This window comes from Panicum virgatum, chromosome 8K (genome assembly GCF_016808335.1).
Source record: "Panicum virgatum strain AP13 chromosome 8K, P.virgatum_v5, whole genome shotgun sequence".
In the NCBI taxonomy this organism is placed as follows: domain Eukaryota; kingdom Viridiplantae; phylum Streptophyta; class Magnoliopsida; order Poales; family Poaceae; genus Panicum; species Panicum virgatum.
In genome coordinates, this window is record NC_053143.1 from 46,861,358 (window position 1) to 47,149,131 (window position 287,774).

Sequence of the window (287,774 nt, forward strand, 5' to 3'; positions counted from 1 at the left end):
CCACACTCTTGTAGTCGTCGAAAACCTCAGGCGTGTGTCTCATCAAAAAACAGGGAGCTTTTGTTTGGATCGGTGAATACAAATGCGAAGGAGGTCATTGCAAAGTTGCATGGGAGGAACCTCATATACACCAGAGAAACATCTCCAAGTCATCCAAGAAGCATATAGATCAAATCCTTAGATTTAGCACAAGTTTTGTGAGTGAGAGTGCTACGCTAGCTCAAGTTTGAGTGTGAGAGTAAGGTGGTGTGCCTTGTGTGCTATGCTTGAGAGCTGCTCAAAGTGTACCACCCTACGTACCTACTGTCACTAGGAATTGAAGCCACTGTGATCAAAGTGAATTTTTTTAGTAAATTGATTAGATCATTATGTTGATTATTCCATAGTTGTGATCACCTGGTTTCTAGTGCTTGTGTTTCATTCAGAGTCCATGATATGATCTATGCAGTAGTGATCACATGTAAATTGTCTCTGATTTATCTTAACATGGGTGTGTGAGGAAAGAGTGTACAGGAGTACACCCACTTCTACTAAAACAAATGTAATAGCACTTATGTATCCAACACATTATTGCAATTATTAATAAATATATAGGCATATGGCTGTTTGTGGAAAGTTACCGTTCTTTGGAAGAGATCAAGGGCGTCATCAATTTCTAAGCCTTCAACGTTCCACCAGTTATCTGAACAGTATGTTGCCACACTTTCTTCATTTACAATGACAATAATACGGGTTCGATTTTGGTAATGTTCAAATCCCAAAGCATGTTTTATTGAGTCCCACTCTTCCTTGGACCGCAGACCATCAATAACAATGAGACAAGCATGGGTTTTTAGAAGCTCACAACACTGTTGAATTGGGTCTCTGATTCTCATCATTCTACCATGTTGGAGAGATCCCGAGTGCAAATCCAAGAGTAATCTCCATGAGAAGTCCCTTATATTGAATGGATGGGATACATCTACCCACCCAAACTTTTCGAAAGGTTTCTTTCCATCAATCACTTTTTTGTAGTAGACGTGTTGGACAATATATGATTTACCAACACCAGCGATTCCACACATGGGTTGCACCCTTGGATTATTAACGCTAAGATTCTCCACATCTGCCCTGCGGCCAACAAGTTGATGTTTCTTTAACCATTCCCTTGCAGCTTTCGTCTTGATGGCCCTCTCCTCATCCTCACCCTGTTATGCAAATAGGAAAATATTGAGCTGTCTTCGATGCACTGAAATGCCATTTTTATTTAAAATATAAAAGTAGATGAACCTTCAATCATGTGGCCTAAAAAGTAGCCTAGAAATAATTTTAAAAAGCACTATATGTTACCATAATTTATTTTGTGGATGTTGACTGAATCATATCAACTGACCAAAATAAATTTCGCCAAGTATAGTTTGTTGAGTTCCTTGCAGTACAATGTGCCCATCTAAATTCAAGTCTTTGACTTGATATGAGTGCTTTTTCTCACTCGATTCATTACGAGATTTAACAGCTTTATTTTTTCAATGTTAGGCGTCGTGCTCAATAGTAACATTATTTATAGCGACTTCCTTAGTCTAGACATCCTACACGTCGATACCGCCAGTGCTATCAATTGTTATTACTTGGCACAATACTACCATCTTTCTTTATTTTTTGCTGCCTCGGTTTTCTTATAGTTAGTTGACTATAGCTTGTTATGGATGCTCCTGAGACGTGTTGGCAAAAAAGATAAAATCATACAAATTATCAAGAAAATCAGAAATTAAACATACCGCCATCAATTTTGTATAGTCTGATAATCATTGATAATAATAACCATTAGATCTATTTTATTTTAAAATATTACCCAGCAATACCATATATTATAAAAGTTGTCAAAAGTAACCCTTTAAATTAAATTTGTACCTATTTCTAAAGCAGTAAGGTTTCTATCTAAATTTTTAATTTGGTCCATCTCGTAATATTGACAGGTGGGCCTTAGTCCATTCTACAAATTAACGTACTGGCACCATAGTCCGTAGTAACGCACGGGCATAATTGTCTATAGTCCATTTCTAATTTACCAACCACCACCATAAAGTAACATACATGTGTGCCACCGTGCAAACCAAGTAGACATGATCAATACAATCATAATTCAACCATTATGGAAAAAAATTAATAAATAAGATACAAATATATGACACTAACAAATTATTTTAAATTATATTAATAATAATCTATAAAAATAAATTATTTTAGTCACTACTTTAGGTAATAAATTTATATATTTTTGTTGAGACATTACAACAATGCACTAGAAGTTCAGGGAAACTTGTTTTTCCTCAAATTATTTTTTCGATGGTTGAGGGACCGAAAGGGCGACCAGAGTGGGGTGAATGGGAGCCAATTCAAAATTCTCGCAATCGAAAGCTCGGCCTAAGAACTCAATATTGCACCCAACCCTCAAGTCCTAGGTGAGGTGTAGAGTAGCTATAGAGGAGCTACACTAACACTAAACAGCCCTAGGAACAAGCGAGAAGTAACGCGGAAGCAAACAGCAAGAAGAAGCTACTGAGAAACACGTAAGGTATACTCACCGGTTAAACCGACGTGCACAGAGACACTTCGTCGGTTTAACCGACGCGCAGAGCCTGCAGTAGTGAAAAACCGAGCACCGGTTGAACCGATGCAGTGTATTGGACAGCGTCGGTTCAACCGACGATCGAACACCGGATGAACCGATAAAATCAACAATAACACCGGTGCAGTTGTCCAGAGAGGCTTCAAAATGGACTTTGACTACACCGGTTAAACCGACGCATGCAAAACCAAAGCACCGGTGCAGTTGTCCAGAGGAGCAGCAAAAGGAATCCAACCGAGCACCGGATGAACCGACGTTAACGAAAATGTATACGCCGGTTAAACGATCCAAACTCCAAAACCCTAACAGCCGAACTTCTACTCACCGGTTGATCCGATGCCTGTTAAGAGCTAAAACACCGGTGCAACGAATGAGTAGCAGAAAACCCTAAGCCACGAACAACCTACTCACTGGTTGAACCGAAGCACAAGAGTACAAGCGTCGGTTTAACCGGTGTTAGGTAAAATTCTGCCTAGAGACGTTTTTCAGCCCGCGATCCTCGAAGAACTCGATGATCGAAGAACCAAATCTCGTCCAAAGCTTCCCAAATTTCATAGGCACGATCACAAAGGACTTGTGAACATGTCCACATAAGAAATCGACGATTCACTCCATGGTTTGGGAGGAATCGAGGAAATTCAAAGCAAGATAGGGGTTTTCTCAAGAACGTGAAAACTTCGATTCGATTAAACTCTTGATTCCTGGGCGTTTGGCACTAGGCTAGATGGATTGGAATCATCACAAAGAGTCATAAAGTCGTCAAGAACAAGCCAAACATCTCGTGCTCAAGAATCGACGAAGAAAATCAAATTCATCCCAAAACGAAGCACAAATCGTACGAGATTGAATTGAATTCAAAACCCCGGAGGGCACAAGGAGGATTGGGCCTCCTTTCCCGATCAATCTCAGTATAAACACCTCAAGAATACATACCTCTAGTTCTCATCCTTGAGAGGGAGGAAGAGAGGAGAGGGAGAAGAGGAGGGCGCCAGCCAGGGAGGTGAGAGGAGCAGTGGGTTCTGCTTGGCAGGTGCAGGGGAGAAGAGAGGAGAGGGGGTATTTGTAGTGCCTACGCAGGGGTCTAAAATACCCCTAGACTTAAACTAAAGACTAGAAGGCCCGTAGGGGCAAAACCGGAAATATGTACACGATCTCATCCGACGGCGGAGTTTCTTTCTTCGACTCGAAGCCTTCTCCGCGATGCCGCCATGTCGGTGAAGATCCGGTTCGCGGTTTTGATGGGTCCGCGAAACCCGGGTAGTTGGCCGGTTTTGAGAAAACCGCCAAAACTCCACGCGCGGGAAGATTCCCGCCTCCACGCCGTGGCCCTAGACGCCGTTCCCGCCTCGGCCTTCTGACGGTCCTAGACGCCGCCCGACGCCTGTCACCTCCTCCCCTGCAGCGAGGCCCTAGACGTCGTCGACGCCCGTCGCCTCTGTCAGTCCCGAGACCGACGCCCGTGCCTCCACGACTTGGCATCTTCAACCGCCATCCACCTCCTTGGTTTTGTGGCTCAAACCAAGAAACCCGCCTTCCGTCGCCGCTTGCGCCCTCGATCTAGGAGTGGACGCCACAGGTGCCGCCCGGCCTGAGCTCCGGTCCTGGCTACCCTTCACCGCCATCCACCGCACGGTCCATCGGCCACAGCACCTCCACGGTAGCTCTCCGATGACACTCGACGCCCGTGTACCTGCAATCCAAAGACCAAGCGCACGATCACACTGCACGGTTGACAATTCACTCATCACAACCAGGAGAAGGTACTCACATTCCTCAATCTCCCCCTTGATGAGTGCATTGTCAACACACCACAAATGGACCAAGATAGAACCAAAAACAGTGAAGAACAAAGAAGCAAGAGAGGACTTGAACAAGTGACAAAAGCTCGAAAGAAGCAAGAACAAGTCACTTGACCAAGCAAAGATCGATTCCCTAAGACAAGGGCAATGGCTCGACGCAATCGATCAAACACAAACATGACTCCTCAAAGACAGAGGCAGGGCTCGACACAGTCATGCCAGAAGCGAAATGAAAGCCAGGAGCTAAACAAAGCAGAAACTCCCACTGAGATGCATTTCCCCCTCACATGTGCAACTCTCACCATATGTATGCACTCTCAAAGCACTGTGCACAACAAGTTTTTGGATCTCTCAAAAAAACAAACATTTCCCCCCAAAACTTCTCCCCCTTGTTGGCACATGCACACATCAAGGCTAGATAGACCTAAAGCTCCCCCTGAAACTGAAACTCCCCCTGAACATATGCTATGCAATGAATGCAATGCAGGAGGTGTAAGTGAAAGCATTCAGGGATACAAGAATATGAGCAAATATCTAGTCACAAGCACGTGTGCATCCATAAACAAGACATGCATCTAGCTCAACAGGATATATCAAATCACATCTAGAGCTAGACAAGTTCAGTTTAGGAGAAATAAAAGCATCACCCTTGGTCTAGCACTAGCAAGTAGGGAATGAAGAACAATGCTAATCAAACTCATACAGGTGAGCCAAAAACATCCAAAGCATGTTGCAAACATTCATTTTGCAATCAGATTATATCAAGCAATCTAATGCCAGGGGTTGAAAGCTTGTCATGCTTTACTTAGCAACAAGGCCAAGAATATGCCAAAAGGCAATCAGAAGCTTAAGACACTCGTTTCAGTCATGCACAGCCTTGCCCGGGTTCTCACAAGTGCAAAGTGAGCCATCTCGAAAGCTCGATCAGTGCGACAAGCAATCCCACCTGGATCTTTCCATTTCATTTCAAGCACAATTCAAGCAATTTTATCAATTTTAGATCATGTCAAGTATGAATTGCTGAACGAAAGGCCACACTAGCATGAATGAGATAGCAAAGCATATCAACACGCCCTAACATGCTAGTAGCCAAGACAGGGTGACCATGTTTTCAAATTTTCAAATCAAAATAGCTTAACTCAGAGGATGTCATATACACAGTGGAGCAAGCTATCCATGATCACATTTATAAACTCACACTAGCAAGCACTAGAAGGTCATAGCAAAGTATACAAGAATGCTAGTGCAAGTGAAGCAATGCAAAATGCAAGAAATGTACAATGCATATGCACAATGCAACTACTAAACCTAGAAAACGAAGAGAAGGACAATCAAAACCTACAAAGCTAACCAAAGAAAAGTCAGCGATCAAAAGGGGTAACAAACCCCAAGCTCCCCTCGCAAGCGAGCAAAGGTGTCCTGCTCAAGTGGTATGGTGAGGATATATGCGGTTTGCCTCTCTGATGGGACATGGATCAAGTCCATGTGTCCTCTCTCATGCTTATCTCGCAGGAAATGGAACCGTATATCTATGTGTTTGGTTCTAGAGTGTAGTACAGGGTTCTTTGCAATGCTAATAGCTGACATGTCTACAAAGATGGGAACCCTATCAAAACTCAGTCCATAATCCTGCAAGGTTTGTTTCATCCAAAGGATCTGGGAGCAGCAGCTAGCAGCGGCGACATACTTAGCTTCTATGGAAGAAAGCGCTACGCTAGCCTGCTTGCGAGAGGACCAAGACACCAAAGATGTGCCGAGAAATTGACAAGTGCTGGATGTCGACTTGTGATCCAACCAACACCCACCGAAATCGGCATCAGAAAAGCCCACCAAAACCAGAGAAGAATCCACAGAGTACCAAAGACCAAGTTCAGGGGTGAATTTCAGATACCTGGAGATGCGTTTCACCACCTGCCTGTGGGAGGTGCGCGGCGAAGCCTGATACCGCGCACAGAGGATGGTGCCGAACTGGATGTCCGATCGCGTCGCCGTCAGGTACAGGAGAGAGCCGATCATGCTCCTGAACTCCTTCTGGTCCACCACCTCGCCGTCCAAGTCCTCATCAAGCGCCGTCGATGTGCTAATCGGAGTCGGCTGAGGAGACAAGTCACTCATGTCGAACTTCCGCAGCAAGTCCCTTGTGTACTTGGCTTGATGGACGAACGTCCCCTAGGAAGTTTGCTTGATCTGCAGCCCGAGGAAGAACTGCAGCTCACCCATCATGCTCATCTCGAACTCCCTGGACATCTGCTCAGAAAACTTGGAGACAAGAGCGTGAGAAGAGCCACCAAAGATAATATCATCCACGTATATCTGAACTAATAGAAAGTCAGTGCCAGAACATATGAGGAAAAAAGTTTTATCCACACATTCCATTTTAAAACCCTGAGCCAGCAAAAATGTTTTCAAACTATCATACCAAGCTCTAGGGGCTTGTTTCAAACCATAAAGTGCTTTTTGAAGTTTGTAAACACGGTTTGGAAACTTGGGATTTTCGAAACCAGGGGGTTGTTTCACATAAACCTCTTCTTCGATAAAGCCATTCAAGAAGGCAGATTTAACGTCCATTTGGAAAACTTTAAAACCATTGGAAGCAGCAAATGCAAGAAAGATTCGAATAGCTTCCAGACGAGCAACTGGGGCAAAAGTTTCCTCAAAATCAATCCCTTCTTTTTGGCAAAACCCCTGGGCAACAAGACGAGCCTTGTTTCAAACAACCAACCCACCTCACCCTGCTTGTTTTTGTAAACCCACTTCGTTCCGATGGGATTACAAGCAGGTGGAGGCTCGACTAAAACCCAAACTTGGTTTCTTTCAAAATTTTCAAGTTCCTCGTGCATGGCATTGACCCAATTAGAATCAGAAAGAGCGTGTCCAATATCTTCGGGCTCAAAAGAGGCAACAAATGCTGAATGAGCAAAGCCAGCGATACTTGTTAACTTGGACCTGGTGACTCGCTCGTTGAGATCACCTAGCATCTGTTGAGGTGGATGGCGACGCTGAATGTGTCGCGGTGCTTCCCATGTCGAAGTCGCCTCCACCTCAACCAAAGCTAGTGTCTCCTCAAGTGCAGCTGGTGCAGGCTGAGTCACTTGCTCGATCAGCCCCCGGGAAGTAGACATAGTCGGGTCGGGGCCGTCGTCATCGTCCGAGCTCGTGGTGGAGGCAGCTGGGTCCACAGCACGCGTGGTAGCCTCAGCAGCATCCTCCGCAGCTTCTTCCTCCTCATCTTCAAAGATGGGAGTACCGAGCTCATCATCTCCTGCAACCTCAAAGACAAAAGAATTGCACGGTGCAGTCTCGTCGAAGGTGACTTCACAAGTCTCTCTGACGATGTTAGTATCAATGATAAGCACACGGTAAGCTCTAGAGTGAGAAGTATAACCGATAAAAATGCCGTCAGACGAGCGAGACTCAAACTTATCAAGATTTCCTTCTTTCAGCACAAAGCACCGACAACCGAAAACTCTGAGATGGTCAACACGGGGCTGGTGTCCAAATCGCAACTCATAAGAAGTCTTGTGCATGAAAGCACGCAAGAAAATGCGATTGGACACATAACAAGCGATGTTCACCGCCTCAGCCCAGTACTTACGAGGAGTCCTATGCTCATCGAGCATCGTCCTCGCCATCTCAACCAGCGTCCGATTCTTCCGCTCTACAACTCCATTCTGCTGTGGAGTGTAGGGAGAAGAATACTGGTGTTCGAGTCCTTGATCACTGCAAAAGGTGTCAAAACGAGTGTTTTTGAATTCTGTACCATTATCATTGCGGATCGCTCTCATGGCCTGGGGTAACTCGTTTTTCAACCTCAAGATCAAGTCTCGAGCAAACTCGAAAGCCTCATCCTTGGTTCTCATGAAAAAGACCCAAGAAAAGCGAGAAAAGTCGTCCACGATCACAAGAACGTACCACTTCCCACCAACAGACATCACCCGAGAAGGACCGATAGTGTCCATATGTAGCAATTCTCCAGGGTGAGAGGTCATCACTTGATTAACACGCGGATGAGAAGCGGCAACCATCTTCCTGTGGCGACACGGATGGCAAACAAGATCCTTCTCAAACTTCAATTTGGGCAATCCTCGGATTAGGCCAAGTGAGCTAAGTCTCAACAACAAGTCAAAGCTCAAATGTCCAAGTCTCCTATGCCACTTCCAAATATCAGAAGAAGGACCAGCCAACAAGCAACAAGAAGGGATAAGAGGAGTTCTAGAAAAGTCAACCAAGAAAACCCGATCGCGAGGAACAATCCGGCAAACCAAATCTCCTCTGGAATCTAAAACGCGAGAACAACCCTCCTTGAAGCGAACCTCAAACCCCTCATCAAAAAGTTGCGAAACAGAGAGCAAATTGAACCCAAGGTTCGAAACCAAAGCAACTTTCCTCAGGGTAAAGCGATCAGAAACATGAACAGCGCCAAGTCCACGTACCTTTCCTCTTCCATTGTCCCCGAACACAATGTATTCCTTTGAGCGCATCGGGGTGAGGCTGGAGAACCAATTGTCATTCCCGGCCATATGGCGCGAACAACCAGAGTCCATGATCCACCTGTTCTCCAGGCCTCCAACCTGCACATCAGTAGTGAGACAAAGGGTGAGCAAATGTCTCAACACTGGGGTTAGACTGCAAAGAAGCTAGATCAGACTTAAAGATGGGACACTCATTATATTCAAGCGCATCGCTAACAATGGGAGCGTCCTTGACAAGTTCAAGCTCATGCTTGGCCTTGGCTAGCTCATGAGACACGTCAGCAAGCGAAGTCTTGGCAACATCCAAGTTTGCGATGTTCTCATCATGCTTGGCACGGAGAGCAACAAGATCATTCATGTGAGATATGCAGCCAGCGCACTCATCCTCACCAGTTCTCTCTCTAGCACAAGCCAGCTCAGCCCTAAGCTTTCTACGCTTTCTGGCTGCTTCCTTAAGCAACCTCTTCTGGTTGTCGAGAGCGGCGTACAACTCCCTAACCTCAGTATCAAGGAGGTCGATGGTGGAGTTTACCTCTGAATCACTCTTGGATCCAGGAGAAGAGTCATCGTGCGTCGGTGTAGCATGTCCACCTGGAGACGCACGAGCACCATTGGCCTCTCCTGCCATGGTGCAGAAACCCTTGCGCCGACCGGCCGCCAAGCAAAGGCCGATGAAGCCAGTGGCATCCTTGTCCCGCTTCTTCTTCTTCTTGTCGTCGTCTTCGGAGGTCGGTGAAGAAGAGCAGTCGGTGTCTGAGCTCTTGTCGAGGTCGCTGAGCTGCGCCAGGAAAGCTTTCTCCCGCTTCTTAGCCTTGTACTGGAACTGCTTCTTGAGCGACTCCTTGTCGAAGCATCCTCCCTGGTCACGACTGCGGTGCTTGTGGTGCCGACGCTCCTTGTTGGAGCCTCCCTCGTCGCGGTCGCGGTGGCGGTAGTAGTTGGGGTTGTTGTTCTGGCCACCGCCGGACTTCTTGGGGCACTCGGCGATGAAGTGGTTCGGATCGCCACAGTGGTAGCACCCGTTGTTCTTCCGCATCTGCTAGTTGTGGTAGACACGCTGGAACTTGCTGATGAGGAGGCACAAGTCGTCGTCGCCCAGCATCTCTAATTGCTCATCTGTCACAGAAGGCAAAGAGGCAAGAGAAAAGCCAAGAGCAGAGTTAGCGTTGGAGCTCGATCCACTTGGGCCAGACACAAGAGCGATGCTCTTGGAATGAGGGGCACCATTGAGCTTAGCTCGTGTCTGGTTATCCACCTCAGTGGCTTTGAGCTTGCTGAACAGCTCATTCATGGTCAGAGTCTCATAGCCTGCAGACTCAATGATCGTGTTCACCTTGAGATCCCACATAGAGCGGTCAAGTGCGTAGAGCAACTTGAGGGCCTTCTCATGCTCTGTGTAGTCAAAGACATCAGTAGGTCTGTTCGCACTAACTTTGTTCACAATCGATTGAAACCGACTGAACATGTCGCCAATGATCTCACCCGGCCCTTGTGTGAAATTCTCGTATTCATGCCGGTGAGTCTCGAACAACCTAGCCTTAACCTGAGGTGTGCCCTCATGGTAGTTCTCAAGACATGTCCAAACCTTGTGGGCTTCCTGAAAACCCTGGACGCGTGAGAACTCCGCACGAGAAACGCCAGCGAACAAGGCATTGACCGCCTTGGCGTTGGCCTCGTGCTCGGACACCTGAAGAGGAGAGGTCTGAACGGCAAGCACCTCGTAAGCCTGGTTCTTGGTTATATGACAGACATCGGCTCCCATGCTTTGCAAGAAGGCTTGCATGCGAACCTTCCAATAAGCATAGTCCTCGCCGGAAAATACTGGGATCTTACCAAGACTCGCCATGGTCGCCAAGTGGTTTTCGAACCGGTTAAGGTATTGAAAACCTCAACCAAGCTCAGATACCAATTGAGGGACCGAAAGGGCGACCAGAGGGGGGTGAATGGGAGCCGATTCAAAATTCTTGCAATCGAAAGCTCGGCCTAAGAACTCAATATTGCACCCAACCCTAAGTCCTAAGTGAGGTGTCGAGTAGCTATAGAGGAGCTACACTAACACTAAACAGCCCTAGGAACAAGCGAGAAGTAACGCGGAAGCAAACAGCAAGAAGAAGCTGCTAAGAAACACGCAAGGTATACTCACCGGTTAAACCGACGTGCACATTGACACTTCGTCGGTTTAACCGACGCGCAGAACCTGCAGTAGTGAAAACGCGAGCACCGGTTGAACCGATGCAGTGTCTTGGACAGCGTCGGTTCAACCGACGATCGAACACCGGATGAACCGATAAAATCAACAATAACGCCGGTGCAGTTGTCCAGAGAGGCTTCAAAATAGACTTTGACTACACTGGTTAAACCGACGCATGCAAAACCAAAGCACCGGTGCAGTTGTCCAGAGGAGCAGCAAAAGGAATCCAACCGAGCACCGGATGAACCGACGTTAACGAAAAGGTATACGCCGGTTAAATGATCCAAACTCCAAAACCCTAACAGCCGAACTTCCACTCACCGGTTGACCCGATGCCTGTTAAGACCTAAAACACCGGTGCAACGAATGAGCAGCAGAAAACCCTAAGCCACGAACAACCTACTCACCGGTTGAACCGACGCACATGAGTACAAGCGTTGGTTTAACCGGTGTTAGGTAAAATTCAGCCCAGAGACGTTTTTCAGCCCGCGATCCTCGAAGAACTCGATGATCGAAGAACCAAATCTCGTCCAAAGCTTCCCAAACTTCGTAGGCACAATCACAAAAGACTTGTGAACATGTCCACAGAAGGAATCGACGATTCACTCCATGGTTTGGGAGGAATCGAGGAAATTCGAAGCAAGATCGGGGTTTTCTCAAGAACGCGAAAACATCGATTCGAGTAAACTCTTGATTCCTGGGGGTTTGGCACTAGGCTAGATGGATTGGAATCATCACAAAGAGTCACAAAGTCATCAAGAACAAGCCAAACATCTCGTGCTCAAGAATCGACGAAGAAAATCAAATTCTTCCAAAAACGAAGCACAAATCGTACGAGATTGAATGGAATTCAAAACCCCGGAGGGCACAAGGAGGATTGGGCCTCCTTTCCCGATCAATCTCAGTACAAACACCTCAAGAATACATACCTCTAGTTCTCATCCTTGAGAGGGAGGAAGAGAGGAGAGGGAGAAGAGGAGGGCGCCAGCCAGGGAGGTGAGAGGAGCAGTGGGTTCTGTTTGGCAGGAGCATGGGAGAAGAGAGGAGAGGAGGGTATTTGTAGTGCCCACGCAGGGGTCTAAAATACCCCTAGACTTAAACTAAAGACTAGAAGGCCCGTAGGGGCAAAACCGGAAATATGTACACGATCTCATCCGACGGCGGAGTTTCTTTCTTCGACTCGAAGCCTTCTCCGCGATGCTGCCATATCGGTGAAGATCCGGTTCGCGGTTTTGATGGGTCCGCGAAACCCGGGTAGTTGGCCGGTTTTGAGAAAACCGCCTAAACTCCACGCGTGGGAAGATTCCCGCCTCCACGCCGTGGCCCTAGACGCCGTTCCCGCCTCGACCTTCTGACGGCCCTAGACGCCGTCCGACGTCCGTCACCTTCTCGCCCACAGCGAGGCCCTAGACGCTGTCGACACCCATCGCCTCCGTCAGTCCCGAGACCGACGCCCGTGCCTCCACGACTTGGCGTCTTCAACCGCCGTCCACCTTCTTGGTTTTCTGGCGCAAACCAAGAAACCCGCCTTCCGTCGCCACTTGCGCCCTCGATCCAGGAGTGGACGCCACAGCTGCCGCCCGGCCTGAGCTCCGGTCCCAGCTGCCCTTCACCGCCGTCCACCGCACGGTCCATCGGCCACAGCACCTCCACGGCTGCTCTCCGTCGGCACTCGACGCCCGTGTACCTGCAATCCAAAGACCAAACGCACGATCACACCGCACGGTTGACAATTCACTCATCACAGCCAGGAGAAGGTACTCACATTCCTCAATGATTCTCATACATACCTCTTTGAAAAAAGACACGAAGAGACAGGTTAGCTGAGAGCAGCTCCAGCTCTCGGTGTGATTGTCCAACGCACGAGCTTGCAACTTCACTCAGCTGGGTGTGCACGAATATGCAGCTGCCGTTGGTCTTGTCTGGTAGGTATTCCCTAACAGCGTCCCAGCCATTCGCACTGGACACATCTTCCAGGAAGACTAAGTACCTCTTGTCGCTCATCACTTGCTTCACGAACTCCTTGATGAGTGCATCCTCGGTAACCATCTCCACACCTTTCAGTTTCAGGAAATCTTCGGCGCTTCCATGGCGTGGGCAGTAGTTTGCGCAAAATTGAGCCAGCAACCTCTGAATGAACTCGCGGGGAATGAGGGGTTGCATCAGCTTCACCCAAGCACGGTACCTGAAATTTTTGCAGATTTCTGGGTTGCGATCATAGGCCTTCTCGATGATGCGTGCCATTTCTACCTTTAGATCACCTACTTCTCCGCACATTGAGATCACTTGTAGTGGCTTGTCTTTCATGCTGATCAGCTCGATGAGATCTCTTGGGCTGCTACGCTTCTTCTCAGCAATATCAAATATGATAGTCAAATATGGGTATTGTAGACCATTATGATGTTAAAAATGACAAAAGAAAAAAAAAAGAGGGGAGCAAGGATAGAGAACAATCTTATTATTACTAATTGGAGGCTAGTCTCCACGAAGCTATCGAGGATTCTAGATAGACAGTCTAAAAATAATGAATTCTAGAAATTCTATTCTAGAAATTCTCATAAACAAAAAAAAATCCAGCAATCAATTGCAATCATAATAGCCATTGGATCTATTATTTTTTCTAATAAACTAACCACCTCTGCCATTATTAAAATAAGCTAAATTAACTCCCTAAACATGTATCTAAATTACCTACCTCTACCATTATAAAAAATAATCTAGAGTAACCTCCTAATATTCATGCAAATTACCCACATATCCCATTATAAAAATGATGTCTGATAACCCTCTAGGTTTGTATATAAATTATCTGATTAGGCCATTATTAAAAGTTAAATTAACTCCTAAATCTGAATCTAAGTTATATAATTCTAACAAAATATTAAAGCGCACCAATATAAATTCTAAATTACTATATCTACCATTATTAATATATTATTCATGTTATTGCTTATATAAAATATTACCAAGTGTGTGTGTCATGTATGGGGGAAGATATAAGAATACTAGTTTTTATATTGTTCGCGTAGCTTGAATATATGGTTCAATTAAATACGTATCAAATATATATGGAGGTGTGATATAAAGTGAAAAATATTGTTACTAGTTAAATATATTACAACTAGATAATGATGAGTATGTATCTTTAAAGTATTGTACATTAGAATATTTAATAGATGAAAGAAAGCATGGGATAGATAATTATAATTATTAGCTATAAGTCTTATTTTCGTATTAATTCTAATTAGCCTGTGCGGAGCAAACTGATAGGCTGGAGGAGTAAATTTGCTGAAAAGATATTGATAACGTTTCGAGCATACCTCATTGAAAAAGACACAAACAGAATGGTCAGCTGAGAACTGCTCCAGCTCCAATACTCTGTGTGATTGTCCAACGACCAAGCTTGCGACTTGGAGTTGCTGGGTGTGCACGACGACGCAGCTACCATTGTTCTTGTCTGGTAGGTATGCCCTGACAGTAGCCTCCCAGTCAACCGAGCTGGACAAATCTTCCAGGAAGATTATGTACCTGTTTTCACTAACTTGCTTGACGAACTCCTCGGTTAGTCGTTCCCTATCCATACCCATAATCTCTTCTACCTGCTTCAGAAAATCTATGGTGCTTCCTTGTTGCGGGCAACAGTTTGTGTGGAATTGAGCCATCAAGGTCCTGATGAACTCATGAGGGTTGAAGCGCTTCGTCAGCTTCACCCATGCACGGCAACTGAATTTGCTGCAGATTTCAGGGCTGTCAAGGGTCTTCTTGATGATGGATGTCACCCCAAGATCGCCTGTTGCACCCCAAAGTGAGATTACTTGAAGTGGAAGGACATGCTCTTTCTTCTTGATCAACTCGACGAGATCACTTGGACTGCCCTGCCTCTTCTTGGCTTCCCTCGCCTCGATAAGGATGCCCCCTGCTACTGTTGGATCGGTTACGGCCTGCTGAGGCGTCTTTTCCTCAGTGTGCGTGGAGCTGGAGCCACCGATCTGCCTGTAGCGCTGGTTCCTCTGGCCCATGGCTTCCACCCTGGACTTGAGCAACTCTAAAGCACTGACTGCATCATCCAGTGGCTCAGCCGGCGCCGCTGCTAGCATGCAGAGTGCACGTGGGAGCAAGCGGCGCCACCAGTTCCAGTGGGACTTGATATCCACGAGGACAACATATTCGATGCAGTCCTCCACATCTAAGGCCATGTTGCGGACCTGCCTTACCAAGGTCCTTACCATTTCGTCAGTGGCACGATCCTTGGCATCGTTGAGGAAAGAATGCATCATCTCGAACTCGTCGGAGATAAGCATCAGGTTCTGCTGCATACCCTTCTTCAGCTTCTCCTCCTCCTCAATCGCCGACTTGGCAGCAGTGAAAGGACCGATAGCGCGCTCTAGTCTAAGAGGGGGAGCGGGTAAATTAGGCAAATTAAAAACTTAGACCTATAGTTTCAACTAATTGCACAATATTAAACTAAAACATACTATCTAGATGTGCAACTATGGTTGTTCTAGTGTGAAATCCCTATCCCAAAAGAGTTTAGCAACCTATAGCCTTTCCTATCAAAAAATTACTCTATGAAAGTAAAGGCACACAAATTGCTAGTATGAAATATGGAAGCTTAAAGAGCGGGATAGGAGAAAGCAAACTCTCGACGCGGGTGTTTATCCCGTGGTTCGGTTAGGCACAAAGGCACACCTACATCCACGTTGTTGTAGCACTCACTAAGAGTATTGCTACTCGGCCACCAAGTCTCTTCCGTGAACACAATCACGGTCACTTTGGCCCGGGTTCCACTAAGGAGCTTCTCCACAAAGGATGGGGGTCTCCACGTCCCCCGTACAATGTTGTCGTCGCCGCTCCACACCAACTCGGAGGGTCGATGACGTTGCCGGCGAGCTTCACAGCTCTAAGGGGCCGACGCACCAAGCTCTTCTTTTGATTCACTAAAGAACCACAGCACAACGGATCAAGGCCTTGCAATCTCACTCACTAAGAGCTAACCTTTACACAACACTCTCAAAGTGTGCTAAGGACTAAAAGATATGATCACTAAGCTTTTGGATGGCTTAGAGATGTTCTTCAATATGTATGATATGTCTCAGGTCTCCAGCAAACTTCAAATGGCCGGGGGTACTTTCCACAAGGATATGATCTAAGTTTTCCACAAGTGTGTACAAAACATGATAATGTGAAAATCAAGTGCACAACTAGATGTTATAACTAGAAAGATTAGATTATATCATGCACGGAGGTAGCTCTAAAATAAAAAAGAATTGACAATGATACCAATTGAATGAATTTAGAACCTTGCATACCTTCGGGGGTACTTTGTTTACCTTGCATGTACCAATTGAAAGTGATTTGCAACCAATTGAAAGTGACTTACTACACCAAGGTAAAGCAAATGTATGAGCACATAGCCTATGAACTTAGATATGAGCATTTAAGTTCAATAGAGCATGGCTCAATATGCATGAAAGCACAATTTATCTAATCACTCTTATAGAATTGTTTGTTCATATTGATCGTGAGAAACATTCTCTTAGAGTGTTAACTCCATCTGAGACTACAAAATATAAACTAGGAAACATGTTAGTCTCAAAATCACAAGCCATAGGATGAACTCCCCCTAAATGTGTGCATTTAGTGTTTGAATCACCAAGCAAATGTATGCACATTGATTTTGACACAATTAGGAAGTTTACCCTATAGATTGTGTTCATGGTACACATATAAAATACATACCTCATGAGATCCATGTACCATGAAGGGTGACTTTATGTAGCTTTCTACACATTTATCAAACCATGTAGATTGCTCATGGGTTAGAATCATGACACAAGCAACCCACCATATATAACACTAGGAGATGCAATGCATGCAAACATCCTAGCAAAAAGCAATAGAGCTACATGATGCTTGAATTGAAATCTAGCTACCATTATTTTATGGGGGACTTGGGCAACAAATGTTCAAGTTGTGAGCTTAGCTTATTTCGACTTGAATCTTCACTTCAACTTGTAAGCTAAGCCTCAAAATCCCCCGAAGCCGTTCTTGGGTTTCAAGTCTCCTTTGGAACCCACACCGTTTGAGACCCCTTCATATTGGTTATGACATCCTTGGGCACCCAAATGGAGTGATTCCAACTCCTTTCTTGCTTCCCAACCTTGTGAGCAACCACCTTGCCATTGGTTTTTTCTTGATCACATAGGAGGTGCTATTGCTTTTGTTTCTCCGGTTGGGCTTGGTGTAGATAAGAGAACTCTTGATTGTAAGCTTCTTCTTGTTCTTCTCATCCGAAAGCTTCTTCCTTGGTTGAGGGTAGTTGTTGGACTTGTGGCCTTCTTTGTGGCACTTTGAGTAAGTCACGGTGGACCCCTTCTCAAGCTTCTTCACCATGTCTTCACGGTTATCTTGAGAAGGTTGGACATTGCTCTCTATGTCTTTGCCCTTCAATCTATACAAGTCCTTCATGAGGCTTTCCACTTTTTGCTTGAGCTCATCATTCTCCTTGGCTATGAGATCATCACATGATTCTACAACAATATTCTCATTGCATTTCTCATTGCAAGGGTTAGAGCAAGAATCATCAATTAAATCAACGCAAAAAGTTGAAGCATCTACCCTAGAGATAGGAATTGCACAAGGGATAGTTTACTTCATTTTAAAAGAGTCATTAGTATCATTAATGCTCTCAAATTTTAATTTGAGCTCTTCATGCTTCTTGCTAAGCAATTTGAATTTGCACATCAAATCTTCAAAGTTTGTAGCAAGAGAAGCATTTAGATCATTGAGAGCATTAAGGTTTTTAATTTCTTTTGATTGTTTCTTAATGACTTTTTGGTGCTCATGAACAAGGTCAAGAAGTTCATCAATTGAAGAAGAGTCGGAGTCATCATCACTTACATCGCTATCCATATCTTTGGCAATAAGGCAAGTGTTTGATGATGATCCGAAGTTGGTGCGGGTGGTGAATTTTTTGCTTGATTCATCACTTGAGCTAGCACTTGATTCTTCACCACCACTAACCCATTCACCAAAAATGGCAAATGACTTATGCTTGGGCTTCTTCTCCTTCTTTTGTTGATTTTTCTTTTTGAATATTTTCTCAACCTTCATAAGTTGATGGTGAGGCCCATCTTTAAGGAAGACCGTATACCCCATTGAGTTGATTTCTTCCAAGCATTTGTTCATCTTCTTGACTAGCATGTAGATATTGGGGTCTATTGGCTCTTTTTCATCATTTGAGGAGTTTTGGCATGCCTCATCTTCTTCCTCTTCACTTGAGCTACCTTTGATGGCCATCTTCTTCAACGTTTTGACTTACTTGCATGCAAGTGCACTATGTGTTGGTGAAGAAGGTGGCGCTCTTGGCTTGATATCATGACATAGCTCATGGGCGATCACCTTGTTTAGGACTTTGTTTGGTGTCATTGTGTTGAGATCTTTCTCGTATAGAATTATTGTCACCAAATCATAGTCCGGCCTTCGGAGTGAGTAAAGGATCTTGCGAATCAGTTCCAAATCTTCAATTTTCTTCACATCTATTGAGTTAATCTCATTCACAAAAATATTTAACCGTGAGTATATAGTTTCGGCATTTTCATGATCAAGTTGCTTGAAGCTATCAAGTTTATCAATGAGAACACGATATCTTTCATTTGCAACATCTTTTGTGACTTCATGGTTCTCACTAATAGTTTTCCATAAAACCTTAGCATTTTCGCAAACAAACACACGGTTGAACACATTTTCACCAAGAGAGTTTAAAATAGCACACTTGGCTATAGCATCATATTGCTTCTCTTGTTGACTATTGATTTTAGTTCCTTCACTCGTTACTCTTCAAACATTTAGGCCCTTCGCTTGGAGGTATGATTGCATTAAAATCTTTCATCGTTGGAAGCCCGTGCTATCGAAACGTGGAGTAGGTCATAGAGAATCCATCCCTTCCCCTAAAAGAGCTAACTCACTAGGCGGTGAAACCTAACCGATCAAGTGAGCCGGTAAACACAAATTGTCAATGGAATTGGCTTTCTTTATGAGAGGAGTGAGTCCCGGCTCTGATACCAATTGAAAGGACCGATAGCGCACTCTAGCCTAAGAGGGGGAGAAGGTGAATTAGGCAAGCTAAAAACTTAGACCTATAGTTCCAACTAATTGCACAATATTAAACTAAAACATGCTATCTAGATGTGCAACTATGGTTGTTCTAGTGTGAAACCCTTATCCCAAAAGAGTTTAGCAACATATAGTCTTTTCTATCAAGAAACTACTCTATGAAAGTAAAGGCACACAAATTGCTAGTATAAAATGCGGAAGCTTAAAGAGCGGGATAGGAAAAAGCAAACTCTCGACGCGGGTGTTTATCCCGTGGTTCGGTTAGCCACAAAGGCACACCTACATCCATGTTATTGTAGCACTCACTAAGAGTATTGCTCCACGGCCACCAAGTCTCTTCCGTGAACACAATCACGGTCACCTTGGCCCCGGGTTCGACTAAGGAGCTTCTCCACAAAAGATGGGGGTCTCCACGTCCCCCGTACAATATTGTCGTCGCCGCTCCACACCAAGTCGGAGGATCGATGACGTTGCCGGCAAGCTTCACAGCTCTAAGGGGCCGACGCACCAAGCTCTTCTTTTGGTTCACTAAAGAACCACAGCACAAAGAATCAAGGCTTTGCAATCTCACTCACTAAGAGCCAACCTTTACACAACACTCTCAAAGTGTGCTAAGAACTAAAGTATATGATCACTAAGCTCTTGAAAGGCTTGGAGATGTTATTCAATGTGTATGAGATGTCTCAGGTCTCCAGCAAACTTCAAATGGCCGGGGGAGCTCATATATATAGGCCACACACTTGAACTAGCCGTTTGGAGCCGTTGGCAGAATTCTGCGTAGGCATCGGAACTTCCGGTGCAGGTCGTCGGATCTTCCGGTCACTCACAGCAACTGAAGTAGCCGTTGGCTTCTCTGACACAGTTGCAGTGACTCCAGGGACCATCGGTTGAACCGATGCTTAGGGTGTCGGTTCAACCGGTCACACACAGCAACTGGACTAGCCGTTGAGCCTCCCTCTTCTGCTGACGCCATTGCTCCGACGCCTTGCTCCGACGCACCACCAGTTCAACCAGTGCTGAAGGCTTGGCTGCTGCACGCTTGACATCGTCTCTGGAACATTGTACGTTGAATGCACCGATGCCTATCTTGAAGCCGTCGGTTCATCCGGTGCTTCACTTCTTTCTTCGCTTGATCTCCAGAGGCGCACAGGCTTGTGCCAAAGCCAGAGCGTCGGATCTTCCGACAACCATCGGATGCACCGATGCTATGGGCATCGGTTCTTCCGGTGCTACTGATTTCAATAGAACTCGTCCAATTCAGCGTTTATTTGAGTTCTTTCTTCGTGTTTTCTTTGTATGGCCTTTTTACTTCATCCCTGGGATCTAGAAATGTTCACTCAACAAAACTATTAGTCCCATGGATTGCGTTGTCATTCGATCACCAAAATCACTCGAAATGGCATAAATTGTGCCATGTTCGTTACACAGCAGTCAGCATCCCCTCCACCGCCGACTTGGCCAACCCAAGAACAAGGTCCGCCATTGCTACTCCCTGGGCTGGATGTGTTTACTGCGTGGAAAGCAAAAGCTTGCTTGTGATGTGGTGATGCCTAACTGCTATTGCGTTGAATTTATAAAACCATCTTGAGCATGGAGGCTGATGTCAGGAGGAGGAGGAAGCAACATGCTGTGAACAAAAACACGCGTGGGTAAAAATAAAATCGACAATATATTTTTTTTTCCTAGACCATTGACTGGGGCGCTTCTCATGATAATCAACTACTACATCAATTCTGGCAACCCAGGTAATAATTAAACGCAAACCAATAATCATATATGCCAGCCATACTGCGTTGCGGCCCCCTACACTGCCAAGCGAAATATTTAAGCGCATTCAAAGTTATAATCATAAATGCATGTTCGATTTTGAGTTCAATTGCATTTCTTAGATATTTAAGTGTGTATATAAATTTGAATTGTAAAATCAAAATTCATATAATAAATTTATACCTATTTACAAAACAGAAACTACTTATTTTTACAAAGTAGAAACTACTTATTACGGTTTTGGCTGAAACTAACACTAATAGAAAAATATCTAAGGGCACCGGTTGCATGTGCCCTTTGGTACTGGTTTTTTGAACGGTACCCCGAAAGTGGTACCAATGGCTCGAGCCTTTGGTACCAGGTAAAATAACCGGTACCTAAGCCTCCAAAATTCATGCAAAATATTCTCTTTGGTTGGGATTCGAACTCGTGACCTCTAGCCTAGTGCGTTGCTTCTTTACCATCTCATCTACATAATTGTTTTGATTGAGAAGGAGATATATTCCTTTTAAAGTAACCCATGGATAACCAACCGGTACCTTAGGCTCCTAAGGTACCGTTTGGTAACACCAACCAGTACCTAAGGCTCGTCTATAGATACCGGTTGGTGGTACCACCCGGTACTAAAAATAAAAATTACCACCCGGTACCTATAGAGAGCCTTAGGTACCGGTTGATAATACCAACCGGTGCCTAAGGCTCATTCAAAGATTACATCCACCCCAAAAGTACCGGTATGGAGATGAACCGGTACCTATGCTACCATAGGTACCGGTTTATCTCCATACTGGTACTTTTGGGGTAGACCTAAGCCTTGTTTTCTAGTAGTGTAATGATGGAAGTAGATCGGATTCCCTTGGAAACGGATTTGGATATTTCGGATATCCATCTTCATGTTTCTTTCCCGTTTCCATCCGATGGAAGCGGACTAGGATTTGCATGGAAATAGATTCAGATATTTCAGATATCCATCTTTCAATTTCCTTTTTCCATCCCTAGCTGAAACCCAAACCATGGCCTTACCTTCCCAAGCACGGCCCAACTCCCACGTGCACGCACACTACTACAGAATCTCTTTTCCCAGGCGGGAAAAAGCCTTTTCTGAGACGGGCAGCGCAACCACCTCGAAGCTTCCGTCACAATTAATGAAGCATTAACCGAGGCGGTTTGCTGTCCGCCTCGGTTAATCGAATAAAAAATTAAAAGAAAAAAGAAAAAGCCCGGCGAGCCCAACACGGGCCCGGCGAGCCCATCCGCCGCTGCCGCCGGATCCCGCCGCCGCCACCGCGTATCGCCCGATCCGGCCCCGCCGCAGCTCCTGCATGCTGGGGGGAGGTCAGAGAGGGTGCCGCCGTCCGCCGCGCCGCACGCCGTCCACGGGCCGAGATCCGCCGCGCCCCGAGCACCGCCGCGCCGCACGCCGTCCATGGGCCGCTGTCCTCGGGCCGAGCACCGCCGCATGCCTTGCCGCCGCCGCCACCGCCGGGGAGGCCGCCCCGCCTCGGGCGTGCTCTGCCCCACCAGGGAGGCCGCTGGATCCGGGTGCCGCCGCTAGTTCCGGGCATCGCCAGCCGCGCTGGACCTCGCCGGCCTCCTCCGCCGGCCGCGCCAGCCGGCTGAGCTGCGGGAGGGGAGGGGAGGGAGGGAGCATGGGAGGGAGGGGCGGCTTGGACTGCGGGAGGGGGCTGCGGCCGCTGCCTGAGGGGGAGAGAGAGAGAGAGAGAAGAGAATGAGTATTTGAAATCCTAAGTGTTGTTTATATATGCGTGCTCGCAATTAGGCCTTTTGGGCTAGCGGGCTGAGCCTAATTTACCGGGACGGTTCATTTACAGTGCCTGCCTCGGTTAATATATTAACCGAGTTGTTTAATTTAACACAACCCCCTTGGTTAATATACATTAACCGAGGCGGACAAGTTAAGACGCCCGCCTCGGTTAATCAATTTTGCGAGGTGGTTTTTTATAACCGTCTCGGTTAATAAAAAGTGACCGCCTCGGTTAATGCAGGCCATTAACCGAGACGGTTATTTTTTCTGCCCGCCTCCGAGCTCATTTTTTAGTGTTTCGTAAAATAGATTTTTTAGTGTCTCGTAAAATAGAATTTTGTAGTAGTGGCACTCTTTTTCTTACTCGAGCAGATCCTGCTCATAATTCTTTCTTCCTTGTTTTTCTCTAGTGCCGGTACGTACCCTGTGCTTCTCCTTGCACTAAGACCATTTCCAGTGGAGGTTTCATAGGAGTTTCATGCACATTAATTAATTAGCATGACATGTAGGATTATATGATGGCATGACATACAATTTAAGAAGAAAGAGAAGAAACCAGTTTCATCTATATGAAACTCTCTCTACACGAATACAAACACACTCCATGGATCTTGAAATTAAATGCAACATGGTCCTAGGAAAGCACAATATGAAATTATAAATTGAGAGAAATAGTTTCAATTATTGTTTCATAGTCTTCTTGCTACGTGGCTATCTTGGAAACATCAACATGAAATCCTCCACTGGGGACAACGGCAATAATATCCATGGTTCCTCCCTCTAAAAGGGATCACTACTGGATCACGATCTCGCTCGCTCCATCCTTGCATCCACTGCTACAGATGAGGCCTTTTGTCCTTGTTCCAAACTGGCTTTTGTCCCGGTTTTGGAACCGGGACTAGGCTTTCGGGACAAAAGCCTTGAGGCTTTAGTCCCGGGTGGTAGAACCGAGACCAAATGTCCATGATGCTAAAAAAAATTGCGCCCCGCGGGATTCGATTGCAAAATTATCTCTTGTCTCACACACAGTTTCCTTGCCAACCCACCTACACAACACATATGACTCAGTATAGAATGCCTCTCTTTTGAACTATCACACAGAGAGTCCTTTAGTCCGGGTTGGTGCCACCAACCGGGACTAAAGGTTTACCCTTTAGTTCGGGTTGGTGTTACCAACCGGGACTAAAGCTCCCCGCCTCTCCCTAGCCGTTGGACCTGGGACTAAAGGTTTCATTGGTCCCGGGTCCAATAGTGGCCGGGATTAATGTGCAGGACCAAAGGTCATTTTTGTTGTAGTGATCCCTGCAGTAGGGTCCCATGGCCACCTTTTCTTTCGTATGCATTGCAGCCATGATGCCCCAGCATGAAGCTGCGCATCTGTGGTATCTCTCAATGTCAAAAAAATTTACATCAGGAGGAGGAGGAAGAAGATGAAGAAGAAACATAAAAGTCTGACGATGAAGAGCCCAGTCCAAGTGACATTAAAATATATCTTATGTTTTCATGGGTTTCAGGCAGCTTGTAGGACTTGGGAACGTTTGCCATAATCTGAAGGATGTTCCTTCTAATGGTCCGAGTACCCTTCCAGCCATCTAGTCCTTATATTATACCCCATCAGAACCTAACCTACCTAAAATGCGCTAGGCTCTCAAACTAATGGAGTAGAAGTGTAGAACTCATTACTGAATGCCCTTCATGCAAGCAAATAAAATCACCAGTTAGTTGGATACTAGCCTATCAACCCGTGATCCCGCACGGGCTAATTAGAATTAACATAAAAATAAGACTTATAGCTAATAATTATAATTATCTATCTCACGCCCTTTTTCATCTATTAAATATTTTAACACATACTCTAAAATATATATTATCATTATGTAGTTGCAATAAATTTTATTTTTCATCACACTTTCATGTATGTTTGATATATATTTAATTGAACTAATTGTTTATAAATTGATATTCTTGTCTCTTCCATCATACATGAATACATATATAGTGACACATATCATGAGTAGTATATTTCTAATTTTTTTAAAAAAATCTAAGATTTCTCTATTTTTTTAGAGTGTCCATCTAGAATTCTAGGTGGCTTCACGTGGGACTTCAAAAGGAGCCTCCAGTTAGTAATAGCAAGATGAATCTATGAACTTCAGAGGCCAAAAACAGCTGTACACTGCTCCTCACATGGTGGCCTTCCGTGAACTGTGAATATAAAGAAGCATGTATACATTAGAATTTGTCCACTTCGACAACCCTCGCTCGCTGGCTTCACGTGCGCCAAAGAAACCAATTTACTCCCTCTGCCCTTTATTAATAGTCGTTTTTAGTTTTCATGCCACAAGTTTGACAAAATTTATAGAAAATACGTGCAACATTTGTATCTCCAAATAAATTTATTAAAAAACTAGATTTAAAGATCTATCTAATGATATCAATTATATATCATAAATATTAATATTATTTTATATAAAATTAATCAAAATTATTTTTCCGGAAGCGAGAACGACAATTATTTAGAGACGGAGGGAGTAGACCGTACTGCCTATTTATGCAGCTCCCAGTGGTTTTATTACTCTATTTCGCTCAGTCTAACCTATTTGTTTATTGAATGGTACGAGTGGGCAGATAAGGCTTTGCATAGACGACAGGGTATCTAGAGATAGGATCGGATTAAGATGGAAACAGCTGCTCCAGCCAAAAACACACACATATGAACACTAATAAACTGACATGCTATACGTCAGTGAATGAGTTAAGTCCTAACAAATTAAATCCAGCTGCAGACTTCACTAGCTTGATCTTCGCCAGCCAAGTACTTGAAAGTGACTACATTTGCAACCACTAGGTGTTGAATAAAAGTATTTTCATTATCTTAGCAAAAGATCAAATTGATTGGTAGCCGGCCAAGCCTACAAATTAAATTAGTCTAACATGAAGCAGATGTAAATTAGGCTGGACAAGACAAAAATAATGACCAAGCAATGAGCCTTGAATCAATAAACGGTTAGTACTATTATTATTGTCGGCAAGAGACATCATGACAGCTGTAACATAGGAGTAAGTTTTAATAAAAACGTGATGATTGCTTAGTGCGAACCGTTGTTAATCTCAGATGATTAGTGCTCACTTAATTTATATTCGACTTCTAAAAACTAGTTTATCCCATGGTAGACTAATGGCCACTGCCACAACGGATGATTGAATATTCTGCAATTACAGTCTTTGTTCCTAACCTTTTAGATTGTTTTGGGGTAGGAGTTAACAGGTCTATCCTGGTCAATGAAATGAGTTTAGAGCCCTAAACAAATTAAGTTAGGCTGGCCAAGCCTACAAATTAGTTGAACATGAAGCAGATGTAAATTAGGCTGGACAAGCCAAAAATAATGACCAAGCAACGAGCCTTGAATCAATAAACGGTTAGTACTATTATTGTCGGCAAGAGACATCATGACAGCTTAACATAGGAGTAAGTTGTTAATAAGAACGTGATGATTGCTCAGTGCGAACCGTTGTTAATCTCAAATGATTAGTGCTTGGTTGCCAGGTTGGTACAATGTCCACATCAATATAGTCAGCAACTTTGAGCTAAGCTAGTACACTTAATTTATATTCGACTTCTAAAAACTAGTTTATCCCATGGTAGAATAATGTGCCACTGCCACAACGGATGATTGAATATTCTGCAATTACAGTCTTTGTTCCTAACCTTTTAGATTGTTTTGGGGTAGGAGTAGTTTATCCCATGGTAGAATAATGTGCCACTGCCACAACGGATGATTGAATATTCTGCAATTACAGTCTTTGTTCCTAACCTTTTAGATTGTTTTGGGGTAGGAGTTAACAGGTCTATCCGAGTCAATGAAATGAGTTTAGAGCCCTAAACAAATTAAGTTAGGCTCGCCAAGCCTACAAATTAGTTGAACATGAAGCAGATGCCGTCAAAAATAATGAATGATGAATGAGCAGGATTCAGATGAGGATGCTCTCGGCTAGCCGATGTCAATTTGTAAGGATAAAAAACAGTTGAGTAACTCTTATATGCTTGATTAATGCTGCTTGAGTCCATCCTAAACAGTCCACCACATCAATAATTATGCATATTGCACAACTGGAGATGCTTGCATGGGAAGAGCATCTATCTCGCGCGCCCGGCCAACTGCTCTGTTGCGTAAGTTTAAATAATGTGGCAACACATGACAACAAATCCTGAGTCTCTTAACTACTCCCTGCGTTCTTATTAAATGTCATATTATATTTGTCATAAGTTAAACTTGGTAAATTTTAACTAAATTTGTAGAAAAATTAATAACATTACAATACTAAATTTGTCCGGCCAACTGCTCTGTTGCGTAAGTTTAAATAATGTGGCAACACATGACAACAAATCCTGAGTCTGTTAACTACTCCCTGCGTTCTTATTAAATGTCATATTATATTTGTCATAAGTTAAACTTGGTAAATTTTAACTAAATTTATAGAAAAAAATTAATAACATTACAATACTAAATTTGTTTCATTAAATCCACCATAAAACATACGTTGATAGTGCATATGTTGGATAGTATAGTTGTTGCTATACTTTATATAGACTTGGTCAAATTTAGTTAATTTTGAATATTCTGCAATTACAGTCTTTGTGCGTAACCTTTTAGATTGTTTTGGGGTAGGAGTTAACAGGTCTATCCTGGTCAATGAAATGAGTTTAGTCCTAAACAAATTAAGTTAGGATGGTCAAGCCCACAAATCAGTTGAACATGAAGCAGACGTCGCCAAAAATAATGAATGATGAATAAGCAAGATTTGGACGAGGATGCTGATCAAATAGCTCCGCTGGCCAATGTCGATTTGTAAGGACAAAAAACAGTTGATTAACTCTTATATGCTTGATTAATGCCGCTTAAGTCCATCCTAAACAGTCAACCACGTCAATAATTATGCATTTCACTACTGGAGATGCTTGCATGGGAAGAGCATCTATCTCGTGCGCCCAACTGCTCTGTTGTGTAAGCTTAAATAATGTGGCGACACATGGCAACAAATCTTGAGTCTCTTAACTACTCTCTCCGTTTTTATTACATGTCGTATTAGGATTGTCTTAAGTCAAATTTAATAAACTGACTAAATTATAAAAATTAATAACATTACAATACTAAATTTATTTTGTTGAATCCACTGTGCTGAAGTCAAGATGAACCTTCAAATCTCGTAATGTTGCTTGCTTGTGATGAGTTGTTACAACACCAACCCTCGCATTTATGTGTAGACCCAGCTGGTTAAAGACTTTGACTCGAACCCTACATTATACTGCCACTACTACAAAACAGGCCTTTGTTCCTGGCCATTTGTCCCGGCAGCCTTTGGGCCCGGGACAATAGGTGGCTTTTGTCCCGGGTCCAACGGCTAGCCGGGCCAGCGGGGGACGGGGGCCTTTTGTCCCGGTTGGAGACACCAACCGGGACAAAATGGGAGCCTTTTGTCCCGGTTGGTGGTTCCAACCGGGACAAAAGGCCCGCGTAGCCTTTTGTCCCGGTTGGAACCACCAACCGGGACAAAAGTCCCCCCTTTTGTCCCGGTTCGTGCCTCCAACCGGGACAAAAGGCCTTGCGCCCCTTATCCCCTTCCCTCTCCCCCCGCCCGAGCCATTCAGCTCACTTGTTTTCTCTGTTCTTGGCTCGGGATAGAGGAGTTTTGCTCATTTCTTCACCACATTTGTGAAGATCTTTGATTCCCCGTCCATCCATCTGCTCTAAAGGTTTGGGGCTTGTTTTTCTCTTCTTCCTTGGCTTGTATAGCTCATTTCATACTTTAGAAATAGAGAAAATGTGTAGCTAGCTCATTTCTTGGACATTATTTTGCTAGCTAGATTGCATATGTAGGCGTAATTTTCTTTTAGATTTAGATGAGTATATGGATAGTAGAAATTTTTAGAATGAGTGTAGATACTTCATGTGATGTACTTGTATATATGACCATATTGTGGATAGTTGATTTTTTTATTCGTGAATGAATTAATGAAATGAGTATATTATAGAATTTTTTGTATTATGAATGGATTATTTTGACACTCTAGTGATGTATTTAATCAGGCTCACATTGAAACCATCTAGAAGCTAAAAAAATCTTTATTTCGAAACAAGTATACGTCGTTAATCTCCATCCAACGGTGATGGCACTACCTTTCAGGGATACACGATGCGCTATAAGGACGTCGCAAATCGGTTGGTCGCATCACCAGCACTTCCGATTGATAAGAAGACAGCATTTGACGCAGTCAGCATGCCGTTGTTGTACTGAGAGCATATGAACGAGCATGCTGCCTGTGCCAAGTGCTGTGCCTATTAATCGTAAATGTTGGTGCTGCGACTAGCCGATTGGTGACATCCTTGTACCGCACCGTGTCCCCCCGAAAGGCAGTGTCATCACCGCAGGGTTGAGGTTACTGACATATACATTTTCAGAAATAAAGGTTTATTTTTCTTCTAGAGGGTTTCTGGATATTGAAAAGAGTGTACTCCTGGAACTGAAGGGTGTCAAAGTAATTAGAAGTTATAGAGATTTCTTTCAATTAATTAGAGATTTCTTGAGGATTAATGATACATTTCGTCTTTTTTTATATAATTTCATTGTTATTTGCAAGAGTTATTAATCTGATCATTGTAATTGTAATAGTAAATAATTTTTGCTTTGTAATGGTAAGAATTTATAATTTTGTGGAAAATAAAGGTATTTTTCAGTAAAATATGGCTTCAACAGCTGGAGGGAGTGGCGCCGGTGGGGGTGATCGTTGTCCTTCTGGAGAGAAGGGCACAACTCGAGTAGGTCGTCGGTCCAAAAAACCTAGTGCTTTTCATAGGGCAGCGCTCCGTTATTTGGAAAAAGAATATAGAGAATGCATGGCAAGGGGCGAGGAACCTCCGTTTGATCTTGAGGATTTATTGCGGCGTTACGGTTCGTCACCACCAAACTCGGAGGTTTCAGCTCCGCCATCTTATTCTGCGCCAGCAAGAAATCCGTTAGAACATTCTGCGTTCCAACGCAAGGACGGTTGAAAACCTATGTGTTGTTGACCGAATTTTTAAATTTCATGTATAGTACTCCTTTGTTAAGTTCTGTAATGGATTAAGTACCCCTTTTAATTAATCAAGATGTATGATAGATATTGCATATCTTTTAATTATTCATGTTATGTTACATTTAGTTTAATTTAGGTTTGATATATTTTATTTATTCGATACGTGTAAAGAATTCAAATCGATTTATTTAAAATGCAGATGGACCGGCAATGGATGTACAATGCTGACCGACGTTCGAAAGAATTCATTGATGGCCTGCATTATTTTTTGTCTGTGGCTGAGGCAAACAAGCAGAATGGTTTTATGTGCTGCCCGTGTGTTCATTGCAACAATAACAAGGATTACTCATCTTCAAGAATCCTACACAGCCACATTTTCGCAAATGGTTTCATGAAAAAGTATGTTTGTTGGACGAAGCACGGAGAACAGGGGGTTACCATGGAAGACAATGAAGAAGAAGATTTTGACGACCACTTTCCCGGGAATGCTGGAATCGGTGCATTCGATGACGATATTCCCATGGAAGAGCCCGAAGTAGATGTAGCAGAAAATGATCCCAGCGACGATCTGGGGCAAGCATTGCACAATGTGCAGGCAGACTGTGAGAGTGAAACGGAGAGGTTGAAGTTCCAGAAGTTGTTAGAGGACCACCATAAGTTGTTGTACCCAGATTGTCAAAATGGATTTAAGAAACTTGGCACCACCTTGGAGTTGCTGCAATGGAAGGCGACAAATGGTGTATCCGACAAGGGATTTGGTGAATTACTCAAACTTGTTAAAAAAATGCTTCCTAAGGACAATGAATTGCCTGCCACAACGTATGAAGCCAAACAACTTGTTTGCCCTTTGGGACTGGAAGTGCAAAAGATACATGCATGCCCCAACGACTGCATCCTCTACCGAGGCGAGTACGAGAATTTGGATGCATGTCCCGTATGCAGTGCATTGCGTTACAAGATTAGAAAAGATGATCCTGGAGATGTCGAGGGAGAGCCTCCCCGGAAGAGAGTTCCTGCGAAGGTCATGTGGTATTTGCCTATAATACCACGTTTGAAGCGTCTGTTTAGAAATAAAGATAATGCTAAGTTGATGCGATGGCACAAAGAGGAACGCAAGAAAGACTCGATGTTGAGACACCCCGCTGATGGGTCGCAGTGGAGAAAAATAGATAGAACGTACCCTAAATTTGATTTGGATGCGAGAAACATAAGGTTCGGTTTGAGTACGGATGGCATGAATCCTTTTGGTGAGATGAGCAGTGGTCATAGCACTTGGCCTGTGACTCTTTGTCTGTACAATCTTCCACCATGGCTCTGCATGAAACGAAAGTTCATCATGATGCCAATGCTTATCCCGGGTCCAAAGCAGCCCGGAAATGACATTGATGTGTACCTAAGACCATTGGTCGAAGAACTCTTATTGCTCTGGGGCGATGAAGGTGTACGGATGTGGGATGAATACAAACAGGAAAACTTCAACCTACGAGCATTGCTGTTCGTAACGATCAATGACTGGGCTGCTCTTAGTAACTTGTCAGGACATTCGAACAAGGGATACAAAGCATGCACACACTGTTTAGATGATACCGATAATATATGGTTGACTCACTGTAAGAAGGTTGTATACATGGGTCATCGTCGGTTTCTTCCCATCAGGCATGCGGTACGAAAGAAGGGCAAGCATTTCAAAGGCCAAGCGGACCACCGAACAAAACCGATGCACCGTAGTGGTAAAGACGTCTTCAACATGGTAAAAGATCTAGAAGTTGTTTTTGGAAAGGGATCTGGTAACCAACCTGTTCCGAACGAAAATGGAATGGCGCCCATGTGGAAGAAGAAATCTATATTTTGGGAGCTACCATATTGGGAAGTCTTAGATGTTCGTCATGCAATTGATGTGATGCACCTCACGAAGAATTTTTGCGTCAACCTGATAGCATTCTTGGGAGTGTACGGAAAGACAAAAGATACAGTAGAAGCACGTCAAGAATTGCAACGTATGGAAGAACGAGATGCCTTACATCCACAACAGCGAGATAATGGACGACAATACTTAAGTCCTGCCAGCTATACTCTTAGCAAGGAAGAGAAAGAAACCATGTTTGACTGCTTGAGCAGTATAAAGGTTCCATCTGGATACTCATCCAATATAAAAGGAATCTTAAATTTGGCAGAGAAGAAATTTACAAATCTCAAGTCCCATGACTGCCATGTGCTTATGACTGAACTTCTTCCGGTTGTGCTGCGGGGGATTCTGCCTGATAACGTCCGGTTAACCATCGTGAAGATATGTGCCTTCCTCAACGCAGTTTCTCAGAAGATAATTGACCCGGAGAATTTGATAAAGCTGCAAAACGATGTGGTGCAATGTCTTGTTGGCTTTGAGCTGATATTTCCACCATCTTTCTTCAACATCATGACACATCTTCTAGTGCACCTTGTCAAAGAGATTGATATTCTCGGACCAGTATTTCTACACAACATGTTCCCATTCGAAAGGTTCATGGGGGTACTCAAGAAATGTGTTCGTAATAGAGCTCGTCCAGAAGGAAGCATCGCCAGTGCCTACGGAACTGAGGAGGTCATTGACTTTTGTGTTGACTTTATTGATGACCTTAAACTGATTGGAGTCCCTGAATCGCGATATGAGGGGAGACTAACTGGAAAGGGTACATTAGGAAAGAAATCTTATGTCTGCACAGATGATTTCTCATTCAAGAAAGCGCATTATACGGTTCTTCAACAATCATCCTTGGTTGACCCATATATCGAGGAACACAAGAAAATTCTTCTCTCCAATTTCCCGGAAAAGTCTGAGGCATGGATTACACGTGAGCACATGAACACTTTCTTTAGCTGGTTGCGGAAGCATCTAATGCATAACATGGATATAAGTGAACAACTGTTCTTATTGGCTAGGGGACCATCTTGGAATATCTTAACATACCAAGGGTACGAGATAAATGGAAACACATTTTATACGATAGCCCAAGATAAAAAGAGTACCAACCAAAACAGCGGTGTTCGTATGGATGCCACGGACAATAATGGAAAAAAAGACACATATTACGGCTACATTGAAGAGATATGGGAGCTGGATTACGGTCCCAATTTCAAGGTGCCTCTATTTCGTTGCCAATGGGTTAAGCTATCTGGAGGAGGGGTAACAAAAGATGAGTATGGGATGACAATAGTTGATCTCAACAATCTTGGGTATAGAGACGAGCCATTTGTCCTAGCCCAGGATGTCGCTCAGGTTTTCTACATTAAGGACATGTCCAGCAAGCCAAAGAAGGGGATCAACAAGCAAAAGGATGAGCCTAAGCGACACATAGTTCTATCAGGAAAGAGAAACATCGTTGGAGTGGAGGACAAGACAGACTTTTCAGAAGAATATAATAATTTTGTTGCCATTCCACCTTTCGAAGTAAATGCTGATCCATGCATCCTGCTAGCCAATGATGATGCTCCATACTTGCGCCGTGATCATAATCAAGGGACATTTGTGAAGAGAAAGTCTGTTACCGCTAATCCTTCATGTACTTGAATCATTTTATATTATTGTATAAAAACATAATCGCAATTATATTTTATGTGTTATTTATATTATTTTATATATTTTTCACTTAATTACTAGACTCAATTATAATTTTCATTCAATAATGGATTACTCAACTAATTTTATTTATTTCATGAAATTACATTCACATTAACACACTATACTCTTTCACTAACACACACAATCTCACTAACACACACTATCTCTCAAACTCACACACTACTCATTAATATCATGAAATTGCTTAATTTTATCTAAAATTCACTTTTTAAACGTTAATATCGTGATAGAATCCACTTTCTATCGAAAAGCAACAGTTTGAAAAAAAAATTCACCTAATATATTTTTGCATGGTCAAAATAACAAATATGATTTCAAAAAAGTTAGATATTTCATTGACCCAATCACTTGAATGAAAATTAATTATTTTTGTTGCGTGTATCAAGTTTATATAGAGATAAGAAATTTTGTTCCATAATTTTTGGAATCATAATTTTATTAACTGAAATAACAAATGAAAGCCAATTTTAAAAGAGAAGTTAAAAGAAACAAAAACAAACATAACATTAGGCGGGAACGAGGGAAAACGGGCCCCTTTTGTCCCGGGTGGTAGATCCACCCGGGACTAAAGGTGGGCCGCGGGCTGGGAATTTTCCCGGCCCGCCCAAAAACCCCTTTTGTCCCGGGTGAAGCCACCACCCGGGACAAAAGGTCCTTTTGTCCCGGGTGGTGGTTTCACCCGGGACAAAAGGGGGGTCCTTTTGTCCCGGGTGAAGCCACCACCCGGGACAAAAGGTCATTTTGTCCCGGGTGGTGGCTTCACCCGGGACAAAAGGCCCCCCCCCCCATATATTTCCTAGCTTCCTCCCTCCTTCGCCCTTCCTCCCTCCCGCGCCGTCCGTTCCCCTGCTCCCCCCACCGCTCGAGCTCCCCGAGCACCGCCGCCGTCGACGTTGCCGCCCAGAGCCCCGCCGCGCGAGCCCACGTCACCGAGCGCCGTCGTCCCTGCGAGCGCCGCCCCCGGCCTCCACTCCGCGCGCACGCCCTCGTCGGCGGCCTCCACTGCACGCCGCCGCGCCGCCGCCCTGTTGTGTGGGTATTCTTCGATCTGTTCTTTTACAGATCGGGAGTTCGTGATGTCCTCATCTAGTGGATACTTCTGTCTTACTACACATGCCGATCTGTGATGTCCTCATCTAGAATTTGTCTCATACTCTTATGGTGTCACTTGACAGTGTTACCTACTCTAGCACTTCGCCTGCTCTATCAATGTCGGCTAATTTTTGTTATAGGAGAAAGTCTCGGTAGATTTTGACCCTTAATTCATCATTATATATTCTTAGTTGCTAGTTACAGAATCTTCATCATTAAATTCCTTTGATTTGAGTATGAATATAGTGATGTAACTTTTGTGCACTAAATATATATGTATATAATTTGACTAATTATTGGTCAAAAAATTGGTAAAGTTTGGTAATCGAAATACGTCTTACAACCGAGCCCTAACCTTTAATTGATGATAATTTCCTTTTTGACAACAGATATTATAATTTCTACTCAACAAATGATTCAAATTAAAATTGAGAATCTTTTGGCTTGGACTTAACAAAAAAGTGATAAAAAACCACATGTCAATAAGAACATAAGACCCCGATGACTCTCTTGCGCTGCACGTAGATTGAAAGATCTTAGAATTTTGTGGCAAACTAAATGGACCCCATCCATCACAATTACCTGCAGCCAAGTAGTCATTAGATAGTGACACTTATATCTAGATGTGATCTTCCAGAAAGAAAATCAAACAAAAAAATCATATAGGAAAAAAACTATACTTATTTTGACATGGAGAGAGTATAATTAGTATTGCTTTAATTAGATGAATCTCATTACAAGCTAAAACTACATTCTTTGTGGGACAAAATTTGGATGCAAAAAACTATACTTATTTTGACATGGAGAGAGTATCATATATGGACCCAATTCAATAAAGCCTAGCAAGGAAGCCCCCAATGCAAAAGAATCATTCTCTCCGTCTCTGCTCATAGCTCGCCCTGAGCCCACGTCCCCCCCGGCTCCGCGTTCGCCCCAGTGCGCCTCCGGCCCTCGGCTTTGAGCCCTTCGCCTTCGGCCCTCGGCCCTCCGCCTATCCCTAGCCGCAAATTTCTGGAGTGGATTATTTAGATAATTTTTAAGGGTTTTATTTGTATTCATATTTTAGTTACGATGGACCCGCGACACACAGACGCGGAAGACGAACAGTTCCTGTTGAATATGATTGGCGAAGGTCAAGGAGATGTCGCTGAACAAGCTGATGATGGCAGCAATACCGACATATATTTGAATATGTCCGGTGATGGAATTGAGGCACCATCTATTCAGGATGACGCTGCTGCTGAACAAAGTGCTAATGTACATATCAAAACTATACTTATTTGTAGTGACAATCATATTTTCATCTGAATCTATATGAATACTATGAATGTTTTTTTTATAGCCGTCTGGATCATCGTCGCAGCAGAAAAAGACGAAGCGAGGCCCAACAAAAAAACTGGAAGGGCGGTTCATTATAACGGAAGTTGGTCCAGATGGCGAACCGATCGCTCCAGAAGCTGCCGCCAAAAAATTCATAAGACAATCCGGATGTATTGTCAGGGACCACATCCCGATCAGCTTTAGGCTCTGGAAAGCTTCCAATCCAAGCGAGGAACGGGATGCGGTACCCGAAAGAGAAAAAGAATGGTGCTGGCGGGAGCTTAAGAAAAACTTCACGGTTCCAGCTGAATCCGAAGAGATATGCAAGCGCTGGACCCTGAGTAAGATGGCCGAACAACTGCGATCATTCAAGAAAATTTTGACGAAGAAATATATCAAGACCGGGACCACACCCGTATTTACCGGCGAGCTCGAAAAGCTCAGGGGTCACTGGGATGCATTTGTGGAATACAAGTCTTCAGAGCTTGGGATTCAGAAGGTGCAGAAGGCCAAAGACAACGCCTCGAAGAAAGTGTACCATCACACTCTAGGCCAAGGAGGCTACAAGCTTGCAGTACCCAAATGGGAGAAGATGGAGCAGGATCTGCTTGACAGAGGCATCCGACCTGCGACCATGAACTGGCCTGAAAGGTCAAGGACCTGGTTTTATGGTCACGGGGGAAGCTTGGACCCATTGACTGGTGACTGCATCTATGGGCCAAACATCCAGCGAGCAGCCCAGAGACTACAGGAGGCCATACAAGCAGCGGCCGAGGGAACATTCCAGCCGGATAGAGAGAGGGACGAGCTGACTTACGCCCTTGGGAATCCAGAGCATCCGGGCCGCACAAGAGGCAAAGGCGTGGTTCCGTGGAAGTATGGGTTCAGGGAATACATTGATTCATATAGAAGCCGGCAAAGAAGAAAGAATGATGAGCGGGAGCACCTGCGAAGGCTAGAGGAACGGCTCATGTCACACGATCAAAGACTGGAGGAAGAGGTTCAACGCCAAGTGGCCGTAGCAATGAGCCAGCAACAGCAAGCGCAAACGTTGCCTCCAGAGCCTAGTGTCGCAGCCGATCACCTGTCTCAGCGGAAAAGCAGCTGCGCTTCCACAGACGTCGCCGCTGCCGAGCCCACGGGGATCCAGGCCGCAGTTGAAGCGTCGGCCCCGCAGCGATTTCCAGTGGATGAGATCACCCACCGGACACCTTGTGACCTGCAGACTGCCGTTAAGAACTTAATGTTCACTGTTGCGTACGGTACCGCCATGCCAACCGAACCAGGCGACGTGTACCACGGGCAGCAAATTCCGCCTAGATACACAAGAGTTGGCGTGGAGCAGGTGTGCCAGGGTTGGGAGACGCTCGAGCTTGATATTCCTGGAGGCGATGGGGAGAGGACACTAGCAGAAGCCATTCATGGCTACATCCTATGGGATAAGCGCTACATTGTCCTAAAGTCGGATGATCAAACACCAAGACCGGCATCTCAGCATGCCTCTCCAAGACCGGCATCTCCGCAAAACTCCCCAAGGGCAGCACTGTCTCGGCAAGGTTCACCGGCACATTCTCCATCACCATCATCTCATGCGCCGATGAACACTCAAGCGTCACCGTCGCCTCCATGGTCACCCCCTCCGCCGCCGGCAAAGAAGCAGAAACGGCCGCCGGCAAAGAAGGTAGCTGCACCGGCTAGGGAGCCTCCAAAGAAGAAGGAAAAGAAGAAGAAAACCAAGGAGGCTCCTATTAAACCCTGGGACATGAGCCTTGAAGAATGCGATCGGATAACTCAAGAAAGAGTTAAAGAGCACTTCAAGCCGAAGCCGAAGCCGGAGCCCGAGAAAGTGATAAATCCGATAGATTTGAAATTTTTTAAGGGAATGTGCGAAGCAAATAAGAGAAAATTCATTCCGAGAGACCCCCCTTCAGACTACGAACGCACAATTATCAAAACTACTGAGAAAAAGAAGAGACAATCAAAGTCGTCGTCGTCCGACGTTCCACAGCTCGGAGCCCAAAAGAAACAATCAATAGAGCCTCTCGTAGTGGGACAGACGACGCAAGAACAAGACTTTGTTACATTTCTGAAAGAATCAAACCTGACGGCCGCTCAGATTGCAGGGGGAGAAGATATTCCAAAGGCCGATGTGGTCGTCAAATGGACGTTTGAGATCGGCAAAACTCTTGTACCCCCCGAAGTAGTGTCTGTGCTTCCAACGCAAATGTATAAGCTGCACCAGCACTACATGCGTGCGATGGCCGATTGCATCTTCATGCAGGGCGCAAAGATTAAAGATGATGATTTCTTACGGGGGGAGGCCATTATATGGATAAACTGGGAAGAAATTTACCAACTATTCCATCAGGAGGCCCTCGACATCTCTATGGTCGGCTTGTGGGTTCTGTAAGTATTTTACTGTCCTTACGTATTGTTTTGCATGATCTCAACATACTGATCTCTTGATTTATTCGGTATCATGTAGAATGGAGATACATACTTGCAGAAGAAAGGGATACTCTCACCTCGGCTTCATCGACCCAATTACTTGTAATTGGAGGCTTCTACGGGACAATCCCGATGAAATATTCCAAAACTTGTTCAAGTACATAAGCGTTCATCACAACAAGCAAATGATATTGTTTCCTTACAACTTTGCGTGAGTGATTCCTTCCGTCTAACTCTTTCTATTCTATAATCGAATTGTTTAAACCTTAACTACCAAGAACTGCCTCCATATAATCTTGCAGTGAACACTTTGTCCTAATTGTCATAATTCCCGAGAAGAGCCTACTCGTGGTTATGGACTCATTGAGGAGACCTCCAGAACAATACGAAAATCTTCTTAACATGATGAAAAAGTAATTCTACCACTACTCCGTCCATGACCGATAATTTGAATCACTTTGTTACTTGACTATAATTGTTCTAATCATGCACAGGGTTTGGAAAGAATTCGCTAAAAATCATCCAGGCAAATTTGACAAGGAATTGAAGATCAAGACAGATTTTCCGGTACGCGCTTGGATGATTCGTTGCACGATTCATTAGTTTTATTATATATTCATGTAAATACCTGATAATTTCTTCTCTCTTAAAGTGTATGAGGCAGAAACCAGGCACTGTATTGTGCGCATACTATGTATGCGAGAACATCCATAGTCTGGTAGGTCCTCCAAAGGGCTGGACAGATTGGGAGGAGGAAGTAAGTAAAAAAACTTGTTAATATTTGAACTCGTATTTTAATTAGTCGAAATTAATTATCCCCATTTTCCATAGGTCGGGGAGATGCGCGATAAACTCATACCGGAGGAAAAGGTTATGGCGATTCAAGAACAATTCTCCGGATTTATTGTTGAGCAAGTCCTCGATCCAAAAGGCGAATTCTACTATGATGGAATATCTAATATTGACAATCACAGTAAATATGACAATATACGCGTATATATGTAATTAAGAACGAATATAACTATGTAAATATATATGTGTGTCTATGTATTAAATTTCTATTTATGAGTATGTATGTATGTATTAAATTTCCAAAAGGCAAATTCTACTATGTAATTAAGAACGAATATACCTATGCAAATATGATGGAGTATGTATGTATTATATATATAAGCACTCCAATAATATATATGTGTATATATATATATTTATATAATATTGGTCCTAGACATTTTCATATGTAAAGGAATTCACATGTATAGATATGTGTATACATATATATATAAGTGAATTAATTTATATATGAAAACTATCTAGGACAAATATTATATAAGTAACTATATATATATGTATATATTAGTGGAGATCATACACACTGAATTCCAATACATAAGTTTAATTGAAATGCAAAAGTATAATTGAAATAGAAAAAGAATTGAGAAAAGAAAAACATGAAAAAAAAAAGAGACCTTTTTGTCCCGGTTGGTAACACCAACCGGGACAAAAGGGTGCGCCAGCCACGTGGGCGCTGGCTGCACCTTTTGTCCCGGTTGGTGTTACCAACCGGGACAAAAGGTCCTCTTTTGTCCCGGTTGCCACAACCGGGACAAAAGGGCACCCCCTTTTGTCCCGGACAGGCGTTCCCGGTTGGGAAACCGGGACAACAGCGGTTTCCCAACCGGGACAAATCAACGTTTTTGTAGTAGTGTGCTAAATACAATCTAAAAATAAATATTCGACACATGCTCAACCGGGTTACTACTGTACGTGTAGTAATTTGCACACTGGGATTATAGAATATTTATTTGGTCCCTGCCACTTTGAGATATATATACCCCTTCAAAGGTTCCTGATGTTAAGTCACATTATGAAGATGAACAACCAATCTTATGGTATCACGATTTCTTTATTTCTCTTCTGAAACAAATCATGATTTCTCATGTATGTAGTCATGTGCTGTCAAGGGCGGAGCTACGAGTTGCGTGCGACAAATTCGGCGAGTGTCACTAGAAGAAAAACATGCAGACAGCTTGGTAATTTTAGCCCACGGGAAAGTGGAAGCCTGTTAGCCTAGGCAGTATGAAAACATTTTGGCCCACTGGGGCAACATCAAGGACCCTGTTGGGCCACTAACACCATTGAAGAACAGGTTGGTTGAACTAGCCATGTTTAGTTTTCAAAAAAGTTTGCACAATACCCGTCACATCGAATATTCGAACATATGCATGGAGCATTAAATGCAGTTAAAAAAAATAATTACACAGACTAACTGATTCATACAAGATGAATCTAATGACGCTAATTAATCCATGATTGAATATTAATTGTCAAATAATAACGAAATGTGCTACATTACCAAAACCCAAACTTTTTCACCATCTAAACATAGCCTGAGAAGTGAGTCTCACTATTTTCCTTTTTTACTTCTTTGTTCTTTTCTTTTCTTTTAATTTTCTTTTCTATCATATTTTGTTCTTATCTTATTCTTTTTTATTTCTATTCTTTTTCGGGTTTGTTATTTTTCTTTCCTATAACTTTTGTTCATTTTGTATTTCTTATTTCCCTTTTCCTTTTCTATCATTTTTATTTTATTTAAGATAATTAAAATTCTATTTTATTTGCAATGTGGACATATTTGTTCTCCGTATTGAATAACTTATATTAGTTTGTTTACATTAAAATACTTATTTCTTTTGTAGACTAAATTGATCAGGAGTAAGAATAATATATCTTAGATTCATACATTTTTGTTCTCTAGGTAGAACAATTTGTTCGTGTGCGGCACCATCTTGTTCACTTTCTAGATTAATTTGTTTATGGCTTTAAATAAATTATTTGTTCACTTAGTTTAATTTATTCAAAATATTAAATTATTTGTTCACTTTGTAGATATATTTGTTCTTGATGCAAAGGTCACATTTATTCATGATTTTTAAAGAAATTAGCTACTGTTTCCGTTCATTCGAGCATTGCAAGAGGAGATAGAATAAAATTCTTCGTAGGCAGATGCATGTAACTTATTCTTTAATTGTATATAAACATTATTTCCGTGATCATAGTCAATAAAAACTTAAAGAAGAGGAAATATCGTATCATTCGAGCAATAAAATTCGTGTTACTCCTGATCCGCTAGCCATTCCCACTTTCCTCTTTTGTTGTTGTACTGGGGCCGCTCCTGCTTTTCTCTTGTACTGAGCCGGTCCTGCTGCACTGCTTATGTGGGTGGTCCCAGTGAATCCTATGCATCTTTCAGAAGAGTTTTTCTTCCCCACATTCTGGTGTTAGTTTGAAATTTGTGCAGACAACCACAACTATTGGATCCACGTCTAAAACGTAGGTTTCTCTGTCCCCAACCTTCCTCTCTCTCTACTGTCTGCTGTCGGCGCCCGCCCGCCGCCGCACGTTGCACCGTCCACCCGCCGCCTGTAACGAACATGGCACCATTTATGCCATTTCGAGTGATTTTGGTGATCGAATGACAACACAACACTTGGACTAATATGATTGTTAAGATGATCATTCTCAGGCTTTTAGGTTCAAGTGATGACAAAGAGAAAGAGAAAATAGGCGTAGCAAGGCCCGAAGGGCAGCCCCTACGGGGGTTCCGCTACCCGGTAGCGCCCTGAAAGCTCTTCGGTCAGTAGCACCGGAAGAACCGACGCCATGGGCATCGGAGCATCCGATGGTAGTCGGAAGAACCGACGCCATGGTACTTTGGTGCAGAAGGGAGTCGAAGCCAAGTCAGCCTATAGGCACCGGTTGAACCGACGGGTCAAAAAGGGGCATCGGTGCATTGGCCGTCCTTTGTACCAGAGACGATGTCAGGTGCCCAGGAGAAGTGTCTTCAGCACCGGTTCAACCGATGGGGCATCGGTGCATACCACCGGTGTAATGACGTCAGCGTCCAGGAGAAGATTCCTTCAGCACCGGTTGAACCGGTGAGGCATCGGTGCAAAGCATCGGTTCAACCGGTGGTCTCTGCGTCAGCCATAAGGAGTCCAACGGCTACTTCGTGTTATGAGTGACCGGATGAACCGACGCTACCCTGCCAAGAGGCATCGGTTCTTCCGGTGGTACGCAGATTTTCAGCTAACCGTTGGAGCAACGGCTACAAGACTTGGTGGCCTATATATACGCCTCACCCCGGCCATTTGAAGATTGCTGGAGTTGCTGGACATCCCACACACACCCAAGAACATCTCCAAGCCATACAAAAGCATCAAGATCATATCCTTAGCCCTTAGCACACTTTGAGAGTGTTGTGTAAAGGATTAGCTCTTAGTGAGTGAGTTTGCAAGGCTTAGAGCCTTTGTGCTGTGGTTCATTAGTGAACCAAAACAAGAGCTTGGTGCGCCGGCACCTTGGAGCGTGGAGCTCGCCGGCAACGTCATCGACCCTCCGACTTGGTGTGGAGCGGCGACGACACCTTTGTGCGGGGGACGTGGAGACCCCCATCCTTTGTGGAGAAGCTCCTTAGTGGAACCCGGGGCCAAGGTGACCGTGATTGTGTTCACGGAAGAGACTTGGTGGCCGAGTAGCAATACTCTTAGTGAGTGCTACAACAACGTGGATGTAGGTGTGCCTTTGTGGCTAACCGAACCACGGGATAAACACCCGCGTCAAGAGTTTGCTATCTCCTATCCCGCTCTTTAAGCTTCCGCATTTCATTCTAGTAATTTGTATGCCTTTACTTTCGTAGAATAGTTTCTTGATAGGAAAGGCTATAGGTTGCTAAACTCTTTTGGGATAGGGGTTTTACACTAGAACAACCTAGTTGCACATCTAGATAGCTTGTTTTAGTTTAAGCTTTGTGCAAACTAGTTGGAGCCATAGGTCTAAGTTTTTATTAGTGCCTAATTCACCCCCTCCCCCTCTTAGGCTAGAGCACCCGATCACTTTCAATTGGTATCAGAGCCGGGACTCACTTGTCTCACAAACAAAGCCAATTCTATTGGCAAATTTGTGTTTACCGGCTCATTAGATCGGTAGGCTTCACCGCCTAGTGAGTTAGCTCTTTTAAGGGAAGGGATGGATTCTCTAGGACCTCCTCCACGTTTCGATGGCACGGGCTTCCAACAATGGAAGATTCTAATGCAATCACACCTCCAAGCAAAGGGCCTAAATGTTTGGAGAGTTACGAGTGAAGGAACTAAAAGCACTAATCAACAAGAGAGGCAATACGATGCTATAGCCAAGTGTGCTATTTTAACCTCTCTTGGTGAAAATGTGTTCAATCGTGTATTTGCTTGTGAAAATGCAAATGATTTATGGAAAACTATTAGTGAGAACCATGAAGGCACAAAAGATGTTGCAAATGAAAAATATCATGTTCTCATTGATAAACTTAATAGTTTCAAGCAACTTGATCATGAAAATGCCGAAACTATGTACTCACGGTTGAATATTCTTGTGAATGAGATTAATTCTTTAGATGTGAAGAAAATTAAAGATTTGGAACTCATTCGCAAGATCCTTCACTCACTTAGAAGGCCGGACTATGATTTGGTGACAACAATTCTTTATGAGAAAGATCTCACCACAATGACACCAAATAAAGTCCTAAACAAGGTGATAGCCCATGAGCTACGTCATGATATCAAGCCAAGAGCGCCACCTTATTCACCAACACAAAGTGCACTTGCATGCAAGCAAGTCCAAAAGTTAAAGAAGATGGCCATCAAAGATAGCTCAAGTGATGAGGAAGAAGAGGAAGCAAAAAGCTCCTCAAGTGATGATCAAGAGCCAATGCACCCCAACCTCTATGAGCATGTAAAGAAGATGAACAAATGCTTAAAGGAAATCAACTCAATGGGGTATTTGGTCTTCCTCAAAGATGGGCCTCACCATCAACTTATGAAGGTTGAGAAGAAGTTCAAGAAGAACAAGCAAATGAAGGAGAAGAAGCTCAAGCATGAATCATTTGCCATATTTGGTGAATGGGTTAGTGGTGGTGAAGAATCAAGTGCTAGCTCAAGCGATGAATCAAGCAAGAGATTCACCACCCGCACCAACTTCGGATCATCATCAAACACTTGCCTTATGGCCAAAGGTATGGATAGCGATGTAAGTGATGATGACTCCGATTCTCCTTCAATTGATGAACTTCTTGACCTTGTTCATGAGCATCAAAAAGTCATTAAGAAACAATCAAAAGAAATTAAAAACCTTAGTGCTCTCAAAGATCTAAATGCTTCTCTTGCTACAAACTTTGAAAATTTGAGGTGCAAATTCAATTTGCTTAGCAAGGAGCATGAAGAGCTCAAACTAAAATTTGAGAGCATTAATGATACTAATGACTCTTTGGAAATGAAGCAAACTATCCCTTGTGCAATTCCTATCTCTAGGGTAGATGCTTCAACTTCTTGCATTGATTTAATTGATAATTCTTGCTCTAACCCTTGCAATGAGAAATGCAATGAGAATGTGGTTGTAGAATCATGTGATGATCTCATTGCCAAGGAGAATGATGAGCTCAAGCAAGAAGTGGAAAGGCTCATGAAGGACTTGTATAGATTGAAGGGCAAAAGCATGAAGAGCAATGTCCAACCTTCTCAAGATAACCGTGAGAACATGGTGAAGAAGCTTGAGAAGGGGTCCACCGTGACTTGCTCTAAGTGCCACAAAGAAGGCCACAAGTCCAACAAGTGTCCTCAACCAAGAAAGAAGCTTTCGGATGAGAAGAACAAGAAGAAGCTAACAATCAAGAGTTCTCTCATCTACACCAAGCCCAACCGGAGGAACAAAAGCAATAGCACCTCCTATGTGATCAAGAAGAAAACAAATGGCAAGGTGGTTGCCCACAAGGTTGGGAAGCAAGAAAGGAGTTGGAACCGCCCCATTTGGGTGCCCAAGGATGTCATCATCAATATGAAGGGGCCTCAAATGGTGTGGGTTCCAAAGGAGATTTGAAGCCCATGGAATAGCTTCGGGGGATTTGGAGGCTTAGCTCACAAGTTGAAGTGAAGGTTCAAACCAAAGAAGCTAAGCTCACAACTTGGACATTTGATTGCCCAAGTCCCCCATAAGGTAATGGTAGCTAAAAGTTTCAATTCAAGCATCATGTAGCTCCATTGCTCTTGCTAGGTTGTTTGCATTGCATCACCTAGTGTTATATATGGAGGGTTGCTTGTGTCATGACTCTAACCCATGAGCAACCTACATGGTTTGATAAGTGTGTAGAAAGCTACACAAGGTTACCCTTCATGGTACATGCATCTCATAAGGTATGTATTTCATATGTGTACCATGAACACAAGCTATATGGTAAACTTCCTAATTGTGTCAAAATTAATGTGCATACATTTGCTTGGTGATTCAAACACTAAATGCACACTTTTAGGGGGAGTTCATCCTATAGGTTGTGATTTTTGAGACTAACATGTTTTCTAGCTTATCTTTTGTAGTCTCACGTGGAGTTAACACTCTAAGAGAATGTTTCTCACGATCAATGTGAATAAACAACTCTACAAGAGTGATTAGATAAATTGTGTTTCATGCATATTGAGTCATGCTCTATTGAACTTAAATGCTCATATCTAAGTTCATAGGCTATGTACTCATACATTTGCTTAACCTTGGTGTACCAAGTGCTTCTTGTTTAAAGACTTTCAATTGATTGCAAGTCACTTTCTTTTAGTACATGCAAGGTAAACAAAGAAACCCCCGGAGGTATGTAAGGTTCTAAACTAATTAAATTGGTATCTTTGTCATATCCTATTTACTTTAGAGCTACCTCCGTGCATGATATGATCTAAGCTTTCTAATTATTACTTCTAGTTGTGCACTTGATTTTCACATTATCATTTTGTGCACATACTTATGGAAAGCTTAGCTCATGTCATGCTAGTTTCGTGATTTTGTGATCCACCATAGTATAGTTTTCAATTGGTATCTTCATTGATATCATACAATTGGATCATGAATCATAAACTAACTCCCTAGGCTACTAATCTTCTCTTGAGCTATATTGTTTTGCAAGACCTTGTTTTTAGGAACAAGACCTTTTAGGTGATTTGATTCCAAAGGGGGAGAAATGTGGATCAAAGCAAGGTATTTTTCTCAAGGAAAAGAAGTATATCCCAAAGGGGGAGTAATACCTAAGTGAATCAAGTCATGAGGGAGAAGTATCAACATAAGGGGAGGTTCAAAGGGGGAATCATGGTTTTAGGGGGAGGCCAAGTCATTATTGGATGATGGTAAACATCCAAGCAAGCGTAAGCGGTTCTCAATTGATTTCAATTGGTATCTAGTGGTTAAATTTGTCAATTTTTGCAAATCTATGCTTGCTTTGATTGTGTTGTCATCAATCACCAAAAAGGGGGAGATTGTAACGAACATGGCACCATTTATGCCATTTCGAGTGATTTTGGTGATCGAATGACAACACAACACTTGGACTAATATGATTGTTAAGATGATCATTCTCAGGCTTTTAGGTTCAAGTGATGACAAAGAGAAAGAGAAAATAGGCGTAGCAAGGCTCGAAGGGCAGCCCCTACGGGGGTTCCGCTACCCGGTAGCGCCCTGAAAGCTCTTCGGTCAGTAGCACCGGAAGAACCGACGCCATGGGCATCGGAGCATCCGATGGTAGTCGGAAGAACCGACGCCATGGTACTTTGGTGCAGAAGGGAGTCGAAGCCAAGTCAGCCTATAGGCACCGGTTGAACCGACGGGTCAAAAAGGGGCATCGGTGCATTGGCCGTCCTTTGTACCAGAGACGATGTCAGGTGCCCAGGAGAAGTGTCTTCAGCACCGGTTCAACCGATGGGGCATCGGTGCATACCACCGGTGTAATGACGTCAGCGTCCAGGAGAAGATTCCTTCAGCACCGGTTGAACCGGTGAGGCATCGGTGCAAAGCATCGGTTCAACCGGTGGTCTCTGCGTCAGCCATAAGGAGTCCAACGGCTACTTCGTGTTATGAGTGACCGGATGAACCGACGCTACCCTGCCAAGAGGCATCGGTTCTTCCGGTGGTACGCAGATTTTCAGCTAACCGTTGGAGCAACGGCTACAAGACTTGGTGGCCTATATATACGCCTCACCCCGGCCATTTGAAGATTGCTGGAGTTGCTGGACATCCCACACACACCCAAGAACATCTCCAAGCCATACAAAAGCATCAAGATCATATCCTTAGCCCTTAGCACACTTTGAGAGTGTTGTGTAAAGGATTAGCTCTTAGTGAGTGAGTTTGCAATGCTTAGAGCCTTTGTGCTGTGGTTCATTAGTGAACCAAAACAAGAGCTTGGTGCGCCGGCACCTTGGAGCGTGGAGCTCGCCGGCAACGTCATCGACCCTCCGACTTGGTGTGGAGCGGCGACGACACCTTTGTGCGGGGGACGTGGAGACCCCCATCCTTTGTGGAGAAGCTCCTTAGTGGAACCCGGGGCCAAGGTGACCGTGATTGTGTTCACGGAAGAGACTTGGTGGCCGAGTAGCAATACTCTTAGTGAGTGCTACAACAACGTGGATGTAGGTGTGCCTTTGTGGCTAACCGAACCACGGGATAAACACCCGCGTCAAGAGTTTGCTATCTCCTATCCCGCTCTTTAAGCTTCCGCATTTCATTCTAGTAATTTGTATGCCTTTACTTTCATAGAATAGTTTCTTGATAGGAAAGGCTATAGGTTGCTAAACTCTTTTGGGATAGGGGTTTTACACTAGAACAACCTAGTTGCACATCTAGATAGCTTGTTTTAGTTTAAGCTTTGTGCAAACTAGTTGGAGCCATAGGCCTAAGTTTTTATTAGTGCCTAATTCACCCCCTCCCCCTCTTAGGCTAGAGCACCCGATCACTTTCACCGCCGCACGTTGCACCGTCCACCGCTGCCCTGCCGGATCCCTACGCCCGCGCGCGCCGCCACCCGCACGAGCCGCCGCCCGCCGCCTTCCTCGCGCCGCTGCGCACCTAGCTCCCGGAGAAGAAGCGGCCCAACTCGTAGAAGAAGAAGAAGAGCCATATTCAACATTTCAATTTCAGTATTTTTGACATTTCGTGTTTCTAATTTCAACATTTTATCTTTACAGTTTCAACATTTTGAAAGTCAAATATTGAACTTGTTTAAAGAAAATATTGAGTTAGTTTTATGAAAATGTTGAAGATATTTGTAGTAGCTAATTGGGTCAAATGAGTTTTAAACATGGATAGTTTATCTACTTTCCACAGTGCATGAGCCCTCCCCCCCCCCCCCCCTCTATGGAGAGCTCCTACTATGTTGGGCCGCGCACATGGTTGCTTCCCTTGGCCCATATTTTCTCATAGTGGCATTCGACCCATTGGCGTTGCGGCCTGCAACATGCGAGTGGTGTAAGTGAATTGGAGGCCCCTTTTTTGTTCGTGAAGGTGATTTCCTTCCATTGGATTGGATCACTTTTATGTGGCAGTTGTGTGGATTATCAACCAGCATGCTGTTTTGCTTTTGTTCAGGAGTCAACGGCTATCACCAGGCCAGGTTATTAATTTGAAGCTGCGACCACGAAGGATTGAGGAGAGGAACAATAGCCTCAAGAAACAGAACAAGTTCACTTTCCAAAGCGTGAATTTGTGGCCTCCAACCAAGGGAGACAAGAACGACACTCTGGGGGCACGCAACAGGAATTCTTCTTTGACAGGAATTTGTGGCCTCCAATCATCGGATCGAGACAGATCTACGTATACTGTATACACAACACGCTTTGTGGCCTTCATAAAAATATAGTACAACAAATTATTCTGGGGAACGAAAAAGCAAGGCACATGTCAGAGTTCGATCACTGTATTATTACTTCTTGATTTTATGATCGTCGCCCTTTGGTTGAGTACTCATGAACTCAGAAAGTCCGAGCTGGACACTGGAAAAAAAAAACAGATCGAGGAACAATCAACAAGTCGAGCTCAGCAAAGGTACCAATCAGGACGAACATGGTTGCTCCAGCTTCAACACTGGTTTGATAGGATTCTCGTCATCTGCTGTTGCATTGCTTCCTTGAGTGTGTTGTCGTAGGAGCCCTTGAGAGAGGCTTCCAGGAGCGAAACCAAGTGCTCTAGCCCGGAAAGCTGCAACGAGGGCTGATTGCAGTGAACCGTCAGCAGCTCAAGCTTTCCCATTGCTTCTTCACCAAACAGCACATGTAAACAGTCGGCGCAGGCGATTTCCAGCACCTTGAGGTTGAGGAAAACTCTAGACAGAGAGTGGCCAGAATCATCAAGCCGAGCACGAAACTGGAGCTCAGCATCCTGAATCTTACTGACACGAAGGCGTAGAGTATGCAACTTCTCAAGCTTCCCATTGACCTCAATGTCCACTCGCTTTGCTGTAACCAACTCCAAACTCAGCTTCACGAGATTACGAAGATCCTTGATAGATACTGGGAGATGTTCTACCTGCCCGTAAATCTTAAGGCTCTGCAGGTTCTTCGGAAACTCTGTGCCATCCATGTTAACAGCACGGTTGATAGATACAGAGATTCCAGATGTGAGGTCAGAAACAAGTGCCGGATGTTCTCTCGGCTGATGTCGCACACTCCGAGCTTGCGCAACTGAGTAAGTTTCTTGATCTCTTCCCAAATGGCCTTCCCACATCGACCACTGACACTGATGACGCCAACAGTGTGCAGGGTCGTCAGATTCCCCATGCCTCGAGGCGAAACAACGCCAGTGGCACGGATGTGCTGCAGCTTGGTTAGCTTCATGATGCTTTGTGGCAGAGCGCGGTGACACGGGTGCCTTTGATATCCAGGGTCTGGAGATGCCTCAATCCACTAATGGAGTCTGGCAGGCGCGTGATGACTGACTCCTGACCTCTTAGGGAAAGAAACTTGAGGCGAGGAAGAATCTTAACCATCTTCTCGAGGTCGAGGTTGTCCTCAGCTACATCTACGTGCGTCGCGTTCTCGAGATCCAGCACCTGGAGCACCCTCATCTTCTCCGAGATGAAGAAACTTTGCCATTCTCCAAACACTGTCAGAGACCGTAGCCGTGACAAGTCCAGGCTCTCGAACACGATCTGGTCCCTCCTCCAGCAGCTCCCGATGGCCAGGTGCTGCCCTATGCGTTCCGTGGTCAGGCTCCAGTGCCCCTTCTCCAGTGCAGAGATTTCCAGCAGGAAGAAAAGCTTCTCTTCCACTGGTCGTGACATCGATGTAGTCACGGAAGAAGCCACTGGAATCTTATGGTGAAGCTGTGAAAACTGGAGTGTTCCATTTCTAGCTACAGTACCCGGCTTCTTCAGACACGCTCATCACATTAAGTTCCCGTGTGGCGGCACATTTTGGCATCAACATGTAATTTTGTAGTCGTCAGCTTGCATCGCGTCTGGGCTGGGATGCTGCTCGGTCAGCAGCGGCCCCTAACGACTAGTTTTGCTCGGCCCAAATTATAAAGAGCCGGCCTTTAGCAACCAGGTGTTGACGACCAAAATTGGCATTCAACAATACCGACCGGTCTGACCGGTACGCCCTAGCGGTTTGACCGGTCAGACGCTATAGTCGGTCCGGCAGCAGCCGACCGGTCTGACCGGTAGGGTCGACCGGTCTGACCGGTCCAAGTGGAGTCCGAGTACAACTATGGTTTTTAATAGATTTAGATCTTGTAATAGAATTTCTTCCGGGATAAGTCCATCCTACCCTATAAATATAAAGGGTCACGGCCGATTAGGGATTCAATCGATCAAATCAATACAACTTTTATCATTTTACTTTTCTCTTGCCCAAACTTTTCCAATCTACTATATGATGTTCCTCCGTTGTCTCTACGTCGATTGAGGGCGTTCTAGGTGGCCTGCCGACCCTAGAATAACCCTACGTGCGCCTGCCCCGACGGGTCTTCCCGGGCTAACGTTCGTAGGCTTCGTCACCGTTCTGCCGGCAGCGACCGGTCTGACCGGTCTACGCAGGAGGCACTGCAGCGAGCTGCCTCTTCGCGCCCCACGTTCGAGTGCGTTCGTGTGTTGATCCTGAAAGGCGTCAACATACTTTTTGGCGACTCCGCTGGGAAAAGAATCAATCGGCTGCCATGGCCGGTAAAATTCCTAAACCTAGTGATGTTGATGCCGCCAACATCCAAAAGCCGACTGTTCAGCAACTTTCGGCCGAACAACAGAAGGCTCTTAATGACATCCAGAAGAGGATCAGAGAGGAGAAGGAGAAGGAGATCCAGAAGCTGGAGGAAGAAGCCATGAAGTAGTACATCTCGCACTTCTCCATCGACCGACAAGGGAAGGTCACGGCGGATGCCGCCTTCGATGCTTCGCAATTTGAGGTAAATTTCGATGAGAACAAGCAGTCTGTCCTTAATTCTGAAATAGCTAATGCTATAGATGATGCTGTTTCTTCTCATGTGAATAATAAGTTGTAATTTATTGGTCAAAATATGCATGATATGTTTGATGACCATTTTAGCCGAATTGAAATACATCTTGGTATGAAGTCTGTCAGTAATAATGCGTCTACATCTAAAATCGATAAGACAATTCGTGGTTCGGCAATTCCAACTAATAATGCTACTGTGACTAATTCGGCTAATCAGCAAAGCCGAATTAATTATAATGTATCACCTCATGCCAATGTGCCATATGGGGCGGCAAGTTCGTTGCGACATTCCACACCGCCGAACTTTGCTCAAACTAGTAGTACACCGATCACAAATCGGCTTAACGCCGATGATGTTGGACCAGGTAGTATCAAAGAGGAGGTGATTAAGATATTTCGGCAAACTTTTGGTATAGAGCCTAAAGCCAAATGCCGATCTTATCAAAGGCCATACCCTAAGAATTACGATTATGTTGCATATCCTCAAGGGTTTAAAATTCCTGAATTTGTTAAATTCACTGGTGATGATAGTAGAACTACATTGGAGCATATACGTCAATTTATTATACAATGTGGTGAAGCTAGCACTAATGATATTTACAAATTGAGGTTATTTCCTTTATCTCTATCGGGTGCTGCATTTACATGGTTTATTTCATTGCCACCCAATTTAGTTTTCACTTTTGCTGATTTAGAGCAAAAATTTCATGATTATTTCTTTAGTGGTGAAACTGAATTGAAATTGTCACATCTCACATCGGTTAAGCAAAAGATAAGGAGAGACATGAGTGAGAAGGTGCTGTAGGGAGTAGGGATTGTGAGCTTATCCGAGACTTGTTAGAGCAGGTATAATAATAGGTTATAATCACGCTGAATGCTAAGGTGGAGAAGAAAGAAATTAAGAGTAGAGAGAGGAAAAGCGAGTTGCAAGAGTAAGGCTAGTGGTCTGCGTCGGCTGCTGGCTGCAAAAGTGCTAGATCACCATGCATGGTAGTGGGCCCCATTAGCATTTAGTGCAAAGTAGTGAGAGTATGGAGTGTTTGCACCGGCTCCCAGCGAGCGCCTCACGAGCCGCCCGCAACACTCTCTCCTGCTTCCTCTCTCTCCCACGTAGAATCTCGCCGGCTCTTCACCCAACCATAATACTTGCTCTAAGATTACAGCCGCCTTTGACACAAGAAACAATAAATTTTATGAGAGATAAGTGGTCCATATATTAATGGTGGAGAGTTGACTAATAGTATACTAATGGGCTGAGGGATAATAGGTTGCAAAGATCATTACAGCCAGCAGGCTAAATTATTAACTTTGATATTAGAGCCGGTACAATAAGCCAACTCAGCTTGACTTATAACTAGCAGAATCCTAGATGGCAGAGAGAGAAATAAAGAGAGAGAAGAAGTTTTGGTACCCATCCTGGCTTTACATTTCGCTCAATCCTCATGCTGTTGGTTAACAGGGAATAAGAAGTCTGATGAGTGGGTCTATCTTAATAAAAAAAGCATGTCTAGGAGCTCGTGAGAAGCCAAGCTGTTTTACGATTTGGCTATAGAACTAGTCTTTAAAGTCGCATGCTCGGCTTATAGGCAAACTTATTAAACCTGCTCTTAGGAGGAAGGTCATCTCATTATTACTATGGCGCTTTTCAAAACCAGAAGGCATTTGTCGACGCACCATTGGCTCCAAAGCCATTGGCGCCTTGGGCCCTTTGCTTTGCTAGCTAAAACCTTGTCGGTCATAGGGATGAAAGTAGAAAAAAAAATCCCGTACCGACAAACACTACAAAAACGGAAAAAATTACAGTAAAAAATCGGCAAACGAAATCGGTTGAGCTATTCTCCCGATCATATTTTCGGTTCCCGTATTTATCCAGAATATTCCCGTTTTATTTTACGGGAAATTCCTGTTTTAATTGAGGCCACACATGTGCCGCCCAGCTGTTTCCTCTTACCTGCTCCCAGCTCTATTATAGACCACCCCGAGCGTCACTCTTGTTTAGCTAGACGAGGTGGGACAAAACTGTGTGCTGTGAGCAACCTGCCAACTTGTATAGGCTGCTGCTGCTACGGTGGGCCGCGATGGGCCTCTACAGGTGAACCGTCGGCCTTTTTTTTTTCCTTTGTGACAGGCCAGCTCGGGCTGCTAGGACTGCAGGCCGCCGGCCAACGTAAGCAGACCAGCAACGTTCATTTTTTTTATTTTTTATTTGTTTATATTATCTTTCTTTTTAGCTGTAACTATAAAAATATTTTGATATTTACTTCTCATTTAACTAATTATGCCCACTTGTGACGATCTGCAGGACAATGATTTGAACCTTGTCTAATGCATATCATATTCTCTTCTCTTATAGTTGTATCATATTCTTTATGTCGTAACCTGTGAGCACTATGGTACAATTTGCTTGTAACTTTTGAAGGGATTAATGATTCGTAATTCCCGCTTTTGAGTACCGGTTCCCGACCGTTACCGATATGTCTCCGATCGAATTGTACCGTTTCCGATATCCCGCATAACCGATTCCGTTTTTCCGACCGAGCTTTCCCGTTTCCGCTTTCATTTCCGAATGAAATTATGAAAACGAAAATGGTTAGGGTATTTCCCCGACCGATCCCGACCGCTTTCATCCCTAGTCATCCAAAGATTGCCTATAACACCTTTTCCAAAAAAATTTGTGGAACCCACCTGTCAGCCATTTTTTAATGTCTCCTGATCCTTCCCAACCCCTTATCTCTAGGCACCCAGAAGTTGCCTCGCAGGCTCCCTGCGTTGGGCTTCCCACACCCAGCAAGCTGGTCACTATGGCTGTCAGCTGTGCGGCGTTGATGGCTATAGTGACCAGCTCATCGGGTATGGGAGCTGTGTTCGCTTCTTCCTCGCGGCGAGCACCGGCACCCTCTCCTGGCCTCCTCCCTGCCACTACTACAGAAATTTTTTGCCAGGCGGGTAAAATTGATTTTCCAAGGCAGGCAAGCACGTCTGCCTCGCACTCAAGGTCACAAAAAATCAACGATTTATTGAGACTGACAAGGTGCTCGCCACGGTTAATAAATAGAAAAAGAAGAAGAAGAAAAACCCGTGGACAGGCCCACCAAGCCCATCCACGGGCTGCTGCCGCCGGATCTAGCCTCGCCGGCCTCGGATCCGCTGCCCTCCACCAGATCTCGGCAAGAGGCGCCATGGAAGATGGGCCGCGCCCCATGCTGCTCGGCCCCGCCGCTGGAGGGGCCGCGCCGCCAGGCCGGTCCGCCCATTGTCGGAGGGGCTGCACCGCCCAGCCGGTCCGCCCACCGCTGGAGGGGCCGCGCCCTCCTACCACGCTAAACCGTCGCCGTCGAAGGGGCCACGTTGAGCCGCCCCCGCATGGTCCGCGCCCCATGTCACACCGCCTACTGTCGGAGTGAGAGGAGTGAGGGAGGGAGGCATGGGTGACAGAGTGATGGAGGGAGGACTGAGAGAGGAGGCGGTGACAGGTGAGAGGAGTGAGGAGGTTGAGGAGAAAATAGAGTAGCAACTCTAACTTGAGTATATATATGGAACCTTGTTAATGGACCTTCTGGGTCTCTTTGGGCCTCGATATTTCCGAGGCGGGCCATATAGGGTGCCCACCTCGGTTAATTGCAATGTTCAACAAGGCGCTATTCCGTGCTCGCCTAGGCGCGCTTATGCGCTAGGCGGCGGGGTACCGCCTCGCCTAGGGGGTAGGCGGACCCCTAGGCGAGCGAAGCACCTCCGCCGCTCTCCTTCCGCACCGGGCTGCCGCTCTCCTCCGCGCGGGGCTGCTGCTCACACCGGGGCCACTCCCCTCCGCGCGGCGCTGGCGAGGGAGGAGGCAGAGCAGAGAGCGCCGGCGGTGGTGGCGGAGGAGGAGGAGGCAGGGACGGGCGCCGGCGGAGGAGGAGAAAGCAGGGGACGGGCGGCGGCGGCGGAGGAGGAGGAAGCAGGGGCAGGCGCGGAGGAAGAGAAGGGGCGGCGGCGTTGGGAACGAGAGGAGGCCGGCGGCGTTGGATGCAGGGGCGTCGGGAAGTGGAACGAGAGGAGAGGAGGGGAGGAGATAAGGTGGCTGTTGGGCTGCTGGGCTATTGGGCTGCTTTGTTGGGCCTATTTTTCAACTCAGGGTTTAGTGGTCTTCTGTTTTTTTTCTTTTAGAGGTATATAATGTATATGATAAAGGTATACGTATGTATATGGTACCGCCTAGCAAACCGCCTTGAAACGCCTAGGCTCGCCTAGGCTCTAGGCGGTGGGTCACCGCCTAGAAACCGCCTAGCGCCTAGCCTAACATTGGTTAATTGATTAACCGAGGCGTTTGGTTTAGAAAAACCGCCACGGTTAATCTATATTAACTAAGACGATCATTTAAAGGTGCCTGCCTCAGTTAATTGATTTTAAGAGGCGGTTAAAAAAACCGCCTCGGTTAATAAAATATGACCATCTTGGTTAATCGATACCATTAATAAAGGCGGTTGAAAATTCTTTCCGCTTCGAAGTGGTTTTTCGATTGTCGCGGTTAATGATTTTTCGTAGTAGTGTGCGCTGCTAGCCGGTGCTGTACCCTCAACGGCTGCCGACGGTGGATAATGGATTCCAGCGCTGCTTGATGCCCTTGGCGGAGCTCACGAGGGGTAACCGCGCTCCGCGCCACCTACCCACGGCACCCGCCCTGGCAGACACGCCTCGTGCGAGCGGCCATGCTGGCCTCTGCCCGCCCCAGCGGCCAACCTTCTTTGCGCACTGCACGTGGCCGGTCGAGCTCGCCACCTCTCCTCCAAGCGCCTAGCAACCGCGCTCGGCCCCTCCGTCCGCCACTCCGCCTCACCTCGTCCACATCCAATATGGGGCCCGCTCCACTTCAGGCCGCGAGCTAACAACTCTCGTCAGACATAGCACACTCTCCTATAGAAAGCTTATCGACCCCGTTGAGGCTGCCCTGAGGAACCCAACATTATCATCTGTTACTATCCGGAGAGAAAAAAAACCCGCAAGTGGAGGATGGAGTGATAGCATGGATGGGGGCATGGGCCTACCTACCTCGGATTTTTAGAGCAAGTATAATAATAAATTGTAAGTAGGCTGAATGCTGAGACGCAGAAGAGGGGAGAGATGAGAGATGAGAAGCTGGTTCAGCTGGCTTCGACACAAGAATCAAAAAATTTTATAAGAGAGACAAGTAGAACATGTATTAATAGTCAAGTGCTAACTACTATAGTAGTGAGCTAAGAGATAAACTGCAAAAATCCTTACATCTAGCAGCTGGTTATATTATTAACTTTGCTTTTAGGGAAATAAGTGAACCTCGCACCATAGCGCTTTCAAAATGATTGAAAAGAGAAGGTACTACGAAAATAGGACCAAGTTGCACAAAGCAACTTTCTTGTGCACTTTGTCGACGCGCCATTGGCTCCTAGGACGACTAATGTGTCCTGGCTTCACTACGAAGAAATTAAGCAGATACTGTGTGTGTGGGGGGGGGGGGGGGGGGCAGGAGGAGTCATGCTGGGGTCCTCCTGCCACGAACAAACATCAGACTCGTTACTATTTACGCAGATAAATTAAAGAGACTTGCACAGTAGAGAGAGCCAAGTCATGGTGCTTGTGGGTCGTCCCCTCGAGCACCCCAATCGCTACAAAAGCTGCCCACACTACGATACTAGAGGTGGCATGATGCCGTTGATTTTCCCACTCACGAAGTCCAGTGTATTTATCTTTCGTTACCAAATCTTATGTTTCGTGAAAAAAATTGCCCCTCACGTTAACAACTTCATGCAAAATAAAACGGCACAAATCGTCGACTACATCCAGAAGTTGTTTCTTACGGACCCGGCCATCGTGTTTCACCGGGTAAATCTGCAATTATTAAATCCATGATAAAATTAATCAACCAAGTGCTAATTACAGTAGAAAAATAATGTGCACATATACATCTTTCTCTAAATAAATAGTAGCGTCTTACACGTTCGAGATCAGTAGTATATTTCTCTTGCACCTTTAGATGCTCGTACCTATAGTACGCACGGTACACGGTACACGGGACACGGTACGGAAAATTTGTGTGTATAGTCATTTTCTCTAGTTTCTCGGCAGGATGAGCTGATCCTCGCCCTCTCTTCCCAGCTTCCATGCACGAGACTTTCCTGTCCTATATTTCCCCACGTCTTTATTTTATGAGGTCAGTAGTATTCATATTTTGATTTGACGCCTTGATTTGACCATATTTTGATTTGACGTCAAAACAGAAAATCCCAAGTATGCCTCAATTTCCTACGGTCCAACTGCTCCATTGCTACTTGCTACTAATTTCTTCACCCTTGAGAGCCAAACAAACCAGAACTGAAGAGCGTGATGGGCAAGGCCAACCTCCATGTTTTCTTCCTCCTATTCTTGATCTTGAGTTCTTTCTGTGAGTCCAACGACCAACTAACACAGGCAAACTCACTCTCCCCCGGCGACATGCTCATCTCTGAGGGGCGAGTCTTTGCTCTTGGCTTTTTCTCCCCAACCAACTCCAACCAGAGCTTGTATCTTGGAATCTGGTACCACAGCATCCCCGAGCGCACCGTCGTGTGGGTCGCCAATCGCGACAGCCCAATCTCCAACCATTCATCCGTGAAGCTCACCATCAGCAACAGTTCAGAGATGGTGTTGTTCGACTCTGAAGGACGCGCTGTTTGGATGACGGCGAGCACCACCATCGCTGGAGGTGCTGAAGGAGCTCTCGCGGTTCTGCTCGACTCAGGTAACTTTGTGCTCCGCTTGCTCAATGGCACGGTCGTATGGCAAAGCATCGATCATCTCACCGACACTATACTTCCAAACACGAGGGTCTTGCTGAGCTACAAGGCACAGGTGGTTGGGCGCCTCGTTGCCTGGAAGGGCCCTGATGATCCATCTAGTGGGGACTTCTCCTTTAGCATCGATCCCAGCTCGAACCTTCAAATCTTCATCTGGAACGGGAGTTTGCCTTACAAGCGCCTCGATGTCGTCAACGAAGTTTCAGTATCCGGCGGCACATACCAGAGCAACACCACCTCTGTCATGTCTCAGTATCTCTACTACAGAGGGGATGAGTTGTACTACACCTACACAGTCTCTGATGGGTCACCCTACACACGCATCTTGCTTGACAACAGAGGCAACCTGAGCCTCCTCAGCTGGAACAACACCTCATTGTCGTGGACACTTGCTTCTAACACCCCTAGTTACTGTTTCCTCTACGCCTCTTGTGGCCCGTTCGGTTACTGCGATGTTGCAGCTGTCCCGACGACATGCCGGTGCCCTGATGGGTTCGAGCTCGTCGACAGTCTCGACTTATCGAGAGGATGTCAGAGAAAGGAAGCGCTAAGATGCGGAAAGAAGAGCAATTTCATGACCATGCCTAACATGAAGGTCCCTGACAAATTCTTGCACATTAGGAATACAAGCTTCGACCAGTGTGCAGACGAGTGCTCCAGAAACTGCTCGTGTATGGCATATGCCTACGCCAACTTGAGCAGTGCTGGGGGCACTATGGGCGACACATCGCGGTGTTTGGTTTGGACTGGGGATCTCATCGACATGGAGAAGGCCAGCTTCTTTCATGAGAACTTGTACATCCGGCTTGCCGAATCTCCTGGTATGCACGTTCCAGACTTCCAGTACACCTCATTTTTCTATTCCCGGAAGTAACATTTGTGCTCAATGTGAGTATGTGATCAACAGTGTTCCATGTCATCTGTCATCACTGCTCTAAGGCCTGTTTGTGAGATGCTAGTAGCATGGAGAATGCTCCAAAATGTTTTAGGATCGGATTTAGTTCAAATTTGTCAAATATGCCGAGGCCAATCTCCTCTTTCTCAACAAACTATGTATTTTAACTTTAAAGAAGAAGAAGTTTAAACTTGCCAGTGCCACTTTTGATTTTTTTTTCAGCAGCAGCCGCAAATTACACATATGCATGTAACCTGATTGAATGTAACCATTGATATCAAAAGCACAATTAGTAATATCCGCGGGGTAACTGTTTGAGTGGTAATTAGGTTCCTGAATGTTCACAGGCCCACCTTTTAGAGGTAAAGCATTCATTTATTATTGCCTGTGCACAGTAAACTCACACAATTGCAAGCAATGCTTTATGCAGTCAATTCTGACAGGATGCATTTCCCTGTACAGTTCAAAAGAAGAACAGTTTTCTGAAGATGTTACTCCCAATTATAGCATGTGTGCTGCTAGTCACATTCGGAACCCTTGTTTGGACATGTAAAAGTAGAGGTACTAAGAAAAGAACCCTCGCTCGTTGAAAAAAATGCTTGCATTACTGTGTAAGTGATGAATGAAAGAAATGGAATCCATTGATGTTTCTACCACTAGGCAATCGGCAAAAGAAGAAAGTCCAGAAGAGAACGATGCTAGACTACTTGAGTTCTATGGATGAAGCTGGGGGCAAGAATATAGAGTTCCCACTTATTAGCTTTGAAAAAATTGTCGCAGCAACGGATAATTTCTCCAACTGCAATATGCTAGGGCAAGGAGGTTTTGGCAAAGTATACAAGGTACTAGTAAAAAGTTTTACCTTCAAAATTACATTACTGTCCATAAAAATTCCGATCCTTAATGATGACATTGTAGGGAATGTTGGAAGGCACCAAGGAAGTAGCCGTCAAGAGACTTAGCAAGGGTTCTGGGCAAGGGACAGAGGAGTTCAGAAATGAAGTAGTCTTGATTGCAAAGTTGCAGCACAAGAACCTAGTTAAGCTTATCGGTTGTTGTATTCATGAAGATGAGAAGCTGCTAGTTTACGAGTACTTGCCCAACAAAAGCTTGGATTACTTCCTCTTTGGTACATCCTATTTCAAAATTTTCGTATTGTTAAGAAAATCAAACAAGAAAATGTGCACATACCCTTCTGATATGCCTTGTTTCATGTTATTCTTATTAGACGCAGCAAGAAAATCAGTGCTTCAGTGGCCGACAAGGTTCAAGGTTATCCAGGGGGTCGCTAGAGGAATTATGTATCTCCATCAGGACTCAAGATTAACTATAATTCATAGAGATCTGAAAGCAAGCAACATCTTGTTAGATAAGGAGATGAGCCCAAAGATCTCAGATTTTGGCATGGCTAGGATATTCTGTGGTGACCAGCTCCAAGCAAATACTAACCGAGTTGTAGGAACATAGTAAGTGACTCCTGCATTGCCAACTTTTCAGATACATTTGATTTCATTACAGTTACAAAAATTATGCAATCCTTTTGGTAAAATCATTTGCATGCACAGTGGTTACATGTCTCCTGAATATGCAATGGAAGGAGCCTTTTCAGTCAAGTCTGACACCTACAGCTTTGGTGTTCTAATGTTGGAGATTGTAAGTGGTCTAAAGATCAGCTCACCATATCTTATCAAGGATTTTCCTAACCTTATAGTATATGTAAGTACTGAGAATGCTCAAAATTCAGAACTACAACTATCCACAGGAAAAAAATGAGTTATTTTGAAATTGTGTCATGGTTTAGGCATGGAACTACTGGAAAGATGGAAAAATAGAAGATATGGTGGACTCGTCAATGGTGGAGGATTGCTCCCTCGATGAAGTTTCACGATGCATCCATATAGCACTCTTGTGTGTTCAAGACAGCCCGAACTACAGGCCACTCATGTCAGCGGTTGTGTTCATGCTGGAGAACAAAACGACCCCACTTCCAACACCGAAGCAACCTATATATTTTGTTAGGGACTACGAACCTAGAAAGGCTAGTGATAACATGGAATCATCTATAAATGACGCCAGTCTCACTACGCTACAGGGTCGTTAGATGTTCTGTTAGTTTTCTAGACGACTAGACCTCCATGGAGAGCACAAACCCCACCTGAATTATTCATTGCGAAACTGCATACTAAGTACTTTTTTAAAAAATATGGATGAATTCCGGCCTTGATCATTCACACGTGAATGACTACAAGCTACAAAGAGAAATGCAGCACGCAGGTTGCTAGAGACTATACTCAACATTCAGACAAACTGAAATAACTGGTCTGATACCGATACAAGCAAGGAAGACTATAATTCTATCATGCTTCTAAAGTTCCACCCCCTCTTGGTGTAAGGAACATGGCCCCATTAGGCCATTATTTATGATTTTGGTGATTGTGTGACAACATGATCATGGGACTTACAAGTTTGTCAAGTGAATGATCTTAAATCCTAAGGATCAAGTACAAAGCCCTAGCAAAATAAGAAATGAAGAAAGAACTCAAAGAATTATTGAATTGGATGAGTTCTGCAGAAAATGGGGCGCCAGTTAAACAGACGGTACAGGCGTTGGTGCATTGGTCTGAGTATTGGATGCAAAGGTGCAGCAGGAAAGACTTGACCGGCTAAACTGATAGGGTGAAAATCAAGAGCGTCAGTGCATTGCTGGTGCAAGACTGGATAGACACAAGAAATGGTTAAGTATTGGTTTAACCGACAGGTCGAAACAGAGTGTCGGTGCATTGACCTTGGTGCTGTCCAGAGAGCATGTCAAGGGCACACGAGCAAGTTCTTAGGGATCGAATGAACCGCCAGTGAAGAATCAAGCGTCGGTGCAAGGTGTCGGTGCAATGACGTCAGCAAAAGGTGATGTGTCAGTGCAGAGCAGTTATATGTGTTTGAGTAGTGTGACCGGTTGAACTGACACCCTCTCAGGCAGAGCGTCAGTTCAACCGTCACTACCGCTGCTTCTGCTAGCCGTTGGAGCAACGGCTCTATGTATAATGACGCCTTGAATCAATGAAGGGTTAGTACTATTATAGTCGGCAAGAGACATGATGGTGGATGTAACATAGGAGTAAGTTGTTAATAAGAACATGACGATTGCTTAGTGCGAACCATTGTTAATCTCAAATGATTAGTGCTTGACAAGGAGTTATACAGGTTGCCAGGTTGGTACAATGTCTACTTCAATACAGTCAACAACTTTGAGCTAAGCTAATACACCTCAGTTATATTCGAGTTCCAAAAAAAAAAACTAGTATACCCCAAAGGTAGAATAATGTGCCACGGATGATTGAATATTCTGCAGTTTTGGGGTAGGAGTTAACAGGTCTATCCTGGTCAATGAAATGAGTTTAGTACTAAACAAATTAAGTTAGGCTGGTCAAGCCTACAAATTAGTTGAACATGAAGCAGATGTTGCCAAAAATAATGAATGATGAATGAGCAGGATTCTGATGAGGATGCTGATCAAATAGCTCGGCTGGCCGATGTCGATTTGTAAGGACAACAAACAGTTGATTAACTCTTATATGCTTAATTAATGCCGTTTGAGTCCATCCTAAACAGTCAACCACGTCAATAATTATGCATTTCACTACTGGAGATGCGGCATAGGAAGAGGCGAAGAGCATCTATCTCGTGCGCCCAACTGTTCTGTTGTGTAAGCTTAAATAATGTGGCGACACATGGCAACAAATCCTGAGTCTCTTAACTACTCTTTCCGTTTTTATTACATTTCATATTAGGGTTGTCCTAAGTCAAATTTGACAAACTTTGACTAAATTTATAAAAAAATTAATAACATTACAATACTAAATTTATTCCATTGAATCCACTGTAAAAGATGCTGAAGTCAAGATGAACCTTCAAATCTCGTAATGTTGCTTGCTTGTGATGAGTTACAACACCAGCCCTCGTATTTATGAGTAGACCCAGGTTAAAGACTTTGACTCGAACCTATACTATACTGCTAAATACAATCCAAATATAAATATTCGACACATGCTCAATAGGGTTACTACTCTACTTGTAGTAATTTGCACACTGGGATTATAGAATATTTATTTTGTCCCTGCCACTTTTTTTAGAGTAATAGGGCCAAGCCCCCGTCTATTAACGACTGGGATAAAGAGTTTGTACATAGTTTTGCGACGTTGGCACCTAACCATCGACCAAAATAACCCGAGCAGGGTGGAAAGCGTTTTGAAACTATTAACAGCTCAAAGTAGCAACAACACCAGGAACAGAGCATGTAAGCGAAGAGGTGGGCATCAGGCTGCGACTGCAAGCAATTGCTCCATCTCCTTCAGCTGAGCACTCCAGGTCGTCAAGTTCAGCACCTCACCGTCTTCATTGCCAGAGTCGCTTTCAGGGCGATTCTTCTTCATGTGGCCCCCATGGACAGTCTTGCAGGTCTTCTTGACAGCTCCTTTAATTTGGAGATGAAGATCAGGAGATCCCCCCGAGCGTGAGGACACAGAATTTGCCAATTCTGCGCCATCTTCACAAGGTCCCTGCCACTTCGAGATACCCCTTCAAAGGTTCGTGATGTTAAGTCACATTATGAAGATGAACAACCAATCTTATGGAATCACGATTTCTTTATTTCTCTTCTGAAACAAATCATGATTTCTCATGTGCTGTCAAGGGCGGAGCGACAAGTTGCGTGCGACAAATTCGGCGAGTGTCACTGGAAGAAAACATGCGGACAGCTCGGTAATTTTGGCCCACGGGAAAGTGGAAGCCTGTTAGCCTAGGCAGTATGAAAATATATTGGCCCACTGGAGCAACATGCAAGGACCCTGTTGGGCCACTAACACCATTGAAGAACAGGTTGTTTGAACTGAGAAGCGAGTCTCACTTTTTCCCTTTTTTTACTTCTTTGTTCTTTTCTTTTGTTTTAATTTTCTTTTCTATTCATTTTGTTCTTATCTTATTCTTTTTTATTTCTATTCTTTCCCGGGTTTGTTATTTTTCTTTTCTATACATTTTGTTCATTTTGTATTTATTATTTCCCTTTTCCTTTTCCTTCATTTTTTATTTTATTTATGATAATTAAACTTTTATTTTCTTTGCAATGTGGACATATTTGTTCTCCGTATTGAATAACTTATATTAGTTTTTTTGCATAAAAATACTTATTTCTTTTTATAGACTAAATTGGTCAGGAGTAAGAATAATACATTTTAGATTCATACATGTTTGTTCTCTAGGTAGAACAATTTGTTTGTGTGCGGCACCATCTTGTTCACTTTGTAGATTAATTTGTTCGTGGCTTTAAATAAATTATTTGTTCACTTTATAGGCTAATTTATCCGCAATGTTAAATTATTTGTTCACTTTGTAGATATATTTGTTCATGATGCAGAGTCACATTTATTCATGATTTAAAAAATATTTTGGGTTATTCTATGTTTAAAATTAATCTTTTTTTCTTTATTTTGTTTAAATAAACTTGCTACTGTTTCTGTTCTTTCGAGCATTGCAATAAGAGATAGAATAAAATTCTTAGTCAGATGCATGTAACCGATTCTTTAATTGTATAAACATCATTTCCGTGATAATAGTCAATAAAAACTTAAAGAAGAGCTAATATCGGATCATAGCTAATATCATATCATTCGAGCAGTAAAATTCACGCTACCGTCCACCTAGCAGCCCACTCGCGTGTTGCTCATGATCCGCTAGCCATTCCCACTTTCCTCTTGTTGTGGTTAGGGATGAAAACGGTCGGGATCGATCGGAAAAATATCCTAATTATTTTTTGTTTTCATATTTTTATTCAGAAACGGAAACGGAAACAAAAAAACCCGGTCGGAAAAACGAAATCGGTTATGCGGGATATCAGAAATGGTGCAAATCGGTCGGAAGCATGTCCATAGTGGTCAGAAACCGATGCTTAAAAACGGGAATAACAAATCACATAACCACTTCAAATGTTATATTCGACACAATGGTTACAGCCATACATTATATACAGCCAAATAGCACCATAGTTTAAAGATAAGTAAAAAAATTAACACCACAATAAAGTTCACATGACAGGGCATTAGTTCTCACAGGTTACAACATTGCATAAACTTGAATAAAGAAAAGGAGAGAATTGCTGAGAAAAAAATAGGGTATAAAAGAAATGATAAATCTACCTTTCTTCATCATGCATTTCAGCTTGCCCTGCTCCTGGCCTCCAGGGCCTTGGGCGCAGCTTGCCTGTCCCCCTTGCCTGTCTCCGTTCGTGTCTCCGAACACGTGTAACCTACGATTCGTTCCCCACAACCTTGATTTCTGGTGCAAGATCACGATTAAGGCAGTGATGATTCCTATTTTGCAGTTTCCTCGTCACTCCATCCAGTTAAGGTCACCATGGTGGGATCTCGAGCTCGCTGACAACAAGTTCTGTGAAGACGATGGTGTATCCTTGAAGGTCCTCTTCTCGCAGCAAGAAATTTTCCTCCGGAAAAATTTAGTCGGACCGACGGTTTTGTTTTTCCTTGACTTGGCTTGTGAACGGAAAAATAGGATAGCCTAGCTCTATGAGGGAACGAATTAATGGGCTACACGTGTTTAGAGACACGAATGGGGACCACGCAAAGGGGACAGGCAAGCTCCAGCCCAGGGCCATACGGCCCGCCGCAGCTGAGCAGCACAGGCACACTGTGCAGCCCACCTGCTGAGCCGATTTTTTTATTTTTCATTTTCGTTTTTACAAAAATATATTTTCGTTTTCAAAATTTACAGAAATATACCCGGCCGCCTCGCTGCCGGGCGGCCGGTACCTGGTCGCCCCGCTGTGGGGCGGCAGGGGTCTTTCTGCAAAAAATTTCGCGAAAATATTTGCGCGCAGGTTTCTGGGGCCGGTCGCCTGACAACGGGGCGGCCGGCCCCAGGCCGCCCAGCAGAGAGGCGACCGGTCATGCTCTGTTAGTTGCTCCGCAAAAAACACCATTGCGTCAGTCAGTCGTGTCCAGTTGTCGCTGTCGTTGTTGTTCGCTCGACTTGGTCGCTAGTTCAGGAACAGGTCCTCTGAGCTCTCAAGATTATAAACCAAGTGATGCATATAAAGGGACTAACAATATACACTGTAGCTACGTTCAATCTACTCGTGGTGAGATATCTCTTCATGGGTGTTGTAGAAAGTGGGAAGGAAGTTATAAGAGAAAATTCTCTACAGGCCACCGAATGTTAGCGAATTTCTCTACGACCCATCGAAAATTTCCTTTTGCTCTACATATCACCGAGTCAATTTTTCACTTCCCTACGTACCATTGCCGTCAGCAGTACAAGCAACGGCAGTTAAGTTTAGTGTAAAAGACAATGTTGCCCTTCTTGGCCCCACGTGTCATCCCCTCCCTTCATATTTCCCATCTCCGTCAGCCTAGTAGCTCGGCGAGAGGGGGAGCTAGGCAACCAGCAGGCAGGCAGCTCGGCGAGCCACAGCGCCGCCGCCCCAGCTGTCTCCGTTGTGCAGCTCCGCAGCGCCCTCCCGCACGCCGCCGCCCTTGCCGTTTCTGTCGCGTGCCGCTCGTCCGCGCGCCTCTGTCCCGGCCGTCTCCGCAGTGTGGCTCCGCGACGCTTACCCGCGCGTCGCGCGTTGCGTGCCTCCGCGACGCCTAACCGCGTGCCGCCGCCGCGGCCGTCTTTGTCGCGCGCCCCGCTCGTACGAGGGCCACTGTCCCTGCCGTCTCGGTCGCCGCGGATTGGCTTGTGCAAGCGCCAGACGAATGGTTCCATGGACCATGGGTCGGTTGTCGCCTTGGATCGGTCCAGGCCTGCTGCTTACTCCATCCAATCTTTGACTGGTTCGACCGTGATAGCAGTTCGAGAGTTCATACGGCACAATTTGCGACGCCACACCCCTTCGCACGCCTCCTTGATGTCCGCCCGAGCACCGCCGACCTGGCCGTCGCGCGGCTCCACGGCGCTCGCCCGCGCGCCGCCGCTCCGGCCGTCTCCGTCGCACACCTCCGTCCTAGCCGTCTCTGTCGCACGCCGCTGCCCTGCCCATATCCGTCGCGCGCCTCCTTGACGCCGCTGCCCTGGCCATATCCGTGCCCGCGCGTCGCCGCTCTGGCCGTCTCCGTCGCGCACCTCCGTCATGGCCGTCTCCGTCGCGCGCCTCCTTGAAGCCCGCCCGCGCGCCGCCGCCCTGGCCGTCTTCGTCGTGCGGCTCCACGGCGCCCGCCCGCCCGCCGCTGCCCCGGGCGTCTTCGTCGCGCGGCTGCACGACGCCCGCCCGCGCGCCATCGGCCGGCCTCCTCCCGCCCGGTCTGGTGAGGCCGAGCTGGGCATGGGCAGCGCGAAGGGAGCGGCAAAGCAGCACGGCGGCGACCGCCGCATGGGCAGCCGCGAAGGGAGCGTCTTTTCCTTGTTTCTACGTAGGGGTAGGATGGACATAAATGAAAATATTGTATCTGTTCACCGCTTTAGAACTTAACGGAAGCCAGCAGAGGTAACGGCAATGGTATGTAGAGAAGCAAAAAAAATTGACTCGGTGATATGTAGAGCAAAAGGAAATTTCGATGGGTCGTAGAGAAATTCGCTAACATTCGGTGGCCTGTAGAGAATTTGCATGGCATGCCGGCTTGCTAAATATTCTAATATGATTTTCATGTCTACATCAATGAATAAATTTGCTTGTTTGTATATGTTCGGATCGATTTGTTCCCTTGTTTGGAGCCGCTCAGTGAGACTTAGCTTTGATCAATAGTGTGCTATAAGATTTGGCGCCAACCTTCTACAAAAGGTTAATTAAATACAAGTCATTACAATTTTGACCGTTCTGAGATATGCCATTATAATTCAAACAATAAGATGCAGGCCATTACAATTTCACAACAATTTCAGATAATGTCATTATGTATGATTCTTTGACCAAAATGCCCCTATCTTCAATGCGCGCGAGGTGTTCTTGGATGTTGGGATTAGTCCCACATTGGTTGTGGGGGGAGAGTTGAACCAACATAAAAGTGGGGGGAGTCTCTCACCTCTTGGGCTAGTTTTTGGGGTGTAGCAGGATTTCCCCCGGGTGTGGGTCCGGTTGGGCCAACTCTCCTGGTTTTGGGCTGACAATTGGTATCAGAGCTGGGTCCGCAATCTCTTGTGTCCGTGCACACTTGGGTGGTGTAAGCCCGAAACCCAGTGAACCGTGGGTGTGAGGCCCGTGTGTGCTCGTGTGTCGAGCCGGTCAGTGGTGGACCCGCGGGTGTAAAGCCCATATGTGCTCGTGTGTCGAGCCGGTCACTGGTAGACTGTGGTGCGGACCCGGTCAGTGCTAAGGGGCACCAATGTGTGACGGGGGAGATTGTTGGGATTAGTCCCATATTAGTTGTGGGGGGAGAGTTGAACCAATATGGGGGGAGTCTCTCACCTCTTGAGCTAGCTTTTGGGGTGTAGCAGGATTTCCCCTGGATGTGGGTCTGGTTGGGCCAACTCTTATGATTTTGGGCCGACAATTGGTATCAGAGCTGGGTCCGCAATCTCCTGTGCCCGTGCACACTTGAGTGGTGTAGGCCCGAAGCCCAGTGAACCGTGGGTGTGAGGCCCGTGTGTGCTCGTGTGTCGAGCCGGTCAGTGGTGGACCGCGGGTGTGAGGCTCATATGTGCTCGTGTGTGGAGCCGGTCACTGGTGGACTGTGGTGTGGGCCTGGTCAGTGCTAAGGGGCACCAATGTGTGACGGGGGAGATTGTTGGGATTAGTCCCACATTGGTTGTGGGGGGAGAGTTGAACCAACATAAAAGTGAGGGGAGTCTCTCACCTCTTGAGCTAGCTTTTGGGGTGTAGCAGGATTTCCCCTGGATGTGGGTCTGGTTGGGCCAACTCTTCTGAATTTGGGCCGACATTGGAGCCCGCGAAGCGCGCCGACCCGGCGGCGCCCACGGCGAGATCGCGCTCTACGGCGAGATCGAGCGGCGCCTCTGCAAGTGCGGCATCGCGGAGCCCGCGCGGGATCTCGAGACGCTCAAGCAGATCCACCACCACGGCGCACCCGCGCCGCCGCAGGCTGCGCGCGCCTCAGCGCCGCCCATCGTCGTCATGCACCCGTCCTACCGCTCGCCGCCGCCTGCTCCGACGCGGCTGACGCCCGCGCGGCGGCTCCACGTCGACGTCGCCCTCGCGCAGCCCGGCGTCCCCGGCTCGCCGAGGCCCGCAGTCTCTGCAGCGGCGCGTCTCGCCGGTGCAGTCCCCGAAGCAGCAGCAGCAGCCAGGTTTCAGGAAGCCGAGCGCTTTCGACTCCGCCGGCGCGCGTTCCCGCGTTGCGCGCCGCGCGGCGCTGTGCGCCGCGGCGCTATCCCCTGACGACGAGGCCTCCACCACCTTGTCCGACAGCGGCGGCAGCACCTCCTTCAGCGCCTCTTCCCGCTAGGACTTCGAGCCGGTAAGCTTCCCTGGCCTGCATCACATTTCCTAGCCCTCCGCAAACAAATTTGTTCTTCGCACCGTGTCTTAAAACATTTTCCGCGACGCTGCAGCAGCCGGACACCAGGACGGACCGCGGCCTGCTGAGCGGTGCGGGAAGCTGCTGAGGAGGACCCATCCGTCAGCAAGAGACCGCTAACCGCGACGGTTAAAAACGCGTACGGCGTCGTCGCGTTCCCTCCCCCACTTCATCCCTTGTCCGCTTCCCTCCTCGCCATCCTCCTCTCCTTTCGGCCGCGGCATCGCCTCGACTCGACCCTCGCGTCGCCTTGCCGCATCCTCTCCCCGTCTCGCTGAACCCGAACCTCTCGGTCCTCGCCGGCGCCACCGCAGCGGTCGATCCGACTCGGCGGCAGCTCGGGGGGCCCGCCGCCGCCGCATATATCCTTCGAGGGCCGCCTGGGCGGAGTCGTTGTCGTCGTCGTCGTGTTTGGCGGCGGGAATTGGATGCGTTGCTGAGCGGGCGTGGGGACTTGGCTGAGTTGAATACGGCTGCGGCGGGAGGACGTGATGCCGGGGGTGGCGTCCGCATCGGGATCGGGGATCTGGTCGCGGCTGCGGGACGAGATCACGTTCGATCGCCTCCAGAAGGTACCGTCGCGTGCTCGCTACTTCCGTCGCGGGCTGGATTCGATCTGGGTGATGGGAATTGGGGGTTGCTCTCTGTCTGCTTTGAGGGTTGCTCTCTCCTCTGCCTGTGTGTCGCCAAAAGCTGCATGGAGCTGGTGTTTGGGGACTCGCAGATTGGTGGGTTTGGGATTTTATTTCTGATGAACTATAGGATTCATATGCGCTGATAAATTCTATCAGGCCGCTTCTGATAAGCATACCTGCTAATTTTGACTTTTTTCAGCAGCCCATTTGTACTGTCTTTGCATTAATGATGTAGTGCATTGCTATAAGTCTATAAGAGATGGTGAGGTTGTGACAGTATAGCTACACTTTTGGGTTTCATACCTGAACGTCTGGGAACGATTCTAGGCTGGGATTCTCGTTCTGCTCTGTGCTGTTTTGATTTTGTAGCAGTGTTCGTTTCAAACAACAGAGGGCACTTCAATGAGATTAAACGAGTGCTGGTTTAAAGTCCGTCCAGATTTTTTTTTTAAAAAAATCCTACTGATAGTTAGGAAAGCAAGCTGTAGTCTCAAAGAGGAACAGATAAACCAAAAACTTCCACCAAGTTGCTTTGAAACTAAATCCTCAGGTTGCGGTGAGTCTATGTCCATTTCAACGAAATTATCTGCTGTTTAAATCCTACCATTTCCTATTATTTCCTTCCTTCTGTAGCAGGTATAACTGCAAGCCCAATCCGATTGGATAGAACTTGTGTTTACGGTCAAGCCAAATAGTTAAACTTGCTTTCTTTTGTTCCATTTTGGCATTGTCACATGTTGTGTAGCCTTCTTCCAGGTTTGGGAAATGTTATTTATGACGAACCTGCATTTGACTTACAACTACCTTGCTGCATCGTCACATTGATCTGAGTTTGTTATGTAATGTCACGTTACTTTTGATTGCGATTGTGATTGGTCGTTATTCTCCAAGTTAGCTGCTTGTCAAGCTGTTTCTGTCGTTGATCACATTCTACCTTATATTTTCCTTCAGTAACTTTAAAATCTGAATTGAAAGAAAAAAAACAAAGTGCCTATTTATATTGGCAATAAAGCTATGAAGACCTTCGTGTTCGCTTTACTGTCAAAATGGGAAACTGATTACTTTAGGATGTTAATTGATTTTTTTCAGTTCTGGAATGACTTGCCTCCTCAAGCACGGCAGGAGCTCCTCAAATTGGATAAGCAAACTCTCATTGAACAGGCACGCAAGAATTTCTACTGCTCAAGGTGCAATGGGCTGCTTTTGGAAAGTTTCACACAGATAGTTATCTATGGGAAGTCACTGCCGCAAGAAGGTTTGGATGTTGGTCAACCGAGGACAACTACTGAGTCAATGATTACGCAAGGGGAACAAGAAGGGGCTCAGGACCCGTCAGTTCATCACTTCATCCTTGGGGAGGTCTTTCAACCACAAAGGATGGCGTCCTTACACTTCTTGACTGCTTTATAAAAGCCAAATCATTGCGGGTGCTTCAGAATGTAAGTATTATGAACAATATTACATAGCTTGTGCTTCTTATTTTCTGTTTGTGCTCTTATTGGTTACTATATGATTGGTAATTTTTTTTCTATTTTTTGAACATTGGTGCTTTGTGATACTTTAAGTGGATTAATTAATAAATCATGATAATGTTGTTTACTCAAATTTTAGTTGTAGGTCAGAACTGGTTCATTTCACCCTCTAATAGCCTAATGTATTCCACATTTGAATTTAATCAGGTATTTGACAATGCCCGAGCAAGAGAAAGGGAACGGGAAATGCTTTACCCTGATGCCTGTGGTGCAGGTGGCAGAGGATGGATTAGCCAAGGGATGGCTAATTATAGGGGGCATGGAACAAGAGAAATGTGTGCTCTGCACACTGCCCACCTTTCATGTGATACGCTGGTGGATTTCTGGTCTGCGCTAGGGGAAGATACCAGATCATCTCTTCTGCAGATGAAGGAGGAAGATTTCATTGAAAAACTTATGTACAGGTAAGCATAGGTATTCTTCGGATTCTGAAGAAAAAAATGACTGTCCATTTAATGAAAACAAGAAACATTACTGGTACTTGTAAGCTGCTAAGAATCACAATGGAGACTGATGGAAAATTGAAATGTGAGTGCTTGGAGAATCTCTACTAAAAATGATTAATACTATCCATTATTACATGAACGGTAAGAACCTGATGATTTTATGATAATGCTGGGTTCTATCTTGTTCCATTGAGCGTTTGAACTTCCCACTAGTCTGCTCTGCTGAAATTTCTCTAGCAACAGCATATATATCAATCTAAGTCTTGTTTAACAGTCTGGAGGAAATTCGTGAACAGATTTGATAACAAGAGATTTTGCCGAGAGTGCCGAAGGAATGTTATTCGTGAATTCAAGGAGCTGAAGCGCATGTGGAGGGAACCTCGCTGCACCAGTTGGTTCTGTGTCGCAGATGCTGCTTTCCAGTGTGAGGTCATGGGGCCTTCCTAAAATCTACTTCACCAACATAATTTCCATTTGATCACTTGGTGCCTCATGAACATCCTATGTGACTAAAATCTAGCTTCTCTGTTTTTCAGGTGTTTGAGGATGCTGTCATAGTTGATTGGCGCCAATGCTTATCTGAACCAGATGGATCTTATCACCATTTTGAATGGGCTATTGGGACAGATGAAGGAGAATCCGACATTTTTGGATTTGAAGATGTTGGATTGAATGCACGAGTCCAGAGAAATGGAATTAATCTTGATCAGTTTGAGGACTACTTCATAACTCTGCGAGCTTGTAGGTTTGATGGCCAGTACACAGAGTTGTGCGTAAAAGCACATGCACTGAAGGGTCAATCATGTGTCCACCACAGGCTTGTGGTAGGTGATGGCTTCGTGACAATGACAAAGGGCGAAAGTATTAGAAATTTCTTTGAGCACGCTGAAGAGGCTGAGGAAGAGGATGTATGTCACTTGCCATTTATGGTGGTTTATATCTTTAACTGAGATAGACATAAATAGGGATTCGTTATTGGTGTTAAAAGATATTATTCAGATCGATGAAAAAAAATGGGCAGGAAGATGATGCCATGGACAGGGATGGAAATGATTTTGACAGTGATGGCTCCCATCCACAGAAGCATGCCAAGAGCCCTGAACTGGCAAGAGAGTTTCTTTTGGATGCTGCAGCTGTGATATTCAAAGAACAGGTATTGAGTTATTGACCAGAAAACTCATTATAATAATCTAAAGTCCTCTTCGTTCAAAAAAAAATAATCTAAAGTCCTTACTTGATGTAAGGATTTCAACTAAAAGGAAAGGATTTTTTTTATTCCTGAACCCCAGTACACAATTAAGACAGCTTAGCTGTATATTCAAGCTCGCATGCTCTAGTTGGACCAGTTATTATCTTATGGATGTGACTGCTAAGAAAGTAGTATAGCTTATAAGTTTGAGATTTTTTACGGTGCTTGAGAGGAACCCAGTTCCGGGCCTATATGTTTTTGGTTCCGGTCCATAAGTTTAGTGAGACAACCAGAGGAACCATTTGTTCCGGGTCCATGAAATCTAAGTTCCGGTCTCATGTGAACTCCAAGAAAGTTCTTGGAGCCTTTCTTGGGCTTGCCAGAGTTCATAGCCTCTCCCCGTTCATGCCCTCGGTGGGTTTTTCTCCTTTTCTCTTCACCGCTACCCTACAGCAAGCATTAGAGGAAAAGAAGTAAAAAGTCAAAAGCATGTTGCTGCTCATAAAATTTGGATGTCTCACAAACTAGCTAACAAAGCTACCTGAAGAACAAGGACAACAGAAAGAAAGGTTTGCTTATTACTTAGGAAAAAAATCTATATAACCACTTGAAGTTTGATGCGTGGAATACTTAATCCCCTGAACTCGAAAACCGATCTTTTTAACATCCCAAACTAGTCAAAACCGGACAAATCACCTCCTAGGGTGGTTTTTCTTACATGGCACATTGGAGGCCCATATGTCAGGGCCCTCTCAGCACCATCGTCTTGATACCTGGCCGCATCGTGTCGCTATGTTGTCCCACCTGTCATAGATACGCCGCACCGCTTGTCCTAGCACCTGCTGCGTAATACCACTGCCCTAATCGCGGCCTAGCCGCGTCGCCTGTCCGGCTGCGCCACGTGTGGCGGAACCGCCGATTTAATCCAGGCTAAGTACACCTGCCACCACTGGCCCGCAGTGTACTTAGACCAAACTAAACCCGGTAGTCCGTCGAGAGCCCTTCGGACTCCCGATATCACCATTTCCCGATGAACCGACATCATACACATCCAACTCACGATGGAGCCACAACAGTTACATCATCACAGGTAGTTGAATAGATAGTACAAGGCTTTAAGTTACAATCCAGTTCGAAATAAAATAGGGTTCAACATAGGTTATTACAACACTTGAGTTCAAATAGTTTCTCGCAGCGGAAAGTAAAGTTCAGAGTTCATGATAACCAAAAGACTTGCAGGAGTAGAGCAACATCAAGCCCACTGATGTTGCCCCGTTGCCAGACATGACGCTTCCTAATCCTGATGATAACAAGCCCCTCCGCTAACACAGGCGCAGAAGAGGAACTCCATACCTGAAATCCAAATGGTGGGGGCAAACCCTGAGTACTAATTACTCAGAGGACTTAATGGAATTGGCTTACGGCTGACGTGAAGCTTGCTTACTAATGACTGGATCCTTAGCTGTTGCTTTTATATAAAAAGCAGGTTATTAAGTGGGAGCGGGATTTGACAGCCGCTTATCTTAGTTATCTACAAGCATGATTTGACAGCTGCTTGATCTCCTTATACACGAGCAGAATTTGACAGCTGCTCATGCCACCATATCATTATAACCAGCAAGATATATGAAATAAATTGCATGAAAGTAAAGCATGTATATCCAGACATGTTGTAATATCAAAAGCATCATTTCACAAGATAACATGTTCAGATGGATTACTACTTTGTCCGTCAGTGGCATAGGCATTCTCACACCTGGTGAGCATCAGCGATTCGAATCGATTTCTATATTCCCGGGAATAACTAGAAGTACCAGGGGGTATATGCTTACTAGCCATCGCGTTCTCACATATATCCCCCAACTCCACTTGTCCCATGCAAAAGTTCGATTCACTCCCAACCTAGCCCCACGGGTTGTGCCCCCACGGCGAGCCTGCCGACATCTCGGTCTCCCCGCCGTGAGATCAAAGCTCCCCCAGGCCACCTTCCTCTCAACCAGCGGGTAGGAACGTGTTTCTGTTCTCTGTATGGCACAAGTAAGCTTTTACCCAGTCCCATGACCTGATTAAGCATTCTAGCGATCTTATGCCAACCAATGGGCGAACAACGGTTGGCCTTATGCGACTCGGGCGGAGTCATACACCACAACAACTCACACTGCGAAAAATAACTTACACTCCGCCCGGTCTCCATTTAACTCATCATCATGATCATAAATTCCATAGTAACTGTGATAGTTGTAGCCTTTTTGAAAAAAGTACCTATGGGCCGAGTGACATCGCTCACTCGGATCTAGTCATGCCTAACATTTCTAGGCATACTCGTCCTACGAACACTATGTATAGGTGCTAGGGCCTGGGCGGCCAAGGAGACTAATGCAAATGGTTTCAAATCAACCCTAATGCACATGCGTAATAGCAATCATAATTGTTCGCTGGGTAGAGCATGATCCTTCCTACCTTTGCTTTACTTTCAGAACACAACAAACTAAGCTATTGTTATTTTGCCGGGTTGTGAGGCTTTGCCCCAGGCAACCCCTTGATCCCTTGGACAACTCCTCCTTCCAAACACGACTGATGGGCCCTCCAGGTCGTGCTTGGGGCTTAGTGGGTCTTCTGGACCACCGTTGCTTGAAGAAGCTCCACAAACTTGGTTCTGGATCACGTATCTGCAATAAGCGTCGCTATATGATTGGCAGGCATGATGCAATGAATGGAATGCATGAGTATAAGCACGCATGAATAACCATTCAATGGATGACAGAAAGGGGATCTCAAAACTACTTAGGCAAGGGCACCTTCGTGGACATAGAACAAACATACACTCATACAATTGGATATTCACAAGGCAATACATGGGGTTATTACATGATCAAGTATTAAGTCGAGTCATCTTGTTTCACACCTCATGCAAGCAAACACTAGGCTAACATATGGTTCCACAGGTATGGACCGCTAGTTCAAGACATCTATTTCCCATATACTTACTTAGGCTCATATTCAAGAGCACCATGAAACAGAGTTCATAAATTCTAAGAAATTATTTCCTGGACTCTAAACATTACCAGCAGTAATCTTTTTGATCTAATCACAAAATGTCAATATCGAATTACTGAAAACAATTGAGACGAAAGAGATAAGCACATGATATTTATTTTCGAAAGGACATGATATTTATCAATTGTAGTGTTGGCATTCGACTAAACGAATAGCATTTCGAAGACAGTCTGACTCTTGAATTATCCCACGACCAAACTTTCCACGGAATTTTATTAGGCACCCTAAAACCACTTTCTCCTTTTATTTAGTTAAGCATGTGACACTTTGCCATTTTCAAATCACCATTCAAACTTAGCATACAGAGAACCAAACCTTACCAGCAAGCTATATAGGCCACAATGAGTGTCTGCAAATTCTAACACTATATTTGGAGCATTTTCCTATGGCAAGTACTTCCCATGTTAATAAAACACCATGATACATGTATGAGGGCAAAACAGTAAATAAACAATCAGTGCTAGGGATACCAAAAATCACATAATACTTAGATGCCATAACAAAGCTACTGTCCAAGTTTCACAAATTTTGGAGTCCATTTATACCACTTTTACCATTTATTTTGTTTTAACATATGTGCACTAAACCAGGGGTAAAACAGTCATTTCATGGATCCACATCTAAACCATTCTGTAGATCTACTAATTAGGAGAATAATGCAACTGAGTTTGTCCATTTTAGATTTTCCTACGATTTTTGGTGATTTTCTAAAGTTCTCAAATTAAAGAAAAGCACTTAACTAGAAATTCAAACTGGCACGGACTTATATGCAATTATCTATATACTTCAGGGGCCTGCAAAGAAGTAAAGACAGACTCAGTGCACAGTAGCAAAAATTCTCAAGTTCCCCAGGGTTAGATCTACAAAAGTTCAAGGCTCGGGTTAAAGTGCAGAAAGCTAATAGATCTAGGGGGTTATTCACAAGATTCTAAAGACTCAATAAATAGTGATGTAAATAGTAATATCTTCGCGGTCCTAGGGCGCGGCGCGCGTTCTAGGGCGCGGCGCTGCACGGCGTGTAGGGGCTCGACCTTGAAGCCGAACGGGTCGCCGGAGATGCGCGCGGCCGTGGGGATCGTTTCCCCCAAGGTCTAGTCGCGCGGGGAGCTCCGTAGGGGCGGGGCAAGGCGGTGAATCGGGGCGCGGCCGCGGCGGCACGGTGGTCCGATCCGGCGCGTGGGTGGAGGAATGGAGCGACGGAGGGGTCCATAGGAGGCACGGGGAGGTGGCGAACCCGGCGAGGGTGGAGGGAAGGTGCGGGGCCGGTCCGGGGTAGGTGCTCCACGGAGCGTCGAACCTGCCATGGTGGCCATGGCGGCGGCGCGATTGGGGAAGGGGCTAGAGGCCATGGCGGAGGCCGAGAGCTAGTGGGGACGGTGGAGGACGATGAGGTGAAGCCGGGGCACATCGGGGACGGGGTGAATGAGGCTCGCGGCGGTCGGCGCATGAGCTCGCCGCGAGACGGCCATGGCAGCGGCGTCGCGGCGCAAGCAGGAGCAACGAGCAGGGCAGGGGAGAGGGAAAGCGGAGGGTGAGTGAGGGAGAGGAGGGAGGAGCCGGTCCCTTGCTCTTGAAGGGGCCAGGGCGAGGGCAGCGGCCGTGCCGGGGCCATGGCTGGCGGCAGAGCCCGCCCGCCGCGTGGAGGAGCAGGTACAGGGAGAAGGAGTATGGAGGTCCGGTGTGGTCTTGGTCCATGGGTCAAGTGACACCAATAGGTGGGGCCGCGCGAGGAAGGGGAGAGAGGTAGTCCCCGGACCGGGTGTACGGTGACGCGGGGCGTGGGACCGCCGTGGGGCCCACCGGCCCGGTTTTTGGATCTCGCGGGCAGGAATCCAATGAGGCTGACCTGTGGGGCCCGTTTGTCATAGGCACAATGAAAATAGGAAAATCTCTGAAATTGGAAAAGGTGGTTTGACCAACTAAATAGGGTTCTGAACTTTGCCTATTAGGCGCATTTAGGGTCCGATTTTGGACAAGCTCCAATTGGTGGAATTGTTCTACTCTTCGAGATATACAACTTTGTCAAAATGAGCTACCCCAAAATCCAAAAGGAAAATGGTTTAAATTTGAATTCAAACTGCTGACCCCAGTTTGACCAGCAGACCCTTTTCATTTGGAAATTCTAGAAGTCCTATTTCTAGTCACTTTCACCTAATGAGCCCCTTAACAATATTGCTTAGAATTTTATGATCTACAACTTCTTCAATTAGAGTTTTGCCAAATTGTGTTTGGAATTTGGAGATAAGTTTGAATTTCTTTGCAGCTCAATTTTTGACAGATTTTCTGTGTTGGCAGAAAAGGATCCAAAACACCATATAAACCTCAATCTTCCACCAGGCCCTACTTATCAAAGTTGTTCAACTCAACATGATCTACAAGTTTGGTAATACAACCTTGGTCTGAATCCCTACAAATTTTGAACTATGGCCACAAACATGTTCCAAGGTTTGGTCAAACAACAAATTCATTCCATGTAGAGTCTTTCTTGTTTCCAACTTTTGAGTGACCAAATGAGGTCCAATCACTTCAAGGTCTGATGCATTTGAAAGGTTGTAAGCTTAATTTCATTTCATAGAAAGGATGATTTTAGAGTTGCATAGTGAATTTGAAAGTAATTTCATAATGAATTCAGGAAAGGCCGAATTTTTTTTGACTTAGTTGCTCCTTCACCAAAACCTCATTACTATCTAAGCATGATTAAGTCCTAATCCATCATTAGCTTGTGTTTAACTGTGTGTTAAGGCTCTTGAGATGTCAGGGGCATCACAACCCACCCCCCTTAAAGAAATCTCGTCCCGAGATTTAGAGGAAGCGGGGTTTTATAGTCTACTGCGTCAGGCAAAAAGAGTTTGGCATTCGATTCGTGTGCTTCCATTTGCGTGTGCTACCTTTCGATCCTCCATCTATGAGCTTTGTCCACTAGCATGTGAATAGTTAGTGCCTTATTACCACCATGTAGTCACAAAGCATTATCTAGGGAAGTTACTCAAAGAGTCAGTGACAACTATGAGAGCGAATGAATGAACAATAAAGAGAATGTGGCCCCAGCGAGGGAGCGACAATGGTTGACTCAAATGATAGATCAGGGTTACTTCCTGACTTTGACACCAAGATTTTGAAACGTGATAACTCCAGATTATTAGAGCAATGGAGGCAAAGTGTGCACAATTAGAAAATTGAACTTCGAAGGATCTTGTGATTTCAAAGGGTCATCAATGGATGTGTTTTCGAGAGACACATTCATTTCATTTGATAGGGACTGTGTACACATATATTATGTCAAATATAAATATGTTCAAAGAGTAAGATGTGGTGATACATGGCACACCCTACTCATCCACCAGAAGATACCAAGGGACAGGGTAGGACATATTCACCTTGACAAGGTGATGGTTTGTACGATTTCATAGGATTGGTCAAGATTGGCCCAGAAGAATCTAAGTGAAGGTTATGTGCTCACTAACGAAACAACGGCAATGTTAGTCAGCCCAACTTTGAGGATAATTTTAGAGAGGAATAAAGCAACTCTTGAGAAAGGAAAATCTGACAAAACACTAGCCGAGAACAAAATTTAGTGCAGTGGATGATGTTGAAGTTTACCCCCAGGGGATAATGTTCAATGTATACGAGGGGGAAACACAATAGAAAGCGGTGGATTCAGAGTTGGTTTTTCCCATAATACTAGAGAGGCATATGGGAGGAAGGCAACGGCGTGAGGTAGCAAGACCGGGGCAATGAAATCAAGCATTTCCACACGTACGAAACGTAAAAGATAATCAAGATAAGCATGTCGACGTCCGAGATCCGGACCAACGGGGGTAAATGTACCATAGGGATAGAATTGATCATCCCGATGAATCGCGACTAGCAAGAGTGAACAAAGTAACAAAAGGCGTGGGCTCAGTGTGACACAGGATTTGGCCCGTCTTTGTAGACCGAGAAAGACTTGATCCAACAAGGCGGAGATGAGATGTGAACAATAGTGGGATTAAGATGGATCTTTCCCACCTATCAAGAAAGGCAAGGTGAAACAAAGCATGGAATGACGAATTGAGACAGTAGAAGCAGTGTGGGTCATTTCCACGGATCGAGAGGGGCAAGTTCCATAAAGCGAGTAGAAATGGATAGAAATGTTCCGCAATTGAAACGATGTCAAGCCTTGGCATGTCTTGATACCCACGCGAGCCCAGGGATTTAACCGGTGTCGGCTGTACACATGGGACCCTAGGTTCCGTCGAGGCACCCAAGAATGCCCAAGGGGACATCACAACAATAGTGGTTCAACTATACCATTTACTGACTTATGGACACACATGGTCACGAAAAGAATGATTAAGGAATTCGAGGCATTACACGAGCATGGTGCACATGTTTCAGCGCACGAATGACACAATTTAAAGAATTAATAGTCATCGATGTTGAAGGTCAGGGTCGTCAAATTAATTAGAATTAGAACCACAGCGACAACAACCTAGAATACCACGGATTGCCAAGAGTGAAGTGCGTGAATTACAAGAGTTCGATGCTTGAGAGTTATAAGGGCTTTGGAAAAGCATTACGCGAAGATCGTACTGCATTATTCCGGAGGGTCAGACACGCATTGATGCTAAGGAACTGGATACATGAGGACTCCAATAATTAGGAGAGTTAGATTCCTCATATATCAAAAGTTAGGGATGCATTCAACCCTACCAGCTAATACCTAGCTAGTACTGCCTAAGCGTGAGAATAACGCGTCCAGGGCGAATGCCAGTTTCTTCTTTCAACCAACCGGGTGTAGTGTTGGGCTTCACATGGGAGACATCATGATGCTGTAGCCTTGATAGATCATCAATTTGGAGAACATTGCTGGAGTCGAGGTTGATCTTGAAAGCTTCCTCTTTATCCCTCATGTCATAAACTAGAAACTCTAAGCGTTGCTAGGGGTATGTAAGCAACAGTTGACTTCCGACCGAGGTGCCTTCTGAACTCATTCCTGTCTTGTTGGAGCTCCAACTTGTTGTGTTGGTGTAGAAGTTGACACTGCGTAAGTCGGGTCAATTGAAGAAAACTCCTTCTATGTTGGTGATGACGGTTCGAGCAATCTTCTGGAATGCTGCTGATATTGTAGTGGCTCGTGCATTAGTCTCATACGTGGGCATGTAGGATCCTACTAAACCACACCAAGTCATCAACGCATAAAAATTATCTTGACATGATCTTCAGGCTCGATGAATCCCTTCAGCAGAATAACGATGTGTCGTTGATGTATGAATTGAGGTCACGTTTTTGGAGTATTCTTCAGCTTTGTTTTCTTCTGATTCTCTTCTTGCAATAGCTTTGTCGAAGACCACAAGGTTTAGAGCAGCGGTGATTTGCCTTCTAAAAAGCTCTTTGCATGATACAAGTGTGTCACTTTTACGAGCTTTAAGAAGATATGCCAAAGGGTGAGACTACCGCCAACCTCGAGGCGCGATTACTAGCTCTCATTCTAGCGTGAACAGCTTGCGGCCAACTACAAAAGATGAATTTAAAGGATTTGCAAAGGACCAGATTTTGGGCTGAACGACATGTTTAATTTATTTGGTTTGCATTTGTTGAACCGTTCATATTCAGAGTGAGTAAAGTATAAAAATATTATCACAATTTAGGTATACTTCAAGATTGGTATACAAGGTTGTGTTGATTTCATTTGCACTTCTAACTACACACCGAAACAGTAGCAACATATGCACAATTGCAATATGAACCTAGTTACTTCCTACCAAATACATCGCAAAGCACATGAGATGAGATGATATGGAATGATGCATGATTCGTCCTATCCGACCTCCCATCACACATCCTAGGTATATTATGTATAGCTAGAGATATTTTTGGTGCCATATATGCACGGCACTCCCTAATGCAACTCGTCGTTCTCTAGTCATTCTTAATTTCGCACGTGGTTAGTGTACCTGCAGAAGAATGCATGCTCATACATTACCACCGAAGGTGGCATCCACGCGTGACCGCTGCGTGGATAGCGTATCTGTACGGTCCTCTGCTAGACCGGACTGGAACCCACGCAAGCAAATTGAATCTTGCTGCGTCATGACAGAAGAATGGTCAGAAACACGCCAATGGTGACCACCCCCCTTAAATTTCTATCCTACCAGCATGAATGCAGAGTTCACAACCATTCGCAAAACCCAATAGCGTTCCACCAGTACTGGGGATAGCTACGGCCAAAAAGTTACTTCTCAAAGTGCCGAATATGCACTTGAGTTCTATCTAGGTCAGAATGTCAGTGATGTTACCTGGATAACAATAACATCCTTAATATGGGCATATCGCATACTCTCATTTTTGAATTACTTGAAAACTGCTTTCGAGAATAGGTTTGTAAATCAAATCTTGATGATATGACTGTTGTCTGTGTATGATCGGCTCTGATACCAGCTGTGGCGGAACCGCCGATTTAATCTGGTCTAAGTACATTGTGGGCCAGTGGTGGCAGGTGTACTTAGCCTGGATTAAATCGGCGGTTCCGCCACACCACGCTACCGCCCCAACCGCTAGCCTAGCCGCCCTGACCCATCCCATCTCCGCCGTGTCGCCCGTTCCGGCACCGGCTATGCCATGCCACTACTCTAACTGCTGCCCAGCCGCATCGTGGTGTCGCGTGCCCAGTCATAGATCTGCATTGGAGGTCTTCGTGGCGGCACCTTGAAGGTCTTGGCCATGGTCTTGAAGAACGGGAAGGATATGAGGATTGGGCTCGGGGGAGGGAGTCGACGCGAAGGTAGCTTGCCTGCGGGAGGCAGCGACGAATTTGAGCGGCGCCAACGGGCATTGGCGTAGCTAATGGGCTGCACGGGTATGGCTTGGCATACCCTAAGCCCAGCCCAACAAGCAGATTATGAAAAAAAATCCCTTCCAGGTTCCAGCCAGAACCAGTACGTCCGCTCCCCTCGCGAGGCCGCGCGAGCGCTCGGCCAGCGGCGGCGCTCTGCGCCTCGGCTGCTCGGCTCCGGCCTCCGGCGGCCCCGTCCCCGACTCCCCGGCGCCGCGGCGCACCCCATCCCCGGCAGCACTGCTACATCCTCCAGGCCCCGCATCGCCTATTCGCCTCGGGCCCTCGCCCCTCGGCTCCCGCAAGCCGCAGCTCGCACAGTCGCAGGGCGCAGCGGCGCAGCCACTGGCTCCAAGCCGGCCACGCCCGGTGCGGAGGCGCCCAATCCTAGTCAAATCTCGACCCAGATTCTTGGTGAGAGCTTTTTCCCTCCATACTCTTCTTAATTTTTCCCCAAATCCTTAACCCTAACTTTTCTTTACATGTATTATGTGTTTTGGTTGTTGTAGGATTTGTGAAGTATGAAGAGGGATGGAGACATTGCTTCTATGTTCCGAAAGCATGCTGCAAAAAAATGTGCATCAGTTTCATCTCCTGTGGTGGAAGAGCAAAATCAAGAGCAAGAGCATCAGGAAGAGAGAGTAATTGAAGAAGTTGTTGGTCCTACTCCTACACCACCTCCATCTGTAGAACCAGTTGAAGATGTGTTGCCGTCTCCACCTCCACCATCACCGCCAGCGCCATCACTGCCGCCGCCGCCGTTGCCGCCATAAGGTTTTGACGTCGATCACCTTCCACATGATCCAGGTGAAAGGTTTCCTATTGCAAGTTATCATCCTAATGATCAAGATGCAATTAGAAGAGCCTATATTCTTAGAGGGGTCTGAAGGATGGAATCAATTCCTTCAAAAGGTCACTTTGTTTTGCAACAAGCATGGTGTCGAAGTTCCTACTATGGAGGGTAATTATGTGCCTTTTTGAAGATCACGACGGTTTGTCCAAAATCAAACAAATGATGATCATTTCAGAAGAGAGGTATACATTGGGGTCATTGATAAAATTAGTCAAGAGCTTGATAGTCGGTTTGATGAGGTTAATATGGAGTTGCTTTCTTGTATGTCTGCCCTCAACCCTTCTAATTCATTTGCATCATTTGATGCACAAAAGGTACGCCGACTTGCCGAATTCTACCCCAAAGACATTTTTGGCTCTGATTTGGTTAGGCTAGAATTGCAACTTGATACTTATATTGATGTCATGAGACATGATGATAGATTCAGTGGTCTGGAAAACCTTGTTGATCTCTCGGTTAAGCTAGTGGAAACAAATAGGCACAATGTTTATGATTTGGTTTACTTGCTTCTCAAAATGGTATTGCTTCTACCGGTGGCGACGGCAAGTGTTGAGAGGGCATTTTCTGGTATGGACTTTGTCAAAACCAAACGAAGAAATAAAATGAGTGATACTCTCTTGGATGATTGTCTTGTCACGTTCATGGAAAGAGATATTTTGAAAGATGTGGATGAAGATGATGTAATCAAGACTTTCATGGCCATTAGAAACCGTAGGCCTAAAAAAATAGTGTTGTAATCCTATTTAAGCTTGTATCGTTTATATTCCAAACTATTAGTGTGTTGTTTTAAACTATTTGGATTGTAATTTAAGACTTATTATGTTATTTTGTAGTTGTGTACCAAATTGCTAGGTAGTTTCAATGAAATTTTACCAAATGTATAAATGGATTTTACTGGTTTGCATATAAATATTTTGGCTCGGCATACCCTAAACAAAAATCCTAGCTACGCCATTGCCAACGGGAAGGAGCGTCAGTGGATCTTTCATGGATTCAAAATTTTATTACTCAACAACATAGGTGAAGATTTATTCAAATGTTTAAACCTTAATTATGATGTGCTACCAAATCAATTGAAGAAGTGTTTCCGGTTATGTTCCTTGTGGCCTGAGGACAAAAACATTCCTAAGGATACGATTATCCAACAGTGTACATTATTTTGATTTTTAGGTTGTCCAAATCGACACACAGGGGACATCTATTCATTATTGTCAACTTCCTTGTTAGGGAACGAAGATGCTAGTTTTCACTTCAAAAACTTCACATTCCTGGTTTGTAAACGATTCTGGAAATTGTGATCCATGACTGCCACACTCACTTCGTAAATCAAATATGCATATAGACAAATGAAAAATGGTTCAAAAAGTATAGATATCATCAGCTAACTCATAAAGATTCTCATTCTTTGTTCTGTGTCAACAACTCACAATGGTAGATTTGGAGAGCACGAGAATGGATGAATTTGCTTTGTAAATTTGTTCCTTGTCAAAACTTAGTGCTTAAATATTTGAAATCACATTAATGTACTTCCTTTGGAGCTACGTAGGCACTTAGAGCTGAAATATTTGGAATCACATACATGAGAAATTGTGCATATCTTTAAACAATAGCAAAGTGGTTTATCTCACAATTGTTAGGCCTATGATAATATATATTGATATTAGACAAGATGTATATACGTTTAAAATGTCTTTTATATAAATGTGTTGGAAGCGATCTCAAACATAGAGCGAGGGAGAGATCATGCCCTAGTCTCACTGTCGGCCGTTTATATAGTGGGGGTATGGGGGAGGCGGTCCTTTTTATATATTTCATTAGCCTTTCTAAATATTACAACTAGGTCATAGACGTAGGAGGTGTGGGTGAGCCCCTCGAGCCGAATTGTGTCAGCGAAGGTGAAGAGGTCGACGGGTGGGCGCTCTCAGCGAAGTCGTAGATGCTGAATGTACATGTCGACGAGCCCCTCAAGGCAAAGCGTGTTAGTGGATGCGAAGAGGTCGATGCGACATCTCTCAGCAAAGTCGTAGACGCCGAAGGTGTTAGTGAGCCCCTCGAGCCGAAGTGTGTCAATTGAGGCGAAGAGGTCAACATGGCCGCTCGGCAAAGTCATAGACGCCGAAGGTGTCGACGAGACCCTCGAACCGAAGCGTATCAGCAAAGGCGAAGAGGTCGACGGGGCCACTCCTGGCAAAGTTGTAGACGCCAAAGGTCTCGACGAGCCCCTCGAGCCGAAGTGTGTCGACAGAGGCGAAGAGATTGATGGGTCTGCTCTTGGCGAAGGTTTCGACGAGCCCATCAAGACAAAGCATGTCAGTAGAGGCAAAGAGGTCAACAGGGCCGTTCTTAGCGAAGTTGTAGACACCAAAGATGTTAGTATGCCCTTCGAGCCGAAGCGTGTCAACGAAGGTGTCGATGTTTTGTACCAGAAGCCTACCATGGGATAGACGACGTGAGGGTTTTGAGATCGAAGGGGGTTGGCAAGGAGATCGCGATAGTGTACAAAACAAAGAACACAACGATTTAGACAGGTTTGGACAGCTAAATCGCTGAACCCTACGTCATGTATGGAGGTATGTGGATTGTATTGTGCATTATAACGCGTATGAGTCGAGATATCTAACCTAGATCATTGTGGCCTAGGCTTAGATAGATGGTGCTAGGGTGCCCCTCCCTTCCTTATATAGTCTAGGGGTAAGGGTTACATGAAAGAGTCATAATAGGATTACAATTGATCATACATAGTCATAGTGGGATTTCCATAGTATACCATGGCGTCTTGCGCCGTGGGTTCCAAGACAGACCACTCGGACCATATGGTACTCATGGATATGTGACACTAATAGGAGGCGGAGAGGTCGATGGCATCGCTCTCGGCGAAGTCATAGACGCTGAAGGTGTCGACAAGCCCATCAAGACAAAGCGTGTCGGCAAAGGTGAAGATGTCAACGAGGCCTCTCTCAGCAAAGTCATAGACGCCAAAGATCTTAGTGAGCCCCGTGAACCGAAGCATGTCGGCAGAAGCAAAAAGGTCAACAGGGACCGTTCTCAGCAAAGTCATACTCGCCGAAGGTGTGGGCAAACCCGTCAAGCCAAAGTGTGTCAATGGAAAGGTCGATGGGGGCCACTCTTAGCAGAGTTGTAGCTGCCAAAGGTGTGGGGAGGAGCCCCTCGAGCCGTATACAAAGTACATGGCATTAACTTGCGATCACGAGACAATATCTGTCCTTTAAGCCAAAATGATTCTTTAATATACACCTCGACAAAATTAATTCTTTAATATGCACCTCTTAGCCGGTGCTCGTATGCGTTTCTTTAAGCATGGCTAAAGTAGATGTTGTTATCGATGCTCACTTGACATGTTTCAAGCGGGTTGTTCAAAGAAAGTTTACATTTTCTTTGAGTTCGAATATAATATTCATATTGACGCCTTCGCATTTTTTGGCATACCCCCTGGGTCAACAATGGAGGATATTTTCATTATTTTTGCTTAATGTGGAAAATTTAAGAACTCATCCTTTGTTCTAAAGAGTAATATGGAAAATTTTGTAATAGGGTGCCATTTTGCATGTGTGGGTAGGGGTCCGATGTCTGGTGGACTACGCGAGAAATCGAATCGTTGACAAACGCCGGAAGTAACCGGACGCAATGGAGTTCTTGAGTCGTGAGTGTATGCCACGCGGATCTCATGCACAAATGCACAGGAATTGTCCAACGATTTTAAGAGGATGCTTCCATTTTTTAGATTAAAAGCCATGCTTAAGAAGCAAGGCAGTTTTTTTTTTCTTTTTGCTTTTGGTTTCGATATATGCGAGAGGAGGAAAGGATTAGTTGAATATTAGCAGCAGGAGTTGAAAGGTCCCACACGACACGACTGACTGCAAGAAAGAGCGAAGGAAGCAAAAGCAAGCCGTCCCCATCCTCAAATCGAAGCAAAGCAAAGCAAATCAAAGGAGGGAAAGAATTCTAAATCCCCACGCACGCCGATTCGCCTCGTCGATCCACGCTCCCTCTCTCCCTCACCCCGCGGGGATCCATGGACGAGAGCAGGAAGAAGAAGTGGGTGGCCTGGGCGGTGGCGGCCGCCATCTTCGTCGTCCTCATGCTCGTCACGCCCGCCATCCCGCAGGATGAGGCCTACCACCACTTCGCCGACCACCGCACCCTATTCCTAGGTATTATGCGCTCCGCGCCCGCGGCTCGGCCGCTGCCCGCCTCTCGTCCCCTCCTCTCCTCTGCGTTGCTTATTGTGCCCATTGTTTTGCTGCGCGCCCTACCTGTTTGCTGTTTTGTTCCTTCGATCCCTAACTGCTGGGATGCGATGTGATGGATGAACTGAGAACAGAGTTGGTACGAGCGACTGACTTGGCGGCCAAATCGTGCGCACATTCTAATAATAGCTTGCTGTTAAATTGCCAGCTGCTTCTCAGAATTCAGATTCCTAATCTAGTTTCCTTTTGGTGCTATATAACGGTGGCTAAATAAATTGGTAGCTTCATCAGATGATTCTTCTACCCTCCCGATGATCCTCTATAGACAATGGAATAGCAGCGTCTGACATGTTATAATGCTGATGAATTTGGTGTTACCCACGCTTTCGACCCACCTCACTCACTCTTCGTCGCTTCCGCAGGGATTCCTAACACCCTGAATGTGATTTCAAACATCCCCTTCTTTTTCGTCGGCGTCACCGGGCTCATCCTCTGCCACTACAAGGACTATTTCAGGCTAAGGTGCTCATCACCAGCTAGCTGCTCATACTATACCAGTTTGCTTCTTGTCCTAGGTCAACACTCTAATCACTCTGAACTCCGAACTGATGGTAATCTTGCCGCCAGCTCGCAGGGGGAGCTCTGGAGCTGGACTCTCTTCTTTGCCGGTGTCACTGCTGTTGCTTTTGGTTCTTCCTTTTACCATCTCAACCCCAATGATGCCACACTGATTTGGGACAGATTGCCCGTGAGTTTTCCTTCCTCTCGATTTCTGCTGCTATGTTTGCCTCGTGTTCGAGGGAGTCCTCGAGCTTCTACTTGTGTTAAGTTATCAGGAGTCCCTTTGTTTTTATTTATGTGATGTACCACCAGAACCATGGGGATCTGGCAAACAAATATTGGAGAGATTATTAGTCCCTGATTTCACCATTAACTACGACCTGTTCTTCTTTTTATATATAATTTCCAAGTAGAGAGACCAATAAATTGGATCATGTACTTTTGTTCTAGATTTTTAATGTGGTGAATGTTGACATAATTGTTTTTTTGTTTGTTTAGATGACAATTGCTTTCACTTCTATCATGGCTATTTTCATCATTGAAAGGGTTGATGAGAGAGCAGGAGCAAAATCCCTTGCCCCACTTGTGATTGCTGGAGTCCTGAGCATCATGTATTGGAGGTAAGTCCTCCCAAGTATTCAGATCTTCTTCCCTTCGGAGTATTTCTATTTTGCTTTCACTCCCTTCATGTTTACAGCTTATCATCTATGCAGTTTCTTTGATGATCTTCGCCCATACGCAGTAGTTCAGTTTGTTCCGTGCATTGCTATTCCTGTGATGGCTATAGTAATTCCTCCGATATATACACATTCAAGCTACTGGTTGTGGGCAGCAGGTTTGTGTGCGTTGCTAAATGCCTAAATCCCATTGTGATGTAGTGTGTTCTTTTGGTTGTTTTTGGACATTACTATATTATAAAGAAAAAGGTTAGGTTTTATATGCAGATGGAATAAAACATGGTATTTTGTAGAACAACAGCAGCTTCTACTCTAAACGAAGATGTCTATTGCTAGCTGTTAGGCATTTCTGTTAGCAGCTCAATTTTCACTCTCATTGAGCTGAGAGGATGACACTCAAGTTGGGGAATTTTTCTGGGTTTTTCTTCATTCACACTCACAATGCCATACCATCCAACGGGAGAGGTGGCCACACATATATACAGCCAGCCAAGGGGCTGCTAACTGCCTAGTCTAAGATGCTCCTGCTGTCCTAGAAAAGTAGATGCTAACTGCTGCTGTCCTACTAACTGCAGCTGTCCTAGCAAACTGAAAAACAGTCCAAGATGCTGTCCTCTAGGGGCAGCACAAACCCACTGCGTGCTGCAGCAAAAAAAGGAGATGTTGCAGCCCCACAAAGACCAAGAGTACAAGACTTATTCTCTTCATTCTCCCCCTAAGCCTTGTGCGTCGTCTTGTGGGAAAATTGGACCATCCCGGTCCTGGAGCAAAGCTCAAGGAACTTGATCCTCCCAAGGGGCTTGGTGAGTAGATCCGCAAGTTGATCCTTGGTGTTGATGTAGCTCGCCTTGATGCTTTCTTCCTCCAAGCAGCCTCGGATGAAGTGATACCTCACCCGGATGTGCTTGCTCCGTTCGTGGAAAACGGGGTTCTTCGCCAAGGCCAGAGCGGGCTTGCTGTCCACCCTGAGCTCCACTGCTCCAGTGTCTCTGCCGAGTAGATCACCAAGCAGTCGAGCGAGCCAGAGCGCCTGAGTCGACACGGTGGAGGCCGCTATGTACTCGGCCTCGCAGCTGGACAAGGCCACCACCTGCTGCTTGACCGACTGCCAGCTAACGAGGCACTTGCCGAGGAAGAAGAGGATCCCGCTCGTGCTCTTGCTGGTGTCGATGTCGCCGGCGTGGTCGCTGTCGCTGTACCCAATGAAGTGTGCCGCTCCAGGGCACCTCGGGTAGTGGAGACCGTGGTCGAGAGTCCCCGAAACATAGCGGATGATCCTCTTCACGGCCTACTGGTGCTCCGTCGTCGGTCGCTGCATGAACCGACTAACGTAGCCGACGGAGAACGCCAAGTCCGGCCGTGTGTGGGCGAGGTAGCGGAGGCTCCCCACAAGGCGTCGGTACTGAGTAGCGTCCACCTCCTCTGCCGTGCTGTCACGGCTCAGCTTCAGCCTCTCCTCCACCGGAGTGAGAGCTGAGTTGCAGTCGGTGAGCCCAGCGAGCTCGACGATGCGCTTGGCGTAGGCGGTCTGTCGAAGTGTGATCCCGGAGTCGTCCTGGTGCACCTCGATCCCCAGGTAGAAGGAGAGAGGCCCCAGGTCGCTCATCTGGAAGGTGGCCTTCATCTCCTCCTTGAACGCCACCACCTCCGCATCCTTGGTGCCGGTGATCACCAAGTCGTCGACGTAGACACCCACCAGCAGGGCATTTCCGCCATTGCCCCGCCGGTAGATGGTTAAGTATTGGTTTAACCGACAGGTCGAAACAGAGTGTCGGTGCATTGACCTTGGTGCTGTCCAGAGAGCATGTCAAGGGCACACGAGCAAGTTCTTAGGGATCGAATGAACCGCCAGTGAAGAATCAAGCGTCGGTGCAAGGTGTCGGTGCAATGACGTCAGCAAAAGGTGATGTGTCAGTGCAGAGCAGTTATATGTGTTTGAGTAGTGTGACCGGTTGAACTGACACCCTCTCAGGCAGAGCGTCAGTTCAACCGTCACTACCGCTGCTTCTGCTAGCCGTTGGAGCAACGGCTCTATGTATAATGACGCCTTGAATCAATGAAGGGTTAGTACTATTATAGTCGGCAAGAGACATGATGGTGGATGTAACATAGGAGTAAGTTGTTAATAAGAACATGACGATTGCTTAGTGCGAACCATTGTTAATCTCAAATGATTAGTGCTTGACAAGGAGTTATACAGGTTGCCAGGTTGGTACAATGTCTACTTCAATACAGTCAACAACTTTGAGCTAAGCTAATACACCTCAGTTATATTCGAGTTCCAAAAAAAAAAACTAGTATACCCCAAAGGTAGAATAATGTGCCACGGATGATTGAATATTCTGCAGTTTTGGGGTAGGAGTTAACAGGTCTATCCTGGTCAATGAAATGAGTTTAGTACTAAACAAATTAAGTTAGGCTGGTCAAGCCTACAAATTAGTTGAACATGAAGCAGATGTTGCCAAAAATAATGAATGATGAATGAGCAGGATTCTGATGAGGATGCTGATCAAATAGCTCGGCTGGCCGATGTCGATTTGTAAGGACAACAAACAGTTGATTAACTCTTATATGCTTAATTAATGCCGTTTGAGTCCATCCTAAACAGTCAACCACGTCAATAATTATGCATTTCACTACTGGAGATGCGGCATAGGAAGAGGCGAAGAGCATCTATCTCGTGCGCCCAACTGTTCTGTTGTGTAAGCTTAAATAATGTGGCGACACATGGCAACAAATCCTGAGTCTCTTAACTACTCTTTCCGTTTTTATTACATTTCATATTAGGGTTGTCCTAAGTCAAATTTGACAAACTTTGACTAAATTTATAAAAAAATTAATAACATTACAATACTAAATTTATTCCATTGAATCCACTGTAAAAGATGCTGAAGTCAAGATGAACCTTCAAATCTCGTAATGTTGCTTGCTTGTGATGAGTTACAACACCAGCCCTCGTATTTATGAGTAGACCCAGGTTAAAGACTTTGACTCGAACCTATACTATACTGCTAAATACAATCCAAATATAAATATTCGACACATGCTCAATAGGGTTACTACTCTACTTGTAGTAATTTGCACACTGGGATTATAGAATATTTATTTTGTCCCTGCCACTTTTTTTAGAGTAATAGGGCCAAGCCCCCGTCTATTAACGACTGGGATAAAGAGTTTGTACATAGTTTTGCGACGTTGGCACCTAACCATCGACCAAAATAACCCGAGCAGGGTGGAAAGCGTTTTGAAACTATTAACAGCTCAAAGTAGCAACAACACCAGGAACAGAGCATGTAAGCGAAGAGGTGGGCATCAGGCTGCGACTGCAAGCAATTGCTCCATCTCCTTCAGCTGAGCACTCCAGGTCGTCAAGTTCAGCACCTCACCGTCTTCATTGCCAGAGTCGCTTTCAGGGCGATTCTTCTTCATGTGGCCCCCATGGACAGTCTTGCAGGTCTTCTTGACAGCTCCTTTAATTTGGAGATGAAGATCAGGAGATCCCCCCGAGCGTGAGGACACAGAATTTGCCAATTCTGCGCCATCTTCACAAGGTCCCTGCCACTTCGAGATACCCCTTCAAAGGTTCGTGATGTTAAGTCACATTATGAAGATGAACAACCAATCTTATGGAATCACGATTTCTTTATTTCTCTTCTGAAACAAATCATGATTTCTCATGTGCTGTCAAGGGCGGAGCGACAAGTTGCGTGCGACAAATTCGGCGAGTGTCACTGGAAGAAAACATGCGGACAGCTCGGTAATTTTGGCCCACGGGAAAGTGGAAGCCTGTTAGCCTAGGCAGTATGAAAATATATTGGCCCACTGGAGCAACATGCAAGGACCCTGTTGGGCCACTAACACCATTGAAGAACAGGTTGTTTGAACTGAGAAGCGAGTCTCACTTTTTCCCTTTTTTTACTTCTTTGTTCTTTTCTTTTGTTTTAATTTTCTTTTCTATTCATTTTGTTCTTATCTTATTCTTTTTTATTTCTATTCTTTCCCGGGTTTGTTATTTTTCTTTTCTATACATTTTGTTCATTTTGTATTTATTATTTCCCTTTTCCTTTTCCTTCATTTTTTATTTTATTTATGATAATTAAACTTTTATTTTCTTTGCAATGTGGACATATTTGTTCTCCGTATTGAATAACTTATATTAGTTTTTTTGCATAAAAATACTTATTTCTTTTTATAGACTAAATTGGTCAGGAGTAAGAATAATACATTTTAGATTCATACATGTTTGTTCTCTAGGTAGAACAATTTGTTTGTGTGCGGCACCATCTTGTTCACTTTGTAGATTAATTTGTTCGTGGCTTTAAATAAATTATTTGTTCACTTTATAGGCTAATTTATCCGCAATGTTAAATTATTTGTTCACTTTGTAGATATATTTGTTCATGATGCAGAGTCACATTTATTCATGATTTAAAAAATATTTTGGGTTATTCTATGTTTAAAATTAATCTTTTTTTCTTTATTTTGTTTAAATAAACTTGCTACTGTTTCTGTTCTTTCGAGCATTGCAATAAGAGATAGAATAAAATTCTTAGTCAGATGCATGTAACCGATTCTTTAATTGTATAAACATCATTTCCGTGATAATAGTCAATAAAAACTTAAAGAAGAGCTAATATCGGATCATAGCTAATATCATATCATTCGAGCAGTAAAATTCACGCTACCGTCCACCTAGCAGCCCACTCGCGTGTTGCTCATGATCCGCTAGCCATTCCCACTTTCCTCTTGTTGTGGTTAGGGATGAAAACGGTCGGGATCGATCGGAAAAATATCCTAATTATTTTTTGTTTTCATATTTTTATTCAGAAACGGAAACGGAAACAAAAAAACCCGGTCGGAAAAACGAAATCGGTTATGCGGGATATCAGAAATGGTGCAAATCGGTCGGAAGCATGTCCATAGTGGTCAGAAACCGATGCTTAAAAACGGGAATAACAAATCACATAACCACTTCAAATGTTATATTCGACACAATGGTTACAGCCATACATTATATACAGCCAAATAGCACCATAGTTTAAAGATAAGTAAAAAAATTAACACCACAATAAAGTTCACATGACAGGGCATTAGTTCTCACAGGTTACAACATTGCATAAACTTGAATAAAGAAAAGGAGAGAATTGCTGAGAAAAAAATAGGGTATAAAAGAAATGATAAATCTACCTTTCTTCATCATGCATTTCAGCTTGCCCTGCTCCTGGCCTCCAGGGCCTTGGGCGCAGCTTGCCTGTCCCCCTTGCCTGTCTCCGTTCGTGTCTCCGAACACGTGTAACCTACGATTCGTTCCCCACAACCTTGATTTCTGGTGCAAGATCACGATTAAGGCAGTGATGATTCCTATTTTGCAGTTTCCTCGTCACTCCATCCAGTTAAGGTCACCATGGTGGGATCTCGAGCTCGCTGACAACAAGTTCTGTGAAGACGATGGTGTATCCTTGAAGGTCCTCTTCTCGCAGCAAGAAATTTTCCTCCGGAAAAATTTAGTCGGACCGACGGTTTTGTTTTTCCTTGACTTGGCTTGTGAACGGAAAAATAGGATAGCCTAGCTCTATGAGGGAACGAATTAATGGGCTACACGTGTTTAGAGACACGAATGGGGACCACGCAAAGGGGACAGGCAAGCTCCAGCCCAGGGCCATACGGCCCGCCGCAGCTGAGCAGCACAGGCACACTGTGCAGCCCACCTGCTGAGCCGATTTTTTTATTTTTCATTTTCGTTTTTACAAAAATATATTTTCGTTTTCAAAATTTACAGAAATATACCCGGCCGCCTCGCTGCCGGGCGGCCGGTACCTGGTCGCCCCGCTGTGGGGCGGCAGGGGTCTTTCTGCAAAAAATTTCGCGAAAATATTTGCGCGCAGGTTTCTGGGGCCGGTCGCCTGACAACGGGGCGGCCGGCCCCAGGCCGCCCAGCAGAGAGGCGACCGGTCATGCTCTGTTAGTTGCTCCGCAAAAAACACCATTGCGTCAGTCAGTCGTGTCCAGTTGTCGCTGTCGTTGTTGTTCGCTCGACTTGGTCGCTAGTTCAGGAACAGGTCCTCTGAGCTCTCAAGATTATAAACCAAGTGATGCATATAAAGGGACTAACAATATACACTGTAGCTACGTTCAATCTACTCGTGGTGAGATATCTCTTCATGGGTGTTGTAGAAAGTGGGAAGGAAGTTATAAGAGAAAATTCTCTACAGGCCACCGAATGTTAGCGAATTTCTCTACGACCCATCGAAAATTTCCTTTTGCTCTACATATCACCGAGTCAATTTTTCACTTCCCTACGTACCATTGCCGTCAGCAGTACAAGCAACGGCAGTTAAGTTTAGTGTAAAAGACAATGTTGCCCTTCTTGGCCCCACGTGTCATCCCCTCCCTTCATATTTCCCATCTCCGTCAGCCTAGTAGCTCGGCGAGAGGGGGAGCTAGGCAACCAGCAGGCAGGCAGCTCGGCGAGCCACAGCGCCGCCGCCCCAGCTGTCTCCGTTGTGCAGCTCCGCAGCGCCCTCCCGCACGCCGCCGCCCTTGCCGTTTCTGTCGCGTGCCGCTCGTCCGCGCGCCTCTGTCCCGGCCGTCTCCGCAGTGTGGCTCCGCGACGCTTACCCGCGCGTCGCGCGTTGCGTGCCTCCGCGACGCCTAACCGCGTGCCGCCGCCGCGGCCGTCTTTGTCGCGCGCCCCGCTCGTACGAGGGCCACTGTCCCTGCCGTCTCGGTCGCCGCGGATTGGCTTGTGCAAGCGCCAGACGAATGGTTCCATGGACCATGGGTCGGTTGTCGCCTTGGATCGGTCCAGGCCTGCTGCTTACTCCATCCAATCTTTGACTGGTTCGACCGTGATAGCAGTTCGAGAGTTCATACGGCACAATTTGCGACGCCACACCCCTTCGCACGCCTCCTTGATGTCCGCCCGCGCACCGCCGACCTGGCCGTCGCGCGGCTCCACGGCGCTCGCCCGCGTGCCGCCGCTCCGGCCGTCTCCGTCGCACACCTCCGTCCTAGCCGTCTCTGTCGCACGCCGCTGCCCTGCCCATATCCGTCGCGCGCCTCCTTGACGCCGCTGCCCTGGCCATATCCGTGCCCGCGCGTCGCCGCTCTGGCCGTCTCCGTCGCGCACCTCCGTCATGGCCGTCTCCGTCGCGCGCCTCCTTGAAGCCCGCCCGCGCGCCGCCGCCCTGGCCGTCTTCGTCGTGCGGCTCCACGGCGCCCGCCCGCCCGCCGCTGCCCCGGGTGTCTTCGTCGCACGGCTGCACGACGCCCGCCCGCGCGCCATCGGCCGGCCTCCTCCCGCCCGGTCTGGTGAGGCCGAGCTGGGCATGGGCAGCGCGAAGGGAGCGGCAAAGCAGCACGGCGGCGACCGCCGCATGGCCAGCCGCGAAGGGAGCGTCTTTTCCTTGTTTCTACGTAGGGGTAGGATGGACATAAATGAAAATATTGTATCTGTTCACCGCTTTAGAACTTAACGGAAGCCAGCAGAGGTAACGGCAATGGTATGTAGAGAAGCAAAAAAATTTGACTCGGTGATATGTAGAGCAAAAGGAAATTTCGATGGGTCGTAGAGAAATTCGCTAACATTCGGTGGCCTGTAGAGAATTTGCATGGCATGCCGGCTTGCTAAATATTCTAATATGATTTTCATGTCTACATCAATGAATAAATTTGCTTGTTTGTATATGTTCGGATCGATTTGTTCCCTTGTTTGGAGCCGCTCAGTGAGACTTAGCTTTGATCAATAGCGTGCTATAAGATTTGGCGCCAACCTTCTACAAAAGGTTAATTAAATACAAGTCATTACAATTTTGACCGTTCTGAGATATGACATTACAATTCAAATAATAAGATGCAGGCCATTACAATTTCACAACAATTTCAGATAATGTCATTATGTATGATTCTTTGACCAAAATGCCCCTATCTTCAATGCGCGCGAGGTGTTCTTGGAGCCCGCGAAGCGCGCCGACCCGGCGGCGCCCACAGCGAGATCGCGCTCTACGGCGAGATCGAGCGGCGCCTCTGCAAGTGCGGCATCGCGGAGCCCGCGCGGGATCTCGAGACGCTCAAGTAGATCCACCACCACGGCGCACCCGCGCCGCCGCAGGCTGCGCGCGCCTCACCGCCGCCCATCGTCGTCATGCGCCCGTCCTACCGCTCGCCGCCGCCTGCTCCGACGCGGCTGACGCCCGCGCGGCGGCTCCACATCGACGTCGCCCTCGCGCAGCCCGGCGTCCCCGGCTCGCCGAGGCCCGCAGTCTCTGCAGCGGCGCGTCTCGCCGGTGCAGTCCCCGAAGCAGCAGCAGCAGCAGCAGCCAGGTTTCAGGAAGCCGAGCGCTTTCGACTCCGCCGGCGCGCGTTCCCGCGTTGCGCGCCGCGCGGCGCACAGCGCCGCGGCGCTATCCCCTGACGACGAGGCCTCCACCACCTTGTCCGACAGCGGCGGCAGCACCTCCTTCAGCGCCTCTTCCCGCTAGGACTTCGAGCCGGTAAGCTTCCCTGGCCTGCATCACCATTCCTAGCCTCGCAACATTGTTCTTTCGCACCGTGTCTTAAAACATTTTCCGCGACGCTGCAGCAGCCGGACACCAGGACGGACCGCGGACTGCTGGAGCGGTGCGGGAAGCTGCTGAGCAGCATCCAGGCGTTCACCGGCAGGGGAGGAAGATGAGGGAGGGATTGGACAGAGGTAGAAGAAGAGGACAGGGGCAAATTGTCCAAAATGATATATCTCAAATTGCTGTTAAATTGTAATGACCTGCATCCTATTGTTTAAATTGTAATGGCATATATTCAGTTAACCCTTCTACAAACACTATTAGCGTCGATATAGCACATTATAGCGCTATAATCTATAACGCGGTATGTAAAACACTGGCTTTGATGTATTGAAATTTTGAAGCGCTGTCGACAAAAAAAATGGGGCCATGACTTCACTGCACAGATGATGTTGAATAAGAGAAAGCCCATTGCAAAGACGGCAAATCAGATGTTTCAGTTGAGTGTCAGATTATCCATAAAAGCACAACGAGAATAAGCCAAACATTGTTCCACTATATATAATTAGAAACTAGGACGTCGTGCATGTGGCTAGCTATACTTTTTTCGTTTCCCTCACCGTCTGGGTAGCAGAATAGAATACTAGAATCAAGGTGCCAAATCAGTGGTGAAAAGGAAACAAATATGAGTACTCAACAAATATTCCCCAACAACACACTGTATATATACAGGCATGGAAACCCACGACGGAGCAGCAAACAGAGGCGATAACAATGTAAAGAAACGGAACAGCCGTGGAATTGAAGTGGAACTGAAGAAGACGAACGAACGAAGAACCACGACCGCAGGGGATCTAGGCGGTTTGTTCCCCTGGCTGCAGGGCGAGCCTCTCCTTGGCGTCGACAAGCGCCTCTTCGAGGTCTCCCCACACGCCCTCAAGCCACTCCCGCTCCTTCTTCACGTCGCCGGCGGTGGCGCGCAGCCTCCTGCGGACGGCGCCGACGCCCTTCCTGGTGTAGCGCGGGGCGGCGTCGAGAGCATCAGCGCTAGGAATCCCCGGCGCGTCGACCGGCGGCGGCGCCCTCCGTAGAGCACGCCGCTTGCCGCGGCCACGGGACGCCGCGGCGATCTCGTCCTGCAGCGCGACGCGCTTCGAGTCCAGCCGGGACAGCGTCCGCAGCACGTCGCCCAGCAGGTACTCGATGTCCTCCGCGCGCGCGTCCGGCGGGAGGCCGAGGAGCAACCCCTTCACGCCGGCGTGCTTCGGTGCCCCGTTCACCGCCGTCGCCATGGTACGGTACGCGATCGCGCGCTTTGGAAGGGAACTGGCAACGACTTGGGTGAACTGGGTGGGAGCGCGACCACGATGATGAGAGAGGATCGGCGATACGTAATATATAGACGGCGGATCTATGTGGGAGTGGGCATGATGAGTGATGCGTCGGCACTCGGTGGTTATGCGTACGTGCATTACTACTGCCGCCATGTTTGCACTCGGAAGTCGGAACGGGAAGGGGCATTTGCAGAGCCGCGTCGTTCTATGCTGATAACCGCTGGCGCTATTCATTGCTTGGTCGCACAATACAAATGTATTTTTTTTTTGAAACACACAAAGGCTCACACATAGTTAACTCTATATCCACGGGAGACTACGGCCCTGTTTGGATTCGCGTTTCTTGCGTCGGCGACGGCGTTTGAGCGGGATAAGCGGAATAATCCCGCCGAATGCTCCGCGGCGAACGCGCGACTCACAGTCGCCCGCGTTGTGCAGTGGGCAAAAATGAACTGGAGCCCCGCGATTTGGAAAAACGGCCGCAGAGCTGCGTTCGCGTAAACGCAACGCGCGTTCTTGGCTCGCGGAGCCAAACAGGCCCTACGCGTGTTGCGAGAGCCTCTCCGCGCGCACCCCCGTGGTGGGACCCTGCGCTGCTCGGCTGGCTGCTGCGTGCGTTTGACGCTGAACGGGGAAACAAACTCGGTTGGACTTCGGATTTGCCATTTTCTTCCCCATCTCCCTCCTCTATCTCGCCCGCAGCTTCCTTCCTCCACCTCGCGCACGACCTAGCCGCGCCGCCGCCTCCGCCACACCGGCCGCTCTCTTGTTGTCCCGCGCGTCGGACGCCCCTACTCCTGCTCCGCTGCGCCGTTCGCCTCCCCTCCGCGCGGCTCCACGCTACGATTGGAAGGAGGACGAGGAGCGGGCAGGGGGCCCACGCGGATCCATTGATGGCTGCATCTTCGCCATATCCTCCTCTGTCGCCTTCTCCTCCACCGCTTCTGTTCTAGCCTCCACCACCCGCGCCGCCGCCTCTTCCTCCGTGCGACTCCCCCGGCGCAGGCCTACTCCTCCGCACGCCTCCCCCACGGCGCCGCGGCCGCCTCCTCCGTGCCCCTCCCCTGCCGCGCCGGCCACCTCCTCCACCATGCCGGCCGCCTCTCCTCCTGGTCCGCGCGCCGACCACCTCCCCTTCGCGCCAGGGACGGGAGGAGCGGGTAGGGCCCCCGGCGCCACGGATCCGTCGCCGACCCCTCTCCTTCTACTCTGCCACGCCGGCCTTCCATCCGCGCCCAGATTTGTCCTGTAACATCTTTTTTGTTTGTTTGAAAACGAATGCCAAATACCTAGGGTTGCACACAAATCTACTTATAGTTTAATCAACTACTCTGATCTACTAATATACTGTAATTTCTTTGTTCAAAACAGAGCCAAGTTCATGTGCCCTTCATTCGGTAACAAAGCCTATAGTGTGCCGAAGGCTTTGGCCACTGAACCCTTGGTAGTCGATTCACATAATGTTGATTCATATGGATTTGTTAAACTAAAGAATTGGTGGCACTAACAAGGTGTATGTCTTCCTTTATTTTGTTTTTATTACGGTTATATACTATGCTGCCCCCCTACTATGGTAAGCAAATTACTGGAATGCTAATCTTTCCAGTGCCCTCAGTGTTATCATCAATTAATGGAACTTTTCATGCTCAACCATATCAGTGTTCCTCAAAGTACCAATTTGGTTCACAAATAAATCCCATACCTATTAATCTTAACGACACCACCCATAACAAAGCAACTGAATGCCCCAGCCCTAAACGACACCACCCTAAACCTTACCTGTGTTAGCATCACCTTACTTACAATTAACAATTTTTCTAATAAGAGATTAGTTTTTGGAGATCTGTGCGTCAGGTGCCATACTGAAGTTTGGTGGTGAAGTTCAGTGCGTCATATATTGTATGTTAGTCTCTTTTTATCTGCCTATTCTGTTCTATTTTATTTACAAGACCTGAATTTCCTCACTTGGTTTATATATATAATCATCTCATTGATGGTATCTAGACACATGAAATCAGAATCCTAACTTGCCACGTTGTGTACATGATTATGAATAAATTGGGCTAGACCTTGAAAGTTTATCGACAATGTGCTGTTACTCTTTACAGGAAATTGGTCATGGTGCTCATGGTGGCTGGTGGGGGACCATGGACAACTAAGCAGCTAAACTCGAGAAGAGTGAATTATTTGTTCCAATGGAGAGGTATGGCTTCTCAACTCTGACTAATGGGATTTCGATTTGGTACACAAGCCAATGAAATGGTCGGAGGGGTGAGCAGGATTAGTTGGGAATGAGATATCTTCTTCATTGTGACTTTGTGTGAGCATAATCCATTATGTTTCTTCAGCTGGGCAAAGATCTTCAGTCCAATTTCTCATTTAAAGCAAAGAATGCAATTCGTAGCTTTTTACACTTATAATGTGAATGCATAGTTCTTACAAATGTGCATGCTTGAGTCGCTTAAATAGTTTAATCTAAACTACATTCAAAGTAAATCTAAAATTTGAGTCAATAGCCATCATTGACCTGTAAATATATCATGTGTTATATTTGCTTTCCGATGCACACATTTAGGACTAATAAAATTTCTAAATGATATAATTACTTGATACTTTCATTGACCGACTCTTATTTCAACCAGTTCAGCTTAGTTTCCCCTCTTCATTCAGTTTGTTTCACCTTACCTACAATTTCATGCAACCAGTTGCATTTGAATAGGAAGATTTAGCTACATATTATCTTTTCACTCATTTTCAGCTTCAAAGGATAAAAAGTGGCTATTAGATAATTGTGCCTACTGATTTATAAAGTGGTATATCAAGATTGTTCATTTACAGTGCTAATGGCTTTAGTACTTTATTTGTTCATTTATTGATTCAGTAACAGATCCAGTAAAGAACTTGGAGGTCAAAATGCAATAGGCCTCTGCTTTTGTTGTGCTCCCATCTAAAGAAACCAAGCAGCTCTGTGTTGCATTCCATTTTGTTTTCTTTTTCTAAAATGATGCTTCATTGCCGCATATGCTGGCGTCCGCAAAGAGCTGAACACTGCCACCATCTGCCAACTCCTCAAGGTGAGGCCACCAGTACCTCAGCTCCTCTCCTTGCCTCATGTCTTATGGTCGCTACATGCTGAATTTGTCCGTTGAATGCAGATTTATTTTGGTCATGCTAGATTTAATATTTTCATAATCTGTGGGATTCATTAGATTGTTGACTGTTGTTTGTGGCCTTTCTTCACAGACAGTGGCCATGCTGAAATGGTAGATGACCACAGTGGCGGACCCAGGACCCGGCGACCCTGGGCACCTGCCTAGGCTCCCCCACTGCAGTTACAAGAAGTCAGCCCTTAAGTTGTCCGCCATGGCTGCAGCTTCAGACAAAAGAGGAGAGCTGCCATAGATTTCGCCCAGGCTGCCTGCAGTCCCTGGGTCCGCCACTGGATGACCGCCACTATCACAGGTAATCACAGGCTCCTCCTTAGCCCTATATGTGGTCCCTTGCCAATTAGTGTGCACTAAAAATGTACTCTCGACATGTAGACCATACCATGCTATAGTTCTCTACCTGTAACGGATGACAAAAGTGTCAATCTTAGCCTTTGCCCAACAAGTCATTTTCAGTGAACAAATTTTAACGCATGTTCCGCGATTCTCCTTATATTTATGTCCAAACAAATTTATACAAATTGGATGAATAGATAGTGATTGGCCTCTCTGATATCTTTGTTCTGTTTATCTTATTTGGTTCCATTGGCATATTTTTGGTATACTGCATGCATATTTTTGGTATACTGCACGTTAACGTTATTGTTGGAATATGATACTGCAAGCTTACTTTTAGTGTATGGCTTCTCTCTTTTTTGGCGCCAATAGTCTAACCTTGGTTCTCTTGATATTATGTTTCATAGTGATTCCAAATAACTAGGAGTTGGAAGCAAAGTCGGTACTATCATTGTCTAATATGATTTAGCATTCGTGCAGCCCTAGAGGCTCATGCGTGTGGTAATAAAGTAGGATAGCACAGTTGCAAACACGATATTCAGGTAAGTTAATCTTACTCCTAGTTAACTCTATATCCACGGGAGAATACTTGCTGATCTGGCTCTATGCTGTGTCCCCAACTGACATTTGTCGTCCGTGCCGTGTTAGCGTATAACATAATCCTACAGTCTCCTTTGCTCTCAATCTAACCTCCATATAAAACGGACGCAGCGTTAGCGCGCCCACCTACCTAGTATATATACTCACCATGTACTAGGATATGCAGGCACACTCTTTCCTAGGACTATCTCCGTAAGGACCGTAACATTGGGCTGAACTGATATCTCGAGATCGAAGAAATCGCTGTACAACAAAGCGATAAACTGTATAATAAATCTAGAAAAATACGAGCAGCCGTGTATCAGCATAGCTCATTTCCTAGCAATAGCCTAAAGCACAAACAAAAAAGGGATTTTTTTTTGCAGGACTCAAAAAAACCGAGATTATTTGCTAATGGACATCTAAGGCACTTCCGTTAGCATCATCTTTCCGTTAGCATCATCTTTGCACTTCTGTTAGCATCATCTTCCGTTAGCACGCCAACACCACATTCACGACCAACGCCGCCCACATCTGAGAGTGGGTGTTTGGGTTACCTGATTAAATCAGCTAAGGTAATTCAGGTATTTAAAATTTTAGATTTTCAACCCAATTAAATTAGGTTGGGTAATTCAGTTATTTAAAATTTTAGATTCTCAAAAATGCCACCCTAAATCTATCCGAACACCCTCTATATGATAAACATGAAAATTCAGGTTTGGGTATAGTAATCTCTTCGAGCGATGAAATATATTAGTAGATTCGATACAAAATAAGGTTATTACACATCAAATTGGAATGCTGAAATTGAACTAACTACCATAAAGTCCACATAAACATACACATCAAAACACAATATAATGCATATGCAAATTCACAAGTTCACATCAATAAATGGCTTATATTATACATGCGTTGTCATCAGAATCATTCTCGGTCAGTTTCCTACACCAACAACATCGCAAATAACAAGCGATAAAATCATTGCCTGAATTACCCAAACTACTAGAGTCACTATCAGAAATAGCGATTGTATAGTTCGGATATAGGATCAGGTAATTCGGGCTTTGGTAATGGCCAGGTAGTGGATTTTTTGCCACCCGTACCCACGTCTACACAGGAGCCCCAGCTTCCCTGGCAGCCCCTCCTAGAGCCCGAACATCGTAATGAAAACTCTTCACAAATCTTATGCAACTGACCGATATTATCTTATTTTACAATACCTAATTATACAAAAAAGATAGACTCCAAATAATAGATTGGTTCGATTGTGGATGCGTCAATCGGCCTTGGCCCCTTTATATTTATAGGGGAGAGTGGTCTTAACTCTTGTACAAGTCAAATCCCGAAGGATACCGTCCAAATCTTACAATTCTGTTCGGATTCGCAAATACCGGATGTTCCGGCAGAGCCCACCGGATGTTCTGGTGGCACCGGATGTTCCGACACAGGCCACCGGAACATCCGGTGGCGGCAGCCGATGCAGGCCTGCCCAATTACGTGCTCAACAGTACTACAAATAAAATGGAATTTATAATCAAAGATGTGATAAAATGTTGGATAGAAGGTCTGATGATAATAGTTTACCACTGAGCACTGATTAGATCTGCTGCCACTCAATAGGCGGATCTGACTCGTCATGATATATTTGGCGTGAGGCTGGTGTCCCCCAAAAGTTAGATATAGATATGCAAAACACAGATTGCATGCACACCGTAGATAAAGTTGAGTCCGAAATATAGATAATGTGATACAACAGCCTGAGTTGATTAGAACCTCAGATCTGCCATCCATCGTCCTGTTCTGAGTTCTGACTGTGTCGCGCCGTTAATGAAATGAAACGATGTCGTCACCATCACACCACATGCTGCCGACCACCGCCCCCTTGTCCTGGTCCTTGGCTAGGCGACAGCGCCCGGTATCCGCCTCCCGCCCCGATGACGACACGATGGAGAAGTTCTCCGGTTTTCAGGCCGTCTGCTCTGTAGCGCCCACAGGCCGCAGCAAATCACGGGGATTTTTCCCTGGTTTGGGTTAGGAACTGAGCACAACGCACTACTACAGAAACACACATTTGTCCCGGTTGGAAACTGCTTTTAGTTCCGGTTTTTCAACCGGGAACACCTAGCCGGGACAAATGTGCGTATGCTTTTTGTCCCAGCTGCTATTCAACCGGGATAAATGTAGTTTTTCATGAACAACAAAAATCAGCTCGCCAGCTCTGCATCCGAGAGCTAGCTTCTCCAAATCCAAAAGGTGACCAAAATTGCAATCTCAAAATCAAGATTCATCACCACAGAGATCACACAGACATCACACCAGGAAGCACAAGATCCAGTTCACAACACAAAGATCGATGTGATTCACATTACACAAAGATTCATCACCAGCATAATCAAAAATGAAAAAAAAAATCACAAAGCACATGTCGTCACCCGCCTGCGCTTGGCCGCGTATGGCTGCGGCGGCGGCTCGCCGGGCCGCACCTGCGCCCGTCCTGGTGGGCCGGCGGCAGCTCGCCGGCCCCAGCCCACGCCGAGCCGCGCCGCGGCTGCAGGCCTGTTCCCGGCGGCGTGTGCCTGGCTGCGCACACGGCGGCAGCTCGCCGGCCTGCCCGGCGCAAGCTCGTCCCCGCCGGCGCGGGGCCCACAGCCGCACCTGCTCGCGCCCCGACGCACGCTCGTCCCGCCGGCCCGCGGCCGCGCCTGCTCGCGACCTGGAGCGCGGCGCACGCTCGTCCCCGCCTGCTCGGAGCGAGCTGATGGAGAGAGGGAACGGGAGGAAGAAGCAAGCATGTGGCTGTGAGGAGATAGAGAGGAATCTTTCGGTGAGAAAGGGAGCAGGTGTTAAATAAAATTTGAGTACCGTCGGTGGCGTCACATTTTATCCCGGTTGGAAATATGGACTGGGATTAAAGGCTAATATTTAATCCCGGTTGGTGGCTCCAACCGGGATAAAAGAGCCGAGGGGTTTTTTGTCCCGGGTGGAGTCACCAACCGGGATAAAAGGGAGGTTTTTGGTCTTGGTTGGTGCCTCCACTCGGGACAAAAGACCCCTGTCCCCGCTGGCCCGGCTAGTTATTGAACCCGGGACAAAAGCCATCTATTGTCCCGGGCCCAAAAATAACTGGGATAAATGGCCTGGAACAAAGTCATGTTTTGTAGTAGTGACGAGAGATCACCGATCCAGAAGAAACCCTGCTCCAGAAGAAGCACGTGTCGTGTTCGTGTCGACATGTCGTGGAGCTCCATGGTCGATAGCGCGGACCGAGGGGTTCCCATCCCAGGTCCTACTCGAACGTGGCACAGTCACACAGGGACACGACACCACAGTCACTGCAGGTGGGACCCCCCGGTGGTAGCATGCATGATGGCTAGCTAGCATGCATGGTCCACAATACTACTACAAGGTAGAACCAGCAGCCCAGCACCCGTTTCAGAAAGGTTGACTTTTTCTTTGCCCGATAGATCCACTCGGCCAATGCTAAGAGCAAGGCCAATAACACTTGGCTTATAGCCAAGCCAAGTCAGTAAGAAACAAGCTTACCGCCCAACGCATACAATAATTAGTCTGTTCACATTTCTTCAATACCTATTATTTTATTATACGGGACCACCGATCAGGAGATGTTTAGAGAGAAAAGAGCTCGGAATTGGTGCGGCAAAAGCATGGTGGGACCCAGCATCATAAATGGGGAGTTTTGGTTTCTGCGTTCAGCTCGGCGTCTGCAGCAACGACAAGCGCGGCATTCTCTCCCCTCCACATCGTCTTCGTAGTTGACATGGCGGGCGATTCGCCCATCATTGTACCTGCTCTAATTATTGCTGCTGCTGCTGTGGGCGCTGCCGCTGTCTGGCCGGCCTTTCCGTCACTCCTTTTTCACTACCTAGCTAGTCATTGTTAACCTTTTCTTTTTCGTAATCGCAAGTGCCAGTGTGCCACCACAAACACAAAAGGCAAGAGTGCTTGTGGAAAAAAGGAGGCGCACCTGTGGGGGTGGATTCCGATACTAAGAATGGACGAGAAATTCATGCATTTGCACATTTAGGTTTGTCATCTTATATGTCACGAGGAGATAATAATAGTTTTTTTTTCAAATGCGTATAGGAGAAACCCTTTCTACCTGTATATGATTGTGGACAGCTAGCTGTTATTGCTGTAGAAAAACGCATGGAGCCCAGCCGGTTTATCAAAAGCAAATACAGTACTAAATAAAACTGCAACTACCCGAAAAACGTGCCCGATTTTATGTCGACAATATTGGGCCCATGCTGCTAAGTGTGCTACACAAGTTGCGTATAGGCGCCATCGCCACTTTACATCTATACTAGCAGTCCATCTTTTATTGGTCCTCCAGTATTAATGCTGTGAAGCTCGCCAGCCAGCAGCCCAACACATACATCATTTTCACATGTATTCCTAGTGGGGATCTTATTCAGTGAGATATTGTGCCCGCAAGCCTATCTAGCATCTCCTCGTCTCTATTTTTTCCCACAAAATTAAAAGGTTTTTCTATTAGTCCAAGCATATAATCGCCCTTATTATGCACGCATGTTATCGTCTCTTCATTACAGGAACGTTTCACTATGAATGCCATCGTACTGTGAATGTGATAGTACGTTCAGAAACTTCATTATCACACTGTACGTACATTCAGAAAGCTCCGATCCATATGGTACAGCTCACGTGCCGTGCCAACGCGCAGTGCCACACCAGTTCTTCGTCAAAGGCGACAACAGGTGAGAAAGGCTACAGTTTAGTAAAGCTGCAAGACGCACTTTATTCCGGTACAAAGCTACCATGCGCAAAATTTTTTCCCGCTAAAGTTCGGCTGTCAGACGCTGCTAGTCCGCGCCCTACGTCTTAAAACTTGTACCAACAAAATTGATCCTTTACAAGGGGGCCTAGACATAAAAACGCCGCCCAGGTAAAAAATTTGACGCCCCACGGCCCACGCAGCTCAAAATTTACCTCGGAGCCCCCGTTAAAATCCTGGAATCTCACCACTTCGCCAGGAGGAGGAGAGGAGGACCCATCCGTCAGCAAGAGACCGCTAACCGCGACGGTTAAAAACGCGTACGGCGTCGTCGCGTTCCCTCCCCCACTTCATCCCTTGTCCGCTTCCCTCCTCGCCATCCTCCTCTCCTTTCGGCCGCGGCATCGCCTCGACTCGACCTCGCGTCGCCTTGCCGCATCCTCTCCCCGTCTCGCTGAACCCGAACCTCTCGGTCCTCGCCGCGCCACCGCAGCGGTCGATCCGACTCGGCGGCAGCTCGGGGGGCCCGCCGCCGCCGCATATATCCTTCGAGGGCCGCCTGGGCGGAGTCGTTGTCGTCGTCGTCGTGTTCGGCGGCGGGAATTGGATGCGTTGCTGAGCGGGCGTGGGGACTTGGCTGAGTTGAATACGGCGGCGGCGGGAGGACGTGATGCCGGGGGTGGCGTTCGCATCGGGATCGGGGATCTGGTCGCGGCTGCGGGACGAGATCACGTTCGATCGCCTCCAGAAGGTACCGTCGCGTGCTCGCTACTTCCGTCGCGGGCTGGATTCGATCTGGGTGATGGGAATTGGGGGTTGCTCTCTGTCTGCTTTGAGGGTTGCTCTCTCCTCTGCTTGTGTGTCGCCAAAACCTGCATGGAGCTGGTGTTTGGGGACTCGCAGATTGGTGGGTTTGGGATTTTATTTCTGATGAACTATAGGATTCATATGCGCTGATAAATTCTATCAGGCCGCTTCTGATAAGCATACCTGCTAATTTTGACTTTTTTCAGCAGCCCATTTGTACTGTCTTTGCATTAATGATGTAGTGCATTGCTATAAGTCTATAAGAGATGGTGAGGTTGTGACAGTATAGCTACACTTTTGGGTTTCATACCTGAACGTCTGGGAACGATTCTAGGCTGGGATTCTCGTTCTGCTCTGTGCTGTTTTGATTTTGTAGCAGTGTTCGTTTCAAACAACAGAGGGCACTTCATTGAGATTAAACGAGTGCTGGTTTAAAGTCCGTCCAGATTTTTTTTTTAAAAAATCCTACTGAGAGTTAGGAAAGCAAGCTGTAGTCTCAAAGAGGAACAGATAAACCAAAAACTTCCACCAAGTTGCTTTGAAACTAAATCCTCAGGTTGCGGTGAGTCTATGTCCATTTCAACGAAATTATCTGCTGTTTAAATCTTACCATTTCCTATTATTTCCTTCCTTCTGTAGCAGGTATAACTGCAAGCCCAATCCGATTGGATAGAACTTGTGTTTACGGTCAAGTCAAATAGTTAAACTTGCTTTCTTTTGTTCCATTTTGGCATTGTCACATGTTGTGTAGCCTTCTTCCAGGTTTGGGAAATGTTATTTATGACGAACCTGCATTTGACTTACAACTACCTTGCTGCATCGTCACATTGATCTGAGTTTGTTATGTAATGTCACGTTACTTTTGATTGCGATTGTGATTGGTCGTTATTCTCTAAGTTAGCTGCTTGTCAAGCTGTTTCTGTCGTTGATCACATTCTACCTTATATTTTCCTTCAGTAACTTTAAAATCTGAATTGAAAGAAAAAAAACAAAGTGCCTATTTATATTGGCAATAAAGCTATGAAGACCTTCGTGTTCGCTTTACTGTCAAAATGGGAAACTGATTACTTTAGGATGTTAATTGATTTTTTTCAGTTCTGGAATGACTTGCCTCCTCAAGCACGGCAGGAGCTCCTCAAATTGGATAAGCAAACTCTCATTGAACAGGCACGCAAGAATTTCTACTGCTCAAGGTGCAATGGGCTGCTTTTGGAAAGTTTGACACAGATAGTTATCTATGGGAAGTCACTGCCGCAAGAAGGTTTGGATGTTGGTCAACCGAGGACAACTACTGAGTCAATGATTACGCAAGGGGAACAAGAAGGGGCTCAGGACCCGTCAGTTCATCACTTCATCCTTGGGGAGGTCTTTCAACCACAAAGGATGGCGTCCTTACACTTCTTGACTGCTTTATAAAAGCCAAATCATTGCGGGTGCTTCAGAATGTAAGTATTATGAACAATATTACATAGCTTGTGCTTCTTATTTTCTGTTTGTGCTCTTATTGGTTACTATATGATTGGTAATTTTTTTTCTATTTTTTGAACATTGGTGCTTTGTGATACTTTAAGTGGATTAATTAATAAATCATGATAATGTTGTTTACTCAAATTTTAGTTGTAGGTCAGAACTGGTTCATTTCACCCTCTAATAGCCTAATGTATTCCACATTTGAATTTAATCAGGTATTTGACAATGCCCGAGCAAGAGAAAGGGAACGGGAAATGCTTTACCCTGATGCCTGTGGTGCAGGTGGCAGAGGATGGATTAGCCAAGGGATGGCTAATTATAGGGGGCATGGAACAAGAGAAATGTGTGCTCTGCACACTGCCCACCTTTCATGTGATACGCTGGTGGATTTCTGGTCTGCGCTAGGGGAAGATACCAGATCATCTCTTCTGCAGATGAAGGAGGAAGATTTCATTGAAAAACTTATGTACAGGTAAGCATAGGTATTCTTCGGATTCTGAAGAAAAAAATGACTGTCCATTTAATGAAAACAAGAAACATTACTGGTACTTGTAAGCTGCTAAGAATCACAATGGAGACTGATGGAAAATTGAAATGTGAGTGCTTGGAGAATCTCTACTAAAAATGATTAATACTATCCATTATTACATGAACGGTAAGAACCTGATGATTTTATGATAATGCTGGGTTCTATCTTGTTCCATTGAGCGTTTGAACTTCCCACTAGTCTGCTCTGCTGAAATTTCTCTAGCAACAGCATATATATCAATCTAAGTCTTGTTTAACAGTCTGGAGGAAATTCGTGAACAGATTTGATAACAAGAGATTTTGCCGAGAGTGCCGAAGGAATGTTATTCGTGAATTCAAGGAGCTGAAGCGCATGCGGAGGGAACCTCGCTGCACCAGTTGGTTCTGTGTCGCAGATGCTGCTTTCCAGTGTGAGGTCATGGGGCCTTCCTAAAATCTACTTCACCAACATAATTTCCATTTGATCACTTGGTGCCTCATGAACATCCTATGTGACTAAAATCTAGCTTCTCTGTTTTTCAGGTGTTTGAGGATGCTGTCATAGTTGATTGGCGCCAATGCTTATCTGAACCAGATGGATCTTATCACCATTTTGAATGGACTATTGGGACAGATGAAGGAGAATCCGACATTTTTGGATTTGAAGATGTTGGATTGAATGCACGAGTCCAGAGAAATGGAATTAATCTTGATCAGTTTGAGGACTACTTCATAACTCTGCGAGCTTGTAGGTTTGATGGCCAGTACACAGAGTTGTGCGTAAAAGCACATGCACTGAAGGGTCAATCATGTGTCCATCACAGGCTTGTGGTAGGTGATGGCTTCGTGACAATGACAAAGGGCGAAAGTATTAGAAATTTCTTTGAGCACGCTGAAGAGGCTGAGGAAGAGGATGTATGTCACTTGCCATTTATGGTGGTTTATATCTTTAACTGAGATAGACATAAATAGGGATTCGTTATTGGTGTTAAAAGATATTATTCAGATCGATGAAAAAAAATGGGCAGGAAGATGATGCCATGGACAGGGATGGAAATGATTTTGACAGTGATGGCTCCCATCCACAGAAGCATGCCAAGAGCCCTGAACTGGCAAGAGAGTTTCTTTTGGATGCTGCAGCTGTGATATTCAAAGAACAGGTATTGAGTTATTGACCAGAAAACTCATTATAATAATCTAAAGTCCTCTTCGTTCAAAAAAAAAAATCTAAAGTCCTTACTTGATGTAAGGATTTCAACTAAAAGGAAAGGATTTTTTTTATTCCTGAACCCCAGTACACAATTAAGACAGCTTAGCTGTATATTCAAGCTCGCATGCTCTAGTTGGACCAGTTATTATCTTATGGATGTGACTGCTAAGAAAGTAGTATAGCTTATAAGTTTGAGATTTTTTACGGTGCTTGAGAGGAACCCAGTTCCGGGCCTATATGTTTTTGGTTCCGGTCCATAAGTTTAGTGAGACAACCAGAGGAACCATTTGTTCCGGGTCCATGAAATCTAAGTTCCGGTCTCATGTGAACTCCAAGAAAGTTCTTGGAGCCTTTCTTGGGCTTGCCAGAGTTCATAGCCTCTCCCCGTTCATGCCCTCGGTGGGTTTTTCTCCTTTTCTCTTCACCGCTACCCTACAGCAAGCATTAGAGGAAAAGAAGTAAAAAGTCAAAAGCATGTTGCTGCTCATAAAATTTGGATGTCTCACAAACTAGCTAACAAAGCTACCTGAAGAACAAGGACAACAGAAAGAAAGGTTTGCTTATTACTTAGGAAAAAAATCTATATAACCACTTGAAGTTTGATGCGTGGAATACTTAATCCCCTGAACTCGAAAACCGATCTTTTTAACATCCCAAACTAGTCAAAACCGGACAAATCACCTCCTAGGGTGGTTTTTCTTACATGGCACATTGGAGGCCCATATGTCAGGGCCCTCTCAGCACCATCGTCTTGATACCTGGCCGCATCGTGTCGCTATGTTGTCCCACCTGTCATAGATACGCCGCACCGCTTGTCCTAGCACCTGCTGCGTAATACCACTGCCCTAATCGCGGCCTAGCCGCGTCGCCTGTCCGGCTGCGCCACGTGTGGCGGAACCGCCGATTTAATCCAGGCTAAGTACACCTGCCACCACTGGCCCGCAGTGTACTTAGACCAAACTAAACCCGGTAGTCCGTCGAGAGCCCTTCGGACTCCCGATATCACCATTTCCCGATGAACCGACATCATACACATCCAACTCACGATGGAGCCACAACAGTTACATCATCACAGGTAGTTGAATAGATAGTACAAGGCTTTAAGTTACAATCCAGTTCGAAATAAAATAGGGTTCAACATAGGTTATTACAACACTTGAGTTCAAATAGTTTCTCGCAGCGGAAAGTAAAGTTCAGAGTTCATGATAACCAAAAGACTTGCAGGAGTAGAGCAACATCAAGCCCACTGATGTTGCCCCGTTGCCAGACATGACGCTTCCTAATCCTGATGATAACAAGCCCCTCCGCTAACACAGGCGCAGAAGAGGAACTCCATACCTGAAATCCAAATGGTGGGGGCAAACCCTGAGTACTAATTACTCAGAGGACTTAATGGAATTGGCTTACGGCTGACGTGAAGCTTGCTTACTAATGACTGGATCCTTAGCTGTTGCTTTTATATAAAAAGCAGGTTATTAAGTGGGAGCGGGATTTGACAGCCGCTTATCTTAGTTATCTACAAGCATGATTTGACAGCTGCTTGATCTCCTTATACACGAGCAGAATTTGACAGCTGCTCATGCCACCATATCATTATAACCAGCAAGATATATGAAATAAATTGCATGAAAGTAAAGCATGTATATCCAGACATGTTGTAATATCAAAAGCATCATTTCACAAGATAACATGTTCAGATGGATTACTACTTTGTCCGTCAGTGGCATAGGCATTCTCACACCTGGTGAGCATCAGCGATTCGAATCGATTTCTATATTCCCGGGAATAACTAGAAGTACCAGGGGGTATATGCTTACTAGCCATCGCGTTCTCACATATATCCCCCAACTCCACTTGTCCCATGCAAAAGTTCGATTCACTCCCAACCTAGCCCCACGGGTTGTGCCCCCACGGCGAGCCTGCCGACATCTCGGTCTCCCCGCCGTGAGATCAAAGCTCCCCCAGGCCACCTTCCTCTCAACCAGCGGGTAGGAACGTGTTTCTGTTCTCTGTATGGCACAAGTAAGCTTTTACCCAGTCCCATGACCTGATTAAGCATTCTAGCGATCTTATGCCAACCAATGGGCGAACAACGGTTGGCCTTATGCGACTCGGGCGGAGTCATACACCACAACAACTCACACTGCGAAAAATAACTTACACTCCGCCCGGTCTCCATTTAACTCATCATCATGATCATAAATTCCATAGTAACTGTGATAGTTGTAGCCTTTTTGAAAAAAGTACCTATGGGCCGAGTGACATCGCTCACTCGGATCTAGTCATGCCTAACATTTCTAGGCATACTCGTCCTACGAACACTATGTATAGGTGCTAGGGCCTGGGCGGCCAAGGAGACTAATGCAAATGGTTTCAAATCAACCCTAATGCACATGCGTAATAGCAATCATAATTGTTCGCTGGGTAGAGCATGATCCTTCCTACCTTTGCTTTACTTTCAGAACACAACAAACTAAGCTATTGTTATTTTGCCGGGTTGTGAGGCTTTGCCCCAGGCAACCCCTTGATCCCTTGGACAACTCCTCCTTCCAAACACGACTGATGGGCCCTCCAGGTCGTGCTTGGGGCTTAGTGGGTCTTCTGGACCACCGTTGCTTGAAGAAGCTCCACAAACTTGGTTCTGGATCACGTATCTGCAATAAGCGTCGCTATATGATTGGCAGGCATGATGCAATGAATGGAATGCATGAGTATAAGCACGCATGAATAACCATTCAATGGATGACAGAAAGGGGATCTCAAAACTACTTAGGCAAGGGCACCTTCGTGGACATAGAACAAACATACACTCATACAATTGGATATTCACAAGGCAATACATGGGGTTATTACATGATCAAGTATTAAGTCGAGTCATCTTGTTTCACACCTCATGCAAGCAAACACTAGGCTAACATATGGTTCCACAGGTATGGACCGCTAGTTCAAGACATCTATTTCCCATATACTTACTTAGGCTCATATTCAAGAGCACCATGAAACAGAGTTCATAAATTCTAAGAAATTATTTCCTGGACTCTAAACATTACCAGCAGTAATCTTTTTGATCTAATCACAAAATGTCAATATCGAATTACTGAAAACAATTGAGACGAAAGAGATAAGCACATGATATTTATTTTCGAAAGGACATGATATTTATCAATTGTAGTGTTGGCATTCGACTAAACGAATAGCATTTCGAAGACAGTCTGACTCTTGAATTATCCCACGACCAAATTTTCCACGGAATTTTATTAGGCACCCTAAAACCACTTTCTCCTTTTATTTAGTTAAGCATGTGACACTTTGCCATTTTCAAATCACCATTCAAACTTAGCATACAGAGAACCAAACCTTACCAGCAAGCTATATAGGCCACAATGAGTGTCTGCAAATTCTAACACTATATTTGGAGCATTTTCCTATGGCAAGTACTTCCCATGTTAATAAAACACCATGATACATGTATGAGGGCAAAACAGTAAATAAACAATCAGTGCTAGGGATACCAAAAATCACATAATACTTAGATGCCATAACAAAGCTACTGTCCAAGTTTCACAAATTTTGGAGTCCATTTATACCACTTTTACCATTTATTTTGTTTTAACATATGTGCACTAAACCAGGGGTAAAACAGTCATTTCATGGATCCACATCTAAACCATTCTGTAGATCTACTAATTAGGAGAATAATGCAACTGAGTTTGTCCATTTTAGATTTTCCTACGATTTTTGGTGATTTTCTAAAGTTCTCAAATTAAAGAAAAGCACTTAACTAGAAATTCAAACTGGCACGGACTTATATGCAATTATCTATATACTTCAGGGGCCTGCAAAGAAGTAAAGACAGACTCAGTGCACAGTAGCAAAAATTCTCAAGTTCCCCAGGGTTAGATCTACAAAAGTTCAAGGCTCGGGTTAAAGTGCAGAAAGCTAATAGATCTAGGGGGTTATTCACAAGATTCTAAAGACTCAATAAATAGTGATGTAAATAGTAATATCTTCGCGGTCCTAGGGCGCGGCGCGCGTTCTAGGGCGCGGCGCTGCACGGCGTGTAGGGGCTCGACCTTGAAGCCGAATGGGTCGCCGGAGATGCGCGCGGCCGTGGGGATCGTTTCCCCCAAGGTCTAGTCGCGCGGGGAGCTCCGTAGGGGCGGGGCAAGGCGGTGAATCGGGGCGCGGCCGTGGCGGCACGGTGGTCCGATCCGGCGCGTGGGTGGAGGAATGGAGCGACGGAGGGGTCCATAGGAGGCACGGGGAGGTGGCGAACCCGGCGAGGGTGGAGGGAAGGTGCGGGGCCGGTCCGGGGTAGGTGCTCCACGGAGCGTCGAACCTGCCATGGTGGCCATGGCGGCGGCGCGATTGGGGAAGGGGCTAGAGGCCATGGCGGAGGCCGAGAGCTAGTGGGGACGGTGGAGGACGATGAGGCGAAGCCGGGGCACATCGGGGACGGGGTGAATGAGGCTCGCGGCGGTCGGCGCATGAGCTCGCCGCGAGACGGCCATGGCAGCGGCGTCGCGGCGCAAGCAGGAGCAACGAGCAGGGTAGGGGAGAGGGAAAGCGGAGGGTGAGTGAGGGAGAGGAGGGAGGAGCCGGTCCCTTGCTCTTGAAGGGGCCAGGGCGAGGGCAGCGGCCGTGCCGGGGCCATGGCTGGCGGCAGAGCCCGCCCGCCGCGTGGAGGAGCAGGTACAGGGAGAAGGAGTATGGAGGTCCGGTGTGGTCTTGGTCCATGGGTCAAGTGACACCAATAGGTGGGGCCGCGCGAGGAAGGGGAGAGAGGTAGTCCCCGGACCGGGTGTACGGTGACGCGGGGCGTGGGACCGCCGTGGGGCCCACCGGCCCGGTTTTTGGATCTCGCGGGCAGGAATCCAATGAGGCTGACCTGTGGGGCCCGTTTGTCATAGGCACAATGAAAATAGGAAAATCTCTGAAATTGGAAAAGGTGGTTTGACCAACTAAATAGGGTTCTGAACTTTGCCTATTAGGCGCATTTAGGGTCCGATTTTGGACAAGCTCCAATTGGTGGAATTGTTCTACTCTTCGAGATATACAACTTTGTCAAAATGAGCTACCCCAAAATCCAAAAGGAAAATGGTTTAAATTTGAATTCAAACTGCTGACCCCAGTTTGACCAGCAGACCCTTTTCATTTGGAAATTCTAGAAGTCCTATTTCTAGTCACTTTCACCTAATGAGCCCCTTAACAATATTGCTTAGAATTTTATGATCTACAACTTCTTCAATTAGAGTTTTGCCAAATTGTGTTTGGAATTTGGAGATAAGTTTGAATTTCTTTGCAGCTCAATTTTTGACAGATTTTCTGTGTTGGCAGAAAAGGATCCAAAACACCATATAAACCTCAATCTTCCACCAGGCCCTACTTATCAAAGTTGTTCAACTCAACATGATCTACAAGTTTGGTAATACAACCTTGGTCTGAATCCCTACAAATTTTGAACTATGGCCACAAACATGTTCCAAGGTTTGGTCAAACAACAAATTCATTCCATGTAGAGTCTTTCTTGTTTCCAACTTTTGAGTGACCAAATGAGGTCCAATCACTTCAAGGTCTGATGCATTTGAAAGGTTGTAAGCTTAATTTCATTTCATAGAAAGGATGATTTTAGAGTTGCATAGTGAATTTGAAAGTAATTTCATAATGAATTCAGGAAAGGCCGAATTTTTTTTGACTTAGTTGCTCCTTCACCAAAACCTCATTACTATCTAAGCATGATTAAGTCCTAATCCATCATTAGCTTGTGTTTAACTGTGTGTTAAGGCTCTTGAGATGTCAGGGGCATCACAACCCACCCCCCTTAAAGAAATCTCGTCCCGAGATTTAGAGGAAGCGGGGTTTTATAGTCTACTGCGTCAGGCAAAAAGAGTTTGGCATTCGATTCGTGTGCTTCCATTTGCGTGTGCTACCTTTCGATCCTCCATCTATGAGCTTTGTCCACTAGCATGTGAATAGTTAGTGCCTTATTACCACCATGTAGTCACAAAGCATTATCTAGGGAAGTTACTCAAAGAGTCAGTGACAACTATGAGAGCGAATGAATGAACAATAAAGAGAATGTGGCCCCAGCGAGGGAGCGACAATGGTTGACTCAAATGATAGATCAGGGTTACTTCCTGACTTTGACACCAAGATTTTGAAACGTGATAACTCCAGATTATTAGAGCAATGGAGGCAAAGTGTGCACAATTAGAAAATTGAACTTCGAAGGATCTTGTGATTTCAAAGGGTCATCAATGGATGTGTTTTCGAGAGACACATTCATTTCATTTGATAGGGACTGTGTACACATATATTATGTCAAATATAAATATGTTCAAAGAGTAAGATGTGGTGATACATGGCACACCCTACTCATCCACCAGAAGATACCAAGGGACAGGGTAGGACATATTCACCTTGACAAGGTGATGGTTTGTACGATTTCATAGGATTGGTCAAGATTGGCCCAGAAGAATCTAAGTGAAGGTTATGTGCTCACTAACGAAACAACGGCAATGTTAGTCAGCCCAACTTTGAGGATAATTTTAGAGAGGAATAAAGCAACTCTTGAGAAAGGAAAATCTGACAAAACACTAGCCGAGAACAAAATTTAGTGCAGTGGATGATGTTGAAGTTTACCCCCAGGGGATAATGTTCAATGTATACGAGGGGGAAACACAATAGAAAGCGGTGGATTCAGAGTTGGTTTTTCCCATAATACTAGAGAGGCATATGGGAGGAAGGCAACGGCGTGAGGTAGCAAGACCGGGGCAATGAAATCAAGCATTTCCACACGTACGAAACGTAAAAGATAATCAAGATAAGCATGTCGACGTCCGAGATCCGGACCAACGGGGGTAAATGTACCATAGGGATAGAATTGATCATCCCGATGAATCGCGACTAGCAAGAGTGAACAAAGTAACAAAAGGCGTGGGCTCAGTGTGACACAGGATTTGGCCCGTCTTTGTAGACCGAGAAAGACTTGATCCAACAAGGCGGAGATGAGATGTGAACAATAGTGGGATTAAGATGGATCTTTCCCACCTATCAAGAAAGGCAAGGTGAAACAAAGCATGGAATGACGAATTGAGACAGTAGAAGCAGTGTGGGTCATTTCCACGGATCGAGAGGGGCAAGTTCCATAAAGCGAGTAGAAATGGATAGAAATGTTCCGCAATTGAAACGATGTCAAGCCTTGGCATGTCTTGATACCCACGCGAGCCCAGGGATTTAACCGGTGTCGACTGTACACATGGGACCCTAGGTTCCGTCGAGGCACCCAAGAATGCCCAAGGGGACATCACAACAATAGTGGTTCAACTATACCATTTACTGACTTATGGACACACATGGTCACGAAAAGAATGATTAAGGAATTCGAGGCATTACACGAGCATGGTGCACATGTTTCAGCGCACGAATGACACAATTTAAAGAATTAATAGTCATCGATGTTGAAGGTCAGGGTCGTCAAATTAATTAGAATTAGAACCACAGCGACAACAACCTAGAATACCACGGATTGCCAAGAGTGAAGTGCGTGAATTACAAGAGTTCGATGCTTGAGAGTTATAAGGGCTTTGGAAAAGCATTACGCGAAGATCGTACTGCATTATTCCGGAGGGTCAGACACGCATTGATGCTAAGGAACTGGATACATGAGGACTCCAATAATTAGGAGAGTTAGATTCCTCATATATCAAAAGTTAGGGATGCATTCAACCCTACCAGCTAATACCTAGCTAGTACTGCCTAAGCGTGAGAATAACGCGTCCAGGGCGAATGCCAGTTTCTTCTTTCAACCAACCGGGTGTAGTGTTGGGCTTCACATGGGAGACATCATGATGCTGTAGCCTTGATAGATCATCAATTTGGAGAACATTGCTGGAGTCGAGGTTGATCTTGAAAGCTTCCTCTTTATCCCTCATGTCATAAACTAGAAACTCTAAGCGTTGCTAGGGGTATGTAAGCAACAGTTGACTTCCGACCGAGGTGCCTTCTGAACTCATTCCTGTCTTGTTGGAGCTCCAACTTGTTGTGTTGGTGTAGAAGTTGACACTGCGTAAGTCGGGTCAATTGAAGAAAACTCCTTCTATGTTGGTGATGACGGTTCGAGCAATCTTCTGGAATGCTGCTGATATTGTAGTGGCTCGTGCATTAGTCTCATACGTGGGCATGTAGGATCCTACTAAACCACACCAAGTCATCAACGCATAAAAATTATCTTGACATGATCTTCAGGCTCGATGAATCCCTTCAGCAGAATAACGATGTGTCGTTGATGTATGAATTGAGGTCACGTTTTTGGAGTATTCTTCAGCTTTGTTTTCTTCTGATTCTCTTCTTGCAATAGCTTTGTCGAAGACCACAAGGTTTAGAGCAGCGGTGATTTGCCTTCTAAAAAGCTCTTTGCATGATACAAGTGTGTCACTTTTACGAGCTTTAAGAAGATATGCCAAAGGGTGAGACTACCGCCAACCTCGAGGCGCGATTACTAGCTCTCATTCTAGCGTGAACAGCTTGCGGCCAACTACAAAAGATGAATTTAAAGGATTTGCAAAGGACCAGATTTTGGGCTGAACGACATGTTTAATTTATTTGGTTTGCATTTGTTGAACCGTTCATATTCAGAGTGAGTAAAGTATAAAAATATTATCACAATTTAGGTATACTTCAAGATTGGTATACAAGGTTGTGTTGATTTCATTTGCACTTCTAACTACACACCGAAACAGTAGCAACATATGCACAATTGCAATATGAACCTAGTTACTTCCTACCAAATACATCGCAAAGCACATGAGATGAGATGATATGGAATGATGCATGATTCGTCCTATCCGACCTCCCATCACACATCCTAGGTATATTATGTATAGCTAGAGATATTTTTGGTGCCATATATGCACGGCACTCCCTAATGCAACTCGTCGTTCTCTAGTCATTCTTAATTTCGCACGTGGTTAGTGTACCTGCAGAAGAATGCATGCTCATACATTACCACCGAAGGTGGCATCCACGCGTGACCGCTGCGTGGATAGCGTATCTGTACGGTCCTCTGCTAGACCGGACTGGAACCCACGCAAGCAAATTGAATCTTGCTGCGTCATGACAGAAGAATGGTCACAAACACGCCAATGGTGACCACCCCCCTTAAATTTCTATCCTACCAGCATGAATGCAGAGTTCACAACCATTCGCAAAACCCAATAGCGTTCCACCAGTACTGGGGATAGCTACGGCCAAAAAGTTACTTCTCAAAGCGCCGAATATGCACTTGAGTTCTATCTAGGTCAGAATGTCAGTGATGTTACCTGGATAACAATAACATCCTTAATATGGGCATATCGCATACTCTCATTTTTGAATTACTTGAAAACTGCTTTCGAGAATAGGTTTGTAAATCAAATCTTGATGATATGACTGTTGTCTGTGTATGATCGGCTCTGATACCAGCTGTGGCGGAACCGCCGATTTAATCTGGTCTAAGTACATTGTGGGCCAGTGGTGGCAGGTGTACTTAGCCTGGATTAAATCGGCGGTTCCGCCACACCACGCTACCGCCCCCAACCGCTAGCCTAGCCGCCCTGACCCATCCCATCTCCGCCGTGTCGCCCGTTCCGGCACCGGCTATGCCATGCCACTACTCTAACTGCTGCCCAGCCGCATCGTGGTGTCGCGTGCCCAGTCATAGATCTGCATTGGAGGTCTTCGTGGCGGCACCTTGAAGGTCTTGGCCATGGTCTTGAAGAACGGGAAGGATATGAGGATTGGGCTCGGGGGAGGGAGTCGACGCGAAGGTAGCTTGCCTGCGGGAGGCAGCGACGAATTTGAGCGGCGCCAACGGGCATTGGCGTAGCTAATGGGCTGCACGGGTATGGCTTGGCATACCCTAAGCCCAGCCCAACAAGCAGATTATGAAAAAAAATCCCTTCCAGGTTCCAGCCAGAACCAGTACGTCCGCTCCCCTCGCGAGGCCGCGCGAGCGCTCGGCCAGCGGCGGCGCTCTGCGCCTCGGCTGCTCGGCTCCGGCCTCCGGCGGCCCCGTCCCCGACTCCCCGGCGCCGCGGCGCACCCCATCCCCGGCAGCACTGCTACATCCTCCAGGCCCCGCATCGCCTATTCGCCTCGGGCCCTCGCCCCTCGGCTCCCGCAAGCCGCAGCTCGCACAGTCGCAGGGCGCAGCGGCGCAGCCACTGGCTCCAAGCCGGCCACGCCCGGTGCGGAGGCGCCCAATCCTAGTCAAATCTCGACCCAGATTCTTGGTGAGAGCTTTTTCCCTCCATACTCTTCTTAATTTTTCCCCAAATCCTTAACCCTAACTTTTCTTTACATGTATTATGTGTTTTGGTTGTTGTAGGATTTGTGAAGTATGAAGAGGGATGGAGACATTGCTTCTATGTTCCGAAAGCATGCTGCAAAAAAATGTGCATCAGTTTCATCTCCTGTGGTGGAAGAGCAAAATCAAGAGCAAGAGCATCAGGAAGAGAGAGTAATTGAAGAAGTTGTTGGTCCTACTCCTACACCACCTCCATCTGTAGAACCAGTTGAAGATGTGTTGCCGTCTCCACCTCCACCATCACCGCCAGCGCCATCACCGCCGCCGCCGCCGTTGCCGCCATAAGGTTTTGACGTCGATCACCTTCCACATGATCCAGGTGAAAGGTTTCCTATTGCAAGTTATCATCCTAATGATCAAGATGCAATTAGAAGAGCCTATATTCTTAGAGGGGTCTGAAGGATGGAATCAATTCCTTCAAAAGGTCACTTTGTTTTGCAACAAGCATGGTGTCGAAGTTCCTACTATGGAGGGTAATTATGTGCCTTTTTGAAGATCACGACGGTTTGTCCAAAATCAAACAAATGATGATCATTTCAGAAGAGAGGTATACATTGGGGTCATTGATAAAATTAGTCAAGAGCTTGATAGTCGGTTTGATGAGGTTAATATGGAGTTGCTTTCTTGTATGTCTGCCCTCAACCCTTCTAATTCATTTGCATCATTTGATGCACAAAAGGTACGCCGACTTGCCGAATTCTACCCCAAAGACATTTTTGGCTCTGATTTGGTTAGGCTAGAATTGCAACTTGATACTTATATTGATGTCATGAGACATGATGATAGATTCAGTGGTCTGGAAAACCTTGTTGATCTCTCGGTTAAGCTAGTGGAAACAAATAGGCACAATGTTTATGATTTGGTTTACTTGCTTCTCAAAATGGTATTGCTTCTACCGGTGGCGACGGCAAGTGTTGAGAGGGCATTTTCTGGTATGGACTTTGTCAAAACCAAACGAAGAAATAAAATGAGTGATACTCTCTTGGATGATTGTCTTGTCACGTTCATGGAAAGAGATATTTTGAAAGATGTGGATGAAGATGATGTAATCAAGACTTTCATGGCCATTAGAAACCGTAGGCCTAAAAAAATAGTGTTGTAATCCTATTTAAGCTTGTATCGTTTATATTCCAAACTATTAGTGTGTTGTTTTAAACTATTTGGATTGTAATTTAAGACTTATTATGTTATTTTGTAGTTGTGTACCAAATTGCTAGGTAGTTTCAATGAAATTTTACCAAATGTATAAATGGATTTTACTGGTTTGCATATAAATATTTTGGCTCGGCATACCCTAAACAAAAATCCTAGCTACGCCATTGCCAACGGGAAGGAGCGTCAGTGGATCTTTCATGGATTCAAAATTTTATTACTCAACAACATAGGTGAAGATTTATTCAAATGTTTAAACCTTAATTATGATGTGCTACCAAATCAATTGAAGAAGTGTTTCCGGTTATGTTCCTTGTGGCCTGAGGACAAAAACATTCCTAAGGATACGATTATCCAACAGTGTACATTATTTTGATTTTTAGGTTGTCCAAATCGACACACAGGGGACATCTATTCATTATTGTCAACTTCCTTGTTAGGGAACGAAGATGCTAGTTTTCACTTCAAAAACTTCACATTCCTGGTTTGTAAACGATTCTGGAAATTGTGATCCATGACTGCCACACTCACTTCGTAAATCAAATATGCATATAGACAAATGAAAAATGGTTCAAAAAGTATAGATATCATCAGCTAACTCATAAAGATTCTCATTCTTTGTTCTGTGTCAACAACTCACAATGGTAGATTTGGAGAGCACGAGAATGGATGAATTTGCTTTGTAAATTTGTTCCTTGTCAAAACTTAGTGCTTAAATATTTGAAATCACATTAATGTACTTCCTTTGGAGCTACGTAGGCACTTAGAGCTGAAATATTTGGAATCACATACATGAGAAATTGTGCATATCTTTAAACAATAGCAAAGTGGTTTATCTCACAATTGTTAGGCCTATGATAATATATATTGATATTAGACAAGATGTATATACGTTTAAAATGTCTTTTATATAAATGTGTTGGAAGCGATCTCAAACATAGAGCGAGGGAGAGATCATGCCCTAGTCTCACTGTCGGCCGTTTATATAGTGGGGGTATGGGGGAGGCGGTCCTTTTTATATATTTCATTAGCCTTTCTAAATATTACAACTAGGTCATAGACGTAGGAGGTGTGGGTGAGCCCCTCGAGCCGAATTGTGTCAGCGAAGGTGAAGAGGTCGACGGGTGGGCGCTCTCAGCGAAGTCGTAGATGCTGAATGTACATGTCGACGAGCCCCTCAAGGCAAAGCGTGTTAGTGGATGCGAAGAGGTCGATGCGACATCTCTCAGCAAAGTCGTAGACGCCGAAGGTGTTAGTGAGCCCCTCGAGCCGAAGTGTGTCAATTGAGGCGAAGAGGTCAACATGGCCGCTCGGCAAAGTCATAGACGCCGAAGGTGTCGACGAGACCCTCGAACCGAAGCGTATCAGCAAAGGCGAAGAGGTCGACGGGGCCACTCCTGGCAAAGTTGTAGACGCCAAAGGTCTCGACGAGCCCCTCGAGCCGAAGTGTGTCGACAGAGGCGAAGAGATCGATGGGTCTGCTCTTGGCGAAGGTTTCGACGAGCCCATCAAGACAAAGCATGTCAGTAGAGGCAAAGAGGTCAACAGGGCCGTTCTTAGCGAAGTTGTAGACACCAAAGATGTTAGTATGCCCTTCGAGCCGAAGCGTGTCAACGAAGGTGTCGATGTTTTGTACCAGAAGCCTACCATGGGATAGACGACGTGAGGGTTTTGAGATCGAAGGGGGTTGGCAAGGAGATCGCGATAGTGTACAAAACAAAGAACACAACGATTTAGACAGGTTTGGACAGCTAAATCGCTGAACCCTACGTCATGTATGGAGGTATGTGGATTGTATTGTGCATTATAACGCGTATGAGTCGAGATATCTAACCTAGATCATTGTGGCCTAGGCTTAGATAGATGGTGCTAGGGTGCCCCTCCCTTCCTTATATAGTCTAGGGGTAAGGGTTACATGAAAGAGTCATAATAGGATTACAATTGATCATACATAGTCATAGTGGGATTTCCATAGTATACCATGGCGTCTTGCGCCGTGGGTTCCAAGACAGACCACTCGGACCATATGGTACTCATGGATATGTGACACTAATAGGAGGCGGACAGGTCGATGGCATCGCTCTCGGCGAAGTCATAGACGCTGAAGGTGTCGACAAGCCCATCAAGACAAAGCGTGTCGGCAAAGGTGAAGATGTCAACGAGGCCTCTCTCAGCAAAGTCATAGACGCCAAAGATCTTAGTGAGCCCCGTGAACCGAAGCATGTCGGCAGAAGCAAAGAGGTCAACAGGGACCGTTCTCAGCAAAGTCATACTCGCCGAAGGTGTGGGCAAACCCGTCGAGCCAAAGTGTGTCAATGGAAAGGTCGATGGGGGCCACTCTTAGCAGAGTTGTAGCTGCCAAAGGTGTGGGAGGAGCCCCTCGAGCCGTATACAAAGTACATGACATTAACTTGCGATCACGAGACAATATCTGTCCTTTAAGCCAAAATGATTCTTTAATATACACCTCGACAAAATTAATTCTTTAATATGCACCTCTTAGCCGGTGCTCGTATGCGTTTCTTTAAACATGGCTAAAGTAGATGTTGTTATCGATGCTCACTTGACATGTTTCAAGCGGGTTGTTCAAAGAAAGTTTACATTTTCTTTGAGTTCGAATATAATATTCATATTGACGCCTTCGCATTTTTTGGCATACCCCCTGGGTCAACAATGGAGGATATTTTCATTATTTTTGCTTAATGTGGAAAATTTAAGAACTCATCCTTTGTTCTAAAGAGTAATATGGAAAATTTTGTAATAGGGTGCCATTTTGCATGTGTGGGTAGGGGTCCGATGTCTGGTGGACTACGCGAGAAATCGAATCGTTGACAAACGCCGGAAGTAACCGGACGCAATGGAGTTCTTGAGTCGTGAGTGTATGCCACGCGGATCTCATGCACAAATGCACAGGAATTGTCCAACGATTTTAAGAGGATGCTTCCATTTTTTAGATTAAAAGCCATGCTTAAGAAGCAAGGCAGTTTTTTTTTCTTTTTGCTTTTGGTTTCGATATATGCGAGAGGAGGAAAGGATTAGTTGAATTAGCAGCAGGAGTTGAAAGGTCCCACACGACACGACTGACTGCAAGAAAGAGCGAAGGAAGCAAAAGCAAGCCGTCCCCATCCTCAAATCGAAGCAAAGCAAAGCAAATCAAAGGAGGGAAAGAATTCTAAATCCCCACGCACGCCGATTCGCCTCGTCGATCCACGCTCCCTCTCTCCCTCACCCCGCGGGGATCCATGGACGAGAGCAGGAAGAAGAAGTGGGTGGCCTGGGCGGTGGCGGCCGCCATCTTCGTCGTCCTCATGCTCGTCACGCCCGCCATCCCGCAGGATGAGGCCTACCACCACTTCGCCGACCACCGCACCCTATTCCTAGGTATTATGCGCTCCGCGCCCGCGGCTCGGCCGCTGCCCGCCTCTCGTCCCCTCCTCTCCTCTGCGTTGCTTATTGTGCCCATTGTTTTGCTGCGCGCCCTACCTGTTTGCTGTTTTGTTCCTTCGATCCCTAACTGCTGGGATGCGATGTGATGGATGAACTGAGAACAGAGTTGGTACGAGCGACTGACTTGGCGGCCAAATCGTGCGCACATTCTAATAATAGCTTGCTGTTAAATTGCCAGCTGCTTCTCAGAATTCAGATTCCTAATCTAGTTTCCTTTTGGTGCTATATAACGGTGGCTAAATAAATTGGTAGCTTCATCAGATGATTCTTCTACCCTCCCGATGATCCTCTATAGACAATGGAATAGCAGCGTCTGACATGTTATAATGCTGATGAATTTGGTGTTACCCACGCTTTCGACCCACCTCACTCACTCTTCGTCGCTTCCGCAGGGATTCCTAACACCCTGAATGTGATTTCAAACATCCCCTTCTTTTTCGTCGGCGTCACCGGGCTCATCCTCTGCCACTACAAGGACTATTTCAGGCTAAGGTGCTCATCACCAGCTAGCTGCTCATACTATACCAGTTTGCTTCTTGTCCTAGGTCAACACTCTAATCACTCTGAACTCCGAACTGATGGTAATCTTGCCGCCAGCTCGCAGGGGGAGCTCTGGAGCTGGACTCTCTTCTTTGCCGGTGTCACTGCTGTTGCTTTTGGTTCTTCCTTTTACCATCTCAACCCCAATGATGCCACACTGATTTGGGACAGATTGCCCGTGAGTTTTCCTTCCTCTCGATTTCTGCTGCTATGTTTGCCTCGTGTTCGAGGGAGTCCTCGAGCTTCTACTTGTGTTAAGTTATCAGGAGTCCCTTTGTTTTTATTTATGTGATGTACCACCAGAACCATGGGGATCTGGCAAACAAATATTGGAGAGATTATTAGTCCCTGATTTCACCATTAACTACGACCTGTTCTTCTTTTTATATATAATTTCCAAGTAGAGAGACCAATAAATTGGATCATGTACTTTTGTTCTAGATTTTTAATGTGGTGAATGTTGACATAATTGTTTTTTTGTTTGTTTAGATGACAATTGCTTTCACTTCTATCATGGCTATTTTCATCATTGAAAGGGTTGATGAGAGAGCAGGAGCAAAATCCCTTGCCCCACTTGTGATTGCTGGAGTCCTGAGCATCATGTATTGGAGGTAAGTCCTCCCAAGTATTCAGATCTTCTTCCCTTCGGAGTATTTCTATTTTGCTTTCACTCCCTTCATGTTTACAGCTTATCATCTATGCAGTTTCTTTGATGATCTTCGCCCATACGCAGTAGTTCAGTTTGTTCCGTGCATTGCTATTCCTGTGATGGCTATAGTAATTCCTCCGATATATACACATTCAAGCTACTGGTTGTGGGCAGCAGGTTTGTGTGCGTTGCTAAATGCCTAAATCCCATTGTGATGTAGTGTGTTCTTTTGGTTGTTTTTGGACATTACTATATTATAAAGAAAAAGGTTAGGTTTTATATGCAGATGGAATAAAACATGGTATTTTGTAGAACAACAGCAGCTTCTACTCTAAACGAAGATGTCTATTGCTAGCTGTTAGGCATTTCTGTTAGCAGCTCAATTTTCACTCTCATTGAGCTGAGAGGATGACACTCAAGTTGGGGAAGTTTTCTGGGTTTTTCTTCATTCACACTCACAATGCCATACCATCCAACGGGAGAGGTGGCCACACATATATACAGCCAGCCAAGGGGCTGCTAACTGCCTAGTCTAAGATGCTCCTGCTGTCCTAGAAAAGTAGATGCTAACTGCTGCTGTCCTACTAACTGCAGCTGTCCTAGCAAACTGAAAAACAGTCCAAGATGCTGTCCTCTAGGGGCAGCACAAACCCACTGCGTGCTGCAGCAAAAAAAGGAGATGTTGCAGCCCCACAAAGACCAAGAGTACAAGACTTATTCTCTTCATTCTCCCCCTAAGCCTTGTGCGTCGTCTTGTGGGAAAATTGGACCATCCCGGTCCTGGAGCAAAGCTCAAGGAACTTGATCCTCCCAAGGGGCTTGGTGAGTAGATCCGCAAGTTGATCCTTGGTGTTGATGTAGCTCGCCTTGATGCTTTCTTCCTCCAAGCAGCCTCGGATGAAGTGATACCTCACCCGGATGTGCTTGCTCCGTTCGTGGAAAACGGGGTTCTTCGCCAAGGCCAGAGCGGGCTTGCTGTCCACCCTGAGCTCCACTGCTCCAGTGTCTCTGCCGAGTAGATCACCAAGCAGTCGAGCGAGCCAGAGCGCCTGAGTCGACACGGTGGAGGCCGCTATGTACTCGGCCTCGCAGCTGGACAAGGCCACCACCTGCTGCTTGACCGACTGCCAGCTAACGAGGCACTTGCCGAGGAAGAAGAGGATCCCGCTCGTGCTCTTGCTGGTGTCGATGTCGCCGGCGTGGTCGCTGTCGCTGTACCCAATGAAGTGTGCCGCTCCAGGGCACCTCGGGTAGTGGAGACCGTGGTCGAGAGTCCCCGAAACATAGCGGATGATCCTCTTCACGGCCTACTGGTACTCCGTCGTCGGTCGCTGCATGAACCGACTAACGTAGCCGACGGAGAACGCCAAGTCCGGCCGTGTGTGGGCGAGGTAGCGGAGGCTCCCCACAAGGCGTCGGTACTGAGTAGCGTCCACCTCCTCTGCCGTGCTGTCACGGCTCAGCTTCAGCCTCTCCTCCACCGGAGTGAGAGCTGAGTTGCAGTCGGTGAGCCCAGCGAGCTCGACGATGCGCTTGGCGTAGGCGGTCTGTCGAAGTGTGATCCCGGAGTCGTCCTGGTGCACCTCGATCCCCAGGTAGAAGGAGAGAGGCCCCAGGTCGCTCATCTGGAAGGTGGCCTTCATCTCCTCCTTGAACGCCACCACCTCCGCATCCTTGGTGCCGGTGATCACCAAGTCGTCGACGTAGACACCCACCAGCAGGGCATTTCCGCCATTGCCCCGCCGGTAGATGGCCGCCTCGTGTGGGCTTTGCTCGAAGCCCATCCCCTTGAGCGTGGAGTCCAGCTTGGCGTTCCACGCCCTCGGGGCTTGCCGCAAGCCATAGAGGGCCTTGCGCAGGCGTAGCACCTTGCCCTCCTTGCCGGGGATCGCAAACCCCGGCGGCTGGTGCACGTAGACCTCCTCCCTCAAGTCGCCGTTGAGAAACGCCGACTTGACGTCCATGTGATGGACGCGCCAGCCCTCCTGGGCAGCCAGTGCAAGGAGAAGTCGCACGGACTCCATTCGTGCCACGGGAGCGAAGGTATCGTCGAAGTCGACCCCCTCCTGCTGCACGAAACCTCGTGCCACCAGGCGAGCCTTGTGCTTGACGACGGTGCCGGCTTCATCCCTCTTTAGCTTGAACACCCACTTAAGGGTGATCGCGCGGTGACCACGAGGGAGGTCAGCAAGCTCCCAAGTGCAGTTCTTCTCAACCGCGTCCATCTCCGACTGCATAGCGGCACGCCATGCCGCGTGGCCCTCGGCCTCTGCGAAAGACCAAGGCTCGCCGTCGTCGCACGCGAGGTGCAACTGCGCCTCCAGGTTGTGAGGCACCAGTCCCGGCACCGGCTGATCACCGAGAAGGTCCTCCATCGTACGGTACCGCAACGGCTCGCCGTCGTGGTACGCGTCGACACGCTCCTCGTCGTGAGAGAGCGGAGTAGCGAACTCCACCGGACTGTGCTCAGCACGAGCAGGTGTCGAAGTAGACGTGCCCGGAGGAGTGGCTATCGGTACTGGAGTGCGCGGCGTCGCCGGCTGTGGTAGTGCAGCCGAGGAGCTCGGCGCAGCCAGAGTCGTAGCTGAAGGGCGTGGTGCCGCCGGTGTGGCGGGCGCCGGAGTCGGTGGAGGCTCGGGGACCGGGGTAGGCACGCTCGGCGAAGAAGAGCTGCCTACTCCCCCAGCTCCCTCGAAGTGGACGTACTCGACGGTGAAGTCGCCGTATGTCGGAGCCGAGCCGTCATCCACCGCCTTGTCCCACGCCCATCCTCGCCCTTCGTCGAAAACAACGTCGCGCGCCGTGCGCACACGCTGTGTCTCCGGGTCGAGAATGCGGTAGGCCTTCGAACCCTCCGCATAGCCGATGAACACTACCGGAGTGCTCCTGTCGTCGAGCTTGCCGATGTGGCCAAGCTCCTCGGCGAACGCGAGGCAGCCGAAGACCCGCAGGTGGGAGACCGCCGGCTTACGCCCATGCCAAGCCTCATACGGCGTCATGCCGTCGAGTGCCTTGGTGGGCGAGCGGTTGAGGATGTAGACGGCCGTCACCACCGCCTCTCCCCAGAAGACAGCCGGCATCCCCCTCTGCTTAAGGAGGGCCCGGGCCATCCCCACAACCGTCTGGTTGCGCCGCTCGACGACGCCGTTCTGCTGCGGGCTGTACGGCGCAGAGTAGTGGCGCTGGATGCCCTCATCCGCACAGTACGCCGTGAACTCGGCCGCCGTGAACTCGCCGCCGTTGTCGGTGTGCAGCACGCGCAACTTGCGGCCGCTCTCTGCCTCCGCAGCAGCCTGAGCATGCCTGATGGCGTCCGCAGCCTCTCCCTTGCTGCCGAGGATCGTCACCCACATGAAGCGGGAGAGGTCGTCGACGAGCAGCAGGAAGTAGCGCCGTCCTCCTGGTGTGACCGGTGTCACCGGGCCACACAAGTCCCCGTGTACGAGCTCGAGCCGCTCCTTGGCTCGGAAGCTCGCCTGCTGGGGGAAGGAGTGCCGCTTCTGCTTCGTCAACACGCAGACGTCGCAGAGCTACTCCACGTGGTCGAGGCATGGGAGGCCTCGCACCATCTCCTTGGCGCTGAGCCGCTTCAGGGCCTCAAAGTGGAGGTGCCCAAAGCGCTCGTGCCACTGCCATGCCTTGTCGTCCCTGCGAGCTGCAAGACAAAGAGGCTGGGCCACCCCGACGTGGAGGATGTAGAGGCGGTTCTTCCCTCGAACCACCCTGGCGAGAAGCTGGCGATGGTGGTCCCAGATGCAGAGGACCCCGCTGTCGATCACCACGCGGGAGCCGCTCTCATCGAGCTGCCCAAGGCTGATGATGGAGTTCCGCAGCACCGGGATGTAGTAGACTCCGGTGAGCATCCGGTGCTCTCCGGACTTGGCGGTGAAGATCACGGAGCCCACGCCCTTGATCTCCACGGCGGAGGAGTCCCCGAACCTGACGGAGCCACCTACGTCGACGTCCAGGTCGGAGAAGAACTCCCGCCGCCCGGTCATGTGGTGCGTGGCGTCGGAGTCGAGGTACCAGCCATCGACCCTGTCGTCGTCGGAGTTGTTGCCGAGGAGGACTCGGGCACGCGGCTCGTCGAGGTGGAGTAGAGCGGTGGCAGGCGGTGCCGCCGGATGCGGCTCCATGTCCTCGTGGAGTAGGAACAAAGCCGGCTCGTCATCCGGCTGGGCCTCCGCGATGTGGGCTTGGCCCCCACGCCTCCGCTGCGGGCAGTCCCTGGCCCAGTGGCCGGGCCTGCCACAGTTGTGGCAGGAGTCGTCTCGTGCCGCCTTGGTCCTATCGGCGGCGCCGCCCTGAGCATCTCCGCGGGCGCCACCCTCGGCGCGCCCTCGTTCCCCGGCTTGGGCACCTCCGCCCCCCTCTCGCGGCTTGCCGCGCTTGCGGCCACCAGTCGAGGAAGAGGGCTCCCCCCTCCTCCTGTCAACGCGCCGGGCCTCCCACTGCTCCTGAGTAAGGTGGAGCTTCCCACCGATGGAGATGCCTCCCGAGGGAGGCTGTGGCTCGTCGCTGTCGACGACCTTGAGGCGACCTATCGCCTCCTCGATCGTCATGGTGGAGAGGTCCAGTAGAGACTCGATCGAGCGAGCGGTCTGCCTTTACCTCTCGGGGACACAGCGGAAGAGCTTATCGACGGCTCTCTCTTTGTCGTAGGTGTCGTCGCCGAACTGCACCACCTTCTACAGCAGAGTGTTGAGTCGGAGGGCGAAGTCATCAACATCCTCACCTGGCTTGAAGGCCAGGTTCTCCCACTCCTTGCGAAGTGCCTGGAGAGTGGTCTTGCGGGCTCGGTCGCTGCCGATACGTGCCGCAGCGATGGAGTCCCAGGCCTCCTTGGCAGTTCGCTTCTTGGAAAGCGTGAACTGCATCTCGGGCGGGGCTGCTGTGATGTGAGCATCCAGCGACCGTCGATCCTCATCGTAATCGACGTCGCCGTACCGGACTGCCTCCCACATATGCCGCACCTGGAGCTTCACCTCCATGACTGTGGCCCACTCGACGTAGTTGGTCTTGATGAGGGTGGGCCACCCACCACCGGGACCGACGTCCCTGACCACCGCCTGGAGGCCGTGGGAGCCGGGGGCGCCGCCGCGCGCACCCCAGCCAGGAGCGCCGCCACCGCCCTGCGGTCCGCCGCCAGGGGCGCGGCCTCCGCCGCCGGGTGCGCGGCCCCCTGGACCGCCACCGGGCGCGCGGGCCCCTGGACCGCCGCCGCCGGGGTGGGCTGCTGCCCACCGCGCGGTCCACTCCCGCGCTCTCTCCCTCTCCAGCTCCTCAAGGTCCCCGTCGGCGGTGGTGTCGCCGACAATGGATCCGCTGAGGCTGCCGTGCAAGGTCTCAACCTCGACCTCCGCCGCACGCGCTGCATCCGCCGCCGCCTCTGCTTCCACCTCTGCCCTGGCCGCCGCCAGCTCCGCTGCAGCCATCCTGGCCGCTCTCGCCGCTGCTGCAGCGGCTTGTGCCGTGGCTCGCCTGCGCTCCTCTGCCGCGGCGAGCTCGGCATCTCGCTGACGCCGTGCATTCGAGGCGACCGAGCGCTGAGACGGTGCGTCGGACATGGTGCGCCTCCAAGGGGCTGCTGTGTGGAGAAGACGCAGCCTCAGAGGAGCTGCTGCTCGTCTGCTCGGGTGAGGAAGGTGGAAGAGGGGCTGCTGCAGGTGCTGCTGCGCTAACTACTACTGGTGCTGTAGCAGCTGCTACTGCTGCTTGGGAGGGAGAAGAACATGAGATATCCAGTCTACAGGAAAGTACGGCCCTGATACCAGATATTCCAGATATTAGCAGCTCAATTTTCACTCTCATTGAGCTGAGAGGATGACACTCAAGTTGGGGAAGTTTTCTGGGTTTTTCTTCATTCACACTCACAATGCCATACCATCCAACGGGAGGGGTGGCCACACATATATACAGCCAGCCAAGGAGCTGCTAACTGCCTAGTCTAAGATGCTCCTGCTGTCCTAGAAAAGTAGATGCTAACTGCTGCTGTCCTACTAACTGCAGCTGTCCTAGCAAACTGAAAAACAATCCAAGATGCTGTCCTCTAGGGGCAGCACAAACCCACTGCGTGCTGTAGCAAAAAAAGGAGATGCTGCAGCCCCACAATGTCCTAGCAAACTGAAAAACAGTCCAAGATGCTGTCCTCTAGGGGCAGCACAAACCCACTGCGTGCTGCAGCAAAAAAAGGAGATGCTGCAGCCCCACAAAGACCAAGAGTACAAGACTTATTCCCTTCAATTTCTTCTAAGCATAATTTAGTGTTGATCCAATTTGTGCAGTATGGGTTTTCTATTTGTTCTGATTTGTCAAGCAATTTCAGGATTTTACCTCCTTGCAAAAGTAGAAGAGGCTGCCGACAAACCAATCTATAGGTGGACTCATCAGATTGTTAGTGGTCATACACTCAAACATCTATGTGCAGCCATGGTACCAGTTTTCTTGGCGCTCATGCTGGCCAAGAGGACTATTGAACCAGAAAGGTGTGCTTCTACACTGCTTATTTAAGGGCAGCTTCATTTAGTCTACGTTAAATAAGAATTTTCAGTTTTCTATGTTGGTTTGCTCTTATACAATATGACTCACGGATATTCCTATGTTCTGCATCTGTGTAGTGGTGTGACATAAAATTTCTGCATCTGTGAGGTGGTGTGTGACATAAAATTTTCTGACATGCAGGGTAAGCTTGTTCCAGAAGTGGAAGATCAGTTTGGTTACAGTGAGAGAGAGGCGTTCCAAGGATAGGAGTACAGTTGATGTTGATTGCAACTATGCTGTTGTTTCAAATACATCTGAACAGTAATCACACGTGAAGCATTCTGGACATGTGTGTGGAAGAAAAGCAGGGCACATCTGAAACACTAGGATACCCGCTCCAGCTGAGTTTTGTTGCTGTTGCTACTCAGAGTGTCTTTAGACGGTCAATCTTGTATTTGTATATAGTGATGATCAATATCAGCAGTGGGCGGTAACGGAAACTTTGTTCTTTTTTCCTCACCTGTTTTACAAGACTGTTTGACATTTGATGTTACATGTCATGTCACAAAATACAAACTAAACAGAGATCAGAGGTATGCAAAGAGCTTGAGTTGAGTCTTATATTTCTTGTCACGTCACAAAATCCTTGCCTAGTGGATGTTGTTTCAGTGCTCTTGTAAAAAATCGATCGTTTCGAACTGGATTCACAACATATCCTTGCCTAGTATATATAAAAAAAATGATGTGAGGAGACATTTGGGCTGTGTACTGGTCGGGACACTGCAGCTGTACAGCAGAGAATAATGGCTACGGAAAGGAGAGGACGATGGCCGAAACGGAAAGGGAAAAACAGAGTTTTAGTCTAAATTCAACTCTCGCACTGGTTGATCTCCAATCTCAAAACGCCGTCGTGGCCAGCGGCCGGGCCTGTTCGGATTGCGGTCCAGGGCTGGGTTGAACTGCTGTGCAAATTGGGCCCTAAGGCTTTCGTTGCGTGTGCATATGAAGGCCCGGTCGATGGCAGTGGCAGCGTGCGGGAACGGGGAACTGGCAACTACTAGTAGTCTAGTACACTCCACTGAATTCATGGCCAGGGACGAGCCTACGATGGTACGCCAGCCACAAACTATCACTAGCATAGTTAGCATGCAAGTAAGAACCAAAAAATCTCGCCACATATATCTACGCCTACCCGCTGCCACATCGGCGCGTCCCGACGAATCTTATCCCCGTGCTGGGCCCCAACCTATCTCTACGCTGGCAGAACCCTCTTTTCCCATATCCTCCCTGCCATCCTCTCAAATTCGTTCCTACTCCGCTGTTCATCTAGAATCATGGAAAATCATTGTATGGAGGGCATATTCGGTTGCACAGGGTTAGAAGGGATCTAACATTTTGTTAGTGAAATTTAAAACAATCCCTTCAATACCTGTCAAAATGAACAAGATCTAAAGAAACAAGGAGAGTGGAGCTTCACCAAACATGCCCTTACTATCTCATATCTCAGGGATTGTTCAGTTCAACGGATCGTCGATTCTCCTTAACTACTCCCACCCCCCAACAAAATGTTTACATAGCAAAAACTATTTTGTTGCCTCCTTGAAATGCACCTCCTTTTCATTGATAACTCATGGTGCCGAGCTAGAATAATCCCTTCTGGTGGAGGTTAAACTCCTACCGGAACGGGCTATTGCTAGATTTTAGTGCGATCAGACCTTGGCACCATTAGGATGCCATCTAGCTAATTCATAATTTGCTTCACAGCATACAGACTCTACCTCCGAGAATTACACCATTTACTTACATACAAATACATATACTAAGATGTTTGGATTCATACATCATCTTACTTAGCTAGTTCCTTGGTGCCTACAACATAACTCACTATTAGGCTGGTGTCATGCACGTACAAGCCCTGGTGACACTGGTCTTACACATTGTCTATACATGGCTACATGCTGGTTAGACCGTCTCTAGCGGAGCGTCTATATGGGCTGTCTATAGTACTGTTTGACATGCAGCGCTACTATAGACAGAGAGAAGAGCAGTTGAAATAGTGGAAAAATATCCACATATGGGCATTGCTGTTGGAGACGGTCTTACCACATAGTTGCCATCTTTTGTGTCCTTTTTGGACCCTAACAAGAAGTTAAACGAAACAGCGTCTCACCTAACTCTATATATTTATACAAAGCTAAAGGTCCACAGTGACAATTTCCAATCCGGCTCACAAACACTGTTGCAGTAGATTTGCAGGTGCGAAAAGACTAGGCTCAAACCCTTGGTGCTGGAGGCCGCCACGTCGAAGCTCGAGCCCTGCGGCGGATCACACGTGGCGGCTCGTGTGAGGCTTATGGAGATCGCTGTAACGAACATGGCACCATTTATGCCATTTCGAGTGATTTTGGTGATCGAGTGACAACGCAATCAATGAGATTAATGTCTTTGTTAAGTGAACATTTCTAGATCCCAGGGATGAAGTAAAAAAGGCCATGCAAAGCAAAACACGAAAAAAGAACTCAAAGAAACGCTGAATTGGACGAGTTCTACTGAAATCAGTAGCACCGGATGAACCGACGCTATAGGCATCGGTGCATCCGATGGTTGTCGGATGATCCGACGGCCTGGCTTTTGGCCCAAGTCTGCATGCCTCTGAGATGAAGTGAAGATCATATGAGGCACCGGTTGATCCGACGGCGTCAAGACAAGGCATCGGTGCATTGGGTGTACTGTGTACCAGAGACGATGTCAAGCGTCGAGAAGAAGATCCTTCAGCACCGGATCAACCGACGGGGCATCGGGACATAGCGTCGGTGCAATGACGTCAGCAGAACAGAAAAGCCCAACGGCTAGTCAAGTTGTTGTGAGAGACCGGTTGAACCGACGCCCCAAGCATCGGTTTAACCGATGGTCCCTGGAGTTGCTGCAAATGTGTCAGAGAAGCCAACGGCTACTTCAGTTGCTTAGAGAGACCGGATGAACCGACGCTACCCATGCCAGAGGCATCGGTTCATCCGATGACACGCAGTTTTTTGCTGACCGTTGGAGCAACGGCTACACGACTTGGAGGCCTATAAATACAAGCCCCCCGGCCATTTGAAGCTTGCTGGAGACTTGAGAGACCCCACACACATCCAAGAACACCTCCAAGCCATTCAATAGCATCAAGATCATATCCTTAACCCTTAGCACACTTTGCGAGTGTTGTGTAAAGGATTAGCTCTTAGTGAGTGAGTTGCAAGGCCTAGAGCCTTTGTGCTGTGGTTCTTTGGTGAACCAAACCAATAGCTTGGTGCGCCGGCACCTTGGAGCGTGAAGCTCGCCGGCAACATCATCGACCCTCCCACTTGGTGTGGAACGGTGACGACACCTTTGTGCTGTGGTTCTTTGGTGAACCAAACCAAGAGCTTGGTGCGCCGGCACCTTGGAGCGTGAAGCTGCCGGCAACGTCATCGACCCTCCGACTTGGTGTGGAGCGGCGACGACACCTTTGTGCGGGGGACGTGAAGACCCCCATCCTTTGTGGAGAAGCTCCTTAGTGGAACCCGGGGCCAAGGTGACCGTGATTGTGTTCACGGAAGAGACTTGGTGGCCGAGTAGCAATACTCTTAGTGAGTGCTACAACAACGTGGATGTAGGTGTGCCTTTGTGGCTAACCGAACCACGGGATAAACACCCGCGTCAAGAGTTTGCTATCTCCTATCCCGCTCCTTAAGCTTCCACATTTCTTACTAGCAACTTATATGCCTTTACTTTCATAGAGTAGTTTCTTGATAGGAAAGGCTGTAGGGTGCTAAACTCTTTTGGGATAGGGGTTTCACACTAGAAAACACTAGTTGCACATCTAGATAGCTTGAAATAGTTTAATTTTGTGCAATTAGTTGGAGCCATAGGTCCATAGTTTTTAAGCACCTAATTCACCCCCTCCCCCTCTTAGGCTAAAGCGCGCTACCGGTTCTTTTTCAATTGGTATCAGAGTCGAGACTCACTCCTCTCACAAAGGAAGCCAATTCCATTGGCAATTTGTGTTTACCGGCTCATTTGATCGGTTAGGCTTCACCGCCTAGTGAGTTAGCATTTTTAGGGGGAAATGATGAATCCATTAGAAATGGCTTCACAATTCTACGGGGAAGGATTAAATTCTTTACCATCTAATTGTCCCCATAAGGTTGAGAAAAGGCATAAGAAAAAGAAGAAGCAAAAGAAAGTGAAAAAGCCCAAGAATGAACCTCGTGTTTTTCTTGGAGAATGGGTGGATGATGGTGTAGTATCAAGCCCAAGCTCAAACTCAAGCTCAAGTGATGAGTCCATCAAGAGCACCACCACCCGCACCAACAAGGGAGCTTCATCATCACCCAACACATGCCACATGGCCAAAGGTACAAATAGCAATGTAAGTGATGATGACTCCGATGCTCCTTCTTTTGAGGATCTTCTTGATTTAATCCATGAGCAACAAGGAGTCATGAAAGGACAAGCAAAAGAAATTAAAAACCTTAATGCTCTCAAGGATCTAAATGCTTCTCTTGCTACAAATTTTGAAGATTTGATGTGCAAATTCAAATTGCTTAGCGAGGAGCATGAAGAGCTCAAATTAAAATTTGAGAGCATTAATGATAATAATGACTCTTTGGAAATGAAGCAAACTATCCCATGTATAATCCCAATCTCTAGGGTAGATGCTTCAACTTCTTGCATTGATTTAATTGATGATTCATGCTCTAACCCTTGCAATGAGAAATGCTATGAGAATGTCATTGTAGAATCATGTGATGATCTCATTGCCAAGGAAAATGATGAGCTCAAGCAAGAAGTAGATAGGCTCATGAAAGACTTGTATAGATTGAAGGGCAAAGGCACAGAGAGTAATGTCCAACCTTCTCAAGATAACCGTGATGACATGGTGAAGAAGCTTGAGAAGGGGTCCACCGTGACTTGCTTGAAGTGCCATCATCAAGGCCACAAGTCCAACAAGTGTCCTCAACCAAGGAATAAGCTTTCGGATGAGAAGAACAAAAAGAAACTCACAATCAAGAGTTCTCTCATCTACACCAAGCCCAACCGGAGGAACAAGATCAATAGCACCACCTATGTGATCAAGAAGAAAACAAATGGCAAGATGGTTGCTCACAAGGTTGGGAAGCAAGAAAGGTGGAACCACCCCATTTGGGTGCCCAAGGATGTCATCACCAATTTGAAGGGGCCTCAAATGGTGTGGGTTCCAAAGGAGACTTGAAGCCCAAGAACGGCTTCGGGGAATTTGGAGGCTTGGCAAAGTTTGGGATGCATAAGTAGGGATGCATCATGCAAAGATGAATTAGAGCCAAGTTGGGTATTAAAGATTAGTGACCCAAATCCCCCTCCCCTACACATAAGGTAATGGTAGCTAATTTTCAATTCAAGCATCATATAGCTCCATTACTTTTGCTAGGATGTTTGCATGGCATCTCCTAGTGTTATATATGGTGGGTTGCTTGTGTCATGATTCTAACCCATGAGCAACCTACATGGTTTGATAAGTGTGTAGAAAGATACACAAGGTTACCTTTCATGGTACATGGACTTCATGAGGTATGTATTTCATATGTGTACCATGAGCACAAGCTACAGAGTAAGCTTCCCATTGTTGTCAAAAACATTGTACATACATTTGCTTGGTGATTCAAACACCAAATGCACACATTTAGGGGGAGTTCACTCTATAGGTTGTGATTTTGAGACTAACATGTTTACAAGTTTATCTTTTGTAGTCTCACGTGGAGTTAACACTCTAAGAGAATGTTTCTCACAATCAATGTGAACAAACAACTCTACAAGAGTGATTAGATAAATTGTGCTTTATGCATATTGAGCCATGCTCTATTGAACTTAAATGCTCATATCTAAGTTCGTAGGCTACGTGCTCATACATTTACTCAACCTTGGTGTACCAAGTGCGTTTTGACCACAAAGACTTTCAATTGGTATTCAACTTCAATTGGTATCATTTGCCAGTCACTTTCAATTGGTACATGCAAGGTAAACAAATATCCCCCGGAGGTATGCAAGGTTCTAATTTCTAACAAGTGGTATCTTTGTCAATATCTTATATTCTTTAGAGTTACCTCCGTGCATGATATGATCTAAGCTCTCTAGTTATAACATCTAGTTGTGCACTTGATTTTCACATTATCATTTTGTGCACATACTTATGGAAAGCTTAGCTCATGTCATGCTAGTTTTGTGATTTTGTGATCCACCATAGTAAATTTTTCAATTGATATCTTCATTGATATCATACAATTGGATTATAAGTCATGGAACTAACTCCCTAGGCTACTAATCTCCTCTTGAGCTTTATTGTTTTGCAAGACCTTTTAAATGCAAGACCTTTTTAGTGATTTGATTCCAAAGGGGAAGAAATGTGGATCAAAGCAAGGCATTTTCTCAAAGTGAAGAAGCATATCCCAAAAGGGGAGAAATGCCAAGTGAATCAAGTCATGAGGGAGAAGTAGTGAAATAAGGGGAGAAACAAAGGGGAAATCATGGTGTTAGGGGGAGGCCAAGCCATCATTGGATATGAGGGAGATTGTAACTAATATGGCACAATGATGGTAAGCATCCAAGCAAGTGTAAGTGTTTTCAATTGGAATCAAGTGATTCAATTTGTCAATTTTTACAAAAATATGATTGCTTTGATTGTGTTGTCATCAATCACCAAAAAAGGAGAGATTGTAACGAACATTGCACCATTTATGCCATTTCGAGTGATTTTGTTGATCGAGTGACAACGCAATCAATGGGATTAATGCTTTTGTTAAGTGAACATTTCTAGATCCCAGGGATGAAGTAAAAAGGCCATGCAAAGCAAAACACGAAGAAATAACTCAAAGAAACGCTGAATTGGACGAGTTCTACTGAAATCAGTAGCACCGGATGAACCGACGCTATAGGCATCGGTGCATCCGATGGTTGTCGGATGATCCGACGGCCTGGCTTTTGGCCCAAGTCTGCATGCCTCTGAGATGAAGTGAAGATCATATGAGGCACCGGTTGATCCGACGGCGTCAAGACAAGGCATCGGTGCATTGGGCGTACTGTGTACCAGAGACGATGTCAAGCGTCGAGAAGAAGATCCTTCAGCACCGGATCAACCGACGGGGCATCGGGACATAACATCGGTGCAATGACGTCAGCAGAAGAGAAGAGCCCAATGGCTAGTCAAGTTGCTGTGAGAGACCGGTTGAACCGACGCCCTAAGCATCGGTTTAACCGATGGTCCCTGGAGTTGCTGCAAATGTGTCAGAGAAGCCAACGGCTACTTCAGTTGCTTAGAGAGACCGGATGAACCGACGCTACCCATGCCAGAGGCATCGGTTCATCCGATGACACGCAGTTTTCTGCTGACCGTTGGAGCAACGGCTACACGACTTGGAGGCCTATAAATACAAGCCCCCCGGCCATTTGAAGCTTGCTGGACACTTGAGAGACCCCATACACATCCAAGAACACCTCCAAGCCATACAAGAGCATCAAGATCATATCCTTAGCCCTTAGCACACTTTGCGAGTGTTGTGTAAAAGATTAGCTCTTCGTGAGTGAGTTGCAAGGCCTAGAGCCTTTGTGCTGTGGTTCTTTGGTGAACCAAACCAAGAGCTTGGTGCGCCGGCACCTTGGAGCGTGAAGCTCGCCGGCAACGTCATCGACCCTCCGACTTGGTGCGGAACGGCGACGACACCTTTGTGCTGTGGTTCTTTGGTGAACCAAATCAAGAGCTTGGTGCGCCGGCATCTTGGAGCGTGAAGCTCGCCGGCAACGTCATCGACCCTCCGACTTGGTGTGGAGCGGCGACGACACCATTGTGCGGGGGACGTGGAGACCCCCATCCTTTGTGGAGAAGCTCCTTAGTGGAACCCGGGGCCAAGGTGACCGTGATTGTGTTCACGGAAGAGACTTGGTGGCCGAGTAGCAATACTCTTAGTGAGTGCTACAACAACGTGGATGTAGGTGTGCCTTTGTGGCTAACCGAACCACAGAATAAACACCCGCGTCAAGAGTTTGCTATCTCCTATCTCGCTCCTTAAGCTTCCGCATTTCTTACTAGCAATTTATATGCCTTTACTTTCATAGAGTAGTTTCTTGATAGGAAAGGCTATAGGGTGCTAAACTCTTTTGGGATAGGGGTTTCACACTAGAAAGCACTAGTTGCACATCTAGATAGCTTGAAATAGTTTAATTTTGTGCAATTAGTTGGAGCCATAGGTCCATAGTTTTTAAGCGGCTAATTCACCCACTCCCTCTCTTAGGCTAAATCACGCTACCGGTCCTTTTTCAATCGCGAGCAGCTCCCGCCTCTTATCGACACGCCCCACTTCAGACGCCAAAATTCATTTTGCCGCAAAAAATAAGAAAATTTAGGCGCAACCAAAACCTTTTTTTTTCCGTTTTCGTTTTCGTTTTTTCCCGTGATACGTTACCCTGCTCAATAGCGGCGGCGGCGGCGGCGTCGTCTTCCATGAACACGGTGGCTTCGCTCTCCTTGGTGCCGCACCTGCTCATTAAGCCTGCCTTCGCGTGCTTCTCCAGAAAGGTACGAGAGATCTTCCTCCGTTTATTTCCGGATTTCTCTCCTTTTCTTTTTCTTTGCCGTTTCTTCTTCCCTGATGCAGCAAACTACGGATTTTCGCCTGTTCAAAACTACAAATGGGTTTTCTGTTCCGAATGAATGCTGGTTCTCGTTGGATTCTTACTCCGTTGCGTCCAAATTGTTGGAATTGGCTATCTCTGCTATTCGCTGTGCTCTCCCGGCAAGCTTCTGCGCTAGATATCTCGTCGCGAACCATGCAAAAATCCAGTTAATTAGCTCAGCTCATGTGACGACGTCTGATGATGATGGTTCTGCATGGGCAGGGCGTCGGCCGCTAGGGAGGAATCAAGGTTTACGCTGTGCTCCGGGAGGACGGGGCTGAATTCGCCAAGAACAACAACCTGGAGGCCCTGTTCCATGTCGACGACCCCGGGCCGAGGGTCCCCATCAAGAACGGCAAGTTCCTGGATGTGAACGAGGCTCTCGAGGTGGTCCGATTCGACATCCAGTACTGCGACTGGAGGGCGCGCCAGGACCTCCTCACCATCATGGTTCTCCACAACAAGGTATATTATCAGATTCAGTTCATACTGCAGTTGCTGAACATCATCATATCTTTATCTTCAGAAAGATGTTCGCTCATCCGGAGGACTGGACTAACACTGTCTGGCTCTAAAATGCAGGTGGTAGAGGTTCTCAATCCTCTGGCAAGGGAATTCAAGTCGATTGGGACCTTGAGGAAAGAGCTAGCCGAGTTACAGCAGGAACTGGCAAAAGCTCACAATCAGGTATGCTACTGGAACAGACCATATATATGCATGTAAACCATTCAGTACCACCACCTGGAAGGCTGGAGCATGATGTTAAACATTTCTGGTGCAGGTTCATTTATCCGAAGCCAGAGTGTCAACTGCGCTCGACAAGTTAGCGCATATGGAGACCCTCGTCAATGACAGGCTCTTACCGGGTGGAGTCTCTGGTACATCCACAGCCGAGTCCACTACCCTAGTTCCAAGTACATCGTCCACCACCCCTGTCCGAACCAAGAAACAACCACGTCGGAGTAGCCTTAACGTGTCCGGTCCAGTGAAGCCTTACAATCCCAGCTTGAAGAACTTCTGGTACCCAGTTGCCTTCTCCAGTGATCTGAAAGATGACACAATGGTAAAGCTCTGAATGTTTCGAGCCGTTTGCAAAGTCAGAGTTGGGAGTTACAGAAGCGTGCGCTTACCTGATGAGCTCATGTGTGCATTCTCAGGTGCCGATAGATTGCTTCGAGGAGCAGTGGGTGATATTCCGAGGAAAAGATGGAAGGCCTGGTTGTGTTCAGAACACATGTGCTCACAGAGCTTGCCCCCTTCATCTTGGTTCAGTGAACGAGGGTAGAATCCAGTGCCCATACCATGGTAAGAGCTGAAACTCTTGTAACTGTAGGTAATGAAAGGTGTGCACATTTCAAGTTTATCCTTTCTGGACTAGTAGTGAACAAATCTAGTTATTTGTGCTTATAGAACACAAAATTGTCTCTTATTTGGATCCTGCACCTTTTGTTCTACAAACTAAGTACTTGAAATTTTTCTGACAAAGAAATACAGTTTTCTATGCTCCTAATACTCCCAAAAACATAATTCTGATGTGCAATTAATGCTTATAATAACCTTCAGGCTGGGAGTACTCGACTGATGGAAAATGTGAAAAAATGCCATCAACAAAGATGTTCAATGTGCGCATACAGTCATTGCCATGCTTTGAGCAAGAAGGAGTGGTTTGGATTTGGCCTGGGGACGACCCACCAAAGGCTACCATCCCTTCTCTGCTGCCTCCTTCAGGATTCACAATTCACGCAGAGGTAAAATGAAATCCTCTTATGCTCTGTGACTGTATTGTTACGCAAGTTTCTCATATTGATTGTAATGGAGTTCATTCATTCTACAGATAGTGATGGAGCTACCTGTTGAACATGGACTTCTTCTGGACAATCTGTTGGACCTTGCTCATGCTCCTTTTACACATACATCCACCTTTGCCAAGGGTTGGAGTGTTCCAAGGTATTTATACACCTTGCATCTCACGCCGAAAGACTGACAGACGAATATAAACATTCATAACCTTTAAAATGATGATATTATTGTGCAAATCAACATGCTGAATGTTGTATTGTTTGTCAGCTTGGTGAAGTTCTTAACACCTGCATCTGGGCTCCAAGGTTATTGGGATCCTTACCCGATCGACTTGGAGTTCCGACCACCGTGCATGGTCTTATCAACCATTGGCATCTCAAAGCCTGGAAAGCTAGAAGGGAAGAGCACCCAGCAATGTTCAACACATCTCCATCAACTCCATGTTTGCTTGCACTACCGGAAAACCCACATATGCCGAGTGTCAGGATCTTTGCCGAGTGCAGAATCTCGAGCACTCGGCAAAGCTACTATTTGCCGAGTGACAAAAAACATGCACTCGGCGAACAACTGGCACTCGGCGGCCTATCTCTTTGCCTAGTGCTAGCCAGATGGCACTCGGCAAAGACACACTTTGCCGAGTGCCAGTCTGTTGACACTCGGCAAAGAGGGTCACGTGCACCGCACCCACCCGCAGACGACCGTTACGGTGGGGGATGCTTTTGTTTGCCGAGTGCCTACATGGGGACACTCGGCAAACAAATCTTTGCTGAGTGCCCCGCAGTCGACACTCGGCAAACACTGTCACGTGCACCGCACACGCCAGCTCCCCAAGGCCGTTACGCTGTTGCCACGAACGTTTCCATTTTTCTACGGCCGTTACCGTTATGCTTCGCCGAGTGCCAAATTGGGGCACTCGGCAAACATATTGTAATGCCGAGTGTAATGGAACAGGCACTCGGCATTTACTAAACTTTGCCGAGTGTCGTCTTTGGCACTCGGCAAACAAATACAAAAACTTTCTCCAACAACCTCCAAACTTTTTCCTCCATTCTCATACTATGTGAAAGACATCATATTTAAATTTGGAAAATTATCCTTTATGTTTACTATATTTAGATTATTTATTTGATTACAAGAATATTTTGTGTATAATTCAAATTTGAACTGCCAAATGTTGTCAAAAGTGTTGATAATTAATGGAAAAATTATATTCATGTTATTGAGTCAAATTTGAGGGTTTGTACAAGAATTTAAAGAAAAAAAATCAAATATCTTATTCAGGAAACATAGCAATGAATTTGTGGCCGAATAGATTTTAAATTCTATAAAACACAAATGAAGTCCGAAAATTATGAAATTTGTAGTGAAAGCATGATATCATAAGTAGAGGCTGTGGAAAAAAAATTGAGAAGATTTCAAAAAAGTTATCACATACGTTGGTTACAGGATGAGGAATCCTGAAGAAGATCCAAAGACATTTGAATGAGTCAGTTAAGTTTTTGAGTCCAACGGACCATCCAATTGAGTTTTGACTTCAAAATTTTTTGTGTAGGCAATGGTCATGATGGATAGGTTTATGGTAAATATTCATTATTTTTTGAGCCCATTTGATAATATTAAAGTTTTTTTAGTACTATGTAAATTGAATTTGAATTTATACTGCATGAAATAATGGAATTTTTTTGGCTAAAGTATGTTAAATTTTTTATATACGCAATAGACCTCATAAATTGGTTTATGTTAAAGTTTGGTTATTTTTCGAAATGTTTTCGTATTTTTTAATTTTTTTGAAAAATGTAGTGAATTAGTTCATACAAATTGAAATATAGCTAAAAGTGATTGAAATAATATATTTTTTATCATTGAAGCATGATATATTTGTCTGAAATATAAGTTTAGTAATGAAATGTTAAATTATAATCAAATAAATATGTTTAAATAAATTTGGAATTGAAGGATTTTGAAATGAAATCCTGGCTTTGCCGAGTGCTGCCAGCATGGCACTCGGTAAAGCGGTCGCGACTTTGCCGAGTGCCAGATCAGGGCACTCGGCAAAGCGGTTGTGTCTTTCCGAGTGCCGTGATCTGGCACTCGGCAAAGTTTCTGCCCCCGCCCCCAGCTAAGTGACCGACCCGCACACACGCGCACTCACTCACGCTGCACACACCCGTACTCACGCCGCCGCCTCCACGCCCCGCCCCGGCACGCCGCGCCCTGCCCCGCCGCCTCCACGCCCTGGCTCGCCATCCCCGGAGCGCCGCCCCGCCCTGGCGCCCCGCCCTCGGAGCGCCGCCGCGTCCACTCCGCCGCGCCGCCGCCTCCACGCCGCCGCCCCGCCTCCTCAATGCCCCGGCGCGCCGTCCCCGGAGCGCCGCGCCGCGCCCCGCCGCCTCCACGCCCCGGCGCGCCGTCCCCAGAGCGCCGCCCCTCCCTGGCGCCCTGCCCTCGGAGCGCCGCCGCGTCCACTCCGCCGCGCCGCCGCCTCCACGCCGCCGCCCCGGCGCGCCGCGCCCTGCCCCGCCTCCTCCACGCCCCGGCGCGCCGTCCCCGAAGCGCCGCGCCGCGCCCCGCCGCCTCCACGCCCCGGCGCACCGTCCCCGTTGCGCCGCCCCTCCCTGGCGCCCTGCCCTCGGAGCGCCGCCGCGTCCACTCCGCCGCGCCGCCGCCTCCACACCCCGGAGCGCTGCTGCCTCCGTGCCCCCGCCAAGCTGGATAAGGAGGGCCTCGGCCCGGTCCCCTTCCCCCTCCCCGCCATTGGAGGAGGAGCGAGTCTCCCCCGAGCGCCGCCGGAGGAGGAGGTGCTCGGCCCGGCCCCCGCGCCCAACTCCCCGCCCCCGGAGCGGCCGGTCCCCACCCCCGCCCCCGGAGCGGCCGGTCCCCACCCCCGCCCCTAGTGAGCCGCGACCCCGCCCCGGTGCGGCCGTTCCCGCCCCCGGTGCCGCCCGTGACGTGTTCGGCGAGAAGCCGGAACCACGAGTCCACTCCACGCCGGCCACGACTACACCACCGACCCTCGGTAAGCAATGCAACCGCCCCTGTCATTGATAATGTTCGTAGATTATGGAACCACAACCTAGTTAGGCGTCTCCCGTTCGGATGAGATACAATTGAGATATGCGGATCTTTGCATATCTGTAATTGTATCTCTTTCGAATTGTCCACGTTATTTGGACAGCCCGAGGATGCATAGATACGGATAGTTACCATGATCAACTCCCATCCGAGACATAGTCTCGGCATCACCTCCCTGTTGTTCTCCGGATACACAATCTCCCTTTCGGGACGTGTATCTGGAGAACAGCGGGGAGGTGCTACCGAAATTTTGTCTCGGATGGTAGTGGACCATGAAAACTGACCGTATGTACGCATTCTCGGGTGGGATTAGGACCTACCTTCACCTATTAGAATGTAGGGACAACACGTAGATGCATTTGATTTTTATTCTCACTCCGGTTTAGAGGATGGATGACCGTCATTGGATGTACATGGGCCGTCCAAGTCAGGCTACCATGACCGATGAATGGATTCAAAAGACCAATGATTTTTTGGAAGCCGCGTGGAGTCAGGCTGAAGGATCGAGTTTCTTGTGGTGTCCGTGCAACATATGTGGAAATAAGAAACGGAAAACGAAGAAGGTTATGGGCCAACATCTTTGCAAGTATGGATTTACGCCGGACTATACCCGGTGGATCTTTCATGGTGAAGGCCACCGTATGAGGGACAAGGTCGTGAGGCAACGCATCGATGATTGTGATGCTGATGGTGGGGTTGGAGACATGTTACATGACTATCTTGAAGCACATTTCGGTGAAGGACTGCAGGAGGAGGAGCCAGAGGCATCCGCAAAGGCGTATTTTGAGATGTTGGAGGCTGCACAGAAACCACTCCACGGTCATACAAAGGTTTCTCAGCTGGACGGCATCGGATGGCTAATGGCCTTGAAGTCTCAGTTTAGCCTGAGCCGAGACGCCTTCGACAGTCTGTTGACCGTGTTTGGAAGCATGCTTCCAGAAAATCACATTATGCCAAAGTCAATGTATCAGGCATAGAAAATTCTCAGTGCACTTAAGATGCCATATGAGCAGATACATTCTTGTCCAAATGGGTGTATCTTATTTAGGAAGGAGCATGAGAAAGATGCTTACTGTCCGAAATGTAAAGCCTCTAGGTTCCTCGAAGTGGACTCTGGTGATGGTCAGCCTAAGAAGCAGCTCACGATTCCCGTGAAAATCCTACGCTACCTTCCTTTCATTCCGAGGATCCAATGACTATTCATGACCGAGGAATCCGCGCAACAGATGACCTGGCACAAGAAAGGTGTTCGATACAACCCTGACAAGATGGTGCATCCATCCGATGGTGAGTCATGGAAGAATTTTGATAGGATTCATCGTGACAAGGCTAATGAAGCTCGTAATGTACGTATTGCGCTTGCAACAGATGGGTTCAATCCTTATGGGATGGTGGCCGCCTCGTACTCATGCTGGCATGTGTTTGTTATCCCTCTGAATCTCCCTCCAGGGGTCCTATTTCAATGACAGTCCATATTCGTGTCGTTGATTATTCCAGAGCACCCGGGGAATAAAATGAGTGTTTACATGGAGCCTCTGATTGATGATTTAGTCAAGGCATGGGACGAAGGGGTGTGGACCTATGATCGAGCAACAAAGACAAATTTTAGAATGTATGTTTGGTACCAATTCTCCCTGCATGACTTACCCGCGTATGGCATATTCTGCGGCTGGTGTACTCACGGGAAGTTCCCATGTCCCACATGCAAGGCAGCTCTGCAGTTCATCTGGTTGAGGAAGGGGGGGTAAGTATTCGTCGTTTGACAAACATCGACAATTCCTCCCTGCTGACCATCCTTTTAGACAAGACGTTAAGAACTTCACGAAAGGTGTAAAAATTACAGAAATTGCACCGCCGATCATGACGGGTGCTGCGATTCATGCTCAGATAGACGCTCTCCGAGTCAACGATGGCGGTGGTTTTGTTGGGTACGGTGAGGAACATGCTTGGACTCAAAAGTCTGGGCTGTGGAGGCTCCCTTATATTGATGATATTCTGCTTCCACACAACATTGATGTGATGCATACTGAAAAGAATTGGGGGGAGGCACTTTTTGGAACAGTCATGGATATTTCTGATAAGACAAAGGACAACGTAAAGGCAAGAGTGGATCTGGCAATGTTGTGCAATAGACCAAGATACGAAATGAGGACTCCTGGACCCGGGAGGAAATGGAAGAAGACACAGGCCGACTTCGTCCTCACGAGGGCCCAGAAGAAAGAAGCACTAGAGTGGATCCAAAAGTTACAATTTCCCGATGGATATGCAGCGAATCTTAGGAGGGGTGTGAACTTGACTACTATGCGAATCAACGGGCTAAAGAGTCATGACTACCATATATGGATTGAGCGGCTTCTTCCGGTGATGGTTCGAGGCTACTTACCTGATAATGTATGGCTCGTGCTAGCAGAGTTGAGCAATTTTTCCGTCAGCTTTGTGCTAAGGAGTTATCTCGGGCTGTTATTGCGGACATGGAAAAAATGGCTCCTGTGTTGCTCTGTAAGTTGGAGAAGATCTTTCCACCAGCCTTCTTTAATCCAATGCAGCATTTGCTTCTGCATCTGCCTTATGAGGCAAGAATGGGAGGGCCTGTGCAGTTCCGTTGGTGCTATCCAGTTGAAAGATGCCAGAAGGTTCTTCGAACGAAATGTAAGAATAAATGCAAAATTGAGGCTTCGATTGCTGAGGCATACATTTTGGAGGAGGTGTCAAACTTCACGACTAAATACTATGGTGAGAAGCTTCCCAGCGTGCATAATCCACCTCCTCATTACAATGCTGGCGATAATGAATCGAGTCTCAGTATTTTCCAAGGGCAACTTGGAAGTGCAAGTGATGCGAGGTACAAGACCCTGAACCATGAAGAGTGGCATCGTATCATGCTTTATTTGTTGACCAACCTTTCTGAGGTGGAGCCGTACATAGGGTAAGTTCTCATTTAACGTGTTCACGATGTTCCACGATTTAGCATCTCATTTAACATCTTCTTGCGTTTGCACTAAGCAGCATCCAACCCCTTGATCATATTTCACACAGGCAATTTGTTCGTCAATTCTGGCATCGCTCAAGGTCGCCGACCCAGAACGAATCGGTGTCTCTTCTAAAAAATGGCGCCGGAAATTCTCAGCCCGATTTCATTTATTGGTTGCAACAAAAGGTAAACTCCGGTTCACAGGATCTTTGCTATAGCTATAGGTTCAAGTCATTTAACATTTCGAACAATATGACGAACTTTGTCCCTTTCGCTTTCAGGGGCAAACCGATTCGTCCATGAGTGCCGAGTTGAGACAAGTGGCTGATGGATTTAGCTATAGGGTTAGGTCATTTAACGTTTATGACGTGAATGGATATCGCTTTCACACAACAGGATACGAGCAAAGTCGGCCCAATCGAAAAACCACTAATACTGGAGTATTTACGCCAGGCCAAGATGGGGTCAAGTATTATGGAAGACTTGAAGAAATATACGAACTCAAGTTTCGAGGTTCCGTACCACTGACTCCCGTTATTTTCAAATGCCATTGGTTTGATCCTACATTAACTAGGCGGACCCCAAATGTTGGCCTAGTCAAAATTCATCAGGATTCAAAGTTACCAGGCGACGATGTCTACATTGTGGCTCAATAGGCCACACAAGTTTATTATCTCTCATATCCGTGCCAAACCGACAAACGTCTTCAGGGTTGGGATGTTGTGTATAAGGTATCGTCACACGGCAAACATCCTATCCCAAACAATGAAGACTACAACAATGGCAGAGAGTTCTTTCAAGAAGAAGGACTAGAAGGGAGTTTCGAGATAGACTTAAGTGACGTGATGGGAATGGAAGTGGACAATCAAAGGATTGCTGACGAGGAAGCTGGAGACGAGGTTGAAAATGCTCATGATTTAGAATTACTCGAGCGGCTGCGTTTGGGCAGAGACAGTGAAGATGACATTCCTCCTTCGAATTATGCTGATTATGTCGAGGAGCCAAATAGTGATGATGAGGATTATGATCCAGCTAATCCCGATTATGATGACTATTTCTAATACATGTATGAACTGAATTATTTAATTCTATGAATATATATTATTTTATTTTGCATAATTTGTTAAATACATATTGTTCATTTTTGCTGATTCATTTACAATTATTGATTGCAGGTTATTGATTCGAAATGCCAGGCGGGGGCAAGATTGGTTTCCTGAGCGCCTTGTACAGGAGTAGTGGTGGAGAGCAAGAGGCTCCTGAGGGGTCCAGTGCAGCAGGGGGGTCCAATGTCTCAGAGGGGTCCAGGAGGCGTTGGGGACGAGGGCCAGGGAGAACGAGAGGAGGTAAGACAGGTGGTGGAGACCAGGGGAGGACGAGAAGGAGCAGGAGGGAGAGGACACCTCCAGATTTGACGGCAGCGGCGGCGGCGGAGGAGGAGGAGGAGGAGGAGGAGGAGGAGGAGCGGGAGCAGGAGGAGCCGAGACAGGCGGAGGACCAGGAGGAGGAGGAGGACCAGGAGGAGGAGGAGGAGGCAGCAGGAGATTCGAGGGCGGGGTGGTTGCGAGGACCGTCGCAACTGCCGCAGCGGCCGATACCTCTTGCGAGACGCCCGATCATTCGACCGGTACCGGACAGGTAATACTCTATGTTATACACAATGGCATTTATTTTTCAATTCATATGTTCAAAATGACAAGATACTAATACTTTATGTTATACACTTTTACATGTATTGGATGCTCGTGCAGGCGGGTGCCCACAAAAGGAAGCCCAACGGCATCCTGGGAACCCTATGCAGGGAGCTCTTCCCTGGGCTGGTGATGCATGCCGGGAACCTGGAGCCGGCATACACGTGGGACCACTACATAGCCGTCCCAGATGCAGAAGATCGGGAAGGGAGGTCCTTCGGCAACAAGGCGAGACGGGTGGTGGGAGAATTTTGGGTAAGTCGTCGCACTATATTGGTGAATAGTTACCATATATTTGAAACTCTTTGAATATTGACTGCAATTATCGAGACTATGCAGGATTTCTACAGGTGCGAGCCAGGATACGAGGCCATAGCGGCTCAGGTGGCTGACACAGCATGTCGCAAACTAGTGAAGGACATGCACTACGAGGCGCGTGTTCAGGCTGTAATTACCTACTGCGTCGATGTGGAAAAAAGGAAGGTCGGCAAGGACGTAGCAAGAAATATGTTTCTCACGCGGGAACAATACTTGAGGGTAAATGACGAAATCACTAATTTCTTTTGAATTTCATTTTCGGAAATGTCATCCACTTTGCTTCATTACGTGTAGGTGCCTCCGAACTGGTGTGCTGGCAAGGGCGCGTGCTGGGAAATGATGGTGGACATGTGGCTTAGCGAGGAGTGGATTCAGCGGCACAACTTATGCCGGGAGCGCCGCTTGTTGATGCAAGGTGCGCCACACCATCAAGGCAGCCGAGGCCTTCCCGAGTACAGGGATGCTTGGGTAAGTCATTACACTTTTTGGTACTTTCAAACTCTAAATTCTGCATTCTCACTAATCATTGTATTCTTTCGCTTTGCTTGCAGTCGGGGTCACATGAAGACCAGGAATGCAACGACTTCCAGGCATACTGTATGGCGCACAAGGGCAGGGCGACGTCCGATGTCTCCTACAACCCGGCGGATCCACCCGAGGCGTACAGCAACCCGAGCGTCCACACGCGCATCACTGAGTACACGGAGATGGGAAAGGCACTCCATGGGGACACATGGGATCCGGCCACCCAGCCCCTTTCTGGAGAAGCCATCATGAGGGCAGGAGGAGGGAAGAAGCACGACCGTTACTGGATCGCCAACAGCCTTGTCGACACAGCCAGTACGCCGACTCTCTCCCAGCTTCGGGCACGGACCACCGACTCGACTCCGCCAATACGCCCACGGCCTGAGACTTCAGTGGCCAGCGTGCGTGCAATCCAGGTTATTTCTGCTCCATTTGTCGTTCGTTGCTTTTAGTTATATTTTGTTCGCATTGTAACATTTGGGTGAAATCTTATAGGCCCGGATGGACGAAGAGACGAAGAGGCGGGAGGAGATCGAGGTGAGGCTGGAGGAGGAGCGGACGCTAAGGCAGGAGCAAGAGCGCAGGTGGCAGGAAGAGCGGATGCAGGAGCGGCAGAGGATGGAGCAGGCGCTTCTTGCTGAGCGATAGGCCGCGCAACAACAGATGCAGACCATGTTCTCATATCTCCAAGGCCTTGGCGCGACAATCAACTATCAACCGCCGCCAACGATGCCCTGGCCTCCACCACCGCTGCCACCGCTAGGCATTTCGTCTATCTTTCCTCCATCTGGCGCTACAGGCACTCCTGTGAGTATGATATATAGATTTACTTTGCTTGCACATATATATTCAAATTTTGAGATACTTTATGTCAATATATCATGTGCTATATCTGAAAGAACATCTAGACTCACTTAGGAGGCACCAGGACTGATCTTTCAGCCACACATTGTATATTAGTGGAAGTTTAGAACGATCGTACATGATGGACAAGTAGTGAGTAGTGACAGGGTTCAGGCGTTCTTGCGTATTTGCCCAATTCTGAATTATTGTATTTTGTGCAAATAATAGAAACACATTAAATACGAATCTGCAGTATTTGCGCTTTAGTGCTCGAGTTTTAGTTGTAGTATAATCTCAGTACTCCTTTTATTTTTTCCTTCTTTTATCAAGCTAATACTGGTTCAGATGCATTGCAAATAATACTTGTGTTTGATGCAATATATACAGCCTCAGATAGTGGCTCTATGCATCACCATGCCAAAAGTTAAAATATATTTTTTTTGCAGAATCAATCGATTGGAGGGTCAAATGAGCCTCCGGACGAGCATTCACCGGCACGTGCAGCGTCGTAGTGGCCACATAGCTGATTTAGAATTGTTTATGATATTTGTTCTACGGGCTTGTTGTTGTTGGACTAGACTTGTTTAATTAGTTGGACTTGTGCTTGTTGAACGTTACACTTATGGCATCGATGTTGGACTTATGCTATTTGTGATATTCATGCGACACAGCGTGAGATATTTGCGTTATTATGTGATGGATGTGCCATATATATACTGTAACGCTTGTCTGGAATGTATATATGTTTTTTTTGTAATGATGAATGTGGTTAATACATAAAAAACAGAAAAAATACAAAAAAACAGCAAGCTTTGCCGAGTGTTTTTACCCTGACACTCGGCAAAGCAACCATTTTTCTATTTCCTGGAAAACGTATTTTCCGAGTGTAATTACCTTGGCACTCGGCGAAGTTTCAAACTTCGCCGAGTGCCAGACGCCTGACACTCGGCAAAGACCCAAACTTCGCCGAGTGCCAGACGCCTGACACTCGGCAAAGATCCAAACTTCGCCGAGTGCGGCCAGCTTGGCACTCGGCGAAGTTTGAATCTTTGCCGAGTGCCGAGCATCTGGCACTCGGCAAAGTTTTCGACCCGTCCCGTTCGGCCGTCCCGTTCGCCAGTTCACCTGTCCGTCCGTCCCGTTTCAACTTTTTTGCCGAGTGCGGCATGGCACACGGCAAAAGCTTGCCGAGTGCCCGAGAAAAGGAACTCGGCAAAGCCGGCTTCGCCGGTAGAAGAAAGGCCGTGTGCGCTTCGCCGAGTGCTACACTCGGCCAACAATTTGCCGAGTGTTTTTCGGCCTTTGCCGAGTGTCTGTGACACTCGGCAAAGTACGCGAGTCCGGTAGTGTTGCCCTCCTCTAGGAATAAAACTAGGCTGCTGTACCGGATGTCGCTTGACTTTGCTCCCTGGCTCAAGCACGTACCATTTATGCATCTACTGTGGTCACATTTCTCTGAGAAGGCAAGTTTCTAACTCCACCCTGACAGCTACTATGCTTAATTTTTCTCAACAGTAGTCATTTTTTTCTCCATTTTCATCTACAACATATCGATCAATGTGATAAAGGAATTACCGAATTAGTATTAAAAAGTGCCTTTCAGATTTTAAACTAAGCTAAAATTCAGCTGGGGTTGGATTTACAAACTGTTTTTGGCATTCTAATATCTGACCGTGGTACTCTGGTTCTCCGGGATGATCTTGCGCAGGTCTTGAATGAGGACCTCCGACTTGTTCTTGGGCAGCAAGAACGAATGATCAATGGTGCCAACATCTGGAACTGGCCGGTATCATATGACAAGCTTGGAATCTGGTATCGGTTGTGGAGGGATGCTGTTGAGAGAGGCTCCGACAGGTTGCCATTCAGTAACCAAGCTGACAGTGGATCATAGCTAGCTGGTGGACCTCTTCACCCCTAGTCTATTTCTTCCTCGTCGCATTTCTTCGCGAGACGGCCAGAATTTAGAAATGTAGGCATGTGTCTCCGCGCGGTTCATCATTTGCCTGAGACTGCTATGCATTGGAAGATCCTGGAAAGGAAGGCTGATTCAGAAAATGATGGGGAACATCATTGTCTGATGTGAACAATGTACACTAGCGACGGCATCACGGGATGCAACTGTAATCTGAGATTGATCTGTTTTCTTCTTCATTTTCACCCGTTTATGTAAAGATTCAGCAAATGTTACTCTGTCCATGTATAATCATACTACCATGTACGGAGACATGTTCATATGAGAAGTGGCAGCTATTCCTATAGCAGCAGTCCCAATAGTCGGCTCAGTTTAGTCACCCTTGGTTTGCTAATTCAGAGAATCAAAGTCTCTGTTGTGTTTTTGGAGACATGTTCATATGAGAAATGGCACCATTTTTTTTTTCTGAAAACATAATCTAACAATTGGTAACTATGTTCTAGATGAAGAGGGGGTGTGATTATAATATTCTACTGTACTAATGTGCAAAATAAAAAAAATCTAGGTGAGGATAGACGCAGTTCTAGGAGTATTTTACATGTATTGTTTGCCTAGACGGGCGCATAGAGTATTTAGACACTTGTTGATTAGACAAAAATCAGTAAAAGTTAATCGCAACGGGAGTCCTTTTATACTTACATATCCAGGCAAAGTTAAGCTAAATATCATATAGAGAAGGATTTCAATAACTGGGCTTATTGCTGTTTGCTATCTGGGCCATAATATCTGCAAAGATCCGTAGCGTTTCTTCCAGCTCTTCTTGTGATATTTGTTTTGGGGATTTCTATTTGATATTATCCGTCACTTATTGGAATTACAACGTTTAGGAAAATTGTTTTATTATACACAATTTGATTGATATTGGAAAGTTGCGCTCAACCCCTTAGGAAATGAATAATTAATAGCATATAAAAAATTGGAACTATAATCATCATCTCGAGTAGTTGCAAGATTTTAATTTTTTTTTTGAAACCTGCAAGATTTTAATTTGGTAGTGCTGGTTGTGTTTCCTTCATGAAATATAGCACAAGGACCGTTAACTGTGATGGCCCATGGACCCCAGGAATGACGGGCCGGCCCATTAAACTGGACTGCTCTCGCCTCCTCTACTCGCTCGGTCTCGTGCGTCATCTCTCTCTCTCTCTTATGGAAGCCCCGCCCGCGCCCGGCGATACCACCACCACGGCGGCGCCCGTAGGGTTAGGGCCCCACTTTGCCGGATGGCCGAAAAGAGCATGTACGTACATCTCCCTCCTCTTCCGCACCTTCCTTTCTGAGTGACTCTAGGCACCTTCTTTGGATAGGATCGCTTGATTGGGTCTTAAGTGTGACCACCGTACGGCATATGTTAGAAATCTGCCAGTGCATTTGAAAGACAAAAACACGTACTGTTATCCTTTTGTAGTTCCACTTCCAGGGTTGTAAATAGTTCCATACCGTTCTTTTGCGCATACCTTGTTCCGGATTAGGGTCTGAAACTGCTCAATGCTCATGTACTATGCTGAGTCCTCCATCGATTTTCATGTCAAGGCGTTCATATCCAAGTTTGTTTCGATGCTTATATCAGCGTCGGCACGAGACCTGTATTATTGATTACCTTTTTATTAGTGGGTCTGGTGGTATTACCTCGTTTCACTGGTTTTGACCCAGTGTTGGAAACATGCTGATAATTTACAGGGCTGGTGATGCTCTCACAAGATGCTTGAAGAGGAATGAAAGAATTGATGATTTCATAAGGAGCCCAGAGAAGAACAAAAGAACCTGCAATGGTGGTGGGGGGTGAATCGACTGAGTTATTGGTTCCAGGTCATCCTCTTTTCTGAGCATATTTCTTACTGCTGTACTGAACACTCACAGCAGCTGTATTGTTAACCTTATTTCTTGAACTAGGTGATTTACACGCTGGGACTCAAACCAAGATGTCTTGAGTGAGCTCAGTGAAGCAGTTGCATTGAAGTTGTCTAAAAGTGCTGTCTCAATTACCTTGTCCAATGGTGATTATACGTACTGATAGACATTTATTGATTATCTAGTTATATCGTCAAAACCGCTGATTAAGTACAATTGTGTGCAGGACACATGGTGTTATTTGCATGCTCGGGCATACCTGTAAAACGTAAGGGGCTTGTTACAAGGTTTCTAACCTCAGCAAGTTTGGTTAGAGTTTTTAATGATAGTAAAAAACACCATGATAACTTGAAGGTTGGGCCTCCTAATGTCCCTTTACGTTATCTTCCTTTTAGCTAAGACCATTGTGACAGTTCTTTACTCTTTTCTTGCTTGATAGGTTGAAGTGTGCCATGAAGACAATGTTGTAATAGGTTTTTTGGGAGAGTATCATTTAGGTTGTGGCATTGCTTCTGTCCACGTCATGGCCTTACCTGATGTTGATATCCTGTTTCTTCGCAATGTGCAATGTCTTCCACATCGTAAGGTAGTATCTGCAGGGCGTGACATCTCTGGTAAATTAATGACCACGAGTGGGATACTGACTGGCGATTCAAACGGATCTGCATATCCTAACGAAAAGCTTATGTCATCAACGTGTAAAATCCCTGAGGTACAGTAGCTTAATGATATGACTAACCTAGTGCCTTTTGGTTAGGATGTCTCATAATGTTTTTCCTGAGGCAATAAATGATGTTTTTACTGTGAAACTTTTGCTCAGTTGCTCTTTATTATGCTCCAACACATTTTCTTGTGCTAGGCTTCGGAAGGTGGTCCGCTTTTTGATTTTGATGGGAACTTTCTTGGCATCAACCTTCTTTTGGCAACGGAAGGGACCTTCTTCTTGCCAGCGCATAGAGTTCTTGATCGGCTGGTGGGTTTAACACCCCTTGATGTGTTTGTTAGATTTCCTGCACTGTTAAAAAGATCGAAGCCAAGCAGGTATGTATTATATGTTCCCAATAGTTCACTTACTCTCATATATCCCAATTTCCCTTCCCATACATGAGCTAATAAGTTGTTTTATATGCCAAACAGCATATGACGTTTATGGTTTATATCAATAATATGAATGGTAGGATGTTGTTCCTTTGGTAGTTTGTTGGGCATTTCTTGTTAGCTCTGCAGTTTACAATGTTTTGTTTTTTTATAAGGACTTGTTTCTTTTCCATCTCTACCAGCATATTTGCTGTTCGATTTGCATGTCTCACTGTTATTATCTACCAAATTAGTCATATTTTCTTCTTCACTGTGAAAGCCTTGAGGCCAGTATATTTGTCTCCTTTAAAGAAAGGGAATTTCTGTCCAATGCTTCAAATTGTGTACAATAGAATGGATTATTATATCTCCTGACTCTGGAGATTTTGAATAACATTTTGTTCATTTATCTTTATTTTCTTGAAATATGTATATCCATATCCTTTTCATTTTCCTACAAATGTTCTGGTTTGATCCATTTTACTTTTGGGTTAGTACTCATGTCGATGTCCCTGTGCAGGATTGGAGTAAGGCGCGCAGGTGAGATCAATCTTTTAAATCTTTGACTACAAAATCAGTAAAAAACATACATTTTTTGTGTATGCGTGTTATATATTTAGATTCATATTCAAAAGTACTTCGATATGATGATAATTTTGTATTTGTTGATGATACATTTTGAAAGAAATGAATGGTCAAAGTTCTGCTTTAAAGACCATGTCAAATTATATGCCTTATATTATGGAGGGAGTATTGTTTTATTTCTATTCATCTCGTTTGCAATGCTGTTTGTTGGTAAAGTCATCGCAGTGCTACTTTAGCTTTTGCATCTGTACTTTCATGATAACCATCATATAGTTTAGCCTTCTAGTTCTACTTTTCATGATCTTAGCGCTAGTTGTATTTGCTGATACTATGCACATCATTTTATGTGTGTTACATATTGTACTTAGTATCAGCAATGTTGTACTTTTCATGATCTTATCGCTAATTGTATTTGCTGATACTATGCACCTGATATGTAGAACATATCCGGTGCAAACCAAGACTTGGTGCAAACCAAATGCAAACCTACTAGAAAAAGTTTCAAACAATTCTGAAAAAAAATGAATGTATATCTCGGTATACCCTATTTATATATAAAATTTTAGGATCAAATTCGCTATACTCTAGAAGTTACAAAAAAGACAAATTTGAGGTGCATTTGAGCTATTACTATTGTCATAAATTTTTTCTTTTTTGTAACTTCTAGAGTATGACGAATTCGATCTTGAAATTTTATATATAGATGGGGTATACCGAGATGTACATTCGTGATTTTTTTTCAAAATTTTTTGAAACCTTTTCTAGTAGGTTTGCATTTGGTTTGCACCAAGTCTTGGTTTGCACCGGATATGTACTTTGTATCAGCAATGTTGGTGTAAATTACTTAGCCTCATATTGTTGTTTCATCAGATGTTCTCCACAAGGATCAACATGGGGACCTTGACTCCATGGGTTATCCTAAGCCACCAGTATCTATGTCGGATGGTGAGTGACTGTAAATTTGTGACTCACATGCGTTGCCTCTTCTGCATCACTGACAACTATACCATATATCCTCTACCAGGCAACATGGTTTTGGTTAATACTTTTGAAGAAATTTTTGGGGACACATGTGGTGAAGGTGTCTGGAGTGAACTTAGTGAAACAGTTTCTTCCAACATACAAGACAATGTGGTTGCCCTTGCTTCATTCAGTGGTGATTTTACAGAGCACTGTTTACCTGTTCATATTTATATCTGGGCAGCACTAAGTTCTTATCCAAATTATGATATGCAGGAGAAACTAGGTTTTCGCATGTACGGGGTTTTTCATTGATTGGAATGGATGTGCAACTATTCTGACTTCAGCGAGCTTGGTTAGACAGCCTGGGTCTATAGACAGGATTAATGAAAACTTGAGGGTTGGTAGTCCTATCATTCTATGATCTCTGCTCTTTTAAGGTAGTGCTTGAGCCTAACTGTATCCTAATTTGCAGATCGAAGTATTGCTGCCAAATAAGCAGCGCAGAGTAGGGACATTACAGCACTATAATTTGTATTACAATATTGCTCTAGTCAATGTCAAGGATTTCCATGCTCCTCATCCAGCAAATATTCAACATCGTCAGCACAATTATTCTTGTGATTTAGTAGCTGTGGGGCTTTGCTTCAAAGACAACAGACTAATGGCCACAAAAGGGAAACTTGGGATTACACCGCCCAGGCTTGATTGCCGATTTCTTGAATGCTCCACATGTAAAATCACTAAGGTATGCTAATTTTTCTTACCTAATTGCACACAGTGGAGTTAAGTAATTGCATTAGATTTTAATAAGTTGACTATAAATATGGTTAGGTTGGCATTGGAGGGCCCCTTGTTCAGTTTGATGGGAAATTTATTGGCATGAACTTCTATGACAAGAAATTCGGAACTCCCTATGTATCAGATACTGTGATTTGCAAGGTCCTGGAACAGTTTAACACCGAAGGGTATGTCTCCATTTATTTCCCGTGTTCAGTTTTTGTGGGTGTTCACTACAGTGTATAAACAGTTTTATCTGTATTCGCTTGGATAATTTTCAACTAAATATATTATCTTTTATGTTTGTTGTCAGAAGCATTGCGCAATCTGGCCATGCCGGCAATCATGGGAAGCTTGTTGACACAAAGATAATTGGAGAAGACTATGATTTGCCTTGCAGGTATTCTGGGTGTCTCTAATTAATTATATGTTACTCTCTCCATCCAAGCATCGGCCGTTTGATTACCAAGTTTGTCTTATTTTAAAAAAGTTCATAATGATCGTTCATTTTCACTGTGACTGACATAGTTTTAGCTTATAATATACTTTATTAATCATGACTCGAAACTTTTTATATTTTCATAATTTCTTTTAAATAAGATGAGTGGATCAAACAGCCTAGAGAACGGAGGGGGTACTATATTTTGCATAAGCTTTTAAATTGCATTTCATTGTGAGCAAGTTTATTGAATGGCAGTTGGTACGTGCCCAAGCCGTATTGGTGTGATCCTGACGTTGTGGATAAGTCTGAAGCTGGAACCGGATACGTCAGTCGATTCATGCTTGCATGAACGGAGTGTGTCCTCGTAGTACTCTGTATATAGTCATATATATTGCTATTTCCATGTATTGTATTATTATGGTGAATCGGTTTGAGTCGACCTTAGCAAGTCATCATACTGACGATTGACGAACTATTTGCCACATGTACTATCCTTGGTTTGGCACGTCGGCTTGTCGCCATTTTCAACGCCATCGGCGTTTACAGTGTTACCAATCCGAGATGTTCATGTCGTACTCATAAACTGAAAGATAAGGTGTTTTTGACCCTTCAACTATGCTTGGAGTCTGGTTTCTCACCTCATCTGTTAAGCCATCTCTGAAGCTTTCTTTTTTCCGAACCTTTCTGTTTACCAAGTGGTCTTAGCGTATCGGATGCGACACGCTGCGCATGGACACGCACACGACGGCGAACAGCCCCGCCAGCGGCGGGCACGGCGCGTCCGCAGACCACGCCACCGCGCCCACCGCCAGCGTCATTCCCAGGCTGCTGAACAGGCTCCGGCGCCGCGCCACCGCCTTCGACAGCGCCAGCACCGACGCGGGGCCGTTCTCCGGGCGCCTGCTTGTCGTGCCACATGGACTTGCCCTTGTGCTCGTTCAGCCGCATGTTGTCCTGCCGCCTCCGCTTCCGTTCCCAGCAGAGGAGATGCTGTACATGCATGCTTCTTGGTGCGATCCTATCCCTATCCATTGGAGAGCAGAGAGAGACAGGACAGGATCACGCACGCAATGCTCCCCGTATCCGTCAACTACAGAGATATTTTAAGGAAAAACTTTATGCGATTGAAACTGTTCATTGATTTCTTATTGTATTTTTTCCTCGAAAATGCGTTCCTGAGTCCTGACTTCTTATTGCTGGCTCAGGTTGGCCGGGTTTACCCGATACCCGAACCGAATTTTCGGGTCCACATTTCCTCTGGCAAATTTTGGGTGTCAGTTTTCAAAACCTGAAATACTTGACCCAAAATTTTCAAGTAACCCGAATGCCCACCCTACTCCCGGAGAGTGGCTATCGAACAGAGCCTGACTGTCAGGATCAATTGTTGCTTCAACTTTTGCTCCACTCGTCCTAGATTATAAATCATAGGCCGTTTGTCCTTTCTTATGAAATTGATCCATTCATCTTATTCATTTTATTTGTAGTTTAGCATATAGTATGCTTGATTTAACCATGACTTGAAACCTTTCATATTTTCCTAACTTTTTTTGAATGCGATGAATATGTCGAACTTGCAAAAAAGAAAAGAAAAGTCTGCCACAAAAAGAGAAGAAAAGAAAGAAAAAGAGTGTTGTTGTATGTCTGGTCTTCCTCTCGTTGTATTACTTAGCAAATTAAAGACACAACAGAACAGACACATGCTTCCTTTATCCGAGAATGGTTTATCCGGGAATGGGAAGAAACTTAAATGTAAACCTGAAACCCCCGTTCCACCACTGTCGCGTGTGGCATAGACACGTTGCGGCCAGGCCCAGCCCTACCTAGCGCCGCAGCACCATTCGTGGAGCCGCTCGACGCCGCCGGTGTCTGCCCCACTTTCTCTGACCGACTTATTCCATACTGTCCTAGACACGCTGCCCCAGAGCCTCCACCGCTGCTGCTGCCGCCTTGAACTAAGACCCCCGCACCACGCTCAGGCTCGTCTGCACCGGCAAGGGTGACATGGAAGGCTTCTACACCACCGCGCTCTGGATGCACCACAACCACCCGTGCATGCTCACGCCCAACCTCCCCAATTGGTGCCCCACGCCAGGCGGGTCATTGGACAAGCAAGGCGGCATTACTATGTGAGGCCATCGCCTGCCGCTTGTTTCCGCTCGAGCACTACACCTACCGTGTGCTCCGCTCCAAGGTGTTTATGAGCCACCAACGATGATAGGAGCTACCCTACAACCGCGTGGCCAAAGAGGCCATGAGGCGCTACAATGTCGTACGTGTTTAAGGAGCACGATGAGCAGCGCTTCATAGATTTCGTCAACGACTTGGATGCGAGCAAGGCCAAGAAGAAGAAGATTGCCTCTATGGTCATCGTCGGCGAGGAGGCGTCTGATGAGGTGTGGCGCGGCATGGTGAACGATCTTCGCGGTAGGGGCGCGCTGTGCAATTACATTGATGTCTGCGATGTGTCAGTGGGCATGCGTGGCACACCACTGGACATGTGTGTGGCGCTGAGCTACTCATCTCGGAGCTCAGCTACGAACCTTGGAGAGGCATGGAAACTATTGTCCACATGTACACTTGAAGGAGCAAGGAGCAATGTTGAGCCAGCAAACATGATTAAAGACCAACTACAAGAAAGTCTACTACAATGCCTATGATTATAAGCAAGGCTATAACCAAGTGATGCCGCAGGCTGTGTTTAGCACGAATCTGGCGGGCCAACGTTTGTCGGCTTTGATTTCCACCCGGAGAAAGATGAGTTCTGAGTTTAAGTGGTTACTCAGACCATCTGATGAAACTCTTTCAGGAGAAAGATGACGTCGTGTGTATGCGTAGAAGATGAAATGTACGCAGCTACATCCGGAGATGACTACCAACATCTTACTATGGTTGAGTACCAACATCTTACCGTGATTGATTTAGTACTAGTACTAGTAGCAACTAACTGCTTGCATTATTGTTGGATGGAGTTTACTTAGTGCTATCATAATTCAGGTCAGACCCGACCTCTCTTTTGCAACATTTACACATTGATGATGATGTTAACTTTAGAGTTGCATACTCCCGTATTATGAGTAACAAGTCAGTTAGTCCTTTAGCATTGTTTTTTTAGGCGGCAGAGTCAACCTTCCTGGTTCTGGTGGCAGAGCCAACCTTCAGATGAAGCTTTAAACCCTTGTGATACCTGGAGACAGAGGCAACTTTCAGATATATCCCAATTTATTCACTAAGTAACTTGGCTATTCTAACACACTCTACCATATACTTAATGTAGTGGTGGAATGGTGTGTTGGTGGTAGTGTGGGTGGCACCCTCCTTATATAGGCACACAAGACACATGGATGAGAGATACTTGTCACAATCTTAGCCATGATTATACTAAATCTAGAAGGTTTTTAGAAAATATCTAACTTTAGAAAACTCTAATATTTGCCATGGCAACATAACTCTAAAAGCCATGGTGTGTTCTGACTAGTGTAGAAACTTCTAGAAGTTTGAACTCTAGAAGCCACGATGTATCCTCACTAGTGTAGAAACTTCTAGAAATTTGGCTTGCATAGCACTTCATGACACCAATAATAGAAACTTTTAGAAGTTCGTCTTGCCTCTTTCAACAAAATATAAAAAGGACATCGTCCACCTCAAAAGAAATTCTACAAGTGCGGCATTCAGTTCCTCGACCAAAACCTGTGTGGTACTAACTTCCCTCCAATTTTCTGTTGTGGCCTTGACCATGCAAATTCACCTTTCAAACCTCGGCACCCCAACCCTATTGTGTTTGAGAATGATATACCTGAGGTGTTCTATGCACTTTAATGACCACGCCCTGTAAACTTAGACAAATCCTATTGATCTTGAATTCTTCAGCGTTGTCAATGCAATTTGTTCACTGGTAGATTCTCTTTGGCAGCCTCAAAAGTAACTAAAAATAGAAGCTAAAATTCCTTGCATGAGTTACAATTTGTATAGTCTTATAGTAATGAACTTGCATTGATTCATCAAGCATCATTCAATCTCAGGAGTCAAGAGCACAACCCCTCAACAAAATATCTTTCACTATTTTTCAGGAATGAGAAGGTCAAAATTTATGTCTGAATGTATAAGAAAAATAAATTAAAGCTATTCATGAATGGGAATTAATGACATGTCACCGTGGGCAATGACCGAATCCCAAACAAAAAATACCACATACTGATCAACTTAAAGATTAGTCCCATTATCAGAAAAGGAAAAATTTTAGCAAGGTGGACCAAGATCAGAACTTTTATTTACTCCATTGCATCCTAAATCCAGAAACTACATCTAAAATGTTATTCGTGTTTCTCTATTTTCTTTAATTTCCTCGACATGAACTATCATATAATCAAGATAGTACAAAGGAAATTCATAATTTTCCTGGTTCGTCACGGTTGAACAGAGCCACATTTCTCCCTGAGAAAATAGATGTGCATCCACCTTCATTCAGAGAACTCAGCTCTATGTGTTCAAGGGGGAAAAAAATCTCAGGAGAGAGTCCTGTCATCTGAGACAAGTTGCATATTGTGACAGGTGACTCAATTTTTTTAAGCACGCTATTGAGCTATTCACAAGGTATATACCATATATTTGTTATCTATTCTTGCAACCAGTTGAACTCTCCTTTTAGTGTTCATAGGAAGAAAACAGATTGCAGGCTGACAAAATACTAAGCAAAGCTGAGAAGCCCTGAAACATTGAGCAAATAGGTAATACAATTACAAAATGATAGTCCACTGATTTGTTGTTTGGTTGATGACCGTGTTCTAATAAGCCAAGCTACTATGACAAAGCCCTAAAGATCCCAAAGTAAAACTTGTGCTGCCAATCCAATAACTACTTGTATTTTGAAAAGCTACAACTGGATGAATTCTTGACATGCCAGGTGATATTTTTTATATGTTGCCTATAAATTTGAATTAGCTAGCTTCATTTAAAAACAGTATATATGGAGTAACTGTCAATCGAACATTTGATGCTACAGGAGTTAAGAGATGAGCTGTTCCACCGATATACTGCAGGTTCCCTCCCCCATTTGCCTCCTTGTGTCCTGTATATCAAGTTGAAATATCAAGCTCGTTGGAGCCCACCAGTTCTATGATCTTTTTGTTGATGTCCTCTAGCCATTTCAGCTCAGGAACACCTCGACTCTCGCCACGGGCTCCATCTTTTTCCCCTCAGCAACCATTTCTGCTGATTGGCTTTTCGCGCTTCATTTGCAGAACATCAACCATCAAGGAGATGAATGAATATATTGAATAGTGAGAGGCAGTGGAGGCCTGCTCCTTAGTGTGATGAGTGATTGCCAACACGTGGAGTGGACTTACCGTGTGTAGTCGCGACTCTGTGGAGATTGCGCCAGTTATTGGTCTGTGGTGTGCAGGTACACGGATGGCGCGGTGGCAGCGAGATGGTTTGGACAAGAGCGAGGCGCGTGCCGATGGACCATGCGGCGGCGTTGCGGTGGCTGGGAGCTCGACGACCATGCGGAGGCGTGAGACCTTGCTGTGGCGTTGGAGGCCCGACCGGACGACCGTGCGGTGGAGAAGGGCGGCCCAGATGCTTGGGCCACTGCTGGGCCGCGTTGCGATCCACTCCTAGCACCAAGGCGGGACGGCGTGGCGTTTGTTGGTAGCTCGGGAAAAACCAACGGCTGGGATGTGTCGACGTCGGCCAAGTCGGAGACGGTCCGGCGGGAGGTCGGACACGTGGCGACATCGGGCTTGGCGGGTGTGCCGGAAACATCACGCGGGAAGGTTTCGCGGTTCCTCCGAAACCGCCCCTGAACTCGGTTTCGGCAGTTTTCCCAAAACTGCCCCCGTGAAGATTCCAGAAGGACATGTGGCGACATCAGAGGAATTGCGTCGAGTCGAAGCAAACTACTCCAAGTCGTCACAGCCGTTGGATGGTCTTCAATGTATCTTTTCCGGTTTTGCCCCTAAGGGCCCTCTAGTTTAATTCTAGCACTTAGGGGTATTTTAGTCTTTGGAGAAAGGCTTGGAGGAGAAGCAAAGGGGGAGAGGGAGTGGGTGGCGCCTGGACAAAAGGGGCGCCCTCCTCTGCTGGGTCTTGTGCGCTGGATAGAACAAGGAAAACAGAAAGAGCCAGGCGTCCTCTTCTTCCTCCTCCATGTTCTTCCTCCCTTTTCTTCTCAGGGTGTAGGATCTAGCCATGGATTCTTAAGACTTTGTATGTGACTTGATCGGGAAAGGAGGCCCTTCCCTCCTTGTGCCCTCGTGGCTTTCGATTTCAATCATTTCGGTATGTCTCTCATCTTCCTTGTGATGGATTGTCAAGTCCGTGGTTGATTTCTTGTGTGCATGAGATCGTGGTGATTCTTAGATCTCTTGTGGTGAATTCATGCCTTCTTGCCTAGTGCAAAACCCCTAGGATTCACGAGCTCCTTAGGATCGTTGTTCTTGAACTTTTCACATTTTGAGAAAACCCTATTCTTGCTCAGTTTTTCGTCGATTCCTCTCAAACCATGGAGTGAATCGTCGATTCCCTTTGTGGGTAGGTTCACAAGGTTCTAGTGTTCTTGCCTGCGAATTTTGGTGAGCTTTTGACCTGATTTGGGCCTTCAATCATCGAGATTTTCCAAGGTCACGGGCTGTAAAACGCTCTGGACTTTGTTTCTGGACAGCACCGGTTAAACCGACGCTTGGGTTCAAGGTCGTCGGATCAACCGATGCATACAAGGTTTGGTTGCTAGGGTTTTTGGCATTACTGTTGAATGCACCGGTGCTTCACTCTTCTTTAGCATCGGATCAACCGGTGTTGCTTGTGTGTGTGCTGTTCTGGCCCGTTTAACCGGTGTATTGGCTTTTCTTAGCGCCGGTTGAACTAGTGCTCTGCACTCGGCTTTGTCAGTTGTTGCACGTCGGTTGAACCGACGAAGTGCCTCTGTGCACGTCGGTTTAACCGGTGCACACTGCGCGGATTTTGTGCGTTTTGTTGCCCCTCTGGACAACTGCACCGACGTCAGTTTCTGATTTTGTCGGTTAAACCGGCGTCGCTCACCGGTTGAACCGACGCTATTCAAACCAGGGCGTCGGATCAACCGGTGCTTGCTGTCTGCTGCTGCCGGCTCTGTATCACCGGATAGACCGACATATTCAAGCTGTATATGTCGGTTCAACTGGTGTTAGTATACCGTGCTGAATCTTGCGCTGTTTCTTTGTGTTTGCTTCCGTGTTTGTTTTCGTGGGTTCCTAGGGCTTTCTTGTGTTGGTGTAGCTCCTCCGTAGCTACTCCACACCTCGCCTAGGACCTTAGGGTTGGGGTGCGCACTTGGAACTTGAGCCAAAGTACTCGATCGCAATAATTTTGATAGGCTCCCATTCACCCCCCCTCTGGTCGCATTTCTCGGTCCTACAATTGGTATCTGAGCCGGGACGGTTTCTCTCTAGCCTTTCTCGGTTCGAAACCGTTGTGCGACCATGGGTTCACCGGGCAAACCCCCGATTTTCGATGGAACCGATTATGACTATTGGAAGGTGTGCATGCGTGCCTATCTCTTGAGTCTAGGTTCCGAAGTCTGGTAGATTTGCGTGGACCCTGACTACGTGAACCTTGCAGTCCGCACGACCGAACTTCAGGTCAGGAGACATGAGGTTAACAGCAAGGCATACAACGCTCTCATTGCTTGTCTTGCTCGCCCTGAGTTCGATCGTGTCAGCGACCTTCTCACAGCCCGGAAGATTTGGGCACGGTTGGCCAACTTCCATGAAGGAACCAACCATGTCAAGTCTAGGCTGTATGAGACTCACCGGCGGGAGTATGAGAACTTTTCTCAGTTGTCCGGTGAGAGCATCGACACCATGTTCAGTCGTTTCCAGTCGATTGTGAACAAAGTCCGTGCGAATCAACCACAGGGCACCCAGGCCTACTCCGATCATGAGAAGGCTATGAAGCTTCTCTATGCTCTTGATCGCAAGGTCTGGGAGGTGAAGGTCCAGAATATCATAGAGTCTGCTGGCTATGAGACCTTCACCGTGGATGAGCTGTTCAGCAAGCTCAAGGCTTCGGAGGTGGAGAAGCTCTCTCGAGCTAAGATGGAAGGCAATCATGCTGATGCCTCCGCCTCCAAGTCTATGGCCCTGGTAGGCAACTCTGGAGCTAACTCTGACCCCTCTCTTGGAGGTTTTTGCTTGTCTTCACTTGTGTCTGTGACATATGAGCAGTTGGAGGTGCTTGGGAACGAGGAGCTTGCGTTGATCATCCACAAGTTCCAGCGTGCCTTCAACAACAGACAAGCACGAGCGAAGACCTGCTTCAACTGCGGCAAGACCGGCCACTTCGCCGCCGAGTGCCCCAAGAAGAAGAGTTCCAGGGATGAGGACGACCGCTCCAGGCACGAGGAGTACCGCGAGCACCGCCACAAGCACAAGAGCGGGCACTCCCACAAGAAGAATGGCGGACGCTCCAAGCGGCACCACGAGCGGAAGAAGAAGAACGTCGGCAAGTACAAGAACAAGTAGGCGTTCGTCGCCCAGAGCGAGGATCACTCCTCCACCAGCCAGAGTTCGACGTCTTCGTCCTCTTCCAGCTCCAGCGACTCCGACTCACACCACCGCGGCAAGAAGAAGCGGAGCACCAAGAAGAAGGCCACGGAAGGCTTCACTGGCCTTTGCCTCCATGCTGGGAAGGCGGCCGGTTTTTGTACCATGGCCATCGACTCCGACGCCGACGGAACTCCTTCCACAACTGCAGAGCCTGCACCTCAGCCAGAGCCAAGCTCTGAGGTACGTCCTGAGCACCCCACTCCTGAGGAGTTGGAGGATCTTTACACTGCTCTAGATAATCAGGACTTGATCATTAAGGATGCTAAGAGGCAGTTTAGAGCTTTGAGACTGGAGCTGAAGGAAGTTAAATTAGCCTTAGAGATTGCTTAGTCTGCCCCTATTGTGGAGGATTGTGTTGAGGAGGATGAGTGCGGTCAGTGCATCGGTTTGATGTCTGACCTGTCCGAGCTCAGGAGCAAGTATGATGAGAACTTGCTCAAGCTCGAGGAGGGAAAGAAGGCCTTGGATGAGCTCAAGTCCCGGCCTACCCTCTTGGGTGCTTGTAAGGAGTGCCCAGCACTTAGAGAAGAGCTTAAGGAGAAGAATGCTGCTTTGAGGAAGTTGGAGAAATCCGTAGTTCCTAGCTCTTGCTCTGCTTATTGTACTGTGTGCCCAAGCCTGATCTCTGAGCTTGAGGAGGTACGGAAGGACAAGACCCGGATGGAGGAGGAGAACTCCCACCTTCGGGAGATTCTCAGTTGGGTGTCCGCCCGCGAGCCTCAGTTGGGCATGATGGTTCAGCAGTTTAAGCGTCCTGATGGTGTTGGGGTTGGTTTTGCTTTTACTCCTGCTGACTTTGTCCAACCCTATGGTAAGATTGGTGAGATACTTGAGCCGAGTGTGAATGCACTTTCTTCTTCCACAGCTCCACCAATTCCTAAACCAGCACCAGTTAAGGATGGAATCCTCACTGAACCACCCAAAGCTCCACCCAAGAATCCAGTGTGGGTTCCCAAGCCAAACCATCTCAAGAACCGACTGGATACACTCCCTCCTAGTGGTAAGCCAATTCCTAAGCCCAAGGTGAGGACTCAGCCCCCTAGAGTGCCTCAGAGAGCCCCAGCTTCTACACCACAGCCTACACACAAGAGAGAGCCTTACCAGTGTGAGTGGTGCGAAAGGGAGGGTCACTTGGCAGAGTTTTGCTTCCGGAGGTTGAGGTTTGAGCGCAGGAAGTCTGAGAGGCGCGCTCCAGAGGTGTTCCACTAGCCTACAGGTGGACACACTCCAGCTCAACGTGGGCATAGGCGGGATGCCAGGCCACGTCGTGTAGGTGGAGGAGGGGGAGGCGGTGGTGGTTACCACATTCCTGTTGGTGGTTTCACCGGCCCTGTTCCACACCGTGCTTTTGGTGGTGGTCAGCGTGGTCGAAGCTTTGGTAGCGGAGGCGCACCACGTTTTCCTCAGCGTGGTGGTCGCCAGCCACAATTTTCGTTTGAGGATACTTACCCTGCTTTTGAGCAGATGGCACGACACTGGTTTGCTTCTTTCTGTGCTAACCCCAGTGTCGGGCCATTTGCCCGCTCTTTCTCCTCTTACTGAGCAGGACACTCGAGGCCTGGAGGACATATGGCTCATGGACTCCGGTTGTTCGCGCCACATGATCGGGAGTCACAGATGGTTCTCCAGCCTCACCCCGACGAAGGACAAAGAGTACATCGTCTTCGGGGATAATAGTAGAGGAAAGGTACGTGGAGTTGGTGCTATTCGGATTTCAGACGATTTCACCTTGAGAGAAGTTGCTCTTGTTGATAAGCTGGGTTTTAATTTGCTCTCTGTTTTGCAACTTCTTGATGATGGGTTTGAAGTGAGTTTCAAGAGAGGTTGCTCATGTGTTCTTGATTCCAGAGGAGAGTTTGTGTGCGGCATTGTTCCTCTTGGCCGTGTGTTTCACATTGACTTTTCTAGATCTTCTTCTAGCACCTCTCACTGTCTGGTGACTGGTCAGTCTTCTGAGCTCTGGAAGTGGCATAGGAGGCTTGGTCACTTGAGTTTGACCTACTAGTTAGGCTCAGCTCACTTGATTTGATCCGAGGATTGCCCAAGCTCAAGTTGGACAAGGACCTTGTTTGTCACCCGTGTCGTCACGGGAAGATGGTTTCTCTTCCGCACCCACCTGTGAATCAGGTGATGACATCGCACCCAGGCGAGCTTCTTCACATGGACACCGTTGGTCCTGCTCGTGTGCGCTCTGTCGGTGGGAAGTGGTACATTCTTGTGATCGTTGACAATTTTTCTCGGTACTCTTGGGTTTTCTTCTTGGAGACTAAGGATGAGGCTTTTCAGTACTTTCGAGACCTTGCCTTGAGGTTACAGAATGAGCTTCCACATGCCATGAGGGCTATCCGCAGTGATAATGGCTCTGAATTTAAGAACGCTCGTTTTGATGACTTCTGTCGTGGCTTTGGTCTTGATCACCAGTACTCCTCTCCGTATGTTCCCCCACAGAATGGCGTGGTTGAACGCAAAAATCGGACCCTAGTGGAGATGGCCAGGATGATGCTTGATGAGCATAGGACTCCTAGGCATTTTTGGGCCGAGGCAATCAACACCGCATGCTATGTTGCCAACCGCATCTTCCTTCGCTCATTCATGAAAAAGACTTCGTATGAGTTGCGGTTTGGTCGACAGCCCAGAGTGTCCCACCTGCGTGCTTTTGGTTGCAGATGCTTTGTTCTGAAGGAGGGAAATCTTGATAAGTTCGAGTCTAGGAGCTCTGATGGCATTCTTCTTGGCTATGCTCTTCAATCCAGAGGCTATCATGTTCTTATTCTTGAGACTAACCGGATCGTCGAAACTTGTAATGTAACCTTCGACGAGTCCACTCCTTCTTTGTCTGCATCTTTGGAGTGTGCAGGTGATGATGAGTTTGGCCAGGACATCTTTGAGGATGAGGATGAGCCTGAGGCCTTTGAGGGTGATGGTGGTGTCCCTGCGCCGACTGCAGGCCCACTTCCTGGAGATTCGAGTTCTGACGACGATGGCGGCCCGCTCCCCACAGCTTCGACTACGTCCGATCCACATCCAGCTCAAGGTTCTTCCTCCGGGACCCATGTTGAGGGCGGTGGCGAGGCGACTTCGTCAAGAGAAGCACCACGACACATTCAGCGTCGTCATCCACCTCGACAAATGTTAGGTGACCTCAACGAGCGAACCACGAGGTCCAAGGTAACAAGTATCGCTAGCTTTGCTCATTCAGCGTTTGTTGCCTCCTTTGAGCCCAAAGATATTGGACATGCTTTATCTGATTCTAACTGGGTCAATGCCATGCATGAGGAGCTAGAAAACTTTGAGCGAAACCAAGTCTGGGTCCTTGTAGAGCCTCCACCAGATTGCCACCCTATAGGTAAAAAAATGGGTTTTCAAGAACAAACAAGGTGAGGATGGGATGGTTGTGAGGAACAAAGCTAGGTTAGTAGCTTAGGGTTACAGCCAGCAGGAGGGGATAGATTATGAGGAGACCTTTGCACCTGTAGCTCGTTTAGAGGCCATCAGGATCTTTTTAGCCTTTGCAGCTTCGAAGGGGTTCAAGCTGTATCAGATGGATGTTAAGAGTGCCTTTTTGAACGGGTTTATAGAGGAGGAGGTCTTTGTGAAGCAGCCTCCTGGCTTTGAGAGTCCCAAGTTTCCAGACCGAATCTTCAAGCTTCAGAAGGCTTTGTATGGTCTGAAGCAAGCCCCTAGAGCCTGGTATGCGAGGTTGAGAGCCTTTTTGCTTAAACAGGGGTTTATCATGGGATCGGTAGATAAGACACTGTTTCTCCTCAGGCGTGGTGCTGATTTTCTGTTGGTTCAGATTTACGTGGATGATATCATCTTTGGTGGCTCCTCTCACTCTCTTATTTCTAGCTTTTCTGATGATATGAGCAAGGAGTTTGAGATGTCGATGATGGGTGAGCTTCAGTTCTTCCTCGGGTTGCACATCAAGCAAACCCGAGATGGCACCTTCGTCCACCAGGCCAAGTACACCAAGGACATGCTCAAGAAGTTCGACTTCGGGGACCTCAGTCCCATGCCGACTCCCATGAGCACTTCTACGGCGCAGGATGAGGACACTGAAGGTGTTGCTGTGGACCAGAAGGAGTACAGGAGCATGATGGGCTCGCTCCTGTACTTGACGGCCACCAGACCCGACATCCAGTTCGCGGTCTATCTCTGCGCGAGGTTCCAGGCTTCTCCGCGCACTTCTCATAGGAACGCTGTGAAGAGGATTTTCAGGTACCTTCGCTACACTCCTGAGTTTGGCCTTTGGTACTCTTCTTCCTCTTCTCTTGCGTTGGTTGGCTTTTCTGATGCTGATCATGGTGGGTGTCGGATTGATCGCAAGTCGACTTCAGGTACTTGCTAGTTTCTTGGAACTTCTCTTGTGTCTTGGTCTGCCCGCAAGCAAACTAGTGTAGCCCTTTCCACCACAGAAGCCGAATACATAGCTGCTGCTCCCAGATCCTTTGGATGAGACACACTCTCAGTGATTATGGCCTAACCTATGGCAGAGTTCCCATTTTCATTGACAGCACTTCAGCCATAAGCTTAGCCAAGAACCCCGTCCTACACTCTCGCTCCAAGCATATAGACGTGAGGTTCCACTTCCTGAGAGATCACTATGAGAAGGGTGATGTCGAGCTGACCCATGTGTCCACTGATAATCAAGTAGCCGACATCTTGACCAAGCCCCTAGAACAAGCCACCTATGCTCTCTTGCGGGGAGAGCTTGGAGTGTGCTACCCATTTTGAGTTGGGTAGTTGTTTTTGTAGTTTAGGATTTGTTTTTCCTTCTTTTAGCTTTTTCTTGCATTTTGTGTACATACCATCTTGCATTGCATTTGCTCGTATGCATTACACTTGCACTAAGCTTCTCATGTATGATATCTGCATTTGCTTGTGCCTTGTGCAATGGTATGAGTTGTATATATGCTTTGACCTTGAGTAGCTAGCTCCTTTGAATATGTTGTATATTGGCTCTGAGCTTAGCTATTTTATTCTTTGAAAATCATAAAACATGGTAACCTTTTGGATTTGCTACTAGCATGTGTAGGCTCGTATGCTTGTGCTATCTTGTTTCATGTTTAGTGGCTAGGTCCTTTGCTATCACATGCAACAAGATGCTCTCTTTTGCTTCGTGTTGGAATGTATTAATTGGACTCTAATTTCAAAAATCCAACTCTTGCTTTGCTCTGAGTGAAAAGATCCAGGTGGGATTGCTTGCACCACTGATCTTGTACTGAGACTGCTCCTCTGGAGAACTTGGACAAGGCAGTGGATGACTGAGAGTGTTGTCTTAAGCTTCTGATGGTCATTGACCTAGGCTTGGCACATTCGCTAAGTTAAGCACTTGCAAGCTTTCAACCCCTGGCACCAATTCTTTATGTTTGAGAATTTGAGAGTTTTTCAATTGGTTTCAAGGTTACTTGAGTGGCAGTTGCTGTGATATGCTTTGGGTAGCTCACCTGTATATTCTTGATAGCACTAGCATGCTTGTTTACCTTCTAGAATGCTAGGTCCTTTTATGGTGATGCTTTCTTTCACAAATGACAAATGCTTGCTCATGATCTGTATAGATATATTCTTATGAGCTTCTCCATGCATTGTCTTTGTATATGTACCCTCATATGCTGTGCTGATTCGACCCTTGCAAATGCTCTTGTTCTGTACCTGGAAGCTTTTTAGGCACGCATGCATTGCACTTCATGGCATATTTTCAGGGGGAGCATCTAGGCAGGGGGAGTTTCCTTGACGTGTGCCTTGTCAACAAGGGGGAGAGAATGTTGTTTTGTGTCTCACCTTAGGGGTTAGGGGGAGAATTTCTTGTTCCTTGTCCTAAGGGGGAGAGATTGTTTGTTTGATCTCAGGGAAAGATTCAGACTTTGAGTGTGCACACATCGGGGGAGAGTTGCATAGTGAGGGGGAGCTGCATTTCAGGGGGAGGTTCTTGAGCTTTTTCATGCTCTTTGCTGGCTGTGTTGAGCCTTGCCTCTTTCTTGAGGGGTCAAGCATGTTTTGGAGTCAGTGCGTCGAGCCGTTGCCCTTGTCTTGGGGGCTGACCCTTTTGGTTTTGCTACCTTCAAGTGATCTTTTCTGGCTTTTCCTTCGCTTGTGATCACTTGAGTTAGCTCTCTTTGTTTTCTATTTCTTTTTCGATTATCCTTTTCTTTCACCAGTGTCCGTGTGGGGTGTGGTGTTGACAATGCACTCATCAAGGGGGAGATTGAGAGGTAGTGGAGGCCTGCTCCTTAGTGTGATGAGTGATTGCCGACACGTGGAGTGGACTTACCGTGTGTAGTCGCGACTCTGTGGAGATTGCGCCAGTTATTGGTCTGTGGTGTGCAGGTACACGGATGGCGCGGTGGCAGCGAGATGGTTTGGACAAGAGCGAGGCGCGTGCCGATGGACCATGCGGCGGCGTTGCGGTGGCTGGGAGCTCGACGACCATGCGGAGGCGTGAGACCTTGCTGTGGCATTGGAGGCCCGACCGGACGACCGTGCGGTGGAGAAGGGCGGCCCAGATGCTTGGGCCACTGCTGGGCCGCGTTGCGATCCACTCCTAGCGCCAAGGCGGGACGGCGTGGAGTTTGTTGGTAGCTCGGGAAAAACCAACGGCTGGGATGCGTCGACGTCGGCCAAGTCGGAGACGGTCCGGCGGGAGGTCGGACACGTGGCGACATCGGGCTTGGCGGGTGTGCCGGAAACATCGCGCGGGAAGGTTTCGCGGTTCCTCCGAAACCGCCCCTGAACTCGGTTTCGGCAGTTTTCCCAAAACTGCCCCCGTGAAGATTCCAGAAGGACGTGTGGCGACATCAGAGGAATTGCGTCGAGTCGAAGCAAACTACTCCAAGTCGTCACAGCCGTTGGATGGTCTTCAATGTATCTTTTCCGGTTTTGCCCCTAAGGGCCCTCTAGTTTAATTCTAGCACTTAGGGGTATTTTAGTCTTTGGAGAAAGGCTTGGAGGAGAAGCAAAGGGGGAGAGGGAGTGGGTGGCGCCTGGACAAAAGGGGCGCCCTCCTCTGCTGGGTCTTGTGCGCTGGATAGAACAAGGAAAACAGAAAGAGCCAGGCGTCCTCTTCTTCCTCCTCCATGTTCTTCCTCCCTTTTCTTCTCAGGGTGTAGGATCTAGCCATGGATTCTTGAGACTTTGTATGTGACTTGATCGGGAAAGGAGGCCCTTCCCTCCTTGTGCCCTCGTGGCTTTCGATTTCAATCATTTCGGTATGTCTCTCATCTTCCTTGTGATGGATTGTCAAGTCCGTGGTTGATTTCTTGTGTGCATGAGATCGTGGTGATTCTTAGAGCTCTTGTGGTGAATTCATGCCTTCTTGCCTAGTGCAAAACCTCTAGGATTCACGAGCTCCTTAGGATCGTTGTTCTTGAACTTTTCACGTTTTGAGAAAACCCTATTCTTGCTCGGTTTTTCGTCGATTCCTCTCAAACCATGGAGTGAATCGTCGATTCCCTTTGTGGGTAGGTTCACAAGGTTCTAGTGTTCTTGCCTGCGAATTTTGGTGAGCTTTTGACCTGATTTGGGCCTTCAATCGTCGAGATTTTCCAAGGTCGTGGGCTGTAAAACGCTCTGGACTCTGTTTCTGGACAGCACCGGTTAAACCGACGCTTGGGTTCAAGGTCGTCGGATCAACCGATGCATACAAGGTTCGGTTGCTAGGGTTTTTGGCATTACTGTTGAATGCACCGGTGCTTCACTCTTCTTTAGCATCGGATCAACCGGTGTTGCTTGTGTGTGTGCTGTTCTGGCCCGTTTAACCGGTGTATTGGCTTTTCTTAGCGCCGGTTGAACCGGTGCTCTGCACTCGGTTTTGTCAGTTGTTGCACGTCGGTTGAACCGACGAAGTGCCTCTGTGCACGTCGGTTTAACCGGTGCACACTGCGCGGATTTTGTGCATTTTGTTGCCCCTCTGGACAACTGCACCGACGTCAGTTTCTGATTTTGTCGGTTAAACCGGCGTCACTCACCGGTTGAACCGACGCTATTCAAACCAGGGCGTCGGATCAACCGGTGCTTGCTGTCTGCTGCTGCCGGCTCTGTATCACCGGATAGACCGACGTATTCAAGCTGTATACGTCGGTTCAACTGGTGTTAGTATACCGTGCTGAATCTTGCGCTGTTTCTTTGTGTTTGCTTCCGTGTTTGTTTTCGTGGGTTCCTAGGGCTTTCTTGTGTTGGTGTAGCTCCTCCGTAGCTACTCCACACCTCGCCTAGGACCTTAGGGTTGGGGTGCGCACTTGGAACTTGAGCCAAAGTACTCGATCGCAATAATTTTGATAGGCTCCCATTCACCCCCCCTCTGGTCGCATTTCTCGGTCCTACAAATAGTGGTTAGCCCAATTCAATATGTGGAAGACAAAAAAACCGTAATTCAATAGCTTCTGCTTTTCGGTCATATCGGGTAACCACCATCCGCACCTGCATACTCTAGTTTGTTGGCATCTTATCATCGAGTTGCTGCTCAAGGCATTACACGGTTATATCAGTATGTAATCATCTCCTACCTGTAACAACCAAACATAAATAAGCTATTTTTCCATCGGAGATTACATCAGTATAGTTAAGTTGAACATCTTGTTAAGAATTGGGCTTGTCTATGGATTCCAACGGCTCATCGCCATCTTCTGTGGGCTATTACCCGCTACAGTAGTAATAATTTGTTTTCAGGTGAACTCCCAGCTCATAAACAATGTTGGCAGAATTTTGGTCGTTTATTTTTTACAAGCCAGAAGAACATGACTTACTTTATGCACTGCTATCCCAGCCATACAAAATGCTTAGCATTAATGAGATTTCCTTTTCCAGATCAATACTTATAATCACTTACTCATTTAGTAGAAGCAGAACTTATTACACAATATTACGAGATTATGCATATATTTTCTATACATATAGATCCTTTGCTTATGTTTGAGCTTTGAGGCAAATCCAAACTAATTTCATTTGCCCAGATTCCACATAGAATTATCTTGTCCGCTCAGTTTAAGTCACCGCCCTTGGTTTGCTAATTCAGAGAATCGAAGTCTCTGTTGTTAAAATAAACTGAAAGATGCCAAACAATTAGCACAGCCTAACCCTTCCTGTACGTTCGGGTTTGATCCTATGCGAACCCGAACCTCCGAACAAGTGTACGTTGTCATTGCGAGTACATGGAAAACTCTACAAGTTGGCATGGATCATGGATGGAAATGTGCAGAGACAGACAGGCAGACAGGCAGGGTGGCAGATTGTCAAAACCATTGTTGGAGCTTGGAAGGGAAAATTCCAAGATGGATCCGATTACATACACGAGTAAATTAAAGAAAAAAAAAGCCAACGTAGCTCGGAACAAACCACGTACTGTTGTATCGTACATGTATGTACAGTACGTTGCAGGCATATAGCGTAGCACGGCACGGGCGCATGGAGGATCACAGGGGCGCGGCGGCGGCGATCCATGTGAGCGCGGGTCCGAGGACGCGTCCGGCGCGCGGGACGACGGCGTGCGCGACGCCCGGCAGCATGGGCGAGGTGAGCACGCCGAGGAGGAACCAGTTGAGGCTGAGCAGCGCCACTGCGTCGGCGGCGGGGCCGGATCCCCTGCGTAGGCGCGACACGCTGCGCATGGACACGGCCACGACGGCGAACAGCCCCGCCAGCAGCGGCAGGCACGGCGCGTCGGCCGACCACGCCACGGCGCCCACCGCCAGCGACATGCCCAGGCTGAACAGGCTCCGGCGCCGCGCCACCGCCCTCGCTAGCGTGGCCTCATCGTCGTCGTCCGCGGCCGCCGTGGCGGTGCTGGGCGGCGAGGCCGCCGCCAGCGCCAGCACCGACGTGGGGTCGGCGGCGTATGTCATTTTCAACACGGGCTCTGCCTCTGCCTGTTCTGCTGCGTCTTCCTCGCCACGTGCTCCGCCGAAAGCTACTACCGCCAGCGGGGTTTTCCCGGGGTTCTTGTCACACACCCCCGGCTTGTCCCACATGGCTTTGCCCTTGTGCTCGTTCAGCCGCATGTTCTCCTGCCGCAGCGCCTTGAGCTGAGGAGCAGCAGCGAGGCAGAGCTCCATTGAGTCACAGCGAGCACGCGTACCCAAGCAAAGTGCAGAGGAGAACGCAGCATACGATGGACTGACGACATAAGCTATGGATGAGTAGTGTCATACCTGGTTCTCGAGGACATGGATGGTGGCAAAGGCGTCGTCGTGCTCCTCCTCCATCTCGTCAAGAAGCGCCTCGGCGGCGTCACGCTCACTGAGAGCCGCCCGCAGCTTCTGCTGCAGGCACCTGTTCTCCAACATGAGGTCCTCCATCTGGGTCTGCATCTCCCAGACCAGCAGGCCCAGCTTCTTCTCCCTGTCGTCGACGGCGGTGAGCATGCGCAGCGGGAATACGAGGAAGGAGAGCGCCCACACCATGGCCTCGCAGCACAGGAGCGCCGGGAGCCGGAGCAGGAAGCAGCAGCCCCACCAGGCCACCACCACCATGCCTTTGTTGCCTTGCCTGCTGGTGCTACACTGCTACCGCCGGACAGGTGGAGGTGGAGCCATGGCGCGCGCCTCGATCTGTCGTCTTTGCACTGCAGCAACCTCTGACCTGAGCTCTCTCTGTATCTCCGGTCGACTGCACACACACACAGCACAGGCAGCCTCAGAGGCACAGGCAGAGAGCAGAGGAGATGAGTTGCAGAAGCGATCGATGCGGCGACCGGGTTGAGTTGAACCGTAGCTTGTCCTGCTTGCTCAATAGACTGAAGAATTGTCTATTGTTGACGAAGCTTTCACAGCTGCTGATGATGCTCTGAAGAAGGAGACCAATACCAAGCAAGAGTTAGCAGCGGCGCTCAAGACCAACCTGATGCGGCTCCGCTCTCTGGAGAAGAAGCTGGTTGCTGGGACTGAAAGCTCTGACTGAGAAGCAATCAACTCAACCGATGGCATCCGCCTAAAAGCACTCTCAGCGGCTCGTCAGTATCTTCAAAAATTAGCTCCTTCTGGTGCTTCTTGAATTCCGCATATTAATGTTCTTTGGGCATGCTCGTCAGACATGCCCCCCGAGTGTAATGGTGAACTATGCATTTTCTTTTATTTTTCCTCTAAAGGCGATGCCCTGCATCGGCTATACTTGTGACCAAAGGTATCCTTTGGCCCAAAACTTAAAGCTTTTTCTTTCTCTTGCATTTTCTACTCAAGGCGATGCCGCAACATCGGCTATTGATCCAACTTATGTCGTATATATTTTTTCTACTAAAGGCGATGCTGTTGCATCGGCTTTTTTCTGCTAGAGGCGATGTAACAACATCGGCTTTTGCATACGACCATTTTTTCCGCTAGAGGCGATGCAACGACATCGGCTTTGCATCTTTCAGCGCCTTGGACACCCAACTTGCATCTTAAGAACGGATTCGCATGCTGGGGTAATATTTTTTCAAATACTTGTCGTTAATATTTCGGCTAAAGCGAACCCCTTCAAGCGTTTCTAGTCTGTAAGAATTCCCATGGGCTGTTTCTACGATACGATAGGGCCCATGCCAGTTTGGCGACCATTTTCCGTATGCTGAATCTTTAGTTCCAATTGGTAACACAACCTCCCATACTAGATCACCAACTTAGAAATTCTTGGGCCGAACCTTCTTGTCGTGAGCTCTAGCCACCCTGGCTTTATTATCTTTAATCTTTTCGAGAGCCCACAACCGTAGCTCGGTCACGTCATCCGTATCAATGGTCATAAGTGATGCATATTCATCGGCTGTTAGTTCGTTCTGAAACTGAATTCGTCGCGAGCCGATGGTAATCTCCCATGGCATTACAGCCTCCTGACCATATACCAACTGATAGGGAGTGCATTTCGTAGCGCCATGGCAGGACATTCTATATGCCCACATTGCTTCAGCAAGCCGATCATGCCATTGTTTGGGATATTCAGCTATCTTGCGCTTGATCAACTTGATGAGAGTCTTGTTTGATGCTTCTGCTTGACCATTGGCTTGGGCATAGTATGGTGACGACTGTATCAGAGTGATGCCCATCTCTTTGGCAAAATTTTTGAATTCCTCAGCCAAAAAGACAGAGCCCTGATCTGTGGTGATAGTCTGCGGTATACCGAAATGATATACAATATGTTCTTTTATGAAATTCACCACGTCCTTGGCCGTGACATTTTTCATAGGCACAGCCTCTACCCACTTGGTAAAGTAATCCGTGGCAACCAGAATCCACTTGTGGCCCTTGCTAGTAGGAGGATTCACCTGACCAATCATGTCCATGCCCCAGCCTCTTAATGGCCATGGTTTGATGATGGGATTCATTGTTCCGGCCGGTGCCATCTGTACTGCTCCAAATCTCTGACACTCCTGGCACCCTTTGTAATACTTGAAGCAATCCTCTAGCATCGTTGGCCAGTAATACCCTGATCTTCTGCTTAGCCACCTCATTTTATGAGCCGATTGATGAGTTCCACACACTCCTTCGTGTACCTCTTGCATGACACGAAACGCTTCCGTCGGCCCCAGGCATTTTGAAAGCAGACCTTCAATGGAACGGAAATACAGCTCATCGCCCACGAGTACGTGCTTGAGAGCTCGTTGCCTTGTCTTCTTGTCTGCCCCCCAAGCCGGATCCCTTAAGTAATTAAGGAGATCGACTCTCTAGTCAACCGCGTCTAGCTGCAAGATTTCCACCTCAACATCGGCTTCTTCCTCTGTATAGCCTGATGCCATTTGTGCTAACCTGTTGGCCTCGAAATTTTCATTCCTGTGTATCCATTGTAGTTGAATATACCGGAATTTAGCCATCAACTCCTGGCAGCGAAGCAGATACGGGTACAGTAAGTCGCTTACAGTTGAAATCCTCGGTCGACTGGTTGATTGCAACTTGTGAATCTCCTCGAACGTGAACTGCTTCAATGCTCACCTCAAGGAGCAGCTCAAGCCCCTTGCACAAAGCTTCGTACTCCGTCTGGTTATTGGTACGCCGCTCGCACAGGCGGAACGCGAATTTGAATTCTGCCCCCCCAGGGGAAGTGATTATTATCCCAATACCGCATCCATCGTCACATGCAGACCCGTCGAACGTCATGGTCCAGGTATGTATGTGAACGAAGCAAGCTTGAGGAGCCGATCGTTCAGTGACAAGATCGGCTAATGCTTGGCCCTTGACGGCCTTGGCTGGCCGGAATTTAATATCAAATTCTGACAGGGCAAACATCCATTTACCAAGCCTTCCTTTGAGAATAGGAGCCGATAGCATATGCTTAATGATGTCGGCTTTGCAGACCACCAGTGTCTCGGCATTGAGAAGGTAATGTAGAAGTTTGTTGCAAGTAAAGTAAAGACACAAACATAGATGTTCCATCTCAGTGTACCTAGTTTCCGCGTCGAGGAGGCGTCTGCTGAGGTAGTGGATCATGCGTTCCTTCCCATCAACCTCCTGAATCAACAAGGAGCCGATGGACGAATCATCGGCTGAAATATAAACGATGAAAGGCAGGTCGAAACATGGAGGAGCCATCATAGGTGGGGACACTAGATATTTCTTGAGATTGTCGAACGCTAACAGCTGATCGGGTCCCCATATAAATTCCTCACGCCGCTGTGTCTTGATCAACGGCATGAACGCCTCAGGCTTAGCTGAGAGATTGGGTATAAACCTCCTGATGTAATTGATTTGGCCAATCAATTTCTGGAGCTCCAGCTTGGTCGTAGGAGGAACCATCTCTTGGATCGCCTCTTTGCTTTTCGAACCGATCTCAATGCCACGCTCATGGATCATGAACCCAAGAAACTGTCCGGCGGTGACACCAAATGCACACTTGTATGGGTTCATCTTCATACCATGCTTGCGGGTGCACTCGAATACTTGGCGAAGATCGGCTAAGTGATTTTCTTGTAGGACCGACTTGACGACCACATCATCAATGTAGATTTCAACGAGTCGGCCAATGAGATCATGGAAAATGTAGTTCATGGCCCTTTGGTACATGGCACCAGCATTGCGTAGACCAAAGGTCATCACCACGACCTCAAACAGACCTTGAGGACAACGGAATGCTGTTTTGAACACATCCTCTTCCGAAGATCTGGTTGTAACCCGCATTGCCGTCAAGGAAACTCATCACCTTATGGCCAGCTGCCGCATCAATCAGCACCTCAGCCACTGGCATTGGATATTCGTCTTTAGGAGTTGCTCTGTTCAAGTCCCTGAAGTCGATGCATATTCTGAGCTTCCCGCTCTTCTTCCACACAGGAACTATACTCGATATCCATGTGGCGTAACGGCACAGGCGGATAAATTCAGCTTTTATCATCCTCTCGATCTCTTCTTTGACAGTGTCAAGGATTTTTACATCGACCTTCCTAGGATGTTGAGCAAAAGGTCGGAATCCAGGCTTGATCGGCAACCTATGTTCAATGATGGACCGATCCAGCCCGGGCATTTCATGGTACTCCCAAGCAAAGCAATCAGGGAATTCTCGCAGTAGTTCAATTAATTTGGCCTTGAACTCAGGATCTAACCTCTTGCTGATCCATGTTGGCCTGGGACGATCTCCAGGGCCAATGTCAACAGACTCCAGCTCGTCTGAAGGAGTAAAGCCAAATCCGAGCTTACCTTCCTCTGCAAATTCTTGAGTAAACCCTGATGACGAGGGGAACGGGTGAGGGTGTTGTTCCTTTGACTGTCTACTATCCCTCGCATCCTCTTCCTCCTCACGCGTCATTGCTTCTTTGCCTGGCGTAGCGTAAATAAGACCGATATAGAGGGACCGATCACGAGGATCGGCTAACCAACTTTTATTACTGGAACAAAAAGTTTTACAAAATTTTTGTGGCCGATCTCCTGGTGTAACGACCCGGCCCGGGAAAACGGTTAAGTTCTACTCTACATATTGAGTAAAACACACCTGCTAATTAACTCTCTTGCGCTTTCATCCTCGCTTTGCGCAAAAGGCTGCAGCCGGAGTTAACAAGCTTCCCAGGTCCGGCCTTTTAAGCTGGTCATTCTCCTTCTCGTTTCTCAGTTTGGGACTATCAGCACATTTTTTGCTGCATGGACAAAGCTCTATTGGTGCATGTCCCTGTCCGAGAGACATTCTGCTTTGTCTGATAGCCACAGTTGATTTTCAACGAAAGCAACTCCATAGGATTCATCCGCCGTGACTACTTCAACCTCGTCTCCATCCCACTGTATGAGGCAGCGATGCATGGTAGATGGTACGCAGTAGTTGGCATGAATCCAATCTCGCCCTAGCAGTGCAGTGTATGGGCCATCACTGTCGACAACGAAGAAAGAAGTATTGATCGTCTTAGACCAATTGTGAGCTCTACAGTGAGGATCCCCATCACTTGCGATGCCTCTCCCTTGAAGTCATTGAGGCTGACACTTGTAGGCACTAGGTCGGCCTTCGACCGGCCGATCTTGAAGCACAGAGAGTAAGGCATGACGTTGATGGCTGCCCCTGTGTCAACCAACATGCCTCCAACGGGTTTTCCATTGATGAATCCTGAGATAAAGGGGCTTCAAGTGTCGATATTTTCTGTCTGTCGGCTTCTCGAAGATAATAGCTGCAGGACCGAGGGCTAACTGTGCCATTGACTCGGTCAATTTCTTAGGAGCAGGGGCCCTGAATTCTCCTGGAAGGACGTAGACCATGTTGACGCTGAGATTGGGCTTGAACATGGCGTCAACCTTCTTCTCGAAATCTCCTTAAGAGGACTCGCTAACAGAAGCTTGGCATGGAGTGGCCGTGTTAGCGACGGGCTTTGATGGTGCGGAAGGCGCCGCGTGCTGCGTCTTGTTTGTGGAACTGGGATCGTCCTTCCGCTTCCAGACGTTCTTCCGCCCTGGCCGTAAGCTTGGGATTTGATACGTCCCGGCTACATTCTTTAAGATTTGAAGATACTCTTCTTCGGCTAGCTCCAAGCTGCGCAGACGCTGAACTCTACGCTTCTATGACTTGGACAGACCTCCTAGGCTCCACTGCTGAAGGTGGCATTCCTCCTGGCGACGGCTGTCGTCAGTTTCTTGTTGTGACGCCGGATCCACTCACGGGTGTTTCGAGGTTGAAGCTTCTTGTGTCGGTGCTGGTGTTGGTTTTCCACATGGTGGAGAACCAGGAGGCCGTTGCAGAGGTAGCAGCCTGTGCTGTTGTCGTGGAGCAGAGGCCCTGCGCTGCGGCGACAGTGGCACGTGCCCCAGGCGATCGAACACTGACGGCTTCCTCCGTGGGATCTTGTGCCTGGAACACTCAGGACAATCATGAAGAGTTGGGAGCCATTCCATACCTTGGGTCCAACAGTAGTAGAAGCACGGGCAGCTCCAGTGTTTGCGATCAGGCGCCCTGTCACGGCGCGGCAGAGGAGAGTAGCGGTGTCGAGCTTCCTTGTGGCGGCGACATTGCTCACGGGGGAACACCTCTTCTTCGTCGCGATGCTGGTTCTTCTCGTTGCTCCGCTGATAGCGCGTGTACATACCCAAGAGCTCCGCAGAGCTGGGTCGCGACTTGCGATGCCGCTCAACTGCTTTGACCGAAGTATGTTCTTCGACCCGAAACTCCAGTGGTTGGTCGTCGCGTGGGTCCGCCTTAGCTTTGCCTTTGTCGCTAGGCCCTGCATTAACCATGTTAATCTTGAAAGCCCAAGCTGGAGCCTCCTGATCGCGGTGGAGCACCCGCCCACCATCTATCGCCTTTTGAATTCGGCTGTGAAAAGCCGATTCGTCTTGCGCTGCAAGTGGGGTCGAGCTATACACTGTGTTAACACAAAACAGATCTACATCCGCCTTCATCGCAGGGCGATGAAAGACAAGCCTGCCTTGCTCTATCGCCCTCTGGATCTCCGTGCGCAAGATGCGGCACTCAGTGGTGTTGTGGCCGTCTAGTCGATTGTGCCACTTACAGTACTTGCGGCCTTGCAGTTCTTTGGCCGACGGTACCTGATGCCCAGGCAACGGGACCAGGTGTTTCTCCTTGAGCAGCAAATCAAAGATCTGCACAGTCTTGGTCACGTCAAAATTGAAGCCAGGAGCAGGCTCTGGTGCTCTCACCCATTGGCACCGCAACAGCTGCTTCCCCCATGCCCACTGAACTAGGCAAGTGTCGGCTTCAGCGTCAGAATCATCGTCATCGGCTTCAATGTAGCCAATGTTCTTCCTGGGCTTGTCATGGTAGGCGTCAGGATTGTTGCGCTCATAAGCGGCGGCCTTGGACACAAGTTGGCTGAGCGAGTCAAACTCGGTCGGCCCAAATGCTGCTCTGATGGCCCTATGTAAGCCACCGCATGCTATTTCCGCTAGGGTCTTCTCTGACAGATGAAGTGAGTAGCACCTGTTCCTCACTTCGTGGAAGCGCTGAACAAATTGCTGCACCATTTCGCCAGGCCACTGCTTGATGTGCTGGAGGTCGGTGATCGTTGCTTCCTCCTCGCTGGTAAAGAATTGGGTGTGGAACCACTCTTCCAGCTGCTTCCATGTCGTGATAGAGCCTGGGGGCAGCGTGGTATACCACCAAATGTCGGGCCCGTCAATGACAGAGAGAATAGCCGAGTCCTCATGAAATCGGCTCCTGAAGCAGGCCCCAGCTGGGCAAGGTATCAGCTCACGTGCTCGATAGTGCTGGTGCCCTCGTTCCCGCTGAACTTGGTGAAGTCAGGAACTTGAACTTGGGAGGTGGCTCGATCAGATCGTACGCCTCTGGATATGGCTTGGCGTATGAGATCGCGCCACGCTTGGGGAGTACACCGTACCTGTTCCTCATCAAGTCATCAAGGTCTTCTTGGGTAGGGTTGAGGCTGGTATGTGGCACGTAAGCGGCCGAACTAGTGTGGATCGGCCCCGTGGCGTACTTGTAGTACCAATCGGCCAATTCCTGTTCCGCAGCCTTCGAAGGATGGGGAGTCGCACTGTAACCACCACCGGCCCACTTGGGCTCTGGAGGTGGATCGACCTTCACAGGGTTGGGGTACGGCACAGCCGGATTTTCGCCCTCCTCTAGTTGGCGTAGAGTATACCTTGGGCGCTAGTGGGATGCCATCCCTAGGCGGGCAGATGACATACTCGGCGACATTGTCACCTTGCACCTCAATTGTGATGGGCTGTAGCAGCCGGGAGTAGAACACGGCCTCTCCTACATGGCCATTTAGTTGCGGGCCGGTAATATGCAGTGGTTCACCGGCCAGGGCCACTTTGACAGTCTTGACCACGATGTTGTCCATGCGGTTGATGGTCGCTTCAGAATGCCTGATGAGAGCATGAGCTGTTATGCTATGGATTTCTTCGCGGAGCGCCTCCGTTCGCTCCTTGGACGGAGTCAGGAGGTCGACCTTGTCCAGTAGAGAGTTCGGGTAACCCGGAATCCTGACGCCGCCGTGGCGAGACATCCGGTACATGGCGAGCAGCTTCACCTTGAGCTCGTCAACGACCTCGTTGTATTTATTTTGGTGCTCTTCAGGGAGCTGTTTGAAGTCAGTGACTGGAAGGAACTCGTCATCGCCTGCGTCTCCCTGAACGGTTGCTGTTTTCTTCGCGGGAGCCATGTCGATGCTGTTCTCGTGTCCCACCGGGCGTGCCAAAAATGTGTTGACGCGGAAGACCATTGCTGTGGCGCTCAGGCGAGCAGCACAATAGAGCCGGGAGGTGTATGTGAACCGGCAGGGTTGCTCCTCATAGTGCGGCTCAACTAGCTAATAGCCGAGCTGGTTCGGTCTTTGCGTTGATGGTGGATGGGCGTGCCACCTGGCTGATGACCTAGCCAGGAAGGTGATGGTGTGGATAATGGTGTTCTCCTGTTCTCCTAAAACGCACAAGAAAACAAGGCAGACGTTGAATACTAGCCAGATCGCAGAGATCGGCTCATCCCCACATCGGGTCATGTGCATCGGCAAGTGTTGTGCCGATGTTTCGTCGTGGTGTCATGGAGATACGTGTATAACAGGATATAGATAGATCTACCCAAGCATTGAATCAACTAAAAACAGCATGTAGATCTAAACACATGATAGAATTAAACACATGTATGCAAACCCTAATAAACCTCTATTATGTCTAACCAAAAGTAAACATAACGAGCAGACATTGGGTCATCTCATGGGTACGAGAGCCGATCGATCTTATCAAGATCGGCTAGATATAACATACAAGCGTTGCTAGCCTAGCAGCATATAACACGTGCGCGTTGCAGCACATGTTGTATAACACGGTGAAGAACACAGTACATAGATCGATCTATAACATGAAATAACAAGGCAAAGGTAGATCGGCTCTGTGTACAAGATAAGAGATGAATCTCGCGTAAAGGTAAACTTGACCCGAACTTCATCAAGATAAATAATGGATCTCAACCGAGCTAAGCTTGACACGAGATTTATCATGGTAACTAGTAGATCGCGCCATCAAAAACGCTTCAGTACGCAATCTACAAGGCGACTAACACCTGATGCCCTAACGAAGTAAATCATTAGAGCAGCATGACGATTACCTTGGTCTCTAGTCGCTAGAGTTGGCGATGCGCCAAAAGAGAGGTTGGAGACACCCGTGCGTCGTGAGCAGAATGTCGTCAATTTTATTCCGTAAAACAGATACATATTTATAGTCCGTAGACTTGGGCGGCAAGCCTGCCCTTCCTTAATTAAAACTAAACCCTAAACTGACTTGAATTGGACTCTTTACACTAAAACATTATTCTACGATACAAGGCCATCCGGCCTGAGTTGATGCGTGCCATCGCTTCCTTGGATAGCTCCTTTTCAGCCCATATCCGATTTGGCCCATTTAACTGGGTCGGCTAAATCCCGGTGTCAACAAGTGTAACCGCTAAGGTTTCAGGTCCGCAACCATGGGGCAACCCTTATGGAGAGATGCACATACATGTAACGTAAAGGACACTCAACCCAAGTAGTGCGAGGTCCACAGAAGCTCGCCTCCCCTCTTGCCCCGCAGGTAAGTTACTCCTAAACCAAAACAACCAAATTAGTCAGCTAAGTCCGTCCCATTCCAGCCTTGTGGTAGCACTGTTGTCCCAGGTGGTCGCTTTGTGATTCAGTCCTTACGGAGAGTGGCTGGCAAAGCACTAAGCACATGCACAAGCCCCTAAACCATGTTGCTAAAAGCCAGTTTTAAAAGAGACATGAATCACTCAAGCACACAGCACAAAGGGTCAAGCTCACATTAATTGCATAGAACCATTAATCAAAATTAATTAACAGAAGGACAAGTGTTCATGCTTCACCTAGCACGACTTACCCATATGCATCCCAAAAAGGTAATTATAAGGAAATAAATAGCTAGGAATAACCTTATGGGTACTCAAAGTTAAATGCACATGCAATGGTTAAAAGTTATTGGGTGTTGTATATGTTATACTTGCCTTCTTTTAAAGTTTCCTTGCTGCTGCTTAGAGTCTTCTAGAATTTGATCTTGAGTTGCTCTTGATATTGCACGAACAATGTCAACGTCTATGCGTTCATCAGGGCACCACAGAAGCATACAAGATCACACATGCAAATAAACAAGTACAAACTATAAAAAACAGTACATCATATCATCAAAACAGAAGACAAAAGGTTTATAAAACTATTCTACGCATCACTACATTCACATGAGCGTGAGAATAGTCGAAAATGGATTTAAAACGTGAAAGCTATGAGCTTTTGAAGATTGAAAGGACTCCAAAGAGATTATTTTTGAAAAACCAGGGTTCAAAATACCAAAACCAGGGCCCGCTCACCATTGGCTTGTGTGAGAAACAAGCCCCATGAGGTAGAGGTTTCGGTGATTAATGACAACATTAAGTTGTTTACTAATGAGTTCATGCTTTGAAGGAATTATATATTTAATTCAGCTCATTGGTTGGTCAAAAGAGACCCCCCAATTCCAACTCCCAAAGGACGGCTTGTTGTTTGGATTGAGCTAGCAAGAAGATCTGGTGTTACCTAGCTCTAAGTGCCATATGGTGAAGAAGGGCACTTAGATTCTTCTTTTGCTAGGGTTCTAGTCAAGCCGTACTATTAAGAGGGGTTGAGGTATGTAGCTTGAGCCACTCCTTGTGAGAATTCTCTATTCTTTGAGTGCATCTAAGTCCTAAAGCTCAAGCACATTAAAACATGACAAAACATAATGAACTTAGTCGAAAAAGTTGAAAGAAAGCCCTTCGAAAAAGTTCCAAAACCTCGTTCAAAAAATGAGCTGAAAAACAGGTTTTTATATACCACCGGACTATCCGGCGGCTCACCGCCGGAGTCTCTGGCGGATCAAAAATCAGGCGCTAAATCTTAACTTGTCCACGTGCAAAATGCACCATCGGACGGTAAAGACCGAGGGGTGCGCTGTTTAGGCTCGTGCTAAATGCACCGTTGGAATGCCCGGCGGTACCTTAGCCCGAGGCGCCAAAGGGGGTTTTCAAATTTAAAAGCCGCCGGACTGTCCGACGGCTCACCGTCGGACTGTTCGGCGGGTACGCAGATTTTTGGGTGGAGCCTTCTAACAGCTAGTTTTTGGGCTTTAGCCTATTTAAAGGCTCCCCCTCCCTTCATTTACCACCTTTGCGACCCAGGAACACTCACACACACACTCAAAGGTCACTCACACCACCATTCCACTCTAAATCTTGAGCTTTGGGCAAGAGATTTGAAGGGAAGAGAACTCCAAGCTTGGAGTTGAATCAAGTGAAGCCAAAGCTTGTTACTCTTGGTGATCCACTCACCTAGACGGCTGCGGTCGTGCCTTCGGCGAGCTCCCGGCGCTTGTGGGAGAAGCGGAGGAAGGCCTTTGTGAAGGCGTTGTGACCAGCTCAAGCTCGCCGGCTCCGGAGCGGAGAAGAGCTTCATCAAGCGAAGAGAACACTTGGTCCGCGGATCAAGTGGTTGCTTGACCTTAGCTAAGGTCACTTAGCCAACCTCATTCCTTGCGAGGTTTGAGGCCGAGATCCTTACGAGGAGCCCGCGAGTGCTAAGCCTTGCGAGGGGCGCCAAACGAGGAGTAGGGGGTAGAGACCGTGTGTCTCCCGAACCTCGGGATAAAAATCCTCGTGTCTCTTTACATTCCGCATTTACATTCCGCAATTTACTTTCCTAGAATTGCATGCTTTGCTCTAGGTTGCAAACCTTTTTGAGCGTGTAGTTGTGCTAGGATCACTCTTTAGGCACTAGGGTGAATTGGGACTTGTGCGATAGGATTTAATTTTGTAATTCAAAATTAGAAGTCCAATTCACCCCCCTCTTGGACATCTTTATCCTTTCAATTAGTATCAGAGCCGCGTGCTCATTGGTTGAGGCTTCACCGCCTTGAGCAAGATGTCCGGTGGGGAAGGACATCCTCCCGTGTTTGATGGTGTGGACTTTCCATATTGGAAGATCCAGATGGAGTCCTACTTGGAAGCCTTCAACACACTCACATACACGGCCACCGTCACCGGCTTCCCCGCCGTGGTCGATAAGGACAAGCCCACTATGTCCGAGCAAGCCTACGAATCTTGGAATGCCAAGGCTCGTAACATTCTCTTCCGTGGCTTGTGCAAAGAGGTTTTCAACCGCGTGAGAACCATCAAGAACGCACACAAGCTATGGGAAGAGATTTGTGCGCTTCATGAGGGAACTAAGAGCGAGAGAGAGAGCAACGCCATAGCACTCTTAGCAAGCAACTAAGTGATTTCAAGATGTTTCCTTATGAAAATGCTAATCAATTGTACTCTCATCTCAATGTTCTTGTAGAGGAGATCAATGGTCTTGGTTTGACTCAAATCAAGCCGGATGATGTGGCAAGGAAGATATTGGACCTTCTCCCCATTGAAAAATATGGTCACATCGTCACGGTGCTTCATCAAACCGACCTCTCCACGGCTACCCCATCCGGTGTGCTTGGCAAGATCAATGCACACGAAATGTACATGAAGATCACACTGGATGCGGAGCCTCCAAGCAAGAAGAAGGTCATTGCCCTCAAAGCTAGCTCATCCAAAGAGAAGAAGTCCACCCCAAGAAAATCATTGTGGTGGACAAGCAAGAAGAAGATGAGCAAGAAGAGGATGATAGTGAAGAAGAGGTGGCTCACCTTGTGCGCAAGATTACTTGTGCATTGGGCCGCCTTGACAAGAAAGGCATCAAGTACTCCTCAAGCAAGAAGAAATTCTTTCCATCCAAGAAGAAGCTTGAAGAAACGGAGTGCTACAAGTGTGGCAAGCTTGGCCATCTCTCATATCAATGCCGAGTTGCCACAAAGAAGAAGCATGAGAAGAAGAAGTACAATAATGACTCAAGTGATGAGTCAAGCGGTGATGAGAAGAAAAACAAGAAGAAGGCCCCCAAGCCATTCAAGAAGAAATTCTTCAAGAAGAAGGGCAAAGCTTACATTGGGGAGTGGATGACCGATGAAGACACTTCAAGTGCTCCATCGGATTCAAGCGATGACGAAGATGAAGCGGTGGCCAGGCTTGCTATTGCCACTACCTCTACACCAACGCCGGCTTCATCAACATCTCCATCCATTTCTCGCCTATGCCTCATGGCTAAGGGGGACAAGGTGAACTACAAGACCGGAGGATCACATTGGGTAATGGATAGTGGATGCACACAACATATGACCGGTGATTCCCGGATGTTCACCTCACTAGATGGGAATGTGGAGGATTATGACAAGATCACATTTGGTGACAATTCCAAGGGCAAGGTTGAAGGAAAGGGCAAGATTGAGATTTCAAGTGACTACTCCATAAACAATGTGCTATTAGTTGACTCCTTGAATTTCAATCTCTTGTCCGTGGGTCAATTATGTGATTTGGGTTTCCAATGCCTATTAAAGCCAAATGAAGTGATAGTGAGCAAGATTGACAATGGTGAAGAAGTGTTTAAAGGATTTCGGCATAACAATCTCTATGTTGTCAACTTCAAAAGGGCCAACTTGCAAGCATGTTTGTTCCCCAAGAAGTCAATGGGTTGGTTGTGGCATAGAAGGCTAGCTCATGTTGGAATGAGTACTCTCAAGAAGGTCATGAAGAAGGATTTAGTCCGAGGCTTAAAGGACATCACATTTGAGAAGGACAAGTTGTGTAGTGCATGTCAAGCCGGCAAACAAGTTGCAAACACTCATCCAAGCAAGACATTCATGTCCACTACAAGGCCACTAGAGCTACTCCACATGGATCTTTTTGGTCCAACCTCATATACAAGTATTGGTGGCAACAATTATGGTTTTGTGATAGTTGATGACTTCTCAAGATACACATGGGTCTATTTTCTTGAGGACAAAACTGAAGTGGTTCATGTTTTTAGCAAGTTTGCCAAGAGAGCTCAAAATGAATTTGACACTACACTTGTGAAGATAAGAAGTGACAATGGGAGAGAATTTGACAACACCAACATAGAAGCCTATTGTGATGAAGTTGGGATCAAGCATGAGTTCTCCGCTACATACACCCCTCAACAAAATTGTGTAGTGGAGAGGAAGAATAGAACACTCATTACTCTTGCAAGATCAATGCTTGATGAGTATGGCACTAGTGAGAAGATTTGGGCCGAAGCCATCAACACCGCATGCTATGCCTCCAACCGGTTATTTCCACACCGCCTCCTTGACAAGACTCCTTATGAATTGCTCAATGGGAGAAAACCCAATATCTCATATTTTCGGGTGTTCGGGTGCAAATGCTATGTCTACAAGAAATGCCAACACTTGGGTAAGTTCCAAAGGCGTTGTGATATTGGTTTCTTACTTGGTTACTCATCAAAATCCAAAGCATACCGTGTATTCATTGAAGCCACCGGCTTAGTTGAAGAGACATATGATGTGGAATTTGATGAATCTAATGGCTCCCAAGGAGCACATGTTGATTTTGTGAATATAGATGAGGAACCACTTGTAGAGGCTATGAAAAATATGCCTATCGATGACATCAAGCCAAAAGAGAATGAAGATCAAGTGCAAGTTGCAAATCAACCATCCTCTTCAATGGCACCTCAAGATGGTAGTGAACAAGACAAACTACTTCCAAATGAAGATGTTCATGTACCTCAAGAGCAAGTTGATGAGCAAGCTCAAGATGTGAGCACACCGGTTAGGACACCTCAAGTGGCAACTCAAAGAAGAAGTCAACTCACAAGTGGACACCCCAAAGATCTCATCATTGGTAGTCCAACAAGAGGAGTCACAACAAGATCTCGCAATATTGGAGCCTTTTGTCAAGCTTATTCTTTTGTCTCTTGCATTGAGCCAACAACAATTGATCGAGCTTTGAGTGATCCGGATTGGATGAATTCTATGCATGAAGAGCTCAACAATTTCACAAGAAATGAAGTTTGGACACTTGAAGCTAAACCCAAGGGTGCAAGAGTCATTGGAACAAAGTGGGTACTTAGAAACAAGCAAGATGATGAAGGCAACATTGTGAAAAACAAGGCAAGGCTTGTGGCAAAGGGATACTCTGAAGTGGAAGGAATTGATTTCGGAGAAACCTTTGCACCGGTGGCAAGATTAGAGGCAATTCGGTTCTTACTAGTTTATGCATCCCATCATAACATGAAGCTATATCAAATGGATGTGAAGAGTGCTTTCCTCAATGGCTACATCAATGAGCTAGTGTATGTTGAGCAACCACCCGGCTTTGAAGACCCTCATCATCCCGACTATGTCTATAGGTTGTCCAAAGCCTTATATGGATTGAAGCAAGCACCTCGAGCTTGGTGTGAGAGGCTTAGGGACTTCCTAATTGAGAAAGGGTTCACAATTGGCCGAGTTGACACCACTTTATTCACCAAGAAGATGGACAATGACCTCTTTGTGTGCCAAGTCTATGTTGATGATATCATCTTTGGCACAACAAATGAAGAATATTGCACGGAATTTGGCAAGATGATGGCAAAGGAATTTGAAATGTCAATGATCGGGGAGCTTACATTCTTTCTTGGGTTTCAAATCAAGCAACTACACAAGAGACTTACTCAAGAGATTCAAGATGGATGATTGCAAGCCGATTGAAACTCCAATGCAAACCGGCATCAAGCTCGACCCCGATGAAAGCGGTATCAAGGTGGACCAAACTCTCTACTGGTCCATGATAGGTTCGCTCCTTTACTTGTGTGCTTCTAGGCCGGATATCATGTTTAGTGTGTGCTTGTGTGCCCGGTATCAAGCCGATCCCAAGGAATCTCATCTCACCACGGTGAAGAGAATCCTAAGGTATCTCAAGCACACCCCTAGCACAGGTTTGTGGTACCCCAAGGGCGCTAGTTTTGAACTCTTGGGCTTCACGGATTCGGACTTTGCCGAATGCCGTGCTGAGCGCAAGAGTACCTCTGGGGGTTGCTACTTGCTAGGGTGCTCGCTCGTTTCGTGGTCGTCTAAGAAGCAAAACTGCGTGTCCTTGTCCACCGAGGAAGCGGAATATATAGCGGCGGGGTCCTCTTGTGCCCAATTGCTATATATGAAGCAAACGCTCAAGGATTACGGAGTGGAGCTTACTAGGATTCCTCTCCTTTGTGACAATGAGAGCGCGGTTAAGCTTGCCAACAATCCGGTCCAACACTCTCAAACCAAGCACATAGATATCCGCCATCACTTCATAAGGGACCATGTCGCTAAAGGAGACATCATCTTGCGAATTGTGGGCACTAAAGAGCAATTGGCGGACATCTTCACTAAGCCATTAGATGAGAAGAACTTCGATAGGCTTCGTGGTGAGCTAAACATGTTAGACCTTAGAACGATCATGTAAGTTGCTTGCCATATAACTTGCTTTCATCTAGGAGTAAGTGCTTGCCAAACCACCACAAGATAGAGAGGAGCATGGGTTTTGCATGAGCCGGTGGAACTTGGTTTCGCTCATGGCATGTAGAAAGGATCCTCTTGAAGAAGCTTGTGGTGCTTTCAACTTGGCAAGTATAGATTTGTTATCGCCATAAATTACCGAAAGCAAGTTGGGCTTAAAGCAGAAGATTAAGAAGACTTGTAAATCGGCTCCTGCGTGAACATTTGGGCCACATGGGCCATGTATCTTTAGATTTAGTTCAAGATTAGAGATAGAGTTCGATCGGGACAAGATAGGATTAGATTGTTTCCCAAGTCTCCGGACTATAAATATGTACCCTATGTTATTCATGAAAAAGAGAACGTCCTCACGTTTGCAACAACAATCTCGGCGCAACGCCACCCCTAATCCTAGGGTTTCATCCAAGTAAGCGCCATGCTGCCTTGATCGCCCCGTGCGATCAAGGCAGCTTTGTTCTTGCTCTTTACCTTGGTATTACTCGTACTGAAGCGTTTTTGATGGCGAGTAGTACTAGTTATCTTGATGTTCGTAGCACAGCTTTAGTAGATCTATCGTGCTTTTGTTGCTTATTGTCTACGAATATCATGTTGTCTTTACGCGATCATGTCATCATCTTATACTAGCTCTTGTTGCATAGAGTTAGCTGCGTAAAGGCAACACCCTGCTTCTTTGATGTTTAGTAGATCTGATCTGTTATGGTTCGTTCTCATGATTGGGAATTAGCGTAATATCTGCTAGGTTAGGCCTTGCAAACGGGTTGAATGATCTGGCAGCGTTTTAAATGCTTTGCTTTGATCTTGATAGGGAATTGATCCGAGAATTAGCTCTTGCTTGTTCTTAGGCCTCTGTTTGGGTTGATGCATGGTTGTTTCTTATGTTCGTTAGGCTCTATCACGTGTAGGATGTTCCGATCTAGCAGTGAAGCTTTACCATTGTAGATTAGATTAGCTAGGTTTAATTGAAGCAATTTCCATAATTACATGCTTTATCCACTGATATCAGATGCATAGATCTGATCTGACACCGGGACTCGATCGGCTCTTTAAAGCCGATGCAAGAGTCGTCCCGGGGAGCCGACCCCACGGCTCGGACTTACATTTACACGTGTCTTTGTACGCAGGCATACCGTTTGAAGCACGTTCGCACCTTCCTGATCAGGTATAGGTCAGGTGGCACGCCCGACATTCTCCGGAATCTCCGGACGCATGACGGAATTGCGGGCCATCGACAAGGGAGCAGTGCCTGCCAGCGCTCCGGTGACCTCCCGGCTCTTCGTGTTGCCTGTCGCTGCTCGCCGGTGGGTTTCGACTGACAACACATTCTGGCACGCCCGGTGGGACCCTTCTCGGCAACAACTTCCACTGCAACAATGACTGGAGCTCAAGATCAAGAACCCGCTCCCAAGCCCATCACATATGAAGAGCTCCCTCCTGAACAGAAGAAGAAGTATGACGAGGTCAAAGCTCTGTTGGAAGCCAATCTCATCGGCTATTTTGAGAGGACCCGCAACCACGGCATTAGGTGGAAGGGGTTCTCACCTGAAGGCGCTCTCGACAACGTAGATTTGTCTGTACCATCAGAGGAGCGCACCAGGGCCCTTCATCGGCACTCTCAGAGCCTGATGAACGAGCTCAAGCGCGTGGCGCATCACGTCATCCAGGAGATAATCAAGAACCAGTACTCTCCATCGGGACCAACCCTGGGGAGTCACGCAGAGGAAGCTGCACTGCATTCTAGGCCGCCATTACCGTTCTCATTCGCGGCTCCAAAACCATAGAGTGCGCCGATCTACGTCGTCCACAAGATCAGCGGTGATCCTGGAGAAGGCCAGTTCCTGACCGAGCCACCCAAGGAGATCCCGCATGGCGACACGTGCGCATACATCCCTGACAGCGTCAATCCAACACGCTTGGTGCAGTTGGTAAACCCAGGAGCTTCTGGAGCAGACGCGGAGAAACAAGCGTGGCTGGCAAAGTACACTACCGGGCCGAGTGCTAAGCCATCGGCCCCAGGAGTTCTTAGTGCGGAGCAGGTCAGTGCAATACTGAGAGACCAGTTCGGCATCCTGCCCAAGAGAAAAGCGATCGGCTATTCCATGCCGTATCCAAGTGACTACAACTTGATCCCGTTGCCACCCAAGTATCGGCTCCCTGAGTTCACCAAGTTCAGCGGGTCAGAAGGAGCCAGCTCCATTGAGCATGTGAGCCGATACTTAATGAAGCTTGGGATGATCTCAGTATCGGATCCTCTGAGGGTCCGGTTCTTCGGCCAATCTCTCACAGGCCCAGCTTTTGGATGGTACGTGTCATTGGCTCCAGATTCGATTCGAACATGGAGGTAGCTGGAAGATCAGTTCCATACCCAGTATCACTCAGAGGCTGCTGAAGCTGGGATTGCCGACCTCGTCCAAGTCAGGCAGAAGCGAGGAGAGACTGTGTCGGAATACATACAGCGCTTCAGAGAGGTCAAGAATCGATGCTACTCATCACGCATTACGGAGAAGGAGGCATTCGATCTGGCAGTGGTGGGACTCGCTAAGCCAATCAAGGATATGGCTTTCCAGTTGGAGTTCACATCTCTAGCGCACCTGGTGCAGAAGCTTATGGCGTATGAGCTTTACCATCCTGAGCTGTACCAGGACAAGTTCAAGCGCCATGTGAACATGGCCCAAGCGGATGAATCTGATGACTCTAGCGAGGAACAAGAAGTGGCCGTGGCAGAGTGGACTCGGGGGGCAAACCCCTTCCCATGCAAATGGATCAAACAACAGGGGCTTGTGAAGGGCTTCGACTTCGACGTGGCCAAAGCAGAGCAGATATTTGATCTGCTGCTCAAAGAAAAACAGTTGAAGCTCCCAGAGAATCACAAGCTGCCAACTGCACCAGAGCTGCAGGGGAGGCTATACTGTAAATGGCATCACTCGTTCACTCATGCCACGGGTGAATGCAAGGAGCTGCACCGTCAGATTCAATCGGCTATCGAAAAAGGCCCATTAATCCTGGCCCAACACAGGATGAAGGTTGACACGAAGCCCTTCCCACAGGCCAACGTGGTAGAGTTGTCAGACTTCACTCCTACGGGCCAGAATTTTTCATTCCAGATCAACATGGCGGGGCCTGTACGCCGTCGTGACGAGCAGAGGAGAGAGGCCGTTTCTAGCAAACGGCCCCAAGATCAAAATGAGCCAGGGCGATAGCATATTACTGAAGAGCAAGTGTGTCACATCCGTAATCAGCTTCCAGCTTCTGATCGGCTTCTGGAAAAATATGAATATCAGCACAAGCTGCGTTGCCGATATCAATCGGAAGAAGAGGAGTACGAGCACCGTGCGGGAAGGACGCTGGGGAGACGCCAGGCTATACGTGATCACTGGCATTTCCCGTTCTTCAAGTACTGCTAGAATTCCAGCATGAGCCGATTGCCTACCATAGATGATTGTCTGGAGAGCAGGCCTCGGAAACGCCAGTCAGGCGAGACATCGGTGTTCCGGCGCTTGGGGCCCAAAGTGCGTCACGACGATCACATTGAGCGGCCGACCAGGGGTGATCTCGAGCCAGAAGAAGAAGACAGGTACCATCGCCCACGGTGGTGTCCTGACGGGCTTAATCGCTCGCAGAACCGCAGAGTGCAGTGCTTGCGCAATCTAGAAGAGGCAGAAGCAAGATACCTTGACGTGCTGATGAAGGCGCGTCCGGATCTCGCGGAATAGGTCAGGCACCCGCGAAGGGTGGAAAGGCGCCCTCCAAGAAAAGAGTGGCGCCCCAAGTATACAAAAGCCGATGAGAAGCCATCGGCTGATATTAACATGGTGTTCGTGCTCCCATCAGAGTTCCGGGCACCCCAACCGGAGGATTTGCCTATTGCACAGTTGGATCTTGGCCCCTAGCCGATCATCTTCGAGAAACTAAAGGAAAAAAGCTACAAACATTTGAAGGGGCTGTATCTCAAGGGCTTCATCAACAATAAACCCGTTAACAGGATGTTGGTTGACACCGGTGCTGCAGTCAAACTGATGCCATATTCAGTGCTGTGCCGGTTGGGGCGTTCTTCTGCCGACCTCATCAAGACCAACGTGACGCTCAATGACGTCAACGGGAAACCATCATAGGCAATGGGGGTTCTTAATGTGGAGTTGATAGTGGGCCGCAAGACGATCCCGACTTCGTTCTTCATCGTCAACAGCAAGAGTACATACACGGTGCTGCTTGGGAGAGATTGGATTCACACCAACTATTGTATCCCTTCCACAATGCATCAGTATCTGGTCCAATGGGATGGCGATGAAGTAGAAGTGGTCCCTGCAGACGATTCCAGCGAGGTCTCGCTCACAGATATGAACGCCTGGGACGCAGAAGGACAAGAGCCAATCTCAGGGATTGCACTGGAAGACTGTGATCGGATCGAGGCGACAAAAAATGGACTGAGGCTGGTCTTATCCACCGGCCTCATAGAGTAAACACGTCCTGGCATGCTACGTGATGTAATAGAGTTAGAGAGGCCGGTCCCAGTGACCAGCCCCAAAAAATAGAAAAATCTTATTTGGGGTCGGAATTGTTACATCATGTACATACAATGGCCTGCTTTGGCAGTTGGCCACTCATTGAATATTTGATTTCGAATGATGATGGAACTATAGAAACGGTCAGCCCATGCGGTTGGCCAAATAATTTTTCTTGCCATCTCCCTGTGTTTGCCGCTGATCTTGTGGATAACAAAGACTCACCTGCGTTCGCAGCTGGTTTTTCAGACGACGGCAAGCTGGGATACGGGTTCACATCGGCTGATGATTTGGAAGAGGTCGACATCGGTCCTGGGGATAAGCCACGATCGACATTTATTAGCAAAAAGTTGGATCCGGTCTTGCGTAAGGAGATGATTGCACTGCTGAAAGAGTACCGGGATTGTTTCGCATGGGACTACACTGAGATGCCCGGTCTAGACAGAAGCATCGTCGAGCATCGGCTCCCGCTCAAGAAAGGGTTTCGGCCGTTTCAGCAACGAGCACGTCAAATGAAGGCCGAAGTCCTAGAAGAAGTCAAGAAAGAGGTGGAGAAGATGTTGGATGCTAGGTTCATCAGGCCGTGTCGGTATGCAGAATGGATCTCTAGCATGGTACCGGTACAAAAGAAGGATGACCGATGGCGTGTCTACGTCGATTTTAGAGATCTCAACAGAGTGACGCCAAAGGACGAATACCCGATGCCTGTTGCAGAGACATTGATCAATGTAGCTGCCGGCCACAAAATGATGAGTTTTATGGACGGTAATGCTGGCTACAACCAGATCTTCATGGCCCCAGAAGACGTGAACAAGACCGCGTTCAGAGTACCAGGCGCGGTCGGCTTGTTCGAGTACTTGGTTATGACCTTTGGATTGAAAAATGCCGGTGCAACGTACCAACGTGCCATGAATTATATTTTTCATGATCTCATCGGCAAACTGGTAGAAATTTATATTGATGATGTTGTGGTCAAGTCCAAACCAGCTGGGGGCATCTAGAAGATCTGCGTCAAGTTTTGGAGCGGACTCGAAGGTTTGGGCTCAGAATGAACCCAAAGAAGTGTGCTTTTGGCGTATCGGCCGGTCAATTTTTGGGATTCCTGGTGCATGAACGGGGAATCGAGATCGGCCTAAAGAGTCAAGAAGCTGTGAAGACGATGAAGCCACCTACTACGAAGAAAGAGTTGCAGAAGCTCATCGGTAAAATTAACTTTGTCAGACGATTTATTTCTAATCTGTCTGGGTGCATCGAACCGTTCATGGGTTTAGTGAAGATCAAATCTGATGATGAGTTTCACTGGGGGGCAGAACAGCAGCAAGCTTTCAATGAAATCAAAGAATATTTATCAAAGCCTCCAGTGTTGGTTCCTCCTTAGCAAGATAGGCCGTTCTATGTGTACCTATCCGTGGGTGACACTTCCATTGCTTCGGTGTTAATCCAGAAGCACGACGGCCAGGAGAGGGTGGTTTTCTACCTCAACAGGCACATGTTAGACACCGAGACCAGGTATCCTGAAATCGAGAAGATTTGCCTTTGCTTATTCTTTACATGTACAAAGCTTCGTCATATTTTGCTCTCGGCGGAAATAATTGTCATATGCAAATCGGATGTCATAAAGCACATGCTGTCGGCTCCTGTTCTAAAAGGCCGCCTTGGAAAATGGATGTTTGCATTGTCAGAGTTTGATATTCGATATCAGCCTGCAAAAGCAGTCAAAGGACAGGCACTGGCGGATCACGTTGCAGACAGGATCAGCAATGATATTACTGCACTATTTATTCGTGCTTGGGCTATGTTTTTTGACGGATCGGCTTGTGATGATGGGTGCGGTGTGGGAATTCTGTTGGTGTCGCCTCGAGGGGCGACTTACTCCATTTCCATCAGGATGACTGCCCCATGCACCAATAATTTGGTGGAATATGAAGCCATTCGCAAAGGGATGGAACTGCTCCTCGAAGCTGGTGCAGAAGCGGTGGAAATATTTCTCAGCTCACGGAAGAATATAGATGTGAGATCGATGCTCTTTTTCCGATATGGATGCAGTGCCGTGAGTTGATGTCACAATTCAGGTACATCAATTTCCACTGGATACGCAGGCTCTGAACAATGAAGCCAATGATTTGGCACAGATGGCTTCCGGGTACAAGGAAATGACCGATGGGGTCGACGTAGAGGTTCAGTTTCTAGAACCTGGAGACTGGAGAGCCGATATCTTCCATTACTTGAAGGATTCAGCTCGGGGGGCACCCAGGAGGATAAGACTCAATGCTATGAAGTATGTTCTAATAGGGAATGATAAGTTTTACAGAACCTTGGAAGGACTACTGCTTAAATGTCTGGGACCTTCAGAGTCAAATCGGCTCTTGCATGAGGTTCACGAGGGAACCTGCGGTACTCATCAATCGGCTCATAAGATGAAGTGGCTGATTAGGCGATCGGGTTATTACTGGCCCACTATGCTTGAAGATTGCTTCAAATATTACAAGGGATGTCAGGCATGTCAGAGGTTTGGCAAAATTCAGATAGTGCCAGCATCAGTAATGAATCCTATCATCAAACTGTGGCCATTCAGAGGTTGGGCCATGGACATGATTGGTCAGATCAACCCGTCATCTAGCAAGGGTTACCAGTGGGTCTTAGCTGCTACAGATTATTTCACAAAGTGGGTAGAGACAGTGCCCATGAGGTCAGTAGCGTTAAGAGATGTGATCAGCTTTGTCAAAGAGCACATCATTCACAGATTTGGGATTCCTCAAACCATTACAACCGATGGAGGATCGGTCTTTATATCAGAGGAATTAAGGAAGTTCACCGATGACATGGGGATTAAGCTGATCAGATAATCTCCATACTATGCCCAAGCTAATGGACAGGCTGAAGCATCCAACCAGAGCCTCATCAAGCTCATGAAGAGAAAGATTGATGAATATCCTAGGTGCTGGCATGAGGTGCTATCAGAAGCTTTGTGGGCGTATCGTATTTCATGTCACGGGTCCACCAAGACATCACCGTACCATTTAGTCTACGGCCAAGATGCTATGTTGCCATGGGAAATCACGGCTGGATCAAGGCGTGTCGAGTTCCAGAATGATCTGACAACTGAACAATATGCAGCCTTGATGAATGACAATGTGGAGGACCTGACAGAGCTAAGACTTTGGTCATTGGAAAAGATTAAGGAAAACAAGGCTAAAGTTGCTCGTGCGTACAACAAGAAGGTCAAGGCAAAGAATTTCCAGGTTGGAGACTTGGTTTGGGAGGCAGTATTGCCATTGGGAACTAAAGATAAAAAGTATGGCAAGTGGTCTCCAACTTGGCACGGGCCGTACAAGATTGATCAGGTTTTGCCTGGGAATGCATACATGCTCGAGGAATTGGACGGCGTCAAGTTTCCTGTTGCTATCAATGGCCAACACCTCAAGAAGTATTTCCCGAGCATGTGGGAAAGCGAGTAACAAGAGCCGATGAGATCCATCTGACTGTACCGAGAAAGGCCAACACGTTGAATTGGCCAGTAAAAAAAAAGAAAGAGATAGGCCAACACGTTGAGTTGGCCGGTAAAAAAAATGAATAAGAGGCCAACACGTTGAGTTGGCTAGTAAAAATACATATGAGAAGCAAGATAGCCGATGTGTAACCATCAACTTAAGGTGTTTTAAATGAGTACAAGTTTCAGGTTTAACAGGCAACATCAAATGTTTTCTGAATAGTTCTACTAGTTCAGGAATCCTTCTATGGCACGGATGGCTTCTGCACGTACAGCGTCAGCTCTTGCAATGGTTTCTTCGTCGTCCTTGTCATCGCCTGATATTATCTATCGACTCAAGGTGCTTATCTCTGCAAACTCTGCCTGTATTTATTCAGTCATTTCTTGGGCTTCCTGCTTGGTGTTTGTGATTGAAGCTTTCTCCTCTTGGATTAGTCTTTGGGTATTGCGGACCTTTTCTTCAAGTTCCATCAGTTCCTTTTCCAAGAGGTTGAGTCGTCTTGTGCTCTCAGAGATATCAGCTTTAGCATCCAGAGTTGCCTTCTTTTGGTTGAGTAGTTTGCACTTCTGAGCGATGTCGGCTTTCAGAGGGATTTGAGAATGACGCAGTTCTATTCTCTGTTGTGCTGCCTTCACCTCTGCCCGAAAGAAAGGAAGATGGCCGGCTTGCCAAAGTTTGACTCGAAGTGATTCTGGAAGCTGGGATTCTATCTGCTCAAGAATTTCTTTTATCTCGCTGGAATCATCAACCAGAGTAATGATCGGAGCAGATAGCAGATCCTTGATGAGTTGAAGCTGATTTGCCAAGTTAGCCGATTGCTACAAAGATGGTGCTTTTGCTCCAGGGGCAGTCAGACCCATTGATGCCGGGTCAAAGGAAAGCAAACTTGAAATATCAAAGCCCTATGGACATATCTGAAGTTAGAGCAAGGTGCATTTATGAAGCTATCGGCTGGTTCAGAATTGGTTCTTGTAATGTTACCTGTTCTGAAGAAGAAGTATTGGGAGGTTTAAGAGCGATCGTCCTAATAGAGCTTGTGTCGACATCAAGAACATTGACTGTATCAGCTTGCCCCTCGCTTGCCTCTATCAGTACATTAGGATTTGCAGTCATCTCATGTTGTACTGGGCTTTCTGCATTGGGGATGTCTTCAGGCATGTCCTGAAAATAAAATTATGGTCAACCAAAATATATGTGCATATGGAAGAAGTTTCAGAAAAGATGAATCACCTGGTTGGAGTTAGTATCTAATGGACTTGGGGAAGATTGGACAATTTTCTTAATGATCCTTTTTGTAATCATCTTCCTCTTTTTGGTTGGAACTCGGGGGGCAACAATTGCAGAAGCTTGTCTTCGTTTGGAAGCCGACTGAAGTAAGTCTGGCTGAATAGTCATTATCACTTTCTTCATTGATGGTGATCCCTTGCAGAAGAGTACATCAGGGGCAGTTGGAAGAAAGTGGAATGGCTCCCCGTTGCTGGTCATAGGTTCTGGACCATCTTGTTGCTGTAAATAGGGTGAGCAGGATTAGTTAAGAGAAAAAATAGAGGACTTAGAAAGAATGAATGCATAAATTCAGTACCTCTTCTTCGGGGATTACGTATTCAGGGTCAATTTGCTGCAGTCGAGGACCTAGAGCTTTCCTGAATACATGTGTTTTCCACATTCCCCACCATGTGCTAAAATCGATTGATGAAGGATCAAAGGACAGATCGGCTGGTATTGGAATGTGGAGATCATCGAACATGCTGTAGCATCTTGAGCTGGTGAGACCATCGGGCAGTTCGGCTCTACTCTCCACCAAGTGGTGAATATGGAAGTGGGGAGGGACTTGTCCTAGGCCAAATTGCCAAGCTGCTATGACTGGTTGGTAAGTTTCGTAACCTGGCTTGATAATTCTATTGGAGGTGCTGATGCCAACAGGAAGGAAGCCAGGTCGGATCATTAAAGAATACAGATGCCGAGTGCTGTTGTCATCGGCAAAGCTATCTAATCTGAAGGCAATTGGGTTCTCAAAGGCTTCAGATTCAGTGAATGGGAAAAAGAGAGGGTTGTCTAGACCTTTGTAGAAGACTCTGAACCATTTTGCTGCATCTGTTGGGTTCAGTTTACTGCCAGGAAGACTAAATAAAGCTTGGCCATAACTAGTACATCTAATTGGTTTGCCACTCTCATCAGGAAAGGAATTCTTGGTCAGGCCTTGGAAGTTTGGGATCTGGTGCTGAAAGTATAGTTGTGCCCATAACTGAATAAACCACCAAGGGCCTCCAGTTCTCAGTTTCTTTTGGTTAAGCAAGTTAGATGTCATCAAATGGAGATATCTATAGGTTTCTCCAAGGATAAGTTTACCTAGGCCAGTGCGGTTGCCATGGGCCAGATGGTAGGCCAAGGGAAGATAATTCTTAGCTGGTGCTAAAGAAGGGCCACAGAAGATGAAGTGCCCTAGCCAAAGATTTAAGAAGGCTATGTGTTCCTTTTTGCTCACTGGGCCTTTTGTTTTCATGTGCTGATTCATATATGTGCTCCAGTTTGTGCAGTCAGCTTTGGATGAAAGTTTGAAGGGAACTTCTGCCATTCTGTGAGCAGCAGGATTTGGAGATTCAATATCAAGGCCAGTAATCATGGTGACATCTAGCAGAGTAAGGGTCATGGGTTCATGACCGAAGAGGAAACAGTTCAGAGCATCGGACCAGAAATAGCCGATGGTTTTCAGAAGGTTTTCATCTTTGTCAAGTGGGGACAGTGATAAGCTAAGTGCATCAGCTATGTTTAATTCTTGCCACAAGGGCATGTGAGCTTTTGCTATTTTGCTATACCATGTAATCCAGCTTTCAGATGGATTGGGCCAGGCTCTTAGGCAGTCGGCCCAGGAATTCAAATCAATGTTTTGATTCATGAAAGGAATCCTATTTGCTTCACAAGAGATCAAATCTATGGGGTTTTCATAGGTTCGTGGGCCAAGACAGAAAGATTTTGGATTGGAAGGATGCGGCAGAAGAATGTCTGACACCTGAAGTTCAGAAATTCAGAAGTATGCATATGGTGTCAGGTTTCAGAGTTTAATGTTTCAGAGGCTTAGTAAGCTGAGGAAAACCAAAAGAATTAGGCTGAATATTACCTTCAGGCCGCAGATTGCCGCATCATCAACTATAGGATTTGTTGTTTGAGCTACAGAGTCCGCCATGGTTCAGATCTGTTGGTTTAGGGTTTGATTGCTATGGGTTCTGGATCGAATTCTGGATGCTTGGAGAAGTTCTTGCTCGAATTTGTAGAGCTGGGTTTTCGAATTACGCTCGGATTTGAGAGTTTGTTTCGAGTTCGGTTCAAGGTGGAAGTGATACTCTACTCTTGTGCGGGTTGCTTCTAGTTTGAATTTTGTCGGCTCTTAGATATTTATAGAAGCCTGATGCGTTGCCATCGGCTTTTTGGAAAATAAATCAAACACACAACAATTGAAGGAAATTAACTTCATTAAAAGGAAATGTTTTTACAAGGAAAAAGCCGATTTTTACAAAGGAATTAATCCTTCGGCTTTACAATCCTACTCCTACAGTACTACTTCTACTGCTCGTAGGTACCTAGTACCTACGGCGTTTGGGGTTCCGGGCCGGCGCATCTCCGCCGTCGTTGCCGTCATCGTCGTCATCATCGCTGTCGTCGTCCTCATCATCGTAGCTGTCGTCGTTGTCGAAGGCGCTGCTGCCGCCCTCGGACCCGAAGTCGCTGCTCCGACCGCCGCCGCCACTTCTCTCTTTCTCGCTGTTCTCCTCGGAGGACTCAAGGAATCGGAAGGGTTTCCCTCCCATTGGGTCGTCGCCGGAGGAGGAGTCGATCTCCTCTTCCGAGGAGGAGTCGACTCCGTCCCAAGAGAAAGCGTCGTCGCTGATGCTCTCCAGTTCCTCCTGGAACAGGAACTGGAGGTCTTCCCCCTCGGTCTTGGGCTCGTCCTCCTCGGAGATGACCCCGAAGTCGAACTCCTCTGCATCCCAATGCAGAGGAGCCAGCGCCTCGTACGCTGCCGTCGGGTTCCATTCAGGAGTCGGCTCTCGGCTTTCCGGGATGGAGTCGATGGAAGAAGCGGAGAGGGAAGAAGAAGAAGGAGAAGAGGAGGAGGAAGAATCTCCGAAGGAGTTGGAGCCGGAGGAGGAAGAAATCGCCATGGTTACTGGAGGTGGGGTTTTCTGCGCTATTAGCTCTGGGAGGAAGAAGAATGTGCGGTGAAATCGATTCGGGATAAAATTAAATAGTGAAAATCAGAGATGGATCGGCGGTTTCACATTTTACGAAGAGGCCAGTTGCAGAGACGTTGCATCTTCTGTGGTGGTTGTTTTGCGGTTTGATGAGCATTAACAGGAAGGTGAAGCGACGGAGTGGTTTTGGAATTATTATTGCCAAAACCAGGGGGCATGTGTTATCGCCATAAATAAAGGTTAATTTATGGGCCAAAAGCAAGTTGGGCTTAAAGCAGAAGATTAAGAAGGCTTGTAAATCGGTGCTGCGTGAACATTTGGGCCACATGGGCCATGTATCTTTAGATTTAGTTCAAGATTAGACATAGAGTTCGATCGGGACAAGATAGGATTAGATTGTTTCCCAAGTCTCCGGACTATAAATATGTACCCTATGTTATTCATGAAAAAGTGAACGTCCTCACATTTGCAACAACAATCTCGGCGCAACGCCACCCCTAATCCTAGGGTTTCATCCAGGTAAGCGCCATGCTGCCTTGATCGCCCCGTGCGATCAAGGCAGCATTGTTCTTGCTTTTTACCTTGGTATTACTCGTACTGAAGCATTTTTTATGGCGAGTAGTACTAGTTATCTTGATGTTCGTAGCACAGCTTTAGTAGATCTATTATGCTTTTGTTGCTTATTGTCTACGAATATCATATTATCTTTACGCAATCATGTCATCATCTTATACTAGCTCTTGTTGCATAGAGTTAGCTGCGTAAAGGCAACACCCTGCTTCTTTTATATATAGTAGATCTAATCTGTTATGGTTCGTTCTCATGATTGTGAATTAGCATAATATCTGCTAGGTTAGGCCTTGCAAACGGGTTGAATGATCCGGCGGCGTTTTAAATGCTTTGCTTTGATCTTGATAGGGAATTGATCCGAGAATTAGCTCTTGCTTGTTCTTAGGCCTCTATTTGGGTTGATGCATGGTTGTTTCTTTTGTTCGTTAGGCTCAATCACGTGTAGGATGTTCCGATCTAGTAGTGAAGCTTTACCATCGTAGATTAGATTAGCTAGGTTTAATTGAAGTAGTTTCCTTAATTACATGCTTTATCCACTGATATCAGATGCATAGATCTGATCTGACATCAGGACTCGATCGGCTCTTTAAAGCCGATGCAAGAGTCGTCCCGGGGAGCCGACCCCATGGCTCGGACTTACATTTACACGTCTCTTTGTATGCAGGCAAACCGTTTGAAGCACGTTCGCACCTTCCTGATCAAGTATAGGTCAGGTGGCACGCCCGACATTCTCCGGAATCTCTGGGCGCGTGACGGAATTGCGGGCCGTCGACGAGGGAGCAGTGCCTCCTAGCGCTCCGGTGACCTCCCGGCTCTTCGTGTTGCCTGTCGCTGCTCGCCGGTGGGTTTCGACCGACAACAAGATTTAAATTCTTGCAAGCATTGCATTCCTTGTCATATAGATGTGCACGTATGTTTAAATTCATATCCATGCTTGTTGTAGCTTGCACTTGCATATGCATCCGGTAGTGTCACAAAGGAGCACTCTTGATGATATGGAGACTTGTTTCATATGCAAGCATCTCAAGTCCTGAAAAGAGAAAAGAGTAACGGTTTGGCATTGTTCTTCATGCCTATTGGGTCACATCCCTCCGGGACAGGAGCTAACCATCTCTAGTTCTCAAACGGATAGACCCATACATGTTTGGATCTTAATTGCCAAGCTTTCTTTGGTTTTGGAGTTCAATCTTGAAAATAAAAAACTATGATAGTGCATGAGAAAATGCAACTATTTTAGAGGGTTTGAGAGGTAAGGGTTTCGCCTTGAATTGTCCATATTTGAGTTTATTTGAATCTTCAAAAAGTTGGACATGAAAAGGGGCTCTTCAGCGCTTTTCAGAGTTAGTGCATAGCCGCCAGACTGTCCGACGGCGCACCGCTGGACTGTCCGGCGGGTGCACCCCCTTTCTTCTTCTCGGCCTTTTCCGTCCGTCGCTCGCTATCTTCTGTCTCTCTTCACCGTCGGACTGTCCGACTGCTAACCGCCGGATCGATCGACAGGTCTTCTCTTCTCATTTTTGTTTCTCCCCTCTTCGGTCGTTTCTGTCCGACGGGTGGGTCATCACCTTTTTCCAGAAAACTCCTCTCGGCCGTTTCCATCCGGCGGGTCGCGTTTACCGTCCGGCGGCTCAAGTTTTACTATCCGGCGGCTAAGGGTCGGGCCCAGTCAACCCATATATATCTTTATGACGTAGGGCCCACACCTCATTCCCATTCGTCGCCCCCGCGTCCCAGTGCCCTAACCCCTCGCCGCCGTGCCTCCTCGCCGCCACGCCGTGCCCCTCCGTAGCCGCCGCCGCTCCGCCGCGCCTCACCGCCGTCGCTTCCCTGCGACGCGCCTCCTCCGCCACGTGCCGCCGTCCGCCGCACGCCTCTCCATGCACCACCGCCCAGCGCCGCCTCTCCCCTCGCCATCCAGTGCCGCCGTAGGGGCCCTTCTCCCGGCCTCCTCCTCATCGATCTCATCTCCCTCTCGATCGATCTCGGTGAGCCCTCGATTCCTCTCTTTTCTTTTGCTATCTAGGCTCATCCTCTTGTTAGGGTTTCAAAGTTCCTAGGACTCATGACATGTGGTTGCAAATTGAGTTAATTAAATGTCAATGCACCTATGGATTGAAGTAATTTAGCCTAAATGTGAGATGGTCATGCATTTTGGTGAAAATTACTCTAAGTTTGACGCTTGACATGCATGCCACGAGTCCAAAAGTCTATTTCTTCCTCTAGGTCTTACCTTGTTAGATTAATTCCGCTTATCTCACTCTCCGTATCTATCTATTCCTCTTTTTGCTACAGATGGGTCGTGAGAAGGCCGACAAGGGCAAAGCAAAGGCCCAGGAGCCTCCTCCCAACAGGAGGAAGACTCAGGAGGAGCGAGAGCGTGATGCCGCAATCGCGGCAGCTGCGGCCTTTGACGCTATGGAGAGTGGTCGTGCGACGGGCCTGCGGATTAGGGAGCGTCAGAACCCCGATCGTGCCGGTCGTCCGCCACCGCCTTCTCCACACCGGGCTCGCACCAAGCGGCCCACGCCTCCTCAGCATGGAGAGTGACAGCGCCATGGCACCACCTCACCGGCAGAGATTATTGCGGAGCAGAAGGCCCAAGAGGCCCGGATAAAGAGGGCAGCAGTCAAAGCAGAGGCTCAAGCACAGAGGCAGAGGCAGTAGCAGAGACAGCAGGAGTAGACAGAGCAGAGCGAGGCAGAGGCCTCAGAGGAGGAGCCGTTTCACTCAGTATGGGAGGAGTATGCTTTTGCCTCCCTACCAGTTCCTCCCACACTTCTCGGCAGTGCCGAGTTGTCTCACTACAGAGCTTACGAGGGACAAAAGCTGAAGAAGCTTCGATACTACATCACGCCAGAGCAGTGGCAGCCTGCTGAGAGGGACCAGCGTGTTGACCCTCATTTTTAGACTCTCACGCAGTTGTCCCTTATGAGAGCTTCAGAGCACCGGCATGGGGCTCTTTCCCCATGCCATTCTCAGTATCCCGATTATGGGGGAAGCGGCAGGCCAGAGCATCTCAGAGTTCTTCGATCACATTCCAGGCCTGTCAGTTCTGTTGGAACACGTACAAAAGTACGTAGAGGACTGGGTCCGCGTGTTCTACGCGACCCTCTACGTCGGCCCTGAGAGAGAGTATATCCAGTTCATATTCTAGGGCCGCCCGTACTGTCTCTACAGGACAAATGTCGCCCTGCTGCTTGGTCTCGAGACCTTCGACAGGCGACTACACACCGACGTGTACGGGACTTGTGAGCCACCCCGCAGTGGGAAGAACGAGCACTACGCCTTGACAGACAACGAGGCTCAGTGTTTGTTCACAGAGGGCGCACCGGAGAGGATACCTCACCACCTCACTCGTTCTGCAGGTGTGGTGCACCGAGCGTTGCGCAAGGCTCTCTTGCCATGCCTCGGATACAGAGAGAGGATCACCACCCTGCAGCAGCACCTCCTGAGAGCTCTTGTGCAGCGAGTTCAGTTCTGTGTGGTCGACTTCTTGATAGCTGAGATGGAGGATATCATCACTTCAGGGATGGGGTCACATCGTCACCTACCGTTCGCTCAATACATCTCCCACATGTTGAGCAGGATAGACTTTGTACCTGACACAGAGCCCACCCTCCAGTTTCAGATGTATCAGGCTATCGCCACGATCTTTCCTATGCACAAGGCTCGTGCACCAGTGGCCCCCAGAGCACCAGCACAGGGAGCAGTACCTCCAGAGGCACCTGTGTTTTCCCCTCCAGCTACAGAGACAGAGACAGCACAGGAGGTAGGGGGAGCACAGGCTGAGACAGTGCACCAGACAGGGGGAGAGGAGGACATAGGGGGAGCTCAGGTCGATACTGACGACAGTTCAGATGACGAGCCACCTCCTCCGCTTCGGTCTCACGACCACAAGGCCGGTGGCTCCCGTGTGCTTCCACCACCTCCTCAGGTTACCGCTGCTCAGGTCGCCACTGCCACGGATATAGCATCCATTCTTCAGGCCATGATGGCCCAGTAGCAGAGGAGTGACTGGCGCTTTGAGTTGATAGTGCAGCAGCAGAGGAGTGATGACCATTTCCTCCAGATCCAGCAGCTGCCAGCCGAGTCCCAGACTCGGATTCTCTCCTCGGTTCACTCCTTGGTCGCAGGGCTCAGAGCCGAGACACAGCAGCAGTTTGCTGCCCTGCGACAGGAGCTTCAACTGCCCCTAGCTTAGACTCAGGCATCGGCTCTCACTTTTACTGACACTTCTCTCCAGAGTCCATTTGCCACCATTGGTTCGCTGACGACCTCCCCGTTCCAGATCTCCTACTCAGCTCTGCTAGGGAGTCAGCCGACCATGGAGTTCACTCAGCTGCTGGCGCGCACGCTTCAGTTCGACACATCGCCATCGACCCTACCTGAGCTGCCCCTCATTATTCCACTTTCAGCTCCTCAGGTTAGCCAGGCTCAGATGTCAGGGCAGCTTCCACTCAGTAGTGCCCCTCTGCTCTCGCCCGTGCTCGAGGAGTCCGGACAGCCATCCTCGAAGCCCCTGCTTACACCGACAGATGCTCAGTCTCCAGACCCGAGCTTCCACACGGCTTCGACAACCTGCTCAGTGACGGCTACTACGGCTCCAGCTACGACACCGACAGCTTTTTTCACCGTCTCTGCCCCTCTCTCAGCTCGAGGCACCAATCTCGATCCCGAGATTGAGAGGGCAGTGGACGGCGCTGCAGCCGACTCTAGCTCCGACTCTCCGTCCGACACCGTCCGACTGCCATCAAGGACGGTGCTTCGCTTCCGGATCCACCTGTTCAGTAGGCCTCCCTTGTTTGGTGCTTGACGCCAAAGGGGGAGAGTTAGATTTAGTGGGAGCTTAGGGGAGAGTCAGTAGAGCTACCATAGCCAGGGGGAGCATGAGAGTGTCTTTCTCTTGATGCTTGTTGGATCTTTTGGATGTTGACCCATGTCATGACATTTGGCTTTTGAGCATGTTGTATATTCTCATGACTATGGATCCCTGGATGTGTTTGTAACTCTATGTGATATTCCTTGTTTTACTTTGAGCTTTGTGCTTTCTTTCTTTTTCTTTTAAAGCTCTACTTGTGTTGTTGTCATCAATCACCAAAAAGGGGGAGATTGTGAGAAACAAGCCCCATGAGGTAGAGGTTTTGGTGATTAATGACAACATTAAGTTGTTTACTAATGAGTTCATGCTTTGAAGGAATTATATATTTAATTCAGCCCATTGGTTGATCAAAAGAGACCCCCCCAATTCCAAGTCCCAAAGGACAGCTTGTTGTTTGAATCGAGCTAGCAAGAAGATCGGGTGTTACCTAGCTCTAAGTGCCATATGGTGAAGAAGGGCACTTAGATTCTTCTTTTGCTAGGGTTTTAGTCAAGCCATACTATTAAGAGGGGTTGAGGTATGTAGCTTGAGCCACTCCTTGTGAGAATTCTCTATTCTTCGAGTGCATCTAAGTCCTAAAGCTCAAGCACATTAAAACATGACAAAACATAATCAACTTAGTCGAAAAAGTCAAAAGAAAGCCCTTCGAAAAAGTTCCAAAACCTCGTTTGAAAAATACGCTGAAAAACAAGTTTTTATATACCGCCAGACTGTCCAGCGGCTCACCGCCGGACTGTCGGCGGGTCAAAAATCAGGCGCTAAGTCTTTACTTGTCCACGTGCAAAATGCACCGTCGGACGGTAAAGACCGAGGCTTTATTTACGTCCACGGGCAACTTCTTTGCACCGCCGGACACTAAAGACCGAGGGGTGCGCTGTTTGGGCTCGTGCTAAATGCACCATCGGACTGTCCGGCGGTACCTTAGCCCGAGGCGCCAAAGGAGGTTTTCAAATTTAAAAGCCGCCGGACTGTCCGACGGCTCACCGTCGGACTGTCCGGCGGGTACGCAGATTTTGGGCTGGAGCCTTCTAACGGCTAGTTTTTGGGCTAGCCTATTTAAAGGCTCCCCCTCCCCTTATTTACCACCTTTGCGACCCAGGAACACTCACACACACTCAAAGGTCACTCACACCACTATTCCACTCTAAATCTTGAGCTTTGGGCAAGAGACTTGAAGGAAAGAGAACTCCAAGCTTGGAGTTGAATCAAGTGAAGCCAAAGCTTGTTACTCTTGGTGATCCACTCACCTACATGGCTGCGGATCTTGTTACTCTTCGTGCCTTCCGTGAGCTCCCGGCGCTTGTGGGAGAAGCGGAGGAAGGCCTTTGCGAAGGCATTGTGACCGGCTCAAGCTCGCCGGCTCCGGAGCGGAGAAAAGCTTCATCAAGCGAAGAGAACACTTTGTCCGCGGATCAAGGGGTTGCTTGACCTTTGCGAAGGTCACTTAGCTAACCTCATTCCTTGTGAGGTTTGAGGCCGGGATCCTTACGAGGAGCCCGTGAGTGCTAAGCCTTGCGAGGTGCACCAAACGAGGAGTAGGGGTAGAGACCGTGTGTCTCCCCGAACCTCGTGATAAAAATCCTTATGTCTCTTTACATTCCGCATTTACATTCCGCAATTTACTTTCCTAGAATTGCATGCTTGGCTCTAGGTTGCAAACCTTTTTGAGCGTGTAGTTGTGCTAGGATCACTCTTTAGGCACTAGGGTGAATTGGGACTTGTGCGATAGGATTTAATTTTGTAATTCGAAATTAGAAGTCCAATTCACCCCCCCTCTTGGACATCTTGATATGGTAAAAACATAAGGGTTTTTATGCAAAAGAGGCAGGGCTGACCGGAGCTTGAGTTCGGTCGCCGGTGCCTGTCATCCATTGAATCGTGATCGGATGGCTAAGGTTCAAGGAAGGGGGAAGGCCGGCGACGACCATCTCCCGTGGCGGGCATGGCCGGAGCGCGGCGTTCCCGGGCCTGGGAGGCTCCTCGCGCGATCGGGTCTCATGTAAGGGGTAGTGGAGGCCATGGGGGAGCTCACCATGGGCTTGGAGATGGCGGAGCGGGCTGGCGACGAGCGGAGACGGCCGGCGGTGTCGGGCTCCACGGGGTGGCGTCGGGGAGGCAACTGCAGGTGTCCAAAACCGGCGGGTTGGCTCAGGGAAGGATCTGCGAAGCCGGGAACGGGTCAAAGGAGCCGGTGAGGTTGTGATGACGACGAATTTCGGGGCGGCGGCGCTCACCTTGCGAGCTCCGATGGCAAAATTGAGGACAGCGGCGGTGCTAGGGCTTGGGTGCGAGGGCGTGCGAGCAAAAGGGTGCGGCGGCAGAGCTTGGGAAGGCATTTATAGGGGAAGGGCTAGGGCATCGGCGTGGAATCGAGTCGACTCGAGGAGGGGCTTGGCAGCGCGAGATGGGAGTCCGGCTCGGACCGGACTCGAGTTCGCCACGGGCAGCGTCAGGCGCTAGCCAGAGGGGAAAGGGAGCGGGGTGACACGCGGGCCTTGCCTGTCGGCGAGCCCAGGGCACGGGGCCACGGCCAGGGAGAGAGAGGAGAGAGAGACGACGCGCGCGAGAGGACCTCGGCCGAAGCGAGGAGACAGCCCTGATAGGCGGGCCCGGTGTTCAGCGTGAGAGGGCGGGGGTCCACATGGCAGAGAGAGAGAGGGAGGAAGGGGCGCAGCTATTGGGCCTGCGTGTTTTTGGCCTGGTTAGCCGCGCCGCAGGCTGGCCCAGGCGGGGAAGTGAGCAGGCCAGGGAAGGGAAGGCTGGGCCGGTTGGCTCGGCTACTCACTTTTTTTTTTAATATTATTTGAATTGAAAAGGCAAGAGCTCTATTAATTCAAATAAATTTGAATTTGCATCCTTAAGTCAACCACTCAGCATAAAACAGTGCATCGGCAAGAATGCAACAACAAGTTGTCCTAAATTTATTTTATTTGTTTTAAACTTTATTCTATAAAATCATTTAAATGCTCATTCTAAACACGAAAATCCTTAATAAATGAAAAAATATTTTAACTATTTTATATTCTGAAAATGGAAATTAGGGTGTTACACTAAACCCCTAGGACGCTGATAAAGTGTGGAAGCTGCTAGCACAATAAACAAAGCAAAGGCAACATCGATCATCATCATCTCCGATCATAGCAAGCTGCTAAGGGAACCTCCCTGCTGCTGCCGCCGCCGCCGCCGCCGCCGCTTAAGGACGAGGAGGAGGAGGACAAATGGACAATGTACTATATGTTTACGATATGTGCAGCGCTCCCTATAGTTTGGGAATGGCTCATCGAGGGACAGAAGACGCAAGCAGGCCCGCCGCCACTACGTACTGTACATAAATATTGTGTGGCCATATACCGGATAAAAATTCCACGCTTTCAGTAAACTGGGCTAGTGGTAAACTGGTAAGCAGCCTATAGGAATAATAACTGCAATCATCGATATAGTAAATGTTAAATATGACCATCCCCGGTCAACGCTCTATTCAATGGCTGCACAGCACTTTATCTGATTTCCCCTGACACTGTCCATCCAAAAGGTAGAGAGGATGAGTAGAGCAGATCGAAGGGCTAGGAAGATTTGAGCATAACAGAGTACATCACAGAGAAGTAAGGCATCAATTGTGGCTGTCGTATCAATGACAGTAGAAGACAAGCTTCAATTTCCTGGAAACATAGCAGTTGTAAGCCTATATATAATTCATGTCATTTATAATTTTTTTTTTCTGAAGGTCATTTCATAGGAGAAGCAGTAAGGTCGAAATCTACAGGGTTCAATGGAGAATTTTGATTTCAAGAAAGTTAAATCTATGCAATAATTTAGATATGCTATGTTATTAGTGTCACTTGCATTTTCTATTTTGTCTTGCGCAATAGACATATCACATTGCTAATGTTTATTTAGCTTGAATCTTTTTCACCTCAATTTCTTGTATATCCTTATGTGGCTACTTACTATGTGGTTCATAATATTCTAATAAAAGTATTTCACTACTCGCTCACTTAGCTCAATATATAAATACCGACAAAGATACTAACAATGCCGGGCCCATTGCAGCTTTTGGAAGGCATGAAACAACATGGTTTACATAATTCCAAACAAGCCCCTAGATCTAAAAATGGAGCTTGTATCTAGGCCTATTCACATGTATCAATGGTTTACATATGGGGAAGGCATCGATTCTATGTTTTTCACCTTTCCTATCTTTCCAAGAAGGCAGATACCCACGGTCCCGGACGTCGTGGCAGCCTGGACTGTTTATGTGCTCGAACACTTCTGGTCCTTCATCATAATCTTCGGTCTCCTAGCAATTCGCAAGTGGACAAGGGCACGGTAGATGATGTATATGCAGATGGATCCACACTCATTATCAATTCATTCGTTATGCCAAGCCCGCGTCGTCGTCTGTGTTCAAGTGTATACTCAACTAAAAACTCCTGTTACCTATTATTCAGATTAAATGTGATGTAGAATGTACTATCTTTTTTTTGCTGTCTTTGTATTACAACATTCTGGCATGAGATGATGTTTGGGAAACACCATGGCTGACACAAGGAACATTCAACAACCTCTGTTGTATTATGGTACATATAAAAGCACAAGGATGGATATTACACATGGACCTAAAGCAGCGCATAACCAAATGTCTTTCTTTCTTGTTTCACCCTCACCCACTGCTCCACCTTTTCACTTTTTCAATGCTTTTGGTCCAATCTATTCTTGTGGTCCAATTAATTTTAGAAGCCCAAATACATTTTTGACAAAAAAAGACTAGATTTATATTTTAAAAAATATTATTATAATTTTTGAAGAACGATGTTCTAGGTGTACTAGAAAAATACTCTAACTTTGTTATCAAAATACTTTAACTTACAAGAAAATATTCTATCTTCACATAAAAAAATAGATTTTGGATAGCTTCACAAAAATAGCATGCATTCATGAATGAAATGCTCTACATTCGTATGAAAAAGTAAACTAGCATCATATATAACTGCTATAAATTTTTAAATAAAACATATAAGAGAGACAAAAAAATCCAATAGGCAAGGGAATTACAAAATTTTGCTTACTCAAGGGAGAATCCCTCGTGTCTTTGTTTGATCGATTGATCTCAACAAAGGATGATAAGATATAGAGGTATGTATGATAAGCACCAATCAAACCCGCCGTAAGAGACACATGTTTTCGTTCTTTGAACATGGGTTTTAGCATCCTGTTCTTTGTTCTTTTTGTCCCCGCACTCTTTTTCACTTTTGTATCTTTGTTGGTTGCACGCGTGGAATAGAATACTATGCTTTTGAATTGCTTCCCGGATAGCGTTGGAATAAAGCAATTGAAGAAAAGGGAAATTGCACTGGCCCCCTAGCCCCAAGGACGTTGATAAAGGCGTGGTCGCACGTACGTACGCAGTGCTTGATGCGCAGAAGGGGTTCGTCTAAACGGGCTATACGGCCATATACACGCTGCACAGTGAGATAGTGTGCAGCTTAGCACCTAAACGACCCTTTACGCACTACACGGTATTGCACAGTATTACTCGGTCTACTCGTCCTACATGGCACGATAAAAAATGGATTAATTACACGGCGTTTTTCAGTGTGTAACATGGCGTTTAGGCTATAGAACAAGTATGGTGAAAGTTAAAAATTCTGCCACGTCCAATTTTTACAGACTTGCACTGTCTAGAATTACCTTTTTATTTATAAAATATACAGTATGCATAATATGGAAGATATATTATGTATTTATATCACTTTTCAATATAGATTTACATGCATATACATGTTTTTTAAAAAAAATTAATTAAAAAATACAAAAAACGTGTAATCCCATGTATACGTGCAGTGTGTAGGCTAACACTGACAGGAGGGCAGCATGCGGGCGGGGGAGGTTAAGGTATCGTAGCTTCAATGTCTCAGACGACACTCTCGGATAGCTATATATAGTACGTTGAGACTTGCGAGATGTGGAAGCAGCTAGATAAAGCAACAAATAAAGGATAGGTAACATCGATCGTGATCATCTCCGATCATATATAGCCGCTACTCCGATCGATCTGGTCCGTCGCGAATCGTTCGATGGCTGTCGCCGGTGGCAACCATCATCCACCATTGTTAGATCCCCAGCTGCTGATGGCTGCTCGACGCGGCGACAGTAAGTTGCTAAAGGAACTGCTGCTGCTGCCGCGGCTAAAGGCGGAAGACGACAGGGAGGAGGAAGACGCACAAGAAGGGACGACGACGAGCCCCACCACCAGTGCCGCCGCGGGCATGTCCTCCATGGCGGCCAGCAGACAAGACGTCGTCGTCATTGTACAAGTGGATCCTCGCCGGCCTCACGACGACCATGCTGCCGCAGCTGCACCCTCCGCTGCGCTTCGTGAGGATGGTGTGACCATGGAGGGGGACACTCTGCTCCACGTGGTCGCAGCATGCGGTGACAGCCCGGAGTTCCTCCACTGCGCCGACATGATCGTCCGCCAGGACGACGAGGACGAGGGGAGGAAGAAGATGGGCGTCCTGCAAGCGCGCAACCGCAATGGCGACACGCCCCTGCACTGCGCCGCCGCCGCTGGCAACGCCGACATGATCCAACGCCTAGTTGATCTCGCCGCCGCGACCAAGGGCGAGGCGGCGAAGGAGTTGGTGGAAATGCAGAACCAGTGCGGGGAGACCGCCTTGCACCAGGCGATCCGCGCCACCACCAGCAGGTGGAACAAGTTGGCCTGCATCGACCGGCTCATGGCCATGGATCCCGAGCTGGCCTGCATCCCACGCGAGGAGGGCGCTTCCCCATTGTACCTGGCCGTCTCGCTCGGTGAACTGGAGATTGCAACGCACCTGCTTCACACGAGCAAAGGCAGGCTGTCCTACTCCGGACCGCATGGACGAAACGTCTTGCACGCAGCGGTTTCGTGTGGCAAAGGTACCTATCCAGTAATCAATTCTACTCCCTCAGTCTCAAATTATAAGTGTTTGATTTTTTTGACAACAAGTTGAATTGGCTCGTCTTATTTAAAAAAATTAAAATTATTAATTACTTTTGCTATGATTTCGTTTAGCATATACTTTAAGTATGAGTTGGATTTTTTTTGAATTTTTTGTATATTTTCTTTTGAAAAAGACTAGCTGATTTGACGTGTTGTCAAAAAAGTCAAACAACTTATAATTTGGAACGAGATGGAGTATATAAATAAATGAATGTTCAATTCTTAGGAGACCCACAAAAAAGTACTAGTATTAAATACTTATTTTAATTTCAACTAGTATTAATTTTTAATCAACTTTTAGTAGATCTTTCTCTTTAACACTCTACCTCGCCTCAAGTTGATGGACTATAGTATATCTTACTATTACTATTAGAGACTTCTTTTGACCCCTCTACATTAATTTTTATGAGACACGCAAGAAAAGAAATCAGAATTTTTTTCACAATAATCAACATCTAACTATATATATGTAGTCTCGAACAATAATAGCCATAAGTTCTATTATGTTTTTTTTTCAAAAAAAATTGCCCACTTTGCCATTATGAATAGGATTTCAAGTAATACTTAAAATTGCATTAAATTACCCTAAAGTAACTCTCCAAATATATTCTTAAACTACCCACTCTTCCATTATTAAATATTTTACTTAACAATAATACTTTAAATTTGAATTTAAATTACATAATTTATTATTATAAAGAGCTCATTATAATATTTATTTAAATTTGAATTTAAATCTATGCAGTTATGAAAGATGATTTAATTTAATTTGTAAATCTAAGTTACTCATATTTTATATTGTAATCGCTAATCTAGATAGCCCATTAAGTTTGCATGTAAATCAACAACCTTTGTTATTACTATAAGCAAGCAAACAATAATATATATCACCATAGGTCTATATATCTATATCTTCTATAACTAAATAGGAGAACCCCACTACCTATTTCTCTCAACATGCGTGAAGCCACATCATCGTCCACGTCACCGTCCACTACAACATCCATTTAAACATGCTATTGATCTTTTGTGGTTTTATGCATGCATTGCCTTTCCGTGGTGTTCTGCAGAACGCGTGGGGAATATGTTTTTCATGATGTTAGTAATTTATCTACAATTTTTCAATCTATCAATTAAATTATATTTAACGTTATAAATTCCAGCAGCAACGCGCTGGGTCTCATCTAGTTACTTTTAATGTCAGCTGCCTAAAAAGTTGAACAAACGTAAAGTAACTATACACGTATGTTTCTAAATTACTCTTATTTCACTAATCTACCCTATAAAAACTCCAGTTTAAAAAATAATAATTGTCACATAATTGTTACCTACCCAAATCTGTACCCACCCTTAGATCATTCAATACAATTTAATCTAACGATCGGTTTTAATTAGTTTGTTTCCACATTGGGCCCACGAACTATCACCATAGAGATGTTTACATAGCCTCCGTAAAATCCTAGGCACAGGACCAAAATCGTAGGTACAGAAAAAGGAGCGGCAGATTTGCTTATGTAACTTTCTTACGTGTTTCTGCCGCCCGGTCGTATCCCTGCCATCTCTTTTTTTTCACCGTTTTTTTTCACCCGCAATCTAGATTCGGATTTCAACGATCAACCCTATAAATCTTCACCATACAAACCGTGATAAAATGCAAAGCCCATTATACTATAAAATTTACAATCAAAATACAGAGACCACTATACAACAAATTAATCGATCGTGTAAATGAATTTTACGATAAAAAATAGAGCCCATTATCAAAATATATAGACATAATCCCAAATCGACAATTAATCTGGACAATCGTATGCACAGTGGCGGACCCGGCAGAAAATTTTAGCTGGGATGAAAAAGGAAGATAAACGCAAGAAATCAAGGCCAACTTAGGAATAAAACGGCGACAGAGAAATAAAAAAAACAAAACGAAAAGAGGCACCGGCGGCGGAGGAGGCGCCGGACCCAGGAGTAGGTGGCGGGTGCGAGCAGATCCGGAGGTGCCAGACTCAGGTGGTGGGAGCGGATCCGGAAGCGCGTGCGGCTCGTTGGGCACCACCGTCGGCGCGTTGCCAGAGCGCCTCAGCGCAGGCGTGCGGCCGGGGCGCACGCGCGCGGCTGCGGGAGCCGATGCGAGCTCCTCCTCGTGGACGTCAATTTCTCAACTTCTTGTGCCGCTCTGTTATTCCAGTCCCTAAACTTTTAAAATGGCATCCCGGTCCATAAACTATATTCGGGTGTCATCAAGATCTAAACATGTGTAGGGCAGACCCATCAACTGATGTCCAAACAGGCGTAGGGTAGACCCAGGTGCCATCAAGATCTAAACAGGCGTAGGGCAGACCCATCAACTGAGCTCCAAACAGGCGTAGGGTAGACCCATCAACTAGGCACATGGACATAACAATGATGTGGATCCCTTCGCCCCTGCTTCGGCTCAGCGTCGGGCGAGATGCCGCTGGGCCTCCTCGGATCACAGAGGAAGCGTGTCCTGGCGACGCACACCGGCACCTGGGAGCGTGTCCCATGCGACGTGCCGGGCGCAGAGCGGCCGCATGGGATGACGTGGTAGACATAGCATGTGCGTAGAGGCTGTGTTAGAAGCAGCGAGGTCGGGCGGGCCGGCCGCATCGGCCATGGTGCTAAGAGCGGTCGTGCGGGAGGACGCATCGGCTGCGGCGGCGGGGAGCGGCATGAGGCTGTGTGCCAGGGCGGCGTGTAGATCCATGCACGTCCTTGGAGAGCGTCCCGCCGCCGACGGTGAGGTGGAGGTAGTTCGTCTAGGAGCGCAGTGTGAGGCCATGCACCAGGGCGGCGCGCAGCACGTCCACCCACATCCACATCTCCTAGCCGCCGGTGTCGACGTATCATCGACCGAGACGGCGAGCCGCCCCACTCCCCCCAAGCTAGCAATGCCATGTCGACGCCGCCGCTGCCGGGAGCCGTGGCCTTGCGGCGCGATGAGTGCCCGCACCCGGTCGCCGAGACCATGAACAGCAGCAGCGCGACGATGTTGGGCTTGGTTGACAGGAAGAACACGGCCGTGCCCCGCAAGACACACCGCGGGGACCAACACATTGGCGCCGAAGTCGGTGGACGCGAGCGCGAGCACATCAGCTCGATGACTACGGCGGACGTGGACGACGTAGAAGAAGGGGAGGGACCGAGATGGCACGATGACACAAGTACCGGCGGTGTATTTTACTCTATAATATAGGTGGTGATCACGCAATTTATGGATTGCCTGAAAAGTCGTTTCCCTAACAAATATGCAATCCAGACAGAAAGACGATGTAGATAATATGTAAAAAATATGGCATCATGTTTTGTTTCATTTAAAAATTACATAACAAAATGAAAACATCAAATTTAATATTCATATAATTTTAAAAAATAATTATATATTATTTTTTGGTTGTCATGTGCGGACGACGTGCATCAACAACGGGTGCCATGGTCAGGTGGATTACAAAGTTATGGATCTCAGGCCCAAACTCAAATGGATCAGCCATTTCACTAACTAATATATAATATATAGTCCATATACAAAGACGAGATAGAAACTATGTGCAAAACGTGACAATATGTCTTGTTTCATTTAAACATTAAATAAACAAAATTAACCCAACGAATTGAATATTCAAATAATTTGAAAATAATTACCTTATATTTTTTATTGAAAAAAACATAAAATTACTCAATGATGAAAAACTCAAATAAATTGTAAACAGCAAAAACGTTAATATAATCTATAAACCACTATAAATAATAAAATAAATTGTAAGGCATATAGATTTTTGGAAAAGTCAACCTTTTTAATCTTTGACTAACAATTGAGTTAAATTCACAAATATTTGGTGTATGCATGTTATATGCTTGGATTTGTATTCAAAAGAGCATTAGTGTGATGATGGTTTTGTAGTTGTTCATAACATATTTTGAAAGTTATTGATGGTCAATGTTCCGCTTTAAAGACCTTGTCAAAAATCTATGTGCCTTGATTTTTTGGATAGAGGGAGTACATAAAAGCATTGTAAGACAGTAAACGACAAAAACTTTTGTAAATAAAACCTTATAAATAACAAAAACATATCTTGTCACGTGCTACACACGTGCATTTTTACTAGTAATATATAAGACTAACGTTACAGGTCTCTAGATTTAGATTTAAATAGAAACTATATGTAGTTATGAAAGATAATTTAATTTATTAAATTTAAATCTAAATCGCTAACATTTAGCATTATATATAATAGCTAATCTATGTAACCCATTAGAATTGTATGTAAATTAGTCACATCCATCACAACAAAAAACTTAACATCAGCTATCATAAAAAAGGATGGACAAATATAAAGTACTGTACATGAAGTTTTGCACTAATAATGTACTATAAAATACAAATTTAAAGGAAACACTTTGTGTATCACCGGGCATCCCAAATAGATATGCATGTATGAATCTATATACACACACATAAAAAAAGACACGGATGTACTAAGCTATATATGAGAGAAATATGAATATGCATGATAAAATATAGTAATTTTGGGTTTTATGTTAGATAACTGGCAAAATAAGTAATTCAGATTATTGTCAGAATTACTTATCCACAAACTTCAAATATGTATATCGAAATATGTATCTCGGTTAGGATTCTAACATGTGCGGAGCACGGGTTGGTGGACTTGATGATTAGTCATTAGATATTACTAAAATGATGACCATAAACCTCTAATGTTTGTTAATTAGATTTATAGGATTTATTTTGTTTGCTTTTGCTGCATCGTGTCTAGTCAGTAATAGTTAAAGTAATGCAAATTATGAAGACAAATAACCGGATCTCTATGTATGAACTGCACGCAGCGCTGCAAACAGTTTTGGAATGGCTCAAGAAGGACGTGAAGACCACGGCCGAGATACAAGAAGTAGTCGAACAAGGGGAAGGGCGCAGCTCGACGAATGGTGGTGGTGTGACGGCAGCAGCTGATAATAATCATCTCCTCTCGAAGCTCACCAGGCAAAGGGACAAGCAGCAGAAGGGGAGCACCCCTCTTCACTTGGCTGCATCCTTGGATGGGTGGCCGATGGCAGGGTTCCTTTTCGGAGTGTTTCCACAAGTTTGGGCGGCGTCAAGTTCTGCCACAGCACTGCTGCTAGATGCTAACAAATCCATGGCATATCAGGTGGACGATGAGGGGTCGTACCCCGTACACGTTGCTGCTTGGTGTGGCAGCCTCGATGCGGTGAAGGCGCTGCTGCAAACATGTCCGGACTGCGCCACCCTCCGAGATGGCAGCGAAAGAACTTTCCTCCATGTCGCTGTTTCGACGGAGAGGCACAGTGTGGTTAAGCATGTCTGCGAAATGCCAGAATTGTCACCGATTCTCAATGCGCAGGACAAGAACGGAGACACTGCGCTCCACGCCGCTGTCCGTGCTGGCGACGTTGCTCTCTTCAACTGTTTGTTCCGGAATCGGCTGGTACGCTTGGATTTGGCAAATAAAGACGGGATGACACCTCTTGATCTTTCCTACAGCATGATCCCTTCTTCACCATTTCATTATCCATTTGTAAGTGTGCTATCATTTCCCCTCCTTCTCTACACTAGTACTAGCTCAAAACTATCTAAAAGTAAATTTCAATAGTAAACTTGTTCTGAATTCTCACCTAGGTCTATTTTCAAATTGCATGTTCAATGTCCCACACTTGGTAATATTATGTAATATGACACAAATCTGGATCTTCATATAACTTGTGCTAAACTGTGTAATAGCGTGGTTGGCATAATAGTTTTTTTTTTGTGGAAAAGGGACATAATAGTTAATAGGTGAGGGTCCACATATCAATCGCCAAACTTGCTAATTTTATGCTAATATGTAGTACCACACAAGTCCATATCTTCATAACTAGTGCTAAACTATGTCATCACGTAGACATGACAGGTGAGGCCACACATATTAGGTACATCTCTCCCCACCATCTCTCTTATCTTTTTCCCATCCATCCTCCGATCTCACGCACTCTCTATTGTCTTCTGCGGCGCCACCATGCCACCTCCATCCGCTACTGCCCCAATTCCACCATATCACTTAGGCTGTATCCAGTCATGCATGGGGTGGGGAGGCTGGATTATATTCCTTTATTTTAAAAAAAAATCCACCATGTCACCACTGCATGCCCTGCTACTCACACCATGACCTAACACTAGCGCCTTGCACATCATATTGGCCTCGATACTTCCATGCCCGATGCCCCTACGGCCCTACCCCATCCAAGGGCTGTTGCTCCTCGACCGCTCCTCTTCCTTAGACCACCACTAGGTTGAGGTACGAGGTAGACGGAGGGAGGGTATGAGGGGAAGACATGGCTGCACGAGTTATTGATAGGCGGAGTGAGAAATCACCGTGCATGGGCCTAAGTCTATCGTCATTCCCACGAGCAAAGGACGGAGTGCTGCAATCGCTAGGTGATCATGGATGAGGGCAGCATGACAACAAGCTTGGGGCAGTGGGCAGCTACTAGAGGGACAAAGCGAAGAGAGGGGGAGGGCGATGAAATAAATATGGCTAACATATCACTGCTAGGTCGTGGCTTGAACTGTGGTAGTGATGACCCCTCGATATATCACTATCAGTTCGTGGTTGAGAACCGACAATGAATACATCCTATGAACTCAAATAAAGACAAACTTTATATGAAAACTATAGATGTCAACAAAATCTACTGCTTTGTAGCTGACAACATTTTTAATCGAGTCTGTTTGTATGTTCAAATATTCACTTCTATTCAAAATTCAAATTTTAAATATCTAAACGACTTCCGATGGAGACACCAGTTGTACCGAAGCTGTAGTTGTAAACAAGATCTAAAACATTGTAGTTGACTATTCTTTTTCAATTATGTTCATTTAGGCACTTAAATGTGTAAAGCAAGATTTAAAAAACTTAACAGGTAGAATCAAAATATTTTTAACCACAATTAGCTATTTTTCAACCATTTGTCTATAGAAAGGCTAGTGGCTATCGCTGCTGGTTTGGAACCCGGATTTGTAGTAACTAGTCCATCAACTTGTGCGTCTCACGGGTTAATCTCAAGGCACACCCATATTATTATGTGTATATTAAAATATAGATATTTTTAATATAAATTTAAAAATTTATTTTAGATATTTATCATAACAATAAATATAGTTAATTTAGATATAACATTAGCAAGTTATTTTATATAATTTTTTATCATAGCACATGCAATTTAATTAGACTTAGACCATTTTTATAATTGTAGATATGTGTAATTATTTAAGAAATAATCATATCTAATCACTATAAATATTTTAATCTATTTAAATAATGGTCAGATGTTTCCAATTGTTATGGGAGTTATTTTAGGTTATTCATACAACGAATACTATTGCATTGTAGATACCGCTAAATTGATGGTATTAAAGAGTAATTCATAACCCTTTCAATGTTTAGAAAGATACTATACGTGTGCGTTTCACGTGAGGCCATATGGGCTACAATTTTTAATTAATTAATTAATTATTGAGATATCGCTTTTCAATGGATCTATTAATTTAGATATCACTCTCCGATAGATCCGAATTATTTAGCCTTATCTAATTAATAACAGTATATTTTTAATTAATACGCCGAATGTTGCCTGTACGGAGATTCGAACCATAGTCTTCTACTGCCATTGGCTTTATTTTTTAATTAATACGCTAAATGTTGCCGGTGCGGAGATTCGAACGCTCGATCTCTTGCCTCTATATTTACGGTTATTGGATTTATTTTTCTACACTAAATGTTGCCGGCGCGGACCCTCGATCTCTTGCCTCTATATTTTTTTAGAAGAAATAGATCTGATGGCTATTATTATTTGAGACTATAGATGAATGGTCGGATGTTTTTGATTATTGTGGAAATTTCTAGGATTTCTTTCTTTTTAGAGTGCTTTTTAAGTAGTGCATCCTTTATTGTCTCCAATTAGATACAGTAAGATAAGATACTCTCAATTTTTGCCGGTTAGGACCCGGCAGTGATAAGCAGTGCTATCTTACTTCCCTTTACTCGCTATCGGTTATAGATCCAGCGGTGTTGTAGAGGGTTCTGGAACCAAAGTCTCTGTGTTTCAGTCTCGCATATTAGGTTCACATCATCACACTGTACACGTTGTGAATATTTGAATCCAAGTGATGCAAATTAGTTTGAGGATTCAATCATCCATTTCAAGAGTATCAGGATCCACGTGAGAACCCGTGATAAGTTTAAGAAGTGTTACTCTATATCTGCTATATTTTTTTTTCATCATCGTCCTTCTCGTTATTATTATCGTTGTTATTATATTCCATACATAATGTTCTTGCAGAATCCAAGAAATACCATAGCGCTGTCATTAGCGTCTGCAGGAGCTCCGCACGGTGGAGGTAGGCCGGAGCTCTTCTATGAAAGACACATGACGAAAGGAGATGCAGACGAGGTGTCGGAGAAATTGACGCATGCAACGCAGGCAACGAGCATTGTCGCAGTACTTATCGCTACCGTGACATTTGCATCAGTTTTCACATTGCCCGGAGGTTATCGACCCGACAGTGGCGATGACAGTAAGCAGCATGCTGATGCTGCTGCTGCTGCTGCCGGCGGCACGCCTGTGCTTGACAGGAGCTATGCTTTCAACGTGTTTATCCTGGCCGACACGTTAGCATTCATCGGTTCCACCATGGCCACCTGTACACTTGTCTACGCCGGGGTGCCGGCTATGGACATCTCCATCCGCCACAGGTACTTCCACATAGCGACAATGTTTCTGCAGTTCGCAGCAAGGAGTTTCGTGGCGGTTTTTGCCCTGGCCTTGTACCTGGTGCTGGCTCCACTCGATCACACCACGGCAGTTGTTGTCTGTGTGCTTGTTTCCGTAGCTTCACTCTATGGCAACATGGAACTTTGGCGGACCGCCTGTTTGGCAAACACAGTCTGCACTCGAATCGGAATGATGCGGCGACCTGCGGTATGGATTATTTATGCACGAGCAGTGCTTTTATGTGTCTTGGTGCACTTCGGCTCCTACGTCTTAATCTTCGGCCTCCCGGCAATTCCACTAGTAGTCAATAAGGTGTGAACCACCGGAATGATCCAGAGCTAGCTATCGAAATGCTCGACGTTGTTGTTATTGTTATTGGGAGGAAACACCCACTCCCCTTCAGTCGTTTTTTTGTTAGCATGTCAAAATAATTAATTGTTCATTCTTCATTATATATATGAAAACTATATATCATGTGCTTTCGCAAAAAAAAATCATGTGTGACCAGTAGCGCTATACTAAATTTATCAATACAATCGTGTGTGTCCTATTTTATTCTCTTATTTCTTATTCCGTTTCTCTTTTTTTTAGACTTCATTCTTCCATTATCATATATCCTATCCTATCCTATATATCTATATAGATTAAGGCCACTAAGGTCATATCTCAACATGCAAACTATCCACATCATCATCCACTAAGAAGCCATGTCACTATCCACTAGGACACTCTATTAATGTCTCTCGCCGATCTTCTGTGGCTAATAACATGCATGCATGCAACTATTTGTCCTTTTGATCACTTGGGCATAAAATTCCCGTAACATAAACACACAGATGATCAATCATTTAAGAGTCAATCCAACTAAGATGAATAAGTTATAAAGTATAATGTGGTTAACAAATAATCAATCATTTAAAGTCAATCTCTCAACTAAGATTAATAAGTTATCAAATATAAAATGTTTAAAAAATAGTATATTAAAAAATAATGTGCTTAAAAAAATGTTGTCATACCCAATCTTTAATAAGTCAATCTCTTTAAACTAAGGTGAATAAGTTATCAAGTATAAAATGTTTTCATATAGTATACATTAGTATACTTCTACTTTCGAAGTCCACGCCGTCTTTGAGTCCAATAATTTAGAAATCATGTCACTTTACAACGTATTGTTAGGAAACACACCAAAGATAATAAGTTGTCATCACTAGAGATGTGTTGCTCATGCCATAATAATGAAATATCCACTCCACAAATCTTTTTAGTAGTTTTAATTGCATAGGTTTATTAGAATTACTGTTAGAGGCTGAGTAGGACAAACCCATGGTAGTTTCATTGTTTTATTTTCCCTGCCAAATGAACATTTGAATCAATACTATGAAATATCCACTCCACAAATCTTTTTAGTAGTTTTAATTGCATAGGTTTATTAGAATTATTGTTAGAGGCTGAGTAGTGACAAACCCATGGTAGTTTCATTGTTTTATTTTCCCTGCCAAATGAACATTTGAATCAATACTATTTCTTTTTTCAAAAAAGAAAATCTTAAAATCACACTTTAAGCCCCGCAGCAACGCTCGGGGAAATCACCTAGTCTATACTATAAAGATCTAGTTAAAATTTAATGTTTTTTATCCAAATTAACTTACTCAACTGTAATCTACATCGTTAGATAAAATATCTAGGAAATTGAACCCTTCATTTTTTAGGCTCACATAATCAATAATAAACCTGCAACTCAAATCGTTTAACCAATGTTGTGCAAGTGCACTCCATGCTGGCTCCTTTTTTTTTGCCATCAAAGAGAAATTGTTCAGCCTTATCAGCAAGCGCCGTCCTACAATGTCTACAATGTTACCATTATGAGGAGACTATGAAACTTTCAGTGACGACTATTGGAGCGCACCAAAGATAGGAGAATCAAGTCTCACCGGGCGTGCCATTTTGTTTAGATAAGAACAAAATTTGAAGACAGCAAAAATAGTAAATATGCAACACACAGGTACACGTATTGGGAACCATATATTTCATTAATTCTTTCTTGAATATACAAAGTACACAATCATCTAGACTAAGTTTTCTTTTGTCTTCAATGCCGATGCTTAAGGAGAGGTCTGACTTGTAGCTTTCTAGAGATTGCGTAGTTTGCTGATTCCGGGTGCCTATTAAGCACGGCCGGTTAATTATATCCGTAGAGCGAGTCTACGGAAAACGTCCGATTAAGTTGCGCTTCAAAGTCGTTGTCAAATTGGTTATTTGTTCATCATCCATATGCGATATATGGCATGGGAATAATAGGGGGTGGCTCTATTCCGCTGAAACTTGGTCGAAATAGTCCACGACCACGTCATAATTAATAATAAACGGAATGTATTGTTGATAAAGGGGATGACTTTCGCCTCGTCGGTGCCCAGTCATGTATTCTGGCCTTCATCAACATGGATATGTATGAGTTGCTTTCGCCTCGTTGATGCCCAGTAATGATGTATCCGATCTCGCTATTTGTGACGTGTTGGTGGAGTAGTGACCCAAACTTGGTGGCACTCGGCCAAAATTTTGCCTAGCCTCGTTGGTAGTAGACATGTAGCAGTTGGTGGAAAATTACTCTGCTGATTAATTGATAGCATTTGGAGGATACTTGCAGGATGAATAATCTTACGTCAACTCCTCAAGGGAAAGTAATTTGGGACTTAGTCAAGATTTCTATCAATGGAAAGTAATTTGGGACAGATCGCCTTGTAACTTCATAGCTTCAAGCGAACAGAACGTTCCATCTCGCATAAATAGTACTATCCTCCAGCGGCTGAGTTGAATAACGATGCTCTAGCCTGCCGACAGAGTCATAGCAATAGATCACACCGATGGTAGAGTTGAATAAAAAAACATAGAACCCATATATCATAAGCTTATATAATTTATCTAATAATTAAAACATGTCGGCGCTTATATAATTTTTTAAATATCAAACATGTACTACAAACTCGTCGCAGTGGGAAACCGTGAAAATATAGCGAAGCGAAGAGATAACAAACCGCAAGATAATAAACTTGAAGTCATACCAAATGATGCAGATCACAAGTTATATATCACGCCTTTCACCAGTACTCCTTGACTCCATGTGCACCGGCTGACACCGGCATTGTTGCTGCAAGCCTAGGCTTACCATTGGCACTTGTCTTCTATTGCTAGGCTTCACGTCATCAAACTCAGCTGAGCTCCAGCCCGTCAACCTCATTTCCATTGTCCATATTTCTGTTGACCATGTGAACCTGACTGTTACCAGAGAAACTCACCTTCTTCTTACCCATAGCCGGGCGACCTACCGCGCTCGCGGCGTTGCAGCCATTGTGTACCCGTCCATGGTGTCCAATGCATTAACCATCGCCATCTGCTCGTGCTCTCTGAACAGCACCTTCTCAACGAACTCCAAGATCCGGGTGAGCTCCCTGCTCACGTACCACGCGCTTCAACTCCCGGATCATTGGTCCCCTCCTGATCCAAAACCCAGCACGCCGGCGGCACACGGACCAAAATACCGAACTCAACGAGATCATGGGAAGTTTCGCGTCAAGCCGGAGGAGTCCCACGGCCACCTCAGAGACGGCAGCGGGGTCAGCGCCCTCGACGCGGCCGGAGAGGGAGCCCCGGATGGCCGTGGCCTTGGACCGGAGCAAGGCGAGGTCCTTGAGCTGGCACAACGTAGTAGTACATATTATTGGCACACAATTTAAATTAAGCACATGTTATAGGTTTTAAAAATTGTGTGTTTAATTTTTCATACAAATTGTAGGATGTTTGCAAAATATTTCTTGGAATTTGCATATAGTATTTCAGTAAGATGCGATGTTTATGTTTATTCGAGATTTTTATGCGATGTAAAACAGATTTATACTGATTGATTATATTTTAAAGAAAAAATAGTGCATAGATGAAAAGTATTACTGTGTACTTTAGTGTTCTTATCCTATAGGTACTCATATGCTGAAGTGGTGCAATCTATTATGAAAAGTATTAAGAATGGTGACCGGTTATATTTAAAAAAGAAAATAAACGGGTGATGTTATGGCTGCATACGTTTATGGGCACGTATGTTTCATAAATAGCAAGCATGTTTACGGGCACGATCTTATACTCGTCAAGTGCGAGTACAACTACGGGTGATGTTGTTCCTAAAAAACATAACCATAAGCTCTTGAACCCCCTAAACCCTAAAAACCATAAACCTTAAAACCCCAAAACCTAAACCCTAACCCTTGTAAGGATCGATGGACCAAGAGGGGGGGTGAATCGGGCCTTTTTCAAATTTCTGAAGCAATTAAAACAATCTTAACCTATGCAATGCTAGTAAGGCTCAATTCACCAACCGGCTAACTAAGCAAACTACACAAGCTACTAAAGAAAAGAAACTAAGCAAGGTAGAGCTAAGTTATGATCTCTAAGGTCAAGCACATGAAAAGTTGCATGAAAGTAAATGCTTGAAATGAAAGAGTGGGCAAGAGACAACCGGATTTTTCCCGTAGTGTCGATGTGTTGGCACACACCCCTAATCCACGTTGTGACACTCACTAAGAGTCTTGTCACCTCCCATGTCACCGAGACTTGGGCGCTCACTAAGAGTCTCCGTTCACCATCCCGGCGTGGTGGAGCTCAAGCCACGTACACACTTCTTCGGGCTCCCACAATCCTTGGCAAGCTCCGGAAGAAACACCTTCAATCACCAAGATCGTCTAGGTGCTGCCAATCACCAAGAGTAACAAGCTCCTAAGCCTTCACTTGACCTACACTCAGGTGCCCCTAGCTCAAGCACACTTGCTACACTTGCAAAGGATGAATTCTTCAAGGTTGAAGCACAAACAAAGTACTAGATCTTCTCTCTTTTGCTCAAAGCTCTTTCTCTTCTTCTCAAGGGTGGCCTCAGGTATTCAAGGTGTCAAAAGGCAACTGAAATGAGCCAGGGGTACCCTTATATAGAGTGGAGGAGGTCACATAGCCGTTGGAAGTTTACTGCAGAAAAACCGTGACCACTGGAAGAACCGACGGGATAGAAAGTATAAGCATCGGTTCAACCGGTCTCTCTGTGTCCAATTAGTAGCCGTTGGAGTTCTGACATAGTATCCACGCTTGCGTCATTGCACCGGTGCATGCTCCGTAGGGGCATCGGTTCAACCGGTGCAGAAGAGGTTCACTGATCAACTCAAACAAGCATTCTGGAACAAGGTACATCCAATGCACCGGTGCTTTGATTCTGAAGCGTCGGTTCAACCGGTGCTAAAGAGAAGTTGAAGTCCACCAAAACATGCTCTCTGGAACAAAGTACATCTAATGCACCGGTGCTTTTCTTGGGACCATCGGTTCAACCGGTGCTATAGAGTTTTTGACTTGATTCCTGCCTGCTTCCAGAGAAGATAGACCGACAGGGCATCGGTCCTTCCGCCAAGCATCGGATGCTCCGATGATAGGGCATCGGTTCAACCGGTGCTGCTGTTTTTCTTTGTTTTCAGCTGAATTGACTTGGATTTGAATGTGACTTTGATTGTTTCTTCTTCCAAGAGTTGTGTTAACTTCTATTGACCATCTTTTGCTGTTTTTGAGTGAGTGTGCAAGATTTCTAAGGCCAACTAAATTTTGATCAAGCTACTAACTCATGAACCCCTCTTAATAGTACGATCAAGAACTAGAAACTATAAAAACTAGCTAAATCAAGTGTCCTTCATCTCCTTGTGACACTTGAGACTAGAAAGGTCCTTAATCTTTCAAAATGAGTCCTTGGTACGCATGATTGTTTCAAATTGAGGGGTCTCCTTTCATATTTCATATGAGACTAATCCAGTCATTGAGTTTTCCTTTAAAACACACGTTAGTCGCATACGGTTGTCATTAATCACCAAAACTTACCATTAGCATCTATCGGCCTAGATGCGCTACGACCCTGAACCCCTAAACCATAAAAACCATAAACCCTAAAGCCACCAGTAGGTACGTTTATGGGCACGATCTTATACATGTCGGATGTGGCCACGGATGATCTTGTTCCAAAACCCTAACCTTTAACCAGTGGGCCGGTACGTTTATGGGCACAATCTTGTACTCGTCGGGTCTGGGTATGGGCGATCTTGTACCCGTCGGGTCTGGTACGTTTATGGAAACCTAAAATCCCCAAACACTAAAAACCATAAAACCTAAAGATCTTGTTCCCTAGAAACCCCTTAAATAGCAAGTACATTTATGGGCATGATCTTATACCAGTTAGTTGTAGGTACTAGTACGGGTGATGTTGTTCCTAAAAAAACATAACCCTAAACCCCTAAACCCTACAAACCATAAACCCTAATAACCTAAAACCACAAACCCCAAAACCTAAGTCCTAACCCTAAACCATAAACCCTAAACCCCTAAACCATTAAAACCATAAGCCCTAAAAACCCTAAATCCGAAAACCACCAGCGGGTATGTTTATGGCACGATTATACACGTCGCTGTGGGTACGGGTGATCTTGTTCCTAAAAACCCTAACCTTTAACCAGTGCGTACGCTTATTTACACACAAAATTACGGGTATGGGTAAAATTTGATACCCGCGAGTGGGTAAGAGTATTGTAGCGGAATATGGAATTATACGCGGGTGTGAGTATGGAATTGTACGACACGATAGGTATTTATTTGTTACAATTGCATTCTCAATGACTTGCAAGCTCATTATCGAGATAGTGTCAGTCGTGTTGCCCGAGTTCATCCGTGCACTCCGCCACAGTGACCGACTCACCATGCAACTCATTGATTCTCTGATGATGACGCCTCTGCTCCGGGATCTCGTTGAGCATGTGGATAGGTATATTTGAACCGTACAAAAATAGGTATATTTTTTTTATCATGGACAATTGTTTGTACAAAAATAATTTTATTTTTAAAACGAGCACATGCTATAGGTTTTTAATTGTGCTGCTACTGTCGTTTCTTCAGAAAGAAAAATCTATTTATTTGTACAGATGATGGTCCGAGCTCCACATCAAAATGATTGGGTGTGCTATTGTGTACAGCTATCTCTATGTCCTCGGTTTTGTACCCCTGTACGGTTGTGTGCAGTTGAAGGCCACCTGCCTGTCATCGTGGCACGCGACCACGCGTAGTCCACTCGGCCGCATCCATATGCCAATACAATGTGTACATGAGCCTGTGAAGCTGAAGAACTATGTGTACCAGTGTGTGCGAGCCTGTGAAGCTGAAGAGTCATCTGTGCTAGTTTAGAAAATCTAAAGAACCATCTGTAGTGGGTTGGCAGACCGTGCAGTCGCCCCTGCTCTGCAAGTTGCCTGCCACTCCGCCTGACATGTTCTTTATGTCCAATTGTGGAACTATTTAGGACCAGAAACCGTGATGGCGTCAGACAGTATACGGTGGAAAAAATAGGAATACATATTGAATACGTTCATGTCGGACAAAATTTCACCGATCTACAGGCCCTGTGAACGGTTCGGATACCATTCTCCACTGATATGCACAACTTAATCGATTTTTCCCATCACTCCAGTGCCCAAGCTTTGTCTCCAAGCTTTATCATCTTCCTTAGCTAGGGACCTTCCTAGATCATGGCAACAAGCTCCTTTGTAACCAAAAACTGAGTTGAGATTATATAATACATATTCAACAAAGAGGAGGTAGGGTGTTACACTTCGACGGCCCGAACATCTCTATATCCATTGTGCCCTATGATTCACCTCGATGTATCCACGAGTTTGACTTAGCCTACTTAACATCACGATGATCATCCTCCCCTCCGAACCTCAAAGCGGGAAGCTTCTGCGACCCCCATTTGTCGACACACAACAATGCTATTATTTCTCTTTCCTTGCAGGTGTTCTTGGCTTAGTTGCTTGTGTAACGAACATGGCACCATTTATGCCATTTCGAGTGATTTTGGTGACCAAATGACAACACAACACTTGAACTAATATGATTGTTAAGATGACCATTCTCAGGCTTTTAGGTTCAAGTGATGACAAAGAGAAAGAGAACCAACGCCAGGGCATCGGAGCATCCGATGGTAGTCGGAAGAACCGATGCCATGATACTTTGGTTCAGAAGGGAGTCGAAGCCAAGTCAGCCTATAGGCACCGGTTGAACCGACGGGTCAAAAAGGAGGCATCGGTGCATTGGGCGTCCTATGTTCCAGAGACGATGTCAAGTGCCCAGGAGAAGTTTCCTCAGCACCGGTTGAACCGACGGTGCATCGGAGTTTTGCGTCGGTGCAATGACGTCAGCGCTCAGGAGAAGATTCTTAAGCACCGGATGAACCGGTGATGCATCGGTACAAAGCATCGGTTCAACCGGTGGTCACTGTGTCAGCAGTCAGAAGCTCAACGGCTATTTCGTGTCTTAGAGTGACCGGAAGAACCGACGCTACCCTTGCCAGAGGCATTGGTTCTTCCGGTGATACGCAGATTTGCAGCTAACCGTTGGAGCAACGGCTACAAGACTTGGTGGCCTATATATACGCCTCACCCCGGCCATTTGAAGATTGCTGGAGTTGCTGGACATCCCACACACACCCAAGAACATCTCCAAGCCATACAAAAGCATCAAGATCATATCCTTAGCTCTTAGCACACTTTGAGAGTGTTGTGTAAAGGATTAGCTCTTAGTGAGTGAGATTGCAAGGCTTAGAGCCTTTGTGCTGTGGTTCATTAGTGAACCAAAAGAAGAGCTTGGTGCGCCGGCACCTTGGAGCGTGAAGGCTCGCCGGCAACGTCATCGACCCTCCGACTTGGTGTGGAGCGGCGACGACATCTTTGTGCGGGGGACGTGGAGACCCCCATCCTTTGTGGAGAAGCTCCTTAGTGGAACCCGGGGCCAAGGTGACCGTGATTGTGTTCACGGAAGAGACTTGGTGGCCGAGTAGCAATACTCTTAGTGAGTGCTACAACAACGTGGATGTAGGTGTGCCTTTGTGGCTAACCGAACCACGGGATAAATACCCGCGTCAAGAGTTTGCTATCTCCTATCCCGCTCTTTAAGCTTCCGCATTTCATACTAGCAATTTGTGTGCCTTTACTTTCATAGAATAGTTTCTTGATAGGAAAGGCTATAGGTTGCTAAACTCTTTTGGGATAGGGGTTTTACACTTGAACAACCTAGTTGCACATCTAGATAGCATGTTTTAGTTTAAGTTTTGTGCAAACTAGTTGGAGCCATAGGTCTAAGTTTTTATTAGTGCCTAATTCACCCCCTTCCCCTCTTAGGCTAGAGCGCCCGATCACTTTCAGCTTGTTTAGGTTTGAGTGGTGTGGGGAAGGGAGGTCATGGTGGCTGTGTTGTACTATGTGCCTTGAGATCCTCTTGGGGTTGCATCGTTATATTTTTGCTTTTCTGTTAATGAAATACATGCTTAGGCACAATCTCGAAAAAAGAAGAGCTATGTCACTTGTATTGACCAAAACTTAGCATGAATTAAATGCAAATCAAATCTCATGCTCCCAAAGGACTGAGCCGTAGCTCGGTTGGTCTGTGCCTAGGTGTAGGAATGACCGCTCGCCGGTTTGATCCCTGGGGTCGATTCTTGCATGCCTCACCAGGCGTGAGCCCCAAATTAAAATTGTTGCATTTGATGTATGTGCCACCTATGTCATATTTCTCAGCCATGTGTATCCTTATGTATATGTTGTAGATCTAGCTTGCACAAAAAGTAGGTTTGCATGTGGTTTACTAGTGTGTGAAGTGCATGAGTTCAGATACTATAGCTTATAGATGAGGCAATAAAGTATATGTTGTAGATCTAGCTTGCACAAAGGGTAGGTGTAAGGATCGGATGCCCGAGAGGGGGGGGGAATTGGGCTAATTTCAAACTCTAATCGAAAGTCCTTAACCTAACGAAGCTACAAATTAGCCCACTTCTCCTTCTACCGAAACTACTCTACTCGACAAATAAAAGAGCCCTACACATGCTAGTGAGAAAGGAACAAGAACAGCGAAGACTAACACTAGCGACACTAATACATGAAAATAGCAATAAACATAAGAGCATCAAGTAGAGAGACAAGGGAAAGAGACAACCGGATTTTGTTCCCATGGTGTCGGAGGTTTGGCATGCTCCCCTAGTCCACGTTGCGGCACACCCTAGAGTGTTTTGCCGCCTCCCATGCTTGTGGGCGCTCACTAAGAGTCTCCGTTCGCCATCCTGGCAAGGTGGAGCTCAAGCCTTGTACACCGATGTTCTTCGGGCTTCCACAAGTCCTTGGCAAGCTCCGGGAACACACCCCGGTTACCAAGTCCGCCTAGGTGCTGCCAAACACCAAGAGTAACAAGTCCTTGGCCCTCACTTGATCTTGATCCTCACCAAGTGGATGCACACAAGCTCTAAGCCTTGATCTTGCTCTCAAAGGTGTGAATATGAGTGTGTTTGATGCAAAGAGTTGAAGCACAATGGCTCTCTGAGTGTATGAGGTTGCTGGAGTGTCAAAGAGCATTGAATGAACTAGAGGAACCCATATTTATAGCCCCCAAGAAGAAGTAGCCATTGCAAACTACAAAAGGGGGCTTACGCAGTGAAGATCGGATGGTCCGCTCCTCCACTTTTCCACAGACCGGACCATACGGTCCGTGTACTTTCCAATGGTCACTGGGCACTTGACGTCACTGTACTTTGGTACGTTTTGTTGTACAGTCCTATGAGACCAGACCATCCGGTCCATTCAAACAGGAAACGTGATTCAACGGTCCGTGGACGGTTTTAACAAACTGTTCTATTTTTGCTCATGTCCTAGGGTTTGCACCCCTCGGGTTACTTAGGACGGTTATTGGACGGTTTAGACAAACCGTACCATCCGGTCCATGCTTTTCTGCTCCTTTCTTCCAAACCTTTTCTTGGGGTTTCTTGGTACGCCAATTGGTATGTAACCACTAGACCCCGCAGTGGGAAGAATGAGCACTACGCCTTGACAGACGAAGAGGCTCAGTGTTTGTTCACAGAGGGCGCACCGGAGAGGATACCTCGCCACCTCACTCGTTCTGCAGGTGTGGTGCATCGAGCGTTGCGCAAGGCTCTCTTGCCACGCCTCGGATACAGAGAGAGGATCACCACCCTGCTGCAGCACCTCCTGAGAGCTCTTGTGCAGCGAGTTCAGTTCTATGTGGTCGACTTCTTGATAGCTGAGATGGAGGATATCATCACTTCAGGGATGGGGTCACATCGTCACCTACCGTTCGCTCACTACATCTCCCACATGTTGAGCAGGATAGACTTTGTACCTGACACAGAGCCCACCCTCCAGTTTCAGATGTATCAGGTTGTCGCCACGATCTTTCCTATGCACATGGCTCGTGCACCAGTGGCCCCCAGAGCACCAGCACAGGGAGCAGTACCTCCAGAGGCACCTGTGTTTTCCCCTTCAACTACAGAGACAGAGAGAACACAGGAGGTAGGGGGAGCATAGTCTGAGACAGTGCACCAGACAGGGGGAGAGGAGGACATAGGGGGAGCTCAGGTCGATACCGACGACAGTTCAGACGACGAGCCGCCTCCTCCGCTTCGGTCTCACGACCACGAGACCTGTGGCTCCCGTGTGCTTCCACCACCTCCTCAGGTTACCGCTGCTCAGGTTGCCACTGCCACGGATATAGCGTCCATTCTTCAGGCCATGATGGCCCAGCAGCAGAGGAGCGACCGGCGCTTTGAGTTGATAGTGCAGCAGCAGCAGATGCAGCAGAGGAGTGATCACCGTTTCCTCCAGATCCAGCAGCAGCCAGCCGAGTCCCAGACTCAGATTCTCTCCTCGGTTCACTCCTTGGTCGCAGGGCTCAGAGCCGAGACACAGCAGCAGTTTGCTGCCCTGCGACATGAGCTTTAGCTACCCCTAGCTCAGACTCAGGCACCGGCTCTCACTTTTACTGACACTTCTCTCCAGAGTCCATTTGCCACCCTTGGTTCGCTGACGACCTCCCCGTTCCAGATCTCCTACTCAGCTCTGCTAGGGAGTCAGCCGACCATGGAGTTCACTCAGCTGCCGGCGCGCACGCTTCAGTTCGACACATCGCCGCCGACCCTACCTGAGCTGCCCCTCATTGTTCCACTTTCAGCTGCTCAGGTTAGCCAGGCTCAGACGTCAGGGCAGCCTCCACTCAGTAGTGCCCCTCTGCTCTCGCCCGTGCTCGAGGAGTCCGGACAGCCGTCCTCGGAGCCCCTGCTTACACCGACAGATGCTCAGTCTCCAGACCCGAGCTTCCACACGGCTTCGATGACCTGCTCAGTGACGGCTAATACGGCTCCAGCTACGACACCGACGGCTTTTTTCACCGTCTCTGCCCCTCTCTCAGCTCGAGGCACTAGTCTCGATCCCGAGATTGAGAGGGCAGTGGACGACGCTGCAGCCGACTCCAGCTCCGACTCTCCGTCCGACTTCATCCGACCGCCATCAAGGACGGTGCTTCGCTTCCAGATCCACCTGTTCAGTAGGCCTCCCTTGTTTGGTGCTTGACGCCAAAGGGAGAGAGTTAGATTTAGTGGGAGCTTAGGGGAGAGTCAGTAGAGCTAGCATAGCTAGGGGGAGCATGAGAGTGTCTTTCTCTTGATGCATGTTGGATCTTTTGGATGTTGACCCATGTCATGACATTTGGCTTTTGAGCATGTTGTATATTCTCATGACTATGGATCCCTGGATGTGTTTGTAACTCTATGTGATATTCCTTGTTTTACTTTGAGCTTTGTGCTTTCTTTCTTTTCTTTTAAAGCTCTACTTGTGTTGTTGTCATCAATCACCAAAAAGGGGGAGATTGTGAGAAACAAGCCCCATGAGGTAGAGGTTTCGGTGATTAATGACAACATTAAGTTGTTTACTAATGAGTTCATGCTTTGAAGGAATTATATATTTAATTCAGCTCATTGGTTGATTAAAAGAGACCCCCAATTCCAAATCCCAAAGGATGGCTTGTTGTTTGAATCGAGCTAGCAAGAAGATCGGGTGTTAGCTAGCTCTAAGTGCCATATGGTGAAGAAGGGCACTTAGATTCTTCTTTTGCTAGGGTTTTAGTCAAGCCGTACTATTAAGAGGGGTTGAGGTATGTAGCTTGAGCCACTCCTTGTGAGAATTCTCTATTCTTCGAGTGCATCTAAGTCCTAAAGCTCAAGCACATTAAAACATGACAAAACATAATCAACTTAGTCGAAAAAGTCGAAAGAAAGCCCTTCGAAAAAGTTCCAAAACCTCGTTTGAAAAATGCGCTGAAAAACAAGTTTTTATATACCGCCGGACTATCCAGCGGCTCACCACCGGACTGTCCGGCGGGTCAAAAATCAGGCGCTAAGTCTTTACTTGTCCACGTGCAAAATGCACCGTCGGACGGTAAAGACCGAGGCTTTATTTACGTCCACGGGCAACTTCTTTGCACCGTCGGACGGTAAGATACCGTCCGGCAGAACCGCCGGACGCTAAAGACCGAGGGGTGTGCTGTTTGGGCTCATGCTAAATGCACCGTCGGACTGTCCGGCGGTACCTTAGCCCGAGGCGCCAAAGGAGGTTTTCAAATTTAAAAGCCGCCGGACTGTCCGACGGCTCACCGTCGGACTGTCCGGCGGGTACGCAGATTTTTGGCTGGAGCCTTCTAACGGCTAGTTTTTGGGCTTGCCTATTTAAAGGCTCCCCCTCCCCTTATTTACCACCTTTGCGACCCAGAAACACTCACACACACTCAAAGGTCACTCACACCACCATTCCACTCTAAATCTTGAGCTTTGGGCAAGAGACTTGAAGGAAAGAGAACTCCAAGCTTGGAGTTGAATCAAGTGTAGCCAAAGCTTGTTACTCTTGGTGATCCACTCACCTACACGGCTGCGGATCTTGTTACTCTTCGTGCCTTTCGTGAGCTCCCGGCGCTTGTGGGAGAAGCGGAGGAAGGCCTTTGCGAAGGCGTTGTGACCGGCTCAAGCTCGCCGGCTCCGGAGCGGAGAAGAGCTTCATCAAGCGAAGAGAACACTTGGTCCGTGGATCAAGGGGTTGCTTGACCTTTGCGAAGGTCACTTAGCCAACCTCATTCCTTGCGAGGTTTGAGGCCGGGATCCTTACGAGGAGCCCGCGAGTGCTAAGCCTTGCGAGGGGCGCCAAACGAGGAGTAGGGGTAGAGACCGTGTGTCTCCCCGAACCTCATGATAAAAATCCTTATGTCTCTTTACATTCCGCATTTACATTCCGCAATTTACTTTCCTAGAATTGCATGCTTGGCTCTAGGTTGCAAACCTTTTTGAGCGTGTAGTTGTGCTAGGATCACTCTTTAGGCACTAGGGTGAATTGGGACTTGTGCGATAGGATTTAATTTTGTAATTCGAAATTAGAAGTCCAATTCACCCCGCCCCTCTTGGACATCTTGATATGGTAAAAACATAAGGGTTTTTATGCAAAAGAGGCAGGGCTGACCGGAGCTTGAGTTCGGTCGCCGGTGCCTGTCATCCATTGAATCGTGATCGGATGGCTAAGGTTCAAGGAAGGGGGAAGGCCGGCGAAGACCATCTCCCGTGGCGGGCATGGCCGGAGCGCGGCGTTCCCGGGCCTAGGAGGCTCCTTGTGCGATCGGGTCTCTTGTAAGGGGTAGTGGAGGCCATGGGGAAGCTCACCATGGGCTTGGAGATGGCGGAGCGGGCTGGCGACGAGCGGAGGTGGCCGGCGGTGTCGGGCTCCACGGGGTGGCATCGGGGAGGCAGTTGCAGGTGTCCAAAACCGGCGGGTTGGCTCAGGGAAGGATCTGCGAAGCTGGGAACGGGTCAAAGGAGCCGGTGAGGTTGTGATGACGACGAATTTCGGGGCGGCGACGCTCACCTTGCGAACTCCAATGGCAAAATTGAGGACAGCGGCGGTGCTAGGGCTTGGGCGCGAGGGCGTGTGAGCAAAAGGGTGCGGCGGCGGAGCTTGGGAAGGCATTTATAGGGGAAGGGCTAGGGCATTGGCTTGGCAGCGCGAGATGGGAGTCCGGCTCGGACTGGACTCGAGTTCGCCACGGTCAGCGTCAGGCGCTAGCCAGAGGGGAAAGGGAGCGGGGTGACACGCGGGCCTTGCCTGTCGGCGAGCCCAGGGCATGGGGCCACGGCCAGGGAGAGAGGAGAGAGAGACGGCGTGCGCGAGAGGACCTCGGCCGAAGCTAGGAGACAGCCCTGATAGGCGGGCCCGGTGTGTCAGCGTGAGAGGGCGGGGGTCCACATGGCAGAGAGAGAGGGAGGAAGCGGCGCGGCTGGTGGGCCTGCTCGTTTTGGCCTGGTTAGCCGTGCCACAGGCTGGCCCAGGCGGGGAAGTGAGCAGGCCAGGGAAGGGAAGGCTAGACCGGTTGGCTCGGCTGCTCTCTTTTTTTAATATTATTTGAATTGAAAAGGCAAGAGCTCTATTAATTCAAATAAATTTGAATTTGCATCCTTAAGACAACCACTCAGCATAAAACAGTGCATCGGCATGAATGCAACAACAAGTTGTCCTAAATTTATTTTATTTGTTTTAAACTTTATTCTAGAAAATCATTTAAATGCTCATTCTAAACACGAAGATCCTTAATAAATGAAAAAAAATATTTTAACTATTTTATATTCTGAAAATGAAAATTAGGGTGTTACACTAAAACCCTAGGATGCTGATAAAGTGTGGAAGCTGCTAGCGCAATAAACAAAGGAAAGGTAACATCGATCATCATCATCTCCGATCATAGCAAGCTGCTAAGGGAACCTCCCTGCTGCTGCTGCTGCCGCCGCCGCCGCCGCTTAAGGACGACAAGGAGGAGGACAAATGGACAATGTACTATATGTTTACGATATGTGCAGCGCTCCCTATAGTTTTGGAATGGCTCATCGAGGGACAGAAGACGCAAGCAGGCCCGCCGCCACTACGTACTGTACATAAATATTGTGTGGCCATATACCGGATAAAAATTCCACGCTTTCAGTAAACTGGGCTAGTGGTAAACTGGTAAGCAGCCTATAGGAATAATAACTGCAATCATCGATATAGTAAATGTTAAATATGACCATCCCTGGTCAACGCTCTATTCATTGGCTGCACAGCACTTTATCTGATCTCCCCTGACACTGTCCATCCAAAAGGTAGAGAGGATGAGTAGAGCAGATCGAAGGGCTAGGAAGATTTGAGCATAACAGAGTACATCACAGAGAAGTAAGGCATCAATTGTGGCTGTCGTATCAATGACAGTAGAAGACAAGCTTCAATTTCCTGGAAACATAGCAGTTGTAAGCCTATATATAATTCATGTCATTTATGATTTTTTTTTCTGAAGGTCATTTCATAGGAGAAGCAGTAAGGTCGAAATCTACAGGGTTCAATGGAAGATTTTGATTTCAAGAAAGTTAAATCTATGCAATAATTTAGATATGCTATGTTATTAGTGTTACTTGCATTTTCTATTTTGTCTTGCGTAATAGACATATCACATTGCTAATGTTTATTTAGCTTGAATCTTTTTCACCTCAATTTCTTGTATATCCTTATGTGGCTACTTACTATGTGGTTCATAATATTCTAATAAAAGTATTTCACTACTCGCTCACTTAGCTCAATATATAAATACCGACAAAGATACTAACAATGCCGGGCCCATTGCAGCTTTTGGAAGGCATGAAACAACATGGTTTACATAATTCCAAACAAGCCCCTAGATCTAAAAATGGAGCTTGTATCTAGGCCTATTCACATGTATCAATGGTTTACATATGGGGAAGGCATCGATTCTATGTTTTTCACCTTTCCTATCTTTCCAAGAAGGCAGATACCCACGGTCCGGGACGTCGTGGCAGCCTGGACTGTTTATGTGCTCGAACACTTCTGGTCCTTCATCATAATCTTCGGTCTCCTAGCAATTCGCAAGTGGACAAGGGCACGGTAGATGATGTATATGCAGATGGATCCACACTCATTATCAATTCATTCGTTATGCCAAGCCCGCGTCGTCGTCTGTGTTCAAGTGTATACTCAACTAAAAACTCCTGTTACCTATTATTCAGATTAAATGTGATGTAGAATGTACTATCTTTTTTTTTTTGCTGTCTTTGTATTACAACATTCTGCCATGAGATGATGTTTGGGAAACACCTTGGCTGACACAAGGAACATTCAACAACGTCGAATTACTCACAGGCTGAATTATGCAATCTTCTACAACCTCTGTTGTATTATGGTACATATAAAAGCACAAGGATGGATATTACACATGGACCTAAAGCAGCGCATAACCAAATGTCTTTCTTTCTTGTTTCACCCTCACCCACTGCTCCACCTTTTCACTTTTTCAATGCTTTTGGTCCAATCTATTCTTGTGGTCCAATTAATTTTAGAAGCCCAAATACATTTTTGACAAAAAAAGACTAGATTTATATTTTAAAAAATATTATTATAATTTTTGAAGAACGATGTTCTAGGTGTACTAGAAAAATACTCTAACTTTGTTATCAAAATACTCTAACTTACAAGAAAATATTATATCTTCACATAAAAAAATAGATTTTGGATAGCTTCACAAAAATAGCATGCATTCATGAATGAAATGCTCTACATTCGTATGAAAAAGTAAACTAGCATCATATATAACTGCTATAAATTTTTAAATAAAACATATAAGAGAGACAAAAAAATCCAATAGGCAAGGGATTGAGTCACTAGAAGGAGAATTACAAAATTTTGCTTACTCAAGGGAGAATCCCTCGTGTCTTTGTTTGATCGATTGATCTCAACAAAGGATGATAAGATATAGAGGTATGTATGATAAGCACCAATCAAAACCGCCGTAAGAGACACATGTTTTCGTTCTTTGTACATGGGTTTTAGCATCCTGTTCTTTGTTCTTTTTGTCCCCGCACTCTTTTTCACTTTTGTATCTTTGTTGGTTGCACGCGTGGAATAGAATACTATGCTTTTGAATTGCTTCCCGGATAGCGTTGGAATAAAGCAATTGAAGAAAAGGGAAATTGCACTGGCCCCCTAGCCCCAAGGACGTTGATAAAGGCGTGGTCGCACGTACGTACGCAGTGCTTGATGCGCAGAAGGGGTTCGTCTAAACGGGCTATACGGCCATATACACGCTGCACAGTGAGATAGTGTGCAGCTTAGCACCTAAACGACCCTTTACGCACTACACGGTATTGCACAGTATTACTCGGTCTACTCGTCCTACATGGCACGATAAAAAATGGATTAATTACACGGCGTTTTTCAGTGTGTAACATGGCGTTTAGGCTATAGAACAAGTATGGTGAAAGTTAAAAATTCTGCCACGTCCAATTTTTACAGACTTGCACTGTCTAGAATTACCTTTTTATTTATAAAATATACAGTATGCATAATATGGAAGATATATTATGTATTTATATCACTTTTCAATATAGATTTACATGCATATACATGTTTTTTAAAAAAAATTAATTAAAAAATACAAAAAACGTGTAATCCCATGTATACGTGCAGTGTGTAGGCTAACACTGACAGGAGGGCAGCATGCGGGCGGGGGAGGTTAAGGTATCGTAGCTTCAATGTCTCAGACGACACTCTCGGATAGCTATATATAGTACGTTGAGACTTGCGAGATGTGGAAGCAGCTAGATAAAGCAACAAATAAAGGATAGGTAACATCGATCGTGATCATCTCCGATCATATATAGCCGCTACTCCGATCGATCTGGTCCGTCGCGAATCGTTCGATGGCTGTCGCCGGTGGCAACCATCATCCACCATTGTTAGATCCCCAGCTGCTGATGGCTGCTCGACGCGGCGACAGTAAGTTGCTAAAGGAACTGCTGCTGCTGCCGCGGCTAAAGGCGGAAGACGACAGGGAGGAGGAAGACGCACAAGAAGGGACGACGACGAGCCCCACCACCAGTGCCGCCGCGGGCATGTCCTCCATGGCGGCCAGCAGACAAGACGTCGTCGTCATTGTACAAGTGGATCCTCGCCGGCCTCACGACGACCATGCTGCCGCAGCTGCACCCTCCGCTGCGCTTCGTGAGGATGGTGTGACCATGGAGGGGGACACTCTGCTCCACGTGGTCGCAGCATGCGGTGACAGCCCGGAGTTCCTCCACTGCGCCGACATGATCGTCCGCCAGGACGACGAGGACGAGGGGAGGAAGAAGATGGGCGTCCTGCAAGCGCGCAACCGCAATGGCGACACGCCCCTGCACTGCGCCGCCGCCGCTGGCAACGCCGACATGATCCAACGCCTAGTTGATCTCGCCGCCGCGACCAAGGGCGAGGCGGCGAAGGAGTTGGTGGAAATGCAGAACCAGTGCGGGGAGACCGCCTTGCACCAGGCGATCCGCGCCACCACCAGCAGGTGGAACAAGTTGGCCTGCATCGACCGGCTCATGGCCATGGATCCCGAGCTGGCCTGCATCCCACGCGAGGAGGGCGCTTCCCCATTGTACCTGGCCGTCTCGCTCGGTGAACTGGAGATTGCAACGCACCTGCTTCACACGAGCAAAGGCAGGCTGTCCTACTCCGGACCGCATGGACGAAACGTCTTGCACGCAGCGGTTTCGTGTGGCAAAGGTACCTATCCAGTAATCAATTCTACTCCCTCAGTCTCAAATTATAAGTGTTTGATTTTTTTGACAACAAGTTGAATTGGCTCGTCTTATTTAAAAAAATTAAAATTATTAATTACTTTTGCTATGATTTCGTTTAGCATATACTTTAAGTATGAGTTGGATTTTTTTTGAATTTTTTGTATATTTTCTTTTGAAAAAGACTAGCTGATTTGACGTGTTGTCAAAAAAGTCAAACAACTTATAATTTGGAACGAGATGGAGTATATAAATAAATGAATGTTCAATTCTTAGGAGACCCACAAAAAAGTACTAGTATTAAATACTTATTTTAATTTCAACTAGTATTAATTTTTAATCAACTTTTAGTAGATCTTTCTCTTTAACACTCTACCTCGCCTCAAGTTGATGGACTATAGTATATCTTACTATTACTATTAGAGACTTCTTTTGACCCCTCTACATTAATTTTTATGAGACACGCAAGAAAAGAAATCAGAATTTTTTTCACAATAATCAACATCTAACTATATATATGTAGTCTCGAACAATAATAGCCATAAGTTCTATTATGTTTTTTTTTCAAAAAAAAATTGCCCACTTTGCCATTATGAATAGGATTTCAAGTAATACTTAAAATTGCATTAAATTACCCTAAAGTAACTCTCCAAATATATTCTTAAACTACCCACTCTTCCATTGTTAAATATTTTACTTAACAATAATACTTTAAATTTGAATTTAAATTACATAATTTATTATTATAAAGAGCTCATTATAATATTTATTTAAATTTGAATTTAAATCTATGCAGTTATGAAAGATGATTTAATTTAATTTGTAAATCTAAGTTACTCATATTTTATATTGTAATCGCTAATCTAGATAGCCCATTAAGTTTGCATGTAAATCAACAACCTTTGTTATTACTATAAGCAAGCAAACAATAATATATATCACCATAGGTCTATATATCTATATCTTCTATAACTAAATAGGAGAACCCCACTACCTATTTCTCTCAACATGCGTGAAGCCACATCATCGTCCACGTCACCGTCCACTACAACATCCATTTAAACATGCTATTGATCTTTTGTGGTTTTATGCATGCATTGCCTTTCGGTGGTGTTCTGCAGAACGCGTGGTGAATATGTTTTTCATGATGTTAGTATTTTATCTACAATTTTTCAATCTATCAATTAAATTATATTTAATGTTATAAATTCCAGCAGCAACGCGCTGGGTCTCATCTAGTTACTTTTAATGTCAGCTGCCTAAAAAGTTGAACAAACGTAAAGTAACTATACACGTATGTTTCTAAATTACTCTTATTTCACTAATCTACCCTATAAAAACTCCAGTTTAAAAAATAATAATTGTCACATATACCTACCCAAATCTGTACCCACCCTTAGATCATTCAATACAATTTAATCTAACGATCGGTTTTAATTAGTTTGTTTCCACATTGGGCCCACAAACTATCACCATAGAGATGTTTACATAGCCTCCGTAAAATCCTAGGCGCAGGACCAAAATCGTAGGTACAGAAAAAGGAGCGGCAGATTTGCTTATGTAACTTTCTTACGCGTTTCTGCCGCCCGGTCGTATCCCTGCCATCTCTTTTTTTTCACCGTTTTTTTTCACCCGCAATCTAGATTCGGATTTCAACGATCAACCCTATAAATCTTCACCATACACACCGTGATAAAATGCAAAGCCCATTATACTATAAAATTTACAATCAAAATACAGAGCCCACTATACAACAAATTAATCGACCGTGTAAATGAATTTTACGATAAAAAATAGAGCCCATTATCAAAATATATAGACATATAATCCCGAATCGACAATTAATCTGGACAATCGTATGCACAGCGGCGGACCCGGCCGAAAATTTTAGCTGGGGCGAACTTGCGCGACAAATCAAAAGGAAGAAACGAACGATCGCATACCACATTTAAATATATAGTTCGAACATACTATAGCAATTAGCAAAGCAGTAGATGAACTCCATATTTAAATAATTCCTCTAATTTCATGAATAAATAATGTTTTAGCATCATATATTTCAAAATACGTCAAAGTAAAATGGATCTGCTTGGAAAAAATGAAGTACGATGGGTGAGAACAATAACAAAATTGACCATTTTTTTCAAACAATGGTGAATATTACTAGAGTATATAGACTACTAGCAAAGCACTATGCACGTCTAGGTTGGTTTTTTGGCAAGTGCATTCTCCGATTTTTTATGGCTTGGAATTTCTTTTTTATTTTACCACTATCAAGAACTTTAAAGATCTCTTTCTCAATGTAGCATTATATCAGGTCATTGAGCCAATCATCTGACATCTTGTTGCATAAATCTGTCTTGATGAAGTGCAAAGTTGAGAAAGCTCTTTCAACTGATAACATTGCCACAAGATTAATGCTAACTCAATAAGGCGATAAACCGAAAAGCACGATCTTTTTCCAGTTCTACCATTTTTACAGCTAAACTTCGTAAGTCATGACAAGCAGCAAATTCGGAGAAGTGAGGATTGAAGCGGCTACTTGCGGTTGCGGTGGAGGCTGCACGAGAAAACGGTGGCCGACCAATGGAGAAGCACGAGCAGCACCCAGGCGAGCACGTATGCATATTATCATAGTTATGAAGAGGGAACTCGTTCTCCAGTATCTGCCATTGGCAGCCACACACGGATGGGGATGAAAAAGGAAGATAAACGCAAGAAATCAAGGCCAACTGAGGAATAAAACGGCAACAGAGAAATAAAAAAACAAAACGAAAAGAGGCACCAGCGGCGGAGGAGGCGCCGGACCCAGGAGTAGGTGGCGGGCGCGAGCAGATCTGGAGGTGCCGGACCAGGGGGTGGGAACGGATCCGGAAGCGCGTGCGGCTCACTGGGCACCACTGTCGGTGCGTTGCCAGAGCGCCTCAGCGCAGGAGTGCGGCCGGGGCGCAGGCGCGCGGCCGCGGGAGCCGATGCGAGCGCCTCCTCGTGGACGTCAATTTCTCAACTTCTTGTGCCGCTATGTTATTCCGGTCCCTAAACTTTTAAAATGGCATCCCGGTCCATAAACTATATTCGGGTGTCATCAAGATCTAAACATGCGTAGGGCAGACCCATCAACTGAGGTCCAAACAGGCGTAGGGTAGACCCAGGTGCCATCAAGATCTAAACAGGCGTAGGGCAGACCCATCAACTGAGCTCCAAACAGGCGTAGGGTAGACCCATCAACTAGGCACATGGACATAACAATGATGTGGATCCCTTCGCCCCTGCTTCGGCTCAGCGTCGGGCGAGATGCCGCTGGGCCTCCTCGGATCACAGAGGAAGCGTGTCCTGGCGACGCACACTGGCACCTGGGAGCGTGTCCCATGCGACGTGCCGGGCGCAGAGCGGCCGCATGGGATGATGTGGTAGACATAGCATGTGCGTAGAGGCTGTGTTAGAGGCAGCGAGGTCGGGCGGGTCGGCCGCATCGGCCATGGTGCTAAGAGCGGTCGCACGGGAGGACGCATCGGCTGCGGCGGCGGGGAGCGGCGTGAGGCCGTGTGCCAGGGCGGCGTGTAGATCCATGCACGTCCTTGGAGAGCGTCCCGCCGCCGACGGTGAGGTGGAGGTAGTCCGTCTAGGAGCGCAACGTGAGGCCATGCACCAGGGCGGCGCGCAGCACGTCTACCCACATCCACATCTCCTAGCCGCCGGTGTCGACGTATCATCGACCGAGACGGCGAGCCGCCCCACTCCCCCCAAGCTAGCAATGCCATGTCGACGCCGCCGCTGCCGGGAACCATGGCCTTGCGGCGCGATGAGTGCCCGCACCCGGTCGCCGAGACCATGAGCAGCAGCAGCGCGATGATGTTGGCCTTGGTTGACGGGAAGAACACGGCCGTGCCCCGCAAGACACACCGCGGGGACCAACACATTGGCGCCGAAGTCGGTGGACGCGAGCGCGAGCACATCAGTTCGACGACTACGGAAGTGGACGACGTAGAAGAAGGGGAGGGACCGAGATGACACGATGACACAAGTACAGGCGGTGTATTTTACTCTATAATATAGGTGGTGATCACGCAATTTATGGATTGCCTAAAAAGTCGTTTCCCTAACAAATATGCAATCCGGACAGAAAGACGATGTAGATAATATGTAAAAAATATGGCATCATGTTTTGTTTCATTTAAAAATTACATAATAAAATTAAAACATCAAATTTAATATTCATATAATTTTAAAAAATAATTATATATTATTTTTTGGTTGTCATGTGCGGACGACGTGCATCAACAACGGGTGCCATGGTCAGGTGGATTACAAAGTTATGGATCTCAGGCCCAAACTCAAATGGATCAGCCATTTCACTAACTAATATATAATATATAGTCCATATACAAAGACGAGATAGAAACTATGTGCAAAACGTGACAATATGTATTCTTTCATTTAAACATTAAATAAACAAAATTAACCCAACGAATTGAATATTCATATAATTTGAAAATAATTACCTTATATTTTTATTGACAAAAACATAAAATTACTCAATGATGAAAAACTCAAATAAATTCTAAACAGCAAAAATGTTAATATAATCTATAAATAATAAAATAAATTCATTTTTAAATGCTCCCTCCATCGAAAAAATAAGGCATATAGATTTTTGGAAAAGTCAACCCCTCTGCTCTCGCCCGTGCTCGAGGAGTCCGGACAGCCGTCCTCGGAGCCCCTGCTTACACCGACAGATGCTCAGTCTCCAGACCCGAGCTTCCACACGGCTTCGAACGTGCATTTTTACTAGTAATATATAAGACTAACGTTACAGGTCTTTAGATTTAGATTTAAATAGAAACTATATGTAGTTATGAAAGATAATTTAATTTATTAAATTTAAATCTAAATCGCTAACATTTAGCATTATATATAATAGCTAATCTATGTAACCCATTAGAGTTGTATGTAAATTAGTCACATCCATCACCACTAAAAACTTAACATCAGCTATCATAAAAAAGGATGGACAAATATAAAGTACTGTACATGAAGTTTTGCACTAATAATGTACTATAAAATACAAATTTAAAGGAAACACTTTGTGTATCACCGTGCATCCCAAATAGATATGCATGTATGAATCTATATACACACATATAAAAAAAGACACGGATGTACTAAGCTATATATGAGAGAAATATGAATATGCATGATAAAATATAGTAATTTTGGGTTTTATGTTAGGTAACCGGCAAAATAAGTAATTCAGATTATTGTCAGAATTACTTATCCACAAACTTCAAATATGTATATCGAAATATGTATATCGGTTAGGATTCTAACATGTGCGGAGCACGGGTTGGTGGACTTGATGATTAGTCATTAGATATTACTAAAATGATGACCATAAACCTCTAATGTTTGTTAATTAGATTTATAGGATTTATTTTGTTTGCTTTTTCTGCATCGTGTCTAGTCAGTAATAGTTAGAGTAATGCAAATTATGAAGACAAATAACCAGATCTCTATGTATGAACTGCACGCAGCGCTGCAAACAGTTTTGGAATGGCTCAAGGACGTGAAGACAACGGCCGAGATACAAGAAGTAGTCGAACAAGGGGAAGGGCGCAGCTCGACGAATGGTGGTGGTGTGGCGGCAGCAGCTGATAATAATCATCTCCTCTCGAAGCTCACCAGGCAAAGGGACAAGCAGCAGAAGGGGAGCACCCCTCTTCACTTGGCTGCATCCTTGGATGGGTGGCCGATGGCAGGGTTCCTTTTTGGAGTGTTTCCACAAGTTTGGGCGGCGTCAAGTTCTGCCACAGCACTGCTGCTAGATGCTAACAAATCCATGGCATATCAGGTGGACGATGAGGGGTCGTACCCCGTACACGTTGCTGCTTGGTGTGGCAGCCTCGATGCGGTGAAGGCGCTGCTGCAAACATGTCCGGACTGCGCCACCCTCCGAGATGGCAGCGAAAGAACTTTCCTCCATGTTGCTGTTTCGACGGAGAGGCACAGTGTGGTTAAGCATGTCTGCAAAACGCCAGAATTGTCACCGATTCTCAATGCGCAGGACAAGAACGGAGATACTGCGCTCCACGCCGCTGTCCGTGCTGGCGACGTTGCTCTCTTCAACTGTTTGTTCCGGAATCGGCTGGTACGCTTGGATTTGGCAAATAAAGACGGGATGACACCTCTTGATCTTTCCTACAGCATGATCCCTTCTTCACCATTTCATTATCCATTTGTAAGTGCGCTATCATTTCCCCTCCTTCTCTACACTAGTACTAGCTCAAAACTATCTAAAAGTAAATTTCAATAGTAAACTTGTTCTGAATTCTCACCTAGCTCTATTTTCAAATTGCTTGTTCAATGTCCCACACTTGGTAATATTATGTAATATGACACAAATCTGGATCTTCATATAACTTGTGCTAAACTGTGTAATAGCGTGGTTGGCATAATAGTTTTTTTTGTGGAAAAGGGGCATAATAGTTAATAGGTGAGGGTCCACATATCAATCGCCAAACTTGCTAATTTTATGCTAATATGTAGTACCACACAAGTCCATATCTTCATAACTAGTGCTAAACTATGTCATCACGTAGACATGACAGGTGAGGCCACACATATTAGGTACATCTCTCCCCACCATCTCTCTTATCTTTTTCCCATCCATCCTCCGATCTCACGCACTCTCTATTGTCTTCTGCGGCGCCACCATGCCACCTCCATCCGCTACTGCCCCAATTCCACCATATCACTTAGGCTGTATCCACTCATGCATGGGGTGGGGAGGCTGGATTATGTTCCTTTATTTAAAAAAAATCCACCATGTCACCACTGCATGCCCTACTACTCACGAAAAAGTTTCATACATATAGAGACATCATAAGTGAATAATCAGTACAGTATCACAAAAAAGAAAAACTAAAACAATTAAAAGACTATCAGAGTTTACAGCTTATCCTGGAAACGAAGGCTCCAAACTTCACAGGCAATCGACTGGGGGTTGTGCACGCCTAGAACTCAGCATCATCTTCAAAATACTTCTCACACCTTCTTCTTCTGAGCAGCAGTAAGCAAGGGTGAGTACACTTATGGTTGGTACTCAGCAAGGCCACAAGAAATAACCAGAAAATGATTTATATCCATCTTTAAGTTCATTAATCATGTGAGGGTCCAAGCCGCTCTTGACCGTGAGCACGGCTAACCGGTTAGTTTTAACTCTGCAGAGGTTGTACACTTTCACTACAATTCGCGTAAAAGTTCCGAAGAACTTTGAACCCAACCACGCATATGTGCTGATCAGGCACAATACCACACTTCCGAGGTGTGATTGCATAGGGACGCTACGAGGCCTTTACAAAGAATTCCTATATGTATGTGTTGGTCCCTGCCGTGCGGTCCCTCAGAAGACGCAGCTTCCTTCACCCGCTCCACAACACAAACTCATAACCACCAAGCGGAACAACCCCAACACAACATATAGTTCATCTAATTACTTAGCCAAGACCAGAGCCCATTAGTATTGTGGTTGTACGGTTTTCTTGGGTGGTTCTCCATGTTCCAATTAAATCATATCATCTTGTGAATAAAGCATAGATAGAAAGATGGTTAGGGTCACTTGCCTTTCTCCAACGAAAAGCTACTCTTACTGCTCTTCAGCTTTTGCTCACTTGGAATTCTTGATCTTCAATCTTCGAACAGCGATTCTTCTACTCGAAACAATCATCGGGCAAACATACAAAGCAAACAGGAAGATACAACTAAGAACAATACACCAAACAAGATAAAAGCTTTGAAAGAACGCACTAAAGGATAGGGCTCGTTGCTATGGTTACGAGAGCGCAAGAAACGCGGAAAACGGAACTAAAACGACGATTCTTCAGAATATACGGTGCTTCAGAGATCTAGTCGCGATTAACTAAAGAGTTAAGAGCTAGCGGAAAGATTTGCAAGACACAGAAAACTGTGCTCACAGAGGATAACAAGGTCACAAAGCTATCGCACACGTTGCAAGGATCACGTGAGCGCAAGAATCGATAAAAAAATGGAGCTAAAACGAAGAAGATATGGCTAAAACAAGATTCTAGGGACTTGTTTGCAATAGATTTAAACTTTCAGGGGCTAGCTCTAAAGAAACTAGGGACTAAAACGAGATTTAACCTAAGATACAGGGGCTAGCTTGCAAAACAACGCACTAAGGATGGTGGGTTCTATTTTGGAAAAGCTCAGGGTGTTTTCTGTAAAGATTTGGACTAAAACAGAAATAGTTTTGAACTGCGATGCACGGAGGGTTGATTTTGGAAAAACGGAGGGGTTTATTTGCAAAAATGACCACGGTTGAACGGTATTTGGTTTAGTTGACTCGGGTCATATTAGATCTGGGCCGCTGGATCTAAATCGGACGGCGGGAGTGGATTGGGGTGGGCTGGCGGCGGCGCAGAGCTAGAGCGGGCGGAGCGGAGCTCGCGGCGGCGCATGGCGGATGGCGGCGACGGCGAACAAGACCGAGCGGAGCAGAGCGAGAGAGAGAGGGAAGAAAAGACGGAGGAAGTTGCTCACCGGAGAAGAAGAAAATCGTCGGAGTCGAGGAAGAAGGCACGGGGTCGACGGCGAAATGGCGACGACTCACGAGAAGGAAGACACCACGACGAAGAGGACAACGAGCTGAGAACTGGGGTGGCGTCGGATTTCACCGGAGATGCACGGATGCGGAGGATGGTGGGATTCTGGGGAAAAGATTATTTTAGGGATTCCCAAACAAGGAGCCTCCCTACGGGTAGTCTATATTTTTGTGTGGAATTGTCCATGAGAGGTTGGTTTAATATATAGAGAGAAAAGTCTCGCCATCCCACATCAACTAGCAATGTGGTACTAAACCTCCCTCCCATGCTAATGGGCTTTACGTGCCTTTAGCCCATTAGGGAACACATGAATGGGCCCTTGAGGTCCATTAGGGATTTATGCACTTTTGATAGACTTAGCCCATTTAAAATTTCGGAATTAATTATTTTCGAAATTAAAATAATTCTAGAAAAATCTAGAATTCATATTTAAAGTCCGAAAAATATTCCAAATGGCCCGAAAATTCTAGGAAAAATCCTAGAAATATATTGGGACCAAACGAACTCAAATAAAATATTTGGAGCTCATGAGAAGATTTGGAAGAGCCTCTAAAAATTAGAGTTTGCTCTAGGGAAAATGGGAAAAGAATCCAGAAAAATCCGGAAAATTCCCGGGAAGAATTTTTGATGATAGAACACGTTTTGAAAGGTTGTTACACTCAACAACACTATGCATGTGACATGAATGCATCACCAGAAGAACAACATCATTTAATTTGTAAAACAACCAATATTTATTTTCTTTTACACTAAATTCTCTGTGAAGAAAAATAAATGTTGAGAAAATTTTAAAATTTTGAGAAAATTGTTGTTTTATTTTTAATTTTAATCACATCCTGAAATTCAAAAATTTCAGGGTGTGACAGAACTACCCCCCTTAAAAGGAATCTCGTCCCGAGATTCACAAAGCTAGCAAGAGACAAAGGTTTAGGTGGGTAGCATCCAACACACATTAACTGTCTTCCTGGTCATTCATTCTTACAATGTCTCCTCAAACATAATCCTGGATTCATGGTAACTCACAAATCACTTTATGGATACTCAGTCTAACTCCATTTGTAACTACCCATTCTTTTCTCGACTTCGTTGACCCATCTGTCGAAGAGGTTCCTTCGCACCTTGATAAAGTGATTTGAATAGAGCTTGATTGCTTCTTTCTGGCTTGAGTATATGGTATCACTTCTCAAGTCCACAAACACATCTCATAACCTTCAAGTGAAGTGACGAAGATAAGCCAACCATACAGTTCAGATCTTTTCATACATCCTCAGGCAGCCACTGCGTTGTAGAAACATGATTTTCTTGGTTTAGTATCTTGGCGACTCGTGGTGGCATGAGAATTGGAGACTGACGACATTCTCATTTGGCAGAGATATCCTGATCATCCGTCTTGGCAAGGGGATCAACTGATGATGTCTGACCGAGTGTATGGCTATTGGAGCTTCGGTTCTTGGGTTGATCATCATCCTCCTTTTCACCAACTCTTGGTGGTCGCAACTTAAATAAATCAAGGTAGAGGGGGGAAAGACATGGGGGTAACAAAAAGGGAAAGAGAGCATTCTTGTCTTCAGTTTCTTTCATTTGTTGATCATTGTAGACTAGTGTTGCCATGAACTTCTTTCTTGACATCCTTTAAATGATTAGGTAGAAAGATAGAAGATAACAAGGAGGTGGGAGGTACATAAGAACCCATCTAGGCAACCGATGTTATTGTAGGTAGAAGACCCACAATACACCGACAATCATTACAAAGAAACGAAACAGACAAGGTCATAAAGACAACATCATCATGCAAACACTGAATTCCACCAGTCAATATAGTCAAAACGATGCTAAACGTTGTTAATAGAGTTAGAAGGGGCACTCCTAAACTTGATTATATCTTCCAGCTTCATCATGGATGACACGTGCCTCCTTCAACTTGTCCAGCGTTGGCTTCACCATCGTGATTGCAGTAGTAGTGATAGTGTCACCATGTGGCTCAAGCTTGATTCTTTGGTAGTGCTTTGAATTTTCCATCCAACATGAGCAGGAAGGTGAGCAGGTGGTATTATTTCCAATTCAACTCGACTCCTTATGATGAACTAGCAGCTCTATTCTTAAGATGACTTGGATCTCAGATGACTTGGACATGCATTAGTATACATGGCGCGGTTCATCTAAGTATTTTTGAATCAGAAGAGGTACTTTGGAATCAGAAATTAAAGGATGATTCCAGAGCGGTATTTATTTGGAAAGAAAGGAGAGGCACTAAGCACATTGTGAATAAAGTAAAGGAAAGATAGATCCAAAAAGGTAAGTAAAAGAAAATTCAAGAAGCCCCTTTCACCAGCACATCAAAAATAGGTGAGCTGGATGAAATTGGAAAATCATACATCAAGATGGAGGTATGATCAAAATCAAGAATTGATACAGGAAAATAAATAGACAAGGATTGAAGATCTAACATTTGCAAAATAATGACGTGCAAATGAAAAGAGAGTCAGGTGAGGAAGGTGAGTTATCAATGCTGATTAAGGGAAGATAATAGTTAAGGAGAGAGAATATTCAATGGAGGGGGTCAAAGAACAAGTAGGAATAGATTTGATATCAAAAGAAACCTTAGAACACGGCCATTGCTATCTAGGCTTACGTCCTACAGTCGATACAGCTCTGATACCACTTCTGTCACACCCGGTTTTAAGGACAAAACCGAATGCATAACTATATGTATGCCAGGATCAAGTTTCATACATATAGAGACATCATAAGTGAATAATCAGTACAGTATCACGAAAAAGAAAAACTAAAACAATTAAAAGACTATCAGAGTTTACAGCTTATCCTGGAAACGAAGGCTCCAAACTTCACAGGCAATCGACTGGGGGTTGTGCACGCCTAGAACTCAGCATCATCTTCAAAATACTTCTCACACCTTCTTCTTCTGAGCAGCAGTAAGCAAGGGTGAGTACACTTATGGTTGGTACTCAGCAAGGCCACAAGAAATAACCAGAAAATGATTTATATCCATCTTTAAGTTCATTAATCATGTGAGGGTCCAAGCCGCTCTTGACCGTGAGCACGGCTAACCGGTTAGTTTTAACTCTGCAGAGGTTGTACACTTTCACCACAATTCGCGTAAAAGTTCCGAAGAACTTTGAACCCAACCACGCATATGTGCTGATCAGGCACAATACCACACTTCCGAGGTGTGATTGCATAGGGACGCTACGAGGCCTTTACAAAGAATTCCTATATGTATGTGTTGGTCCCTGCCGTGCGGTCCCTCAGAAGACGCAGCTTCCTTCACCCGCTCCACAACACAAACTCATAACCACCAAGCGGAACAACCCCAACACAACATATAGTTCATCTAATTACTTAGCCAAGACCAGAGCCCATTAGTATTGTGGTTGTACGGTTTTCTTGGGTGGTTCTCCATGTTCCAATTAAATCATATCATCTTGTGAATAAAGCATAGATAGAAAGATGGTTAGGGTCACTTGCCTTTCTCCAACGAAAAGCTACTCTTACTGCTCTTCAGCTTTTGCTCACTTGGAATTCTTGATCTTCAATCTTCGAACAGCGATTCTTCTACTCGAAACAATCATCGGGCAAACATACAAAGCAAACAGGAAGATACAACTAAGAACAATACACCAAACAAGATAAAAGCTTTGAAAGAACGCACTAAAGGATAGGGCTCGTTGCTATGGTTACGAGAGCGCAAGAAACGCGGAAAACGGAACTAAAACGACGATTCTTCAGAATATACGGTGCTTCAGAGATCTAGTCGCGATTAACTAAAGAGTTAAGAGCTAGCGGAAAGATTTGCAAGACACAGAAAACTGTGCTCACAGAGGATAACAAGGTCACAAAGCTATCGCACACGTTGCAAGGATCACGTGAGCGCAAGAATCGATAAAAAAATGGAGCTAAAACGAAGAAGATATGGCTAAAACAAGATTCTAGGGACTTGTTTGCAATAGATTTAAACTTTCAGGGGCTAGCTCTAAAGAAACTAGGGACTAAAACGAGATTTAACCTAAGATACAGGGGCTAGCTTGCAAAACAACGCACTAAGGATGGTGGGTTCTATTTTGGAAAAGCTCAGGGTGTTTTCTGTAAAGATTTGGACTAAAACAGAAATAGTTTTGAACTGCGATGCACGGAGGGTTGATTTTGGAAAAACGGAGGGGTTTATTTGCAAAAATGACCACGGTTGAACGGTATTTGGTTTAGTTGACTCGGGTCATATTAGATCTGGGCCGCTGGATCTAAATCGGACGGCGGGAGTGGATTGGGGTGGGCTGGCGGCGGCGCAGAGCTAGAGCGGGCGGAGCGGAGCTCGCGGCGGCGCATGGCGGATGGCGGCGACGGCGAACAAGACCGAGCGGAGCAGAGCGAGAGAGAGAGGGAAGAAAAGACGGAGGAAGTTGCTCACCGGAGAAGAAGAAAATCGTCGGAGTCGAGGAAGAAGGCACGGGGTCGACGGCGAAATGGCGACGACTCACGAGAAGGAAGACACCACGACGAAGAGGACAACGAGCTGAGAACTGGGGTGGCGTCGGATTTCACCGGAGATGCACGGATGCGGAGGATGGTGGGATTCTGGGGAAAAGATTATTTTAGGGATTCCCAAACAAGGAGCCTCCCTACGGGTAGTCTATATTTTTGTGTGGAATTGCCATGAGAGGTTGGTTTAATATATAGAGAGAAAAGTCTCGCCATCCCACATCAACTAGCAATGTGGTACTAAACCTCCCTCCCATGCTAATGGGCTTTACGTGCCTTTAGCCCATTAGGGAACACATGAATGGGCCCTTGAGGTCCATTAGGGATTTATGCACTTTTGATAGACTTAGCCCATTTAAAATTTCGGAATTAATTATTTTCGAAATTAAAATAATTCTAGAAAAATCTAGAATTCATATTTAAAGTCCGAAAAATATTCCAAATGGCCCGAAAATTCTAGGAAAAATCCTAGAAATATATTGGGACCAAACGAACTCAAATAAAATATTTGGAGCTCATGAGAAGATTTGGAAGAGCCTCTAAAAATTAGAGTTTGCTCTAGGGAAAATGGGAAAAGAATCCAGAAAAATCCGGAAAATTCCCGGGAAGAATTTTTGATGATAGAACACGTTTTGAAAGGTTGTTACACTCAACAACACTATGCATGTGACATGAATGCATCACCAGAAGAACAACATCATTTAATTTGTAAAACAACCAATATTTATTTTCTTTTACACTAAATTCTCTGTGAAGAAAAATAAATGTTGAGAAAATTTTAAAATTTTGAGAAAATTGTTGTTTTATTTTTAATTTTAATCACATCCTGAAATTCAAAAATTTTAGGGTGTGACACGGCTCCGGAGCGGAGAAGAGCTTCATCAAGCGAAGAGAACACTTGGTCCGCGGATCAAGGGGTTGCTTGACCTTTGCGAAGGTCACTTAGCCAACCTCATTCCTTGCGAGGTTTGAGGCCGGGATCCTTACGAGGAGCCCGCGAGTGCTAAGCCTTGCGAGGGGCGCCAAACGAGGAGTAGGGGTAGAGACCGTGTGTCTCCCCGAACCTCATGATAAAAATCCTTATGTCTCTTTACATTCCGCATTTACATTCCGCAATTTACTTTCCTAGAATTGCATGCTTGGCTCTAGGTTGCAAACCTTTTTGAGCGTGTAGTTGTGCTAGGATCACTCTTTAGGCACTAGGGTGAATTGGGACTTGTGCGATAGGATTTAGTTTTGTAATTCGAAATTAGAAGTCCAATTCACCCCCCCCCCTCTTGGACATCTTGATATGGTAAAAACATAAGGGTTTTTATGCAAAAGAGGCAGGGCTGACCGGAGCTTGAGTTCGGTCGCCGGTGCCTGTCATCCATTGAATCGTGATCGGATGGCTAAGGTTCAAGGAAGGGGGAAGGCCGGCGAAGACCATCTCCCGTGGCGGGCGTGGCCGGAGCGCGGCGTTCCCGGGCCTAGGAGGCTCCTTGTGCGATCGGGTCTCTTGTAAGGGGTAGTGGAGGCCATGGGGAAGCTCACCATGGGCTTGGAGATGGCGGAGCGGGCTGGCGACGAGCGGAGGTGGCCGGCGGTGTCGGGCTCCACGGTGTGGCATCGGGGAGGCAGTTGCAGGTGTCCAAAACCGGCGGGTTGGCTCAGGGAAGGATCTGCGAAGCTGGGAACGGGTCAAAGGAGCCGGTGAGGTTGTGATGACGACGAATTTCGGGGCGGCGACGCTCACCTTGCGAGCTCCAATGGCAAAATTGAGGACAGAGGCGGTGCTAGGGCTTGGGCGCGAGGGCGTGTGAGCAAAAGGGTGCGGCGGCGGAGCTTGGGAAGGCATTTATAGGGGAAGGGCTAGGGCATTGGCTTGGCAGCGCGAGATGGGAGTCCGGCTCGGACTGGACTCGAGTTCGCCACGGGCAGCGTCAGGCGCTAGCCAGAGGGGAAAGGGAGCGGGGTGACACGCGGGCCTTGCCTGTCGGCGAGCCCAGGGCATGGGGCCACGGCCAGGGAGAGAGAGGAGAGAGAGACGGCGCGCGCGAGAGGACCTCGGCCGAAGCTAGGAGACAGCCCTGATAGGCGGGCCCGGTGTGTCAGCGTGAGAGGGCGGGGGTCCACATGGCAGAGAGAGAGAGGGAGGAAGCGGCGCGGCTGGTGGGCCTGCTCGTTTTGGCCTGGTTAGCCGCGCCGCAGGCTGGCCCAGGCGGGGAAGTGAGCAGGCCAGGGAAGGGAAGGCTAGACCGGTTGGCTCGGCTACTCTCTTTTTTTAATATTATTTGAATTGAAAAGGCAAGAGCTCTATTAATTCAAATAAATTTGAATTTGCATCCTTAAGACAACCACTCAGCATAAAACAGTGCATCGGCATGAATGCAACAACAAGTTGTCCTAAATTTATTTTATTTGTTTTAAACTTTATTCTAGAAAATCATTTAAATGCTCATTCTAAACACGAAAATCCTTAATAAATGAAAAAAATATTTTAACTATTTTATATTCTGAAAATGAAAATTAGGGTGTTACACTAAAACCCTAGGATGCTGATAAAGTGTGGAAGCTGCTAGCGCAATAAACAAAGGAAAGGTAACATCGATCATCATCATCTCCGATCAAAGCAAGCTGCTAAGGGAACCTCCCTGCTGCTGCTGCCGCCGCCGCCGCCGCTTAAGGACGACAAGGAGGAGGACAAATGGACAATGTACTATATGTTTACGATATGTGCAGCGCTCCCTATAGTTTTGGAATGGCTCATCGAGGGACAGAAGACGCAAGCAGGCCCGCCGCCACTACGTACTGTACATAAATATTGTGTGGCCATATACCGGATAAAAATTCCACGCTTTCAGTAAACTGGGCTAGTGGTAAACTGGTAAGCAGCCTATAGGAATAATAACTGCAATCATCGATATAGTAAATGTTAAATATGACCATCCCTGGTCAACGCTCTATTCATTGGCTGCACAGCACTTTATCTGATCTCCCCTGACACTGTCCATCCAAAAGGTAGAGAGGATGAGTAGAGCAGATCGAAGGGCTAGGAAGATTTGAGCATAACAGAGTACATCACAGAGAAGTAAGGCATCAATTGTGGCTGTCGTATCAATGACAGTAGAAGACAAGCTTCAATTTCCTGGAAACATAGCAGTTGTAAGCCTATATATAATTCATGTCATTTATGATTTTTTTTTCTGAAGGTCATTTCATAGGAGAAGCAGTAAGGTCGAAATCTACAGGGTTCAATGGAAGATTTTGATTTCAAGAAAGTTAAATCTATGCAATAATTTAGATATGCTATGTTATTAGTGTTACTTGCATTTTCTATTTTGTCTTGCGTAATAGACATATCACATTGCTAATGTTTATTTAGCTTGAATCTTTTTCACCTCAATTTCTTGTATATCCTTATGTGGCTACTTACTATGTGGTTCATAATATTCTAATAAAAGTATTTCACTACTCGCTCACTTAGCTCAATATATAAATACCGACAAAGATACTAACAATGCCGGGCCCATTGCAGCTTTTGGAAGGCATGAAACAACATGGTTTACATAATTCCAAACAAGCCCCTAGATCTAAAAATGGAGCTTGTATCTAGGCCTATTCACATGTATCAATGGTTTACATATGGGGAAGGCATCGATTCTATGTTTTTCACCTTTCCTATCTTTCCAAGAAGGCAGATACCCACGGTCCGGGACGTCGTGGCAGCCTGGACTGTTTATGTGCTCGAACACTTCTGGTCCTTCATCATAATCTTCGGTCTCCTAGCAATTCGCAAGTGGACAAGGGCACGGTAGATGATGTATATGCAGATGGATCCACACTCATTATCAATTCATTCGTTATGCCAAGCCCGCGTCGTCGTCTGTGTTCAAGTGTATACTCAACTAAAAACTCCTGTTACCTATTATTCAGATTAAATGTGATGTAGAATGTACTATCTTTTTTTTGCTGTCTTTGTATTACAACATTCTGGCATGAGATGATGTTTGGGAAACACCATGGCTGACACAAGGAACATTCAACAACCTCTGTTGTATTATGGTACATATAAAAGCACAAGGATGGATATTACACATGGACCTAAAGCAGCGCATAACCAAATGTCTTTCTTTCTTGTTTCACCCTCACCCACTGCTCCACCTTTTCACTTTTTCAATGCTTTTGGTCCAATCTATTCTTGTGGTCCAATTAATTTTAGAAGCCCAAATACATTTTTGACAAAAAAAGACTAGATTTATATTTTAAAAAATATTATTATAATTTTTGAAGAACGATGTTCTAGGTGTACTAGAAAAATACTCTAACTTTGTTATCAAAATACTTTAACTTACAAGAAAATATTCTATCTTCACATAAAAAAATAGATTTTGGATAGCTTCACAAAAATAGCATGCATTCATGAATGAAATGCTCTACATTCGTATGAAAAAGTAAACTAGCATCATATATAACTGCTATAAATTTTTAAATAAAACATATAAGAGAGACAAAAAAATCCAATAGGCAAGGGAATTACAAAATTTTGCTTACTCAAGGGAGAATCCCTCGTGTCTTTGTTTGATCGATTGATCTCAACAAAGGATGATAAGATATAGAGGTATGTATGATAAGCACCAATCAAACCCGCCGTAAGAGACACATGTTTTCGTTCTTTGAACATGGGTTTTAGCATCCTGTTCTTTGTTCTTTTTGTCCCCGCACTCTTTTTCACTTTTGTATCTTTGTTGGTTGCACGCGTGGAATAGAATACTATGCTTTTGAATTGCTTCCCGGATAGCGTTGGAATAAAGCAATTGAAGAAAAGGGAAATTGCACTGGCCCCCTAGCCCCAAGGACGTTGATAAAGGCGTGGTCGCACGTACGTACGCAGTGCTTGATGCGCAGAAGGGGTTCGTCTAAACGGGCTATACGGCCATATACACGCTGCACAGTGAGATAGTGTGCAGCTTAGCACCTAAACGACCCTTTACGCACTACACGGTATTGCACAGTATTACTCGGTCTACTCGTCCTACATGGCACGATAAAAAATGGATTAATTACACGGCGTTTTTCAGTGTGTAACATGGCGTTTAGGCTATAGAACAAGTATGGTGAAAGTTAAAAATTCTGCCACGTCCAATTTTTACAGACTTGCACTGTCTAGAATTACCTTTTTATTTATAAAATATACAGTATGCATAATATGGAAGATATATTATGTATTTATATCACTTTTCAATATAGATTTACATGCATATACATGTTTTTTAAAAAAAATTAATTAAAAAATACAAAAAACGTGTAATCCCATGTATACGTGCAGTGTGTAGGCTAACACTGACAGGAGGGCAGCATGCGGGCGGGGGAGGTTAAGGTATCGTAGCTTCAATGTCTCAGACGACACTCTCGGATAGCTATATATAGTACGTTGAGACTTGCGAGATGTGGAAGCAGCTAGATAAAGCAACAAATAAAGGATAGGTAACATCGATCGTGATCATCTCCGATCATATATAGCCGCTACTCCGATCGATCTGGTCCGTCGCGAATCGTTCGATGGCTGTCGCCGGTGGCAACCATCATCCACCATTGTTAGATCCCCAGCTGCTGATGGCTGCTCGACGCGGCGACAGTAAGTTGCTAAAGGAACTGCTGCTGCTGCCGCGGCTAAAGGCGGAAGACGACAGGGAGGAGGAAGACGCACAAGAAGGGACGACGACGAGCCCCACCACCAGTGCCGCCGCGGGCATGTCCTCCATGGCGGCCAGCAGACAAGACGTCGTCGTCATTGTACAAGTGGATCCTCGCCGGCCTCACGACGACCATGCTGCCGCAGCTGCACCCTCCGCTGCGCTTCGTGAGGATGGTGTGACCATGGAGGGGGACACTCTGCTCCACGTGGTCGCAGCATGCGGTGACAGCCCGGAGTTCCTCCACTGCGCCGACATGATCGTCCGCCAGGACGACGAGGACGAGGGGAGGAAGAAGATGGGCGTCCTGCAAGCGCGCAACCGCAATGGCGACACGCCCCTGCACTGCGCCGCCGCCGCTGGCAACGCCGACATGATCCAACGCCTAGTTGATCTCGCCGCCGCGACCAAGGGCGAGGCGGCGAAGGAGTTGGTGGAAATGCAGAACCAGTGCGGGGAGACCGCCTTGCACCAGGCGATCCGCGCCACCACCAGCAGGTGGAACAAGTTGGCCTGCATCGACCGGCTCATGGCCATGGATCCCGAGCTGGCCTGCATCCCACGCGAGGAGGGCGCTTCCCCATTGTACCTGGCCGTCTCGCTCGGTGAACTGGAGATTGCAACGCACCTGCTTCACACGAGCAAAGGCAGGCTGTCCTACTCCGGACCGCATGGACGAAACGTCTTGCACGCAGCGGTTTCGTGTGGCAAAGGTACCTATCCAGTAATCAATTCTACTCCCTCAGTCTCAAATTATAAGTGTTTGATTTTTTTGACAACAAGTTGAATTGGCTCGTCTTATTTAAAAAAATTAAAATTATTAATTACTTTTGCTATGATTTCGTTTAGCATATACTTTAAGTATGAGTTGGATTTTTTTTGAATTTTTTGTATATTTTCTTTTGAAAAAGACTAGCTGATTTGACGTGTTGTCAAAAAAGTCAAACAACTTATAATTTGGAACGAGATGGAGTATATAAATAAATGAATGTTCAATTCTTAGGAGACCCACAAAAAAGTACTAGTATTAAATACTTATTTTAATTTCAACTAGTATTAATTTTTAATCAACTTTTAGTAGATCTTTCTCTTTAACACTCTACCTCGCCTCAAGTTGATGGACTATAGTATATCTTACTATTACTATTAGAGACTTCTTTTGACCCCTCTACATTAATTTTTATGAGACACGCAAGAAAAGAAATCAGAATTTTTTTCACAATAATCAACATCTAACTATATATATGTAGTCTCGAACAATAATAGCCATAAGTTCTATTATGTTTTTTTTTCAAAAAAAAATTGCCCACTTTGCCATTATGAATAGGATTTCAAGTAATACTTAAAATTGCATTAAATTACCCTAAAGTAACTCTCCAAATATATTCTTAAACTACCCACTCTTCCATTGTTAAATATTTTACTTAACAATAATACTTTAAATTTGAATTTAAATTACATAATTTATTATTATAAAGAGCTCATTATAATATTTATTTAAATTTGAATTTAAATCTATGCAGTTATGAAAGATGATTTAATTTAATTTGTAAATCTAAGTTACTCATATTTTATATTGTAATCGCTAATCTAGATAGCCCATTAAGTTTGCATGTAAATCAACAACCTTTGTTATTACTATAAGCAAGCAAACAATAATATATATCACCATAGGTCTATATATCTATATCTTCTATAACTAAATAGGAGAACCCCACTACCTATTTCTCTCAACATGCGTGAAGCCACATCATCGTCCACGTCACCGTCCACTACAACATCCATTTAAACATGCTATTGATCTTTTGTGGTTTTATGCATGCATTGCCTTTCGGTGGTGTTCTGCAGAACGCGTGGTGAATATGTTTTTCATGATGTTAGTATTTTATCTACAATTTTTCAATCTATCAATTAAATTATATTTAATGTTATAAATTCCAGCAGCAACGCGCTGGGTCTCATCTAGTTACTTTTAATGTCAGCTGCCTAAAAAGTTGAACAAACGTAAAGTAACTATACACGTATGTTTCTAAATTACTCTTATTTCACTAATCTACCCTATAAAAACTCCAGTTTAAAAAATAATAATTGTCACATATACCTACCCAAATCTGTACCCACCCTTAGATCATTCAATACAATTTAATCTAACGATCGGTTTTAATTAGTTTGTTTCCACATTGGGCCCACAAACTATCACCATAGAGATGTTTACATAGCCTCCGTAAAATCCTAGGCGCAGGACCAAAATCGTAGGTACAGAAAAAGGAGCGGCAGATTTGCTTATGTAACTTTCTTACGCGTTTCTGCCGCCCGGTCGTATCCCTGCCATCTCTTTTTTTTCACCGTTTTTTTTCACCCGCAATCTAGATTCGGATTTCAACGATCAACCCTATAAATCTTCACCATACACACCGTGATAAAATGCAAAGCCCATTATACTATAAAATTTACAATCAAAATACAGAGCCCACTATACAACAAATTAATCGACCGTGTAAATGAATTTTACGATAAAAAATAGAGCCCATTATCAAAATATATAGACATATAATCCCGAATCGACAATTAATCTGGACAATCGTATGCACACCGGTGGACCCGGCCGAAAATTTTAGCTGGGGCGAACTTGCGCGACAAATCAAAAGGAAGAAACGAACGATCGCATACCACATTTAAATATATAGTTCGAACATACTATAGCAATTAGCAAAGCAGTAGATGAACTCCATATTTAAATAATTCCTCTAATTTCATGAATAAATAATGTTTTAGCATCATATATTTCAAAATACGTCAAAGTAAAATGGATCTGCTTGGAAAAAATGAAGTACGATGGGTGAGAACAATAACAAAATTGACCATTTTTTTCAAACAATGGTGAATATTACTAGAGTATATAGACTACTAGCAAAGCACTATGCACGTCTAGGTTGGTTTTTTGGCAAGTGCATTCTCCGATTTTTTATGGCTTGGAATTTCTTTTTTATTTTACCACTATCAAGAACTTTAAAGATCTCTTTCTCAATGTAGCATTATATCAGGTCATTGAGCCAATCATCTGACATCTTGTTGCATAAATCTGTCTTGATGAAGTGCAAAGTTGAGAAAGCTCTTTCAACTGATAACATTGCCACAAGATTAATGCTAACTCAATAAGGCGATAAACCGAAAAGCACGATCTTTTTCCAGTTCTACCATTTTTACAGCTAAACTTCGTAAGTCATGACAAGCAGCAAATTCGGAGAAGTGAGGATTGAAGCGGCTACTTGCGGTTGCGGTGGAGGCTGCACGAGAAAACGGTGGCCGACCAATGGAGAAGCACGAGCAGCACCCAGGCGAGCACGTATGCATATTATCATAGTTATGAAGAGGGAACTCGTTCTCCAGTATCTGCCATTGGCAGCCACACACGGATGGGGATGAAAAAGGAAGATAAACGCAAGAAATCAAGGCCAACTGAGGAATAAAACGGCAACAGAGAAATAAAAAAACAAAACGAAAAGAGGCACCAGCGGCGGAGGAGGCGCCGGACCCAGGAGTAGGTGGCGGGCGCGAGCAGATCCGGAGGTGCCGGACCAGGGGGTGGGAACGGATCCGGAAGCGCGTGCGGCTCACTGGGCACCACTGTTGGTGCGTTGCCAGAGCGCCTCAGCGCAGGAGTGCGGCCGGGGCGCAGGCGCGCGGCCGCGGGAGCCGATGCGAGCGCCTCCTCGTGGACGTCAATTTCTCAACTTCTTGTGCCGCTATGTTATTCCGGTCCCTAAACTTTTAAAATGGCATCCCGGTCCATAAACTATATTCGGGTGTCATCAAGATCTAAACATGCGTAGGGCAGACCCATCAACTGAGGTCCAAACAGGCGTAGGGTAGACCCATCAACTAGGCACATGGACATAACAATGATGTGGATCCCTTCGCCCCTGCTTCGGCTCAGCGTCTGGCGAGATGCCGCTGGGCCTCCTCGGATCACAGAGGAAGCGTGTCCTGGCGACGCACACTGGCACCTGGGAGCGTGTCCCATGAGACGTGCCGGGCGCAGAGCGGCCGCATGGGATGATGTGGTAGACATAGCATGTGCGTAGAGGCTATGTTAGAGGCAGCGAGGTCGGGCGGGTCGGCCGCATCGGCCATGGTGCTAAGAGCGGTCGCAGGGGAGGACGCATCGGCTGCGGCGGCGGGGAGCGGCGTGAGGCCGTGTGCCAGGGCGGCGTGTAGATCCATGCACGTCCTTGGAGAGCGTCCCGCCGCCGACGGTGAGGTGGAGGTAGTCCGTCTAGGAGCGCAACGTGAGGCCATGCACCAGGGCGGCGCGCAGCACGTCTACCCACATCCACATCTCCTAGCCGCCGGTGTCGACGTATCATCGACCGAGACGGCGAGCCGCCCCACTCCCCCCAAGCTAGCAATGCCATGTCGACGCCGCCGCTGCCGGGAACCATGGCCTTGCGGCGCGATGAGTGCCCGCACCCGGTCGCCGAGACCATGAGCAGCAGCAGCGCGACGATGTTGGCCTTGGTTGACGGGAAGAACACGGCCGTGCCCCGCAAGACACACCGCGGGGACCAACACATTGGCGCCGAAGTCGGTGGACGCGAGCGCGAGCACATCAGTTCGACGACTACGGAAGTGGACGACGTAGAAGAAGGGGAGGGATCGAGATGACACGATGACACAAGTACAGGCGGTGTATTTTACTCTATAATATAGGTGGTGATCACGCAATTTATGGATTGCCTAAAAAGTCGTTTCCCTAACAAATATGCAATCCGGACAGAAAGACGATGTAGATAATATGTAAAAAATATGGCATCATGTTTTGTTTCATTTAGAAATTACATAACAAAATTAAAACATCAAATTTAATATTCATATAATTTTAAAAAATAATTATATATTATTTTTTGGTTGTCATGTGCGGACGACGTGCATCAACAACGGGTGCCATGGTCAGGTGGATTACAAAGTTATGGATCTCAGGCCCAAACTCAAATGGATCAGCCATTTCACTAACTAATATATAATATATAGTCCATATACAAAGACGAGATAGAAACTATGTGCAAAACGTGACAATATGTATTCTTTCATTTAAACATTAAATAAACAAAATTAACCCAACGAATTGAATATTCATATAATTTGAAAATAATTACCTTATATTTTTATTGACAAAAACATAAAATTACTCAATGATGAAAAACTCAAATAAATTCTAAACAGCAAAAATGTTAATATAATCTATAAATAATAAAATAAATTCATTTTTAAATGCTCCCTCCATCGAAAAAATAAGGCATATAAATTTTTGGAAAAGTCAACCCCTCTGCTCTCGCCCGTGCTCGAGGAGTCCGGACAGCCGTCCTCGGAGCCCCTGCTTACACCGACAGATGCTCAGTCTCCAGACCCGAGCTTCCACACGGCTTCGAACGTGCATTTTTACTAGTAATATATAAGACTAACGTTACAGGTCTTCAGATTTAGATTTAAATAGAAACTATATGTAGTTATGAAAGATAATTTAATTTATTAAATTTAAATCTAAATCGCTAACATTTAGCATTATATATAATAGCTAATCTATGTAACCCATTAGAGTTGTATGTAAATTAGTCACATCCATCACCACTAAAAACTTAACATCAGCTATCATAAAAAAGGATGGACAAATATAAAGTACTGTACATGAAGTTTTGCACTAATAATGTACTATAAAATACAAATTTAAAGGAAACACTTTGTGTATCACCGTGCATCCCAAATAGATATGCATGTATGAATCTATATACACACATATAAAAAAAGACACGGATGTACTAAGCTATATATGAGAGAAATATGAATATGCATGATAAAATATAGTAATTTTGGGTTTTATGTTAGGTAACCGGCAAAATAAGTAATTCAGATTATTGTCAGAATTACTTATCCACAAACTTCAAATATGTATATCGAAATATGTATATCGGTTAGGATTCTAACATGTGCGGAGCACGGGTTGGTGGACTTGATGATTAGTCATTAGATATTACTAAAATGATGACCATAAACCTCTAATGTTTGTTAATTAGATTTATAGGATTTATTTTGTTTGCTTTTTCTGCATCGTGTCTAGTCAGTAATAGTTAGAGTAATGCAAATTATGAAGACAAATAACCAGATCTCTATGTATGACACGATGACACAAGTACAGGCGGTGTATTTTACTCTATAATATAGGTGGTGATCACGCAATTTATGGATTGCCTGAAAAGTCGTTTCCCTAACAAATATGCAATCCAGACAGAAAGACGATGTAGATAATATGTAAAAAATATGGCATCATGTTTTGTTTCATTTAAAAATTACATAACAAAATGAAAACATCAAATTTAATATTCATATAATTTTAAAAAATAATTATATATTATTTTTTGGTTGTCATGTGCGGACGACGTGCATCAACAACGGGTGCCATGGTCAGGTGGATTACAAAGTTATGGATCTCAGGCCCAAACTCAAATGGATCAGCCATTTCACTAACTAATATATAATATATAGTCCATATACAAAGACGAGATAGAAACTATGTGCAAAACGTGACAATATGTCTTGTTTCATTTAAACATTAAATAAACAAAATTAACCCAACGAATTGAATATTCAAATAATTTGAAAATAATTACCTTATATTTTTTATTGAAAAAAACATAAAATTACTCAATGATGAAAAACTCAAATAAATTGTAAACAGCAAAAACGTTAATATAATCTATAAACCACTATAAATAATAAAATAAATTGTAAGGCATATAGATTTTTGGAAAAGTCAACCTTTTTAATCTTTGACTAACAATTGAGTTAAATTCACAAATATTTGGTGTATGCATGTTATATGCTTGGATTTGTATTCAAAAGAGCATTAGTGTGATGATGGTTTTGTAGTTGTTCATAACATATTTTGAAAGTTATTGATGGTCAATGTTCCGCTTTAAAGACCTTGTCAAAAATCTATGTGCCTTGATTTTTTGGATAGAGGGAGTACATAAAAGCATTGTAAGACAGTAAACGACAAAAACTTTTGTAAATAAAACCTTATAAATAACAAAAACATATCTTGTCACGTGCTACACACGTGCATTTTTACTAGTAATATATAAGACTAACGTTACAGGTCTCTAGATTTAGATTTAAATAGAAACTATATGTAGTTATGAAAGATAATTTAATTTATTAAATTTAAATCTAAATCGCTAACATTTAGCATTATATATAATAGCTAATCTATGTAACCCATTAGAATTGTATGTAAATTAGTCACATCCATCACAACAAAAAACTTAACATCAGCTATCATAAAAAAGGATGGACAAATATAAAGTACTGTACATGAAGTTTTGCACTAATAATGTACTATAAAATACAAATTTAAAGGAAACACTTTGTGTATCACCGGGCATCCCAAATAGATATGCATGTATGAATCTATATACACACACATAAAAAAAGACACGGATGTACTAAGCTATATATGAGAGAAATATGAATATGCATGATAAAATATAGTAATTTTGGGTTTTATGTTAGATAACTGGCAAAATAAGTAATTCAGATTATTGTCAGAATTACTTATCCACAAACTTCAAATATGTATATCGAAATATGTATATCGGTTAGGATTCTAACATGTGCGGAGCACGGGTTGGTGGACTTGATGATTAGTCATTAGATATTACTAAAATGATGACCATAAACCTCTAATGTTTGTTAATTAGATTTATAGGATTTATTTTGTTTGCTTTTGCTGCATCGTGTCTAGTCAGTAATAGTTAAAGTAATGCAAATTATGAAGACAAATAACCGGATCTCTATGTATGAACTGCACGCAGCGCTGCAAACAGTTTTGGAATGGCTCAAGAAGGACGTGAAGACCACGGCCGAGATACAAGAAGTAGTCGAACAAGGGGAAGGGCGCAGCTCGACGAATGGTGGTGGTGTGACGGCAGCAGCTGATAATAATCATCTCCTCTCGAAGCTCACCAGGCAAAGGGACAAGCAGCAGAAGGGGAGCACCCCTCTTCACTTGGCTGCATCCTTGGATGGGTGGCCGATGGCAGGGTTCCTTTTCGGAGTGTTTCCACAAGTTTGGGCGGCGTCAAGTTCTGCCACAGCACTGCTGCTAGATGCTAACAAATCCATGGCATATCAGGTGGACGATGAGGGGTCGTACCCCGTACACGTTGCTGCTTGGTGTGGCAGCCTCGATGCGGTGAAGGCGCTGCTGCAAACATGTCCGGACTGTGCCACCCTCCGAGATGGCAGCGAAAGAACTTTCCTCCATGTCGCTGTTTCGACGGAGAGGCACAGTGTGGTTAAGCATGTCTGCGAAATGCCAGAATTGTCACCGATTCTCAATGCGCAGGACAAGAACGGAGACACTGCGCTCCACGCCGCTGTCCGTGCTGGCGACGTTGCTCTCTTCAACTGTTTGTTCCGGAATCGGCTGGTACGCTTGGATTTGGCAAATAAAGACGGGATGACACCTCTTGATCTTTCCTACAGCATGATCCCTTCTTCACCATTTCATTATCCATTTGTAAGTGTGCTATCATTTCCCCTCCTTCTCTACACTAGTACTAGCTCAAAACTATCTAAAAGTAAATTTCAATAGTAAACTTGTTCTGAATTCTCACCTAGGTCTATTTTCAAATTGCATGTTCAATGTCCCACACTTGGTAATATTATGTAATATGACACAAATCTGGATCTTCATATAACTTGTGCTAAACTGTGTAATAGCGTGGTTGGCATAATAGTTTTTTTTTTGTGGAAAAGGGACATAATAGTTAATAGGTGAGGGTCCACATATCAATCGCCAAACTTGCTAATTTTATGCTAATATGTAGTACCACACAAGTCCATATCTTCATAACTAGTGCTAAACTATGTCATCACGTAGACATGACAGGTGAGGCCACACATATTAGGTACATCTCTCCCCACCATCTCTCTTATCTTTTTCCCATCCATCCTCCGATCTCACGCACTCTCTATTGTCTTCTGCGGCGCCACCATGCCACCTCCATCCGCTACTGCCCCAATTCCACCATATCACTTAGGCTGTATCCAGTCATGCATGGGGTGGGGAGGCTGGATTATATTCCTTTATTTTAAAAAAAAATCCACCATGTCACCACTGCATGCCCTGCTACTCACACCATGACCTAACACTAGCGCCTTGCACATCATATTGGCCTCGATACTTCCATGCCCGATGCCCCTACGGCCCTACCCCATCCAAGGGCTGTTGCTCCTCGACCGCTCCTCTTCCTTAGACCACCACTAGGTTGAGGTACGAGGTAGACGGAGGGAGGGTATGAGGGGAAGACATGGCTGCACGAGTTATTGATAGGCGGAGTGAGAAATCACCGTGCATGGGCCTAAGTCTATCGTCATTCCCACGAGCAAAGGACGGAGTGCTGCAATCGCTAGGTGATCATGGATGAGGGCAGCATGACAACAAGCTTGGGGCAGTGGGCAGCTACTAGAGGGACAAAGCGAAGAGAGGGGGAGGGCGATGAAATAAATATGGCTAACATATCACTGCTAGGTCGTGGCTTGAACTGTGGTAGTGATGACCCCTCGATATATCACTATCAGTTCGTGGTTGAGAACCGACAATGAATACATCCTATGAACTCAAATAAAGACAAACTTTATATGAAAACTATAGATGTCAACAAAATCTACTGCTTTGTAGCTGACAACATTTTTAATCGAGTCTGTTTGTATGTTCAAATATTCACTTCTATTCAAAATTCAAATTTTAAATATCTAAACGACTTCCGATGGAGACACCAGTTGTACCGAAGCTGTAGTTGTAAACAAGATCTAAAACATTGTAGTTGACTATTCTTTTTCAATTATGTTCATTTAGGCACTTAAATGTGTAAAGCAAGATTTAAAAAACTTAACAGGTAGAATCAAAATATTTTTAACCACAATTAGCTATTTTTCAGCCATTTGTCTATAGAAAGGCTAGTGGCTATCGCTGCTGGTTTGGAACCCGGATTTGTAGTAACTAGTCCATCAACTTGTGCGTCTCACGGGTTAATCTCAAGGCACACCCATATTATTATGTGTATATTAAAATATAGATATTTTTAATATAAATTTAAAAATTTATTTTAGATATTTATCATAACAATAAATATAGTTAATTTAGATATAACATTAGCAAGTTATTTTATATAATTTTTTATCATAGCACATGCAATTTAATTAGACTTAGACCATTTTTATAATTGTAGATATGTGTAATTATTTAAGAAATAATCATATCTAATCACTATAAATATTTTAATCTATTTAAATAATGGTCAGATGTTTCCAATTGTTATGGGAGTTATTTTAGGTTATTCATACAACGAATACTATTGCATTGTAGATACCGCTAAATTGATGGTATTAAAGAGTAATTCATAACCCTTTCAATGTTTAGAAAGATACTATACGTGTGCGTTTCACGTGAGGCCATATGGGCTACAATTTTTAATTAATTAATTAATTATTGAGATATCGCTTTTCAATGGATCTATTAATTTAGATATCACTCTCCGATAGATCCGAATTATTTAGCCTTATCTAATTAATAACAGTATATTTTTAATTAATACGCCGAATGTTGCCTGTACGGAGATTCGAACCATAGTCTTCTACTGCCATTGGCTTTATTTTTTAATTAATACGCTAAATGTTGCCGGTGCGGAGATTCGAACGCTCGATCTCTTGCCTCTATATTTACGGTTATTGGATTTATTTTTCTACACTAAATGTTGCCGGCGCGGACCCTCGATCTCTTGCCTCTATATTTTTTTAGAAGAAATAGATCTGATGGCTATTATTATTTGAGACTATAGATGAATGGTCGGATGTTTTTGATTATTGTGGAAATTTCTAGGATTTCTTTCTTTTTAGAGTGCTTTGTAAGTAGTGCATCCTTTATTGTCTCCAATTAGATACAGTAAGATAAGATACTCTCAATTTTTGCCGGTTAGGACCCGGCAGTGATAAGCAGTGCTATCTTACTTCCCTTTACTCGCTATCGGTTATAGATCCAGCGGTGTTGTAGAGGGTTCTGGAACCAAAGTCTCTGTGTTTCAGTCTCGCATATTAGGTTCACATCATCACACTGTACACATTGTGAATATTTGAATCCAAGTGATGCAAATTAGTTTGAGGATTCAATCATTCATTTCAAGAGTATCAGGATCCACGTGAGAACCCGTGATAAGTTTAAGAAGTGTTACTCTATATCTGCTATATTTTTTTTTCATCATCGTCCTTCTCGTTATTATTATCGTTGTTATTATATTCCATACATAATGTTCTTGCAGAATCCAAGAAATACCATAGCGCTGTCATTAGCGTCTGCAGGAGCTCCGCACGGTGGAGGTAGGCCGGAGCTCTTCTATGAAAGACACATGACGAAAGGAGATGCAGACGAGGTGTCGGAGAAATTGACGCATGCAACGCAGGCAACGAGCATTGTCGCAGTACTTCTCGCTACCGTGACATTTGCATCAGTTTTCACATTGCCCGGAGGTTATCGACCCGACAGTGGCGATGACAGTAAGCAGCATGCTGATGTTGCTGCTGCTGCTGCCGGCGGCACGCCTGTGCTTGACAGGAGCTATGCTTTCAACGTGTTTATCCTGGCCGACACGTTAGCATTCATCGGTTCCACCATGGCCACCTGTGCACTTGTCTACGCCGGGGTGCCGGCTATGGACATCTCCATCCGCCACAGGTACTTCCACATAGCGACAATGTTTCTGCAGTTCGCAGCAAGGAGTTTCGTGGCGGTTTTTGCCCTGGCCTTGTACCTGGTGCTGGCTCCACTCGATCACACCACGGCAGTTGTTGTCTGTGTGCTTGTTTCCGTAGCTTCACTCTATGGCAACATGGAACTTTGGCGGACCGCCTGTTTGGCAAACACAGTCTGCACTCGAATCGGAATGATGCGGCGACCTGCGGTATGGATTATTTATGCACGAGCAGTGCTTTTATGTGTCTTGGTGCACTTCGGCTCCTACGTCTTAATCTTCGGCCTCCCGGCAATTCCACTAGTAGTCAATAAGGTGTGAACCACCGGAATGATCCAGAGCTAGCTATCGAAATGCTCGACGTTGTTGTTATTGTTATTGGGAGGAAACACCCACTCCCCTTCAGTCGTTTTTTTGTTAGCATGTCAAAATAATTAATTGTTCATTCTTCATTATATATATCAAAACTATATATCATGTGCTTTCGCAAAAAAAAATCATGTGACCAGTAGCGCTATACTAAATTTATCAATACAATCGTGTGTGTCCTATTTTATTCTCTTATTTCTTATTCCGTTTCTCTTTTTTTTAGACTTCATTCTTCCATTATCATATATCCTATCCTATCCTATATATCTATATAGATTAAGGCCACTAAGGTCATATCTCAACATGCAAACTATCCACATCATCATCCACTAAGAAGCCATGTCACTATCCACTAGGACACTCTATTAATGTCTCTCGCCGATCTTCTGTGGCTAATAACATGCATGCATGCAACTATTTGTCCTTTTGATCACTTGGGCATAAAATTCCCGTAACATAAACACACAGATGATCAATCATTTAAGAGTCAATCCAACTAAGATGAATAAGTTATAAAGTATAATGTGGTTAACAAATAATCAATCATTTAAAGTCAATCTCTCAACTAAGATTAATAAGTTATCAAATATAAAATGTTTAAAAAATAGTATATTAAAAAATAATGTGCTTAAAAAAATGTTGTCATACCCAATCTTTAATAAGTCAATCTCTTTAAACTAAGGTGAATAAGTTATCAAGTATAAAATGTTTTCATACAGTATACATTAGTATACTTCTACTTTCGAAGTCCACGCCGTCTTTGAGTCCAATAATTTAGAAATCATGTCACTTTACAACGTATTGTTAGGAAACACACCAAAGATAATAAGTTGTCATCACTAGAGATGTGTTGCTCATGCCATAATAATGAAATATCCACTCCACAAATCTTTTTAGTAGTTTTAATTGCATAGGTTTATTAGAATTACTGTTAGAGGCTGAGTAGGACAAACCCATGGTAGTTTCATTGTTTTATTTTCCCTGCCAAATGAACATTTGAATCAATACTATGAAATATCCACTCCACAAATCTTTTTAGTAGTTTTAATTGCATAGGTTTATTAGAATTATTGTTAGAGGCTGAGTAGTGACAAACCCATGGTAGTTTCATTGTTTTATTTTCCCTGCCAAATGAACATTTGAATCAATACTATTTCTTTTTTCAAAAAAGAAAATCTTAAAATCACACTTTAAGCCCCGCAGCAACGCTCGGGGAAATCACCTAGTCTATACTATAAAGATCTAGTTAAAATTTAATGTTTTTTATCCAAATTAACTTACTCAACTGTAATCTACATCGTTAGATAAAATATCTAGGAAATTGAACCCTTCATTTTTTAGGCTCACATAATCAATAATAAACCTGCAACTCAAATCGTTTAACCAACGTTGTGCAAGTGCACTCCATGCTGGCTCCTTTTTTTTTGCCATCAAAGAGAAATTGTTCAGCCTTATCAGCAAGCGCCGTCCTACAATGTCTACAATGTTACCATTATGAGGAGACTATGAAACTTTCAGTGACGACTATTGGAGCGCACCAAAGATAGGAGAATCAAGTCTCACCGGGCGTGCCATTTTGTTTAGATAAGAACAAAATTTGAAGACAGCAAAAATAGTAAATATGCAACACACAGGTACACGTATTGGGAACCATATATTTCATTAATTCTTTCTTGAATATACAAAGTACACAATCATCTAGACTAAGTTTTCTTTTGTCTTCAATGCCGATGCTTAAGGAGAGGTCTGACTTGTAGCTTTCTAGAGATTGCGTAGTTTGCTGATTCCGGGTGCCTATTAAGCACGGCCGGTTAATTATATCCGTAGAGCGAGTCTACGGAAAACGTCCGATTAAGTTGCGCTTCAAAGTCGTTGTCAAATTGGTTATTTGTTCATCATCCATATGCGATATATGGCATGGGAATAATAGGGGGTGGCTCTATTCCGCTGAAACTTGGTCGAAATAGTCCACGACCACGTCATAATTAATAATAAACGGAATGTATTGTTGATAAAGGGGATGACTTTCGCCTCGTCGGTGCCCAGTCATGTATTCTGGCCTTCATCAACATGGATATGTATGAGTTGCTTTCGCCTCGTTGATGCCCAGTAATGATGTATCCGATCTCGCTATTTGTGACGTGTTGGTGGAGTAGTGACCCAAACTTGGTGGCACTCGGCCAAAATTTTGCCTAGCCTCGTTGGTAGTAGACATGTAGCAGTTGGTGGAAAATTACTCTGCTGATTAATTGATAGCATTTGGAGGATACTTGCAGGATGAATAATCTTACGTCAACTCCTCAAGGGAAAGTAATTTGGGACTTAGTCAAGATTTCTATCAATGGAAAGTAATTTGGGACAGATCGCCTTGTAACTTCATAGCTTCAAGCGAACAGAACGTTCCATCTCGCATAAATAGTACTATCCTCCAGCGGCTGAGTTGAATAACGATGCTCTAGCCTGCCGACAGAGTCATAGCAATAGATCACACCGATGGTAGAGTTGAATAAAAAAACATAGAACCCATATATCATAAGCTTATATAATTTATCTAATAATTAAAACATGTCGGCGCTTATATAATTTTTTAAATATCAAACATGTACTACAAACTCGTCGCAGTGGGAAACCGTGAAAATATAGCGAAGCGAAGAGATAACAAACCGCAAGATAATAAACTTGAAGTCATACCAAATGATGCAGATCACAAGTTATATATCACGCCTTTCACCAGTACTCCTTGACTCCATGTGCACCGGCTGACACCGGCATTGTTGCTGCAAGCCTAGGCTTACCATTGGCACTTGTCTTCTATTGCTAGGCTTCACGTCATCAAACTCAGCTGAGCTCCAGCCCGTCAACCTCATTTCCATTGTCCATATTTCTGTTGACCATGTGAACCTGACTGTTACCAGAGAAACTCACCTTCTTCTTACCCATAGCCGGGCGACCTACCGCGCTCGCGGCGTTGCAGCCATTGTGTACCCGTCCATGGTGTCCAATGCATTAACCATCGCCATCTGCTCGTGCTCTCTGAACAGCACCTTCTCAACGAACTCCAAGATCCGGGTGAGCTCCCTGCTCACGTACCACGCGCTTCAACTCCCGGATCATTGGTCCCCTCCTGATCCAAAACCCAGCACGCCGGCGGCACACGGACCAAAATACCGAACTCAACGAGATCATGGGAAGTTTCGCGTCAAGCCGGAGGAGTCCCACGGCCACCTCAGAGACGGCAGCGGGGTCAGCGCCCTCGACGCGGCCGGAGAGGGAGCCCCGGATGGCCGTGGCCTTGGACCGGAGCAAGGCGAGGTCCTTGAGCTGGCACAACGTAGTAGTACATATTATTGGCACACAATTTAAATTAAGCACATGTTATAGGTTTTAAAAATTGTGTGTTTAATTTTTCATACAAATTGTAGGATGTTTGCAAAATATTTCTTGGAATTTGCATATAGTATTTCAGTAAGATGCGATGTTTATGTTTATTCGAGATTTTTATGCGATGTAAAACAGATTTATACTGATTGATTATATTTTAAAGAAAAAATAGTGCATAGATGAAAAGTATTACTGTGTACTTTAGTGTTCTTATCCTATAGGTACTCATATGCTGAAGTGGTGCAATCTATTATGAAAGGTATTAAGAATGGTGACCGGTTATATTTAAAAAAGAAAATAAACGGGTGATGTTATGGCTGCATACGTTTATGGGCACGTATGTTTCATAAATAGCAAGCATGTTTACGGGCACGATCTTATACTCGTCAAGTGCGAGTACAACTACGGGTGATGTTGTTCCTAAAAAACATAACCATAAGCTCTTGAACCCCCTAAACCCTAAAAACCATAAACCTTAAAACCCCAAAACCTAAACCCTAACCCTTGTAAGGATCGATGGACCAAGAGGGGGGTGAATCGGGCCTTTTTCAAATTTCTGAAGCAATTAAAACAATCTTAACCTATGCAATGCTAGTAAGGCTCAATTCACCAACCGGCTAACTAAGCAAACTACACAAGCTACTAAAGAAAAGAAACTAAGCAAGGTAGAGCTAAGTTATGATCTCTAAGGTCAAGCACATGAAAAGTTGCATGAAAGTAAATGCTTGAAATGAAAGAGTGGGCAAGAGACAACCGGATTTTTCCCGTAGTGTCGATGTGTTGGCACACACCCCTAATCCACGTTGTGACACTCACTAAGAGTCTTGTCACCTCCCATGTCACCGAGACTTGGGCGCTCACTAAGAGTCTCCGTTCACCATCCCAGCGTGGTGGAGCTCAAGCCACGTACACACTTCTTCGGGCTCCCACAATCCTTGGCAAGCTCCGGAAGAAACACCTTCAATCACCAAGATCGTCTAGGTGCTGCCAATCACCAAGAGTAACAAGCTCCTAAGCCTTCACTTGACCTACACTCAGTTGCCCCTAGCTCAAGCACACTTGCTACACTTGCAAAGGATGAATTCTTCAAGGTTGAAGCACAAACAAAGTACTAGATCTTCTCTCTTTTGCTCAAAGCTCTTTCTCTTCTTCTCAAGGGTGGCCTCAGGTATTCAAGGTGTCAAAAGGCAACTGAAATGAGCCAGGGGGTACCCTTATATAGAGTGGAGGAGGTCACATAGCCGTTGGAAGTTTACTGCAGAAAAACCGTGACCACCGGAAGAACCGACGGGATAGAAAGTATAAGCATCGGTTCAACCGGTCTCTCTGTGTCCAATTAGTAGCCGTTGGAGTTCTGACATAGTATCCACGCTTGCGTCATTGCACCGGTGCATGCTCCGTAGGGGCATCGGTTCAACCGGTGCAGAAGAGGTTCACTGATCAACTCAAGCAAGCATTCTGGAACAAGGTACATCCAATGCACCGGTGCTTTGATTCTGAAGCGTCGGTTCAACCGGTGCTAAAGAGAAGTTGAAGTCCACCAAAACATGCTCTCTGGAACAAAGTACATCTAATGCACCGGTGCTTTTCTTGGGACCATCGGTTCAACCGGTGCTATAGAGTTTTTGACTTGATTCCTGCCTGCTTCCAGAGAAGATAGACCGACAGGGCATCGGTCCTTCCGCCAAGCATCGGATGCTCCGATGATAGGGCATCGGTTCAACCGGTGCTGCTGTTTTTCTTTGTTTTCAGCTGAATTGACTTGGATTTGAATGTGACTTTGATTGTTTCTTCTTCCAAGAGTTGTGTTAACTTCTATTGACCATCTTTTGCTGTTTTTGAGTGAGTGTGCAAGATTTCTAAGGCCAACTCAATTTTGATCAAGCTACTAACTCATGAACCCCTCTTAATAGTACGATCAAGAACTAGAAACTATAAAAACTAGCTAAATCAAGTGTCCTTCATCTCCTTGTGACACTTGAGACTAGAAAGGTCCTTAATCTTTCAAAATGAGTCCTTGGTACGCATGATTGTTTCAAATTGAGGGGTCTCCTTTCATATTTCATATGAGACTAATCCAGTCATTGAGTTTTCCTTTAAAACACACGTTAGTCGCATACGGTTGTCATTAATCACCGAAACTTACCATTAGCATCTATCGGCCTAGATGCGCTACGACCCTGAACCCCTAAACCATAAAAACCATAAACCCTAAAGCCACCAGTAGGTACGTTTATGGGCACGATCTTATACATGTCGGATGTGGCCACGGATGATCTTGTTCCAAAACCCTAACCTTTAACCAGTGGGCCGGTACGTTTATGGGCACAATCTTGTACTCGTCGGGTCTGGGTATGGGCGATCTTGTACCCGTCGGGTCTGGTACGTTTATGGAAACCTAAAATCCCCAAACACTAAAAACCATAAAACCTAAAGATCTTGTTCCCTAGAAACCCCTTAAATAGCAAGTACGTTTATGGGCATGATCTTATACCAGTTAGTTGTAGGTACTAGTACGGGTGATGTTGTTCCTAAAAAAACATAACCCTAAACCCCTAAACCCTACAAACCATAAACCCTAATAACCTAAAACCACAAACCCCAAAACCTAAGTCCTAACCCTAAACCATAAACCCTAAACCCCTAAACCATTAAAACCATAA

At 45.9% G+C, this 287,774-nt stretch overlaps 12 protein-coding genes, 5 long non-coding RNA genes and 2 pseudogenes across 18 annotated transcripts; 14 read left to right on the forward strand and 5 right to left on the reverse strand.

Annotated features, from left to right (window-relative positions):
* Positions 1-620: 620 nt before the first annotated feature.
* On the reverse strand, positions 621-20,668 carry LOC120645830. Its single transcript, XM_039922562.1, has 4 exons — positions 20,610-20,668; positions 14,391-15,459; positions 12,861-13,416; positions 621-1,187 (listed from the first exon to the last, which is right to left on the reverse strand). Exons 1-4 carry the CDS (start codon positions 20,666-20,668, stop codon positions 1,183-1,185), a joined length of 1,689 nt encoding a protein of 562 aa, XP_039778496.1. The 3' UTR covers positions 621-1,182.
* Positions 20,669-57,825: 37,157 nt separating this feature from the next.
* LOC120644912 (G-type lectin S-receptor-like serine/threonine-protein kinase B120) lies at positions 57,826-62,397 on the forward strand. Its single transcript, XM_039921655.1, has 7 exons — positions 57,826-59,172; positions 59,709-59,807; positions 59,907-60,088; positions 60,165-60,375; positions 60,475-60,712; positions 60,812-60,962; positions 61,048-62,397. Exons 1-7 carry the CDS (start codon positions 57,903-57,905, stop codon positions 61,345-61,347), a joined length of 2,451 nt encoding a protein of 816 aa, XP_039777589.1. The 5' UTR covers positions 57,826-57,902; the 3' UTR covers positions 61,348-62,397.
* Positions 62,398-70,169: 7,772 nt separating this feature from the next.
* On the forward strand, positions 70,170-73,937 carry LOC120646367 (annotated as a pseudogene).
* Positions 73,938-74,640: 703 nt separating this feature from the next.
* On the reverse strand, positions 74,641-77,516 carry LOC120644914. The gene is made up of 2 exons (XR_005663987.1): positions 75,987-77,516; positions 74,641-74,879 (listed from the first exon to the last, which is right to left on the reverse strand). It is a non-coding gene; the product is annotated as an uncharacterized LOC120644914 (long non-coding RNA).
* Positions 77,517-83,510: 5,994 nt separating this feature from the next.
* Positions 83,511-85,072, forward strand: LOC120644916. The gene is made up of 2 exons (XR_005663988.1): positions 83,511-83,811; positions 83,907-85,072. It is a non-coding gene; the product is annotated as an uncharacterized LOC120644916 (long non-coding RNA).
* Positions 85,073-88,089: 3,017 nt separating this feature from the next.
* On the forward strand, positions 88,090-90,268 carry LOC120644915. Its single transcript, XM_039921658.1, has 5 exons — positions 88,090-88,422; positions 88,881-88,980; positions 89,086-89,206; positions 89,518-89,639; positions 89,733-90,268. Exons 1-5 carry the CDS (start codon positions 88,284-88,286, stop codon positions 89,878-89,880), a joined length of 630 nt encoding a protein of 209 aa, XP_039777592.1. The 5' UTR covers positions 88,090-88,283; the 3' UTR covers positions 89,881-90,268.
* Positions 90,269-100,204: 9,936 nt separating this feature from the next.
* On the forward strand, positions 100,205-103,068 carry LOC120644917. The gene is made up of 4 exons (XR_005663989.1): positions 100,205-101,430; positions 101,640-101,734; positions 102,413-102,605; positions 102,775-103,068. It is a non-coding gene; the product is annotated as an uncharacterized LOC120644917 (long non-coding RNA).
* A 5,663-nt stretch (positions 103,069-108,731) lies between these two features.
* On the forward strand, positions 108,732-112,328 carry LOC120646368 (annotated as a pseudogene).
* A 1,134-nt stretch (positions 112,329-113,462) lies between these two features.
* LOC120646369 lies at positions 113,463-115,568 on the reverse strand. Its single transcript, XR_005664406.1, has 2 exons — positions 114,809-115,568; positions 113,463-113,701 (listed from the first exon to the last, which is right to left on the reverse strand). It is a non-coding gene; the product is annotated as an uncharacterized LOC120646369 (long non-coding RNA).
* Positions 115,569-122,333: 6,765 nt separating this feature from the next.
* On the forward strand, positions 122,334-123,895 carry LOC120644919. Its single transcript, XR_005663990.1, has 2 exons — positions 122,334-122,634; positions 122,730-123,895. It is a non-coding gene; the product is annotated as an uncharacterized LOC120644919 (long non-coding RNA).
* Positions 123,896-126,917: 3,022 nt separating this feature from the next.
* LOC120644918 lies at positions 126,918-135,597 on the forward strand. Of its 2 annotated transcripts, none has more exons than XM_039921659.1 (7): positions 126,918-127,241; positions 127,700-127,799; positions 127,905-128,025; positions 128,337-128,458; positions 128,552-128,673; positions 134,822-134,981; positions 135,178-135,597. In XM_039921659.1, the coding sequence occupies exons 1-7, from the start codon at positions 127,103-127,105 to the stop codon at positions 135,299-135,301; spliced, it is 888 nt and encodes a 295-aa protein (XP_039777593.1). In that variant the 5' UTR covers positions 126,918-127,102; the 3' UTR covers positions 135,302-135,597. The 2 variants fall into 2 exon arrangements, with proteins under 2 accessions (XP_039777593.1, XP_039777594.1); XM_039921660.1 differs by having other exon boundaries at positions 135,114-135,206.
* An 8,478-nt stretch (positions 135,598-144,075) lies between these two features.
* On the forward strand, positions 144,076-156,754 carry LOC120644920 (chlorophyllide a oxygenase, chloroplastic-like). The gene is made up of 9 exons (XM_039921661.1): positions 144,076-144,108; positions 144,226-144,330; positions 144,425-144,706; positions 144,801-144,948; positions 145,207-145,391; positions 145,478-145,590; positions 145,711-145,889; positions 156,211-156,326; positions 156,572-156,754. Exons 1-9 carry the CDS (start codon positions 144,091-144,093, stop codon positions 156,752-156,754), a joined length of 1,329 nt encoding a protein of 442 aa, XP_039777595.1. The 5' UTR covers positions 144,076-144,090.
* Positions 156,755-158,914: 2,160 nt separating this feature from the next.
* Positions 158,915-159,827, forward strand: LOC120645832. Its single transcript, XM_039922563.1, has 4 exons — positions 158,915-159,037; positions 159,123-159,395; positions 159,543-159,724; positions 159,821-159,827. The coding sequence occupies exons 1-4, from the start codon at positions 158,915-158,917 to the stop codon at positions 159,825-159,827; spliced, it is 585 nt and encodes a 194-aa protein (XP_039778497.1).
* A 439-nt stretch (positions 159,828-160,266) lies between these two features.
* LOC120645833 lies at positions 160,267-164,657 on the forward strand. Its single transcript, XM_039922564.1, has 11 exons — positions 160,267-160,300; positions 161,013-161,053; positions 161,194-161,290; positions 161,370-161,527; positions 161,592-161,705; positions 161,781-162,053; positions 162,140-162,273; positions 162,399-162,485; positions 162,783-162,852; positions 163,233-163,519; positions 164,504-164,657. The coding sequence occupies exons 1-11, from the start codon at positions 160,267-160,269 to the stop codon at positions 164,655-164,657; spliced, it is 1,449 nt and encodes a 482-aa protein (XP_039778498.1).
* A 15,856-nt stretch (positions 164,658-180,513) lies between these two features.
* LOC120645834 lies at positions 180,514-181,569 on the reverse strand. Its single transcript, XM_039922565.1, has 2 exons — positions 181,249-181,569; positions 180,514-181,122 (listed from the first exon to the last, which is right to left on the reverse strand). The coding sequence occupies exons 1-2, from the start codon at positions 181,567-181,569 to the stop codon at positions 180,514-180,516; spliced, it is 930 nt and encodes a 309-aa protein (XP_039778499.1).
* Positions 181,570-181,602: 33 nt separating this feature from the next.
* Positions 181,603-183,347, reverse strand: LOC120645835 (uncharacterized protein K02A2.6-like). Its single transcript, XM_039922567.1, has 2 exons — positions 182,965-183,347; positions 181,603-181,705 (listed from the first exon to the last, which is right to left on the reverse strand). The coding sequence occupies exons 1-2, from the start codon at positions 183,345-183,347 to the stop codon at positions 181,603-181,605; spliced, it is 486 nt and encodes a 161-aa protein (XP_039778501.1).
* A 38,040-nt stretch (positions 183,348-221,387) lies between these two features.
* LOC120644921 (protein ACCELERATED CELL DEATH 6-like) lies at positions 221,388-231,800 on the forward strand. Its single transcript, XM_039921663.1, has 3 exons — positions 221,388-222,376; positions 227,304-228,010; positions 230,811-231,800. Exons 1-3 carry the CDS (start codon positions 221,530-221,532, stop codon positions 231,558-231,560), a joined length of 2,304 nt encoding a protein of 767 aa, XP_039777597.1. The 5' UTR covers positions 221,388-221,529; the 3' UTR covers positions 231,561-231,800.
* A 17,967-nt stretch (positions 231,801-249,767) lies between these two features.
* Positions 249,768-257,181, forward strand: LOC120644922 (ankyrin-3-like). Its single transcript, XM_039921664.1, has 2 exons — positions 249,768-250,756; positions 256,302-257,181. Exons 1-2 carry the CDS (start codon positions 249,910-249,912, stop codon positions 257,078-257,080), a joined length of 1,626 nt encoding a protein of 541 aa, XP_039777598.1. The 5' UTR covers positions 249,768-249,909; the 3' UTR covers positions 257,081-257,181.
* A 12,100-nt stretch (positions 257,182-269,281) lies between these two features.
* LOC120644923 (protein ACCELERATED CELL DEATH 6-like) lies at positions 269,282-281,852 on the forward strand. Its single transcript, XM_039921665.1, has 3 exons — positions 269,282-270,270; positions 277,426-278,132; positions 280,933-281,852. Exons 1-3 carry the CDS (start codon positions 269,424-269,426, stop codon positions 281,680-281,682), a joined length of 2,304 nt encoding a protein of 767 aa, XP_039777599.1. The 5' UTR covers positions 269,282-269,423; the 3' UTR covers positions 281,683-281,852.
* Positions 281,853-287,774: the final 5,922 nt, after the last annotated feature.

Bases quoted from the DNA above. Each gene is read 5' to 3' on its own strand.
- LOC120645830 (XM_039922562.1), bottom strand. From the start codon at position 20,668: ATGGCGGACCTTGTTCTTGGGTTGGCCAAGTCGGCGGTGGAGGGGATG. The intron at 15,460-20,609 runs GTAACGAACATG...TCCCCCTCTTAG, and splicing joins GAGGGGATGCTGACTGCTGT to ACTAGAGCGCGCTATCGGTC. The intron at 13,417-14,390 runs GTATGCTCGAAA...ATTGCTGAGAAG, and splicing joins TTTGTGTCTTTTTCAATGAG to AAGCGTAGCAGCCCAAGAGA.
- LOC120644912 (XM_039921655.1), top strand. From the start codon at position 57,903: ATGGGCAAGGCCAACCTCCATGTTTTCTTCCTCCTATTCTTGATCTTG. The intron at 59,173-59,708 runs GTATGCACGTTC...TTCCCTGTACAG, and splicing joins CCGGCTTGCCGAATCTCCTG to TTCAAAAGAAGAACAGTTTT. The intron at 59,808-59,906 runs GTACTAAGAAAA...TTCTACCACTAG, and splicing joins TTGGACATGTAAAAGTAGAG to GCAATCGGCAAAAGAAGAAA.
- LOC120644915 (XM_039921658.1), top strand. From the start codon at position 88,284: ATGGACGAGAGCAGGAAGAAGAAGTGGGTGGCCTGGGCGGTGGCGGCC. The intron at 88,981-89,085 runs GTGCTCATCACC...TCTTGCCGCCAG, and splicing joins AAGGACTATTTCAGGCTAAG to CTCGCAGGGGGAGCTCTGGA. The intron at 89,207-89,517 runs GTGAGTTTTCCT...TTGTTTGTTTAG, and splicing joins TGATTTGGGACAGATTGCCC to ATGACAATTGCTTTCACTTC.
- LOC120644918 (XM_039921659.1), top strand. From the start codon at position 127,103: ATGGACGAGAGCAGGAAGAAGAAGTGGGTGGCCTGGGCGGTGGCGGCC. The intron at 128,026-128,336 runs GTGAGTTTTCCT...TTGTTTGTTTAG, and splicing joins TGATTTGGGACAGATTGCCC to ATGACAATTGCTTTCACTTC. The intron at 134,982-135,177 runs GTGTGCTTCTAC...TCTGACATGCAG, and splicing joins AGGACTATTGAACCAGAAAG to GGTAAGCTTGTTCCAGAAGT.
- LOC120644920 (XM_039921661.1), top strand. The intron at 144,331-144,424 runs GTATGCTACTGG...TTTCTGGTGCAG, and splicing joins TGGCAAAAGCTCACAATCAG to GTTCATTTATCCGAAGCCAG. The intron at 145,392-145,477 runs GTAAAATGAAAT...TTCATTCTACAG, and splicing joins GATTCACAATTCACGCAGAG to ATAGTGATGGAGCTACCTGT.
- LOC120645832 (XM_039922563.1), top strand. From the start codon at position 158,915: ATGGTGTTATTTGCATGCTCGGGCATACCTGTAAAACGTAAGGGGCTT. The intron at 159,038-159,122 runs GTTGGGCCTCCT...CTTGCTTGATAG, and splicing joins AACACCATGATAACTTGAAG to GTTGAAGTGTGCCATGAAGA. The intron at 159,396-159,542 runs GTACAGTAGCTT...TTCTTGTGCTAG, and splicing joins CAACGTGTAAAATCCCTGAG to GCTTCGGAAGGTGGTCCGCT.
- LOC120645833 (XM_039922564.1), top strand. From the start codon at position 160,267: ATGTCCCTGTGCAGGATTGGAGTAAGGCGCGCAG. The intron at 161,291-161,369 runs GTGAGTGACTGT...ATCCTCTACCAG, and splicing joins ACCAGTATCTATGTCGGATG to GCAACATGGTTTTGGTTAAT. The intron at 161,706-161,780 runs GTTGGTAGTCCT...CCTAATTTGCAG, and splicing joins GGATTAATGAAAACTTGAGG to ATCGAAGTATTGCTGCCAAA.
- LOC120645834 (XM_039922565.1), bottom strand. From the start codon at position 181,569: ATGGTGGTGGTGGCCTGGTGGGGCTGCTGCTTCCTGCTCCGGCTCCCG. The intron at 181,123-181,248 runs GTATGACACTAC...GCTGCTCCTCAG, and splicing joins TCCATGTCCTCGAGAACCAG to CTCAAGGCGCTGCGGCAGGA.
- LOC120645835 (XM_039922567.1), bottom strand. From the start codon at position 183,347: ATGGACATGATTGGTCAGGTGAATCCTCCTACTAGCAAGGGCCACAAG. The intron at 181,706-182,964 runs GTGGGCATATAG...GTGTGTGTGCAG, and splicing joins GATCGGCTTGCTGAAGCAAT to TCGACCGGAGATACAGAGAG.
- LOC120644921 (XM_039921663.1), top strand. From the start codon at position 221,530: ATGGCTGTCGCCGGTGGCAACCATCATCCACCATTGTTAGATCCCCAG. The intron at 222,377-227,303 runs GTACCTATCCAG...AACTGCACGCAG, and splicing joins AGCGGTTTCGTGTGGCAAAG to CGCTGCAAACAGTTTTGGAA. The intron at 228,011-230,810 runs GTAAGTGTGCTA...ATGTTCTTGCAG, and splicing joins CACCATTTCATTATCCATTT to AATCCAAGAAATACCATAGC.
- LOC120644922 (XM_039921664.1), top strand. From the start codon at position 249,910: ATGGCTGTCGCCGGTGGCAACCATCATCCACCATTGTTAGATCCCCAG. The intron at 250,757-256,301 runs GTACCTATCCAG...AACTGCACGCAG, and splicing joins AGCGGTTTCGTGTGGCAAAG to CGCTGCAAACAGTTTTGGAA.
- LOC120644923 (XM_039921665.1), top strand. From the start codon at position 269,424: ATGGCTGTCGCCGGTGGCAACCATCATCCACCATTGTTAGATCCCCAG. The intron at 270,271-277,425 runs GTACCTATCCAG...AACTGCACGCAG, and splicing joins AGCGGTTTCGTGTGGCAAAG to CGCTGCAAACAGTTTTGGAA. The intron at 278,133-280,932 runs GTAAGTGTGCTA...ATGTTCTTGCAG, and splicing joins CACCATTTCATTATCCATTT to AATCCAAGAAATACCATAGC.